Source organism: Cucumis sativus, chromosome 1, assembly GCF_000004075.3.
Source record: "Cucumis sativus cultivar 9930 chromosome 1, Cucumber_9930_V3, whole genome shotgun sequence".
In the NCBI taxonomy this organism is placed as follows: domain Eukaryota; kingdom Viridiplantae; phylum Streptophyta; class Magnoliopsida; order Cucurbitales; family Cucurbitaceae; genus Cucumis; species Cucumis sativus.
The window spans coordinates 10,060,631-10,348,988 of record NC_026655.2 but is presented as its reverse complement, the minus strand read 5'-3'; the positions used below and the strand labels follow the sequence as shown (position 1 = coordinate 10,348,988).

The window sequence follows — 288,358 nt, the reverse complement described above, 5'->3', positions numbered from 1 at the left end:
CATTCTTTCCCGTTAGTCATCTTCAGGGGGAGAATGTGAGTGAAGAGTCTAACTATCCCTTAGAGTCTACCAGTCCTACTCTTGTTACCTTACCTGACCTCGATCCTCATCTCATGGTCTTACCTACAAACCAAGTTCCCTGGAAAACCTACTATAGGATGAATCTCAGAAAGGAAATAGAGTCCCCTACTGATCAGCCAACTTCAGTCCAAGGCTCTGAAACTCCACGAGATCAAGGTATGACTAGTCCTACTAACTCATGTGTTGACAGTAAAATGTGAGAATGACAAGTCCGATATTCTTGTTCTTGAAGATATGGGAGAAAATGATAGAGTTGATTAGACTAGGTCAAAGTAGAAATCAGTGGTAATGAGGCCGAACAAGATCATTTAGGTAATCTAGATAAGTATGATCCTTCTCTCGACATTTCCATTGGCTGAGGAAGGTACTAGGTCGTGTAGAAAACACCCCATTTATAACTATGTTTCCTATGAGAGTCTATCACCATAGTTCAAAGTCTGCACAACCAGAATTGACTCTACCATGATACCTAAAAGTATCCACATTGCTTTAGAATGCCCTGAGTGAAAAACAACAGTTATAGAAGAAACGAGAGCTCTTGAAAAGAACAAAACTTAGGAGATCTGTACTCTCCCAAAGGACATAAAACCATGAGATGTAAATGGGTGTTCACACTCAAATACAAGGCCGATGAAACTCTTAACACACACAAGGCCAGGTTAGTTGCAAAAGGGTTTACTCAAACCTATGGTGTTGATCACTTTGAAACTTTTTTCTCAATTGCAAAACTAAATACTGTTAAATAAAGAGTGGCCCCTATATCAGCTAGATGTTAAGAATGTGTTCTTGAATGGAGAATTGGAAGAGAAAATCTATATGAGCCCCCTCCAAAGGTTTGAAACCTAGTTTGATCATCGGATTTTCAAACTTCATAAATCCTTGTTCACAAAAGTCTCAAAGGATCGAAAGATTGTCGTGTTGATTGTTTATATTAATGACATTGTTTTATCTGGGGATGACACTGTAAGATCATCCATTTGAAAAGGAAGATTGGGGATGAGTTTGAAACTAAAGACTTGGGGAATTTGAAATATTTCCTTGGGATGGGGTAGCTAGATTAAAGAAGGTATCTTCGTATCTTACTTGGAAGGAAGTATACCCTTGATTTATTGACCGAGACAGGTATGCTGGGATTTCGTCCTACTGATACTCCTATTGAATTCAACGGTAAATTGGAAAATACAAGTGATAAAGTTCTAGTTGATAAAGAAAAATATCAGAGCATTGTGGGAAAGTTAATTTACTTGTCACATACTCAACTAGATATCTCTTATGTTGTGAGGGTCATTAGCCAGTTCATGCAAGCTCCACATGAGAAATACATGGAGGTGGAGGCAGTTAATAGAATCTTGAGATACTTAAAAACAACTCCTGCTAAAGGGTTGATGTTCAAGAAGACCAACAGGAGAGCTATTGAGACCTATCTGATTCTGATTGGGTAGGGTTCGTTGTTGACAAGAAATCCACCTCTGGTTACTGTACATTTGTATGGGTCAATCTTGTAACCTAGAGAAGTAAGAAGCAAAGGGTTGTCGCCAGAAGTAGTGCTAAAGCTGAGTATAGGGCTATGAGTTCAGGGATATGTGAGGAAATTTGGCGTCAGAAAGTTTAATCTAACCTTTATCTGGACTATCAGGTGCCGATGAAATTATTCTAAGATAATAAGGCAACTATTAGCATTGCCAACAATTCAGTTCAATATGATAGAACTAAACGTATGGAGATTGATCGACATTTCATTAAAAAAAGATTGAACAATGGTAGCATATGCATTTTTTACATCCCCTCGAACCAACAGAATGTTGATGTTCTCACGAGGGACATCTCAAACAGAGCTTTGATTCATGTGATAGCAAGTTGGATCTCATTGATATCTAAGCATGGTGAGGGGGAGTGTTAGAATTAGTGGGCTTGGCCCAAGGAAGGATTTAACCTAATTTCCTTTCCTTTTTTATCATAAGCATGCTGTCTATTTATTTTTCCCTTATAACTTTTGTTAATAAGAGAAATTAATAAGAAAGTCATATCGTGGTTTTTCTCCCAATACTTGGGTTTCCACGTGGCTCGATGTCTACTTTTTTTACCGCTTTTAATAAAAAAGACTCGAAAAGAAAGCAATTACAATAACACATGCCTACCACCAATACCATAAAGCACCAAGGTATCAATTGACGAAACCAGTAAAGAGTTTGAACGCCATTTGGTAAAAGTTTTTTTATCTAATTAAAAATTTTCTCGAATTTATTATGATGTTTGTAAATGAGGTCAAAAGTAGTACATTTCAAAATTAAAAAATCACCAAAACACACTATAAAAATAATTTTGGGATAACTGTAAGTGTTGTGCTTTTAAAAAAAATATCTTGAAAGAAGCAAAATGTGGATACACTAAATGCAGTAATATTGTACTTATTTAGAATTATCAAATGACTGAAAAGCAAACACCATAAAATTATTTCATTGGCTAAAAACACTTTTGTCAATCTATAGAAAGTGTTTCTGAAAAATTTAAGTGATAGATATTTTTCCATATTGCATCTAATACTTAAAAGTCAGATGAAACTAGGAATGTTGGATCAGGTGCATCCATCATGCATCAAGAATCATCATATTCTAATCAAACATCGATTTATTATAGAGAAGAAAATTACCGGGTTATGATTTAAGCCTCCGGACAGTCTCTTTAATATCTCTAGATCTGAATCACTGAACATGCCATCAGCTCCCAATGTTGGGAACCATTTTTGTGTAATCCACCAGTGGTATAACCAAGGTGTGTAATGTGCAATCTGAAACGTCCGTTGGTAAGATTGAGGAAGCTTCCTAAAAGCCTGTCGTGATAAAGCTGAAGGAACTGAAGGCCACCAGAAATTCGCAAAGGGAACCACTAGGGACGCTCCTAAAAGTCTGCATAAAGGTTAGTGAAAGTGTATAAAAAGCCAAAAAAGTGAAGAAAAACAGTTGATCGCAGTGAAAAGACAAAAAAGCACCTTTGTGGAATGTATTTCAGACAGCTCCAAATACCCGATGCTCCAATTGAACATCCAATTACATAAAATTTTGTGCCAAGGTGCAATTTGTCTGCTAATTCTTGAATATCAAATGCTTCAGACTTCACCGAACGTGATGGATACGGGTCACTCTCTCCATAGCCAGCTCTGTCATATAATACTATACATATCTTGAGTTCATCCATAAATTCCTGAAAATTAAAAGAAAAACTGAATATATGAATGAATAATAAGACAGAAGTAAAGGGATTCACGCTTCAATTGATCAGCGAAGTAGAGGGCCTTGTAACATAAACATGGAAAGATAATATGATAAGGCTAGGATTAAATTACAAGAGTCAAAAATATATTATCACCTAAAACAAAATAGATGCCTTGTATTTTCACTTAAATTGTCGCCTTCAATTAAACTGTCCAAATAACGTCAGGCACACACTAAGATTTGTGGAAGCATCAAATTACATGAGGTTAAAGCTAAAGGCATTCTCAAATAAAGCACAATACCATAGTCTATAGTTTATTTATTCATGCCTGTCACTTATCACCAATGTGAGAAACTTAGAAACAAAATTTTCAACCCATCTCAAGGACAAAGTTCAAAAGATTCAAGAACTTAAATAAATTTATATCTGCAAAAACTCCTAAAAACTGCTCAGGCAAACATATTTATAACTAAGCAGAGAATAACGGTCTCATACTTGAGAGGCAGGTAAGTACATATCTTTGGAGCTATTGAAGCCATGGCACATAATGATTTTGTATTCAGCCTCTTCATTTGAAACTCCAAATATTCTGTAGGCCAAATGCCTTCCATCATTGAGCATTACTCTAGGTGAAGTCACTGGAGGGCCATTTTCTGATCCACATATCTTTGGAGGTGAAGGTTTCAGTGATTGATAAACCCATCCAAGAAAACCCACTGCAAATGCTACTCCTATTGGTGTAATCATTTCCTGGAAAAGCTAAAGCTTCATTACTATAGCCATGTATTGAAAAAAAAAAAATCAGACTTTGTACCGGTTATTAAAGAAAATTTATCGGTAGGATATAGGTGATAAATTATCTACTAGTTACCACAAATATTTCAGGAGAGTGCAATTATAGAAGAAGTGAAACTCCTCAGTTAGTCTAAGAACCAATTGGTATTTTTTATTATTTATAATGAAAAATCTGTAGTAGATGTTTCGAAATTTCAGTATAAACTTCATAATCGGAAGTATACATACATCTCGAAAGATGGCAGGCATACACTCATATAGGCTACTCTTTCTAGTATCCCTACACATTAATTTTCTTCATTTAAGGCTCTAGTATCTGTAATTAAATGTCTTGATAAGTTGGTAAGTGATTTCTTTCAGGAAGGATCGGATGGTGATGGTGGCCTGCACAATGTAAATTGGTTGATTTCACAGTATCCATAACTTTTGGGTGGCCTTGGTATTTAAGCATTGCAATTGTGCCTTTCTGGCTAAATGGATTTGGAGGTTTTTATCTGATCGTGATGTGTCATGGAGAAATCTTGTTGGGGCTAAATGTTGTACCCCAAACTGTACTTTGGCTTACGTTAGACCACCTATTATTATGCATTACATTAGAAAGGGAAAGAAAGGAATAGCACATGTAAAAGGGGGACCACAGTGGGACCCAAGGTATTTAGAGTCATTGATATGTTATAAATAGAATTTCAGTAGGAGGGAAAGGTAGGTAAATTTTGATTAGAATTCTGTTCCATCCTTGAGAGAAAGGATAACGGAGGGGAGGAAATTTCTTTTCATAGTTTCTCAAATTGATATCTCGATCAATTTGATCATGTTCCTTTTCATTGTTTGTGTAATTCAGTCTATTGTTTACATCGAATAAGAACATACTGTTACTGCATTCATTTACAAATTTCGGGCTCCATCAGCCTACTCCAATAACTCGTGTTTCTTGCAAGGCTCCATGGAGGTATATTTGTCAGTTTATTCACTTGATTGCTCCTCGAATTCAACATCAGATTGCTGATGGTGTATCTACATGTTTTAGGCATTCATGGTTTTAGTGATGTTCTTTCTACTATGTATCTGCGACTTTGTTGTATTACTCAGGGAAGCTACTGTGGCTAATGTATGGGTTCCATCTTCTAGTGCTTGGGAGTTGCAGGTAAGACATAATCTTAATGAACTAGAGATTTTTTAAAGGCCTTCCTTATCTAATCATTTGGCTTTTTTCAGATTGCACTCCTCTTCTGCTTTTATGGATATGGTTGTGTGACCCATCTATGATATCTATAGTTAAATCTCTCATGGCTAATCTGGTGAGTGCTACTAATTCTATTTTATTTGATCTAATACTCATGCCATCTAGAAAGACCTACCCAGAAAAGATTAAATTTTTTTTGGGAGCTTAGCTAGGGTGCCAGCAATACTGCTGATCGATTACTACGTCGAACATCTTATATGTTTATTTCTCCCTTTTGAAGTCACGTGTCATCAACACGCTGAATATCCAATCCACTTGTTTTTTCACCATTTTTTTGCTGCTAAATTTTGGACTGTTTTGCCAACAAGAACATAGCTCAACTGGCATCAGAGTGTATGACTTCAATAGTTGGCTTATTGAACCCACGTACGATGAGATTGATAGGGAAATTGAGAAGTCAAGACATTCTGGTGCTAATTGATTGTGAAGCAACATACAATTTCATTGCACAATGAGTAATAAAAGAGGAATCAAAGTTGAGTTGGTTGGGAATTATGGCGTAATAATGGACACTAGCATGGAGGTCAAAGGGAAGGGTGTATGCAGAGGAGTGCACTTGCATATTGGAGGATTAGAAATTGACGAGTTTCTACCTCTAGAGTTGGGTGGAGTAGACGTAATTTTGGGGATGTAATGGTTACACACCCTAGGGGTGACAAAAGTAGATTGGAGGACATTGAAAATGAAGTTTCTACACAAAGGGAAGTCAATGGTGTTGAGAGGAGACCCGAGACTAAAAAAAATTCAAGTAAGCTTAAAACACTTGGCAAAAACTTAGGAGACATGGGATCAAGGATTTATGATAGAATGTGAATCCTTGCAAGGTGCTGAGTCGTGAGAAGAACTCTATGGAGTAGAAACATAACACAATCCAACAACGGCATTGACAAAGGTTTTGTTGAAGTATGATGATGTGTTTGAATGACAAGAGGATTTGCCTTCGAGCCAACGGATAGATCATCGCACTCAACTTAAAGAATGAGGAGGCCCGATGAATGTTAGGCCATATAGATATGCCCATGGTCAGAAGTCTGAAATGGAGAAGATGGTTGCGGAATGCTAGCTTCAGGGATCGTACGACGAAGTGCTAGCCCTTATTCCAGTCTAGGGTTGCTAGTGAAAAAGAAAGATGAAGGTTGGAGATTTTGCATAGACTACCGAGCATTGAATAACGTGATTGTGGTATATAAATTTCCAATACTTGTGGTAGATGAGTTGTTTGGTGAATTGAATGGTGCAGCTTGGTTTTCAAAGATTGATTTGAAATCAGGGTACCATCACATTAGAATGCATCCTACAGATATTGAGAAGACTGCTTTTCGTACAAATGAAGGCCACTACGAGTTTTTGATGATACCTTTTGCCTTGACCAATATGCCTTCTACGTCTCAAGCCCTAATGAATCAGATTTTCAAGCCGTAGTTGAGGAAGTTAGTTCTAGTATTCTTTGAGGACATTCTAATCTACAGTAAGAATTCAAAAGAGCATCTAAATAATCTAAAAGTGGTTTTGGCTGTGCTGCGGGAAAGCAAGCTATATGCTACTAGAAATAAATATCAATGTTTAAGATGAAGAATAGAGTATCTGGGGCATATCATCTCTGGCGAAGGGGTAGAAGCTGATCCCAACGAATACGGTCAGTATTAGAATGGCCAACCCCTACAGGTTAAGGAAGGACGAAGTTTCCTTCGACTAACGGATTATTATAGAAGATTTGCACAGAATTATGGAAGTATGATTGCACCACTGACACAACTATTAAAAAGAGAGCTTGTCAATGGTCAAACGAAGCTAATGAAGCATTTGAATGGTTAAGAATGCTATGGTGACTCTACCGGTTTAAGTAATGCCATATTTTAGCGAACCTTTTAAGATAGAAACTGACGCTTCAAGCTATGGATTAGAAGCAGTCTTAATGCAATAAAAACGGCCCATTGCTTTCTACAACAATACACTGTCAACTACATAACGAGGCAAATCGGTATATGAGAAAGAGCTAATGGTCGTAGTATTGGCAGTACAACGTTGGCGTCCTTCCTTATTGGAGAAAGATTTGTGGTGTGAACTGATCAATGAGCTCTTAAATACTTGCCGAAGCAAAGAGTCATTCAGCATCAACATCAGCGATGGTTATCCAAATTACTCGAGCACGATTTTGAAGTAGAATACCAACCAAGAGTGGATAATAAAGCAGCAGATGCCTTATCTCGAAAACTTGAGGGTGTTGAGTTAGTCTATTTGGTGGTACCCACATTGTTAGACATCACTGCATTCAGTGCTGAAGTTTATGAAGATACCAAGCTGAGAGAGATAATTGAAAAGTTGAAGGTGGATGAGGACAGTGTTCCAAATTTTCCCGTTCAACAAGGTGTACTAAAGTTCAGGGGACGACTAGTAATCTCGAAGACCTCTTCCCTACTACCAGCAATATTACACACTTATCATGATTCCGTATTCAGGGGACATTTGGACTTCTTGCATACCTACAAAAGACTGCTCAACGAGTTTTATTGGAAGGGTATGAAGAAAGATGTCCAAATGTCGAAGAGCGGTGTGTTAGAGAAATAAATCATTGGCCACAACACCAGCTGGATTACTCCTGCAATTAGCAATTTTGAATACGATGTGGGAAGATATTTCCATGGATTTTATTGAAGGATTACCGAAGTCTCAAGGATTCGATGTGGTCTTTGTGGTGGTAGACCGGTTGACCAAGTCCAATCAATTCATTAGGTTGAAACACCCATTCACAGCTAAAAGTGTGGCAGATAATTTCATTAAGGAAATCGTGCGCCTTCATGGTTTTCCTAAATCGATAGTCTCAGACAGGGATAAGGTGTTTTTGAGCCATTTTTTGCAAGAGTTGTTTCGATTGACAGGGACAAAATTGAATAGAAACACAATACACCACCCACGGTCGGATGGGTAGACTGAGGTAGTGAATAAAAGTGTAGAATCATATTTGCAATGCTTCTGTGGTGAACGACCAACTCAGTGGTATTCATTGTTGCAATGAGCAGAGTACTAATTTAATATCACTTATCACGTCTCGATTGGTATCACTCCGTTCCAAGCTTTGTATGTCGTGTACTTTCTGCCTTGATTGAGTATAGCGAGCAGTCTACATCGAATTCCACTTTAGATCATCAATTATGTGAAAGAGATATCACGATGGGAATGTTGAAAGAACACCTAATGGTAGCACAGGAGAGAATGAAAAAATTTGCTGATCGAAACAGACGTGAAGTAGAGTACAAGGTGGATGATTATGTTTTCCTTAAACTACACCCATATAGACAGTGTTCTGTGCGAGTTATAAAAAATGAGAAGTTGTCTCCTAAGAATTTTGGCCCATATTGTATTGAGGCAAAAGTATGAAAAGTAGCATATCGACTAACCTTGCTGGAAGAAGCCTCTATCCATCCAGTGTTCTATGTATCTCAGTTGTAGAATGCATTGGGACAACAAAAGGTAGCACTACCTACCTTATCTCCACTGTCCAAGAGGTTTTGGTGTACGATTCCATTAGTATTACAATAAAGATCGATACCTTTCAGTGTACTAATAACCACATGGTTTGTGGTTCGAATCCCCTTACCTCAATTGTTGTACTTAAGAAAAAGAAAGTTTGGACTACTGTGTTGCCTGCTTTTGGATGGAGTTTTACTTGTCCTAATTCCAGCTCTAACACTTGGGCTTCTTTTCTGGTGGGTGATCTTTGTGGTGGTATAAAGAAGATAAAGCCCTAATTACATCTCTAATTACATCTCTGACGATTTGGCTTTGTTGTTGGTGGGTCATCTTTTGGTGGTACAAAGAAAGTGATTTGATTTGCTCTCATGCATGCTTTCTTTTGGAGCTTGTGGGGCGAAAGGAGGAGAATTTTTAGTGACTATTTTTCCTCTTTTACTTAAGTTTTATGGACTTGGTTTTGTCTACTACTTTTTCTTGGTGTAAAACATAGCACATTTTCCCTCACTTTAGTTTATCTTTTCGCATTACTAGTTGCTATCACTTCAGTAATCTCCTTTGATGTTTGGAAGTTTTCCTAGATTTCATTTATCAATAAAATGTTTCTTTTACCAAAAAAAGATTCTTCTTGTAGTATCATCTTTCACAATCTAACCTAAGAAACAAAAGAGATACCTCTCCTCTTGAACAGAATGATTGCACTATAATATGCTTGCTAAGTGGTATAAAGTGAATTTGTGTGGTACAGATTAACTACTAATCACTGGACCAATGATGTATTATATGAACCACATGGAGCAGAAATTCCACCAATTTTATGCAACGCAAATAACCCTCCTGGCTTTATCTAATTGGTTAAGCTCTGAATGATAACAGATAGAAAGTGCAAGTGACCCTAAGTATTATTGGGCATGTACTGCATTATGTCTCCAATAATCACAAATAAATCCTACTTCAAACTAATAATAGCCATCACTGTAATGCCTTCATTAAACTGACCCTCCAATTCTTACCATGGTTTTAATCTTACCTAAGTATTGTAGTTGAATTTTAAGCGAAATTCTAAAAACATAAACATGTTTTTTAAAACTTTTTTTCCCCAAAACATAACTTAATTTTTTAAAACATTGGTTTAATAAAAAATAAAATATACATCATCAAATGGGGCTAACGTATTTGTTAAAACCAGCTCTTATATTAGTTTTAGTGATCAATAAACCTAATACATAGATTAACTACTGCAATGCAGATAAAACGATGATGTAAGATTTTAACTCAAATGACGAATCTAACTATCACTCATTCCCTATTTTCATCCACACATCTGTGGAAACAGGTGATGGAAAAAGAACGCATGGAAGATAAGGGTGTGTTTGGATAGTAATCTGAAAAACAAAAATTTGAAAACAAGAGTTCGATGAATCAGTGCATATTTGGATGTATTTGGCAATCGATTAAGAATCTGCATCCCAATTTAATCCATGGTTCAAAATGTGTTTGGAAATATTCTAATAAATTATAAAAATGGTTGCAGTCACCAACTAAAGATTAAACTGAATACCAACTATTATTGATGAACATGTTTTATGTTATAAATTTTGTATAATTATTATCTCACAACAATGAAATGAGTTCAGTTAAAGACTATATGTCTATCTCGTCAATTTAGATTATGAAACTCGATATCTGCATATACTAAAAAACACTTCAATGTTACTTCTTAAAATTACCACTCTTTTGGATCAAAGAAATCCGTTAACAATTTCCAAAAAACATTTCAGACGGCCCGAATTCTGTGAAAGAAACGTAAGAGTTTGGCTCAACAACAAAATCCGGCATCACATAAACAAATTTCACAGCGAGAAGGTAAAATACCTGAGAAGATCCAAAGGAAGATAAATTCGTTTACCAAGGTCTCCGATCACTGCCTGAACTGCTACACTCGAGTTTAGCAGTACTCCTTCACTTCGAGTGTAGCAGTAGTCCTTCACTAAGAAACAATGATCAAGAACGGATTTCAGAACATGAATTAAAAAGAAGAAGAAGAAGAACCAGAAGAAAACACCCACCAAAATGAAATGCTCCAAGTGGAGCGAGATCGACGGTTCACATGGTTTTGGTTTTGCACAGTTTGAAAATGGCCTAACTGACCATTGAAATGTAGATAACCATATTCTGACCAAATAGGGAAGAATCGCACAAAGGGCCCAATGTACTTATCAGTTCTGACCCTTTACCTATATGAGAAATTATTACTTTAACCTCAATGGCCTTTTTTTCTTCTAAGTTTGCAGCTACTCGGCCCGCAAAAGAAATTTAAAAGAAGGAAAAAGAAGAACAAAAGGACTACATTTTTTATGTATTCCTCTTCTTTCTCTTCTGCATTCTTCTTCTTGATTTTGTAAACACTTCAAACTTTTTTGGTCCAAATCGTTTAGGGAGAGTGGAGTATTATGTAGAAAGAGTTTGTATAAGATTAAACTATTCAAATATATAATCTCTTTGTAACACTATTCACTAAAAATTTAATATTTCAAACGATAATTATCTGTAATCCGATCTCAATTCTGAGTGAGTTATATACTATTTATGTGAGGGACGGTCCTTTAATTCATTTGAGTTAGAGCACTTGAGTCACTGACTTAATATGTCTACCATTTTGGAGATGAAGCCGAGAACGGAGAGTTCATAACATAACTACACAAGATTAAATTCACTCTTTTATGCTCTTAGAGAAAGTAAAGTTGCCATCTTAGTGCTGACTCTAGGTTAATAGGGCCTCTCCGCTCTCACGGACTAATGAAAGGCTTTGTTTATGGTTGAATAATAATTAAATAGATTGTTTATTAGATGATTAATGATACTTAAGAACTAAGAGGTAATTGAAAGGGTAAAATGGTAATTTAACCCAACAACAATTACAAACACTCGTGAAGGGGTAAATTACTTGTAATAATTTATCAGACACATTAATATTTTATAGTTCATGAGAGTGCAAATATGAAACGTTTTCTCATAGTCAATGAAAGTTGACAAGCTTAAGTAAATAACTTAATTAATTTTGAGTGAGTTATGGACTATTGTCTGTGAGGAGTCGTCCTTTAATTTGTTTGAGTCAAAGTAACTTGAGTCACTAACTCAATATGTCTACCATTTTAGAGATGAGACCGAATGACGAGCTCAAAACATAACTATAGAAGATTAAATTCACTACTTCTTGCTCTTAGGAAAGTAGAAGAGCTGTCACCTTAGGGGCCGTTTGGGGGAAGGGTTGGGCTATGGAGGGTTAGGCTTATGATAAACCTAGTGTTATGATAAGATGTGTTTAGGGGAAGGGTCGTGTAAATAGTGTTATGAAACTTGTTTTCTTTTAGTTCATATTGTAAATTCAATACACATATTTCATATATTTAATTCACCAAATCGTCCAAGTTTCATAAAAAAAATTTCCTTAATTTATGTAACTACCATGCTCATTTTCAACATTTTCTAAGTATACATTACATTTCAATAAATTGATTTTTGTGAATGTGACACGCAACACATAAGCATGTAAACAAGTACGAATAACAATTGAAAATACGAAGTCTTGTAAACAAAAAATAACAATCAAGGCTTTTATTAACTCTAGTTTTGTTTTCTAGTGGAAAATTACAATGAATCTAGTTTTAGGTTTCTCTTCTGTTTATTTTAATTTACTTTTAAAATATTAACTTTAATTTTTATTCTTTTTAGCAGTGATTTATATACTTTCAAAATATTTATTTTAGTCATTAATCTGCAACAATTATTGGATAAAAAATTCATGAATCCACCAACAAAATATTTGTTATGTTAATTTAACCAAGATTAATTTAATAAACCAAAATAACATTATGAAAGTGGGAAAATATACACAAACCACCTCTAAATAATAGGTTTGTTGAAATTACAGCCCGACTAATTTTTAATTTAATCAAATAGTTCTTATAGTTTGATAATTGTTGTAATTAATTTATAGTAGTTTGTTAAAATTTCACCATTTTTTTTTATTGAATTGACATTGCTTAGATATTTAATCTAGTTAACAAAATACAATGAGGTTGAGATTGATATCAAAATTTTAATTTTACAAATATATTGATATGAATTCTAACATAGAGTTGATTGAAAGTAATTAAATTAAAAAATTAATTTTGTAAACACAAGAAATTGCCTAATTCAAGAGTAAAGGAAGAAATGAAATTTTTTAGTAATTTAATTGTACCAAATTCATAACTTAAAAACAAGTTGTGTTTTAAAAATAAAAAGATTAAAATTAACAAAACTCGTAAGTATATAAATTATAAATGAGAAAAAATAGATTAAATAGTATTTAAACTTAAATTTATTTGAAAAGATCACGAACGATGGGAATGTCCAAAAAATCTTAATACGAAAAAAAAAAAAAAAAAAAAAAACCCTTTTTAAAACACATTGCCTGAAGTAGAAGAAGAAGGGTATATTAGTAATTTTAGAAAAATGGAATTAGGGGAGCATTCAACAAAGTAAAGGAAGAAATGGGTTGAGGGTGGGTTGAGGGGGAGGTTAGGGGATAAAACTAGGGTTATGATAACCCTTCTCCCAAATGCGGGTTAGGTAACATAACCCAACCTTCTCCCAAACGGTCTCTTAGTGCTTTCTCTAGGTCAATGAGACCTCTCCCCTCTCCTTGTCTAGCGAGAGGCTTTGTTTATGGTTGAATAATAATTAAACATATTGTTTATTAGAGGATTAATGGATACATAAGGAGTAAGAGGTAATTACAGCTGTAAAATGGTAATTTGACCCAACAACAATTGCAAACACTCATGAAGGAGTAAATTACTTGTAGTAACTTATCAATGGGCACATTAATATTTCACGGTTCATGAGTGTGCAACTATGAAACGTTTTCTCATAGTCAATGAAAGTTGACTAGTTTAATTAAATAACTTAATTAATTAATCCCAAATCATGAAAGCTTTTAACTGTAGGTCCATTAGGTCCCCTACTAACTCACAACAAATAATTCAAGAATCATTAGTTTTGAAAGAATTTTAAATGTTCAAATTAGTTAAGAGATTCCATGTTAAAGTGTATATAGTACAATTAATATAAGGAGCACTTGCAAAAAAAGGTAAAAAAAATTATAATAATTAAGTCCATACTACACAAATTTATTGTTTGCAAAAATGGCAAAAACAAAGGCTAACCTACATATATAAAATGTAAAATGTCACAAATGTCCTCGTTACTGATAAACATTTTGATACATTTAATACCTTTGATACACCTAATATCTCTAATACACCTGATACTCTTAATATACATTTGATACTTCTTAATAACATTTGGACCTTGATACACTTGATGCACCATGATACTCTTTGATTCACTCGTTACCCTTTAAGATACCTGAAACACCTTGATACACCTAATACTCATTGTTACACTTGATTCTTCTTAATACATTTGATACCTTATAGGCCTTGATACACTTAAAGGCTTTACTGATAAATTTGATACACTTGATGCATTGCTAATAAACTTGTTATGCTTCATTAGTACACTTAACAAATTTGTGTACTACAGATATACTTGATTGATTAAATAAACTTGATACACTATCGATATACACTTGTAAACTTGATTGATATTGTAGGACTCATGTCTGAATAGAAGACTCATTTTCACTAAGTGTGAAGAAATGACATTTTGAGAGGGAGCATACGTTTTGAATTTTAGCACTCAAATAAGGTGACGCGTTGAGAAGTATGCATTTAACACAAAGTGCGAGTGTTCTAAAGTCTAATGCGATATGATATTAGGCTAAGAAACGTCTAATCTTGATTTGATAGCTATTTACGTTTAAGATTAAGCTTAAGCATGGTTAAGATAAACATTGAGCTTACACATGTAAAACTCCAAGTAGGAGTTGGCAAGTTATTAAGGATTTAAGGATGACTTATCTATTTTGAAGATTAATATAAATAGAGGAAAATGTACAATGAAGGGATTATTATGCAAAAATCATTAGTATTATTCTACTAAAAAGAAGAATTAGGTGAGAAGAAGAGACCTGAAGCTAGTCATTAATTCTGAAGGGAAGACTTAATATGAAAGGAATAATTATTTGAATGGACACATTAATCCCTTCATTGTTGTGGGTGATTTTCAAAATACTTAATGTTTTCAAAGCTTCCTTTGGAATTTCTTGTTCATTTGTAAAGTTGTTTATGCATGACCTCCGGTTATGAAAGGAATAATTATTTTAAAGAAATATTTTATGTGAAGTAAAGTTTTACACGTGATGAATGTATTATATTGAATGTTGTGTTTGTTGTAAACTATTAATTTTATTCCTATCAATGAAGTTAACTATTATGTGTGCACACAAGGAATAAAGGCAGCTATGTAGAAAAGGACTGCATGGTGGATTGAAGCTAACCAATGTGAAAAATGAGCGTGTTGAGCTTAGAGGCCTGGACAACGAAAAATGAACCAGGATATTCTCCAAGTGATGTTGTTGATGAAAAAGACATCACAATAGTCTATTCGTGGGAATGGTTCATTTCTTGGCAGAAGATGGAAGATTAATAGGTGTTTAATGTTTTATGAATAAGGCGTTGAAGCCATGTTTGTAAAAGTGATTTCATGAATCGTTTGTCCAAAAAGGTTATCAAAACTATCATTAACTAAGTCTTTAAGTTACGTTTTAAATTTTTTCTCCTCAGGTGATCAGACGTTTCGCCCAAGTAAGAAAGGATGAGATGAGTTGCTACATGTCACACCCCAAACCGCATTGTGACCAAAACGTCAAAGTAGTGGAAATAGGATGCGAGTTAGTTACAACCTTGAAATTTTATTATCGCAAATTTTATTCTCAACTCCTTTTAAACTATTAACACCACTCAAAATGCAACAGTGATCAATGTAACGCCAAGCAAAATAAATACAAACCAAAACGTATACTTTATTAATAACAGGCGTTTCATACAATATTACAATACTTTGACCAAATAACCAATGTTTAACCATTTCCAAAACATCTTGAATCACCTCGTCATAAATCCTTCAACTTTCTTCTCTACTTGGCCTAAATGCCTGATCCTAGAAGATATATTTTTAAAACGTAAGTCTAAAACACTTAGTGAGGTTTTATGAAAACCTTTCGCAATACCTTTTTACAGTCATTTCGTAAAAATAATATCAAATCATTTAAACATACCAACAAATCATTTCATTTTGCATAAACCTTTCTTTATGCTTAAGAAATCATTTCATTTCGCCAAGAATCCCAAATCATTCTCTACGCTTGGTCTCGTTACCTCGCGTTTAGACTACTGTATCAACAGCATCTGAGAATATACAAATTCATCATTGTTGCTTAGGCCGCTAAGTTTTATATGCTCCTTTCAACGCATAAGCCAACTTTTTATCACCATGTAGCCCGTACACACAATGGTGGCCTTTGAGTCTTTATGTGCACATAAAAGTTAGCATCATCTCAAAAAAACATAGTATTGAAATCATAATCATCAAATCAAGCTTTAACATTATAAATCATGCGTGAAAATATAACTTTTCATAAAAATCTCTTTGGAACATTCTCATTTGAATTATTCTTTCAAATCAGTAAAGAGAAATCATAATAAAGTTTTTAACAGAAATTCATTTCAAAGAAAATCACTCACAAAACTTTACTAAAGAAGTCCTTCTTTTTCTTTACTAAATCAGCAACGAATTGCTTCTAGTATTTCTCTCTTGAAATTAATCTTTCACATATTCTCATTTATAAAATTTGATCTCTTGTGTGCTCTTGGGTGTCATTTGTTTATCTAACACGTCAAGAAAGCATACAAGCAAATTCCTTTGAATAAAGTCCTTTTCTCAACTAAACTATAGGTTACTTTATGATGTGAATTGCCTTTAGTTCTTTTTAAAAGTATTATGTGTTGTATTTAAAGTTCTTGCATTTAGAACGGTTATATTTGTTGTCTTGGTTTGATATCAAACTCATACAAACACTTTGAGTTAGGCTGAGAAACAAAGAAACAAGGTTAACTTTATGATGTGAATTACCTCTAAACATCTTTTTTCTAGTGTATCATTACGATAAATCTATCAGTTTTTTTTTTCTTTTTATGGAGATTTAGAATGATTTTGACCACATGGTTATATTGGTACAATATGTAGTTTATTGAAAATGGACTTGAAGGAGATGTTGATTCTGACGGTGAAGAAGATGAAATGGAGGACACTGATGGTGTAGAAGTGGAACATCTACACATTTCAGATTACCAAGATTTTGCACTAGTATTCGATTGATTTACTATAGTGATGAAGCTACCAAGCAAGTGATTGATGTTTGATTCATGACAAGACTTGATGTAATTTAGTTATCTACAAAAATACATTGTATTTAGTTTCTTTGTAAAAGTATATTACCAAGGTTTAGTTTCTATTTTACTTGTATTTATCCCTTTGGGAAAATTCGATAGATTTCGTGTACTTAGTTTTTTTGTAAAAATGTTATATATGTTATTGTTATATGTGAAAAGTTCTTATTTATATGTGTACTAGTTTTGTGTTAAAATAGAATCAATGAATTACATGAACAAAAATATAATTGAATTACAATTTTTTTTTAAAAAAAATTCATAATATACTTGACGGTTTTAAAATGTCATAAACAATCAATTTCTTGACGGTTATTAAATGTCATGAACACTTATACTCTTGACGGTTTTAAGATGTCATAAACATTCATACTCTTGACGGTTTTTAACTGTCATGAACATTTGTATACTTGACGTTTATAAAACGTCAACGTTCAATATTCTTGACGTTTTTATCAACCATCAAGAACTTTCGCTTTCTTGACACTGGCTTCAAGGACGGTTTTAAAACCGTCAAGAATAGTGATTCTTGACAGTTTAAAAACGTCAAGAGAGCCTGTTTTTGTAGTAGTGTTAGTAATTAAATTTAAAATAATTAAGTATATAACAATATTTTTAAAAAATTGCAAATATAGCAAAATTTGTCAAATTCTATCCATGATAGAGTCTATCGCTGATAGGTCATGTTATAAAAATTGGTCTATCACTGATAAATTATACGAGTCTATCAGTGATACAAGTCTATCAGCGATAGTTTTTCTATATTTGCAATTTTTTTTAAATGTCGCTATATCCTTAATTATTATTCCTCAAATGGTCATCCATTACAATTACCCTAAACAATATTGGAAAAGAAATTTTTTTTTCTTGACTTACAAATTAAGCATTTAACTTATGAGATATTTGTTCATTAGACAACTTGTAGAGGAGAAATTTTAAAAAGGTTTATATGAACAAAACATCCATCAAACACAAAGTTCATCCACTATACGTGAAGAAAGATATATTTTGACTTTGAAGTGATAACGAAGATCTACTTGGTCTTGAACTACCATGTATCTTAGTGCAATTGGTGCACTTATGTATTTTTTTAATAATATCAGACAATAATATTGATTTTTTAAAGTAAATTTATTAGCTACATATAATTCTTCTTCAACAAAAGAATATTGTAATAGAATTAAGCATATACTTTGTTAGCGCAGATGAACTATATTGATATAAATTTATTTTATTCAAATAAATCAAAATTTGATTTTGTTAGTTATACAGATTCTTGTTATTTATCTGATCAACACAAACCTAAATCTCAAACACATCATCGGTTCACATGTAGAGGAGTTGCTATATTATGACAAAAATAAAACAAAACCATAATTAATAACAATCAATTTCTCAAATCATACTAAAAACAAACCATAATACTCAATACATTTATGGAACAAGTAGCTTATCTTCCAGTACAAATCTTATGATAATGTTATACGAAGAAAACTCAATGTATTTAGCCCAAATCTAAGGAGTATATATTAAAGGAGATATAACAAATCATATTTCAAGAAAGCTTTTCTAGACTCACAATTTTAAAGAAAATGGTGATAGTACATATTTGTTTTAAAGACAACCTGGATAACTTATATATTACAAAGATATTACCTACCACAACTGTTAAAAAATTGGTGTGTAACACTAGAATGCGAGAACTCAAAGATCACCGGTGATGTTTCCATTGGAAACGGAGCAAATATATTGTATGTTTATATGAGTGTGAGACCCGCGTTTTAATAAAAGGATCAATTTTGGAAATAAAAAGTTAAGTAGGAAGGTTGAATATAGCATTTTGGACAAAGTGTGTAGTTTGAAAGATCAAAGTGCTTTCATAGATTGCATTGAAGCTAGACAACATTGAGAAAAAGAAGAATTTTTTTCAATGTATGACGTGAAGATAAGGTGACGCGAGGAGAAGGAGATCATGAGTTGAATGTAGGCGTTTAGGTTTCCTGTTATATTTGAGCATAGAAAGTAGGCTACATATCAAGTTTGAAGTTAAGCATGGTCATGAGAAAGAGTAAGCTTACACGTGTACCACTAAGAGTAGGAATTAGCAAGCCAAGAAGAATTTAAAAGTGACTAATCCATTCTAAGATTAGTATAAATAGGAGTTTCATCAGAAAGGATTATTAAGCTAAAATTCTTAAGACTTATTATGTTGTAAAAGGAAGAAATTAAGCTAGAAGAGATCTCTAGATTGCAAGGCGTCCTGAGCAGAAAGGAAACTTAGTGTTGAGAGTGAATTTACTAATGTTTAATGTTTTCAAAGTTACTTTTAAACTTCTTGATCATTTGAAGTCATTTATGGAATACTAATAATGTTTTTTAAAGGAATGATTATTCTAAAGAAAGTTGTAATATGAAGTAAAGTTTTATACATGTTAAATGTACTCTATTGAATGATATGTTTATTGTAAACTATTAGTCTTGTTTGAAGCAATGTGCTAGTTATTATATGCACATTATATAATGAGTCAAGATAACCATGTTGTGAAAGGACCACATGGCGGTAATAAGTTGGTCAATAAGTTGGAAGAAGTGTATTGAGTTAGCAGCATGAGCAACGAGAAATGAACTAAGATATTGTTCAAGGGATGCTAAAGACGAAAAGATCATCACAATAGTCTATGCGTGGGAATGGTTCAGGTTCCCGACGAAAGGAAGATGGCAGACTAATGTGTGTTTAAATGTTTTATGACTAAAACAATTGAAATCATGTTTATGAAAATGATTCCATGAAATGTTTACCAAAAAGGTTTTCAAAATTATCACTCACTAAGCCTTTGACTTACATTTTAAGTTTTCACTCTCCAGGTGATCGAGCGTTAAGGCCAAGTAAGAAAGGTTAATACGAGTGGCTAGACGAGGAGGCTAAACAAGGCATTCAAGTTTATTTGATGTAATTTTTGGTTTAAGGACTATAGTAAAATGTAATTTGTAGAACACATGGTTTAAAGTTAATAAGAGAAGTAGTTGTTTGATTCATTTTCGTCGTGTGGTGCTTACTAAAGTCAAGGTTGAGTTGTGTTAGGTTGATAGTTAAAGTTTATTGCGCTTACTAAAGTTAAGGTTAAGTTGTGTTAAGTTGATAGTTAAAGTTTATTGCTTACTAAGCATTCAGAGTGTTTTCTCACAATAGTGGTATGTGTTGAGTGTCAGGTGACACGTTTTTCCTTGATCTAAGTGATTTGAAGGTGGGCGCGACAATAAGTATAAATTATATGAAATATATACTATTTAATCTTCACTAGGATTTATTTTTGATTGAAATTTTTTCTAGTAAGGTTTTAACTACATATATATTTTCTATGTAAGGGAGATTTATGAGGTAGGATAGATGCTGGTGCTCTAGTGTAAAAAAGGAAGTACCATTTTTCCATTACCACATGTGTTGAAATATCCAAATGCATCACATCTTACTTGCCAAAATATAATCCCTATAGATTGGGGACACATTGGTGAAAATTCAAAGAAAGTCCAAGAAAGTGAAAATTTTATATATTTTTCTTATTTTTATCTATTTATTTATATATTAAGTTTTATTTTTCAATATTAAATATTAAAAAAAAGGTGTATTTCAGTTGTACCTCATTTTATCTACAACAACACAATCCATTACTTTAGCCTGGTGAGAATGGTGAAATGATAGTTGGTTGGATTCTCAAAAGCCAAAAAAATTGGAGTGGTTGGATATGGATGTTAAGGGTTAGGTAAGATGTGATTTTCAGAATTGAAATCTTTACTTTAGAAGAGGTCTATATAATCTTAATTCATGAGTCCCCATTTTTATCCTTTACTTCTTAGCCTATACTTTTCTTTCTTCTTCTTCTTCTTTTCAAAACAAGTTTACTTAATGTTATTTTATATGATTAAAAAAGGAAGTCTTCTTTCATATAATTTATTTTATTAATTTCTAAGTTAATTTTTTACCATCCATGCACCAGTAATATATTTTAGGATATTTTCAAAATATAAAATAACAATTGGATTCATAGCCCAACATTTTTAAATTCATATGAATGATAAATTAACAAGCCCAACCCAGATTGAAATTGTTAGATGACCAAAATGCCTTTATAGTTATAAATCTGAAACTGCATTTTATTATTGTTGAATTGTTATCAAATTGCCATCTGATTACTAATGATATCAACTGTTATGTGATTGTTGTTTGGTTTACCTTTTTTTTTCTTTTTATAATTTTAGTTAGGTCTATGAGATAATTCCTTGAATACCTTTCGATAATTGACGAAAACATGTGTCATTTCTTTGCGTGAATTTGATTAAGTATTTAAATAGATACGCAGTAGATAACAATCACAAGGTATCAAATAAAAATTATAAAGTACTTAATATCTAATGAACAATAACATAGGTAATCAAATGAAAATTACAAAATATTTAGGTCCGTTTGGATTGCTTTTAAAAAAAATATTTTTTTAAGAATACATTTTCTCAAAAACCTTTTTGTAAAATTAGTTTAAAATTTAAATACTTACATGTTTGGTTTGACATATTTATAAACGTTTATATACAAAAAAAAAAATGTATTTGGTTTGTCTTATACTAATAATGTTTTATACGTATGTTAAATTATCAAATAAAAAACTATTAAATATTATGAATTAATTTCTTAACGAAATACACACATTTTAAATCTTTTTTCCAAAAATATTTTTAAAAATGAATCGCACATTATCTTGAAATTATTAACTTTTTAAACACTTGAAATTAAATATTAATTTCATTATTATTATTATTATTATTATCTTGGACCATTCAATTTTAAAAGCAAAAATATTTTGGAATGTAAATACATATTTATATAAAAAAAATTAATTGATTTCCAACAACAAAATATAAATAAGATAAATAAAATTCTTAATTCATTTTTATTTCATGAATCGAACGATCATGTTCTTCATTGATGTCCTCATGATTTCTTTCACAAATGTTGCAAAGTAGATTTAGTTGAAAGAGACACGTTTGCAAAATCTCTATATTTAAATGTATATGAACACACATTGAAAAAAATATTCAAAATATTTTAAAAAGAAAACAACGGAATGAAAAATAAATAGTAAGAAGGAATAGAAAAGAGAGAGAAAAATACATATTTGGAAGAAATTTCTCATTAAATACCAAATAAATATTTATTCTAAAATCTGATTGAATGTATTTTCTCTAAAATGATTTATTTCATAACCTCGTTTTTTCAAAATTTATTTTAAACAAAGGTCAAACACCTCGATTCATCTTAAAATAAATTATTTTAAAAATTAAACACTTCAAAAATCAATCCAAACACACTCTTAATATCCATTAAAAATCACATAGTAAAATCTCATATCATTTAGATATGGATAAGATATCAATCACATAACAATGGAAGTACTAAATATGTAATGAAAATCATATGGTAACCAAATAACAATCAGATAACAATTATACGATAATTGAATATAAATTACAAATTACTTACTACCTAATGAACATCGGTGATGGTAAAATATTAATTTGATGGCAATTACTGAATTGAACAAAAGAACGATGAATGGAAGCATAAAATTCTCTTATAGTCAGCAAAAATAACTAAAAAGAAATGAATAGAAATAAAATATAATATATGATGACAAATGAAAAATCAGCCTTTCATTAAAATTGGAAAAAAATGTTTAAGTGAAAAATAAAAAATATTTAAAAATGAAAAATATTTACAACAAAAAGATTTTAAAAAGAGGTCATTTTAAAATTATAACAAACCGTCCAAATATTTAGCAATTTCAAAAGGCAAGAATAGGCCACAGTCTCCTAACGAAAAATAAAAAGTATAATATATTTGGGAAACAATAACTTAGATTTAATTATTTTTTATACCAAATATAAACTTTTTTTTTTCAACGTTTTTGGTAGACTATATTTGATCGTTTAAATTTGGGTACACAAATTAAAAGATTTTTTTTCATATTTTCTTGGCGTTTAGATTTGATTGTCTAAATTTGGATATCCAAATATCAACCATTTTTTCAAGATTTTTTTTGTTTATATTTGGAACACAATCGTTTACATTTCATCGTTTAAATTTGGCTACCCGAATCTAAATGATTATTTTATGATTGTTTGTGCACAATAGTTTAAAACCGTTTATGTTTGCTATTTTGGTGCATGATTGTTTATATTTGACTATCCAATATCCTAACGATTTTTTTCACAATCAAAAGTTTGAAAAAAAAAATTAAACAAATTTTTTATATTTGGTACAATGATCTTGAACCAAATAATACCAAATGATAGTTCGAAAAAAAAAAAAAAAAACCTACAAAAGAAGAAGAGAAAAGGACAATAAAAAGAAGAAAAAAACTCGCAAAAGAAGAGAGAAGAAATACGACGAAAAGAAATGACAAATATGAGATATTTAAACAAAGTGGTCAGTTTCATTGACTTTTTCATTTTGTTATCGGGTCATAACTATATCTTCTTTGCGATTTATTCATCTCCTATTCATATTATTAATTTCTTCGTATTATTTATACTTCTTCTTCATTTTACAATATTGTTATGTTATTTATGTAAACATTTACCAATTTCTTCATTTTCTCTTCTAGAATTTCTTTCTTCTTCTTCATTTCTCATATTTTTTATTCTTCTTGGTATAAGATCTAAATGATATTAGTACACGATCTATACGATTATGTAACAATATTTAAATGATCAGTTCTCTATTCTGGATGGACAGAGATAAATCATTATTACTAATAAATCGTTTTAGTTTGGTACAATATTGTTTAGACCATGTATATATTAGTTATGGTTAAACAAAAAATTTCAATCCTCCATCCCAAGACCTAACCCAACCTAAAAAGATCCAATTCTTTCCATCCTAAACCAATTTATCTTTTATTTATCATGTTTGCTTTACATGAAGGTTAAGAAAGTAAAAGGCATGCATCAATGCCCTTTTAACACAAAAATTATGTCAAAACTTCATGTTTTAGAGAGGCATCCAAAATTCCTTAAAATATCGGTAAATCTTCATGACAGTTGGAACATTTTACATTATTATAAAATAAATTTGGTAATCCAAATGTCTCCCATATAAAAACCTTTGATTATTTTCATTAAACATACTATATATCCTCGATGATTACATCGTACATTTTGATCATTATTATTTATAACCTTATTCTCACAATCTCATGTTTAAATAATTATTTAACACAAGAATAGGAAAACTAATGTAGTTAAATCTTAAAATTATAAAAACAATACTTTTATACATTCCTTATTTTATTAATTAATACTTCCTAAAAACAATTTTGGAAATTCTTGCTAACTTTTGAAAACTAAATATATATAGCTTCTAAATATAAAAAAAAAAGGCTATCAATCAAGAAGTATGATTAGCAGTAAGTGAGAATTTACGTTGTAGGATGAACCTACCTCTGTAAGGTTGGTTTATACTTTATATTATAATGATGGGAAGTAAAAGCCAAAAAAATAATAATGTAGTGAAAGGCCAAGGTGGTGGTTGTTCAATCTCTTAGAATGAGAGAAAAGCAAAAATAACAACAATAGTAATTCATAAAATATAATAATACAAGATTTTATTTCCCGACAAAACTTGGTGGAGGTCCATTATCTTAAAGAAAATTTTAAACATATCTTACTATTTTTCTTCACTTTCTTTTTCTTTATAAATAAAATAAAATTGGTCAAGCCTAACTCCAACATATTCACATTTCACTCTTTCTCTCTCTAAATTTCGTTGAAGGGATAATGATATACTCTTTTGTGTTTCCCTTTCCCAAAAGCTTCTTTCTCAAATTTTGCTTTTCTACAATAAATAACTAAGAGCAAACCCAAGCCACTTTTGTTTTAGATTCAATTCCCTCTAATCATTTGCTTACACAATTCAAATACCTTCATCTTTATATATAATCTAAGTTTCAAATATTAATGCCCTCATCAATTACCAATACCATACTGTAATTTATATTCTTTCTAAATTTTAAAACTATACGATCAATAATAAAAGGAAGCTTAAACTAGGCTGAATTTTTTTCTAACCATCAAATGTTGTGTATTTCAACTGACCTAAATTAGGGGCTAAAAGTTAATTTCTTACTAAAGTTTGTTGGATTATAGTAATTATCTTCTCTAGGAAGTTTTCTAAATTTATAGTAAAAATGTTAGCAAATAGCATTAGATATTATTTTTTAGAAAAATAGAAAGTGAATATAAGAGTGAAAACTTAATTTATGATTTATTGAAATTAGATAATTAAAAGTACAATATTTTTAATTATGATTATTTTACGCGCTAAATTAATGGCTTGGCATACTTCAATTAAGCCGTTGATTTGTAATTTGGTGGGGTGATTTGGTGAAAGCCACCAAGTTGGACTCTCCCTTTTAAACTTTCCCATCTTGTTGTTGACAATAAGAAACAAAATTAACAAAGTATATGTATTACTATCTCCAAGATTTACACAATCTTCCTGAATAAACGGTTTTTAATCCTATTTTGATTTCTAGAATTTGTAAATTTATTTGTTTTTTTCTTTGTATTTGTTTTATTTTATCTCTTAATTTCTTTCTTTCTTGTCTGTCTTTTCAAAATAAGTAGAAACAGAGTTAATTAAATCCCTTTCTAATTAAATGGTAGGATGCATGTTCTTCTATAATGGGATATACAAACATACATATGCACTTAAATATTTTTCTTATCGTAATCATTTTGTTGAATGAAGAGAAGGATTTGTATCATACTAGTATATGATTTAAACAAAACAACATATATGATAGAAATTATTGCTAGAATAACCAAAGTGCTGTGCAGAGTGAAATATGAGTTTAAAAGAAATTATGAGGTTCACGTGGTTCAAATATGAGTTTAAAAAATTTAGGACCTTACAATATTTATAAGGAAAATGATACACTCCTCTCCTTCCTTGCCAATTGATTGTTTATGAAACTCAATATTAACTAATACGGTATCAAAATCTATGGAAATCAAATGGGCATTTTATTGCAAGTACTAGTTTTGAAATTGAATTCTCATATTATTTAATAATATTCATGTGTAATATTTAGTTGGTGAAAATGATCCTCTTCTGAGGGAGCCATAACTCATAAGTAGTTTGACACACATAGTTTATTAAAAATTTAATTTACAACATGATATCAAAATATAGAAGTTAATCTTTCTCAATTTAAACAAGAGCACACAAAAAGAAAGATCTAATCCCAACGCAATAATATCAAATAGATTTGCATGGTTCCCACAAAATATGCAGAGATATCAATAATAAAGTGCAACCTACCGAAAGATTCATAAAAGCATATAATATAAATAATTATACTTTGAAATTCTTCATAAAAGTTCTTCAAAAGAGGAAAGGGATAGTGAAATTAGTAACAAAAAGAGAGAGTTTTTCAACCTTCGTATATGAAAGAATGCCACTATACAATAAGCAATGAAGCTGACAAATTTCCTCCATGAAAGAGAGACAATAAAACCTAACACCCTCTCAAAAGAAGAAAATTCACCTACTTCATCACTTGTGGCAATCCCATCTTATTAGAAAACCCTAAGCCTTCATAGAAAGAAAGAAAGAAAAAAGAGAAAATATATCACAGTGCTCCGTAACAAATCGTTCCCTCTCGAGCTTCTCAGAAAACCATTCAATGTAATTGTCACAATGTAGTTGTCTCCTTCCAACACTCACATGGATGCATCCAAACCACATTGTTCCAATCTCCCAAATAATTCCTCCTCGCACAACCCATCAGTCGGAGAATGTTTTGTTACTGAGCACGAGATAATTCAAGATGTTGCATGAGATCATCGATAAGAAAGAAGCCCTAATAACGGAAATTACCAACACATAATTTAACAGAAGTGATCTTCTTGATCATCAGAACCAGTGAGACATTCATCATCAAGAGAGGAGCAGGGGGAATGGCCTTTACCAAAGGATCTAATATGATCTTTTAGAGATCTTTTGTGTTTGAAATCTGAGCCACAGCTGCAATACCAAAGCTTACCACAATTCTTTTCATGGGTTCTCCAATCTCCTTTAACAGCCAAAGATTTTCCACATTTTCTACACATAAATGGCTTACAGCCATGTTTTCTTTTGTAATGAGTTTGAAGGGTTCTGAAGTCCTTCAATGGCTTGGCTCTTGGATGGTTAATGTTGTTCTTGCAGCCTTGAGCACAGCAATAACATGGAAGCCTTAGCATTGCTGCTGGTTGTGTTCCTCTTAGAGATTCTGGCCCTTTTCTGTACTCAGATCCATGCCCCCACATGTGCATCTACAAGTATATTAACATACGTATATGTGGAGCTAAGTGTTTTTCTTTTCAAAAAAGAATCGAAAAAAAACGAATACGAGATGGGAAATTGAACCAACTAATTCAAAATGGAAGTCGAAGTGCTGGTGTGATTTAAGTACAAGAAAGGTTAAGTAGGGGTAAAAAGAGACCTTGGAGTTTCCAATATTAAAATTCTTAGGCCTAGTTTGATAACCATATTTTTGTTTTGGTTTTTGGTTATGGAAATTAAGATTCTAAATATTACTTTCACTCATAAGTTTCTATGTTATTTATATTCTACCAAGGTTTTTCAAAACTCAAACCAAAATTTGAATAACTAAGAATGTATTTTGATAATCATTTGTATTTAGCTTTTTTTTATTTGAAAACTAAGTAATTGTACATCATTTCACCCTCTATCCATAATTTGTATATATATATATTTTAAAGATGAAAACAGGTACAATTTTCCAAAACAAAAAATCAAATAAGTAACCAAGCATAACTTAAACAAATTGTAATAACTAATTTTCTTAATTAAAAATTGACTACAAATTCAAACATTTTTCAAGGTATGTGAAAACTATATATAGAGAGAGAGGGATAAATGGATGGAAAGCAACCTAAATTTGAAGAACAGAAAAGAAAGACAGGTTCTTGTAATCAAACGGGTCTTCATTATTGACTTTGATTTAATTTATTTTTTATATGGCTTAGCTTTTTCTTTCACTAAACACGATGAGTTTTAAGAAAGTAGTTTTTTTCTCTCCTGTGTCCTCACGAGAAAGCTTGGTTTTTAGCAACATTAACGGGGTCCCCTTGGATGCAAAGTCGTAAAGAGAAAAAGAGAGATCATTAGCTAGCATTAGTTCAAAATAGCCTAAACTCTTGAATGATAGAACTGTATTTTTAGAAGAATATTTCAATATACTAAAATAATAACTTTGTTTTTAATAAAAGAAAGTAAATTGGAAAGATATTTAACCAAATTAATTACATTGTAGATAAAGAATTTTGGCTCGTTTGATAATATATTTTTTATTTATTTCTATTTTCTTGACTACATTTTAGAAGTATTTTCAAAATCAAAGATATGAAACTATGAAAATATAGTTTTTCAAAAATTTGTTTTTGTTTTTAAAAATTGGCCTAACAAAATGAATTCCATTTAAAAAAAGAATTAAAGTTAAAATCCAAATGGTGTCTTAGTACTAAAAAGTATTCAAAACTAAATTTTCTTTGATAGGGTATATGAATTTGAATTTCTAATCTTAATCATAGAAATTAGAAGTAGGTTATAAATCAAGGGTTTTAATTTTAGAAAGAGATCAATTAGTAAGGATATATATCATCAGCAATATATATAATAAAAGGTAAGTAGAGACAAGGTTTAATGATAATTAAATTACTTTACCTGCATGTTATTATATCTATTAAATGATTTGTTGCAGATTGAGCAAGCAAATTGCATGGGACCAACAAGGATTTGAGCTTGTGTTGGGATCCAAAACCTTCCTTGAGTATTAAAATTAGAGAAGCTTTTCTTCAAGCTGTGTATTTCTTCTTTCTTTACACAAACATTCATGTTCTTCTCATCACCAAAATAAGAGACATCACCAACATTTGGAAGCCCAATGTGCAAACCCACTTCAACTTTCTCCATATCTTCATCCTCCGCTTTGACATCCAAATATTTTCTTTCACCATCTCCAGCTGGAGTCCCTTCTTCGCCCTTCTTCGCCGAGGCCTCCGTCTCCGTGAACAAAGGGAGGCATCGCCCTGGAACGCATTTGACGCTCGTCTGAGGGATGGAGGGAGAGGAAGAAGAGGGGTTGTGTGGTTTAAGCCATTCTATGAAAGTTGGGGATTGAAGACAAAAGATGTTTTCTTCTGCCATGTGATTTCTCAAACCCATATCTTCAAAGGTTTAACATAACGATCTCATCTTCATATGTTGAAAACAAAAAAGAGCAAAAAGAAAAACTTAAGCTTTATAAAGGATTGATATTCAAATGATGAACAAAAAGCGTTTTTGGTTTGTCTTTTTTTTTTCTATGGTCATTTGATGTATAAAAGAAAAAGGGGAGATAGTAAATGGTGGGGTTAGGAAAATAAAACGACATGCAATGAAATGAAAGACTTAATAAAAGGGAAAGAATTGAGAATCCAAGAGCTTGGAGTCTTGAGGGCAACTGTTGATAATGTAAACTACACGTCGTTTACCCTTTTTTCTCTCTCTTCATAATAAACTATGTGTATTTTATTTGCTGATATTTTTTCAAATATGAATCTTGTGAAAATTTGACCCACATGTCACAATTTTTTCTTTGAAGTGTCACCAATTACACCAAACTTGGAGAAGCAAGAAGTGGAGGAGCATTATATATATTCTCAGTCAATACCTAAAAGAAAAGGCCAAAAGTTATATATTTATAATTTTTGAAATCTTCTTAGGTTAATTTTGAACATAAATTATTACACTGTATATATATGGTTTTATTTATGAAAGTTGCAATGGGCAGTAACACTTTTTATTGACTAAATTATATATATAAAAAAAATATACCCCTTCATCAAAATTTCAAAAGGACACTCACCAAAATTTAAAAAATACCTTAAACTTTAAATAAAGGATCAAAACTACTCTCCCAATTAGTTTTGGATAGATACCGTTAATGTTTTGTTTCAAAAGTACGTTTGAACTTTTGAAAGTTTAAAAAATACCTTTGAACATGAAAACGGCAGGTTAAATAAACCCTAAAAAAGTATTCAAAACTACTCTCACACTCACTACAACAAAACTAGGTCTTAATTAATGTTAGTTTAAAACTGACATTATAGAGGTACAGTGTCTATTGTCAAACATCTATGAATGTGTTATTAAAAGCTTTTAATGGTGGTTGTGCTTTAATGTCAGTTTTAAACCGATATTAATGATGTCATCAATGTCGATTTACAATCGACATTATAAAGGTACGGTATTAGTTCTTAATCGACATCTATGAATGTGTTATTAAAGCTTTTTAATGTTGGTTTTGCTTTGTTGTTGGTTTTAAATAGACATTATTAGATGCCCAATAATCTCATTTTCGACTATTTCAATGTCTTCTGCATTGGTTTGTCACCAATTTTATTGAATAATTACCACATTGTTCGATCCATTTTTAATGACAATCTTACTTAAAAATCGACATCAAATGTATCAATATATATTACCTACGCAAGTGCAAATCAATAATGTATCTCTTTTTTTTTTTGCAAGAAATAATAATATATCTTCTATTGTACTATACAACAAAACTCTCAACAAACACACAAATTTTCTCATTCACAACAAATTAAAGAAAGTGACAAATCGTTTAACTAAGTTAACCTTGCTATAATTAGCAAATTACATTGATCAATATATACATAAAGCTTTAAAAATCTAACAAATGAGGGAGTTGTTGTCCTAAAAATATCTGCAAAGAAATTCTGCATCTCTCGACGTTAGATTAGACTATCAGGAGAAAAGGTGTCAAGATAGAAGAAGCAACTTGGAAGACAAAAGATTAGATGAAGAGCAAGTATCACTCACACTTTAACTAAGAATTTCAAATTTCGAGGATGAATTTTCCAAAATGAGAGGAGAATTGTAATACCCGTATCTTCCATCCCATTTGTTTGCTAGAAAGTTGAGAAGATAAGCTAAGAGTTTGTCCAAGAATCTTGAGCTAAGTTAAGGATCTCGTGATAGCATCCCAGGGCGGATTGAAGTAAAGCAAGTACTCGAAGAGGAATCTTAAGGCAGAGGTACTAAGACTCAGTCCTGTTCGAGCGAGATAAAAGACAAAGAAAGAGACAAAAGTAAGAATCTTGGGCCAACCTTGAGAAATCTCGGGTAAGATGGAAAGCATGGAGCAAACCTCGGTGCTATGATAGGGGCATCTCCGTGCTGGACCACCAAGGTGAAAGATAGTGAGGTTTAAAGATATGCTATTGAGCCATCTCAAGGCCGTGTTCAGTTGAGAATGGTTGCATGATGGAATTTAAACATGCGCAGTGAAAAAAAAATCGAAATCTTACCCTAATTGCTCTCAATTAACATGCAACCCTAAACAAATTGATTTAGGGTTTTATTAGAAATTACCTTTGTAGCATCTGAATTAATTATCTACTCATCAAGAAACTCGAACCACCCCTAGTAGTCACCTAAACATCCTCCAAACTCAAAATTGGATTACGGGACCTGATGAATGGAGGAATCAAGAGAGGGAGTGATGTAATTGGAAAGTAAAATACTTCTAAGGTTTGAAGATTGAGATTTTAATTTTGTTGGAGAATCTCCTTAAAAAGGAATATATTTTTTTTTAAAATATCAAAAGTTTTTCGCAATTTGAAAAAACTTTCTTTACATAACCTAATTACATGCAACTATTGCATGTAACTAGTTCATCCAATTTCAACACCTCACTTTCCACTTACAATCACTGAAATTATTCACCATTGTATTTTCTCTTAGTGGACTTGGTGTCATCGATCGACATGAGCCTCTACTTAGCTCACTGAGAGTTAGTGGGGTTATCCAACAAAATGTTAAATTTAACACTAACTTTAGTCAAGGGGCAAACTGGTCATTTGACCATTCAAGTCAAACTCAAATTTTGACTTTTCAAGTCAAAAGTCAACATTTTGATCTCTTTGACAAATTTCAACCTCTCGAGCATGAATCTACATTCCTTTTCTTGAAATTCAAATCATATTTGAATATATCTCCTGATCAAAGTTTGACTTCTTAAAGTCAAAAATCATCATTTTGACCTTTTTAACTTTGACTATTTTAATCATTTTTAGCTTCTGATTATGAATCTGTATTCATATTTTTTTCTAATTAAACATAAAGTTCTATCTATAATCTGATAACTGACAACTACATCTCATTTACTTGTTGGATTTTCTCTCCCTGTATGCCTAAGTCAAACAATTTGAATCATTCCATCATATTGTTCTAAACTTATTCCATATAATCTAACAGAGGAACCTAATGGATCTATAGATCATGGGCTCCAACGATCCAAGGTTAACCGACTAAACCTTTTTAGACCAAGCCAATCAACATTCATTAACTAACGGGTCATTCCACTAAAGTTCCATAGTAGCACTCTCATTACTATAAATATATTTGTGTCCATCTGATATATCCATTATCAGTAAGTTAGCTCTTCACAAGTTGTTCGTAACCTTGGCTATGTCAAAATATTGTTTTACCCTCAAGATTATATATTACTCCTTAAGTCTCATTGATCTACTATTGAAGATTGATTTTAGGTCCAACCTATAAACTGAATCACTCACGAACTAATGAGAGGGTGAGACCCCTTGTTCAAGACTTGGATTCAGTTCTTAAGAAAATAGCACTACAAGAATTTTCGTCTTTTCTGAAGCAGGAAAATGTGGACAAAGCTTTGCACACGTTGTTGACGTTGCGTTAGCAGAAATGCCTATGCAAATTAAAATCGTTGGAAGAAAAGATATTTATAGCCACAAAAAAAGTGTCGACATAAAGGTATTTTTACCCACGATCATCATCACGTAGGCAAAAATAGATTTTCTGGCCACAAAAAAATATGGACAAAAAGGTATTTTTACCAACGATCATCATCACGTCGGCAAAAATAAAGGTTATGACCACGTCTATTTCATGGGTAGAAACTGTTTCTGCAATGAAAGGATTTTTATTCGCAAAAAGAAAATTTCTCCCTACCCTAAATTTATCTATAAATAATATTTGTTTCTGTTTTGCTCACGCACAAAACGTTGCTAGGGCTTTCTAATTGCCAACATATTTCTATTCACACAAAGAACGTGACATTTTTTTTAAAAATTTGTTTCACATTTATCATTAGTATTGTATGCTTCTAAATTAATTTTTAAATATATAATTGAATTTACTGCCTATAGCAAAATATATCGAACATAGCAACCAAAAATTTAAAAATGAAAATATTTCAAACTATTAATATTTTCTCAAAATATGACAAACATAATTCTTTAGTGTTCAAGGTATGTGAGATATATTAAATTTCATTTTGGCATACCAAAACGAACAAAAAAAAAAAAAATACACAAGAAATGGTTAACGTAGTCTGAAAGTCTTCGAAAAATAGTCATTCTCCGTTCCTTCAAACTACATAAACCTGAAAAAAGTACATTAAAATGAATAAGAACATGCTAAATCTTAACTACTTGTTTCAAAAGAATCAAGTATAAAAGTATCCAAAAACAAATGACATATGTACTTTTAAGACAAAAAATCCTCATATATGTTTCAAACCATCCAAAAACCCAAAAGAATGTTCTAAAAATGTTGCGACAAGAATGTTCTAAAAATGTTAAAACAAGATACAAATAGCCTAAGTGTGACTTTCAAACCCAAAATCAACCTAAAAAGTCCCCAAAAAGCTTAAAGCTCAAATAAAGTGAACTTTCAAACAAGATGCAAATGCCTAAATGTTTAAGTGTCTAAGTGATACTTCTACAAACCATCCAAAAATCTATTTGTAAAATGCCACTATATGCATGATTGACTATCGTATCTGTAAGATAGTCATAATATTTCAACTCAAGTACAAAAATAAACGTGAAATGTATGCATGATTAACTACCGTATCTGCATGATAGCCACACATAATATTGAAACATGCTTTAACAATACATTCTTTTAAATTTTAGTTTAGAGAAATACTTAAGTGTTTGAAGGTGCATCATCTTTTTCTTCATGATCTCCTAGATCCAACTTTTTTTTTTTTTTTTGCAAAAGATTATATTGTTACTTTTACTACAGAATGAACATATAACTTCTACAATTAGGAACACACATAGCTACTTGTCTCTAAAACCATACAAATGATTATGGCTACATAAAATTACATCAAAAAATGTATGGCATCCCTGATGATGAATTGGTGATTTCAGATGATACTCCACGATGATGTGTCTACACAATACACAACTTTTTTTTCCACGTATATATTTCGTCGGCAAAAATGAAGATGTGCCTACGCAATAAAATTACGTCAGCACATCATATCTTTGCCCACATTTTTTTCCGTCGCTAGAAAAAATTGTTGGCAAAGCCTAAAAATCTTGTAGTGTAACCTATCTACTAACTCTAAAGTGGGTAGGAGTGAATTTCATCAGCTTGCACCCTATGTCCCAAGCTATTCACCCGATCTTACCCCTAAAATGGGAGGCTTATTGGGCGAACGCTAATGAGCTACCCTCATCTATAGAGATCTAAGAATAATCTCGTGTGAAAAAAAGTTCATAGTTCGCTCATGATTAAGATTATGTTACCTAGATCATCAATAATCGAAATATTCAGTTTTAAATAGTACGATGTTATAACGTAAAAGTGACAATTTCCTAGTTCAGTCTTATGTAAACTCTTTATATAGAATGTCCCCACTTTCATGTCTCTACATGAACGATTCATGATCACATCGTTTGTATTAACTACAAAGTGGGTCGCATCATAGTATTTCAAAACAAGGTGCCCAACCTTACTCGTATATTGTAGACTATTTAGGCTATATACTTGAACTTGATTCACGTTTATGTCTCCATATAAAGTTTAAGTTTAGTCAAAATAGCCTTCATACCTTAGTTTATTGGATTTAAGATTATAGAATTTAATTTAACCAATAATTTCTCTATAACGACTTTATTGAATATAATATGATTATAAATTATGATTTTTAGGACGTAAATTCCAACAAACTCTCACATAGACTAAAACTCCTTGTGCAATAATACATTGAATTTAACCATGAAAGCGAATAATACATATAAGTACAATAAACATATTAATATAATAAACTAGGGTACATGTCCAATAAGTCGCCCACTTGTCGTAGTTTACAAATATCGTAGACCTAAACTCTATACGTGACCCTTAAACACTTCAGTTATGATGGTTTTTAAAACAGGATCAACGATGTTTTGCTCAAAAGATATCTTAGTCACTCCAACGTCACCACAATGTACAACTTTCCTGGTAAGATGGTACTTGTCTTCAATATGCTTTTCTCGTTTATGGCTTCTAGGTTCTCTTAAATTTGCAATTGCACCACTGTTGCCACAATATAAAGTGATTGCCAAATGCATATTTGGAACAACTTTTAGGTTTGTCAAGAATTTTCTTATCCATACTGCTATGTTTACACCTACGTATTCAACTTCCATTGTGGAGTCAGCTATTCATGTTTACTTTATGCTTCTCTGCACCATTGTTGTTCCATTTAGAGTGAATACAGATCCTAATATAGATTTTCTAGCATCTTTATCAGTTTGAAAATCAAAATTAATGTAGAGTAAGGATCAGATCCTTAGTAACATACACGAGCATGTAGTCTTTTGTCCTTCTAAGATATTTTAGAATATTCTTAATGATTGTTTAGTGATCACATCTAGGATTGGATGATACCTACTGACCATCCCTACTGAGTAGCAAATGTCAAGTCTAGTACATAACATTGCATACATCAAACTCTCAACAACGGAAACATAGGAAATATTTCTCATATACTCAACCTCTTGAGGTGTCTTAGGACATTGTTCCTTTGACAAATGAATTCCATATTTGTACGGTAAAAGACCATTTTTGGAATTCTACATCTTATATCTAGACAATATTTTGTCTATATAAGATGCTTGAGGTATGACTAGTGTTCTGTTTTTTTTGTTTTGAATAATTTGGATCCGGAGAACATATTGTGCATCTCCCAAATTTTTCATTTGAAATTGTGAAGCTAGCCATTTTTGATGTCATTAAGACAACCTACATCATTTCCAATGAGTAGAACATCATCGATATACAAAACTAAGAATGCTATAATGGAATTGATGACTTTTTTTTTGTAAACACAAAGCTCAACATCATTTTGTTCAAAGCTATGAGATTTTATCGCAATATCAAATCTTATATTCCAAGATCTAGATGCTTAATTTAGTTCATAGATGGATTTTTGAAGCTTACAAACTTTTGTTCTTGACCTTATTCTATAAATTCCTCTAGTTGAGACATATAGATACTATCCTCAAAATTACCATTAAAATTAGTTGTCTTAACAATTATCTGCCAAATTTCATACCCATAAAAAGTGGTGATGGATAAGTGCTTGAAGGTAAGTGTGTGGTGGACTTGGTGGATTTCTATTTGTATAGTGCAATTTCAATACGTCACGAAGCAGGTTCATCGCGCGTTAGATTCCCACCATAACTTTCTGTATTATGCAATTAATTCTACGCGATAGGTCATGGGTTATGATCATAGCATGTGAGACGCTCACTATGTACCTCTTCATCGCATAGTAGCTAAGTCCTCGTTGAGTGCAGGTTTTCCTACTGCTCGTCCAAGCATGAGCGGATTTATTAAGGGGCCAGAGGGACACGTGCCCCTCATCACATTCTCGGTTTTTGTATTTTAATAATGGTACAGTGGTTGTGCCCCCTATAAAACCATGAGGTTATGTGTTCAAATCTTACTTACAACAATTATTTTTACGAAATAGGTTTTATTCCAAATATCAATAATTTTCTTCCCCAAATGATTTTCTATCTAAGTTTTATTAAAAAATAAGCTTAGCTTATAATTCTTATCGCGTTAGGTAAGCTATTTTCATCACTTGGTTAGTGTATATCGCCAACTACCCAAGAGGGCAAGTAGCAAAGATATGACTAATGTACGCAAAGAGGAGTTTGGAGACAAACTCCACCTTGGCGAGACAACTTTCATCATTTGTGTTCCGAAAGAAGAACAAGTATGGACATTAGGCGCCGAGAGGTTTTCACCCTTAAACGAGAACCTCTATAAGTTTTGTAAGTGATCTAGATATGCCCTACTTAATTAGACTTAATCATTTGGATCTCAAGAGGTGAGCAAGTGTGGCGTTTAAAGACATCGAGAGGTGCTTTCCTTAGTCATAAGCTAGCTAACTAAGTTATATCTCATCAAGGCTTTCATATGACTTAATCGTTTAGTACTGTATGGATTTTCCTTCACCCCCTTCTTTGGTACAAGTTAGTTCAAGTTTGCATTCCATTCTCTTAACCACCTTCATTATTCCACCTTTACAAATTCTCTAATGTAGACAAGTAGATATCTCTACATTAGATAAGTAGATATATAGTATAAACTTACACTTTTTTACACTGTATAGATTATTCTTTTATAACGTCCAATTGAAGAGTAGACCCTAAAATTAAGTTTTGACAAATCTATCATTTAATAGCATTTAACAATTACTTTTAAAGGAAAGAATTCATAGCATAAAAAAATGCTACGAAAAGTCAGACTTTTCTATATCATCTAAAAAATGCTATAAAAAGTCAAATACCTTTAATAGTAGAGACTATCCGGATTTTGCCAAAAATGCTATAATAAGCTTTAGATAGCGTTCTTTTCGTACATGTGGTAAACCTTTTTTCTTCTTCTTTTTTTTTTTTTTTTTTTTGTAGTAGACATTCTATTTAATATCTATGACATGTTTGACATGCCGTTTTAAAACTTCACACACGTAATAGTTTCTAACCCAATAAAATTATTATCATACTTAGATTATTTTTGGAGATACTATTAGATATTATTCTTATAATATTCTTTCCTTAAAAAAAAACTTACTGCCATGTTTAGAGAAATTTTGAAGATATTATAAAATTAATATCTAATAATATCTCAAAAAATACTCCAAATACGAGGATGGCAATAATAATGCATTTGATCAATCTAAGAAAATGACCTGAGAATCTCTGATGAATATAGACTTTTTAACTAAAAGTTGAAATTGTTACATCTTTTGTTCAGTAACTTTTGGGGTAGAAATCAACATGAACCCTTCATAAAGACCCAAAGGATTTTGATTAGTTGTGAAATGGGAATAATTGCTTTGTTATGTCTTCACATTGTTTTCCTTTATTAAAAGTAACAAAATTGATTGTCTGGTAGTCTTTCATAGTTTGGCATTTTCTCTAAGGCATCTATGGCTCTATGTTAAATCCATAGAGAAAGATATTAAAGTTGACAAAGAAAAAGGATGGTTGTTTTTGGTCATGTTTTGTTTCGTGGTTTTTGTTGCACACAGATTTTGGGTGGTTTTATCTTTTTCCATGTCAAAACAAGGTTTGGATTTTTATCCATTCGTTGAAACTGACAAAAATATGATATTGGTAGTGGATAAAACTTGATGACATCTCCTGTACGTAAATATAATAATATATTGTTTTTGTTGGTATGATTTCTTTTTCGATCATTTGGGTTAGGTCAAAATATCATATAAGTACATATCTATAAAAATATACATATTGAGTTGATCCCAAAATTTGAATTACTTGACATTCAACGTCACAATGGTGAGTTTTCAGTTTGAAGAAAGAAAAACAATGCATAACAAAGAGAAACAACTACGTGCGGAAGTCATGGAGAAATGTAAAATAAACAGGTCATAAGCTTATTAAGTTTCAGTTCAAGTTAATTAAATAACCTTATACAAAGTTACAATGATGCATTTAGTGAAAAAATTATAAAGTTATAATGATGTATGCAGTGAAAAATGATTTTTAATTTACTTTTTCCTCTTGTGATTAGGATTATTAGATGTATTTTTCCTTTATCATACCCAAGTTCTGATTTGATTTGATTAACTCCATGATTATATTCCCTTGGCCTCATTTGAACCTGAGTTTAATATCCCTTGTTGCGGTTTTGGATATTCTTGGTCGTCGCATATCACCTACAACGTAATAGTACATGATTACCAATTGATATCAATATTTTCTTTTTCATTTTCTTTTTGTTAATTATTATCTTTAATGATTTTGTCATCAATTGAAAGCTTGATTGGATTCACTGTCTGACTAAATAAAAATATATTCTTTTCCCACTGATAAATTTTTTTAGGAAAAATTCCAAAATCAATCACGATTTTATTAACATCCTAATATTTCAAACAAAAATCGTGGTGATCAACTCTACGTTATTTTCATAATATTGTTACAAAGTCAACAATTAAACAATAAAATAGGTATAGAAATTAACAAAGAGATATATGTATTGATGTGTTAGATACATCCATAGTTTTATTAGAGAGAATTTTTTAGATTAAAGAGTTCATATACATACACTTAGAGGTAAAAATCATAAATAACTAAAAAATAAATACATCCGCTACTGAAAACCGTATACACTTTGTTGTTGGTATGCCACATATTGAGTTCATGACATTGCAACAAGTACATAGAGTGAAGAATTCTAAACAATTGCCAAAATATAGCTTGTTCATAATTATTCTTCACGTGATCACTATCTTTGGGCAAATATTATGTCCTTACAATGCTCTAGAAAAGTTAGGTAGTTGGGTTTGATATAATAAGGTGCTAATTAATATTTGTGTACATACTTTTACAAATCTTTGTTTATTTTCTAATATTTTACAAGTCAACATCACATCACTTGACAATTATAGTAGATTAAGCTATGTTTTTTTCTTTATTTGATAAACATTAGAATTTGTTTATATATGGGACCAGAATGAAGAATTTTTCAATTATAAATGTAATACATGACATGTATGTGTGGGCCGAAAATATATGTCCAAACGAATTTTCAAAATTGTAGGATCATATATGACTGAGAAATGAGAATCAATTTGGTGTACCCAATTCAGACACCCCACTAAAAACAATAGTTGCAGAAAAGGCCAGTCGCATTTGCTATTTGAACGTTTTATTTTTTTTAAAAATTGTTCTAATTAAGTATATAATGAAACAAGATAGATTTCATCCAACTAGCATCGTGCTAGATCTTTGAGAACTACTACTGAGGGGCTTAGATCATAAAGACACATCATGTCATGCCCTCTTCCATTGCAGACAAAAACGCGACGTGGAACAGTTCTGACGTCTCATGATAAAACGCTCAACTTAGAATGATGAACTTAGCTTCATCGCCTTATTCCAACTTAACTCTCAACTACTAAGTGATAAGAACACACAATGCTATATATCAAATAGGACTTCTTTTATTACTTAAATAATATGCCGTCCAAATGTACATATTACATGCTTGTTTTACAATAAAACTTAAGGCCTCAAATGCCTAGTGTCGCTCCTTCAACTTTAACCGTCTGGCTAACGCCTCATCGCATAGCAGCTTGCCTTACCTTTCCTAGCTTTGACTTGAACGCCTGGTAACCTGGGGAAGGGAACCTTAACACATAAGTCACAAATACTTAGTGAGTGATAATTTTGGAAAACCTTTTGGGGGCATACAACACATAAATTCATTTTCATTAAACAAACTTCGAAGCCTCGTTCATAAAACACAAATCACACATTAGTATTTCATATTCCTTTTGCCACGAACATGAACCATTCCCACATATAGACTACTATGATGACCTTTTCATCAACAACTTTTGGAGATTTTTCTAGTTAACTTCTCGTTGCTCAAGCTTGCTAAGTCAATACACTTCTTTTATGCATTAGCCATCTTCTTACTGCCATGTGGTCCTTTTTCACCCCATGGTTGCCTTGACTCATTGTATGTCATAATAGAAATCAAATTTTGTCATAAACTTTAACATAAAATACAATATTACAAGACAACATGATCTTTAGAAAGAAAGCTTTAAAATCTTTAAACATGTTTAAAAAATAACTCAGAACACTAAGTTTCCTACTTCTTTGTGAACGTCTGACCCAAACCTTCTTCTAGCATGATAGCTTCTCAGTAGCACAACACTTAGCTCTTTCCCTTAGCAAAATCTCATAATAATATCCTTATCTTTTGTTATCTGCTTCTATTTATACAACTCCTAAAATCATATTAATCATATTTTAAGCTCCCTTAATTCACATGCTCCTACTTGAAGTACTACACATGTCAATTTAACATTTTTCTTAGCCATGTTTAAGCTTAACTTTGTCAGGTAGCCTACAAATTAAGCACATTTAGGAAATTTCATTGAAAATTCCTAACTCTCCTCACCTAGCTTCATCTTGTGTTAGGACATCAAAATTCCTAACTTGCTCTTGAATGCGATCTCCTTCATCGAGTCACCTAGCTTTAACGCAAACCATTAGAACGACTTCTTCAAAACACTTATCTTCTCATGATCCTTTTTAATCAAACTCTTATTCCAAAATGACCCTTCTAATCCAGTCACAGGTCTCACATATCACCTATGTAATAACTTGTACAAATATAAGTTATTATGGCTTTTTAGGTAGAACAACAGAGTCAAAACGCATGATAATGTGTCAAAATCCGTAGCTTCTATCACAAATTCATAAATATAAGATAATACAACTTTCATAAGTTTTCATGCCAGTTTTATCCTATTTTTCAATCTTTTATCGCAGGATAAGTTTTATAAGTTTTAAAACTTTGACCAATGAACAGTAAATATATGAAAGATTGAAAAAGATAAAGTGGCAATGTATTAAAGAATGTAAGCTTTTGGTCAAAGGTAAGTTGTTTAGGCTTGTGATAAGTTATTGATAAGAAGTCTAACTTATAAGGTTTATCGCGTTAGTTGAGCTTTACTCCATTGCTTGACCAGTGTTTGTCGCTAACTACTCGAGAGAGTAAGTAGTAAGGACATAACTAATGCGAGCATAAAGAATTTTGGAGATATATTTCATCTTGACGATTAAATTACCTCTATCATTTGTATTCCAAAAGGAGAACAAGTATGGTAACTTGGCTTCAAGAGGTCGTCACCCTTAAAAAAGAGGCAATATGAGTCTTATAAGTAATAACTTTTAGATAGCTATCACTTAATTAAGCTTTATCATTTACATCTCAAGAGGCGAGCAAGTGTGGCGTTCAAGGCATTGAGAGGTGTTCGTTCTAATTAAAAGTTGATTAACTAATCTCCATCGAATTGAAGACTAGCGCATAGCTTGACCTTTCTTCACACTTTCATAATTCAAGTTAGTTAATTCTTCATATTCTTACCATTCTATGCCATCTTTTCCAAGTTATTATAGCCTTTTAAGTAGAATAATGAGACCAAAACCCATAGTAAATGTGTCAAAACGTGTAGCTTTTATTGTAAATGTATAAGTATTAAAAAATACACTTTACACAAGTCTTCATGCCTGTTTTGCTCTTTTTTTTTTTTTGTGTTCTAACGCAGGATTAGAAACAAAAGAAAAAAAAACTAGTGAATCATAGAGGAACTTACGCAAAGGCTACACGAGAAAAACCTGTCTGACAAGTACAATTTCTAGATGAGGATCTATGTCATCACCCGAGGAGGGTTCACTAGAAGACAAGAATGGTAATTGGAGTTGACGTGACCTGACAAAGTTGCATTTGGCGCTGACATGCTTAGAATAATAGAATTTTATCATCGAAAGCTGGCTATAAAAGGACTCATTCACTACCAAGAAGAAGAGTTGGCTTCGAGAGAAGTCAAATGTCTGAATGGACTGGTCATGAGTGTCTGAATGGGTCAAACTCTAGAGAGTGGCGAAAAGAAGTAGCCTTTTCACCATTTGTAAAAGTTATTATTCTTCTTCTCTAGTCAGCTTGTAAGTGAAAGCTTAGAGTCCGACTATAGAGGATTCCATCCTCCCTTTCCCTTAACTTGTAAAGTCATTTCTCTTTATTTTCTATTCTTATTATTATTTACAATGTATATGTTCATATTATACAGTGACCTGATGCCTACATTCTTTATTACATTTCATGTTTATACATTTTCAATCAAACATTCCTTTACTCACTACAAAAAATGGGGCTATCTCGGCGCACAAAAAGGCATTAGGATAGACAACATCGGTAAATAAAAGCTATGCGGACGTAATGACGTTTGTGTTGGCAATTGTCATCTGTCTCAATGCCTTGAACACAATGTCGGGACTAGCTCTATTTTCCCTGACACCATGCATGTAAACATCGAAGAAAGGGAACATTACAATAATAATTTATCTTTTCCCCGACGCCATGCATATCTACGTCAGGGAAAATGGAGTTATGCCCAACGTGGATGCTTAAGGCATCGGGGAAAATGAAAGTCATTATTTAAATTTTTGTTTTCCCTGTAATCATGTATGCATACGTCGGGAATTTGGTCACTATTTCTAGGGTTAACATTTACCACGTCGAGGAAGAGGTAACAATTAAATAATAGTTTTAATTTTCCTTGACGTCGTAAGTGAAATGTTAGGAATGATCCCAACTAAGTCTGACGTGTCATGTATGGCCGTGTCAAGAGAAGTGGGGATCTAGTGACATTTATGTGGTTCATTGGGAGATCCTCTATAAATATGAGTTATGTGTTAACAGAACACATAACTGAAAACGGAAGAGAAAGAGTTAGAGACCAAGAGAAGAGATTCGTTCGCCATTGTCGTTGTCATTAATATCTGTCGTTCATCGTCCATTCGTCGTCATCCACTCGTCGTCCTATTCTGCAGTCGTCGCTCTACATTCTGGTAAACTATTTGTTCTTTTTTTTTTCTATGTTAAATAAATGTATGTTTAAAATGTATATTGAATTTGTTTGAATGAGAGTTAAAATTGATGAAATGTATGTTTAAACGTATTGAAATTGTTTAAAGTTCTGGAATTAAATTCTATGTGTAAAATGTATATTGAAATTTGTTATAGGTTTAGGGTTGAAATTGTTGAAATTTATGTTTAGGTGTATTGAAATTGTTTAAAGTTTAGGAATGAAATTGTATGTATTAAATGTATTTTGAAATTGCTATAGGTTTATGGTTTAAATTGTTGAAATTTATGTTTTAAATGTATTGAAATTGTGATTGGTTTGAGGTTGAGATTGTAAGAGTTTTAGGGTTGAAATTGGTAGGTTTGCTTTTTAAATTGTTAAATTGTTGAAATTGAAAAATTTTATATGGTTGAAATAGATTAAATACTTGAAATTGTTGAGGGGGTGCCCAGTTGAGTAATTTTGATTTATTTGTTTTGTCTATTCTACAGTTATGGCAACCTTTAGTTTTTAATTTGTTAGTATGCTTTGTTTGTTGGAATTAACCGTTAGTTAGAAATATGGTAACCTTTAGTAGTTTATAATTTATTGGAAGTGTTAGATAGCTTGTAAAGCTTGTTAATTAGAAGTGTTAGGTAGCTTGAAAAGATTGCAGTAATATGTGGTTAGGTTGTTCTGGCTATCTTGTACTTATGGTTGTCTTTTAGTTTAAACTTAGTTGTAGTGAAAGTTGAGATATTGGATACTTGTCAGGTGTATCTTATTCATGGAGTAAGTTTGAGCATTTAGGAGGAATATAAGACTAGTCAAACCTAAGATTTTTCGGTTTGCATTTGTTCAACAAAAAGATGTGATGGTAAAAAGTCTCAAAAAATCAATTTTAATATTTCTCGAGATGATGCACAAATTTGAAGAGAATCTGTAACAACTCGATCTTTTAAACTAAGTAAAGGTCATTTACTCAAAAGATATTTTATAGAAAATAGGAAAAGTAAAATTTTAATAAAATTAATATTAAATAAATATTTGAAAGACATATAATCGAAAAATCCAATAAAAATAATTTGAAAACGTGACCCTTGAGTACTAACATTTTAAAGAAAACCATAATAAATATATAAGACAAATCTTTAAATAAAATGTCTGAAATAAAAAATACTAAAAGAACATGTAAATAGACGTGGAAGCATAACTAAGTCCCCATATAGCATATCACATATCCTTTCCGTCGTTCGCCAACTTTCCAGATCCTCTACCGTTGCCTAAAATATTAAACTCAGAAAAGAGTGAGTATATAAATATATCCAGTAAGGGACCTACTACTAGTTTCACTAGATGATCTATTAACTTCCCATTAGAAACATAATAATAGTATCGTGTGTCCAATGGAGCACACCTGGACAAGTGAGATCGTACGAACATATCTAATTGTGTGAGAAATCTTATAGGAACATCCCTAGTCGTGCGAGTGATCGTAGATACACACTGCAAGTGAAACCGTATGAACATCCCTAATTGTGCGAATGATCTTGAAGGAACACCCCTAGTCATATGAGTGATCGCAGGTACAATTTCCTAAACATATCTACGATACGTAGGTACACCCCTAATCGTGCGAGTGGTCTCATCGAAACAATCCTAGTCGTGCGAGTAACCTCGTATACACAGTAAAACTGTTCCTTAACCATGCATGTGATCTGTAGGTACACCCTTAAATCGTGCGAGCGATCCTAAAGGAACACCCCTAGTCATGCGAGTGACCCCATAGATAGGATCACAATACAGACGAGTTAAAAGCTCAACAAAAAAACCTAATAGAACACCACAGTCCAAAGCATAAAGCATAACATAAATATCATAACACATCATATATATCAATCGTAACATCCTTATCATGTGATTAATATATCATGTTTCATAATGTATCATTCATCAATATCAATCATCAACATTAGTCATCAATCATCAACATATCAACACATTATGCATCTTAACTATATCAATGCATAATAAGAAAAAATACATGTGAGCTCCTAATTTTATGTTCGAAGGTCCAGTAGTAGAATATCGTACCTTGAGATTAGCTAAAATTCTGGCTGACAATAAGAATTCAAATAACCCAATTTTCCAAAGAATCAATCCTAGACAGCAAGGGAAAAAATGATAACTATAATTAATAAATTAATAGTTGGCTATTGATCCTAAAATCATCTCAAGTCAACTTATCCAAAGTTGAGGTTGAACTCCAATTCAACCTTGGTTGGAAAAATATCGCAGCTCAAATCCTTTAATTTAATTAAATTTAACCAATTGAATCTTCAAGGAAAAAATCCAACTTAATTCCAAAAATTTAAATTAGTCCAAAAATTAACATTTGATGGTTATATTCAAAACCAAACAAAACTTATCAGAAATGGCTCAACTCACCACAAATGTCTCAAATATGTTGCAAGAAGGGGCTAAAACTGAAGGTGGCTCGACTTAAAGAGGATGGCTCACACGCAACTTGGCAAGAAAGACTCCTCGGCTTGAATTAGAGAAGAAATGGCTCGGCCAGTTCAATCAAAGGCTTCATGTGCTACGACTCGAACACAGAAAACTAAGACGTTCGACTAACGTGGGTTATGCACATGAGAAGACCGGCTAGAACGGAACGGGGGAGACGATGACCGACGACGCTTATGCAACGACAAGCTATGGCCAATTAAGGTCTCGGCTAGACGGAAGGATCCCAAAGGAGAGACAGCAACGAGGAAGTCTAGGAACGAAGGTGAAATCAGACAGTGGAGTTGTGTGACTTGCGTCGTGTTACAGCCGACGGTGGAGGAAGATGGAGCGTCGACAGTTGCTAGGTCACACAAACAAGAAGATGTTGGGTTTGTGGTAGGGCACACAGTTCGATAATACCTATTTATTTTTTAGAAATTGGATTGTATGACAAAAAAAATTAGAAAAGATAGCTCATACCACATCTTTTTTTGCATATTGCAAATTTGACAAATATGACTAGTAATTGACGCTAATAAGACGGTAATCTGCTTTTCAATTTCTCACTTTTGCAATTGAGAAAATGTAGATAACATGGGTTCTATTGTCATAAATGCTTTTGCTATTTTTGCAAACTCCCTTTTTATTTTAAACAATAATAATAATATCATTATTATTACTTCTATTTTTTCCAAAATAACTTAGTTTTTCTTTTTCTCTTCCAAAAACAAATCTAAATATTTTAATTTATTTTGCTATTTTTAAAAATCTCCCAAATAATTATCAATTTTAAAATAATTATATTTTCCCAAAATATAATTAATTTCCTTCTTTTTCACAATAAATATATTTTATTTACATCATTATCCTTCAACAAATAATTTATCTTTATTTTCTTTCCAAAATACAATATCTTTTCCTTTGATAATTATATTCTAAAAAATAATAATTATCTTTTCCTTTCTCAAATAATTTCTATGGAAGGAAACTAAATAACATCCAATAAATTAAATCTAATTAAACAAAATTAAGATAATTAACTCCAAAATTATCTTAATTTTTGGTGGGGCGTTCCAGAATCAAAGTTTCGTCTTCCCATAGGTTTGTCACCTCACCTTTTAACAAATCAATTTGTCATCTTTTTTTAAAATAGTGAATAATCTTAAAAGAATTGATTTTCATCTTTCTAACAAGATTGCCACCTCGCCTGTCAAGAAATCAATTTTCATCTTTCCTAAGTTGGTGCACAAATCTTAAGAGAATCAAATTTTAATCCTTCCGACCAAGATTGTCACTAAACTCTAAAGAAATTAATCCATTTTTATTTTTTCCGAGACAAAGCTATGAGTGATTTTAGATTGAAAGATATACTTTCAAGTCAGGCCAAACCTCACGACTCGACATAAGAGGAGGGCTGATGTTATGGGTGATTTTGGATCGAAGAGTATAATTGACATTTTGAAACAATAAAGTTGTTAAAACAACGGGGTGGGGTGGAAAATGGGATGTGCTTGTTCTAGACCCAAGCTAGTGCCCTAGATCGATCCTTGCCAAATGCCCAATGGGGCATATTTTACACACACCTCGACATAAAGTTATAGTTGAAGCTCAATATATAGCCTAAGGAAGACCCTCGATAGAGGCCGAGGTCCACCTTCTCCATTAGAAGGCCCAACTCAGCTTGTTAGATAACCTATCTTATCTAAGATTTGAAAACTCATATATTAAATCCCCATAAATACACGCCATATATCTCCATATAAGGTAACTTAGAATCTCAACTTCTTTATTATATAATTTTCTTCCTAACTTGAGCATCAGAACCATTTTTCTTTGTTTCGTAGATTAAATTCTCTCTTTTTCAAATTACAAAATTCAACTCTTGATGTCACGTAAGAGTCATGTAAATTTATCCTTTTAACCAAAATTTGACATCAACAATCATATTGTTCGACAAAAGTAAACAATCATAAAGTAACTTTAGTATATCATTCATGCAATTGAAAATTAATTTTTACTAAAACCCTCCCAAACCCACTTCAAAATGAATGGAAACTTTTCAAAATTACTTGAGCATCTAAATTTATGTTGAGTCATCGTCCCATGTTGACAAGCTCCGGTTTCTTAGTTTGCCTATTAATTGTCTCAAATTTTGGAGCTAAAATTCAGTTTTCTTTTCTCCTTTCATTCAACACTATAATGATTATCCTTTTAGAATTCTTTTGATTGACATGATTTGATTTGTAAAGACATTTGGTTTATGTACTTTTTAAGAGAAAGAAAGACCTAGAAGTTTGACACTTGCATCGTCCGAAAATTAGTCATTAACGCGTTTGGTATTCCCCCATAAACATATTGGCGTTTGTTTAATTTTTGTGCTTGATGATTGGCCAATTTAACTTTTCTTTCTTGTAATTACCAAATCAAATATGATACTGTTTGAAGCAAAAGGTGTTCAAAATTTTTAATAAAAATTACTGTTGAAAAATTGCATCAAATCAAATCACCTGAACATTAAAAAAAAACAGTTTGTGGTATCAATTTTGTTTTTGTTTTTGTTTTTTTTTTTTTCACATTGTGAGTATAACAAAATTAATAATATCAGACGGTAATTATAAGGCTATTAGATGATTATCACTTTTAAATTTGTTACTTTTACGAATTTTTCTTCATGATTCAAATGTTTGAGATACTTTTGCATGGAAGCATAGTTCCTCTCTACGTGTGTTAATCACATTCTGGTTACTTTTTCCTCTCAAGTACTTGGCAACTTATGTTTGCCAAGCAATCACTAAAACACAATTAACACGTTAAAATTTATAAACGACTTTTCTTATCGTTTTCATAGTGTCATTAGAATAACACACTCAACTTTAGCTTATATATATATATATATGATAAAAATGTTTCAGTTTCAGATTAAGGACAGATACATCCCAACAGCTTCTTTTCTAAATGGCACCTAGTTTTCCAGTTGCAAAATCCAAGGAAATCTCTAGGTTAAAAGAAGAGCTTGATCTTGTAGATTTGACCAAATAAATTTTAAAGTAGAATACACCTTTGATACATTTTAAGTATGGAAGAAATGTGAACTAATTAATCCATCAAACGTCAGAGAAATGTGTGATTAAGAGAGTTAAATCAAACTAATATGGTTAAAAAAGGGTTACTTAAAATTATATTATTTTCTTAATTACGACCTCTCTTCAAACAAAACCACCTTAAACCGATGCAATATACCCTTCGCCTTCAATCTTCAACCTTTCTTTTCTTCTTTTAACCCTTTCTTGTTCTCTTTCTTCTATAATCTTTATCCTAAAACTAAAAAAGCTTGATTCCTCCGCAAATAAAATCTTTTTTTCTTTTCTTTTTCTTTAGCTCTTCTTTGTATCATCCAACTCTTCCCTTCAACCAATCCACAAGTTTCCTTGCATTTTCAGCTGCCATGAGGTATAATTTCTTCTCTATGGTGTTCATTTTTTTTCAATCTCCCACTAGAACTTGAAGATTTCAATGTCGTTATCGAAATTCAAGCCTCCATGTGGCTGTCGTGGAGCAAATCAATGGTCTAGATTCATGTTGAGTTTTCACAACTTTTGAGTAAAGAGTACATTGCCATGGTAGCAAAAATAGAACAAGTATGTGACACGTTCTAAATATTATATTCATAAACTCGGATAAACACCTCATCTTCCGATAATATGACATAATTTGAGAAAATGTATAAATGTTTTTAACTTGAGGCTAGATTTGACATTAGTTTATGTTCTTACCAATTTTGATTGGAAACAAACACCATTCTTATAAGTTCAACTTTAAATTTATTCCTTTTTAATTTCCAAGGAATGATAGAATGTACGTTTCATTTTTGATGATGAAATTTAATAAAGAATATGAGATATACGTTATGCCATGCAAGACCATATATGAACACAACTAATAATACATCTCACTCCACAACGCAAAGAACAACTCTGCCCTTGGCCACTCTTCATCACTTTTTCTTTGTAAGTTTAATTCAATTCTTCTTTTTCTTTGTTTCCTTTGGTAGATTAAAATTTTTAAATTTTTTGTTTTGATAATCATGTGTTCTTGTACTAATTTTGTTTGCCTCTCACTTTTTTGTCTTTGGTTGTTTGATTATATTCTATGTTTGATCCTAATTTCTAATCTCTTTCGCAATAATTTCTTTAGTTTATTTAGAAAGTTTGATTTGAATAGTATTTTTGTTACAATATTTGTATTTATAAATCAAGTGTGGAATAACTTTTAATAGTTTTCCGTTCTTGTGTTAGTAATTACACCTATAATGTATTTAACACCATTAACATTTTTCACTTACTAGCCATTTCATTTTACATTAATAACGTTGATGGAATTCTCAAAATATTTTCTCTTTTTTTTTTTGGTTTTTTTACATCTTTTAGTTTTTTTTCTTGTTTTTTATTCTCTATACAGAAATCTAAGTATTTATATGAAATGTTTGTAAATGTCTAAGGTCCATTGCCTATCTAATTGATATTCGACTTCAATGGATCAATTTTTGGATAATTATAATTGATAGCAATTTTAGGAATAATAATGAAGTATACAGCGACATTTTTTAAAAAATTACAAATATAACAAAGTCTATCCGTAATAGAGTTCTATTGTTGATAGACCCTTATTGTTTATCAGTGATAGATCAATATTTGCAACATAGTATACCAGTAATATACTTCTATCATTGATAAAATTTGACAGACTTTGTTGAATTTGTAATTTTTTAAAAGGGACCTTGCAAAAGTAGCAAAAATATATATAATAATATGACTCATGTCACTATATTTTCTAAATTGCAAAAGTAGCAAATTTAAAAGTCGATAACCCTATGATTACCGTCTAATAGTCGTCTGATGTCTTTAATTTTGTCATATTCGCAATATGCAAAAAATAAGTGTTATGAACTGTTTTTTTCTATATTTTTTGTCATTCGATGCAATTTCCCTTTTTTAAAATTGTTTCTAAATATTTAATTATTTTGAATCTAATTGTTATATTTACAACTATTCTTTTTTGAAAACTAAACTTATATCTACATTTAACTACATTCGTTTTGTTCCTCTACTTTAATAGATGTTTCAATTATGTCTAAGTTCTCAACTATTCATGTTAATTCTCGGAAGAGAAATTGTCAAAAATAGTAAATTTGACATAATATTTACATCATATAGTCAAAATTCAGATTCTATCAATAATAGACGTTGATAGACACTGATATGCTTCTATTAGTGACATTGATAACTAGTGATAAAAGCTTATCAATTTCTATCGTTGATAGAATTCAAATTTTTGATATAACATGTAAATATTTTAACCAATATCTTAAAAACCAAGTAGTAAAAATATCTTAAAAAACAAGTAGTAAAAATAGGTTTTAAAAAGTTGTTTTTGTTTTTTTAATAAAAACAAGGTAAAATTTGAGTAATAAAAATAGATTTTAAAAAGTTGTTTTTGTTTTTTGAAATTTAGCTAAAAATTAAACCATTGTACTTAAAAAATATAGAACAAAAATTTACTTAATTTTCAAAAACTAAAACAAAAAATTGAAATGATTATTAATTAAACACTGTGAACAAATTATGAAATGAGATGTAATAAGTAATTTCTGTTCTTTATTTCTTTCTCAGGCCATGATTATTATAGCAACAATATTCACATTTGCAATGGGGATTGTTGGATGGGTTTATGTAGCACTCAAACCACCAAGCCCAAAGATATGTGGAACACCAAATGGTCCTCAAGTAACTTCACCAAGAGTTAAGCTCAACGATGGAAGGCATTTGGCCTACAAAGAATTTGGAGTTCCTAAAGAAAAGGCTCAATACAAGATCATTGTTTCACATGGCTATAATGCTTCCAAAGATATGCACATAGCTGTTTCTCAAGTATGACCCTCTTATTATTCTTCTCTCTTTTTTATGAATGTCTTTTCCTAACAAAATTTGATGTTTAAAGGCTCACATAGCTAAAGTTATTGAGAAGTTCATAAGTCTATTAGACCTCATTTACAAAAGTTTTGAAACTTTATGATACTTAAATCACAAACTTTGCATTGATGTTGCCGATTAGCTAAAAACAGAAATGTATTAAATAATGTGCTGATGTTGTCATGTGTGGACCTCAAAACATAAGTTGTATACATATTGATGCTATTTACATTATTTATGATTTTGGTCCTATACATATATTAATGCAACTAAATATGTCTCATTTGATATTTTCTTTTCTAATAACAAATTATTCTCTTACTCGATTGGTAGACGTAGTTAGTTAACACGTTGTTAGTGAATGGATGTGTCAATTTTCATACTTTTTATGTTTTATGTTATTTTTTTGTTGGTTGATTTCATAACCATTACATTGATAATAATGAATGATCTCAGGAATTTATGGAGGAGGTTAAAGCATACATGGTCTTGTATGATAGAGCTGGTTATGGAGAGAGTGATCCATATCCATCACGCTCAGTAAAGACAGAAGCATTTGACATCGAAGAATTAGCAGACAAATTGGAGCTTGGAAGCAAATTTTATGTTATTGGATGTTCATTGGGAGCATACCCTATATGGGGTTGTCTAAAATACATTCCACACAGGCATAGAATAATTATTTTTTATCTCTACAATATTAATTAATTAATAACTATTGTTTTTCACTTTGATTAAATGTCTTAATTAATTCTTTTGCAGACTCCTAGGAGCTTCCTTGGTAGTTCCTTTTGTGAATTATTGGTGGCCTTCCATTCCATCAACATTGTCAATACAATCATTTTGGAAACTTCCTTTATGTTTCAAGTTTACATTTGGAATTGCACATTACACTCCTTGGTTATATTATTGGTGGACCAAACAGAAATGGTATCGATCAACGGGGATAGAAGTTTTGTTTACTAATTCAGATTTGGAGATATTAAAGGACGTCGTGAACTGTCCAACTAATTTTAAGGTATTTTTCTTCTTTCAAATAAATCTTACAAATGTTTTATTTTCTTTTTCTTTTTGGAAATTTATTGATTGTGTTTGCAGGTGAGTTCTACAGTGTGTGTATATAGGAAAATCACGTTGGAATGTATCGAATGATAGATATCCATCATCATTCATAAAATATAAAATTTTGTTATACTTTTATTATATTTAAAATACAAATTGTTCAATTGTTTAATTATAATTAGTTTTTCAAAAATATTATACATCGGTTAATATTTTTGTTTGATTATATATTTGTACAAATTAATTAAATATAGTAATAACGTTTTTTAATGATTAAAGTTAGTCGTCAAATAAAATTTTCAGATGATGAATTTGTTTTTTAAATATAGCATGATAGATAAATGTTAAAAGACGTTGATTGATTGCTATCATTTATTAATTTATTACTATAGTAATGGAACGAGAATCACTTTCTCATGTTTCCTGAACATCATATAATAATTATGGTTTCAAAGAACATATGTTTTATATAATTTTTGTAGTCAATAACTGTTTGGAAATCTGCCTCTTATTATATTTTTACTGCCAACCAAATTCAGGAAAAAATAAGACAGCAAGGTGAATATGAATGTCTTCATCGAGACGTATTGGTTTCTTTTGGAAAATGGGAGTTCGATCCCACTGAATTGACAAATCCATCCACTGAGAATAAGAGATCTGTTCATATGTGGCAAGGCGGGGCAGATCGTGTCATCCCGATCGAATTTAGTCGTTTTGTGGCACAGAAACTTCCATGGATTCATTATCATGAGGTTCCGAATGCTGGCCATTTAATAGTTCATGAAGGTGAAAGCCTTAAAGCCATAATAAGAGCACTTACAGCTGAATAACTTTATTCTCCTTCTGTTCATTTACTACTGTTCTTTATGTCAGTTTGTCTGAGGTGTTTGAACTATATTAAGAAAGCTTCGTAATAGTGTGACAGATCATATTTTTTGAATTTATTATTTTGAATTTAAGTTTCATTTCTTATATTATATAGTTATGTTCCATCTAAAAATGAAAATGGTTGGAGTTGTGGGTGTGGAATACATATTCAAGTTTCAAATAGAGTATTTGTCAACTATTTAAAAATGTATTTGTAAAAAAATTAAACAAGAATAAGTTTCTTAAAACAAGATCTCATGTCAATCTAAATAAACTAAAGCTTGTAATATTAGGATTTATCTTAATAATTATCCATATTTTAATAAAGATTATTTATCTTTTTAAGTATTGATTGATAAAACTTTAGATGAAACCTTTTAAAAAATGGTATTGTTTAATTACATTAAAAATAGAAGATTTCACAGTTACTTTAAAAGTATTGATAGACTCGGGTGCAGATCAAAATTGTATTCAAGAATGTTTAATTCCCACAAAAATATTTTGAGAAAACCACAAAGGTTCTTACACAAGCAAATGGAAAAAGATTAAATATCAAATTTAAACTTTCAAAAGTACATGCTTGTAATAAAAAACATTGTTTCAAAATATCTTTTATTTAGTTATGGTTTCGTTGCAAGGACATGAACCCGGGTTTCTCGGGTGAGACCTGAGTATCATAACCATTCTCAATATGGATTTGAAAAGGTCAAAGAACCAGGTTCTTCTAAACCGTAAGTGAAAAATAATTTTGTAGGCGTTTTGGCAAAAAGAAACTAACCATGAATGGTTCCTATTTGATAACTAAGGTACTCTAAACCAAACTTTAATGCAATCTTAGTAGGAGTAGGATTGAGGAACAAAAGGTCTTGAAAATGATTTTTCTATACAAATATCTTGCTTCCCAATGAGTTGGGATTGATTGTTTTAAAAAAATTTAATTTTGAATAAGCGATTTTTGAAGGATAATCTATGTCAGGACGTGAGTTATTTCTATAGACTTGGTGTCTACTAGAATAAACTCAAATATCTAGACCACACTCGATTTTAGAGGTTAATTGAGCCTAAGTAAGGCTTTTCCAAGGTATCTGCTCAAGGTACATTTTGTTGAGGGAGTTGTAGACTCGTTCTGCCATGAATCTTGGAAGTTCATCAATGAACATTTCTTTTCAATGTCTGACATTGCAATCCTTGAAGATGAAAATCCTGAACAATAACATATCTTTGTACCATCTAAAGTTTCCCACAGAGGAACATTTTATATATCTTTTATTATTTTCCTTTGTTTGTCTATATAAGAGTCACTTCCTAGGCTGAAGTGTTTGTCTATTGTGTAGAGAAGAACTTCTCCATCGTTCTCCTGCTCTTCTTCTACTTCTTGAATTGTTTAAGTTCCATATTCAATTTTAACTATCTTTCTAATTTTTGTCTTATGGGTTTTAATTGCTTCTCTATATTCATTGGTTAGGGCATGATCCCACCACATTTTGAGGCATCCACTGAATCCATGTATTAGAAGCATAGTAGCTTCTCCATTTGTATGACCATTGGATTCATAGGCTATGGAACAAGTTGACATATTATTCAATTTGTCATAAATTTTATATTTTCGAGTTTCATCAATATTCCAAACATATATGGGTTCTCCATTGAATTCTGTATTTATGACATACCTTTGTCTTTGCTATATTCCTTCTTCGAAAAATGAAGGTCGAGGATGAAAATTTATTTGATCTCTCCTATTAACAAATCTTCCAAAGTTTATCTTGTTGATTTGTTTTTCTTCTTCGTTGACTAAAAGTTTTCAAAATCTTCTAAGAATTGAGCTACATCTTCTTTATTAAAAACATTAATTGAACCTTTGCCTCTTATATGGTTTAGGCGTGTATTGATTTCTTCAAAAAGCTTTTGTTTTTGAGTTTTTATTTTAACTTTTTCTCAGGATTGAAAAAGATTGGGAGTTTCGTCAAGAGTAAGAGGATAGAAAATTTTCTCTAACTTGAAGACTTGACTAGCTATTGAAGAAATCATTCGGTTAGAATAATCATTTTAGACTTGGATGCTCTTTATATTTTTATTTGTAGGAGTTTTGTGCTCTTCGGATTCTTTAACAATCTAAAAAGGTTTTGCTATAACATTTTTGTTATAAAAGCTTTTGAACTTAACATCCTATATTGGAGGATAATCATATTTGATTTCTGCTATTTGAGTTTTCCAAGATTCCTTTTCTTTGATCGTGCAAAGATGACCAAACTATTTCCTTTGGTTAAACCATCTAAAAAATGCAATATGTTCTTGAAGTATTTCAAGAGTTTTGAAATACTCTTCTCTAAATAGCTTCCTTTCTGATTTAGAGTAGGTTTTGAAAATAACAATTCTTTCAGTATGATTTGCTTTAGACATAAATTCTTTTTGTAAGGATTCTTTGTCAAGCTGAAATTCTGATTGGAGATAATTACATTTAATTGAGAATTGATATCCATTTTTGTTTGAGTTGGAGAATCATGAAGATTTTCTTCATCAATTCTGTTTGGTATTTCCTGATTAAATCTAACATATTTAAGTTTTAGATTAGATATTGGCTCACTCCTAATACAAGATTTGTTGGGTAGTCTTGAACTCATGTTTTCTTTAACAACAGGGTGATTCGTTTTCAAATTTGATCTCTAATTTTCCTTTAGGGTGTCCTATGTATGGGAAACCTTTTTTTGTTTTTTAGGGATGAAGGCATTATCTAATTAAATTCATCAGAAATTTTTTGTAACTTCGTCCCAAGAAAGGAGTTTTGGAATACTATCAGAGGATTTATTTAGATTTGTTTCTATCAACATGGTTTTTCCCTTGGTTGTTGAATATATTAAAGCTTTTAGATACATGATAGTAGTAAAAACTTTGTAAGTAACTTTATAAACAAGTGTTAGTTTTTTAACACCTTCTTCAAAATTCAAACCTTGTTCAGTAATATCTAGACTTAAAATTTTGAGAATATGCGGATCACCAAGAGACACCATGAAATTTGGAAAACACAATTAAAATAAACAGGGTCATTGGCCAAAAATTTGATTCAATTATTCCTAACAAAGAATTTAAAAAATATTTATGACGTTTATCACGAAAAATTGCTAAGACTAGTGTATCCAGTCCAGATCTAAACATTGATATTAAGGCTACATGGACAGCACCTATGTGAAGAAATGAAAAAAAAAAAGTTATGCTTTTCAATATCATTTCTTAGAAATAATTGTATGGAATCATTTTTTCCATAAACTCGAATTCTTCCTTCAACAAATTTTGACACAAACATTTTGTTTGAAATTAAAAGTATTTTGAAAGTAAATTGTTTTTTTAATCAATTTTAGGAATTCTCCAATTGTGAAAATCACTTTCTATTTTTGGAATATGATTAATTCATTTGTAACATCATTTGAATCGGAGAAAGAAGTACGTTGCTCATCAATTTCTTTCTGAGAAAGATCTTTCGAAGAAAAATTAGAAGACAAAATATTCTTTAGGAAATTAGACATTTGGAAATATTAAATTCTCATCCTTAAAATTATTATTTTTTCAAAATTCTATTAATTCTAAAAATAAAATTTCTTGAATCGAGAATTTATACATGTATGTGCTAAGACAGATTACTGCTAACCAACGGTTTTACTGTGCTTCCTTGCGTCTTACTATTGAGATCACAAACTTAAACATGGATGTATGGTAGATGTAGAGTCTAGATCTTCAAAATTCAATCTCTTGAAATAATAAAAATTCTTGATGAATAAAATAATTTATTTGAATAGAACTAAAATTATCAAACTCTTCTCCCAAAAATGAAATTTGAAAATGAATTGAAAAGAATTTGAACTTTTATTGAATGGCTCTGATACCAATTGTTTGATGCTAACCGCAAGGAGAATTAAGATAGATAGTTTACAAGAGAAAAAGTATATTAGAAGCTTATTGTTTAGAGCTCGATAACTTTCTATGATGTGCTTTGCATTACAACTTGGAAGTCTATTTATAGACCCCGAATTTGAAAAAAATTAAAATATAAAATTTTCAAAGATAAGATCGAATTAGACCGGATAAGACCCCTTATCCGATAAGATAAGATCGAATCAGACAAGATAGTGCCCCTTATCTGATAAGTTTCTTGTTTATCTTAAAATCCTAAAAGCTAAATTAATTTATACAAAAAGATAAATAAAAAACGTTGGAAAACTTTCACTTATCTAAACTTATTAAATAACCATAATGGATAATTATTAATACCTAATCTTCCGATTTTCTTCTAAAGATCCCTGTCGACTTCGAGTAATCTTCTATTCCCACCGGCCATTCTCTATTTGGCTTATCTCTAGTCAGTAGCTTGTGGGTTCCACAAAGGAGAAAGACCATACTATTCACCCCGTCAGTACAATCCTTGAGAGCAAATTATCTCATTTGGGTGAATCAAATGAAAAGCTTTCTAATTGGATGAAAACTATGTCGTATTGTCAATGATGTATTATCTGTGAAACCCCAACACTTTTAGATCTTTTGAACTTGTTAAGAATGGTCAAGGATAAGAGAAAAGGAAAAATGCAGGAAAAATATGAAAATTTGGCTAAGTGTCAAAAGGAGAAGCATTAGGCGTTTACTGGTTAAGATGGGCGGCCAAGGGGCACTAGATAACCTCTAAATGACATCCTTTAAGCGGCAAAAGTAGGTGAAGAACCTCCATGCTTAGGCGTTTAGCACACATACTAGGCGGCTAAAAGCTTGAAGTTTTGTGAAGTAGGCGAGAAGAACCTCTAAAGGGGTGTCACTAGGCGAGGAAAGCATGTCCTTAGAGGTTATTTACGGTGTTGAATGCTGAAGAAGACTAGGTGAGAAAGAATTGGAGATTAGCAAAAGCTTGTCACAAGGTGACGGGCATGGCATGCAAGGAAGATTTAGAGGTTAGCAAGGGGCATTCAACATTTAATTTTGGTAAGAAAAAAGAAACATGGACGTTAGACATTTTGGGTTGGACACCAAGGCTATAAGAGGAGACTTGATGTGAGGAGGTTTGATTGTCATAGAGGTTAGCTAGGAGTTTTGGACAACTATGTGACATGTTTATAGTAATCGATTTAAAGTTAATCCAAGTGCTTAATCCTAATATATACGTGCATTTTATGGGCCAAGTAGGTGGTGTAAGAAGGAGATTAAGGGTGGATTTAAGGAAGGAGGAGGTGTAAACTTATTTTCATGCAAGGCTTCCTATAAATAGACAAGTTCAACTAAGACAAACTCTTAAGAAGGCCACTGTTCGAATTGGATGTGAAAGGGTTGATGTTTGGAGCAACAATAGACGAGAAGATCATTTTGAAAGAAAAATTGAAAGGTACATTCCTAGAGAGCTACAAAGCTCGTCTTTTGGAATCTGATTTTGAAATTTTTAGGTAAGAAAGCTAAGTCATTTTGGAACAACTTTGTAGAAAGACATGACTTTAAAGTTATGAGTTTTCAAAGTCAAGTCATGATTCTGGATGAAAAACAATGTTCTGGGTAGTGGTTGAGTGACTGTTCGCACGAGATTTCCGGAGAAATTTAATTCGTGGACTTGAACTTGGAGTTGATGTTGTATTTTTGTTGATTTGATGCGATGCGGTTCAATCTCTAGAATTTGATCCTCTGATTCTCTCTCAAACTGTATGTCTACGCTTGATTTGGAGGAAGCGGAGCACGTGATGTTCTTGAAGTTTGTTGAACGTCTACGCTTGATTTGGAGAAGCGGAGCACGTGATGTTCTTGAAGTTTGTTGAACGTCTACGCTTGATTTGGAGAAGCGGAGCACGTGATTTTCTTCAAGTTGGTTGAATGCTTACGCTTGATTTGAGGAAGCGGAGCACGTGATGTTCTTGAAGTTTGTTGAACGTCTACGCTTGATTTGGAGAAGCGGAGCACGTGATGTTCTTGAAGTTTGTTGAACGTCTACGCTTGATTTGGAGAAGCGGAGCACGTGATTTTCTTCAAGTTGGTTGAATGCTTACTCTTGATTTGAGGAAGCGGAGCACGTGATGTTCTTGAAGTTGGAGTCTTGGAAGAAAGTTTGTATCTTCAAAACAGCTTCAATCTTCGAGGATGGTCAACTTCAGAAGTTAGGGAGTCTTCTAGCTTTTGGAAGAATTCTCTCTGGATCTTCTAGAGTCAAAATTTTCCAACCCCTGCAAATGAGGAGAATTCCTCTATTTATAGAGTTCACTGGTGGGCTTTATGGGTTTGAACTTGGTTGGTCCATGGACCAGACCCATGGGCTCAACCATATGGACTTAGGTTATATTTAGTCTTTGGGCTCAATTAAGCTTATTTTTTTGGCTTAATTGAACTAAAATGATTAACTTAATCCAACGATTAATATGAAAACATGTGGCATTATTAGAATGACCAATTTATTTATTTTAACTCTTTAATTTGGGGCATGTGTCAATTTTAATTAGTCCCAAATTTAATTATTTGTACTTTTCATCATTAACTTAATAAATGATGTGGCAACTTGTGATTGGTCTCAAAATTTCTTATTCAACAAATGCCCCCTTTTCGAGATTTATGCACGTATATGGGTGAATGAATCTCGGAAAAGATAAATTTGAAGTCAAAGTACGAGCCCTTTTTTTTTTTTTTACTCAATTCAACATATCAAATTAATCAAACTATGAATTTAGTACGTGAGTTTGATTTAAATTTAAAATAAGGGTTGGAATATGGCCAAACCTTAAAAAAAATTCAAAGTTTTATTTCCCACTTAATTTTATTTGAGGAGAAAAAAAAAATTAATATGATGATTTTTTTTTTTTTAAGTAAAATTTGGAATATAACCAAAATTTTAATTTTGAAATAAGGATAAGGTTTCTACCGTACCTTAATTTATCTTGGGGATGCATAAGAATTTGGAATGACCAATTTTAATTTGAGATAAAAAAATCAGGTCCTCAATCTTAGGTAAAGTTGGATTTATGGCTCCGATTTAAATTCATGATAAAAAGGAGGTCATATATGCAAGTTAATTTAACTTGAATTTTGAAATTGAGAATATTTATATATATATATGTATATATTTTTAAAAATGTTGAAATTTTTAAATATTTTAAATATCTCAATAAAAGTTAAACTTGAGATTTATCCAAAAAAAAAGAAATAATTTAAAATAAAATAAGATAATTGGATTATCTTTTCTTTATATATATATATTTTTTAAAAAATCATTCCTATTCCTTTTAGGAATTGGATTTGTTTTTTTAAAAAAAATAATTAAATATCATTCCTAATCCTTTTAGGAATTGGATTTGTTGGGCTTATAAATAGACTCATACCCTACTCACTTATATCTCATCCAACGCTTATTCCTCATCAAATCGGCAGAAAGGTATAGAAAACTTTTCTTCTCCCTTTCTCTTTTTTTTTTTTTTCTCTTTTTTTTTTGTGTGTGTGTTTTTTTTTCTGTTTTGTTTTGTTTTTTGTTTGTGTATTTGTGTTTTTGTTTTTGTTTTTTTTTTTTTTTTTGCAGGAATGACTTTGTCGAGCTTCTTCTAGGACGATCGGGCTTCTGCCGTCAGATCTATCGCCCTAGGTAGGAGAGATCGACTCTGTCATCGTCGGGCTTCGATCTTCGTTTGCAGAAATGACTTTGTTGAGCTTCTTCTAGGGACGATCGGGCTTTTGCCGTCAGATCTATCGCCCTAGTTGGAGAGATCGACTTGTCATCGTCGGGCTTCAATCTTCGTTTGCAGAAATGACTTTGTTGAGCTTCTTCTAGGGACGATCGGGTTTTTGCCGTCAGATCTATCGCCCTAGTAGGAGAGATCGACTCTGTCATCGTCGGGCTTCGATATTCGTTTGCAGAAATGACTTTGTTGAGCTTCTTCTAGGGACGATCGGGCTTTTGCCGTCAGATCTATCGCCCTAGTAGGAGAGATCGACTCTGTCATCGTCGGGCTTCAATCTTCGTTTGCAGAAATGACTTTGTTGAGCTTCTTCTAGGGACGATCGGGCTTTTGCCGTCAGATCTATCGCCCTAGTAGGAGAGATCGACTCTGTCATCGTCGGGCTTCAATCTTCGTTTGCAGAAATGACTTTGTTGAGCTTCTTCTAGGGACGATCGGGCTTTTGCCGTCAGATCTATCGCCCTAGTAGGAGAGATCGACTCTGTCATCGTCGGGCTTCAATCTTCGTTTGCAGAAATGACTTTGTTGAGCTTCTTCTAGGGACGATCGGGCTTTTGCCGTCAGATCTATCGCCCTAGTAGGAGAGATCGACTCTGTCATCGTCGGGCTTCGATCTTCGTTTGCAGAAATGACTTTGTTGAGCTTCTTCTAGGGACGATCGGGCTTTTGCCGTCAGATCTATCGCCCTAGTAGGAGAGATCGACTCTGTCATCGTCGGGCTTCGATCTTCGTTATCACCAATTGAGCTTCTTCGTTTTTTTTCTTCTTCTCTTCTTCTTCTTCTTTCTTTTTGTTTTTCTTCTTTTGCTTCTTTCTTTTTTGTTTTCTTCTTCTTCTTCTTCTTTTGTTTTTTTTTTGTTTTTCTTTCTTTTTTGTTTTTTTTTTTTTTCTTTTTCTTTTTTCTTTTTGCTTTTTTTTTTCTTTCTTCTTCCTTCTTTCTTCTTCATCATTTTCTTCTTTCTTCTTCTTGCTTCTCCTTTTTTTTTCTTTCTTTCTTGGTTGTGGTACTAGGGAGAAGATGAAGATGAATCATCTAGCTTGCGACACCTTAGAGCTGATGAAAATGAATTCCATCGGCCGGGTTGCGACACCTGTTAGATGATAAAGATGAATACTCTCAGCTACGACATATAGGAGAAGATGAAGATGAATCCTCTCGGCTATGACATATGGGAGGAGATGAAGATGAATTCTCTTCAGTTGCAGCACTTGGAAGAAGATGAAGATGAATCCTCTCAGCTATGACATATGAGAGAAGATGAAGATGAATCCTCTCGGCTATGACATATGAAAGGAGATGAATCCTCTCGACTATGACATATGGGAGGAGATGAAGATGAATCCTATTCAATTGCAGCACCTGGGAGAAGATGAAGATAAATCCTCTCGGCTATGACATATGGGAGAAGATGAAGATGAATCCTCTCGGCTATGACATATGAGAGAAGATGAATCATTTTCGATTGCAGCACCTGGGAGAAGATGAAGATGAATCTTCTCAGCTATGACATATAAGAGAAGATGAAGATGAATCCTCTTTGATTGTAGCACCTAGAAGAAGATGAAGGTGAATCCTTCCGGCTACGACATATGAAAGAAGATGAAGATGAATTCTCTTTGGTTGCAACTCCTAAAAGAAGATGAAGATGAATCTTCTTTGGTTGCGACACCTGAAAGAAGATGAAGGTGAATCTTCTCGGTTGCGACTCTTAGGAGAAGATGAAGATGAATCTTCTCAGTTGCAATTCCAATGAGAAGATGAAGATGAATCCTCTCGGTTGTAGCACCTAGAAGAAGATGAAGGTGAATCCTTCCGGCTACGTCATATGAAAGAAGATGAAGATGAATCCTCTTTGGTTGCAGCACCTGGAAGAAGATAAAGATGAATCTTCTTTGGTTGCGACACCTGAAAGAAGATGAAGGTGAATCTTCTCAGTTGCAATTCTTAGGAGAAGATGAAGATGAATCCTCTCGGTTGCAACACATAGGAGAAGACAAAGATGAATCCTCTCACTTGCGACACCTTAGAGCAGATGAAGATGAATCATCTTCGGTTGTTACACCTGAGAGAAGATGAAAATGAATCTTCTTGATTGCGACTCCTAGGTGAAGATGAAGATGAATCATCTCGGTTGTAACACATGGAGGAAGACAAAGATGAATCCTCTCACTTGCGACACCTTAGAGCAGATGAAGATGAATCATCTTCGATTGCAAAACTTAGAAGAAGATGAAGATGAATCCTCTTCGGTTGCAATAAGCTGAAGATGAAGCAGAGGTTAAAGCTTTAGCATTGCATGCATCTTCTTCAAGAGGCAGAAACGATGTTACACTGTCGTTTTCATCTTGGAGAGGCGAAGGCAGAGCTGCCCGATCGTCGTCCTATCAAAGTTGTACCATCGTTATCCTCTCAAAGAGCTGGAGCTGCAGCATCGATGAAGCCTTCAAACTTGAATATAAGGAATCATCAATGAAACTTTTATGCTTGAATTTGAGGGATCATTAATGATGCCTTTGAGCTTGATTTTGAGATTCTTTTTTTTTTTCTTTTTACATGCACTCAACTTGTACATAGTCTTTGCACGGAGTTTGTACATCTTCAATTTATTTCATCTCATTGTTACTAAAGATGAACATCTTGAATTTAGGGATTTGCCCCCAATTTGTTATGATTCCTTAGTAGAGATGAACACCCTTTGAAGAAAAGAATTAACTCACGACGTAGTTCAAGGTTTTTTTTTTTTTTTTTATAATGGTGGACTGAACTTAAAGTTTTCTTTAAGTTGCCTACGTACCCTTTATAATGTAGGGATCAAGTCATAACGTAGTTCAACTTTTTTTGCTGGACTGGGCTTAAGGTTTTCCTTAAGCTGCCTACGTACCCTTTATAATATAGGGATCAAGTCATAACGTAGTTCAACTTTTTTTTTTTGCTGGACTGGGCTTAAGGTTTTCCTTAAGCTGCCTACGTACCCTTTATAATATAGGGATCAAGTCATAACGTAGTTCAACTTTTTTTTTTTGCTGGACTGGGCTTAAGGTTTTCCTTAAGCTGCCTACGTACCCTTTATAATATAGGGATCAAGTCATAACGTAGTTCAACTTTTTTTTTTTTTTTACCTAACAAAATTAAGCATAAATTTTTTAAGAAATTTACCATTGATTGGGCCAATTCGTAGTCCGTCTTGATCAACGATCTTGTATGCGCCATTTGTATAAACTTCTTTAACAATGTAAGGTCCATCCCATTTAGGTGTGAACTTATTTCCTGTATGCCTTGTTGTGATGATCGGTCTCCTTACGGCAAGTACTAGATCACCGACTTGAAAGGAGCGAGGTTTAACGTGTTTATCAAAAGCTTTGGACATTCTCGCTTGATAACATTCCAATGCTTGCTGAGCCTCTAATCGCTTTTCGTCAAGTGCTTCTAATTCTTGAAGACGTAACTTCACATTATCTTCGGTAGTCAATCCCTCTTGTACTGCCATTCTTAGTGACGGAATTTCCCTTTCGAGAGGAAGGACAGCCTCCACACCGTAAACAAGCGAATATGGTGTAACCCCTGTAGGGGTGCGATGAGTCGTCCGATAAGCCCATAATGCCTCGCCGATCTTTTCTTGCCAATCCCTCTTTGACTTGGAGACAATTTTCTTTAAAAGATTACACAATGTTTTGTTGAATGCTTCTGCTAGTCCATTCGCAGCTGCGTTGTACATGGATGACTTATATTGCTTGAATTTGAATTTTTCACATAACTTGTCCATCATACTATTGGAGAATTGCTTTCCATTATCCGTCACGATTCGATGTGGAATACCGTATCGATAGATGATGTGTGTTCGAATAAAGTCTGCCACGTTCTCCTTCTTGGCTTCTCTCAATGAAATGGCCTCAGCCCACCTTGAAAAATAGTCTGTTGCTGCTAGGATATAAGAATGTCCTGCTGATGATTTTGGTGTAATGGGGCCAACCAGATCGAGTCCCCAAGCCTCAAAAGGCCAAGAAGCCACAGTTGGATGAAGAGGTTCTGGAGGTTGGTGTATGAAGTTTGCATGGTATTGACAAGGCTCACACTTCTTCACATAGTCTATTGAATCTTGGATCATCTTAGGCCAGTAGTAGCCCATTCTTCTTAGCTGGAATTGAAGCTTTGGTCCCGATTGATGTGCTCCACAAACACCTGCATGTACTTCCTTTAGAGCTTTTACCGAATCTTCCTTTCCGAGACATCGAAGGAAGAGCCCTTCAAGAGAACGGCGATATAAAGTTCCCTTGTAATAAATGAAGTGTGCTGCCCTTCTTCGTATCTCAATTTTATGACGAGAATCCTTTGGAAGCTTTCCATGTTCAAGATACTCTATGATGGGTTGACGCCAATCTTCTTCATCAATCAAATAGGATGTTGCCATGTTCACTTCCTGACATTCAGGCCTAACTGGGGGTATAATCCATCGTTGACAAAGTGGTATGTTCAGAGTTACATCATCTGGCATGGTCAAGGCCGTGGCTAAATTTGCCAATGCATCCGCTCTCTTATTTTCTACTCTAGGGACATGTTCTAACATCACATTATCAAACTTTTCCATCAATTGTCGAGCATAAGCAAAATATGGCTTCAAGTCTTCATGTTTCACGTCATATTGAAGCGAGAGTTGATTGATTATCAATTTTGAATCACCATAGACCTCTATGAATGACACTCCGATTTCTAATGCTATTTGAAGGCCAATTATCAAAGCCTGATATTCAGCCACATTGTTTGAACACAATTCGGAAAGTGCAAAGCTATAAGGCAACATATGCTTCTCAGGAGAAATGAGGACAATGCCTGCCCCCGCACCACTTCTTCGAGCTGCACCATCGAAGTACATAGTCCAAGGTTCCATAACTTCTGTGAAGAAAACCTCATCGTCTGGTAGGTCATCACATAACTTCCAATCCGAAGGAATTGGGTGGTCTGCTAAAAAGTCTGCTAGCGCTTGTCCTTTTATCGCCTTTTGGGGAATATAGACAATGTCATATTGTTGGAGTAGAACCGCCCATTTGGCTAAGCGTCCAGCGATGATTGGCCTGGATAGAACATACTTTATAGGGTCTGCTTTTGCCACTAGATGAACCGTGAAGGCCTGCATATAATGCCTCAACTTATCAATGGCAAAGAAAAGTGCAAGACACATCTTTTCGATAGGAGAATAGTTAACTTCAGCCCCAATTAATGTTCTGCTTAGATAGTAGAGAGAACGCTCCTTTCCCTTTACCTCTTCTTGTGCCAGTAATGCTCCTAAGGACCTTTCTTGTGCAGCAATGTACAATATTAGTGGTTTGTCAGGTACTGGAGCTCCCAGCACTGGGGGAGTAAGCAAGTATTTCTTTATGCTATCAAAAGCGTTCTGACAAGCTTCATCCCACACAAAATTTTCTCCTTTTCTCATCAACTTTTGAAAAGGTTGACACCGACCGGCCAAGTTAGAGATGAACCTTCGGATGTAAGCCAATCGTCCTTGGAGACTTCTTAGGTCATGCAAACTTTTAGGTCTTGACATCTTCTGAATGGCATCAATCTTGGACTGGTCTATTTCGATCCCTCGATGCCTTACAATGAAGCCAAGAAATTTTCCTGAAGTTACACCAAACGCACACTTGAGAGGGTTCATCCTTAGCTGATATTTTCGCAAGCGATCAAACACGACTTTTAGATCCTTCAAATGGTCTTGTCGTCTCTTTGTTTTGACTACAAGATCATCAACATAACATTCAACATACCTGTGCAACATGTCATCAAACACTTTCTGCATGGCACGTTGATAAGTAGCGCCGGCATTTTTCAATCCAAAGGGCATCACTTGTAACAGTATATTCCCTTTGGAGTTCTGAAAGCTGTCATTTCTTCATCTGAGAGGGCCATCCGTATTTGATTATATCCAGACGACCCATCCATAAACGACAACGCCTCGTGTCCAGTAGTTGCATCAACCATGATTTCGGTGATGGGCAAGGGAAAATCATCTTTAGGGCATGCATTATTCAGATCGCGAAAGTCTACACAAACGCGAAGTTGTCCATTTTTTTTTCTAACAGGGACAATGTTTGCTATCCACGTTGGATATTTGACCTCGCGAATGAATCCTGCTTCGATCAACTTGTTGACTTCCACCTCGATTTGAGGGATAAGCTCCGGTCGAAAACGTCGTTGTGCTTGTTTAATCGGTCGATATCCGGGTTTAATTGCAAGATGATGGACTGCTACTTTTGGGTCAAGTCCTGGCATCTCCTTGTACGACCACGCAAAGATGTCCCTGTATTCGGTGAGCAAACTCATATATTTATCCACCTCTTCATTAGAGAGGGACGCACTAATGAAAGTCGGACGTGGTTCCTCTATTGTACCAAGGTTCACCTCTTTTAGCTCGTCTACAGTAGATTGACCACCATCCTCTAAACTTTGTGGGGCATTTTCTGCGTCTTCTTCATGAGTTCCAGTCTCTGATTCCTCAATAATGGTGATGTGATGACATGAAGTTTCACCTTCCCCTTGTTCCGACCCTTCTTTTTCAGGATTCGTTAGTATAACATCATGTCTTTTTACCTTTAACGAACCTTGACTTGTATTGAGAGTAACAAAAGTTTTTCTTTTCATGCGAGAAGGAACGTTGCTATGAATTTCTCCATTTTCCTTTGTCTCGCAAGGAAACTTCTTACTACGATAATTATCGACATCTGTATGCTTAATTCGACGCCAAACTTTCACACGAGACATTGGTTCCTTCTTCTTTGTATCTATGTTGGAATCAATGTTGTCGTGTGATCCTTTATCCCCGAGATGATTAAAAATCGGAGCACGGGGTGCTTGTACATTTTTCTTTTTAGACACACCTAGCCTTTCAAAGGCTGATGGTCTTGTAGTTGTCAAGGCATGGCATGTGCTTTCTTCCTTTATGGGAGTCGTAGTTAGCCTTCGAAAGACCGAATGTCTCTCAAGGTTTGGTACTGACTGGAGCCTTTCTCTTTCTGCCTCTGTCATGCTTAGCCTTTCAAATACTACGGGACGTGCAACAGATGGTCTAATTCGATCAAATACTGAGATTCTCTGATTATCACCTTCTTTTACGTCAGTATTGTCATCCTCCTCTATAGTTATATGATTGATGTCAACCACTTTTTCCTTCCCCTTTTTAGTTATACGGATCGGTTCTGGCGACTTGTATCCGAGTCCTTTTCTCGACACGGGTATAGAATGTCCTTCCCGTAGAAGCTTCTTTTGAGTTGAGGAGAGCTCAGGTCGGTCATGAATTTCCAAGCTTTTAAACTCGGTGTGAGCTGTGAAGTCATAACCTGCTTTCGCCATCAATTTGTAAGCCTTGGGGTCGAATCCGTCTTTCGTTCGCCTTTGGGGCAAGTTTGCTTCCACCAGATCTACCTTTACCTCTTGCTTCGCTATCTTAGTTAGTGGTGTAGTGAAGCTTTCTTTTATGATTTCGATGTCACCAACTTTCAAACCTTTTGGAGACTCCATGAATGGTGATTCGCCTTTCTTGCGCCTTGACAGAGGGACATAACGCAAAACTGGTGTGTTTGCAGCATTTTCATCCTTCAAGATCATACCCTTTGTGCTGCTAGTGTATGCTTCACCCTTTCCAGAGTTAAAGGTTCTCGCACTTTCATGTGGTTCTGTGGTTGCGAGTGATTTCAATTGTGAATTATCTTCTCCTTTTGTAAGAGGGGTTTCTGCAGGCAAAACTTCTAAAATATTATTATTCTTTGAATAAAACTTTGCATCTGCGAAGTGAGACTCAGCTTCTGAGAATGGATTAGAGTCGGCTTCAACCTTCTTTACACCGTCCTGATAAAATTTGAAGCACTGATGCAGTGTTGAAGTTACTACTCCGTTTCCATGAATCCAAGGACGCCCTAGTAACAACTTGTAAGTAGTCCTTGAGTCTATGACATGAAACAATGCACTGGCCTTTAGGTCGCCAATTATGAGTTCTAACCGTATCATGCCTATTGCTCTTTGGCTACCTTGGTTAAAACCTTGAATTACTAGCTTGCTATTTGAGAGCTCGTCCATCAAGATGCCTAATTGCCACATAGTCGACTTTGGCATTATGTTGACAGCTGAGCCATTATCAATGAGGATTCGATCGACTCTCTGTTCTCGAACGTATCCAGAAACATACAAAGGTCTATTATGAAGTTTAGATCCCAACAACAAATCCTCATCTGAGAAGTCTATAGACATACAATAAGAACCACTCTCATATGTCATAGTCGGAGTACTCGAACTTGATGCTCTTGAATTTAGCAATGCATCAATAAGGATGGTTTTGGTCTCTTGAGGAAGTGATAATAGATCCTCTACATTAAACCTTGAAAGGTCTTTTGATACTCCCTCTCCTTCTAGTGATCTTGGAGGGATTATTTCTTCCTCCGTTGTGTTGATAGCATGACACGCAACGACTTCTGGGTCTTCATCCTGATGATCACAAAGGAAGCTTTTTGGAAGGAAGTCTGCCAAGGTCACTAAGCGTTGAGGTCGAGAGAAATTCATGTCTTCATTATGTACGAGCTTAAGCTTATGAGTCTTCTTCTTTTTCTTATTCTTTTGAGTCTTATTTCCTCTTCTATAGTTTTGGTAAGAGCGAGACTCTCTTTGGGTCGGGATCGACTGTCTTTTCTTTCGGTGGGTCACCACTATCCACCCTTCATCGTCTTCTTCAATTGGTCTTTTCTCTCCTTGAGGATCCTCGTATGAGATTTCCTGAAAGAATTGGACAACTATAGGCTCAAAGGTCCCGAACTGGACCAAGCTTTTCCTTTGCTCAAAAATCAATCTCGACGAAGAAGCCTCAGACATTATCGTCACTTCAGCGTGGTTTGTTTGAGCTACTTCCTCCAAATCTAGCTCAATCCTTTTCTCACGAGCCAACCTTAGAATTAGCTCCTTCAGCACGAAGCATTTCTCTACTGGATGACTGATGACCCGATGATACTTGCAGTAATTGGGATCATCTACCTTTCCTGCTTGCTCAGGTCGTTTACATTCTGGCAGCTGGATCAGCTGCTTCTCTAGTAGTTGCTCTAGCATGTCAGCGATATCTGAATCAGGAAATGGGTAAACTTTTTCCTGCCTTTCTTTTAAAGTCAGACGTCGCCTTTCGCTTCCATCATCCTTCTTTTCAACCCTCGCTTCCTTTCCTTTGGAGAATTTCAGCGGGGTTGTGTTTACGACCATAGATTCTTTCGAGGTGCTTTTCACTATCTTTTCAGCACCTTTCATCTCTTTCTTATCTTTCTTTACTTCAGGAACAAGAAAATCTTTAGTTCCTCTACTGGCGATGCTCAACTCCATATCATGAGCTCGAGTTGCCAGTTCTTCAAATGTGCGGGGCTTTATTCCCTGCAAAATGTAGAGGAGTCCCCAGTGCATGCCTTGGGTGCACATTTCTACAGCCGACAGTTCGGTGAGCCGATCTTTACAGTCAAGACTTAGAGCTCTCCATCTATTGATGTAGTCGATGACTGGTTCTCCCTTTCTTTGTTTCGTATTTGTAAGCTCCATCATGCTTACAGTACGCCTGGTGCTGTAGAAGCGATTGAGAAACTCCTTTTCTAGTTGTTCCCAACTCTCAATGCTTTCTGGCTCCAGATCAGTATACCATTCAAAAGCATTTCCTTTCAAGCTTCGAACAAATTGTCTGACTAGTTGATCTCCTCTTGATCCTGCATTCTCACATGTTTCGACGAAGTGAGCAACGTGCTGTTTTGGATTGCCCTTTCCGTCAAACTGCTGGAATTTTGGAGGCTGATATCCAAGCGGCATTCTCAAGTTGTCGATTCTTTTGGTGTATGGTTTAGAGTACATGAAAGAAGTCTGAGATGGGCCTCCATATTGTGCTCTGATGGAGTTTGTGATCATATCTTGTAATTGTTGAACCGAGAGAGAAGCCACAGAAGTTGATTGTTGTTGTGGCTGATTTTCTTGTACCACGTTCTTCCCTTTGTCATCAACTTTAACGACAGGAGTTTGACTCGATTCAGCAGTTTCACGAGTCTGCATCTGCTCCTTTAAAGCTGCAATTTCGTGGTCTCGTTCATCAACAACCTTCATCAGGAGATTAATTTTTCTCTCCATCTCCGCCATGGCAGTCTCGACTGCTACATCAGCCATCATGACGGACATCACATCTGGGTGTGCTTCTTTCAGTGACCTGCTAGAGGCAGAATCATAATCATTATATAGAGGATTTTCCTTGATGACAATTCCAGCTTTAGGAGATTCCATCAATTGCTTCAGGATGCTCTGCGCGATGGCGGAACCTTGGTCTTGCCCTTGGATGATCCCCTTGGAACGACTACGGGTGATAGGTCCCGTGTAGGTGTCGCTTGCAGCTGAAGATTTGGATGCAGCTTTCTTTGATGCCATTGATTTGCTTGTAGATCTAGATGATGAGAGAGAGATGAGAGGTAGAGATGGTCCCACTGGGCGTGCCAATTTGTTCGCACGAGATTTCCGGAGAAATTTAATTCGTGGACTTGAACTTGGAGTTGATGTTGTATTTTTGTTGATTTGATGCGATGCGGTTCAATCTCTAGAATTTGATCCTCTGATTCTCTCTCAACTGTATGTCTACGCTTGATTTGGAGGAAGCGGAGCACGTGATGTTCTTGAAGTTTGTTGAACGTCTACGCTTGATTTGGAGAAGCGGAGCACGTGATGTTCTTGAAGTTTGTTGAACGTCTACGCTTGATTTGGAGAAGCGGAGCACGTGATTTTCTTCAAGTTGGTTGAATGCTTACGCTTGATTTGAGGAAGCGGAGCACGTGATGTTCTTGAAGTTTGTTGAACGTCTACGCTTGATTTGGAGAAGCGGAGCACGTGATGTTCTTGAAGTTTGTTGAACGTCTACGCTTGATTTGGAGAAGCGGAGCACGTGATTTTCTTCAAGTTGGTTGAATGCTTACTCTTGATTTGAGGAAGCGGAGCACGTGATGTTCTTGAAGTTGGAGTCTTGGAAGAAAGTTTGTATCTTCAAAACAGCTTCAATCTTCGAGGATGGTCAACTTCAGAAGTTAGGGAGTCTTCTAGCTTTTGGAAGAATTCTCTCTGGATCTTCTAGAGTCAAAATTTTCCAACCCCTGCAAATGAGGAGAATTTCTCTATTTATAGAGTTCACTGGTGGGCTTTATGGGTTTGAACTTGGTTGGTCCATGGACCAGACCCATGGGCTCAACCATATGGACTTAGGTTATATTTAGTCTTTGGGCTCAATTAAGCTTATTTTTTTGGCTTAATTGAACTAAAATGATTAACTTAATCCAACGATTAATATGAAAACATGTGGCATTATTAGAATGACCAATTTATTTATTTTAACTCTTTAATTTGGGGCATGTGTCAATTTTAATTAGTCCCAAATTTAATTATTTGTACTTTTCATCATTAACTTAATAAATGATGTGGCAACTTGTGATTGGTCTCAAAATTTCTTATTCAACAGTGACTTGCATGTGTAGGCAAGATGAGTGTGGCATTTTGGTCATATAGGTTAGTTGGCATGTTGTGAGGTTTGCAACAAAGCATATGACATATATGAGCGGTAAGGCACGCACTCAGGCTGCACGCATGACTTGCGAAAAGAGGTTAGCAGGCGACAAGCTGGGTGTAACGAGTATTCTTGTCTTGGGCATTGTTTGCTTATGGCCGCATGCCCAAAATTTCAGATTCTATGACATAAAATAGAAAATTTGACAAAATATTTATAAGCTATAGCAAAATTTCAAATTCTATCAATAACAAATATTTGATAGCTAGTGATATTCTTCTATCAGTGACATTGATAGTTAGTGATAGAAGTATATCATTAGCTATTATTGAAAGAATCCAAAAATTTTACTATAAGTTAAAAATATTTTAATTTATTTTGCTATTTTTAAAAATGTCCCTTTTTATTATCGTTTAAAATTAATTTTGAATTAATTCTAAAACAGACTTTTCAATTAATTTTAAAATGATTCCAATTCTTTTTCTCTAAAAACAACTCTTGTTTTAGAAAAAAGAGAGAATTTTATTTTTCTTCATTACTGTTTTCTGAAAAAATTTCATTGATTTTGACGAGTGTATGTCAATGTTTGAGAGTTGTGTTAATCTTAGAGAACAACCGACTTTATCTATTTAGCATCGAGGTCACATTGATTTTACTTTCAAGGTAGTAAGATTTATCTACCACATAGCAACCTACGTTGAACTACCACCTTATTAAACAATTAAACAAATTTATTGCAAAGTTAGCAACCCTTTGGCGACAATGTTATTTTTAATCTAGGTTTGATTTTTTTAAAAAAAGAAATGAGGCTTTTGCAAAAATGACAAATAAAGTTATAATAATAGAGCTCATGTCACAACATTTTTTAAATTTGCATCTCATAACATTTTTTAAAAGTGACGACTCTCTTATAGTCTTATGATTACCGTTTGATATCACTAATTTTGTCATATTTGCAATATGCAAAAGATTGGTGCGATAGGCTGTTTTTTCTAAATATTTTTATCATCCAATTTTCATAAATAAATTGTGTAGATTTCTTTTCCAAATTTCAATTTTGTTAAAAGAACCCTCATTTTTTTTTTTGTCAATTATTTTTTAAAAAATCAACCTTTTTCTCAATAGATAATGAAACATCAAAATTGATGGGCGAAACTACTTTTTAACCAAAAAAAAAAAAACTAATGTCTCATCAGGTCAACTTTTCATTTTCTAGTTTTGGTGTTTGAAAATTAATTATTTTTTTTTCTTCCTTTTCTACACCAAATTGCATTTTTCTCAATTACAGAAGTTGAATTCTTAGTCCAATTTGAAATCAAAAACAAGTTTTTAAACATTATTTTCTTTTAAAAAATTTGCTTGCTTTTTTAAAATATTGATGAAGAGTAAATAACAAATATGAAATTTAGACTTGAGACGAATCTTTGGATGCTTTATTTTAAAAAACGAAGTTGGTACCAACTGGAGCCTTCAATTCTATTTCTTAACCATTTTATATTTGTTTTTTGAAAATTACAATTGTTTTTTTTACAATTTTGAACTCATAATTTTTAAATTTCCAATATAATTAAGCATTTTGAATTCCAAACCATTTTAGGGTTATCAAACAAGACCTTAGAATTAAAATGCTTAAAAAAGATGATACCAAATGAGACTTAAACATAATTAGTAAGGCCAAATGAGCTAATTAGTTATAAGTAGTTATTAAAGGGAAACGTTAGGAACCAACTAAATAAACAAAGAAACAAATTGGCAGCACAACTACCAACAAATTCTCTTAGTTCGTTGCCTATAATTTCTTGTTCACTCATAATTACCAACCCTCTCCCTTCCTTTCCATATTTATATTTATTTAGAGATAGATTTGAAACTTGGGTTGATCACACATCCTCCATCCCCAACCAATTCTCTCCGGCCATTTCCTTTCAACTCTTGTGTTGAGAAGGTTAATTACCATTCCTTCAATCTCTCTCTCTCTCTCTCTTTTGTGCTATTTCAAGGATTTATATATATGTTTGTTTTGTTTGTTTTGTTTGTTTTTTCCAGGGAATTGATGATTAACAGTGAAGCAATTGGAGTATCATTATTTGTTGTGGGGATTGTTGGATGGGTTTATAAATCACTTAAACCTCCAGCTCCAAAGATATGTGGAACACCAAATGGGCCTCCAGTAACTTCACCGAGAATTAAGCTCAATGATGGAAGGCATTTGGCCTACAAAGAAGTTGGAGTTCCTAAGGAAAAGGCAAAATACAAAGTCATAATGTGCCATGGCTATGATACTTCAAAACATATGCACCTAGCTCTTTCACAAGTATGACATTTACACATTGAATTTACTAGCATATGTATTTTTATCATACTTAAATAAGTTGTGATTATTATGAATGATTTTTTGTGATGATTAGGAGTTTATGGAGGAGCTTAATGTACACATAGTACTATACGATAGAGCTGGTTATGGAGAGAGCGACCCATATCCATCACGCTCTGTAAAATCAGAAGCATTTGACATTCAAGAATTAGCTGACCAATTGGAACTTGGCAACCAATTTTATGTACTTGGAGCTTCCTTTGGTACATACGCTGTTTGGAGTTGCCTAAATTACATTCCACACAGGCAAATATGCATTATATTTTTACGAATTTCATAATCAATTATTATGTATATTTCTTTTCTTTATATATATAATCAACGGAAGGGTAATGCATTAATCCATTAGTTAAATTTACAGACTCCTAGGAGCTTGCTTGGTAGTTCCTTTTGTAAATTATTGGTGGCAAGCAACTCCATCAGCTTTAGCAAAAAGGTCATTTGAGCAGCTTCCTAAATCTTTTCAACTTACATTTGGAATTGCACATCACACACCATGGTTATACTACTGGTGGACCAAACAAAAATGGTTCCCTTCAATGTTAGATGAAGGGATGTTTACTGATTCAGATTTAGAGTTATTCATGGGGGTCATGAACACCCTCGACAATCGACCGGTACGTACGCTTTTCTACTCCTTCAAAATCAACACATGATAATCGTATTATTAATGTATCATGTTAATTTGTATGATGTATTACTTGTGACGACACAGGAAAAAAGAAGACAACAAGGTGAACATGAAAGTGTTCATCGAGATCTACTTGTATCATTTGGAAATTGGGATTTTGATCCAATCGAATTGACAAATCCACTCACTCATTGTAATAATAATAAGAGCTGTGTTCAAATGTGGCAAGGTAGTGCAGATCGTGTTGTCCCGATCGAATTGAATCGTTTTGTAGCAAGAAAACTTCCATGGATTGAGTATCATGAGATTCCCAATGCTGGCCATATGTTATTTCATGATCATCGAAGCTTAGAGGCCATCATGAGAGCTCTTCTACCTTCATAACTTTAACAATATACAAGTTAAATAATGCATATATTTTGTATCAAGGAACTTTGTATAACTTTGTATCGAGGAACCCTTTATTTGATAACATATGTAGTTTGTTGAATACAATAATGCATGTGTTGGTTCTACATGTTATAATACAATTTTTTTGTCTTTAAACTTTCATCAATCAATTATTATCTCAAAGTTATTTTAAATTCGTAACAATTTAGTTTCTAAACTTTAATATAAATTATTATTCAGAAGTCATTTTAAATTTGTAACAATTTAGTTTCTAAACTTTAATATAAATCAAGCTAACTTGAATTTAAAGCTTTAAATTTTATAGCAATTGAGTTAATAAAAAAAAATCCACTAAAATTGAATTTTTGTTTTCATAACAACTTGCAAATAGTAATAATTGTACCTTCAATTTTTAATTAATTGTAGAATATTCTCAGAACTTTTAATGTGTAAAAATTGTGCTCCTAAACTTTCATGTATAAAAAATTGAGTCGTTAAACTATGATAAGTGTAAACACACAAACCCTCAAATTCTTGTAGATGTAAAAATTGAATCAATTTTATATAATGTTTCTCTCGTACTTTTTCCCACTCTCTCTAATTTCTCTATCTACTTGATAATAAGAGTAGAACATTCACATATCTCTACAACGTGTTGTTATACCTTGAATCTGTTTATTCTATGAGACGAAAATCTAAGCATCAGTAGTGTCCTATCTGATCATGATGGCTACTATGAGATGGAAACTCTATGCATCTGTAGAGGCTCTCATCTCTATTTAGTCACAATGATGAAAAATCTAGGCATCTACTAAATACCCTCATCACATACCTCTGTGCACAAGAAAAACTCCCCTATAGAGTTGCCACAAAACTCTGGACATCTCTCACGTATATACTAAAACATGCTCAAATAATCTCATGCTTAAAACATTATCTCAAACAAAACAACATGTTACATAAATCTCTTGCATTTTCGGTAAGTCTCAAATCTAAAAAACAAGCTTTGCTTTAACAACATTTAACTTAAATAATTTCATAAACTTAGCATTCATATGCTTGTTCATAGACCAATGTATAAAGAAACCTTTTTAGTAAACTTATAAGTCAAACTCATGCTTTTTGAAATTTTCTAAACTTGAAACTCGTGCTTTGGAAATCAGCTCTATAAATAAAGTATAGTTCTCACATACATTAACTTAAAGCATGTTTTTAACCATAAACTTAGTAAATCATGTTTGGGAATCAATTTTAAATTTATTTTTGCCACTCACATACGTTAGCTAATTCTTTGGTCTACAAATTTGTCCAATCTCCTCTTGCCTTGATATTATATAATTTAAACCTATTTTAAATGCCTAAAATCAAAAGACATCAAAATTTAGCCCAAAAATCCCAAAAACACCAAAACTGCCTAAAAATAGTGTCATGGCACGGTTGTCCACTCGACATGGACGACATGCAGCACGTGCACGTGCATAGGCCCTCAGTGCACCAAGCCTAGGATCCATCACTTATGAAACTACTAGCTAATGAAACCCCACAACTAGGCTCTACCACTAGCTTCGCCTCCGCTATACTCATCTCTACACGTGTAAATCAATCTCAACTAGCTAGGGAAAATCTAACTACTTGGTAATAGTTGTAACTGAGGTATGTATCTTCTCATGCAACCCTCTCTCGAACCTCCAACACTTGTCACTCTCAAAATGCCACAATCACATCAGCATATGGTGAAAATTGGTAGACTTCCTTATCTCGCACTCGGCTATTGAAAGTGACCCATGTTCCAGCCTTAGAAACTTATCCTTATTACCGCACAGTAAGTACTGTGATAGTACTTATCTTCAATTATACCTCGAAAAATTTGCCCGTCTAAAGTACATGCGTCACTGCAATGGCCAATATGGACTTCCACCATCCCTTTGTCACCTTCTTCAACAGGAACGTGACCAACCTTACTTTTCACTCCCCAATAAGTACTTGTAGAAATAACATGTATTTCTATAAGTTATCATAGCATTTTAGGTAGAATAATGAAGTCTCAACATAAGAAAAAGGATGAAAACACGTAGTTAAATAGATAAAAATAAGTCAGTTACGCTTTACAAATGACAACAGAGCTTTATGCCTATTTATCGCATTTTTCATGTCTAAGTGCAGGATCTTAGGCGAAAAAGAGAAGAGTAACCAAGTGACACACATCAAGCGAGAAAACATGAGATCAACAAGGCGATTAGAAGAATAAAATTAGGCATTCCACATCGCTAACAGACAAAATAATTGGTGTGTATGTTAGAAAAGGATGAATGTGATATCTGTGGCGTGAAGCACACTACAAGAAATCGGAAATTTACCGATGCAACAATAGGCATCGAGATCGATGACGTTATAAGAAAGGGGTTTTGACGATGCGTTCAGTGCTGACATGATTAGAAGAATAGAAGTTTTCCATCGAAAGTTGTCTATAAAAGGACTCCATCCCTACCAAGTTGAGGAAGTCGACTTTGAGATAAGTCAGATGTCTGAATGGACCGGTCGTATGTCTGAATGGGTCAAACCCTAAAGAGGGCTAGAAAGGAGTAGCATTTTTGTCGTCTATAAATGTCACATCCCACTCTGAGCACCTGCTTGCCTGGCCTGAGATGTGGTGTGAAGCCAACTGATATCAAGCACTTTAAGAACGACACCAGCTGACCCATAAAACAGTAAACAATAGTGAAAGCTAACACATAACATATATACATGACTGAAGAAACTCTTTTTATTTAAAATAAACTTTAGATAAGTTCATATAGACAACATGAAACCCTAATTACATAACCAAACCTAATACCGAAAACCCAACCTAAGCCTAACATTACAAAGACTAACAATCACACTAAATAAAACACGTACGATAAATGACTAAACACTTCAGCAGACAACTAGCAGCGATTTAGGTTCCGAGAATACGATCTCTACCTAGAAAGTAAGAAAGTATTTTGGAAAGGGATAAGCTAAACGATCCCAAAGAGTGGTAGTTTTATAAATAAATTTTCATAAACTTAAATCATAAATCTTAAAATAATGCTTCAGAAATCCTTTGAACACTAAACAATAATCATAGTCATGATAGCTTAAAGTTGAAAACATTAGAAAAATAGTAACAATAATCCTAGTTTTCCTACTTGAAACTCAAGTATCTACTCCTAGGAGGTGGTAGAGATTACTCGATACCATCTTCGATCCTGCCTCGTTATGAGTAATTTAATATCGCCCCGTACGAGTAATTTAATTTTACCTTGTCACGATTAAATTTTAAGCATGCCCTGTGAAAATTTTAAGTTTTCCTTGTAACAAGTAATTTTTATTTTTATATAGTTTGGTTCGGATAAAACATTTATAAACCATAAACCTTAAACTTTTTTTATGAGCCTTAAACAGTGCTGCCCTGATAAATTCCTTTATAGTAACTTAACATTTTTCAGCAAATAGTAGTCTTGAATAAATACCTTTAAGTAATAACATGCATGAAAGACTTTTCATAACATAACTTTAACATTTAACATAAATCATAGATTAAAAACATGCTTTACATCTCTTTAATAAAATCATTTTCCACTCACAATACTTCAGTAACATGCTTGAAAATCATCAATAACTCATGACTTGAAATAACTTTAATAAATCATTTCTCTACTCACAATACAGGCCTAAATCCTTACCTTATAAATTTGACCTATCTCTTCTTGACTTGAAAATAAGGTGAAATAATTCAATTAATTCCCCTTTCACCTAGAAAATATCAAAGGAGCACTTAAAATTTCCAAAATTGTCCAAAAAGACCCAAAATCATGTCATGACACTACCTAGCGCATATGGGTGGGCAGTAGGGCCTTGGCCGTGTGCTGGGCTACCAGCGTCCTAATCTCTTAAGAGGTTTTTCGCACGCCGCCTGCCTCTCTTAGTCACGTGTCTGGCATCAAGTGCAACCCTTCTCACGTGCGTCCTTGGCTATGTGCATATCGCGTACAGACTATGCTGTCTAACATCAACCCATGCTCAGAATAACCTCTATGACCTCAAAACGCACATTCATCTCGCCTAATCTTAACTTGTCACTCGGTCAACCTCTAACATGCTCAGAAATTTATAATTCATCCAAAAACATAACCTGACTTTAAAAAAACATAACTTAAAATCCATAATTTTTTTTACAAAACTTTCTTCTACGCAGTTGCTCTAACATGACTTAACTTTCTTACCTCAACATTTTAGAGCAAAACTCCAAGAAAAAGGTTTTGTAGCCCTCTGTGGATACACCTTGCTCAGATTCTCCTAGAAATTGACCTTCGCAACTTTGCTCAACCAAAACACCAACTCTTTGAATCCAAAATGCACAACAGCCCTCTCCCACAAACTAGACACAATTTCTGAACTTTCAAGACTAATTTGAGTAAAATTGCTCAAATGAGTTGTGAGAAAACTCTTGTTGAAGTTGCCTATTTATAGGAGTCTTTGCATGAAAATATGATGACACTCCAATCTTGATTAGACTTATCACTTAAGCTCTTAATTATAAATTTGCAACTATCCCTATTGTTTATGTTAGTTTTTTTATTGTGGTCTAGAATAATTTTATGGATAATTGTTTTATTAATTAATTATTTAATAAGAATTATTATTCAATTAATATGCAATATTACATGTTATTATATAATAATATTCATAAATATGTTAGTTATATTCTTCATGTCCCTAATCGATTGTTATCGTGGGAACAATAATAAATTAAGATCACTATAAGTTATAATTGATAATCATATTATTTGGTCTGATATCATTTTTTACTTTGTACCGAGGCTATCTTTTCCTCTTGTAAATTTCATTCATCAACGAAATTGATTCTAGTAATAAAAAGAAAAGCCATAGCCATAGATACTTTTCTTGACCATGTTACTTTTGTTTGTCTTTCTTGGTGTGGATTATATTATTTCTTTGATGGTAACAGTTCATGCAATCTCTTCCCCGACCAAGAATTTTTTGTGTTTTTCCTTGGTTTGGGGCTATGCTTTATTTGCTCCCCTTTTAGTTTAATTTGATATCTAACCTGAATTCTAGTATCCGTTATTGAAAATTCAAAGAAGTTGTTCTCTTATGAATGCTAATTGTAAATATAACGTTTTCCACTTCTTGACCTTTTTTTCCAATGTTAGGCAGCAATGCGCAAGCTTGAAGATGGAGCTCAACAGGATGGTCTATTATATGATCACTATAGTAAAAGGGATACTTATGGTTTGATTTCATGGTTGATACTGGGCATGGTGGGAATTCATCTTGTAGTGTTGCACTTCTGCTTGCTCAACCTTCCATCCGTATAGTTGAAGATGATTTAGTTTACAACTTACCACGTAGAGACATGTCACTCATAGGGGGATCTCATGTGACTTGTTAGAAATCATAAGTTTATAACTGTATTTCATTAATGATTTTTCTCTCCATCTATAAAACATCATGTGAAATTTGGATACATTTTTTAGAATAACCTTCTACTTGCTAAAAGCATATGCAAAATTATATATGTTTATGGTAAATCTTCCCTCTGTGGTTCTCTACAGGTATCCTAATCCATCAGCATTCACATATGAAAGACGTCTCTTTTGTCCTTTTGAATATGCTCTTCAACCTCCGCCTTGGTATAAATCAGACCATATAGCAGTGAAAAAGCCCGAGCTACCTCATTGGATCTCTGAACTGAACCATATAGTGCTATGTATATAGAATATTTGGAAATGATTACCCATCATCTCAATGAGCTAATGCATTCTTTTGGTTTTATAGATTGGTTCGATGGACTTCATACCTATATGAGATACATAGGTCATAAGAGCTGGTTGGGTGGTTGGTTTATGCCTCAGAGGAAGAGCTATTTTGTCCTGAAACTTCCTAAAAGATGGTGGGTAGGTGGTCTGGAGCTAGCACTCTACGGTGATATTGATGTCTACCAATTCAAATTCTTCTCAGAACTTGTGCAGGAAAAGGTATCTTCTCCACGAGGTTTTTGTTAACTTGAAATTTATTCAACTGGTGCTGAAATAGTTAGCCTCTAATGTGTCATTTGGCCCAAGGTTTTTCTTGCCTATCCTTCTTTTCCACCTTGTGGAGTTTCATTTGTAGCACGTACCAATCTACTTTATTGAATGATTCATTCTCATTTCTCTGTGATGGTTTTAAGACTTCTTTCCTTTGATTTTTTTTTTTTATTATTTGGGTGCTCTTTCACTTTTCTTTTTTGTGGTTACTATATTATAATGAACAAATCAACTCTTTATTTGAGTTGATAGGAGCCGATGTACAGCCAACATGTACAACATGTCTTGATGCAGCCAACATGTACAACATGTCTAGATGCTTACCTGATGTAAGATTTCTTTTTACTATATATGCGTACTTGATATTTACATGATGTACGTTCTCCTTTTAATGTAATTCAATTGTAATTGTGTAGGTGCCTTTACACAGTTATGAAAGAAGGTAGAAGTCTAGGGTTGTACAAGTTCTTGGATGCCGGATCTGTAAGTTAATTGAGTTACAAAGAATCGTGTGCACAGTTGTTGAATGCTTGATTGCTCGAAGCCGAGTATGACCAACTAGTATTGTTCCCTTACAACTCCGGGTAAGTGCATGATCATGATATTTTCACTGTCATTTATGTTTTCAATGCACTAGTCCAATATGAAATAATATTTCAGATGTGTTATTAGCAATCACTGGAGTTTGGCTGTTATAAATCCTACAAAGAGTGTTGCATTTTAGATTGACCCTTTGAAGAACCGAATTGATGGAGTTATGTCTGAAGTACTTCAAATATATGTCATACTATTATCGTTACTTTCTTTATTCTATGTGCAACTATTTTAAGTATAAAACATGTATGTTGATTATGTATTGAGTTAATAAAGTGGTTAGGGATGTGTCAGACGATATTATCAAGTGTAAGGAGTGCTAGTGATTTGTACGTTGTATATTCAGTTAATAAGCAAAGATAATGAAAATTTTCAACTTCTAAAAACGCCTTGGACCAATCATGTAGCCATCTATTTTTATCCTACATATATATCTTTTTTAAAATACTAATATTAGTAATAATTGCTAAATTATTTATTTACTTTAAAAAAGTAAAAAAAAAAATAATAATAACATAATATCTTATAATATTTCATTTTTATCCTTTTAGGAAACAAAACTAAATCAACTTATTTTTTAAAAAATCTTTTAATATCATATTTGTACTATTTTAGGAAAAAAAGAAATGAATTTGTTTTAAATAAAATTTTATAATATCAATTTTGACTTACTTAAATCATTTTAGAAAAAGAAAATCAATTTTAAATAAAAGTATTTTAATATTCATTTGATGTATTAATTTATTTCACAAAATCTCAAAATATCTCATTTAATTTATTTTAGGAAAATGAAAATTTGTTTTATTAATATAATATCAAAATTTGATTTTATTCTTATTACTTTTTTCCTAATTTGTGGTACACTCCAAGTCTATAAATAAGAACCATGTCATTTGAAAAGAGGAGAATAGTTTTTTGAACAAAGAATTCTTTGGAGAAAATTTTCTCACAAAAAGTCTCTAGAGAAAACGTTAGAAATTTATTTAGAGGGAATCTCTTAAAAATGTGAGTTTTCTTATTCATTTCATTACGTTATGGTTTTACGTTTTTTTGTTTTTGTTTTTGTTCCTCCTTAGCAAATCAAATTCCATTTTAAAATACACTTTGTTGGAGGTTCATGTGGCAGGGATTTACTCCCAAGGATCCACACCTCATCGACGAGTAAAATTTATTTGGGATTTGAAAATCTATTTTTTTCTTTTCTTTTACGGTTAATATTTTTGTGTATTATTATTTTTATTATTATTATCATCATCATCATTTTACGGTTTAAAAAAAAAACTTCCTTTTCTTTTTCTTTTATTTTTTTATAATTATTATTTATATATTTATTTGTTGTAGTTGTCTACCATTTGTATTTTTCTTTTATATTTATTTTTTTAACTTGCTTTTTTGCATGCATAATAATTATTATCATGTAATATTAAATTTATGAATATTTTTTTACACTCTGCAATATTACCATGGTATTTCATATCAATTATTATTTTTTCCTTACATCATATTTATTTTTACATTTTTTCATTCTAAAAACAAATCCGACAATGGAATTAGAAATATCGGAGTCCATTATTTCTAAATTCTTGAGGTGGGGGAATTGGTTATTTGGGAGTCCAAGATTTGATTCCCAATATTTTTTTTAAAAAAATAAAATCTTATCTTACTTGCTTAATTTAGGGTATATTATTATATTTGATTCGCATGACCTAATTTTGAAGATCTTTCTTAAATTTCCTTTTTTAACTATTTAGAAATTTTTACTTTACAACTATTCCTTTTAATTTTTTTAAAAAAAGGTTTAAAATATAAATCTATTTTTCACATGTTTTCCTTAATCAACTTTTTTCATAACTCACTTCTTTTTCGCTAAAAATATTCCTATGATGGAATCTAAGAAATTTGGGAGTTTGATTTCTTAGAATTCTTAAGGTGAGGGATCACATCTTTGGAAGTCCGAGATTTGATCCCAAGAAAAAATGAATTTAATCAATGTTTAAAAAAAAAATCTTTATTCAAAGACTAGCCTATGATAGATTTTGGGAAATTGTAATAATTTCTCATTTTCTTAAGGTGAGAAACTTTTCTTCCATATATAGTATAATTAATGGAATATAATTCCACTTATTTTATGAGATCATTGCTTCAAATATTGAAGTAATGAGGGATGAAATAAAACATTAGTTTTAAAATAAATTTAAAAATATTTTTAATTCAAGATTTTAAATTTGGTCACCGTTTTTCTAAATGGTTGTTGTGGGGTGCTAATACCTTCCCCACACACAAATGACTCTCAAACTCAATTCTATTTTTCGTAGACCATTTTTTAAAAATTGTTTATTTTATTTTGATGTCCAATCACACCATAAAAAAGATTGGTGGCAACTCCTATTTTATTTTAAAACTAGCTCTTTTGAGGACGTCGAACGCTTCGCGTCATCTCAGGCACGTGGCAACAAATCATTTAGTGAAGCCTACTCATTCACTTTATCTTCCAGTCAAATAACAATTTATTAATTAGTAAACTCCAATTTTAATTAGATAAAATAAATTTTATGGTGGATTGAGAAGTATTTGTTTTGAAAGGCAAATAATACTCATAACAATTTCTTGTGGTTGGAATTAAACCACAAACACTTTCCATAACAGTTGATTAAGAATGTAGAGTGATGCAAATAGATGTATTGGGGAACCTAGCTTTCTAAAGCATGAATGATCTAACGAATTCATATTTCAGTTTTTTTACTTCTTTCCATTATATCCACTAATCATTTGACACTATCCTTTTAGCTTACTTTCTTAAATTTTACGTGACTGTCTGCTATATTCATGTTGCCTTTGTTGTCTTTGTAAGTTCTAATGGAGCTGACAAAGCTCATGAAATTTCCTTCAAAGAAGCGAATCAGGGTCATCAAAATACATCGGTTGTTTTAAGAAATGAAGGATTTGACTATGGTTCAAGCAACAAAGAATATTTTCAGAGGTGAACGATTACCGGTTGATTGTTTATGATTGTACAAAAAATCATGTTATATGTATTATGATGGTATTTACACTGGTTTTGATTAAGGACCGTAAATTCATACTTGTAAATTGTTCAAACTTGATTAGAAATGTACGAATATTACAAAGTGTATTAGAGCGTATATATATTAAAGTGTCATTATTGTCATTCTATATGGGTGTTATGTATTATAACATTATTATCATTCAAATGGTTCGTGTAATGGCAGAGCGACAAGGAGAATAGGAAAAAACAGTAGTAATTGAGAAATTTGCAACAGAAAATAAATGTCATAATATATGAATTCGTTAGACTTCATAATTGTCGTCAATATTAAAACAATGACATTTTTGTTATAAAAAAACGGTCACAATTGCCCTATATTTGACAGAAAAAAATGTCGTCAATAGTACAACAATGACATTTAATTTTCTAAAAAAACTTTCACGATTGACATATATTTGATAGAAAAATTGTCATAAAATACGAATTCATGACATTTTTAAATTGTCGTCAATTTCGAAAAGATGACATTTATTTTTAAAAAAAATTGTCACAATTGACAAATCCTTAACATTTAAAAAAATGTCATAATAAACGAGTTTGTGACATTTTTTTTTTGTTGTTAATACACAAATGATGACAGTTATGTGTTATCATAATATAAAATATGCAGTTATTCGTTGTCATAAAATAGTAATTAACGACATTTATTTTCTGTCATGAAAAAACTTATTGTGACAGTTTCGAAAACTGATACTATGACTATAAATAACTGTCACAGATTTTATTCGTGACAGAAAATAACTGTAGTCGTAGACCATTTTTGTTGTATTTTTTTTTTTTTCGCATTTCTTTGCTCAAGGCTACAACACCTTAATTATGACACTAAAACAATGACGCACAAACTGTGGTGTTTTAAATCAGGAAACCAAAAATGTCATTAACAACTAACACTCCTCATAAAATTCCTTTATAACAAAGGCAACTATGAATACTTTTAAGAGACTTTTAGAGATCTTAAGGTCCAGGGCTTACAAACAGTTAAGGTTTTGAAATTTGGTGAGTTTGTGTGAAATTTATGTTTAACGAAGTTTTAAAACTTTAACGTTGATGGATATATTTATGGATATACTTTAATTTTACAGAAATTTCTATTTCATGAATATTTCTAAAAAGAATTAAATAAATTTAAATTAGAAAAATTGTCAAAAAAATAGTAAATTTGACAAAATACTTACAATGCATAATAAAATTTTTAGATTCTATCAATTACAAACATTGATAGTCATTAGTGATAAGAAGTCTATTGGTGACTATCATTAATAGAATTCATAATTTTGATATAATTTGTAAATATTTTAATTTATTTTATTATTTTAAAAAATGTTCCTTTAAATTATTAAATAAATATGTTATTATTTTCAAATAATAAAACATATCTATTATTTATATTTTATTTATAATAGTGTTTTTTTTTTTTTTTTTTTTTTTGATTCATGGATTTTTTTAAGATGTAATGGAATACCAATTCACCCCTTTTATCGACAACGAGCTCCTGAAAATGTGAAAATATTGATAGAATATCAAGATATTAATGTAAATTTAAATTTAGGTGTTAAGAAATTTGACGTAAAAATTAGATTGAAGATTTTTTTTAAAAGTTTATGGGTATTTACGAAATTTTTTAATAGTTCAAAACTTGAGCAACTTTCATGGAAAATTTAAGGGTATTTATTAACCATTTTCTAATGTTTAAGATATTTTTAAACTCGGATAATTTTTTATAATTTAGCCTAAAAAGATAAAAGTTGTTTCCTAACAACTTGCAGTTAAATACTTTAATAAAGAAAATATATAAAAAAAAAGCCTAGAATACATGTAAATAATTTATCTCGAATATTGGTAAAACTATGAGAGTGTGGAGAGTATGAGAAAAGAAAAATGAGGTAGAGGTGGAGGTTAATAACAAGGGAGTGATGTCGGCAGGCAAAGCAAGAGGACTGAAGTCACGATGCAACACTGAAGAGATAGACACATGGCATGGCTTTAGGCTCAGCTTTTTATGTTTTCAAAAGCAGCATTTGTTTCTTTTATGTCAATTTGTCGCCGCAATATTTTTCTTGAGTGGAGCAAATTGTTGTATTTTTTCTTCAATACTCAGCATTATTGATTTGAGGACCCGAATTTGTAGTTGTTGTTTCTTGTTTGTGTTCATCGAATCTCTTCCCAATCACAACACAAACACTTTCCCCCACAAAATTCCAAATTAATGTCTGCCCCAACTGGATACATATACATGATGTTGTGTCAAAGTTTGTCTCTCCTACTTTACCTTCATATTTAACTACATGCATCCTCTATCCTCTATCTTCTGGTACAAGTTGTTCTAACACTTTTTTGACCCGTTTTAAATATAGCAAAATAAATAAATAAAATTTACAAACATAACAAAATGTTACTATTTATTTGTAGATAACGGTAGACAACTATCTATATGTAGTATGACATAGTTAAACATAGTTAGTAAGTAGTCTATCACCGTCAACTATAGTCTATCACCGATAAATTGAGATATTTTACTCTGTTTATTAATATTTTTTAGAAGCTTTGTTATTTAAAATTATTTTTAATTTTTGTATTTATTAATATATAGTTTTAAAATATGGGTATCTTCGTCTATGTGATTTATGGGAAGTTAGCCTATAATATACTATAGCAAAATATATCACATTATTTTAGAATTTCACAGTGATTTAGAATTTTGGAAAGATGGCAAAATTCTCACTTTCTAAAATACTCTTTTCATTTTAAATTTGTTATTATTTCCAAAGTACTCTTCAATAACTTGTTTCTTCTCCCATTTTTAATTTTCAAATTTATTTCTTCTCTCACTTTTTAAGATCGTAATCATTCTTTCTCCTACGAAAAAAATAACAATTTGTTTCTTCAATAATGTATGTATTTTTCTTCGAATTTTAAGGCCCTAATCATCCATTCTTATACTTGGAAAAATGATTGCACAAGCAGAGATTCAAGCTCGTGATATGGGAGAAGCGTGCGGATGAGGAGATTTTGACACATGGTGTGTGGTAAGAGGTGGAAGGTTGGACGTGCGTTTGAGTTTGAGATAATTCCATAAAATAAATGGTGCGTCTGGGGCTAAAGTTTGTGACCTGAGGGTGGATTGCTCCTGAAGGTTGATTCAAATCTTGTGAATATTTACCAAATTGCCTTTAAGCTTCAAATTTGATCGTTCTTCATTTAGCCTCTGTTTTAGGTGATTTTGGTTGAAGTCTTCTTTCATATTCTATACAAAATATAAAAGTAATGATATATGTATGCTATAGGTTGAGAATAGAAATTAAAAGATCAAGAATTGTCCCAACAACCTACTATTGAATTTTAGTGATTTAACAAAGTATAAATCTAGAGCAATGAATCATAAAACCTTTATTAGTTTTCTGACAAGCCCCTTTAGCAAGCTTGTTGTGCAACTATAATTTCATTTTTCCTTCAGGTTGTTATAAATGCAAATACTTCTTATATAAATATGGTTAGCAAGCAGTTTGATAGATGGCATGGAACTCTGCTTCAATATGTGGAATTTCTTAGTACTGCAGTTGTCCATCTTTATCTCCTTGATCTCGAGGACTATGCGCATGTGTCACTGTCATACGACTTCTGTTTTCTTGGGATTGTGTGTGCGTTTTCTCATAATTGAATTACGTACTTTTGATATTTGTCTATTCTTTATTTATAAGATTTAAACTCTCAATATATTATGCATTAAAGTTCTTTTGTAGGCAATAGTTCTGATCTGGAATGACTCGTTTTTGTAGGTTTCTTTCATAATTTATCGGCCAATGATGAGGCTATTTAAGTGTCAAGGTGGTTCTAATATCTTCTGGCCACTGAATGGAAATGATGCAAATTTTGTAGGCAATCGTTTTGATCTGGATCTTGGTTCTTTGTAGAAACCTATGAGGTAGTTTAGAGCTCTATTTCATCTTTTTAGCTCACTTTTTTTTTCATGCCTGTGCTTGTTATTTATATGCATATGTTTCTATTCGTAAATATGTCATGTTATAGCTCTAAGTGAGCGACTATTAGGCGACATAACAGAGTTATGTGATAGAATGTGCAATCCTGTTCATGCGTTGCTAACTTATGAAGATATGCATGTAGTATAAGTTTTCCTCTCTATCATCCAAGTGCAAGCGAAGAGAGGTTTCTTGGTAAGTCCAAAGTCCAACGTAGAGAATCTAAGTTCCTAAATAACTTATCACACAACTAAAAATCATGCGGTATACTCTATACAGTATTGTTATGAACAGTTATATTTTTATTCTAATTATTTACATTATGATGCTTTGCAGTCCAAGATGAGCATGGTGATGAAGTGAAATGAAAAGTGAACTCATTTGTATGCATGGCGCTGAAGGAAAGTTTAATTATCTAATCGTAATGAATTGCACTTTAATAGTTTAAGACGATACAAAACATTTATTAATTTTGAATTCGTGCCCGAGCAACCTTTCTGCGCCTTTGCCATACTAGCTCGCCTATCGGAATCCAAATACATAAAGTTAAGCTATGATTTATATCTAACCATCTTGGTTGTATTATTAGTAATTTATCCTTAATTAAGGCGAGCAACCTCTCGGTGCTTTCGCCATACACATTAGCATCTCTATAACGTATGCAAAGGACGAATTTGACAACAAGATTGTATCACTACAATTTTCTCGCTGCTTGCTTAGCTAAATGTGTGTTCTCACTTGTCAAGTAATTACGATCAATATCATTGTTCTTCTCTCAAATATACAATGTTTTGGCATCTGCGTTTAACTCAACAAAACTCATAACGAACACACTATGATTCCTCTAGCTATTAAAAATACATTTTCTTGTAGCTTGCAAGTTAATCAAACAAATTGAACATAAAAAGTAAAAGAAATATGAAAAAACGAAAGAAGAAATGTATTGATTTCATAAATATAACTTTAAGCCTCTTGGTCATGACGTACATATTTCAAAACAATACAAGAAAAGTATAAAATGAAATATCAAATAAAAGTGTTACACATTATAGTATAATTTCTCATGCTTTTTCGCTATGATTTTTACCTATCTGTGAGGGAGCAAATGGTAGGGGATGAACTTTCTCTTTTTTGTTCTAATCTATAATCTAAAACTCAAGGGAAGAAGAGAAAATGGACGATATAGGAACAATCTCGTAGCAAGTCTAAAAGATCTTATATGCTTGTACACAACCTAAACGATCTTATACTCTTCTACTTAGTTTAAATGATCTTGTACCTAGTCTAAACGATCTTGTATCCAGCCTAAATGATCTTGTACCAAATCAAAACGATCTATTAGTGATAGAGGTCTATCTCTATCTATCTGGGATGGAAAACTGATCCTTTAAATAGTTGTACTCGATCGTTTAGATTTTGTACCATTATCATTTGAATCTTGTACTAAGAAAGAAAGGTAAAAAGGAAGAAGAGAAATCAAGAAGGAAGAAATACTCGACGAGGAAATGAAGAAATTGGTAAATATTTACATAAATAATCATAATAATGTAAAATAAAAAAGTAATAATATAAAGAGAAGATTAATAAATCACAAAAAAAAAAAAGAGTGAAAAGTCGTTAACATTATTAAAAGGCTTATTCATTGGAAATTTTTTATAATTTTTATTGTACAAAAATTATACCAATTTCTAATTTCTCTCCCAAATCTCAACTCTAAACTCCACCTTCTTTTTTCCATCATTCCTTCCTATTTCCTTTACTTAATGGGTTGCACAACCCATTTCTAAATCCGAAGAATAGCATAAAAACTCTAATGGTGATCACCGGTTCAAGTTCGTGATAGATGATCTCGAGCCTTAGTTACACCAAGATTGCTCCAGGGTGAAAGAATTCTTTCTTTAGTTATTGGATCTTAGGCCTTAGTGGAACCGAGGTGCCCCAGGATGAAAGAACTTTGCCTTTATTTTATTTGATCTTAAGCATATATTGCCTCAAGATGTCCTGAGATGAAAGACTTCTACCTTCATTTTATTCGATTTCAGACATACATTATCCCAAGATGTCTCGGAATGAAAGACTTTTGCCTATAGTTGTTCGATCTCGAATTTTAATTGCACAAAGATGGTCCGAGATTATTAAATCGTAAGGGCATATATGGAATTTATGAAAAATGATTGTCTGTCATGGGTTTTTCTTATTTTGTTATACCAGTCGTAAATATTTAACACTTATGTTATATTTATGGAAATTTACCTAAATAATAGCATATATATAGCACAAAAATTAGTAAAATATTAAAATACACACATGCAACCACCATTTTAGGAGTTTTTTTTCGAATTTCTCAAAGTAAGAACTATCAATGATGGATTTTAATTTCAGAAATGATTGTTTTTCACACTTCTTCCCGATATTCTCTTGTTATAGCTACAATTAGTAAATATCACTAATAGTTGCTATCAATTGTTGTCACCGTTAGCTATAATCAATGATAGCTTTTATTTGTCATCATCACAAGCGCCTCTTCTCAATTTTTTATATTAAAATCTATCATGTTAGCAACTATTACTAATTATTATTATCATCAATAGTTGCTACAACTTATAGTTTCTATTATAAATTACTTACAACTTGACAAATGTGATATTGATAACTTTATAGATATATTAATATAAGATTGAAATATTAACCTCCAAAAACTTTGATATGTGGTTTGAGATTTTGGGGAAATTTGAATTTAGATTTGTGAAAGGGATAACAGATTTATTGATTTTGTAGCATTTGGAAACTTTAAATTCAAATTTAGAAAATTAAATAAGTTATTGTGGGTTTGAAATATAAAGTTTGTGGATTTAATTTTTGAGAGATGATTTAAATTATTTTGAGTTCATGGGAGTGATTTGTGTCTGATACGATGGAACAAAACAATTATATATACATATAATATGAACATTAATGGTTTTGGAAAAAGGGAAAAAGAAAAAGGTAACTTATTAGTTTAATTTTGCGTGAGCCACCAAACCAAAGTCTTCTTTCTCCTCTTCTCATTCTCTTCTCCTTCATGGTTCAGACACACCATATTCATGTCCGCAGTTGCCTTCGTCCCTCGGCCTTTGCCCGTCGTCGACCACATGGGAGACTCCAACTTCGATGCTTCAACTAATCCAAAAGAGAAACTGAGGGCATAATTATAACTTTTACAGGTTTTAGTCATCAACCATTTAAAAGTTCTCATTTTACAAACACTATTTCTCGTTGCAATCATCAAAATATAACAAAATATCAAAATATTTATCTTACAATGTTTTATTTATGTTTATGAGAGTATGTAATAAAAATGTTTTTATTCATCTTTTATATCAATATCATATGCACCATAACACAACATTGATACAAATAACATGTACATGAAAATATAGTATACCACGTTTGCTCCCACCTCTCTCTCTATTTAATTTCAACTTCTTTCTTCTCTTTAACAATCCAACCCCTTTTGTGATAATAGTTTTGTAAGGATGTTGTTATCTATTGTTTTCACTTTTATTGGGGTAGAAGAATGGGTATTATTTTTTATCTTTTCTGTGTCACACTTGCACCACTTAATTAACCTTTTGGAATTTTGAGTTCATATTTTATTCAATATTTGCTGACAAGAATACGTGTGAATGTAAGGAAATATCTTATGTAATTAAGTGCACGTCTTTATAATTTCCTTTTTGAAAAATAAAAAAATTGCATGTGCTCGCAGGCATTATAAATTGAATTAATGGATGTGGTTAGAACTTGAACACATGTATATGCTTTGAAAATAAATTTCCACATATTTGTAATTTACTTTGTCTTTCCAGACACACTTGTAACTTCTTGGGTACATCTTTGAAAAGGTTATTAGTTTTCTTAAACTAATACTTAATTTGGGAATCACTTCCTCTATATCTCTTTTGTGTCAGTGCAAAGATTCATCAAATGTTTATTAAGAAAACAATCAAACTAAGAAACACAAAAACTCTAAACCTGATGAAAAATTGTAGTCTATTAACAAAAGAAATCTTCTATGCCCAAGTTTTTACATTTACACAAAACAATTTTCTCTAGGTTAATTTTCTCTACGTTTCTGATTACAAGACCATCCTTTTGAAAAACTTTTACATCACACACTAATTTTCCCTAGTTTCAAACTAGATAATAAAAAAAAGAAATCGTTACGACATTTAGATTGAGGGTACTGTTTAGCTCATCAACATGAGTTGGGTTTATACCAACTCATTGTTTGGCTCACCAACTTTAAATGTTGGTGAAGTTGAATTAGTATTTTTTACTCATTCAATGATTTGATATACTATACTAACTCAACTCACTTCAACTATCACTTCTTCCAATGTTCTCAATGATTCATTCATTGATAAGCATCAACAAGTATCATTTCCACACTCCGAGAACTACCTCCATGACCGCTTTCATGTGTCAAACTCTGACTATTAACTTTAGCTTTCGACAACAACTTAGGTGACCAATTATTAATAATCACTCTGATGACAACTCTAACGACCAATTATATGGCTCCAACAATCATTGTGGTGAAAACTTCCATGATCATTGTTGCTCAACCAACTCTAACAATCAATTATTAGCATCACTTGTCGCCACATGTTCAAGACGACACAGAGCGAGCAACATTCTTAAAAGAGTTAGTTTTAAACTAAAATAGGAATCGCCACCAATCTTTTTTACAATGTGATTGGACACCAGAATAAAGTAAACAATTTTAAACAAATTATTAAAAAATATGGTCTATGGAAACTAGAGTTTAGTTCCAGAATCATTTGTCCAAGGGGAAGGTGTTAGCACCCCACAACATCCGTATAGAAAACAATGGCCAAATTTCAAATCTTCAATTGAAAATATTCTTTAATTTCTTTTAAAACTAATGTCATATTTTACCCCTCACAATACTCCAATATTTGAAACAATGATCTCATAAATTAAGCAGAGAGCATTCTACTAACTACATTGAAAAAAAATTTCTCACCTAAAAAAAGTTAGAAATTAGTAAAATTTCTCAAAATCCGTGATAGGAATACTTTTCTAATACAAAGATGTTTTTTTCTAAAACATTAATTAAAATCATTTTTTATTGAGATTAAATGTTGGACTCCTAAAAATGTAATCTCTCACCTCAAGAATCTTAGTAATTCAGACTCAAGTTTTCTAATTTTTGTGGTACGATTTTGCTTAAGAAAAATCGTATAAGTTATTAAAAAATGTTAGATTAGGAAACCTTATTAAATCATAAATTAAACTTTAAACGTTTTTTAAAAACATAAAAAATTATAACTTTAAAAGGAAAAAATATTCTAAATAACTTTTTTTTTTAAAAATTGTTAAAGATTTTAAAACTTAGAAAATTTTAAATTAGAAGGAATTTAAATATTAAAAATTTTAATTAGAAAGATTTATAAATTTTAAATAGAAATCAAAATGAGGCTTAATAGGAAAATTTAATGAGTAAAAACAAGAGTAAAAAGCATCCTATTAATTAAGCAAACATAAAATAGCATATTGAGATTTCAATAAAAAATAATATTGGAGATCAATCTTGGACCTCCACGAATCAATTTTCTCACCTAAAAAATTCTAGAAAATCTAATTCTCAAATTTTCTAAATTCGGTCGTTGAATGTTTTCTAAAAGAAAATTAATTGAAAATATTAAAAAAATTATATAATTATTAGCAGTAATATATTAAATGGATGGCAAAGGCAAATACAAGCATATATGTAAAAATCTAAAATAAACAATAATTTATAAGTAAAATAAAATATAAAACAAAATTACTAGAAAAAGAAAGAACAAATTAAGAACAAATAATGAGTAAATAAATAAAACAGCAATGTACATAAATAAATAAATTTGAAATAAGGGAAAGGAAAGTGTAGAAATAAGATAATAAAGAAATAATTATAAAAGAAGAAAAATAAAGAAATAAGAACACGAAAATTCAACAAATGTGGTAAAAAATATAATATTAAATAGCATATAAATAATGTTAATTTTCATAAATATAACAAAACACTAAAATATTTTGAGCTCGCTATTTTCTTAAATATACCAAGTTTACCCTTCCTTTCCATCTTCTGTAAATTTTCTTTTCCTTTACATCGTCTTTATCTCTTCTTCTGCAATTTTTTTTTTCAAATTATTTTTTGGTTCAAGACGTGTGCAAAATATAAAAGATTTATTTTTTTCCAAACGATTATTTAGTTGTCAAGATTGTGTGTCAAATATAAAATATCATGAAAAAATCGTTAGGATTTTGGGTAGCCAAATCTAAACGTTCATGTACAAAAAATAATTCAATCTAAATGATCGTGTACAAATAATCTTGAAAAAAACATCGTTTAAATTTTGTTAGTCAAATTTAAACGATCGTGTACTAAAAAATCTTTTAAAAAAAACCGTTTAGAATTGACTACCCAAATTTAAACGATCAAATATAAACGATCATGTACCAAAGAATACTCAATTCTAAACGATTGTGTACCAAAGAATCTTGAAAAAAATCGTTTACATTTAACTACCCAAATTTAATAATAAAATCTAAATGATCATATACCAAAAAATTTGAAAAAAATCGTTTAGATTTTACTACTCAAATTTAAACGATCAAGTCTAAACGATTGTGTACCAAAGAATAGTCAAGTCTAAATGATTGTGTGCATTAAATTTTGAAAAGAAATTGTTTAGATTCGGCTACCCAAATTTAAACGATCATATACCAAATAGTAGTCAAATCTAAATGATCGTTTACCAAATATATTAGGTATGCTGGATGTCAATTAATCATGTGGGCTTTTTTGGTATTTTTCATTGTGTGCTTGTGAGCTTTTTTCGTTTTCGAACTTGTTTTGTAGTGTAAATATTATTTATAAGAAAATATATGAAAGAAACAATAATCAATGCTACAAGGAGAAAAAAAAATTAAACAAAGAAAGCTAATTATAAAGAAAATAAAGAAATATATAAAGAGTAAAGTTTAAGAATAAATTAACAAAGGAAAGAAACGATAATAAAAACAAAAAAAAAACAAAATGTATAGCAAATATGTATAATAAACAAAATTATATATAAAAGAGAATTAAGCTAATAAGATAAAAAAGAAATAAAAGGAAAAGAAAAGAAAATAGAATCACTAAAAAAAGGAAAAAAAAGTTGAAATTCAAAAAACTAAACTCGCATGTTGTTTGAAATTCAAAAAACAAAAACTCCCTACAAAACTTTAAAAGTAATTAAATAACATCTTTTTTACAAAATTGGTTAAATGCAGAATGAAAAAAATAAGTAAATTAAGGCAAAATTAATATAACAATTGAATTAATTTTAAATAACTTCCGACAAATTTAGGTGGCTATACCACATCTTCAACCATAGTTGTGACAAGCCAAATTTCAAACCTAGATAACCAGCTCCATGTGACCAACTCTAGCCACGAATTTTGATCTTTATTGCAATACTTATATGTTAAATGAATTCACATATCTTGAATTTGAAAAAATACATATGTGGTAGAATGTGGAATAAAAGTTAGGAAAACAAAAACAAAAACAACAAATAACAAAAAAAAAATTCATAAAAGAGAGATTTTTTTTTTCTAGATCATTTTCTAGCAAGAAATTATGAAAAATGGAGATTTGTTGTTTGATAATTCTTCAAATTTGGAGGAATTGAAACTGGAAATATTAAAAAAAAAATTATATTTCATTGTTTGCTAAGATGGGAAGAGATTCCATGAAAAAATTAATGACCGAGGAAAGATACAGAGCAACAATAGGAAGAAGAGGAAAGAAAAATAGGAATATGATGAAAGAATTCATGGACAAAATTTATGAATGGATTGATCAGACTAATTCAGTTTTGCAGAATTATGAGATCGGCACGTACAAAGGCCAACCAAGGAAAAAAAAGGTGAATACACGAATCGGATTCAGAGAAGAGAAGGAAAGGGTGAGGGCAAGGCGCCCCATTCTCACTTGATCGGTCAGCCTACCTTCTTTATTAGGCAGTTCAGGCTCCTTTCTGTTGCAAAAGTTTTTACTTCTCTTTGGTTTCAAGTTTTATTTCACTACATCCCTGTGGAAAAATATGTGATTGGCTAATTGTTGTTATTGTTCATTACTAAAAATAAAAAATTCAAAGAAAAATTTAGTTTCGCTCCTAAACATGGACATGTGTGAACTCTATAGATATATAAATTTGACAAACATATGAATTTAAGACATGTTATATCAACTTCGAAATTTCAACTCTTCTTCCACTAGCTACAACAAAATAAACTTTTGGTGACAATATCAATACCAAAAATAGATGGGAGAGAAAAAACAATCATTTAAACTAATTTCACACATTTTTTTGTGCAGGAATAATAGAGATTTTCAAAAAAAATTGAAATTTAGAAAAAGGTGCGTGATGGCTCTAAACTCTATAAAAGAAATCTATGTATTTGATTTCTAATCATCCCAATTTGAAAAACTTTAAGAATGATATACTAGCTCAGTTGTGGGAGTGGTATCACGACAATTGTAATGCCTCTAAGCCAAACATCCGTAGCAAGATTCAAAATGAGGATTCAACAACCGATTGCCTCACATTCCCCTATGTCCCTTGTGATAAGCTATAGCATCTTTACTTTTCTTAAAGCCTTGTTAGAGTGAGTCATCTCCACCAAAAAACACAAGTCCTTTCAGCATGTTTTTTTCTCACTCACATGCATGATAGGAAAATCTCTAGAAGGTCACCCAATGTAGGATTGCCTCAAGCCAAGCACACTTTGGAGTCCCTATGATTGAACCACCAAAAAGAAAAGTGTACATTATTGGTATAGGTAGTAACTTTTAATTCATTTTAATGTCACATCCTCTTCTGGAGCCCCTTTTATAACTTCTAACTTGGCCCCAAAAAAGAGTGCGAAGGTTGACAAGTATTGTCATATTCTGACAACACTTGCTTGGTTCATTACATGATATGCAAAATTCATTGGTAGATGTGTCGTGTGAGGTTCCAATAGTGCGACTAAGCTGGCGTCTTAGGTTAATTAGGGTTATGTCATAAAAGGTGCATGTCCTACTTATAGATTGCTACATTCATCATAATTAACTTTTAAAACAACTTTTTATCTTTCTCGTCCAAGTGCAAGCAAAGAAAGTGGCTTCCTAGTAAGTCTAGGGTTGAACTCAAGGAATTAGTGCCCTAACTGAATCTATCTCGCGTTCTAATCCTACTGGTTGTTATGTTACGTGTGTGTAACTTTGTTCATGGTTATGTTGCGTTAAGCTCTAAGCGGTTGACTTCGGAGGAAATTTGGATAGGGTTATCCGATAAAAGATATTCCCTACCTATGTTTGTTTTTTATTGCAAAACAATAAACATGTAGTACAAGTTTTCCTATCGCTTGCCTAAGTGTAAGAAAAAAGATAGGTTTCCTGGAAAGTCAAGGGTCAAACACAAAGAATTTCTATTGAATCTTAGCTATAAAGCTTACTTCTCCCGTTGGCGATATGCAGTAACTAGCTACCGACCAAATTACTTAGCAAGGTACCAAAAAATTATGAATCTCAAAACTTCTACCTCATCTTATCTGATATGTAAATGTATTATAATATGAGATTCTAATACTAACTTGTTCTATTTGTGTCAACAATTTTACCTCATCCTCAGCTCACTTGCCTTTCGTCGGATTGTAATCAACGCAGTGCAAAATTTCATTGCAAAATGCAGTTTCTTTTATTATCTCCACTTCATTTACTCAAAAGTCGTTTTGATTTCTTTTATTTTAGTGCTCAAAAGAGAATGTCACGGGCTTCCTTAATCAGGAGCATGAGATATATTTGAAATGTTTTTATTATAGTTTACGGATTAATTGATTATGTTCTCATCCTGTCCTTCGATTCAAGTTGTAGGTCATTGATGTACTTTTTCCAAATTCATGGTGGCTTATTGCAAAGTGAGACCTAACATTGAGATCACACTAATAGGTAATGCTACATCTTTAATCTAAACCTAAATTAGGATTTTAACTAATAAAGCCCTGTCTATTATGTTTTTGGTTTTTATATATATAAATTAAGCTCATTAAAGTTAGATGTTTGTCAAAAATAAATTCAAGTAGTATTCCTTCCTTTTCATGGAGTTTTGCTTGTATTGGATTTTTTTAATCTTTCTGGTGTAAATAATGGTTTATTGAAAGAAAGATATATTTTAACTCTGTTGAACTGCTCACTGGAACTACTTTCCTATTTTATTTTTAGTTCCCAAAGTTAACAGATGAAGTGTTTAGAGTTAAGCTTTCTTGTTTTCTATTAACTTGTTTTTTACAGGAGACGAACTTCAAACTATAGATGGCTTGTTGCGGTCTTTAGGATTGGAAAAATATTCCATTCCTTTTAAGGCCGAGGAAGTATGTTAAAATTCTCTTTTTGTTGAAAATGTTCTTGAGCTACACATGTCATATATGGGAGAAGTTAATGCCACTAATTACAACTGATATTGTGAGCTTCTCTTTCACTTGCATCTAGATGAGCATTCAATTACAAGATTTATGTTAGTATCATTGTCTTCTTGAAGATATATTGGTTCTCTCTTATTATATATCTTTGTTGAAATGTGTTGTCATCAATATCTATCTTTGTTGAAAGACTTTCATATATCGTAATTTTGACCACTTGTTAATGAATTCTAGACCCTAGAATTTTCCAGTGCTTTCTTAATTTTATTAGAATCAATAAATTGTTTCAATTGTTTTGCTTCAATTTTACACTTAATTTTATCAATACTTGCAGCCTTCTATTCCATGTATTTACTAATTGATTTGGTTTCAAACGTTTTTATCTTTTACTTGAATTATGTGATAGTTTTTAGAAACGTTTTTATTCCACATTTTTTTCAAGACTGCTTTATTAGATTTCTAAAGATTAAATAGTTGATTTAGATATTGTTTGTAGAATGATTAAAGTCATATTAGATTGAAAGCTAAGCAATTGTGTAGATAGCCAAACAGTCGTTGAAGGTTGAAGACCGCGAAGACGTTTAAGATTGTGTATTAAAGTCTTGTATTAGGATCTTGTTTCATGTACTGTTGTAGAATGTATATATAAACACAATATTAAGATTTCATTTTGTATATACGTAGGTAAAAGAGAAATATTATAGTTTATAAAAGAATCTTAATTTTATTTATTTGTTGGCGTAAGAAAAAATATTTATCTACATGGATACATAATGTCGGTTTTTAATTATTTGACGAAATAAAAAAATGAACAATAATGCAACAATTTAATAAAAATAAATTTGTAAAAATGGACTCAGAAACAAGACTTTAATATCGACTTTAAACTGACATTATTGGGGATTTTTAATGTCGGATTTAAACTGACCTCAAAGGTCAATCGATAATAAAGACTTTCAATAACACCATCAAAGATGTTGGTTTAAAAACAACATTGAAGGTCTTTTATAACATTAGCAAATATGTATTGAAGGTCATTTCTAAACCAAGATTAGAGGTCTTTTATAACGCTAGCAAAGATGTCAGTTGTCAACTGTCATTAAAGGCCTCAACTTTAAACCAAGACCAAATTTCTTCTATTTCTTCTTGTGTGTTGATTTAGTAACTATTTTACTGTTCAGGTTTCTTCATTTATCTTTAATATTGATCAAATTGTTGTAAATGTGTGTAACAAATTGTGTCACGCTGTTAGATTTTTAAAGCGAGCTAACAGCTTTTAGGAAAATTGAAATTAATGGTCATTTTAAAAATAATAATTAAGAATGCAGCAACATTTTAAAAAATTACAAATATAACAAAATTATAGATATAGGCTAATATTTGCAACATAGTCTCCATTAGTGATAAACTTCTATCATCCATAGAATTTGACAAATTTTACTATTTAATTATTTTGAATCTAATTGTTAAATTTACGACAACTTCAAATTTTTAATACAAATCTATTTTCGTTAAATAGTTTGATTGCATGGTCGAGTAAGTTTAAACATGTACTTTATTCTATTTTGGTGGGTAAATGAAGTTATTTGACTTGTTTTCCTTAACATCAAATATTACACATTTTTACTGGTTAACAGCCATTAAAGTTTATTAATAATAATAATAAAAAAAACCCTTAAATACTTGTATAAAAAGTAATATAATATATCTACTTACTGATGGTGTGAAGTTGCCATCAATATCAAATACAACATAAATAGTGAAAATATAATTTAAAAAAAAGTCAAATTAGAATGCTCATCCATAGTCACAGTGAGTTGGTGAAGCAAAAGTTGGAATTATAAAAATCTCCATTTCCCAAAGCACATCCACATCCACCTCCACAAACAAACCCATTTCAAATAAATAGTGTATTCTTTGCTGTTTAGAAACATTTTTAAAAATGGTGTTATCTAAAATAACTTTGAAAATAATAATAATAATAACAACTCAACACAAACTAATAATCAATAAAGTGAGAGATGAGATGAGTTTAATGTGAATAAGGAAAAGAGCACGTGATGTAAATGGGGAAATGAATCGGTGGAATTTGAAGTTCCCATTTCCCATATTATTTTCCGCACGCTATTATTATGCCTTCTAACTTTACATCCATTACGTCCCTATCAATCCCTCTCTCAAACCAGCGCCCTCCCAATCAAAACTAAATCCCACACAAAATATATTAACACAAACTTTACTCTATTACAAATAAATAATAATCTTTTTTAAATATCAAAATTACCTCACCTATATTTTCATGTTAACCTAATCAATCAATCGTAATAAAAAAAAATAGTGAGATCCATTTCCTATTCTATCATCCACAACAATATTTGTAATTTTCAATCTAATTAGTGTTGAAATTTGTGGAACATGCTTCCTTTTTTAAGTGAATATTTTAAAAATGTTGTACGTTTTGCTCTCACACTGTTCCACCAACTAGCTTATGCAACCATGGTTATGGCACCTAAATGGTTGTATATTGTTTTCAATTAGATTATAGATATCAATTTGACTGTTTTCTTGGGCCCTCTCGCCTTATGATTTTGTATTAAGTATGGATACCAATGATGATGGTAGATTTTGTTTGAAACTTGTTATAGGTTTATTAAAAGTATTGTTTTAGGAACATCAATTGTTTTTCTTCTTTCCTCTCAAAGAAAATTATTTAAATAACAAAATTGTACAAAACATTTACGAAGATGAAGATTAAGTTTGTCAATGTCAACCATATAATTGAATTAACACAACCAATTAGTTAAAAGGGGCAAGTTAATTTCTAACTCCGAATTTTCATGCCTATTTAATCTCTAAACTTTTTAAATCGTAAAATTTAGACTCTAAATGTTTTTATAATTTATAAATTCACAAACGTAGGAGACAAAAAGAATTGAAAAAACTCAATGTTACACTATACACAAATACGTTAGGATGGATTTTTTAAATGTTTAGATTTTTCAAAGAATACAAAATTAAAAGTTCAAATTAGGTGAGATACTTTTCATAAAGTTCAACAACTAAATACATGCACTTTAGAAAGGAGAGAATAAACATGTAATTTAATCTCAACTTTATAAATACTATTTTGGTTCTAAGAAAATTGATTGATTTGGATGTATATAGAAATTTCAATAAATCATCCTATTCTACAAAATTAGTTCATTCACGTGTGTTTGATGCATTTGAAATTTATAATTTATTTAACTGCATGATAAAAAAAATTCAATTGTTTACTATTAAGCATTTTTAACGTGACTAAATGTAACTCTATTTTTAAAATGAAAGGATAGAAATTTACAAAAATTCAAAAGTAAAAAAAGATGTGATCGTGCATCCAAACATATATTTCCACTGATTTGATATTGATACGATCTAAAAATTACATCATACATAAAGATATACGACTTCTACTTAAGTATTTACAATATCGCAAATGACAACATAATTGTCTAATTCAAACACATCTCTACACTAATAAATTGTCATTATTTTTATATATGATCTAAGTGTCCATACTTCTTGGACTCAAATAATACAATAGTAAATGTTACGTAATTGTTCATTCAAACACATCTCTAATATGATTTTTCATATTATAACTTAGTTCACACCTATGCATAAAATAATATACTATTTAAGTGTAACATATAAAATTAACCATACTTACAAATATCACAATTCGATTACGTTATATTTGAAAATATAAATTTTTTTAACTTAAAATTAATTTATAAAAAAATAGCTTATGTATATAATTTTTAAAGTATGTAAAAACCATAAGCTTTTAGGTGTTGAATCCTAAATCACTATCACATGTACATGTTATTAAACTCAAAGAGAGAAAAAGAGAGAGAAAAAAATAGAAGGCCAACGAAGAAAAAACAGAATGAAAATAACATATGATTCGAGGAAGTAGGGTATTTTTCATTCACATCAAACCATTAAATTAATAAAATAGAAACAAATATTTTTCTCCAATAAGACAAAAGAGAAAAAAAAAAAAAAAGGAAGAAAAGAAAAGAAAAGAAAAGAGAAAAAAGGAAAACGGAAAACACACGTTTCCATGACACTTGCTCTCATAAAAAACAATATAAAACCCGGGTGTCAGCATGATTCTCCCATATCCGCACCCCCTAAAATTCAAATGGCTACAATTCCAACAATTTCCTTAGACTTACTCTCTTCTCTCCCTACAACAATTTCCCTTCTATTTTTCTCCTTTACAGTCGCCTTCTCAATTTTCTCCTTCTCTCTTTTCCTTCTCCGCCTTAACCCTTGTTGTAACTGCTCTTTCTGTCGCGCCTATCTTTCTTCTTCCTGGTCTTCCTCTTTTCCAAACTTATCCGATTGGTACACTCACCTTCTTTCCCACTCCCCCACTGCCACGCTCCACCTCCACGTTATCTCCAATATCGTAACCGCCAACCCCGACAACGTCCAACACATCCTTAAATCCAACTTCCATAACTACCCCAAAGGAAAACCCTTCTCTTCCATCCTTGGTGACCTTCTTGGTCATGGAATTTTCAATGTGGATGGTCATTCTTGGCGGTTTCAACGCAAGATGGCGAGTTTGGAACTTGGGAGTTTGTCACTTCGGTCTCACGCGTTCGAGATTTTAACGACGGAGATTCGGAGTAGGTTGCTACCTACGATGAAGGGAGTTGGGAAGACGATGGAGGTGGTGGATTTGCAAGATGTGTTTAGGAGGTTTTCATTTGATAATATTTGTAGGTTTTCGTTTGGGTTGGATCCTGGGTGTTTGAGGTTGTGGCTGCCGACGTCGGAATTCGCAGTGGCATTTGATTTGGCGTCGAGATTGTCAGCAGAAAGAGCGATGGCAGCGTCGCCGATTATATGGAGGATTAAGAAGATGATGAGAGTGGGATCGGAGAGGAAGCTTAGGGAAGCGATTAAAATGGTAGATAGGTTAGCAATGGAAGTTATAAGGCAAAGGAGGAAGATGGGGTTTTCTAATAGAAATGATCTTCTCTCTAGATTCATGGCTTCTACCAATGATGATAGGTGTGTAATCTATTTTTGAACCTTTCTTTTGTTATCCTATTTGGTTGGATCATACAAACATAATGCTTCTGTTTAGTTGGGTTGGTTACATTGAAAAAATGTTTTAGAAGAAAAAACGTTTTTTACTTAAATTTTTACTCCTATTGTGTATTTAGTACTTACTTAGGCACAAAACTAAAACTTCCCATATAAATTTGAAGTAAAGTAAAATACAGAGATTATCTATTAACTATCATCCAACTTTAACAATTTTTAGCAGTGAGGTTTGCATATTTATTCAAAAATCACATTTTTTCCCCATATTTTCTAACTCGCCGCCCGAAATTACTTTACACATATTTATTGATCTTATCATTCTAACTTTAAATTTCATAATTCAACTCATGGTTTCAAACAAGTTTTCACTTGCATCCTAGTGTACAGCAGTCCGCTCTACCTACGAGACAAAACTGCTTTCTTTAAAGAAAAATAGAAAAATTTGTCCAGTAATAGTTGAGGGTTAATTACAAAAAAGATGAGTTAGCCAAATGCATCCACTACTTCTCTAAATTTTACCTATTCTGTACTTTCATAACAGAAAAAGTACTTGTTTTTAAAAGCAAGACTAACGTGCTTTTAATATGGTACAAGTGGTCAAAACCACCCCGCATATGAACAAGTTTTTTTTTTCCTTCTTTTGTTTTTGAATACAACAAGTCGCTTGTATAAGTCAGTAACTCTCCGTTAAAAAAAAACCAATAATATTTCATTTTAGAACGTTTCTCATTAATAAACATTTTTCCTCACACAGATACCTTAGAGACATTGTCGTCAGCTTCCTCCTCGCCGGTCGAGACACGGTGGCATCGGCGTTAACTAGCTTATTCTGGCTACTTTCCCAAAACCCGGAAGTCGAGACTGAAATTATCTCCGAGTCAGACCGGATCATGGGACCGGATCGAGACGCGGTCCCCAGTTTCGACAATCTTAAAGAAATGCACTATCTCCAAGCAGTGGTCTACGAGAACATGCGCCTCTTTCCACCGGTTCAGTTCGACTCCAAGTTTGCCGAGGAAGACGACATCTTGCCTGATGGTACATTCGTCCAGAAGGGCACAAGGGTAACTTACCACCCTTACGCCATGGGCCGAATGGACCGGATTTGGGGACTCGATTGTCTCCAGTTCAAACCGGAGAGGTGGCTCAAGAACGGTTACTTCACGCCCGAAAACCCCTTTAAGTTTCCGGTTTTTCAAGCCGGCTTAAGGGTCTGTTTAGGGAAGGAGCTAGCGGTGATGGATGTGAAATGTGTTGCAGTGGTATTGATTCGGAAGTTTAAGATCCGGTTGGCGGGAACCGATCGGATTGCTCGTTTTGCTCCCGGTCTAACGGCTAGCTGGAGAGGTGGGTTACCGGTTAGAATTGAGGAAAGATCCAATTGTTAACCAGAAATTGGTTTCGGGATATTAATATAATTAGATTATTCTTAGGAGATATTATTCTGGAGATATTAATGAAATATAGATTGATTCCATAAAATCAACACGGGAAATTACAGCTTTTGTGATGTACAAATTAATTATTAATGTTACATACCTTATTTTATATTATGATTTCAAATGAGGTATTAAAATTGGCTCTTATAGATTGAATGGTTGGATCTCGATCTAGATGGAACCTTATAACCTGTGGAAGAAGAAAAGTAGAGTAGAAATCAGATTATATAATATTAATGCTTTTGGGATCAACAAAATTTGACTAACTTAGCGAAAGTTTCACAATCACATCCATTGACACAATTGTATTTGTAGACACAACCACGAGACAAATGATACAAAAAATTTCAAGGTGATAAACTCTAAGAAGAGAACAATAATTCTAGACCAGTAAGTACCAAAAAAGTAGTAACGAAATACATAAAAATAAATACCAGCAAGTTTTTTAAAAAGAAAATATATTACGTGCAATCAACCATCCTTGGATTATCATTCTGTCTATACCAACATCTATCCAGACATCCTAAAGAACAATTCAAAGTATAGGATGATAAATAATGTGTTTGGAGACAATTACACAAACCATTCAAAAGATATCGAAAACACAAACTCAAGCAAATATCACCAGGTCTAAAAGGGCGTCTGCGAGTGATTTTATGTTATTCTTTTTTTTCTATACATATTTAGTTACCATTTGAATGTTTTATGGAATTAAGATGTACTATTAATCTACATAAGTTTGATTAAGCTCAAGTCAAATATTTCACTTCATTTCTATTGGGAAAAATCAATACAGATAGTTACTTATATGTATGTATTACAAAAGAAAAGAAATGCATTATTTAACATTGGTAGATTACTATTTAGTTCTTTATTTTTTTAAAAGAAATTCTAAACATTGTTTTTATATCCAATTTTTTACTAATTATATTTAAAAATTAAGCCAAAAACTTAATAATTAAAAAGAAGAAGTGGCTTTTAAAATTGTTTTATTAAGAACTCAACCTTTTTCATCTGTAAGTTCCAAAAATTAAAAACAAAAAAATGAAACGTCACCGACAAGCCTAAATTAATGTAAATATAATGTAATTTTAATTTATGGTGATGTTATCCATTGCCTATTAATTAAAGTAACGATCTTTTTGTTAAAGATAATTAAGAAAGTAAGAACCTAAGGAATACCACTTTAATTAATTTAATTTTGTCTTTGTCAAACAAGGTACATAGGGAATAGGAAGAAGATGTTTAAACTTTTCCCTTAAGCTTACTCCAACCATACTGTAGTTCCCTTAACTCAATATATTTCAAGCTTTCACCCATTAATGTTACATATAAATCATAAAGATTTGATCTGTTTGGATCTATGAAGTAAAATCATATAGTTTTGCTTTTCAAAACAAATTCATCATACATTTATTAATTTTTAAATAATTACAATGTGTAGATATAATTCATAAAGTTGTTAAAATATCTCATGTTGCACGAAATCAAATTATATGATTTTACAGATAGGAATCCAAACTGAAAAATAATATAAATTTGATATTTTAAAAAGGTAAGAATAATCAAGTGGCCAAGAGCTCAACTTATCTTTCAGGTTCAAATTTTTCTACATATGTTTTCTGAAAATTAAAAAAATATATATATATATATCAAGGTGATAGAAAATATAAATAAAAATATCAAAATTTAATCATCAAATTTTAACAAATATTAGTTTAATATTTATCTAATTTACCGTTTATAACAATTTAGTCTCAACTAGTTGTAAAAAGAATACTATAATACATTAAAATTGATAAACTAATGGATGTTATATGATCAAACTTAACAAATTATAGAATAAATACTCTTGTCTCGTTATTATTATTATTATTTGCCCTCTAGAGTCTTCATTTATGGCAACTACTTCGTCCATGTGCCTAATTTAATTTCATAATCATCAATGATTAATATCCTTTTTTTTTTTAATTTTCCTTTTATCTTTTATTGAAATGTCTCCTGCATGCATTACAAGATTACTATTCTATTATACTTACCTTCCCCTCTCTTTTATTATAATCATATAGATTTTAAAAAAATGAAATGAGAACCAAAAAGGATTAAAATCGTCCAAAATCAGTAAGATTTTTGCCTTTTACACATTTCAGAAAAATACATTGATGGCGGGGACGAAATATCTAATCACCATATTATGGTTATCTGATAAATTTAACTTTTTGTTTTCTATATATTAAGACTTTAAGTATTCTCTCTTTACTCCATTTTTCATATATATCTTTGTCAAAATGTTATGAGATAAGATTTATCCTAAAACACATCATATTGATTTGAGTTTAACAAATAAATAAATAAAGTTTAAAAAGATAAAAAAAAAAAGTAAGGGTGTGTTGTAAAGCTAAAATTTTTAATGTTAAAAGTAGATTTAGAAACATAAAGCATATGGTTTGTAAAAATACCCTATTTAAAAGTATCAAGTACTTAAAAGAATTATTAATAGACCCTCATAAATAAAATCAATATTCTCTACATAATCATTCATACAAAACTTATCATTGCACTTACTTTTAAATTTCTATCGACCTATTTGTATTTTCAATTGCTATTTTCATGTTTATGTATAGATTTGACGTGTGAATTGATATTTATACTATATAACAAAAAAAAATTAATTTCTCTGATGTGTACCTATCCTAACTTGATTAAAAATTACAAAATATTTATTTATTTAAATATATTTTTCCAAATTTTGTAAGAAGTTGAAACTATTTAAATAGAATTTTGAAAACAAAACCAATAACACCAAATTTATTATATTTAATTTTGTTTTTAAATTTTTTTTATCTTTTATAAGTTTCTTTAAAAAATATAACTTAATCTGTTAAAATTTTCATATTTCATTTAAGTTATTTTTTATAGTTTTAATTTTGATTTTTTCAATCTATAAGAAATTTCCTTTATTATTTGAATTTTATATTTTAAACATTTATCAACAAATACCTATTGAAATTTACATTTCATTATATTTCCACATTTCATAGAATTAAAACTTGTATTTTCATCTACATCCATATTTTTAAGCTTTACTTCTATAAACTAAACACTACTACGATATTTGTATTTTAGACTTAGTTTATTTTAATTTCTTTACCTTCAAAATGTTTATTTTGGTTCTACTATTTTTTAAAGAACAATATTTTGATTTATGAAATTAAAATATTTTTTTAAAAGAGGAAGAATAATCTATCATCTAACAAATTATGATTGAACAATTCAACGATGAAAAGCACAAAGATAAGTGTTGCTTGAAATACACATAGATTCGACTTTGTATATTTTTTTTCTTTTAGTTCATTTTAGTCCATTTACTTAAATAATTTTCTATAGTTTCAACTTGGGTTCGTTTTAGTCCCCTAATTTCAAAAGAGCAATATTTGGATACACTTAGTCTTATACTTCTCACCCTTTTACACTCATAAAAAGAATTTAAATATCACAAAAAAAAAATCATTTGTCACATTATCAATTATGATCGAACAATTTAGTGAGATGCACAAACTTATGTGTTGTTTAAGATGCACTTAAGTATTTCTGTTTTCTTTTGAAATGTCTATTTTAATTCTATTTTTAACCTTGGTTCAGTTCGGTTTTTAAACTTTAATAAAATGATTATTTTTATTTTTGATTTTTATTTTATAAAATGAAACAAAAATAAAATAAAAATAAAAGCACTACAGAAAATATTGAAAAATTTTCAAATATGCGAAAAAGATCGAAACTATTTAAAAACTTATCAAATTTTCTAATGTGTAAATATGTTTTTTTCGTTACATGGAGAATATTTTTAAAACAAAGCATACATCAAAATGAATAAATTTAAAAGTGTAGGAAGCAAAAACAAAAAAACATAAACACAAAAAGTATTTAAATCAAAAAAGTTATGAAATTGAATTGATTAAAAAAATCACGTAGGAAGTTATAAAATTGAATTGATTAAAAAATTATACATGAATAATATTTAAATATATAAATAATGGGATGCTTAGATTGGTGTCTAGAAGTTAGGAAACTCTCACATGTTTTCCATCATTTGAGTGGGAGGAAAACTAGGGGAGATTATATCAGCCATGAGCTATATAATATAGTACTATACTATATTATATATCAAATATGTGATATGATATATATATATTCATCAATTACTATTATATCAAAGTATTTAAGCAAAAATTAAAGTTTCCAATGCCTTTGTTTATTAATTAGGCATATGGCATTGAGATGGATGATGTGGGCATGGGCGGTGCCCCATGTTTCATGAATAATTGTTTTATTTTATATCAATTTGTTTCCCTCAATATAATGTCCGTATTACATAAAATAATCTCTATTGAGTTATAAATTAATTAATTAATTATTAACTTAGGTCAATTCTTTGGACATATATATAAGTTTATATGTGTATCGTTTGTTTATATTGAAGTTTTCTGTATACCAAGTCACCCTCCATTATTTTAAAGGGTATAGAGATTAGGTCTATAAATCTAGTAGAGTTTATATAATTATTAAAAAATATTACATTATTATGAACCAAGATTCGAGTTCTGTTGTATTCTTTTTAATTTCACAGATTAAGATATAAGTGTAAATAAATTTTTTTAGAAGTAATTACAGCCCTATTTTATGTATTTTCTTATTTATCTCCGTAGGTTATTTTATTTAACCTCCTTTTTGTCTTATATAAAATATAGAATATTCAATCACTAAAATACAAACCCAGGTAGTATGATAGCCCCAAGTTTTGACTTAGCCATCGCTCCTCCATCATCCCCAAGTGGCCATTCGACCACCCTCTACCAACACTTATCCGTACTAGACCATGCTGACCACTCAATCCCTTTCACCCTTTACAAATCTAACTGCTCGACTTGCTCAAATCAGATCTAACGAATTCCATGACGCTCTGTATATCAACCTTGCTCCACTCCGATTTTACTCGCCCATTTCCGCGCTGCTTCATTCCTCTGCTCCCATCTAGATCCGCTACACTTCGCTTCAGTTCCCTTTGCTCTCAGTCCATGCTCCGACATTCTGAATCAACCTAAATCTGCTCCAAATCTAGTCCTCTCTGCCCCGACCTAGTTCCCTCTTCTCTCTTTTCTCCCAAGATTTGCTCTAACTTTACTTCCATTTCTTGACACCACGAAGAAAAGTTTATTTTTAATATAATGGAAAAACACCATATTTATGGTCCCATTGGCACAGTATTTGATGGGACCAATTACCTTACTTGTCAATCGAATAAAGAGTTTTTAATTGGTAGGAAACTATGATACATTGTCGTTGGTGATATTGTTAAACCAATATAGCTGGAAAAAGATGATAATAGTAAATTTAACGAGAGTTGGTTGGTTGGTTTGTATGAACGGGTGTTTTCCAATTCGATTCGAACTTAGATTGAAGGTTGTTTGAATGCACAATTAATTTTATGCGATAAGTCATTGGTTATGATCACGGTATGCGAAGTACTTACTAGTCACTATATACCTCTTCATCGTGTAACTACTAAATCTTCGTTGAGTACAAGTTTTTCTACTGTTTGCCCAAGTATAACCGAAACAATAGGTTTATCTGAGTGATCCAGAGTCGGACTCAGAGAATTGATATCAAAGTTTTAGTTCTAGAGTTACCTATCAATTAGGCAGTATAAAAGAATTAATTAAATGCTATAAATAGTGTAAGGATGAACTCTACTACATACTTATGTACATTTAAAGAATTTTATAAAAGGGAATTAAAATGGTTGTGCGATGAAGATTTGAACTAACTTGTATGCAAGAAGGATGTGAAGGAAGGTTTACGCATTATCAAATGATTAAGCAATGCAAGAGCTTTGACGAGACATAACTTAATTAACCAGCTTATGATTAAGGCGAGCTCCTCTCAAAATCTTTAAACGTCACACTTGCTCGTCTTTCGAGATTCAAGTGACTAAGCGTGATTAGGCGAGATATATCTAGAAGAGTTCACTTATAATACTTATAGAATTTCTCGTTTCAGGACAACAACCTCTCGGTGCCTAATGTTCGCACTTGTTCGTTTTTCAAAATATAAGTGTTGGAAGTTATCTCACTAGGGTGAAGTTTGTCGTCAAACTCCTCTTTACGCGCATTAGTTTTATCCTTGCTACTTGCCCTCTCAGGTAGTTGGCGATTGATGTTGGCCAAGCGATGAACATAACTCAACTAACGCGATAAGAATTATAAACGAGACTTCTTATCAAGAACTAACCACTAACTTAAACTAAAAATAACACATTGACAAGTTAACAATAAAGAAGTGGTAGATTGAAAATATATAAACATGTAATTTATATTAAAGAATGTAGGTCTTCGACCATTGTACAATATGAATAACATATATTACAAAGAAATGCAACTAAATATAGCAAGAAGAATGGAAAGTATTACAAGTTACGGGAAATGAGGATATGAAATCTTCTCTACTCAGAAGTTGAGTTCTCACTCTACAATCTGATAGGAGAACAAAAGAATGAGATTTACAGACGCCGAAACTGCTACTCCTTTCCATATGTCTCTAGGTTTTTGGCCCTTGCAAGCTCTTTGGTCCATTAAGACATTTCAATCCATTCAAACCTCTCGGTCCATTCATATTTTTTTGATTCATTCAGACATTTCTTTGGTCCACTCATAACTTTTTCTCTTGGTAGAGATGAAGTCCTTTTATAGGCATCTTTTCGATGAGAAATTTCTACTATTCTGATCATTTCATCCCCGATAGTAGCCTTTTCACATCACATCCATCTTTAGCTACCATTCTTATCGTTTAGTGAATCTTTCTCACGTGATGATGTGGTTCCTCGCCTAGAGGTCTTAGTCACCAAAGAAGTTCCCATCGCATAGCCTTTGCGCAAGATGTCCCATTCGATTTACCAGGTTATTTTTTTCTAATCATCCTGCGTTAAAACATGGAAATCGCGTAAAAGCATAATGCTTATATCAAATGTATTTCTAAATACTTATGAATTTATAAAATAAGTTACACGTTTTGATCATCTTCTTATGCATCTTGACCTCATTACTCTGATGAAAGAGACTATAATAACTTGTATTTCTACAAGTTATCACACCCCCAAATTTAGAATAATGTTTGTACTTAAGCATCACTCTGTATTATGCTTGTCCCCAAGCACCATTCCTCTTCGAAGATTCACCTTCCTCTTTGCGCTTCTCAACTTCTCAAAACGCGAGCAAGTTTTATTCATTGTTCAAGGGTTACTCTTGTCGCGTACTTCTTGCTATAAAAACATTTCTAAATTCAGAACACGACAAACTTAACACTCAAAATACTCATTCCCCACAGTAAATCTTATTTTCAAAATCAGAAGTGGCTAAAATTTTCAAAAAAACTTGAATCCTTTTATTTGACGAAAGAATGCTTTTTATTTCACTATGAATTTGCAATTTGGCGTTGAGTGAAAAATCCTAGGTATTCTATGAGTCCATTTCTCTCCTCAACTGTAACTCTTATCGCCTCTTATTACTCAACTCTGTGAATTTTTACTTTTGAAGCTTTGCTTCTTATTTTTGTGAGAGGATGCAACATAGAAGAAATTATTTTAAATGATTTGGAGAATGCAATTTTTTTTTTCAAAATTTTCACCTTTTTGGATTTGTTTCAACTTTTGTTAAAATTCCTTATTTTTGAACGTTTTAAGAGGATTTACAAAAAGTTTCAAAAGCTTAAGCACGGACCTCGCACACCCACAAATTTAGAGGTTAGCAATATTAAAATTGCTACGAATGAATAGTAAGATTATTCGTAAAAAACTTTTACAAAAGAGGTTTGAGGTAAAACTTACTCGCCTAATAAACTCTATAAATCTTTCCTAAGTACGGTTCCTTAACAAGTTAAAACGCCTAAGAAACAAATGAAACTTTATTTCACATAGTTTATTTCATTGAAGTATCATTGAAACACACAGAAAAGTTAGAATACTGAAAAGCGGGGAGCCAAACTTGCCACAAGAAAGACTTAAACGCAAAAGTACTATATCAAAAGTTGTGACTTTCATTGTAAAGAACATAAGAACACAAACTCCTCCTTATTGAGAATACTTCCATCATTTGTATCTCGAAAGGTGAACAAGTATGGACGCTAAGCACCGAGAGGTTGTTGTCCTTAAAAGCAAAAGTTCAACAAGTATTAAAAACAAAAACTTCTAGACATAGCTTACATTAGTATGCTTAGTCACTTGGATCCCGAGAGGTGAGCAAGTGTGGCGTTTAAAGACTTTGAGAGAAGCTCGACTTAATCATGAGCTGGCGAAGCAAGTAATATCACATCGAGGCTCTCACATTGCTTCATCACCTATAATGCGTAGACCTTCCTTTGACCCCCTTCTCACATACAAGTTCCTTTGTATCATCGCTCGTAATTCAACTCCTCCCATCTTTACCGACTCTCTAAGCTTAGATAGGAGTTAGATTTCATTCTTACTTCCTTTATACTATTCAATTTATCATTTTATACCGCTTGATTGATGAGTAAACTCTAGAACTAAGCTTTGATATTCATTATCTGTGTTCAACTCTAGATCACCTAGATAAACTTATACTTAGACAAGCAGTAGAAAAACTTGTATTCAGCAAGGGTTTAGTGTTTGCGCGGCAATGAGGTACATAGTGAGTATTTCACGTACAGTGATCATGACCAATGACTTGTCGTAAAGAATTAATTGTACCCTTTAAGTCCTAAGTTAAATTACGCAACATCCCAACCAAGTGCTTGGCGCCGTAGGTTGACAAAATACACACCACAACCACACAATCAAAAACAAAATCCTACTAGGAGAAGACGAGTAGTGCGATGAAGGATTTGATGAGCTGATTGGAAGCTACTTGTAAGATAGTGAGGGAAGGAGGCGACGTGACGAAAAGGGGAAAAAATGGGGGAGGGAGGGAGGTAATGTGAACAGATAACAAGAGAAGGAGGCGCTCGGAGACCCAAGATGTTGGAAAGCATGCATCAACTATGGTGAGCTTCCAACGATTACGCACTACAAGAAATTTGACCTTTAATGTCGGTTTTAAACCGACATTAATGGCCTTTAGTGTCGGTTGACAACCGACATCTATGCTAGCGTTATTAAAGGTCTTTAATGGCGTTTTTTCTTTGATGTCGGTTTAAAAACGACATTAAATGCCTCATTAATGTCGGTTTAGAAACAACATTAATGGTCATTAATGTCGTTTTCAAACCGACATTTTTTATGGTGTTATTGAAGATCTTTAGTGTCGATTGGCCTTAAAACCGACATTAAAGAAGCCAATAATGTTTGTTTAAAAATGACATTAAAGCTTTGGTTTTTAGTCCATTTTTACAAATTTATTTTTATTTAATTGTTGCATTATTGTCCATTTTTTTATAAACAGACATTGGTCCGTATAGATAAATATTTTTTTTCTCACGCCAACAAATCAATAAAATTAATATTCATTTAGAAACTATAATATTTGTCTTTTACATGTGTATACATTTTACAAGAGTATATGAAACAAGATCCTAATACAAGACTTAAATAAGAAATCTTGAACGCCTTCTCAGTCTTCAACCTTCAACGATCACCTGGCTATCTACATGATCTAATGAAATCTTTATATTCATTTAGAAACTATAATATTTTCAACCATGATGTAAGACTGTTTTCTTTAGAGTGATAAAATTCAATAATTTCAGTATTGTCGTTCCTCCAGGCGTCCATGGTATTTTGATGTTGTCTTTGTGATACAAGATTAGACAGCAAGAACAAAAAATATAATTAACAATTGAATTGAATTCCAAATTAGCAAGAACCAAATTTGCAGTTTTCCCTTCCCACTTATTGATGTGGGAAATTCCAAATTTTTAGCTTATCAACAACATAGCTAATATTCTTCGATGATTAGAATACATCTATCTTTTTCTACCCATACAAACTCAACAATATATAACACTTAAAGAAGTTACTACTACTAATAAACAGACATGGTCAATATGTATATTGTTGAGGATAAACCTTCACAACAGATCCAACTCCAATAAGAATGTTCTGGGGCTTCATATCACGGTGGATGAAACGATTAGAGTGCAAGTAGTGCAATGCTCTTACCTGAAAGTTATTGTTATAACCAGGTTAAGAGAATATTCAAATTTCATACAATTGAATGATCCTATAAAGTCTTCATAACATAATACTAAGATAATCATTGACCAAGGAAAGAGATAAATTCATGAATTACCAACTGTTTTGCAATTGCTTGAACTTGCTCTTCATGAAGGCATTTATCATCCTCAAGGATCTCAAAAAGATATCACCCTAGCAATCAGAAATTGTCACATGCGTGAAACTAATTTTCCATAAGCTAGGTTTGGTATATGTTTCTTTGTAAGAAACAATCATCAATTATATCACTAAAATATTTTCATGTAACTCATTCAACAAAAACAGATTTCACTTTCTATCAAGAAACGTATGATCTGTTCAAAATTGAAGTCCCTTTTTCTTGATATTTCAATGATATTTTCATGCTTCAGCTTTCTTGATATCTGCAATATTATGACAACCAGATACCTTAATTTTATGGAAGAAATGAAGGAGTAAAGATTAATCTCAATTCTCACTAAATAATGGCCATTCTTCTCTTATCATATATGATTGCATAAAAAATATGAAATATTATAAATAAAGAGAAAAATATGTATGACTAAATAGAAAATTTGAAGTGTGCCAAACACCTTAGATTCCTTATTTTAAGAAATAAAGTACAAAAATAGTAGTATCTGTAGCACCTTAACTTTCTCTCTACCAATACAACAATGGCCAAATGTTACATCTACCAGAAAGTAATTTACTAGCTATGAAGGCTTTTTGGATGAAAAGGGGTTTGCATCCTGTTCAAGGAGAGGGCAAGGGTTGAGCACGGCGAGCACGAGGGACGACGATGGTGGTAATGGCGGCAGTGGCTGTTTGGAGAAGAGAGGGAAGTGTGAGATTGAGAAGAGAAGATGAAAAGTGAAATAGGATAAGAAATCGCATTTGAGAAAGAGTAAAGTAAGAGAGAGAAGTAATTGATTTTTTACAAGATTAAAAATAAAATAAAATAAAAATAAAAATGAGCTTTAGAGTTTCGGTTTAAAACCGACATTAAACCCTCTCTTTAATGTTGGTTTAAAAACGACATTAAAGCTCAATTTTCATTTGTTTTCACCTACATTAAAAGTCAATTTTCTTGTAGTAAGTGTCCGACAACTGTATCGAGAAGAAAAAGTATTGTGCATGGGCGGGGGGGTTGTGTGAGAGAGAGGGATCGAGAAAATGAAGGGAAAAGTAAAGAAATTAGGGTTTTTTTTTTTTAACTTATGTGCTGACATTTTTTCGGTTGCCATGTGTATAAATCTTATCTAAAAAATTTTATGAATATTTTTATTTTAAAACTTATGTCAACATTTTGTACACTGTCATATGAATGAATCCTGCATCAGCATAAATATGTAAAAAAAGATAGGTTTTTTGTTTTTAAAACTTATGCCCACATTTTTGGCGTCTCCCTGTGTATAAATCTTGTGCCGGCATAAATATATAAAAACTGTATGGATTTTTGTTTTTAAATCGTATGCCGATATTTTTTACGTCGCCATATATATAAATCTTGTGTTGGCGTAAATATGTATAGAAAATGTATGGCTTTCTAAAACTTTGGTGACGAGTATGGAAATAGTAATTAAAAAATTATGTAGGAGCAAAAATAAAGGTAAAAGTACCTTAATGAATTTTCTTTCATTCAAAATTACCCTCAAAAGAAAACAAAATTATGAGCATGTTTTCCCTCTTCTTCTTCCTTCGTTTCTACAGCAGAATCCTAAAATCAAGGTGAGTTTCATGAAAACTTTTCTTTTTCCTTCGTTTCTACAATAAAATCCTGAAATCAAGATGAGTTTCATTAGAACTTTTCTTCTTCCTTCGTTTCTACAACAAAACCATAAAATCAAGGTGAGTTTCATAAAAAGCATTCAGAATATCCGATTAGCTATCTAGCTTTCTGCTTTCTTCTTTCCGTTCGATGTTCTTTGTTCCATTAATGATCTAGATTTCTGCTTTCTTCTTTTCGTTTGATGTTCTTTGTTTCGATTTTGAATTGCTCTATTTTAACCATTGGTATTTTAATTTTGATTTCCAAAATCTCAAATAAACCGATTTCGAATTGCTTGATTTTACAATTGTCATTCACAATTTTTTTTATTCTGGTTTCTCTGTTTTGAAAGTGGACGTGGCTTTTGCTTGTATAGGACAATTTTTAAAAAAGGAAAATCCCCACGAGCCTACTACGGGAAATAACAAAAATACATTTGCGATTCACGCATGTGTAAAAAATTATTTTGTACCGAGTTTAAAGGATTTCGTTGCAAGTCTAAACGATCTCGTACCAAGTCTAAAGGATCTTGTACCTAGTCTAAACAATCATGTACCTAGTCTAAATAATCTTCTACCAAGTCTAAACGATGTATTAATGATAATGATATATCTCTATTTATATTGGATAAATAATTTATCGTTTAGATATTGGTACATGATCGTTTAGATCATGTATCAATATCATTTAAATCATGTACCAATATCATTTAGATCTTGTACCAATATCATTTAAATCTTGTACCAATATCTTTTAGATCTTGTATTAAGAAGAAAAAATGAAGAAGGAAAAAATTTCGAAAGAGAAAATGAAGAAATTGCAAACAAGAAGTGCAAATATGAAGAATGAGAAGTAATAATACGAAGAAAAAAGAATAAATTGCAAACTAAAAAACTCGATCAAATTTATAAACGAGTAATTGGTCTGGTAGTTTTTTACTATTTATGTAAATTTACGTGGAGAGTATATATTTAATTTGTGATTGATTAAGAAAATGGTAGATAGGAGAGCTTAATTCCATAGGAGCTTTAATTCCATAATTTAAAGGGTTTATTTTTTTTATTATTATTATTTTAGTCAATTATGTGATTTCATTATAATACTTATGCACTTTAGTTTTGCAGTTTTTTTTGTCTTTTCAATCAAAACTAAACCCTTCACCCTAAACCCTAAATATAATAAACATTTAAAATATTTTATGATTCGGGTAATGAAATAAAAAAAAAAGCTCGTTAAGCTAAATTTTAAAAAAATATATATTTTAGATTTGTTCTTCCTTTTTATTGTCTTTCTTCTCTTCCTCTTATGCGATTTTTTTTCGCTTCATCATCTTTCTTCTCTTCTTTTGCCATTTCTTTTTTAAAATGTTATTTGGTTCAAAATCGTGTACTAAATATAAGAGATCTATTTTTTTTTAATTTATTTTCAAATCGCTGGTTGTTCAAAATCGTCTACCAAATATAAAGAATTTTGAAAAAAAAGTATCGTTTAGATTTGACTCCCAAATCTAAACGATCGTATAAAAAATTAGCCAAATATAAACGTGTGTACTAAATTAGATTTAAGTAGCCAAATTGAAATGATCGAATCTAAATGATAGTGTACCATATATAAACGAAACGATCATGTACCAAATCTACACAATCGTGTACCAAAAAAACTTGAAAAAATCGTTGAAATTTGACTACCCAATTTTAAAAAATCAAATCTAAACGACCGTACCAAGTATAAACGATCCATGTACAAAATCTAAACGACCGTGTACCAAAAAATCTTTTTAAAAAATCATTGAGATTTGGCTACCCTAATTTAAACAATCAAATATAAATGATCATGTTCCAAATACAAACGATCATTTTATCAAATCTAAACGAGCATGTATCAAATAATCTTAAAAAATCGTTTAGATTTGGGTAGCCAAATTTAAAAGTTTAAATCTAAACGGTCGTGTACCAAAAATAGACAAATGTAAACGATTGTGTACCAAAGAATCTTGAAAAATAATTGTTTCAATTTGGGCAGCCAAATCTAAACGATCGTGTAGGAAAAAACAGTCAAATCTAGATTGTTTTCCAAATATAAAGTGGAATTACGGATCAAAATTACTATAAATTGCATCTAAACACTTTAGTGATTAACATACTGATAACTTCTCGATTTCTCGATAATCTTTCCACGAACTGGAACCAGGTCCACCACTAGTGTTGACTCGCTATTCTACAGAATTAGAACCAAGTTGAGGGACCTGATCAGGTGAAGGAACTAAGAGAGATATATGGAAATTTGAAGGTAGAATTTTAGGGGTTTGAGATTTGGTAGAGATAAATAATTTGGTCAATTTTATGTAAAAACAAAATTATAAAACTGACCAAATGTTCAAAAAACTTCAAAAATTTGAGTTATGCCCTTTAAATAGCCTTGCATGCAATTAGCTCACCAAATCTCAACATATCACATTTCACTGACCATTAGTGAAGTTTAGTGGACTAGGTGTTTCCATCTTATATTACCACTTTTTCTACTAAGTGTTAGCAGAATTATCCAACAAAATGTTGGTGTTTTCACAATTTTAGTCGAAGGGCAATTTGGTCATTCGACTATTCGAGTCAAAGTCAAAAGTCAACATTTTGACTTTTTACCACTTTGTCTATCTTGACTAATTCCGACCTCCCAAACATGAATCTGCCTTCATTTTTTAGAAATTCAAATTACATTTGAATATAAAGCCAGTAAAAGTTTGACTTTTCAAAATCAAAAGTCAACATTTCCATCAATTCCGAGCTACCGAATATGAATTCATATTCATATTTTTAATATTTAAATCATAATTAAAAATAAAGCTCTAATCTCAAACTTATAACCGATGACTATATCTAATATATTTGTCGGTTTCTCTCTTTATCTAATTTGAACAATTCAAATTATTACAACATATTGTTCAAAGTTTGTTCCATATGAGCTAGCAGGGGAACCTAATGGATAGATCATAGGCTCCAACAATTCAAGATTAACTTGCTAAACCCTTTTAGACTAAGCTAATGAACATTCATTAACTAACCAATCATTCCACTAAAGTTTCGTAGTTGTACTCCCTTCACTTTAGATATATTTCTGTCCATCTGATATAACTTTGATTAGTAATTTAATTATTCGCAAGTTGTTTGTAACCTTGGTTGGGCCAAAATATCATTTTACCCCTGAGATTACATCTTGCTCCTTAAGTCTCACTGATCCACTATTGAATAATTCGTTTAAGGTCCAACCTATAAATTGAATCCCTCTCGAGCCAATGAGAGCATGGGGCCCCTTGTTCAAGATTTGGATTCAGTCCTTAAGAGAACAACTTATCTACTAACTCTAAAGCAGATAGGAGTGAATTCCATCTTGCACCCTATGTTTCTTAACCATCCACTCGGTCTTACCTCTGAAATGGGAGGCTTGTTGGGTCAGTACTGTTGAGTTCCCTTCACTTATGTAAACTTAAGGATAATTTCGTGTGAACACAAGTTTATAGTTAGATCAAGATTAAGATTAAGTTACCTAGGTCATCAATACTCAAAATAGTTAGTTTTATACAGTCAACGGTGTTATAACTTAAAAGTGACTGTTTCATGGTTCCAGTCATATGTAAACTCTTGACATAGGATGAAACCTTCACTTCCATGTCTCTACATGAATGATTCATGATCACATCGTTTGTATTAACTACAAAGCATACCGCATCCATAGTGTTCCCAAAATAAGGGGTCCAACCTTATTCATACACTATAGACCATTTGAGTTATAAACTCAAACTTGATCCACGTTTATGTCTTTACATAAAGTTTAAGCGTCTACACTAAACAGCATCAGAACCTTAGTTTATTCGATTCAAGATTATAATATTCTAGTTTAACTAATAAGTCATCAATAACCACTTTATTGAATGTAATATAATTTCAACTACAAACTACGAGTTTTAGAATATAAATTTCAACAAAATATATTACGCATGTTAAATGTCAATTAATCATAGGATATTTTTGGTATTTTCTATTATGGACCTGTGGGCTTTTTCTGTTTTTTAAATTGTTCTATGAAATGTAAATATTTTAGTGTTTTGTTATATATTCTTTTAAAAATACCCAAACGAAAAAGAAAATAAAACTTAGAGAAGAGAAACATGAGGATTTATTCGGTTTTATTTTTTATTAACAGTGAGAAATGGATTGGTCTTCTTATTAATTCCGTTCTCTTACTTTTTTTAAAAAAAAATCACATTCTACCATGTAAATTTTCTTTGATGGAGAGATCTTTCAAAGTTTTTCTAGGTGGAAGATCTCATATATTTCACTTTTTCCAAGCCATTCAATACATTCTTTATAATTGAACCAATTCATTATATACCAATCCATTTTCGATCAGTCTTCCAACGAGTTTAAATTAATGAAATATTTGCAAGAGAGGACTTCAAAGTCTTCAAACCAAATTCAATTAGATTTTTGCAAAGCTTAGGCATAAGGTGGTAGGAGCAAGCAATGGACCAAAGATAAAAAAGATGCAAAGGAATTGATGGAGATTTCAAAGATGAAGAAACAAAGTGACGAGGATGCAAAAACCAAGTTTTTCAATTTTAATTATTACCTTGCAATTAAGTGTGCTTTCCATGTAAATATGTAGCATATATTCTTACCAATATGGTATATATAGTGGATCTATATAATCGAGCCATTGAGGAAAAAAAGTTGTCTTCTTTATGTGTATTATTTCAATAATATATCTTCATACATAATTATTAATTTTTCATTTCAAAATATTAATTAATTATAATTATTGTGAAATTTGTTAAATGATTATATATACTTCTTGAATATATGAGTACATGGTAGAAGTATATATTATTAGTTGTTCATTTCAAACTAACGAGATAGTTTAGACTGAATACAAGATCGTTTAAACTTGCTAAAACATCTTTTAGACTTGTTACAAGATCGTTTTAGACTTAGTACGAGATCGTTTAAGCTTAGGTACAAAAGGTACGAAGATCGTTTAGACTTGGTACAAGAGACACAAGATCGTTTAGACTTGCTAAAGAGATTGTTTAGACTTGCTAACAGATCGTTTCTACTGTGTACAAGATTAATTTTCCATGTGTATGTGACCGATTAATCTCGGGTATTTTTGTTATTTCATGTTGAGGCCTTTTTTCTTTTTTAAATTGTTCTATGTTTAGTAAACATTTTCGCAATTTGTTATATTTTAAAAAAAACCCACCTCTAAGCTGTTTTGCTATATTTTGTAAATAATTTTTTTCTGTCCATGACAATTCCCTCAAAATTTGATGGTCACCCATTAATTAGTTTAAACTGTTGGGTCAACCATTTAATATATACTAATTCTTAACATGTGACATGTCACACATTTGTGTTTCATTTTCATTTTATTGCCTAGTTTGATTTTTTTTCTCATCAAAACATTTTTTTTTGTTAAGTATTTTTATTATTGATTAATTTTTCTTCCAATTGTTGTTTAAGATTAAACTCATAAATAGTTCTTAAAACATAATGTTATAATGATTGCTAGACAATTTACTTTGCAACCATTAGAAAAATAAATTAAGTATGTTAAAGGGGAATTTTTAAAAATAGTAGATTTTACAAAATATTTACAATTTATAGCAAATTCTATCATTGATATTCATTGATATGCTACAGTGATAAAATACTATCAGTGATAGAATCCAAAATTTTGCTATACCTTGTAAATGTTTTTAATTTATTTTGCTATTTTTAAAAATGCTTCTACTAAATTGGTTTACCATGTTAAATGAATAAAATGTTACAAATTAAGAGAAGGTGGCCCAAAGTTTTCTTCCTATATATACATACATACATATATTCTTTAAGATGTCAATTGATGAGATAATTATTTTTTAAAAAGATAAAGAACAATAACTTCATAAATCACATACTATCAATTAATGATATATTTTTCTATCATTTTATGTTGTTTGTATTGGATATGCTTTCATTTTTAGTGACGTATGGATTTCTTGGATCATACCCAATAACTTCTCGATTTGATCAGCCTAGCACCTAGGTGGATAGATCGATTGAACACTTGACAACTAATGGAGATGTTCTAAACTGCATGTTTTAAGTATCAACTTGAAACATCGATCAAATGTAAAAGATTTTCAATATATATATGTATATTTAAATTAAACACATCTAGAAAAGCATAAAAAACCAAAAAAAATAATAGAAAGAAAATGAATAACTCAGCACACTGGAAGCATGCAATGAAACTAAGATATTCATTCTTATTTGGAAGGTTATCCAAATTGTGTGTAAACTTCTACGTAGGAAAAAATGTTTTATAGCCATCAATATTTAAGAATTCATATAGGTTCGTTTATTGTATTTTATGTAAAATTAATAATTAAATAGATTATTAATTTTTTCCATTTAAAGGATGGACTATTTTAATTTCCTTAGCTATAAAATTGTTCATTAGTTACAACTTTCCATTTTTCTTGAACTATTAGAAGTTGGAATGACTTTCGATTTTTTTGAGTTATTTTTTTGGATAAATATACGATGGGTCAGCTGGTGCAACATGATATCTCCACTAAGTGGACATCTTCTTAGTACCTTCATCATTCCCGCTTCATTAATAATTTGCAAAGTTAGTAATAGAAGCAGAAAAACAAAAAGGTTAGAGAGAAGCCTATGAGACCCAAAACCTAAAAACCTCTAAGGAAAAGCATTAAAATACATTGAGGTTTAGTGTAATGCTACTAATAGAGTAATTTCTGAAAATGAGAGAGCGACTTGTTCATAAACCAGTGAGAGCTTGTATATATTCCCATAAAATTACAATTAGTCTAAACAATTCATAAAATTACAACGGGATATCTCCACTCGATTTTTTTTGAGCTATTATTTATTTATAAGTTACAATTAGCCTAATCAATTCATAAAATTAACTTATTTCTTCTTCAATTAGCATGAAAATAGTAAAGGAAAAAGACATTACCATCTACCTATTTGAGGAGCTAGTTCTAAACAAAGGTCAAATATGGGAAAAAAATCTCTCCAAATCAAGTTTTTATATATAATACAGATATATATACCCACACAAACACACAAGAAGGGAGAAAATAACGAATAATTTTTAAACATCACATAATGTCAAAAGAAGGGAGAAAATAACAAATAATTTTTAAACATCACATAATGTTTGTATCTTAATCTTACCAAATAATCTCGAGATTAAATTAAGAATACAGAAAATAATTCATAAACAAATTGAACCCTTTTTCATTTCTGAAAAAGATCACAATAACAATCTTTTACATTTCCATGTGCCAGCTTTATTAAACATTTATTAACTTACAATTCATAGAGGATATACTTCATTCTTCTTCGCATGAAGAATTTAATCCACCAATGGAAATCAAACTTATCTTTTGCAAACAACTCCACCTTCAATGTCACTTCCACACCTCATCATATTGGCATAGACTTCAGCCTCCAAAGAACTGTCATCTTTCTCATCTAACTCCCCACTAAAACGAGCCACTCGGCAATTTGTAGCAAAAATATTTGAAGAAGCAAATTCATTAAGACCACCAAAAACAGGCATTGCCACTCCCATCTTCACTTTGCTCACATAGTTGCTACTGTAAGTTTGCCCCAAAACCCCATTCACATCCCCACTCAGTGCATAGAACTTGAAACTCAAGTCCAAATGTGCAAAGCAGTCCTCTTGTGTAATCCCATAGTTATGGATCCTTGAATCCATTTCCGTTATTGGAACCACGACAGCTTTGATCTTGAAGTTTCCAGGGACATCAATCTCGACTGCATTCGTGTTCTGAGTCCTTGTTATTGTGATCCCCTTGTTGGAGGTTGAATTACTCCAGGTCGCACCCTCCTGGTTAGGGAGGATGATGGTTTCATTGTCAAGGGAGACAGAGAGGCGATCGGTAGCATCATTCCATGTCGCAGTTTTTTGAGCGCCTATGAAGAGCTTGTGGGAGTCGAAGAGGATGCCGAGAGATTGAACCCAAGTGAAGTCCCGCTTCATGTTGACGTTTCGTCGGCCGATGAAGTGGGCGTTGATGTGAAGGTTCGAGTCAGTGACGATGCAGAAATCTTGGTCTTTTTTGCCATGGAAGTAGAAGGTGATTCCATCTCCACCAACAAATTTTGGGTCTTGGCAAACTGAGCCTGGACGGTTGCAATCTGTGCATACATCAAAGTAAAGAATACTTAAGAAGTATAAAACCCATGATGATATCCATACAATAATACTAATTTCGACATGACCATCAGTGGTGAATCTACAGTTCCATCAATGGATACATATTAAAGAAAATAACAACAATTTGCAACCCTAAAAGATGTATTATGTATATATAATACTGTAACAAATATTTTATTCTTATGGATATATATTGACATTTTTATTCATATTTGCATAAACATTTCTATAAATCTAAAGCATTCATATTTTTTTCAGCATTAAAACATTTAAAGCTTGGTATATGTTATAACTTTTTAGCGCGTTAGGTGCTTACGCTACGCTTTGGGTTTTAAATATCTCGTTCAGGTCAAAAAAATGTTTTTGCTAAGTTGAAATCAATCAATCTGAAAAATGAATCAATTTTATATACTATGTTCTAAAATATTCGATAAATATAATAAAAGTTATAAAAATATGGTTCGATTGTTATGCTTTCAAATTATTCAATTTCACTTCATGCATTTTCTATATTATATAAAATTAGGACCATATTATTTTAATCAACATCAGCATTAGTTTGCTTAGATGATCTCCCTCTTTTGTTTAACACATACAAAATTCATGTTGAAGAATGGTTTGAAGTTGAAATCATTTTTCTCATATTCAAATCAGAATGTCATTCTCGAAATCCAGTTTCATTTTATCAAAAATTGTTTTGAATAACTAAAATCATGTCTTAAATGGTATGCTATAATACCTATATGAAGGTGCGTGAGAAAACTTACTGCAAACGGGGCTGCAAGTAACACAATCAACCTCGCAATGGTCAGGACAAGAACTTGGACAACTTAGCTCCATGCCATAACAATGTGGATAGCCCCTATTCTTGCACCTAGCTTTCTTTTGCCCCGACCCCTCAGATGACGGTGGCGGAGATGTTGGAGTGGACGGAGTTGGAGTTGGAGGCGACGTAGATGGTGGAGGTGGTGGAGGCGAAGCATTAATGTAAGGAGGAGGTGGCGGAGGGGAAGAGTAAATATAAGGAGGTGGTGGGGGAGAAGAGTAAACACGTGGGGGTGGTGGCGGAGGGGAAGAGTAAATATAAGGAGGTGGTGGGGGAGAAGAGTAAATATAGGGCGGTGGTGGAGATTTGAGTTTGCGAGGGGGCGGAGGAGGGGGATTGCAGACAGGTTTGCAAGATGAACAATCTACAACACAAGTTTGAGGACAATCAGCAGGACAATAATGGTCCGATTTGTAACATTGAGGATAATTATCGTCATTGCATTTAACTTTCTTGGCCTGTGGAGCTCCTTCGACAGCAACTGAGAAGAACAAGAAGAGAAATAATAAGGCAATTCTTCCCATATTGGAAACTATAGGATGATATAATTAGTTCTCAAATTTTGTGTTATTGTTTGGAAAATACATGAAAGTATCTCCATTTTTATAGTGAATTTCTCCAAGATGTGTGGCCTTAAATTTAGGTATTTGGGTTTGGGAGCCAATGAATCATCAACTTTACTTGAGATTTAATTCATAAACAATTCACATGCTCATCCAATTATTTACAATAAGTCAACTTTTTGTTGTGAACTTGACGAAGTTCTTTACTTTGAGCAGAAACAAAATATATATTTGAATATTTATATACATAGTTGACGCTTCTTGCTTGCTGCTTTCATCAATGGGGAAATGAATGTGTGTCATACATACGAAAATGTTCGTCTAGGTTTTAAATTATATATATCAATTTAAGAGCATTGATAAATACATATTGATTGAGTTTGTAAAAATAGTAAAAAAAAACTATTATAATAAAGTATGTGTGCTACTTATATTTTCTAAATTTTAACAAATTTAAAAGCATCATCTCATTATCATCTGATTACCATTTGATTACCGTCAATTATTAGTCATATTTGCGAAATTTGTAATATGCCAAAAAATTGTGTTATGAACTGTTTTTTCTAAAAAAAATTTGTCATATAATGTAGTTTTCCATTATTTTTATATGTATCTCATTCTCTATCATATACATGGAGAATTAAAATAGGATTTACCATGTTATAAAAGACAAGTGAACAATTTTGTACTATCTAAAGAATATAGGTGTTGTACAACATGGCACCTTTTCATTTATTGGTTGAGTATGTTTAAATTTTACTTTTATCGTTGTACTTTTGATTTTGGTTCTTTTTAGTTTCTGTACTTTTAAAATGTCAATTTTGATCCATGCGCTTTTAATTTTTTTCTCATGCATGTATTGGTCTTTATACTTTTAAAATGTTCACCATGGTCTTTTTTATATACTTTCAATTTATTACTACAAAGTTAGCCTTACTTGACTCTTTTTACGTGTCAAGTATTTGTTTACTTGATGCTTTTAAATGCAATAAGTACTCCAGTGTCAAGAATAAGAGTTTTTTTCTTTGACAGTCTTTATGCATCAAGATAAAATGTATTTGACGCTTCATAAACGTCAAGTATATGAGATCAGTTGACGCTTTTTACGTGTTAAGAATTTGTTTATTCTTGACCTATATTATTCATCAAGAATATTTGATCTTAACACTTATTATCTATCAAGTAATCCAGTGTCAAGAATAAAAATATTTAATTCTTGACACATTTTTGCATGTCAAGGCCTTTTTTTCTCAAAAGAAAAATTATTCAATTTGAAATACTTGTTTTGACGCTCATATCAATTTAAAAATTGAATCAATTAAATTAATCCAAACTTTTCATCAAAGAACTAATATTTAACAAATTGCATATAACATTGAACGATGCACATATAGTTGGTCAGTAGATACTTACAATAGCTCAAACTTCTACCATATTAAGAAATTGTTCTACCTAGCTCTATGTCTAGTATGAACATGTACAAAATATATCAATCAATGCCTGTACACACCTAGGCTTAACGTCCAAGTTTCATGATAAAAAAAAGAAAAAAAGTGGACGAGTTGGAAGAAGTACAACTTTTTGGGCAGAATAAAAGACCTCGAGAATCTGCAAATAGAATGATACAATGTAGAGAGCATGTGGTTTTGTTGCCTTAAGAGTGAACTAAGCAAAAATGAGAAGTGAAAATGTACATCTATGAGATAAAGATGACAACATTTTCATATTAAGCACGAAAAACTACTCGACAATGAACTTAAGTGAAAGAATAAATGAAATTGGATGTGAAACCAGAAAACAGTACAGAAACGGTGTGAGTGATATTGAATGAAAATAAATTAAAAGTAACAAACTTTTAAAACCTTAAATTTTGTCGAGGATCTCATACATATTGAAAATATTCAACTGATCTCACAATTTTTATACTTCTCTCATTACCAATTATTATCTAACAAATTTACCATCTACAAACAAATTAAACAGCATACCATAATGAAAGCAGCATCAGCCTTTGGGACGTTATCAAACATATTGCTACGAACACGTTGAACACCTTCCAGCTCTCTTGAAGCAGACAACGTGAGGAAGATCAAAATTAATACCTTTAGTCCATGGACAAACCTTCACTCAAATACTCAAACAAGTCCCATTCCCTCCTCCAACATCTACCAAACATTCAACTCCATACAAAATCTCCTCACACTTGTAATTGTAACACCTCAAAAAATTAAGACAATTTTTTGAAATAATTATTTTAGTTTTGTTTAATTTATTGGGTGTTATTTGATTTCATTCCATTGGAAATTATTTAATTTTGTGGAAGTTAGGAGTAATTAAATATTTTATGGAAGAATCTTTGATTAATTGTTGAATTTGAAATTTTGGTGTTGTGAAAGATTTAATTAAAGGATGAATGATTTTAGTAATTTATTTTGGTGCGATTTAAGAGTTAACTTTGTCTGACCCATATGGGTGTTTCTTAGCATCGCCACCTATTTATGTTTGTGTGGTTAACTTTTATGAGTGATTCGACACGAGATTACTTACAACCTAATTCTTTTAGTTGTTCCTTTGGGTTCGTCGAAGACCAGTTTCTCTTAGTTGTTTCCTTTAGGTTCACCGGGAGCTTAGATGTGTCCCTACGGGATCACTAGATAGCGTGTGTGTTCGAAAGCACGATAGTTTTGGGGAATTTCCTTACGAAATCCTAATGGGAAGTTAAAAGACACCTAGTGGGACTAGTAGTGGCTCTCTTACTGCGTATATGTTTATACTCATTTTTTTCTGTGTTGAATATTTTAGGCAAAGGTAAAGATAGAGGAAAGCTGGCGAGCAACAGGAAGGATCTGTGACATGACATATGGGGACACAGTTTTGCTTCCACTTTTCATTGTTTGTTTTCAGGGTTTTGAGCTTAAATATTTTGTTATCTTTAAAAATGTAGAACTAGCTGCGCCACACGTTTTCATGATATTTTTAATAAAATTTAAATTTTCATCTTTTCAAAAAAAATTATCAAAATTGTTATTTATCTTTAAGATAATGACCTTAGCTTAGTATAAAATGTTGGATCGTTATAGTGGTGACCCAAGTTTCTAACATCAGTACCTAGAATCATTGATGAAGTGATAAAATCTCATAGCATTGAAAGATTTTACGGAACAATTTCTCAATTTAATTTGGGAATCCTAAAATACCAGTACATTGAAAAAATAATATAGAAACTAATTTTCTAATTAAAACTTAAAGGCTAAGCATGCTTTTTAATTATAGATTAGAGAAAAAAAACTTACTTATTTGACGTCTTTGAATCTACAAAATAAATCTCCAAATTGAGACACCACCCGTCGGAGATCTTCCTATCCTCTCGGATAAGATTGGTTTGTGGGAACTAATTGAGATGAGAAAAAGTTTACATATTTTCTTAGAGAAACTCTTGTGCAGAAAAGCAAAATTATTTATTGAAGAAAAACTATTTTCTTTTCCGTATTTATGACTCTCTTTCGTTCATGGAGTAGTTGAGGGAGTAAGAGAGAATAATGAGATCCTATTAATTTAAAAAATATTAAATTAATAAAAATTTCAAAAGAAAATTTTTAAAAGGAGAATTTTCAAAAATAGCACATTTTACAAAATATTTACAACATATAGCAAGTTCTATCAAGGATAGTCATTGATACGCTATATGATAAAACATTACTATTGATAGAATCCAAAATTTTACTATAACTTGTAAATATTTTAATTTATTTTGCTATTTTTAAAAATAGTAAATTTTATAAAATACGTACAACCTATAGCAAATTTTATCAATGATAGTAATTGATATGCTATAGTGATAAAAAACTATCATTGATAAAATCCAAAAATTTGCTATAGCTTGTAAATACTGAAATTTACTTTGCTATTTTTAAAAATGCACCTTATTTAATAGTTAAATTAAATATCTTATATTTAACTTAAATTAAATTTGAATCATATTCAAATATAATTAATTTTTCTCATACCCAATAATTTCAAAATGAATCCAATTCACATTAAATTAGTATTAGAACTCATCCAAATATTTTATCTCTCATAAATTAATTTTGAATCATATACAAAATTTAATTTATATAATAAAGTTTGATTAAAATATAAATTTTAAATGAGCTATTTTTAAAAATGAAAAAATAAATTAAAATATTTATAAGTAGTAGAAATTTTTTGGATTCTATCAATGATAATCTTCTCTCACTACAGCATATCAATCACTATCAATGATAGAATTTGTTATAGGTTATAAATATTTTGTAAAATTTGTTATTTTTGAAAATTCTCCAACTTTATATTATAGTGTATCACCATAAATTGTACTAATTTCCAAATAAAACTTGAACATTTCAAATTACAACCGATATAAATAAATCTCATTATCCTTTACGAGCTAGGTAGGGGACCTAATAGACCTACGAAAGGGTTACAAACCCTAGGCAGCGGAAGATTTTACAGAACCATTCCTCAATTTAATTTGAGAATTCCAAAATACCAATACATTGGCAAAAAATAATTAAGAAACTAATTTTCTTATTAAGCATGCTTTAATAAAGTACAATTTAGAGAGAGAAAAACTTACGCAGTTGGATGTCTCTGAATCTACTAAATCTTCAAGTTTGGGGACACCACCCTTAGACATTCCTATCATCTGGGATGAGATTGGTTGGTCGAAATCAATTAGGATGGAAAAAGTTTTAATGAGAAAACTATTTTTGTAGAGAGCAAAAGCATTGGTTTTTTCTTAATTTAGAAAAAAATGTTTTTCTTTTGCATATTTATAACTTCTTTTCCTTGATGGAGTATGAGAGAATTATGAGATTCTATTATTTTTAAAAAATATTAAATTATTATAAATTTCAAATCAACTAACTAACCAATCAATTAATTACTTAATAATTAGGAGAATTTTAAAAAGTAGCAAATTTTACAAAATATTTATAACTTATAGAAAATCCTATCACTGATAGACATTGATATGCTATAATGATAGTTTTGTTATAATGATAGTAGACTATCATTGATAGAATCCAAAATTTTGCTATAGCTTGTAAATATTTTAATTTATTTTGCTAATTTTAAAAATGCCCCTTTTGGTTATTCATTTTGGACTTAGATTAAAATTTTGCTATATATAGACCTTAAATAGTTTGCCAATTCTTTTATTTTTAAAAATAGCTAACTGAAAATATAGTAAATCAGTATAAATTAATCAAGGATATAGAAAATGTTTAAAAGAATTGGAAATATGGCAAAATTTTAATTAAATTCCAAGGTAAAAGACGAAAATGCCCTCCAATAAGCCAAATACACTTGGCTTCGGCTTCATCGGACTATGGGAGCGGCGAAGGGATGACGACGCGAGGCTTGCCGAAATGAAGACGCTAACGAAGCTCGAGGCCAACCACGAAGCTCACAGACCTGAGTTGATCTTCAATTCGAGTCGGTACCCTTTCACGATTTGTGCGCCCGAACCATCCCTACGAAGCCATTCGAGCCAGTCTCCATTTCACCTGAGCTGCCTCCAAGTCGACCCCTCTTGATCCCAGCCGACCCTTCCTTCTTGAGTCGTTTCCAAGCCACTTCCTTGCAGTGAGCCAAGTTGAATAATTCCTTACATTTTGGTTGACTAAATTGTTTTGGAGGAAGTGAAGCGTGGAGTTATTCCAAACCAAGGTTGAATTGGAATTCAACCTTTAACTTTTGGGAATTGAGGATTGAGTACTTGGATTCTGACTATTCGCCAGGATTTTAGAGCTAATCTCAAGGTAAGAGATTCCCTATTAGACCCCACGTTAAAGTTGCATGCATGTTCTATAGTATGTGGCTGAGATGTTATGACCATGATAAATTATGATTGAGGCATGCTATGGTCAGATAGGCTATGTTTGAGTTATGTTTGACTGAGCTATGATATTTATGATGATATATATCTGTAAATGTTATGATGTTCTATTAGATTTACTGTTAGAGTCGTACCATATGAGTGTCCTTTGGGATCACCACCTATTTATGCCTGTGTGGTCAGTTTTATGTGTGATTCAATATTATCACTTACAGCCCGACTCGCCTTTAAGGTGTTTCCTTTGGGGCCACCGAGAGCCCAGTTGTGCCCCTAGTGGATCACTGGATAGTGTGCTTTCAGGGGCATAATAATTAGACGATACCTTCTTACAGGACTCTAACAAAACTTTAATAAACATCTAGCGGGACTAATAGTGGGTCCCTTAATCAGTATAAATTATACTCACCCTTTCTCTATGTTTAATTTTTTTCAGGCAAAGATAGAAGTAAAGGCAAGTTGGCGAATGACAAAAAGAGATCGTGGATCGCCATAGGGGACAATATATGTTTTATTGCGCATGTATTGTTTTCAGCATTCAATTTTCATAAGATTATTTCAGAACTTAGGTTTACTTTTAGAAATTTCTTTTATTTTAAATAGGGTTCGATTAGTGTTTTACCTAATATTTATTTATTATTTTCTTCACACATTTTATTTACTATTGATTTAAAATGAATATTTGAAACGTTTTCATTTATTTAAACAAAAACTTTTATTTGTTTTACTGGTAATGACATCAGCTTAGTATAAAGAGTTGAGTCGTTACAGTTGGTATCAAAGCGAAACCTTTCTTAGTAAGATGTGGTTCGAGGACAAACTAAGGGAAAGCTGGTGGCCATGTAACGTCCAAGATTAGAAGGAAGACATGAATGAACGGGTTCACATCTGAATGAGAGGGATCCTGATGACATGAAAGTAATGTTAAGAAAGACTTAAAAGAATTAAAATTTAATATCTATCTCAGCAAGGTGCACCTTTCTTTTCTATGACTCGATCATAGGAACTTCAAAGTCAAGCACGCTTAACTTTGAGTAATTCCATGTTGGGTGACCTCTTGGAAATTTTTCCAGAATGCATGTGAGTGAGGACAAACTCAATAAGCCTTTAGGAATAGTAAGGATGATGTTGTCAGGTCGTAGGGGATGTAGGGCAATGTCGGAGATCCGAATTCCAAATCCTAGTCTGAATCCTGGGCATGGAGCGTTACATCCGCTCATCGCAATAAGTCTTCGTTCACAAGCGATCACTACACTATGAAAAATAATCTTTTGGTCCTTTTATCGGGTAGTTAGTTAAGACAAAGTGTCTTAATGAACTTATCGCGTGGACACTTTCTTTGACACCTTAGCAAATGTTCTTTTCTTTAAGAGATTAAACAATTTTGATTCAAGGCATTTGAGGCCCTCAACTTCATTTGCGTTTAAATCGCATCAACTAAGACTCATCTTATCAATATCGAAAGATACACTCAATCTATGGGTTTAGTCAATGCATCACAGATTACTCTGGTACCACAGACCTTTTCATGTGATCTTCGACTGAACGCATGATTTATAAGAATCAAGTGTTTTGCCCAAAATCAAAGTAAAACCATATCTCTCTAATTTTGAAAAATCAATTCTCCAGCAATGGTGCCAAAAACTTGGTTGTTTAGATTTTCATTCCATTTCACATTTAGTTTCAAGATTTATAGGTTATAGGTTAAATTCATATTGCAAGCCTTTCTACGCTGCGAGTTATGGTCATTGCATGTGAGATGCTTAGTATGTCTCTAAATTCTCACATAGTTACTAAATTTTGGTTGAGTATCAGTTTTTCTATTGTTTGCCCAAATGTAAGCCAAACAATGGGTTTCTTGGATAAGTTAAGGTCGAACACAGGGAATTAATATCAAATGTTAGTTATAAAGTCTACTTCTTCATCTAGGCAGTATAAAATAAATATACAATATAAAGTAAATGCATGTTTAAGTTATGTCTACTATCTATGCTAAAGATTCTATAAAAGGTAGTAAGCATGACGAGGAGATGAGGGAATGAACTAACTTATGTTAAGGAAACATGAAGGAAAGTCTATACATTGTAAAAGATTAAATTCTGTGATAAGTTGTGATGTGATAGACATCAATTAATTAGCTTCTGATTAAGGTGAGCACTTTTCAGTGTCTTAAACGCCATACTTGCTCCCCTCTCAGAATGAAAATGACAAAGCTTCATTAAGCGATAGCTATCTAACAGTTGTTGTTTATAAGACTTATAATACTTCTCTTTTAAGAGTGGCAACCTCTCTTCACCAAGTACCCACTCTTATTCTCCTTTCGGGACCTAAGTGATGGAAGCTTAATCACCAAGGTGGAGTTTGTCCAAACTTCTCCTTGCGCACATCAGCTGTGTCCTTGCTACTTACTCTTTAGAGTAGTTGGCGACAAGCGCTGGCCAAACAATGGAGTGTAGCTCATTTAACACGATAGACCTTATAAGTTAGAATACTTATCAAGAACGTATCACAAACTTAAACTACCTATAACACTATGACTAATTAAAAGTAAAAGAATGATGGATAAAAAAGGCATAAATATGCAATGTATTAAAGAATGTAGGTCTTAGGCCACTATAAAATATGAACACTACACATTACAATGAAATACAAAAGTGGAAAGTAAAGAGAATGAGAAATGTTACAAGTTAGGGGAATAGAAATGGTGGAATCTTTCTCCATCTCTCTAAGCACTCATAGACTTACTGGAGAAGAAGAAGATGACTTTTACCGACGGCGAAAAGGCTAGTCTTTTTTACCAATTCTCTAGGTTTTGGCCCATTTGGATATTTGGCCTCTTCAAGGTCGACCACCTTGCTTGATAGATATGGAGTTCTTTTATGGGTAAATTTTGGTGGAAAACTTCTATTCTTTTGATCATTGAGTGTCAATTGCAGCATTTGTCACGTCACATCAACTTCAACTACCATTTGTGTCTGCTAGTGAATCTTCTTCGAGTGGGTGAGGATGTAGTTTCTTGCCTAGGGATCTTATTCGTCAAACAAGGTCCTTATCGCATAACCTTTGAATGTGTTCCTCTATGATTCACTATGTTTTCTTTTCTTTCTAATCATGTGGTAAAACGCTAAAAACCAAGGCAAAACAGGTATGCAGACTTGTGCAAGTTGTATTCTCTAATATTTATGAATTTGCAATAAAAGCTATACGTTTTGACACATAAGCATGCGTTTTTGTCAATTCTTCTACCTAAAAAGTCATAATAACTTGTATTTCTATAAGTTATCGACATACTTTCAAAGAAAAGAAGGCTAAATGAGTTAGAAACAATCGCTCTAACACAAGAAAAGAAAACAAGCGACATCTTAAAGAAAGAGCTTCCAGAAAAGATGAGAGACCCAAGAAGCTTCACAATGTTAAGCAACATCTTTATGTGACCTCAAAGCCTAGTATTAACCTAATGACACTTTCTATCTTCAAGAGTTAAAAACATTAACTCATACTTATGGATCACTAAAGAAAGTGTTAGATAATCTTGTATACCTTACTTTATTCATTCTCTTTTTTCTTTCCCAACTCACTGTACATGCTATTTTCATAAGAATTGCAAACATTCACCACATCCAAACAACCTTCGATACTTATTGCATCATCATTTCTCACCGCATTCATCATATCATATTCACCTCATCCCCGTTATAACCATCATCCATCAATCACCATCCTTTGTAAGTAGATATAGCCACCCTCATATTAGAAATATTATTATTATTCATCATATTCTTTTAATTAATAAATCGCACAAAATCACTTCTTGCATCCAAGCATTCGCTTCAGTGACAAGTTCATGTGTTCGACCCTAGACTTCATCAAAATCCTTTATTTAGACTTACACTTGAGTCTTGACAAAGAAAAATTGAGTTCAGTTGACATTATCCATCAATCCAATACTTAGATTATGACTTAAGACTATTTCATTAATGTATATTTTCTTCGCAAGCAAATCAAGGAACACTTCATTTGTATTTTAATGAAAAAAATTTATTAGGACAATTTACATAAATGTAGCAAAAACAAAAAATATTAACGACCCGTGTAATAAAAAATAAAAGCCCATGATCAAGTGGATAAAATATTTTCATAATTTCTAGATTTGCCTTTAGATATTGCATACTACTCGTCACTTCTCTTTCTTCTTCTTTACGATTTATTATTCATCTTCTCTTCCAGATTTATTCTCTTCTATATTTCTTCTCTTCTATATTTCTTCATCTTCTTTTCCAAATTTTCTTTCTTCTATTTTTAGATAATTTATCCTTCTATTTAAATTTTCTATTATTCATCATTTTTGACAAGATTCTATGAAGCTACTTCATCTTCTTCATATTCGAGAATAACAAAATCGTTTAAATATCATTTTGACATGATCTAAATGATCATTTACCATGGTCAACACGATCGTTTAAATTTGAAATTTTTTTCATCGTTTAAAACAAACTACACAATCGTTTACCATAGTTAGCACGATCATTTAGCATGGTCAACACCATCGTTTGATTTGAAGTTCTTAACGATCATTTACATTTGATTATATGATCGTTTACCATAATGAACATGATCGTTTGTCATGGTCAATACGATCACTTAGCATGATCAACACGTATTATACGATTGTATATCATGACCTAAACGATAGTATATTATTTTGTTTACATAATAGTACACGATAGTTTAGAAGAAGATTATTCGCACAAGCGTGTGACCGATTAATCGCATGCTAATTAACTGAGACATTTTTTATATTTTTCATTGTAAGTGTGAGTTTTTTTCCATTTTCAAAATTATTTTATACAATGTAATTATTTGACTGGTTTCTTATATTTTTTAAAAACTCAAATTCATTATGTATTTTCATTATTTTTTAATATATATTGAAGTGCAATTAAGAGTAATTAAAATAGATTACTTTTTTGTAAAGCAAAAATTATGGAAACTAGGCTCCCACTATGGTTGGCACCATTTGTGTGGTCTATATTCACTCAACATTAACTTTACAAAAGCTGGACAAAAAAGTAAACTTAAAAAGGAATTTGACCTAAGTTTAAAATGTATCCATTTTTACTCAACATTCAATTTTGTTAAATTCTACTTAAAATTTAAATAAATGTAATAATATGTTAGATAAGATATTTGGAAAGGTTCAAATATATAATTAAATTTAAAATATTGATCTAAATAGTAACATTTTAAAAATATTGCAAATATAACAAAATTTATTAAAGTCTATCATTGATAGACCGTCTTACAAATATTGAGTTATCAATAATATAATATTCTACTATCAATAAACTTTGCTATATTTGCAATTATTTTAAGAAAAAACAAAATAAAACAATTTACAAAATAGAGCAAAAAAAAATAAATAAATGGTCTACAGAGAGTTTCATGGATTTTGTTACACTTTATAAATAGTTGTAATAATTTTTCTATTTTTGAAAATTAGTATAGTTGTACAACTTTAAATTTGTCATAAATTCTAGCTCCAAATGTTAGATTAATTTTTTTCTTTTTTTGCAAACGTATTGTAATAAATGTTGGAGTGGAGATTTGAACCTGAAACCTCTTATTCACATAAACATACAGGTGTCAGTTGAGTTAAGCTCATGTTGACATGCTGGGTTAAATTTTAGTCGAATGCATTTGATGGCTTACACGTCACAAAACATACATATAATATAAAATTTAAAACAAACATATGAGAGAAAAGTATTGTTAGAGTTAAAGTTTTTGTTCAAATTCTGTTGGTATGTTATCCCTATTCAATGGATAATTCTTTCAATAACAGAAGTTTTTTTTTTTTCCAAAACTTACATTTACTGAAATTCATTAATTTATAAAAAGTTAATTAAAAGTTGAATCTGTCTAAACTCAATTATGATAAAATTAAAAGTTGAGTTTGAACATATACAACTTGAGTTTAGCATAACAATTATTATTTTTTAATTAAAAAAAATAAGTTAAAGTGTAAATTTGCTTTTCCAAAGGTGGTTGAACACGAGGACAAAGTTCACATAGTTCTACCTATGGCTTCAAAAATTTATTAGAAAATAATATTGGAGATGTATTGTAAACGGAAAAGTTAAGTTTCAAATATTATTAAAATTTATGTTCTAAAACTAATTTTAAATCATATTTGAAAAAATAATATGATCAAGAAAATCACCTTTAGCTACATGGTAGAATTAGCTACTTTAGCTACATGGTAGAATTAGTTATAGGAATAACTAGAGTACGGAAAAGACCAATAACACTATGCACTTTGGTAATCCAGTTCGGTAAATATGACCTACATCTGGGAAGCTTCTTTGCTTAGATAAAAAATATCATTAAGATTAAAAATTTTGTAACTTAACCCTAAAGTTACATTAACAAGTTATCACCATAACTTCACCATATAAACTTAGGCTCCCCTGACGGTAAACTTGAATCTCTTCCAAGACGAATTCAGACTTCCGTGGAATTCATTGATCGTAGTACAATTATCTCAGTTTTCATTTTCATATATTTCTTATCAATTGATACTCTGTCAAATCCCTTGACGATCTTCAATAATCTGTCATAATGCAGAAATTATCTGATTTACCTTCATATAGATTCTTCACCAAAAATATAAATGTAAAAACAGCAGCTCTGAAGAATAATTTTACATTCATAAAACTTCTCATTTTTAAAGAGCCAAAAAGAAGAACTTGCAATAAAATATTCCTAAATATGAGGAATATATTTTTCTTTAAAGGAGATATTTAAGAAAAAAACTTTTGACTACTTATTAAAAGATATTGATAAATGATCCTAAACATACGGAAGATATTTCATCTTTCTTTAAATAAAAATAAAACCAATTTCATATTTGTTAAAAAAAATCTAACAATACTGTATTCAATAAAGTTTTTATTAAGAAATTATATTAGTGAAATTGAATGCAATAATCTACATAAATTCAATCAACTAACGTCCTAAGAATATATGGAGTAAACTTGAAATAAATTTAGAGACAAACATGGATTCAATTTGAATATATATCCTAAATCATTTATAGTATATGAATAAGGTTAGATGTCTTATTCTAGGATATTATAGATGTGACTCACTTTGTAGATATTACAAACAATTTAATCTTTAATCTTTCATGTGGAAACATTAAAGTGACTCTTGTTTACCTAAGTTACATAAGGCTGGAATCATAAAATAGTTCATTTTACATTATAACACCATTTACTATATAAAATTAACTACGAACTCTTGTTTACATGAATTTATCCTTAGATCTGCATAAGTGAGGGCAACTCAACAGCGCTAGCCCAATAAGCTTTCCTTTTCAAAGGTAAAACTGAGTGGATAGCTGGGGACATAGGGAGCAAGACGAAATTCACTCATTCCCACTTTAGGGATAGTAGATAGTTTATTGTTCCTTTAAGGACTAATTTTAGGTCTTGAACAAGGGGCTTCACTCTCTCATTGGCTCGAGATGGATTTGATTTATAGTTTGGACTTTAAACCAATTGTTTAATAGTAAATCAGTGGGATCTAAGGAGCAAGATGTAATCTGGAGGGTAAAACAATATTTTTGCTCCGCCAAAGTTACAAACAAACTGTGAAGAATTAACTTAGTAATCATGGTTATTGTATTAGATGGACACAACTATATCAAATGCATTATATAACACGATGTAAAGAATTGTCAGCCATTACAATTACTCTCCCCTCAGTGAGCACATACATAAAAATAGAAACATTTCCAATTGTATGATGAGAACAATGGAAATAAACAATCCAATATGTAAGGTAAACTATAGAAATATAGCATGCAAAAAAAAGGGTTGATCAATAGCTTCAATTGATAATAATTGTTTGCATTTAACTTGTTCAGGTGTGTCATTTTTCTGTACAATATTTGCTTCTATTTTCATAAGAACTAGATGACAATTTGATGGAATTTTCCACAACGACGACACACCACCTTCACCTGACAATCACATTTGATGTGCCCCAAGCTTTCCACACCTTAGAATCATGGTTGTCATTTAAAGAACAACTAACGCTTCCTTTGTCTTTTGCTTAAATAACTACTTCCACCTTGAGATGAGAGCTTGCTGTCAAGATTTTGAGAGCAAGTTTTCCAACTCATCAAAGGTTGATTTACCTAATCTTGTATCTAAGAAGTAAATGGCATAAACTTATATTTTGCAGTCCACGAGTAAGATCATATTGGTGCAAATGAGCATCGCTAATATAGGGTTCTTTTTCTCTAATTCTAAAATTTCAAAACACAAAGTTTTAATTTTCAGAAAATATTTTGAAATCAAAAAATTATCTTGAGTTGTTCCAGCATGTTCGTTCTCCATATATTGCAATCTTATTGTGTTCTTTTTGTTGAATTTTTCGACAAAATAGTTTTTCCGCATAAGTTATTTTGTAAAAAGGTGTGTGACTCTAAGCCTATAAAAGAAAGTCATCTCATTTGTTTACAAATGTCTCAATTAGAAACAATTTAAAATCTTAAAAGCTTTGAAAGGGTTGTTTTTGTAATTGAATGGAAAGAGATAAATTAATTAATTGTAATAATAATTTTTTACATATTGAATTACTTTCTTAATTGTCCATAATTTTTTTGTTGGTAAGAGGAGAGTTTTTCATGTAAAATGTTGTGTTTTCATCCTTTTTAATTTCTAATGCAGGATTGGGAGGTTTTGTCCCAACACTTCTAATTGAACAATGTTTCAAGTGTGCCTCACACCTAATTCTTTAGGAGAATTCTCATCATGACACATGCACGATATACTCCTTACCAATAGAAGTTTACAAAGGAAATAAAGCTTTGTCATACTTGACTTTCCACTTCCTTTATACCTAAACATCATCATTGAAAACAAAATCCTACAAATTGTGTGAAATCCATTGGTAAAAAAAGATGTAAAATATGTACTAGAGTAATACTAGTTTATCATTAATAGATCTAGTTTGTTAATTAAAATTTGTATTAGTGATAGTAAATATCTATACCAATAGATTTCTAACCATGACAAAACTATTGTGATATAAAAGTCAATATGAGTATATTATAAAGACATTTTTTTATTAAAAATGTTAAAAGTTTGAATCCAATAATGGGTGTGTGCTAAAACATATAACAATTAAACAACTAAAAAAAGAGCTTATGAGAAAGAAAAAGAGTCAATAAAGTTCAACTACAACGTGAGAGTATTATATGAAATTCGACGTATAACGAAATTGAAAAAAAAAAAAAAACTGACAAATTTGAAAAGGATCCGATAACGTGAAACAAGAATGAGAAAAAAGATGGACAAAAACAACAAAAAAGATCATTTGAAATATTAAAATCGAACCAAGAGATGAGAGGGTAAATTCTCCTAACACATATTGTTGAACTCAAATTTTTTATAGAAAAATTAGCGATAGTATTATAAATAATAGGGAGAAAATTACTATATTTATAATTCTTTAAATAGGGTATCAATTATAATTGTCATATAAGTTAATTTCAGAGGAGTAAAACAAATTGTAACAAGTGGACATTGTAGGAAACGTAGTATTTTCTCTTAAAGAGAAGAATGAAAACGAATGGGATGTACTTTGAGCCCAACTTGAGTAATTATTGGAATGATGTATTATAGTCTACATAGTGTTTGGTCCCTATTATTATAGTTGAAATTAATCACAGTTGTTTTAACCTACGACTAGCTAATTGAAAGATTATTTTGGTTAGAGTTGAACTCACGATTAACTATACAATGAACAGATAATGTAATATTTTATTTGACATCCATGTAAATTTTGTTTGGAGTGTTTGTATGTTCATATTTTTTTTAATGGGTTTTCTAATTTCACTAAAATATAAAAATAATATATTTCTATTAAAGTACAAAATAATGTTTTCTTTAAATTATAAAGAACTACAAAAAAGGAATTGTAAGACATTCAAACGTCTTTCTTAAATTAAAAAAAACAAATGTAGTCATAATGACACTAATCAATAATGATAGAAAATGGGGGCAGGGACCAATTAAGCTAGCTATACCAATGGATGCCTAACATAACCATGGATATAAAAACCCCTCGAACGTATGTTTTTGATATATCATTGTAAGCGTTGAAGCAAACATTTATCTAACATGGCTTCCAATAAAAGCTTTCTAATTCTTGTCCTTTTATTTATGGGTCTATCATCAACCAATATTGAACTGACTGAAGCACGGCGTTATCTCCCACAATTATTTCCTTCCATTCCATCTGTTATCTCGGGAGTTCCTTCATTGCCTTCATTTCCAATCATCCCCGACCTTTCACCCATTATCCCAAAAATTCCTTCACTTCCAATCGCCCCTAATCTTCCACCCATTATCCCGGGAGTTCCTTCATTGCCTTCGCTTCCAATCGTCCCTAATCTTCCACCCATTATCCCGAGAGTTCCTTCATTGCCTTCGCTTCCAATAGTCCCTAATCTTCCACCCATTATCCCAGGAGTTCCTTCATTGCCTTCGCCTCCAATCGTCCCTAATCTTCCACCCATTATCCCGAGAGTTCCTTCATTGCCTTCGCTTCCAATAGTCCCTAATCTTCCACCCATTATCCCAGGAGTTCCTTCATTGCCTTTGCCTCCAATCGTCCCTAATCTTCCACCCATTACCCCAGGAGTTCCTTCATTGCCTTCGCTTCCAATAGTCCCTAATCTTCCACCCATTACCCCAGGAGTTCCTTCATTGCCTTCGCTTCCAATAGTCCCTAATCTTCCACCCATTATCCCAGGAGTTCCTTCATTGCCTTCGCTTCCAATCGTCCCTAATCTTCCACCCATTATCCCAGGAGTTCCTTCATTGCCTTCGCTTCCAATCGTCCCTAATCTTCCACCCATTATCCCGAGAGTTCCTTCATTGCCTTTGCCTCCAATCGTCCCTAATCTTCCACCCATTATCCCGAGAATTCCTTCATTGCATTCGCTTCCAACCATCCCTAATCTTCCACCCATTATCCCAGGAGTTCCTTCATTGCCTTCACCTCCAATCGTCCCTAACCTTCCACCCATTATCCCGAGAGTTCCTTCATTGTCTTCGATTCCATTCATCCCTAATATTGTTCCACCTACTACTATCCCGCCGATCGTTCCTTCTATTCCATCCACCGATTTGCCTCCCCTTCCTAATATTCCAGTCCCTAATATCCCGAACATTGCTTCCACTCCCTAGTACGCTCCAAATAAAACTATTATCCATTTCCTCCTTATATTTCCCTTGAATCAATGCGTCTCCCCTCAGTATTCCACCTTTGACAATATACTAGTGTGCGTTATCAAAGTAGTGGAGCTTCTCTAGACTGGAAGTTTAAAGCATGAGGTTTCCTGGTGGAATTTTATTTGCTTCAAGTTCTTTCTAATCAATCATGTAAGCTACTATTATGTAACTTTAGAAAGTCATATTTAAATAAAAAATTACTATGAGCGAAAATTATCGGTGTTACTCTATGTATTATTTTGATAAATACCAGACAAATAATGTTAAATCGAAGGAGAACATCACACATTAATAAAACGACCTTGGTTATACGAACCAAATCCAAAAATTTGTTTTAAATTATACCAATATAGGCAATAGCACTATTTCCCATGTCGTTGAACCTGGTTTTGTTGTCTAGAATTGAGAGTCATTACTAAGTCCATGGAGTTGACCAATTAGGTCAGGTTGTAGGGATGGTTGAGTGGCATCGAGTCTTACAAACCCAAAAACTAAACATACAAACAAACAAACTACAACCTAAGCAAAGAATCCACACAAAAACAAGCACCTATCATAACATTTGGTGAGAATGCAATGTTTGAAATCAAGCCAATCATGCTCTAGATAATTCAGAATGCAGGTCAATTTTGCACACATCCACGCGAGGATCCACATGATCATATCAAATTCTACTTTATCTATGCTTCATTCAACATGTCGAGAATTTCGTGGGATGAGCTCCATTTTAAGATCTTTCCCTTTATATTACGCGATGAAGCAAAGCGATAGGTAAACTCTCTAAAGCAAGAAGAGGTATCTACATGGGACGATCTGATAGAAAAATTCAAGAAAATGCTTTTTCCACCCATAGAAAATTCTAGAAGAAGGCAGAATCTAACGACCTTCCAGCAGCGAGATAGAGAGAATCTCATTGACTCGTGGTGTAGATTTAAGAGATTGGTGAAGGCATACTCCCATCATGACATACCTGAAGAGCAATTCTACTTTGGGCTAAGTGAGGATACACAGTAAACGACTAACGTTGTATATAACTTGTAGAAATATAAGTTATTATAGCCTTTTAGATAAAATAATGAGACCAAAATACATAAGAAGTGTGTCAAAATGCCTAGCTTATGTTGTAAATGTATAAATATTAAGAAATGCATTTTACATAAGCATCCACGTCTGTTTTGAGTGTCTAAACACATGATTAGAAATAAAAGTAGTTAGAAAATCCTAGAGGAACTCGCCTAAAGACTACACGAGAAGACATAGTCAATAGGCGAGAAGAGGTTCACTAGAAGACAAAAGTGGTAGATGGAGTTGATGTGATTTGGCGATAGAGGCAGCTTTCGGCACTAACATGCTCAGAAGATTAGATTTCTTGACTAAATCGACATATATAAAGGACTTTACCCCTACCAAGAAGAGTATGTTTGTATAAGCCATTTTAAGCTTGTATATAGGTCAAACCTTAGAGAGAGGTGGAAAGGATGAGCCTTTCCACCGTCTGTAAAGTATTCCTTCTCTTCTCCCGGTCAGTCAATGAGTGAATGTTTGAGGTCTGAGTAAAGAAGATCTCATTTCCACCTCCCATAATTTGTAATGTCACTTTTATTCTCTCCATTTTTGAATTTCTTTACACTGTATTTGTTCATATTTTACTGTGACCAAAAACCTTTATTCTTTAATACAATGTATATTTATGCCTTTTCAATCCATCATTTCTTTACTATTCATTTGTCCTTGTGTTATTTGTAGTTTAGGACCTATTGTAGATTCTTGATAAGAAGTTTAGCTTATAACTCTTATCGTGTTAGCTAAGTTATTTTCATCACCTAGCTAGTGTATATCGTCAACTACCCGAGGAAAAAATAGCAAGAATATGGCTAACACGCACAAGGAGAAATTTGGAGACAAACTCCACCTTTACGAGATAACTTCCATCATTTGTGTCCCAAAATAAGAACAAGTGTGGGTATTAGGTGTCGAGGGGTCGTCACCCTTAAATGTGAAGCTCTATAAATCCTATAAGTTAACTCTTCTAAATATACCTTGTTTAGTTAGACTTTTAGTCATTTGAATTCGGAAAGGTGAGCAAGTGTGTCGTTTAAAGATCCTGATAGGTACTCGCCATAAGCTAATTAAAGACAAGTCTTTTCTTAATGGGGGCTTCAAGAACACAAAAATAAGTATCATAAAATATGTCTGTGACCCTTATTAGATGTCTTTGAATCCAAATTTGTGGTAGTGCAAAGACACAACTCTTCTTATCCCAGCCCTAGGTTCAATTTTTTTTCTCCCCTTATTTCTTGGTTTTATTCTTGTTAGACCAAAATTATTACCTATGACAATATCATGTCAATACATATAAAAGCAAGATAAGAGTTTTACAGAGAGAAATGATAAATAATTTTCAAATATCATATATTTAGCTAGCATATATATATATAATCCAATAAACATTTTACATATATTTTTTTATTCATATAAAAACAAATAATCAAAGACCTTTTCACATTACAAACTTCCGCATTTATTTTCCAAAACAAAATTTACCTTAGAATTAACATAAATAATTTATTTATTCATATAATTGGAATAGTATTGTAATCAAACTTATCTTTTGCAAACAACTCCTTGACCATCCATGTCACTACCACAGCTCATATTAGCATAGGCTGCAGCCTCCACATAACTCTCTTTTTCATCCATCTCCTTGGTGAAACGTGTAACTTCACAATCGGTAGCAAAAATACTTGAAGAAGCAAACTCCTTATCACCTCCCAAAACAGGCATAGCCACTCCCATCTTAGCCCTACTCACATAGTTCTTCCCATAAGTTTGCCCCAAAACCCCATTCACATTCCCACTCAATGCATAGAACTTAAAACTCAAGTCCAAATGTGCAAAACAATCCTCTTGTGTAATCCCATACTTGTGGATCATTGATTCCTTTTCCGTTATCGGAACCACGACTGCTTTGATTTTGAAGTTCCCAGGGACTTCGATCTCGACTGCGTTCGTTTTTCTACTTCTGGTTATGGCAATCCCCTCGTACGAAGTTGAGTTACTCCAGGTCGCACCCTCCTGGTTAGGGAGGATGATTGTTTCGTCATCGAGGGAAATGTAGAGGCGGTCATTGGCATCGTCCCATGTTGAGGTTTTTCGTGCGCTGATGAAGAGTTGGTGAGAGTCGAAGAGGATACCTAGGGATTGGACCCAAGTGAAGTCCCTCTTCATGTCCACATTGCGTCGGCCGATAAAGTGAGCATTGATGTGGAGGTTCGAGTCGGTGACAATGCAGAAATCTTTGTCTCTTTTGCCATGGAAGTAGAAGGTGATTCCATCTCCTCCAATGAATTTTGGGTCTTGGCACACGGCGCCCGGACGGTTGCAATCTGTGCGTAAGTAATTGAAGAATATTTGTTAAGAAAATGCAATACGGCTCATATGTTTATATATATGTTTTCTTTTTTCGCTCTTTTTTATTATTATTGGCATGCGGTGGTTGTACTCTCATCAATAACTTGGCTTTCCAACAATAATATCCTCAACACTATTATCAATTTTTTGATTAATTAGCCTAAAGTTAACACTTCGGCTTTTATAGCAAATTCGATGAACAAATAAGTTTTTGAAAAATGTTTATTTCCTTTTCAAATATTTTTGCCTAGTTTTTCAAAACATTAGTAAAAATAGAAACTTCAAACAAAAAAAAGTTAGGAACAAAATTAGTATTTATAAAATTAATTAATAAATCGTTAAAAAGACAAGACGAAACAAAACAAAAAACTTCATTTTCAAAATTAACTGAAAAAAAACCATTTATTTTTTTATTTCTTGTTTATGAAACTATATTAAGCCTACAATGTCATTTTCCATCTATTCGGCTATGTTATATTGTCCACATTCTAAAAGTATTTTGATGGTCAAATTTTGAAAACTCAAAAGAGTTTAATTCATTTTAAAACTTTTTTGTGAAATTAAATATCTATTTAGAAAATATGAAAACCAGCCGTACGAATAAATTGTATATAAAGGTAGGAGAAACTTACTACAAACGGGACTGCAAGTAACACAGTCAACCTCACATTGGCTAGGACAATCACTTGGACAACTTAGCTCCATTCCGTAGCAATGTGGATACCCTCTATTCTTGCACCTAACTTTTTTTTGCCCGGACGCCTCAGACGAAGGTGGTGGAGAAAGAGGTGGTGGGGATGACGACGGAGGTGTTGGTGCTGGTGGAAGTGGAGGTGAAGGCTCCACGGTAGTTGGCGGAGGTGGTGGGGGAGAAGAGTAAATATGAGGAGGTGGTGGGGGAGAAGAGTAAATGTAGGGAGGAGGTGGTGGTGGGGAAGAGTAAATGCGTGGAGGTGGAGGCGGAGGCGAAGAGTAAATGTATGGTGGGGGTGGAGATTTGAGCTTGCGCGGTTTGGGTGGTGGTGGAGGAGGCGATGGTGGCGGAGGTGGAGGTGGAGTGCAAACAGGCTGGCAAGACGAACAATCTACGACGCAAGTGCGAAGGCAATCGGCCGGACAATAGTGTTCGGATTTGTAACATTGAGGAAATTTCTTGTCTTTGCATTTAACTTTCTTGGCCTTTGGAGCTCCCTCAACCACAGCTGAGAGGAAGAGAAAGAGGAAGAAAAGGAATATGGCAATTCTTGCCATATTGGAAGATGGAAGATGGTTTTTTAAGTTCTCAAATTTGTGTTATAATTGGTAGAAAATGAATGAAGCATGCATCTTTTTTATAGTGAATTTATCCAAGTAGCTTGGCCTCAAATTTAGGTATTTGTGTCAAGGGAGCCATTGAATTTTAAACTTTACTTGGCTAATTCATATGGCCGCCCAATTTCCCAAAAGTCAATATAACTTAACAATGCTCTTTGCTTTGCACAAATAAAAAATATTGAAACGCTTTGCTCCAAATTGCCGCCATGGAAAAATTAAGGTTGTATCTGCTGAGTGATATTAATTAAATATCATTACTTAAGTTTAAAATTGGATTTTGATTTTTTATTCTTTTTAATCTTAAAAGCTTATTCAAGAATGATCTCTAACAACATCAATCATCCTTAACTTTTAATTTTGAAGTAGACTTTACAAGTACGCTACTAATTGATTAATTGATTTATGTTCATTTTGATACAAACTCTCGTTTAAATGAAAATAGATCAATAATTTTATCAATTTATGAGATGATAGTTTCTTGGTGTACCTAAGTTAATAGAAATATTCCCAAAGAGCTAGATTCGGCTCATTTTGCTCGAGCTCAACCAAGGAGTGGGGGTCTCAACTTTCTTCGTTAAATCACAGGGCAGATTCCTCTTTCTCTATTTTTATTAACCATACATCTACATATATAAAGTCAAACCTTGCAGAACTATAATACAAATAGGAGTATAGGATATATAATTTGCAGTGCCATTCAAGCTTCCTTTATCTTAGTGTTTTGGCTTTAAGCGCTAGACCTACCGGATGCCTCGTATTTTATCATATACTCAAAGTCATGTATATATTTATTAGAGGGTTACTTGCAAAAATAGGAAAAGAAACATTTATATTTGAAATTTCCAATGTAGAGAAAACAAAAAATTGCATCCCCTTTTTTTTATTATTTCAATTTTACTCCCTTTTAGGCATATGATTGGATCTACCCCAGCAGTATATTTGACATAATTAACATTCATAAATCAATTATGTTAGTTAATATACTTTATATTTGATACACCACGCACTCAACTAATATATTTTATTTATATTCTCTAGATCAATCGATTATACTATTAGTATATATCAAATTTACCATTCATTATAATAAGCTTAATAGCCAACATGTTGTTGAATGTATATCAAATTTACCAATCGATTATACTATTAGTATTTTAACAATTTAAATTCTGAATTTTATTAATTTATATTTAGTAATGAGATTTTTGAAACCTATGTAACTTTTAACTTCTATAACCATCTCTACAACCATACAAGAGACTCTCTTCAACCATTTCTTAATAACCGGTTTGTTTTTCATCATTTTACTTCCTATGTGTTTTGTTTTGCCTTGAACTTTTATTATAATATTGATATTAATCTAACATTCATTTTTTACTTTAATCATGTATTGCAATATGTTAATACTTTTTAAAAAATATTATTAGATGCTAAAAACAAGATATATACAAGTATGAAAATCATACAATGTCAATTGTGAAGTTAAGTCCAAAAATGTTTTGAATTTTATTATTATTATAAAGCAGGAGTGCTTTTTTAACATGGAGGGATTTAAGTGTACAATCTACAAATATTCTTTCTTATGATGTATTTGTTTCATTTAAATAGTGGATATATATATATAATGTGAGACCCGTACCTAAAATAGATAGGTTAAGATTTTGGTAAGTGATGAGAGAGAGAAAAAAGTATTCGGTAGAAGTTAAGTATTTTCAAGCTATGCGATAAAAGTGGATGTTTTGAAGTTCTTCGCAAAAGAAGAATTTTGCGAGAAAGACAAACTAGGCAAGCTAGAACTCATTGCGAGCAAAGGCTATGTGATGAAAGAGAAGAAATTTCCAGAAATTTCCTATTAATGTTTAATTAGTAGATTAAGTGTCGAGTTTAAGTTTAAACATGAGAATGAGAAAGATTAAGTTTACATGTGCACCACTAAGAGCAAGAGCTTGTAAGTTATTAAGAGTTTAAAAGTGACTAATTCATTTTGAGATTAGTATAAATAGAGGAAGAAGACATAATGCTAAAGAGTATTTCCTCTTAAAATTTGTAAGAAAACCAAGTGTTACTTTGTTGGAGAAAAAAAAGCTTCTAGGCGAAAAGATGCAGAAGAAGGGAAGATAGGTGACGGTGAGTGATTTCTTCTAAAAATGTTTGTTTATATGAAAAGCTTTTCTTCAAGTATGTTTTATAAATGTGAAACTCTGTTCAAACCATTGGTTTTGTTCCCGTCATTGAGCTAACTGTTATGTGCACATAAGAGATAAAGGCAGCCATGTAGAAAAGGACTACACATGGTGGAATAAAGTTGGTCAATGCATAAAAGGTATCTATTGTGTTAGGTGGTCTGAGCAACAACGATTGAACGATTAGGATATTCTTGAATGCTATTGATGAAAAGGACATCACAGTAGTCTAAACTCAAGATGATGAGTCTTAGCGTAGAGAATTATTCATGTTCTTGGCAAAAGGAGTGTTTAATGACGACTAATGTGTGTTTTTGCGATAAGATATATTTACGCAATTGATATGAAATAAGGATGTTTATGAAATGTATTTCAAAAAAAAATTCTTAAAACTTTCTCACTAAGTCTCTTGTGACTTATGTTTTAAGTTTTCATTCCCCAGATATTCAATCTAGGCGTTAAGACCAAAAGTAAAAAAAAGGGTGAAGAGGTACTAGGCGAGAAGAGCATGTCAAGTGTTTAGTTCTTTTGTTTGGTTGTGTAATAACTATAGATTTGTTTGTAAAGGTTGTTGTCAAACGCATGGTTTAAAATTAATAAAAGTTTAAAGTTCTCGTACCTTTCGTTGTGTTATGTTTCTTAATCGCTTAAGTAAGAAAAGTATTCAAGGTTTTGTCTTATCACTTTAAGTTAAAGATAGAGGTGGTAAGCTAAGTCACTGGGTGATTAAGAAAAACTTAAAGGCTTGAGCTCACCTTTCTGGAGTTGAAACGCGTCAAGAATGCTTGAGTCATACCGTGTAAAGCAATCTGTTAGGTGCTTGCAGGACAAGGTGCGACATATAAACAATATTCGTTTTATGAAATCTTATAAGTTCTCAATTTTATATATTTAAATTTAATTTTACTACATCATTCCACATCTTACAAATAATAAAGGTTGTGATTACATAATGTTGGTGCATGAGGCACATAAATGAAGAGTTCTTTATTATCTACACTTACGCATAACTATGGGAAGTTTTAAAAATAAATAAATAAAAACCGGTAAAATATTACACTATGAAGAACAATTTTAAAAACGGAAAAAGCTTATAAACCCACAATAAAAAAAGTACCAAAAATGCTTTAGTCAACACTTGATTAATCTACCACCCGCGTAGGCGGGTAATTTTCTTCTAAATGATTGTGTAATGTAGTTTAAACAAATGATCTACTATCGTTTAGGTCATGATACACGGCCGTGTAGTTCTTTTTTAGCGATGGGATAAAAGGTTTCAAATTTAAACGATCATGTTGGACCATGCTAAACTATCGTGTTAATCTAGACAAATGTTTGTATTGATCATGGAAAACGATCGTGTTGATTATGATAAGCGATCGTGTAGACCAATGTAAATTATCGTTAAAAACTTCAAATCAAACGATTGTGTTGACCATGCTAAACGATCATGTTAATTATGGTAAGCGATCGTTTAGACCAGGCCAACACGATCATGTACATAGTTCATTTTAAAAGATGAAAAAAATGTTTCAAATTTAAATGATTGTGTTGATCATGGTAAACAACCGTGTTGACAATGGTAAATGATCGTTTAAATCATGTCAAAATAATATTTAAACAATCCTGATATACTCGAATATGTGGAAGATGAAGTAGCTTAAAAGAATCTTACCAAAAATGGTTTAAATGAAACATGAGATTTAAACAGAAGAATAAACCATTTTAAAATATAAGAAAGAAAATCTAGAAGAGAAGATGAATAAATCGCAAAGAATAAGAAAAAAGAGAAGTAACGAATCGTCGGTAATATTTAAGGGAAAATCTGAAAACTATGAAACTATTTCATCGACTTCATGGACTTTTGTATCTTGTTACATGAGCCGTAAACATATTTGGGTTTTGTTTGATTCATGTAAATTATCCTAACTATAATTAGATGAATTAAAAAAAATTCTTTAGCTTTCGTATAGAAAGTTTAAGGACGGGAGCTTGCCTTCAATCTAACACTTAGCTCACCAGCCTTATTGCCCTTGTCTCCACGCCTGGACAAGATCATGTCCACTCAAACACAACACTATCCCTTAGCCACCTAAACATGTGTTTAGAGGTTCTTCAATAACCTTTTGGTCGTCTACCAACCTCATCACACCCAACTTCTTCTACTTAGTCAAAACTCTTCATGTCTTCTCTTCTCACATTCTTTTAGCATCCAACCTCCTTCACCTCAACACTTGGGCTTTTCATTGATATGGTTTCCTAATCACAACAACACCACAACACTAAACTTGGTTTTCTTCAACACTTTAGAAACTACTGAGAACACAAAGTCTAGGGCTTACAAAAAAAAATCTACCTAGTGGTGGAAAATTAAAGCTTGATGTGAAAGAAACAAGGTCGATGAAAGAGACCTCAAACGTCAAAGGGATTGTAGAATCCTTTTACTATTTTTTTATCTTTTTTTTGTAACTGACCTTTTTTTTTCTATCCATAACAATTTTCTTTCTACACAAAACTATTAAACAAAAGCATCCATATAGCTAAAAGACACTAAGTTATTTTATTTATTATTGTTATTATTTTTACTGATCAAGAAGAAATCTCTCAAGACAAGTTAAAAAATTTCTCATTCCAGCTTGACCTCCTGATCTTTGCTTAAATCAATGTGTATCCTACTAATTCTAGTAGGCTAACCATTTTTATGGGCATGTGACATCAGAATATCTTTGTTCTTTTTAATATATGGAAAATAAAAAGATAAAAAAATCAATTTTTAATTTAAAAATTATTTTAAATTCTTAGAAACATCTAGTATCATAAAAAAAACTAGAAAAATAACAACAAACTATTATAATCTATATACTACGAGAACACCATTATAATCTATAGACTATACGAGAACACAAACAATTTAAATTGTCCGCTTCAAATTGTTGAGAGGGTTGTTCTTTTATCGTTTTTGTAGCTTTTTTTTTTTTTTTTGTAATTTTTCTTACTTAATTACTCAAACTAGTTACCCTTACCCTTAGTTGTTCTCATCTAGTTTTTTATTTATTTAATTTTGAAAACAAAGAAGGTTATTTGGTAAAACTCAAATTACATTTATAGGAAAAACTTGTGATACCTTCTTAAAATTCAATAATTAATTTAGGAATTATAAATGATGGGAAGAAGAAACAAATGTTGTTCTATTTGCTCAAGCTTTTGTCATGAGAACATAAACCTTGAAATAGGTAAACCTCTCTTTAAAAAAAATCATAGTACATCAAGCAACTAATTATAAGCAAACTGAAATTTTTTAACACACAAGAACAATTTTAGGTGCAAGATTAATAAGTATTAACATTATTTTGCAAGTTTAACTATAAAAATGAACCAAGAAAGAGAGATAATAGAAAAGAATAAAAGAAAACACTAAAATTTCCAAAGTCAATTCTATTAGTATTCTTGTAGAGTATATATGTTTGTCCAAACAAGCTTGTTTAAAAAAAAATATTACAAATCCAAAAAATGAAACTAACTAAACAAGCTCTTTATTTATCACCAAATCTTGCTTCATCCTTCATTAATCTCTCTTAAACCTCCACTGTCTTCTCAGCCTGTTAAATCACAAAAACCAACACAAGAAATAATTGATATCTTGGTAAAATTTTCAAGAAATCATTTATATATATTAAAGAAAAAAATGAGGAAATAAAATTACTTGAAGCATGTGGTGGAAAGAATCACGTATGACATAGTATTCCCAGGAGAGTTTCTTGTAAGCTTCTTTTGAACTGACGAAGAAAAAGTAAAAATAATAATAAGATTTAAGAATAATCATCATCAAATTGTTTTAAAGACTTACTAGTTAAACTAATTAACACAGTTGATTACCCATTAAGGTTATTGTTATTCAAATGCTCTTGTAATGCAATACAAGCACTTGCTACTCGAGATCCACCGACTCTGTTCGATCAGATCATAATCATAAACAAAACCCTTCAAATTATCCTCAAACTCACTTTTATAAAAGAAACAGAAACAAGAATTTTAAATCGAATTGATCCGAAATTACCTTGCCGCAGCAGATCGGATCATTTCTGCAGTGCTAATCGCAGTACGAAAATCCAAATGCTCACCTTCCCTGAAAGAACCAAAACGGAACGAAGTAATTACATTAAATACCAAAAAAAAAAAAAGAAAGAAAAGGAACCGTGTTAGGGTTTTTAGGGTTTTTGAATCTTACAGAGATTTCTGGATGATTTCGAGCTTAGGTTCGGACTCGACGCAGAATGTTACCAATGAATCTAGATGCCCAGGGGCAGTTCTCCGGTTATTGAAATCATCATCAAGAAATCCCTAGAAAGAAACCCAATCAGAACTCAAGAAAATTGAAAAAACAGAGAGTGAAGATGATGATATATTATTCACCTGTTGGCGCAAAGCATCGATGAATTTATGGATCATTTGTTGCTGAGAACGAGGGGGTTGTGAGTGAGAGGAAGAGGAAGAGGCGGCTGCAGACATTGGGAGAGAGTTTTCTTTGGAACGATGGATTTTTCTTCGGAGTTTATGGTTTGAGGAATTCAAAGTCTTTGCGATGAAGAAAAATGGGTGGAGGGAAAGCTGTATTTATAGGCAGAAACTTTTTAAATTTAAAATTTTGTTAATTCAAAAATTAAATGAGAAGAAGTTAAAGTAGTTTAAATCTGTTACATTACTGTTTAAGTCGTTATTACTTTACTTTACTTTTCTAACTTCAATTCTCTCATTTATTTTCTAATTATTCTTTATCAATATATTTTTAACTAATTCTTTATATTTTCATTACATTTTCCTAATTTCTTTTATAAGAAAAACTCTAATACCATCCATTTTCAGTTTTAATTTGATCTTGCATAATCTTTCATTAAAAAAAAAAAATGTGTTTATTTATATTTAAACTCTTTTAATTAAAATAACTCCAAACTAACCCAATCAAATTTTCTAATAACCAACCATATCTAATCTAAATAATCACAAACTAACTACAAATAATTGGCAAACAACATTCATTTAAATGAAACAAATTTTAAATCTGCAGGATTTTCATATATAGAAGAATTCCATGTAGTGTTAAGTTTGTATGAATCAAAATTAAAAATTTAATTTAATCTCAAAACTTAAATGAAATGGCTATATCCTTGGTTTTCTACTCAGTGCTTCAATAATCAAAATCTAATCAAACTCTTGTAATTTCTGCAATGGTATACACCTTTATAGGTTAACTGAGGAGTATATACTAACACTTAACAGCAGTAGCACCAGATGGATTATTCTATAAACACTACTTTATATTTTGATATAGAACAAAGTAAAATAATAATCAGAAGAAAATGGATTTTGCAATGCTGGTCGAGAGTTCTTTGGAGGAATAAAGTTGATTTTTTTTTAATTATCCTATGACTGTAGCTTTTGAAAAATAAAATAAAATCGCCGTTGCCGGGGATCGAACCCGGGTCACCCGCGTGACAGGCGGGAATACTTACCACTATACTACAACGACTTCTTTGATAATTAAAAGAATGTAATGAAAAGAGTAACGATGTTGTTGATGACATAATTATTTATTTTGTGTGTGTTTTAGTGCTTTTTTTAGACTGATGTTAAAATGTGAAATTATAATTTAGACTAAGAAAGGAAATTACATAATTATTTCAAGCATATTTCAATGTCTATTCATTGAGCTAAAGTTACATGTTTGTAACCTATAAATTTGCATGTACTCTTTTTCTTGAGCTTAAAAGGCTCAAATCTTCTTGCCTTATCTATTATACTATAAACAAAATAACTGTATAATTATTTAGCATGTCAGTAGCATTCCAGATATGATATGAAAGACAATGGAAAATAGTTTTTTTTTAAAACAAAAAATGTTTGTTTAAATGGATTTTTATTGAAGAGGAAAGCAATAAAAAAGAAAAAGAGACTGTCAAAACGTCTTAACTCCAACACTAAAACAATCTTTAAAAATTCAGTACTACTTAACCTAAGTATAAGACTCATCATGTTTAACCTAAGCTTAACTCAATTGCCTGATCAAGTACAATCATTGCAAACTGCTCGAGGGAGTAAGTACCAAGGACTTCGCTAAACACGCTAGAAGAAAGTTTGGACAAACTTCGTTATGACATTTTGCTGTTGAAATTTATGTCATAAAACTCATAGTTTGTAATCATATTATATTCAATAAAGTCGTTATTGAAAAATTATTAGTGAAATTGAATACTATAATCTTAAATCCAATAAACTAAGGTCCCAAAGTTATTTTGAGTAAAGTTGCACTTTATGTAGAAACGTAAACGTAGATCAAATAAGGTTGGACATCTTATTTTGGAGAAATTATGGATGTGTCATGCTTTGTAGTTAGTACAAAGTGATGTGATCATGAATCGTTCATGTAAATATATGAAAGTGAAGATATCATATGTAAAGAGTTTACATAAGACCGAACCATGAAATAGTCACTTTTACTTTATAACGCCGTTTGCTGTTTAAAACTGACTATTTCAATTATTGATGACCTACGTAACTTAATCTTAATCTTAAACTAACTATGAACTTCTGTTCACACGAGATTATTCTTAGATATGCATAGGTGAGGGCAGCTGCCGCTCTCCTTCAATGAATGAAGATTATGTTGTAGTGTGCCAACATTTGCCTTAGTGGTACCTTCTAGTTCCTCAAGGTGTTTCGCACTTAAGTCACTTTCCTCTTGAACTTGTCTCCCTGGAGTTCCAATTGAGGCTTCTATACTCATGATTTTTTCCTTGAGATTTATTGCATGGAACTCTAGGGAGAAATTGCGATTGTGTTGGATTCTCACAACAAATTTAATAGGGAATTGCCCCATTGAAATACTCGTTCTCTTTATTAGTTTTCCACATTTTAATCAATCCAAATTCAAGAAAAACGTAAGTCGTTTGATTTAAATGTTCAATTAAATTTTTTATAAACAAAATCTTAATTGACAAGCTATGTAAGGAGTTAAAACGTCTTAACTCCAACACTAAAACAATCTTTAAAAATTCAGCCACCAAATAAACATAAAAGTGGAAGAAGATAATTTTGTGTTTTTTCGTGGGAGGAGATTAAATAAATAAAATAAATAAAGGAAAAGTGTTATAATAACACAAAAATATGAAACTATTTAAAAAAAGAATTTGGCTATTTTTGAAAATATGTTGTAAACAAGTTAACCTATTCAAAACAATTCAAAAGAAAAAGGAGGACAAATGTGAAAACATTTTCAAACTAGTAGAACAATCCTTCACTCATCACTTCTCACTTTGCACAGTATTGCTTGCTTTGCTATTGACTTGGACCGGCGAATTGGGCAAAGGAAAACAACCTAGTGCCGTCGGGGCCTTGCGGTGGCTTTGTAGACTGTAAATCTTCGAATCTTGAAAGAACCCTAACCACACAAGGAAGATGGAAGAACCCCTCAATGGGAATGGCAATGTCGATTCAGCATCAGCAAAAGCAGAGACCGAAGAGGACCCTGCCATCGGCCCCGGTCCAGCTCCTCGCTCTCGACCCAAACGCCCCCTTCAGTTTGAGCAGGCTTATCTCGATACCATCCCCTCTGCTAACATGTATTTCTTTCTGTCTTTATTTCTCTCTAGGTTCAGAGCTCTCCAATATTTGTCTTCTCAACTTCTTCTGTTAATTATAGGGCATTTTGATTGCTGATATGCAAAGTAATGGAAAATTTTGGTATTGGGATACTTTAGTTAGCTAAATTTGGATCAAAATTGATATGGGGTTCTGGGTTTTTGAAGTTACATTAGGGTTTTTTATGCTTACTGTGATGGGTATTATCCGCGTGAAATATGTAGTCGACTTTATTGGATTGGAAGGGTGTTAAATTTTGAACTGGGAATGCTATATATTGTCAGGGAAATTGGATGCTAGATGATGATCAATCTGTTCTTATTTTTCCTCTAACAGGTATGAGAAAAGTTACATGCACCGTGATGTGGTTACTCATGTTGCTGTGTCTTCTGCAGATTTTTTCATAACTGGGAGTGATGATGGTAAAATTCTAATCACTTGTCTCTTAAAGTTGATAACTTAGATCTTTTAGGTAACTGTCTCTCTGGCACACCCTGTGTATGTTTTGTGTTTGTTGTGGCTATCATTGACTGATTAGATTACTGATATGTTGTTAAGACAGAGTTGTTAGACTCTGTGTAGAATTTCTTTCCAAAATAGTAAAAACGTGTTTGAATAATTGTTCCTTTATAGTTTATTTATCTTGTTTTCTTTTGAGTTCAACAGTTGTAAGAGTAGGAGATGAACCATCTGCCGTTGGGATAATAATTGGTGCCTAAATCATTGAGCTATGCTGAAATTGGCTGTTTGGTTTGTTTTCTTATGTTGTATTTGTACAAGTGATCTATTTTAAGCTATTATTATCGTTTTATGAGCCAAGAGTGTTGTTGATGAAGAAGAGCAAACAACAGTACTTTAATTGATGAAAAGTTAAAAGGATGAGTAGATCAAAGTTGGATCCAATATCATCATATAGAACAGAAGAGAAGACATTGGTTAAGTCCTTAGTTAATTAAATAGCGGTAAGTTTTGCAAATTTTCCTTTATTTTTACATAAAAAATTTGGTTGTTAGCTGGCGGTAACTTAGATCTTGCAAGTTGGTTACCAACACAGTTACAACGACAAATAATCTATAAATGAGACCTTTAGGATATAGTGATCATTATTTTTCAGTTTAACTTCTATAACGCCTTAAACTTTGTTCTCTGCTCCAAGTATTGCCTTGATTGGTTTCTCCCACAGAAGATCCAAGGCCTCCTGTTACAACCGATCTTCTGGTAACTTTTCTGAAGAAAAATTAGAAAATGTAATTTCTTCTAGTGCAGTGACATGACAGCTTTTTGGATGATTTGGTTAGAAAAGGGTCTGGATTTTATAGGAAGCTGATGCAAGTGAAACATTTTCACAAGATTTCTTTTCTCTTGCGAGTCTACATCCAGCTTTTATGCAATATTGTCTACTGAACTCTTCTTTAGTTTATGTTTACTGTAAAGTTTTGTTCTTGGTATGTTTCTCTCTCTCTGGCTCTCAATTATTTTTTACCAGGAAAGAAACTATTGTATCTACAAAAAGAGAGGATGCACAGGAAAGGAGAGACTGCATTTTGTCTTCATGTCTTTTCCTATTCCTCTCTTTTATTTCTGATTGTTATCCCAATAAGTTAAACTACAGCCTCTTTCTTTTCATTTATTAATGAAAAGTTTGTTTGTTTTTTACTCTGCTTTTTTCAAGGAATGAAGAGGATAAATCATAACCACTCAACCCCAGAGAGTTGCTTCGTTACTCCACTGCAATAACTTAATAATTAATTCCATTATTTCTTCTTTTTCTTTTTCTTCTTCTTCTCTCTCTCCCTGCCCCAACCCGATGCAGGGCATTTGAAGTTTTGGAAGAAAAAGCCTATTGGTATCGAGTTTGCCAAGCACTTCAGATCTCACCTTGGTCCTATTGAAGGCATTGCCGTGAGTTATTTTCTTGCTTTCTGTTTAATGTTTCACGTTCTTTTTCAGAGTAATGATCTCCGGCCATTATCAGCCTTATAACTTGTTCCAGTTTTGCAGGTTAGCGTTGATGGTCTGCTTTGCTGTACAATATCAAATGATCATTCTGTAAAGATATATGATGTTGTTAATTATGATATGATGGTCATGATACGGCTTCCTTTTATTCCTGGTGCGGCTGAATGGGTCTATAAACAAGGAGATGTGAAAGCTAGGCTGGCTATCAGTGATCGGAACTCATCATTTGTGCACATATATGATGCACGGTCTGGTTCGAATGAACCTATTGCCTCACGAGAGGTTAGATTGCATCTTTAAGCATCATTGAAATAACAGCCACTTTTTATTACACTTAGGGCGCCCCTTTCTTTGGGCAGATGACTCCCCAGTCCCAATTACTATTTTGTTTTATATTTCTTACAGGTACACTTGGGGCCAGTAAAGGTTATGAAGTATAATCATGTATTTGATTCAGTTATATCTGCTGATGCCAGGGGACTTATTGAATATTGGACTCCAGACACACTCCAATTTCCTGAAAACAAGTACGTTCGTTTACGTGGATTTTGATTTTTGATATTTTATGGAAACTACATGGTTTTTATTTTTATGTATGTTTATGATATAAGAACATTTTATGTGTATACAGTATATATTTTAGTTTAGTTATACATGGTACACATGTGGTTATATGGACGGTTATCAATTGTCCTTGAAAAGGTCCACTCCACGGTATAAACTGAAGAGTTCATAGAAGAAGCTGCTAGAAAATACAGAACATTAGCCAGAAAGAAAGTAGAATATGATGACCAAAGGGAGTTTGATGGACTTCTTTCCTTCTGCATTTTATCACTACACTTCTCTGATTGACCTCTCTTTATCCACTACCTTTCTCTTTGTTCCTTGGTCATTCGCTTCCACTCACCACTTTTCAAGAAGGAAATAAAAGAAACAGAAACCTTTAATACCCCAAATATCGCATTGAACACTAGGATCAATTACCCAAAATATAGTTGTGGCTGAGCATTTAATTCTTAATTGAGGTCTAGCACTTCATCTACCATTAGGAATCTGTGCTGGTTTTTCAGCATGAAGTGAAATGTTTACTGTTGTTACCGTTGAAGGGACATATTATAGTTATAACAAAGGGGATTGTCATCAATAGCAATCTATAATCCTTAAATGAGTTATTTTTTTATTTTTTATTTTTTGTAGTTTGAGCAGTAGTCTCTTTTCATCTATTCAATGAAACGAAGCATTTCTCTATTGATGTTGTCTCTTGTCTAAATAATAATAAAAATAAATAAATGAAGTATTTGTCGAGCTAAAGATTCATTTTGAGGTAGGATCATGTGCTCTATTAGTAGTAACTCCATGATCACAGTGGTCTATTAGGTGTTTGTTTTTCCTTGTAGCTTTTGTGTTATTCCCAAGGTTTTTTAAAGCTTGAGCCGCATTAAGGCACAATGGCTATTTGGGACTTAAGTGCCAGGTGCAAAAAAAGGGGCGAGTTTTTTTTTCTCCTTTTTACAAGAGAATATCTATAAAAAACCTAAAAAGTATAGATACATTTATATACACAATACAAAACATTCATGGTAAGAAATGAGGTTTTAAGGAAGAAAAATATATCAAAGATGAACAAGTGAAGAAGATGACGGGGATTGAAGGAGAAGATCTAATGAGAAATTCTTTAATGTTTACTGTCTTATCTATTTCGTTTAGGGTTTAAAATATAATTTTGTTATTATTAACTGTTAATAATAACACTAAACCTTCATTTATGGTTAAAAAGTTCAAAAAAAGGAAAAAAAATTGCAGGAAGGTGCGTTGAGTTTGTGCCTTGGCTGCACCTTCCTAATAGCACCTCACTTCTTCAATGTGAGGTGCTGCCGTTGTGCCTTGCCTAGATGTGACTCTGCTTGACTTTCAAAACACTAGTTATTCCATAATCCTTTTGTCTATTTATGTATCACATCCTTTTAGTTTCTTTCTCCTTTTATTATTTGAATAGAAAATCTAGTGGTCGGGAGGATAGTTACAACAACTTAACAGTTTTTTTATCATCGTTAAGATTATGTGTTTTTGTCTTTTAGGATTCCATGTATATGTAACTGTCCATGTATATGTAATTGCATTCTGTCTGTCTTTTGCAGTGTCAATTTTAAATTAAAAAGTGACACCAATCTTTTCGAAATAGTGAAATGCAAAACGACCGTTTCTGCCATAGAGGTAACTTACAGGTTTTAGTCTTTATATATAAATCTCTATTCCACTAAAGTAGGTATTGCCATGAATGTGCATGATGGGAATTGTTCTTCATTATTCAGGTCAGCCCAGATGGTAAACAGTTCTCAATTACATCACCTGATAGGAGAATACGTGTATTTTGGTATCGCACTGGTAAACTAAGACGAGTTTATGATGAATCTCTAGAGGTAACATTAAGTTACAGTGAGCTTTTTAGTAATAAGCTTGCTGTTATACATTTCTGATATTTTCAATCTGTCATTCATTAGGTTGCCCAAGATCTGCAAAGAAGTGATGCACCATTATACCGACTGGAAGCAATTGATTTTGGGAGGAGAATGGCTGTTGAGAAGGAAATTGAGAAGGCAGAAAGTGCTCCACAACCAAACGCTGTATTTGATGAGAGCTCTAATTTTCTTATCTACACGAGTCTTCTTGGAATAAAAGTAAGATGCTAATGTTGGGTAAAGTAATGTCTGCAAATCTTTTACCACCTATTATCTTCTCAAATTTTGCCTCCAAAAGAACTATCTAAATACTTAAACAACTATGAGTCTATGTCAAAATACAAGTTCTCTTGATGATAGGGGACAAATGAATATGTATAGATTTGATCTCCTAAAAAGATACCATTTTTTATTAGGTAGTAAACTTGCACACAAACAAGGTTGCTCGGATCCTGGGGAAGGTGGAGAACAATGATAGGTTCTTGAGAATTGCTCTGTACCAAGGTGACAAAAGCAGTAAAAAGGTTCGAAAAATCCCCTCTGCTGCTGCAAATGCTAATGAGAGTAAGGAGCCTTTGACGGATCCCACTCTATTATGTTGTGCTTTCAAGAAACATCGAATATATTTATTCAGGTAATGAGTATTTTTCCTGGGACATATTAATAGAAACTTATGGTTAATTTCATGATATTGAAGGTTCACTCTTTTTTATTTTCTAGTTTTTCTTATTTATTTATTTATATGTAAGGAAGCATATCATTAAAATAAAAAAGTAGGCAAAAGTAAAGCTAAAAAGAAGGCCAAGACTAAAAGGGTGAAACAAATAGAAGCAGTTAAGTAAAACCTTGGTTGTTTGTAATCAAGGGAAGGTAAATATCTTGAAAGGTGGAAGAAAAAGTTCATGAGGCGGCTTTGAAGTGTGTTGCACTTCCAAACCTCCTCTCACTTATGGTTGATGTTGATTTTCACTTTTCTGAAAATGTGGAAGCAGTATGTGCACTGTTAATACCTCACCTAGTGGTAGGCTTAGTTTGCTCACTTGCATAGTGTGATCCAAATTATGTTGAGGTAGATTCTTTGAGGAATCAGAAGCTCAATTGTACAAAAGTTTGAGATGTAAGTTGTCACGCCCTGCTCCAGGACACATAATACAAACTAACTTAAACAAATACCATGCAGCAGAAAAAAAATCAGTAAACTTCTTTCATTAACTTAAACCAAAAGGTTTCTACAACAGTATATGTCAAGATACAAATTCTCAAAACAAAATTTTAATAAAGAAATGCCAAAAAGCCTTCAACCTTCAACAATCAGCTCTTCAACTCGATTGCTTAGCTCCTTAAACGATTGTTTAACCCCGATTGTTTACCTTGTAACACGATCGTTTAGCACCGATAGCTTACCTTTCCACCCGATTGCTTACCTTTATAAACGATTGCTTACTTACTTACAACCTAGGGGAAAAACTTAAAACGTAAGTCAAAATACTTAGTGAGTGATAATTTTTGAAAACCTTTTGGGAATACATTTCATAACCCAAGCTTAACGCTTCATTTTCATAAATCACAATCAATAAAACACACATAAATCAAAATCAATAAAACATCGACATGCAACACGACACGACACAGAAATACACTCAATTTCTAGAAAAGTAGGACACGACACGTTAGGGACATGTTGTAATTTCTTTTATTATTTTAAATAATATATGTGATAATACATGTAAATGAATTACTGCCTCTAAATCTGGTTCATCTGACGACAAATTGACTACTTCAAGCATCCCAACATCTTCAAAAGATCAAAAGAATCTCTAGCAATCTCCCATAATTTCGTCTCCCCTTGTGAATATTTGGGATTTCTTGACAAAAGATGCAAATTACTATGAACATATACCATATCATCTGCACGTTGATGTAGCAATTTGTTTGGCCTAACTGGATTAATAAACGAGTACTCCAATTCCTCTCACAACATGAAGAGGAGGAAGGTTGACACAGTCGCTTAAAAGCAATTGATTGAAGCATAAACACCATGCATACCTCACCAATCATATGCATCCTCGTTACACCTAGCAATTGTAGAATCAATATCCATTAAAATATTTTCCCATTGTTGAAAATCTAGCAAATTCCAATTTCACTTTGGCTCTATCTTCTGCATTAGGAAAATATTTTTTGAGGCATTTCATTCTCTCATGAGTTACTTCAATGTTCTTATGTGGAGGTACTCGATTAGGATCTTCCTCAAACCACTGTTCACTATAGTACCTAAATACAGATATATCAATTTTAGAAATTATATGTCAAATAAATATGATTATAATAGGAAGATATAATTATTATAAAGTACAATGGGTTCAAAGAATGAGCCAAACAATGATGTGGAGTATTATTCTTGTTCCAACGATCAATAAGGATATTATGGACAACATCATAGAAGGAAGAGTTTTCATTTCCACGTTTTCATGCCTATAGATTGCAATCTTACTTTTTCAATCATACTATCCCTCATGTCGTATCACAAATCTGAATCATGTTGTATATAGGTTTGGAGAAGGAAATGACGTAATCAATTTTATCCCACCAAATATCATCCATATCAATCCTTCCACATATCTTGGTTTTTCCACGTCATCCTCTCGGTAGCATGTCCATTTATCACTAATAACCATAGCTTGCAACCCACATTTAATAAGCTGTTTTAAGCATGAAAGTAATTTCAAAGATATGAACACATTAAAAATAGGAAGCCTCATTGAATGATTTGTTATAAAATTCTTCACTGCCATCACATTTCTAGTGATATCAGAAATCCAACTTCATTCCTCGTAAAAAAGCACATGGTTTATGACATTTAGGATTTTCTACTCATATTGTAGTTTGGAACTTTTTAATGAACTCAGATACAACTAATGTACTCTTTATTTATGTTTTAAAGAAGTATTGTTGTGTTCTAACGTATATGAGTAATTTAATTGCAAGAATTATCACGTATATTGTTTTAAAAAAATTATAACATGTCGTGTCCTGCTTTTCTAGAAATTGAGTGTATTGCTGTGTCGTGTTGAGTTCGTGCTTCTTAGAGTTGGGCAGAGTTCTCTTTGCTCTTTATTTTTGCATCTTTATCATTTTTCCTCTTCCTTAAACGGCGTGATATTGGATCTTTTGGTTGGGTTTGGGAATACCATTCCTTTTTCTTTGGGTTTCGTTGTAATTTGACCAATAGGGAAACGATAGAGGTTGCCTCTCTTCACTTCTTTCTTTGGTTGAGAGCTGTAGCTTTAGGGAGGGATGTTCAAGTTTGGAGTCCTATCCCAAGTCGTGTATATCCGTGTAAATTCTTGTTTAGTTTGTTGTTGGATCCCTCCTTTCCTAGGGAGTCTGAAGGACTAAGTTTTCATAGAAAGTTAGGTTATTTATCTGGCAAGTCTTGCTTGGCCAAGTGAACACTGTTGATAGGCTTGTTAGGACTTCACTTGTTGGGCTTTTTTGTTGCTTGCTTTGTCGGAAGGCAGAGGTAGACCTTAATCACCTCTTTTGGGATTGTTAGTATGCTCAGGCTGTGTGTAGTTTTTTATGTAGGAGTTTGACGTTAGCTATGCCGGCCACCGGATCATTCACTCAACGATTGAGGAGTTCCTTCACCATCCGCCTTCAAAGAGAAATGGGGTTTTGTATGGCTTGTCTGGATGTGTGCTGTTATTTGGGGGGAGAGGAATGGTTGGGTGTTACGTGGTTGGGAAAGGGGCAAAAGTGAGGTTTGGTTTTTGATTAGATTTCACGTTTCCCTTTGGGCTTTGATTTCGCAGACTTTTTATAATTATTCCATTGGTAACATTTAACTTAGTTGGTCCCCCTTGTTTCAGATGAGGTGTTTTGGTGGGCTGGTCTTTTTGTGCGCCTTTGTATTCTTTCATTTTTCTCAATGAAAGCTGTTATTTCTATCAAAAGAAAAAAAAAGTTCTGTACTTCAATGATTTTGTACTTTCCTTGTTTAAGAAAATAAAAAAGAAATATTACGATCATATATACCTTGACCTTGGAGAGACTTGAATTAGACAGTGTTTCATGTTATTTTGATGACAAATGCCTCTTTCTATCCATATCTTTTCTCGTTATGAGTGATGCTTTAAACATTTATATGCCTTTTTCTTTCTGACTTTTGATTTGAATTTGTTTTGTTTTTAAAGTCGGAGAGAGCCAGAGGAACCAGAAGATGCAACAAAGGGAAGAGATGTATTTAATGAGAAGCCTCCAGCTGATGAATTGTTGGCAGTATCAGATATTGGCAAGTCAGTTACAACATCTCTTCCTGATAATGTGGTAAGTGTCCTTTTTCTTTTCTCTCTGCAGTCTGCATTCAAGTATTCTTGTGGCTAAATTTAAACCCTGTTCAAAAGGAAGAACAAGGTATTGTTTAATCCTCTTTCTACTATATTTATTTTTAAAAATAAATTTAAATTTACTGTTATTAAAATGAAATAAAGCTTTTTTCATATATATATTATTGTAAATTAACAGGAAAAAAAAGAGGTTAGTATCGTTGTAGGATTTTTTTTTCAAGCGGATAAGAGGATTCACCTTTAGGTGCATAGATACCTTGTTTACAACTATATTAAAATTAATGCCCAATTTAATTTTCTAACGTGCCGTAATTACTTATTCGTCAATTTATGACTTCATTAGTTTGTTTCTTTTAGATAAAAAAAAAATATATCCTTTTCTCTCTCTAATATAAAGCAAACTGATACGTCTGATTCATGCTTCCTCAGATATTGCATACCACGATGGGAGACATCCATATGAGATTGTATCCCGAGGAGTGTCCTAAAACAGTAGAAAACTTTACAACACACTGCAGGAATGGCTATTATGATAACCTTATCTTTCATCGGGTCATCAAAGGCTTCATGATACAGACGGGAGATCCTTTAGGAGATGGAACTGGGGGACAGTCTATTTGGGGAAGAGAGTTTGAAGATGAATTTCACAAAAGGTACATTGACTATTTTTCATTTTTCCCGAATTACTTAAAGTGGTTTAATACATTTTGTGGTAGTGGTTCTGCTATCAATGGTGATGTATTTGAGCAGGGGCTGCTGCCAATGTTTAAATATTCTGGAAGAAGGGCATCTTCTCCAGGGTTTATTTTCTCCAATACTCACAAAAGCTAGCAATATTACTAGTTCTCTCTCAAACCTAACACTATGGACTACTCATTTAAAACTGATCTAGAGTAATTTAGACAATTACAAATTGAAGAATATAATTATCATCATGATGCCTCGTTTTAGATTTTTGATTGGATATTGGAGAAATCCTCATACAACCAAAAAGGGACTTCTCACCATTTAATTTTTTGATTTTTGAGGATGGGAGCTGCTGGTTATAATATGCATATGAGCCTTATGGTTTGTGCATTTTGTATCTTTGCAGTTTGCGGCATGACCGGCCTTTCACGGTTTCAATGGCTAATGCAGGCCCAAACACAAATGGGTCTCAGTTTTTTATCACAACTGTAGCCACTCCTTGGCTGGACAACAAGCATACAGTGTTTGGAAGAGTTATTAAAGGCATGGATGTCGTGCAGGTATGGTTTTGTTGTTATGATCCATCATCCCCCTACTTGTTATGATATATACATCTTTTTGTTCATTCTTTCTATTTGGTACACTTTTGAGTTTTAATTATAAATTCTTTAAATATATGTACATCCTTCCGTAACTCTCAAACATTAGTTGGATGATCTTGAATGGCATTGCATAACTTTTGATATCATGGCTTATTAGAAATGAATTAATGTAAATCAGGGACGCAATATTGACAATTTTGCTGATAATTAAATGACCAAGTATGTGGCTGTAATTTAAGTGAGTTGGATTTTAGGGATTTCAAGCATCTTATATTAGATCAGGAGCAAGATATTTGATGTGGTCGCTGTTTGTGCTTTGGTTTATCTTTTATATTATTAATGTTTGTGGCCTGAATCTCTTTATTCACAATTGGTGAGAACTAGAACTAAGAATTTTGTTAAATTTTTGTATATTTAAACAGACAATTGAGAAAGTGAAAACAGACAAGGCAGACAAGCCATACCAAGATGTGAAAATTTTAAATGTATCTGTCCCGAAGCCTTGAAGTTCCATTCTTGAGATTGTCTCGTCAACATGGTTGTTAATCATGCTCGGGACTCTTTACCTTGGCAGTTCTTGTTTTCAGGTAAATATACACACAGAAACTATCTATATATGTGTGTGTGATTGTGTCCATGTTCTTTCACTTAGCTCTGAGATGAATGAATTGCTCTGTAAAATTCCATGGTTTCAATTTTAGTGGCTCTTTAATCTCAAAGAACTAATGCTGATGGTCAATTTTGGTTTGATGGAGAAGGCAGACCAAGCCATATATGATATATCCTTTTGGCCTTTTTAAGCTTCAACAGCGTGTATTATTGTTAGCTCTTGGATGCTATCTAGATAGAAATACTTAGGAGTTAGGTCCAATTTGGTATCAATTTATTTTGATACCTGTTTGGATTGACTTTTAAGTAAGTGCTTAAAAGAATTTTTTTTTTTTTTTTTTTTGTTGCACTTAAAAGATACTTTTTAAGCACCTCGAAATCAATTCAAATTGGGCCTTAGTTCTCTAGTTTATGCTTGTTTCCTCCCAATTTCTTTACTACTATTTTTTTCTTGAAATGATTGAATTCTTGATCAAATTCTAAAAACAAATACATTTTAAAAAAATAACTTTTATGAAAGTAGCAAAACAAAGAAACGTTGGAGAAAGTAGTGCTTGCAAGTTTCACTCTCGTTTGGTCTCGATTGTTGATACATCTTGGCACATTTTTATGCATGGAAAAAGACTTGAGAATACATTAACCTGCAGCTGCAGGTTCCTTACAGATGCGTATTACGCTCAACTACAGATTTTGGGAAGTTGAAACACTTGAAGGTTGCAGCAAAGAGTAATTTAAAGAGTGACATACGATAGGTTTTAGTCCCTTCTCAGATCTCTCACCCAAAGAACTTAGTCATTTTCATGGACGAGTTACTTGGTTTTGTACTCATTGTTCATATCATTCACTCGTAACCCTTGAGCCTAATTGTAGATTAGTTTATTATTGTTGTTTTCCTCTTTTATGTTTTCAAAAAATATGTAACATTGCTTTTATTTTCTTTGTATTATTTACTAGAAGATTTATGTGAGATGAAGTAGGAGGATATAATGAAATGCAATGTAATTTTCCCCTGTTTGATGGCCTTATTATTTCTCTTCCAGGTGTTTAGAATAGCAGTCAAATGATTGGGTGTAGTCTATTCATTTTTTCTTATATATTAAGCAAGAAGTAACCTTTTTTTTAAGATGAAATCTGCCACGACCTTTTATTGGTAGAAAGATTTAGTGCCCCTCACCAAACAATGTGGTTGGATGATATTTGTAAATCGGTGGTTTCTGTTTGGGGAACAGTATAGTCTCAAATGTTGATTTGGAAATCTTCAAAGGTGAAGAAAAATCCAATGAATAAGATGAAAGAGAAGTATCAAACACCGAGCAAAAATCAAACAAGAACGACACATTGATTACAATGGAATTGAATCTTCAAACTGTCAAAGAACATGAAACGAATGATAAAAACAATGTGATTTTTGAAGGATTTTTTTTCAAAAGCTAATTCTTTTAAAATTGAATTTTTTTAATACAGTTTTGAGTGAGATTGAAGGAAAAATATTTTTCGTGTCTACGGCCGATGGCGAGGTTCATCTTTTGGTGGTCATGTTTAATTTTTTGTTTCGATTTTATCCTTTCGATCATAATGTTTTTGTTCAAAATTTAGGAAGTTGGTTTGATCATACTTCGTTCAACAAGTTTATTTCATTCTTTTAAACTCGGGACAAGTGTTTCTTTTTGGAGGGGTAGAATGATGTAAGAAGACTAAGGGTTAATTGGGTAATTAAGTAATAATATTCTAGATTAATTCATTTTTTTTTACCCCAATTGTAATAGAACTCTATAGATAGGAGACTTATCTTGTATAAAATAGCATTTATTCTAATAAAAGATCCACAATCTTGATTTTCTCCGAGGTGGCAAAGAAGTAGTTGATTTTATGATTTTTAGAAATTCTGACTAGAAGGTTAGTTATCTCAATCTTGGATGCCAAGAAAATAGCATCTATAAGAAAAGTAAGTACGTGTAAGTTGACAATATCTTTAATTTCAGGTAGGTTGTTGCAAGCACTAAATCTATTGAACTCTCCTGTGTAATCTATGGTTTTTTTTTTTTTTTTGCAAAGGTATTGTAATAAATGCTGGTGTGGGGATTTGAACTCGGGGCCACTTGTCCACAGGAATATACAGGTGTCAGTTGAGCTAAGCTCATGTTGGCAATCTATGATATTTTAGCTTTGGTGACATTGTTGATATTGATTGTAGTAGTTGGTAGTTGATTGGGAGGAATCGTTTTTTTTTTTGAGTCTTAACATCTTTGGCCAGGTTCTAATCTGTTGTTTACCAAATTGTCGTTTGTCATTTTGTAATTGATCCACCAAGCACAAGCGCTACATTGGAGCTTGAGAGCCACTAATCGAAATTTTTTGTGTTCAGTTGTATTGCCATAGTCAATTTTTTTTTTCTACATTCTTGATCCAAATCAAGAAATTTTTCCACGTCCATTCGACCATTGAAAGTAGGAAGATCCACCTTCATTCTTATTTCTTGATCTTTTTGAAAATATGGTCGAAAACCAAGTCCTATTTGTGGGTCTGGATGAACATTCAGCGAGTTATCTTCATCGGAATAGTCGGAATCATCTAACAAGTAGCCTGGTAAGTTGTTCCTATAGAAAATTGTTGTGGATGTGAATAGCTTGGACGTTTTTTGTTTGTTGTAGCTTCGTTTCTTGGTACTTCTTGTCGTTTTTGATTTGTTGTAACTTGGTTTCTTGGAGGTTGAATTGCTTCTTCTAAAGGCTGAACATGAAATTGAGTGAAAAGGTTAGTCAATTCTACTATTAATTGCTGCATATCTGATTGTCCTTTTCAGAGTTCTTCAATAGCTTGTTCCACCAACGGCAAGTGTTGGTTTACAAAGGCTTCTACATCCATGGTTGGGAATGATTAAGATCCAAGTTTCTTTGGAAGGAGGTGAGCTAGGATTGAGCTCTCTAATACCAATTGATGCAAAGCTTAGGAGTTTTTATGATAATACTACAAGATATCTTTTTATTAATGAATAGTGGGAGTCTTTTATAGGCTGAAAGTTTAACCAAAGTCTATTAGGAGTTAGTTAATTTGGGAACTAACTTTGATTTGAGTTAGTTAATTTTAGAATTAACTCAAGATAGAAGAATGGTAAATCCTCGTAAGAACGAGAAGCTTAAGGAATAGCTAAAGAAACATCGAGCCTGTAAGATGTTCTACCTCGTTCATTTCCTCTACTTGTTTCATCTTACATTGCAAGTTTTATAACTAAATTTTATTTACTTATTATTACATACATATGAAGCACATTAAGGCTGATTATTTTTTTCAAAATTTCATATTTGCCCTTACTAGTTAATAACGATTTTTTAATTTCGATTCTTCCTCTTCTTTCTGATCATCATATTTCTTCTCCTTTTTTGCAATTTTTTTCTTCCTTCCATCGTCTTTTTCTATCTTCATAAATTCTTCTTTTATTTTTTTTAGATTGTTATCTGGTTCAAGATCGTGTACCAAATATACAGTATCTTTTTATTTATTTTTTATTTTTTTTCAAACTATTATTTGGTTGTTTAGATTGTGCGACAAGTATAAAAGATCGTTAAAAAAATTGTTGAGATATTGAATAGCCAAATCTAAACGATCGTAGCCAAATTTAAAATTTATTCTTTATTCTTTAGGTTTTAAATTGTAAAATTTTATTTTTGATATTTGAGTTTTTTTAATTTGGTTCTAATTTTGAAGATTAACATTTCTAACATTGGATAGATTTTAAATAATTAAATGAATTATAATTAAGTTTAACTATTTTTCACCACTTTTATGGTGCATCTACAAAAGTACCAAATTTAAAAGCGGATAGTCCTCTGCTAGCTCTTTGAAGTCTAATTACTTGTCATATTTATCATATTTGCAATATGCAAAAAAGATGTGCTATATGGTATTTTTTTTCTATTTTTTTTTTTGTCATCTAATACAATTTTTCTTTAAAACTAAACTTAAATTTATATTTCATAATTGTTTTAAATTAATCAAGAATCATTACTATGCAAATTTTTTAAAATAAGTAATTAAATGAAAAATTAAAGTTAAAAATGTCAACGCTTAAAACATAGCATATGACAACCATAATAACCTCTATAACTACAAGCTTCCGCACAACCAAGTATTTCCATGTGTAACCTTGACTGTCCAATATGTGCTTTCTAACCTTTCAAGTCATCTCACCATGTACAATGTTTAATTTTTATCGCCTAGCCATCATACTTATGTCAATGCTAACCTCTCGATTATCCTTCTGTCCTGGCAACTTCAAAAGTTGTTAAGCTACATCAAATGCATAGACTTGTCTTAGAGGTTATTTTTCACGACTGCCTAACATAAGTCCTAAACACTTAGCTTTGAAGGTTATAAATCCTTATTTTGCCTCCCATTAAGCATTTAGAGGTTATTTATGCACTTTTGACCATCATCTTAACCTCTAAACACCTGGCACTTTTGTCCTTTGAACATTTAGCCAATTCTTAACAAGTTCCACTGTTTTACAAATTTTGGGATTTCACATTATGTCTCCACATAATGTTCAAGTTTACTCAAAATAGCATTGGGACCTTAGTTTATTAGATATAAGGTTATAGTATTCAATTTCGCTAACAATTTCTCAATAACGACTTTATTGAATATAATATGATTACAAGATACAACTTTTAGGACATAAATTCGAACAAAAATCACCTTTCTCTCTTCATTGAATTCTCTTTCATCACATCAAACATTTCGTATTCTATAATTAATTTCCCTCGTAAACCTTTCTTTTTATTTTTCCTTGTATTAATTTCCCTCGTATTATGATATATATGTTTAATTAAGGATGTGGTTTTAATATAATCATGTAGTTCATCACTGTGCACGACACATTGAAAAAAAATAATACAAGATTGATGATTAATTGAAAAACAAAGATAATAATAGCAGAAGTATATAATGAAAAAGAATAATAATAATTGTAAAACACATGGTTCCAAAACAATATAAAAGAAAAATTACAGAAGAAGAAGAGAACAAGAGACTGCCTCTGTGAAAAAGATGGAAAAGAAGAAGAAAGAAATCAGACCCGCGCGAAATTCAAAAGCAACAAGGACAAACCTGAAATATTTATAAAAAATGGTTGGTTTCATGCGCTTTTTATTTTATTATATAGATCTTAAATATTTTGGTATTTTGTTACATTTATGAAAATTAACCCAATAATAACTTTACTTTGAATAAAAATTCAAATAATTAAATAGAAAATTACCTTAGTTTTTTAGAGTTACATGTTAGCTTATGAATTGTATTTATTTAATATCAGTTTTGTGGACCCATATCCAGTTGTGTTAATCATATCCATTCCCATCGTAGAGACAAATAAATAAGACTAATTTTCATAAATATAACAAACAGCCAAAATATTTACGATTTGTGTAACAAAATGAAAAAGCTCATTAAGCTGAAATTTTTTTAAAAATATTTCAAAATTTCCCTTCATTTTCACCGTCTTTCTTCTCTTCCTCTTTCACAAATTTTTTTCTCTCCATCACTTTCTTATGCTATTTTTCTTTCTTATTCTGACATTTTTCTTTTATTTTTTTTCAAATTGTTATTTAGTTCAAGATGTGTATCAAATATAAAAGATGTACTTTTTTAAAAAAAAAATTCTAACCGTTGGTTGTTGAAGATCGTGTACTAAATATAAAAAATCTTTAAAAAAAATGTCAAATCTAAACGAACTGATAAAAAAAAACCCAAATATGAACAATCGTGTATCAAATAATCTATAAAAAATCATCTAGAATTAAATAGCCAAATTTAAACGATCGTGTACCAAATATAAACGATTATGTGATAAAAAATCTTGAAAATAAAATTGTTGAAATTTAGATACTCAAATTTAAAAGATCCAATCTAAGCGATCATATACAAAATATAAACGATCCACCAATGTAAACGACTGTGTACCAAAAAATAGTGAAAAAAATCGTTTAAATTTGATTAAACAATTGTAGAAAAGAATAATCAGATTTAAACAATCTTTTTCAAATATATTATGGATGCTGAATGACAATAAATAACGTAAAAACAAATATAATTTCTCATTCCAACCATTTTAATTACAAAGTAAATAGACGATGCTAAAGTAAGGAAACACGAAGAATAGTATATAAGATTGAACTTATTATTATTATTCATCATCATAACAACGCAAGTAAGATTACAAGATCAAGCTCTAATTGTTACGTAGAAGCTAAGTAGCAAGACGTACAACGAGAGGACTTGTAACAGTATGGAAGCGATTAAACCATTGAATCTCCCCAAAACCATATCTTCCTCGAGATTTCCTAAGCGGAGTTATAGTAATATAGTATGAAATTTGTTGCCTATAGCAAGAGAAAAAGAGAACCCTTGGCCAAACCTGTACTCGAACTCCATAGGGAGGTAGAACCCTAAGAAAGTAAATAGCGTTCTTATTGAGTGATACATTGCGGACAATTCTTCTAATTGTGGTGGTGGAGCGAAGATTGGCGAGTGTAATTGACGGATAATTAAAGTTTGCAATGGTTGCAGTGGATTGACGACAACAAAAATGAGGAGAAGGGTTGAGAATTAAGTTGCTGATTTGTTGGTCAGTGTAGCCAATATTGCATAGGAAAGTAATGTAATCATTGGTTGTTATGTCATAGATTAGTCCTGGATTTATTGCCATTATGGGATTCACTTGACCTGCACCAATGTCGAATGGGTCGGATGCTTTCATGGATCCGCCTGCTAGGATGGTATTCCCACTGCTGTCTATCTTCGTGGCTGGATATTATATAGTTAAAGGCAATTACTTGTAATTAATAAATTAAGGAGGTTATCCTTAGTTTTCAAAAGAAAATTGTTCTATATATAAAAAAAAATGTTAGAATATAAATGTATATTCTTAATTTTCAATTAGTGAATGTGTTTTAGTGTTTTAGTGTTTTAGATGAGTAATTAACAAATAGTAAATTAGAAACCTGTGGTGATAATGGCAGATCTAATCGCTGCAGGAGACCAATTGGGATGGACAGATTTGATGAGAGCAACAACCCCAGAAACGTGCGGACATGACATTGAAGTTCCTGATTGGAAATTCCATTTTACGCCTTCTTCTTCTTCTTCTTCTTCTTCATTAATCTTTCCACTTGGCCTCACCGTCGGTGCTGTTTCTGGAGGCCATGCTGCCAATATATTCACTCCCGGTGCACTTATATCTGGCTGAGAAATCACATTTGCAACACCTTTCATCACTCTCAAATTTAGCTTTTATGGTTTGATAAAATCTTACCCCATAACTTTCCTAATTTCGTACCTTGAGAATGTCAGGTAAAATAGAGCTTGGTCCTCTAGACGAAAAGTAAGCCACAGTAGGAGCTACAGATTTTCCGATCACACTTCTCGCAACTCCAATCTCGACCATAGGCAGTCTTTAATACAAATAATTAATAACTTGTGGTATTATTAATCAAAGCCTAGATCTATATATGAATTATATATAATATAAAGTTTTTTTCTTCTGAAATGAAAATGAAAATAGAGATCACCTGGGTAATTCAGCAAGGAAGTTTCGAATTTGAGTAGCTTGATGAATGTCAATACGAACGGTGGGGATTAGATCTAAATCCGGGAGCTCCGTAGTGGGAGGTGCACCAAATATTAAAGCTGATGCATTTATGGCTTTCACTGCTTCTTGAGCAGTTGCTATGGAAACTTGACCAATTGTGGAGAAACACACCACCACTTTCCCTTTACCTGATTTTCCACCTTTTCTTATATTTTCTCTCTCGCAAATTCTGCATTTTTGTTTTATCAAAAATTGGGAGTTTTTAGAACTGTAAATTGAAATAAAACTCCATAAAATTCAGAATGTTTTAAAAATTTAAGTCTAATGTTTTCAAATTTTAGGATCATATAAAAAACTTTTACTTAGTTAAGTTTCAACATTTTTGCAACACTATTCAAATTAAATATAAAGTTCACTTCATAACTATATTTTAAATTAATTAATAGACGTTAACATCATAAATTGAAACATGTATAGACTTTTGAGACTAACCTTGAAACCTAAACCAAATTGAAATAAAACTAAAATCTCATTGGTAAAGTTGTAAACATTTTTAAACTATTAACTATTGAAATCAAGCTTAAAACTTAGGCTAAACAATATTGTATTTTAAATTATAAAGATTCAGATAAAAACAAAATAGAAAACTTCAACAATACCTAACATGATTTTTGATTTAAAAGATAATTGGTTAAATCCTCGTTCCATCAATATTATACTAAAAATAAAGTTACAAAGAGCACAAGAAAAAGTACGGACCCATCATTGAAATAGTTGATTGCATCTGCTAACTTTACGTTTATTATATTTCTTGTGATCAAGCTCTCCCCCTAATGATCAACACATCCACAACAAGATTATTAGTTATTACAAGATGTTTTACAACAATTTACAATTATATTTTTTACTGAGCTTTTATAAGGAAAAAACTTAGGTATAGTCGGAAGACACTCATCTTTTCATTTGTGCAGTTCCTACTACTCTCGTGTCAGCTTTTCTTTTTTTGAAAAATTAAGTCAATTGAAATACGTCTAAATATTTTGGTTTTAAAAATGGACTGAACAATTAATAAATAAAGAAAGAAAAGAAACCATGATAGAGAAGTGGTTGAGGATAAATATTGTAGTAGGGAAGGTTCGATCCATAGTAGAAGCAGCCACACAAATACTCCAAGGAGACACATTTTGAACAAGGGAAGGGTGGGATCCATCATTCCCAGCTGAGAACACCACACTCACTCCCCTCTGCATCGCATGGAATGAGCCAATAGCAGAAGCCGACTCGAACAATGGAATCAACGGCGGCCTCTCTCCAAAAGATGCGGAGATCACGTCCACCCCGTCATGCAAAGCGTCGTCGAAAGCAGCCATGACATCCGCATCCGTGCACTTGCCTTCGTAGTCCTTCCCCCAACACACCTTGTACACCGCCAGCCTGGCCCAGGGCGCGCCTCCTCTAGCAGTGCCTTTGGCTAGTGATGAAGATGTAGGGAAGCCAACATTGTGCACAACGGCACCCACCGCGGTGGAAGCGGTGTGAGTGCCGTGACCTAAGAAGTCTCGAGGGGAGCGGAACTCGGGGTTGTCGGCAGTGGTGTTTAGTGCTCCATATTGGGCTTCGAAGCCTTTAAGATAATACCGAGCGCCAATTAGTTTGCGGTTGCAGGCTGATGCTGGGTTGAATCTGTATCCTTTAACGCATTTCCCTTTCCAGTTGCATGGAATTCTCCCTATTCCTTCACTCTCTTCAAAACTTTTTGATTCGGGCCACACACCTAATCATAATAAACTTTCATCTATATCATTATTAACCTATGAATAATACTTGGATATATCTTAGATGAGATCTATATTCACGAAAAGAAAATTAAAAAAATATTTCAAAAGAAAGAAAAATTTACTGCATCACAAACTGTGATTAGACTATTAAATGTGCTTAGAGAGTGAGTTGCTCGAAAATAGTTTAATCCAGTTTAGGCATAAACTTAATATAATTAAGAGTAACCATGAATGAGTAAAAAAGATGAGTGCACTCTGTTACTTGAGCACAAACGAGCTACAGTAAAAAATAAACACATTTTGAAAGTATATAAATTAAGTGAAACCAAAATTGAGAATTACATGAACCAAATTGAACATTATAAAATTACGAGAGGTCTAGATTGAATCGAATATACAAGTACAAAACCAAAATAGTTTGTAATTGAATCCCTGAACATAAGAAAACTCATTTATGGAATTCAACAATCACACCAAGTGGCAAAAGATGGTATGGAAGTGATTAAGGTGGTTTTAAACATAACAACAAACTAATTTTAACAATTTCAAAAATCAACCATAACACACCTGAATCAAATATGGCAACAACAACGTCATGATCGCCATAGCTAGGAAGATGAAGCGAAAATCGTGCACTCCTATTATTAGTATAGGAGGGAATGGGAAGTCCCAAGAAATCCCAACTTCTTGTTGTGTGGAGTTTCATTGTTCTACTCTCAAATACAGATATCACGTCTTCCATCTCTGCATGCCAATGGTAGTACAATAAGCTCAAAAACAAAAATTTTGTTTGAATTGAATTTCTATGTGCTTAAAAACACAATTTTTTCTTTTATTTAAAAACCCTTTTTTGAACCGAAAAAAAAAAGTCAATCCAAACGGAATCTTTAATTAACACGATTTTATAATTACTTGATAATGCAATTGCTTGGCTTGCATTAAGCTTAGCTGAAAACCCTGAAAAACTTTTCTTGTAGCTATACAACATGGCTCTTTTACCATCTTCTTCACTGCATGCAATGGCCAACACTTTAGATTCAATGATCATAATATAATGTGTATTAAATTAACATATAATATATATGCATAATGAAGTTAATAATTTGGTATTATACAAATTAATCCATTCATTAAGTTTGAATATTAACAAGAGTGGAATAATAGCAAAATTATATATAATTAACATTAACCTTGCAAACACTTTTGAGAGTAGATGAAGATGGTACTTGGAGGTCAAAGTTGCATCGTCATTCAAACGGTTGTGCCCTAAGTACACTATATACACCTATAAAAGTAAAGAGTAAACATATAAATGTAGTTTAATAAGCTTGGTAATGGGTGGGGAAGATATTGAATTGAGAATGTTTGATAAACATTTGATTTTTTTTTATAAATTGTGTGTTTAACATTTGATTTTTTTTATAAATTGTGTGTTTAGCATTTGATTTTTTTTATAAATTGTGTTTTTTCTTACAACTTATTTACCGGATGAGTTAGTTTTCATCTTTTCAAAGAAACAATCTAGGTTATTATTGGTAAAATTTTATAAACCATTTTTTTTAAAAAAAAAAAAACTTTTTAATTAAGCTCTTTTGGTAAACAATCTACCTTGTTATCTACTATTACTAATATTTTTCAAAAAACCAAACCTATTTTAGAAAACTATAAAAAGTTTAGTTGTTAAAAATTGTTTTAATTTTAAATTTAGCCAATAATTCAAATTACTAACCCAAGAAGTATACAAATCACTATAAGAAATTGATATAAAACAAGAGACTTTAGTCTCACAACTTTGCATAAGTTTTTAAAATACTTCTAAACAGTAAATTAACTAAGCAAATAAATTAAACCATACTAGAAGTACAGAGTCTGTAATCTAGATTTTCACCAAATAAAACTAAAAAAAACTAATAGTTATCAAAGCGAAACGTATGTGATGGCAAATATGACAGTATTTTTATACATGTGAAGAAATGGATGATGATAATGTAGAGTGAAGAATGAGGAGAGAAAAGAAGAACCAAAAGAAGATGTGAATATTTTTAGCAAACATTTTCATGAAATGAAGTTTGTATGAAATTTTGAATATGGAAGTTGGAGTTTAAATAATTGACGCAAAGGATGGGGGTGTGTTATTGGTGCTTGTGTTGCAAGGCAGATTTTTGGAATAGGAAGATCATATAGTTTAAATTTGATATATGTGCTATAGAATAATGAAGCTAAGCTAGGAGCAACAACATTGACGGGACTACATTTTTCCAATTATGATGTTTTGGTTTTAAAGTTAGCAGCTAGCCTACCTCCACAACAATGTACTTGAGTCATGTCCACTTCCACAACAGTGGCTAGCTGCATACACATATTTATGTAGATCGGTGATTTAAATGGCTTAGCAGATTGATATCAAGATTAGACGATATATATCGATACTTGAATTGTAGAGTTTGTTTCATTATACTTTTAAACTTTTAAAAGTCTCATTTTAACCCTTTTAAGTTCCGATTGAAGTTCTTTTAAAATAATTATATTGAAGGTTAATTGATACTAGAGTGCACCAAGCCCAAGTGAAATTGGAAGGCAACATGAAAAATGCATGTTCCAAAAGAAAAAAGAAGTCCAACAATGGAGTTTTAGGGCTAACCAGATAGGTCGAAAGAGTAATTATACTAATTGGAAAATGATTAACAAGTCGAGCTCATACCTCGACAATCTGCAACCTTGAGAACCACAACCACCTTGACATCAATGACATTACAAGTAACCACAGGAAGTTTAAGAGGAAAATTAAGAGCACTATAAATAGCCTCAATCAACACTTCAAGGGGAAGGTATAAATGAACTCTAAAAAAAACCCTAAATCCAACTCTTTGTACCTCGCTAAACTATACACTTTCTATACAATAACTCAACATTAGAGTGTGGCTAGTTCAACAGCACACCAAGTACACTTATTGTTACGTAGAACAACTCAAAAGCTAAGATTGGATTGTAAAGGCAGGCCAACAAACAAACCAGAAAAGGTATATGACATGACGACACAACTACTTGTTCGAGTTTCTCCTGCCAACAAATTCTAGGAAGACTTTTGTAATTAAATTCAGGAACTAAAAGATTTGCATTTGTGTATATGTGTTTAAATGAATTTATAACATACTAATTAACCCTACGTACTTAAGACATTTGTCAAACTAAGTTGAAAATTGGGAGGGGGGATGAAAAAGGCAAAGGAAAGGGAGAAGAAGAGAGGGGAAGGTCGAAAATGGAGAGGGAGAGTGAGAAGAAAAGGCAAAACAGGGAAAGCAAGAGTGAAAGCCAAAGATGTGTCATTAAGAAAGAAAAGAATAATGATAATAGTTTGAAGGAAAGAGAGAGATATGTATACGCTGATCCACGAGATAAAAATACTAATTATTGGAGTCTAAATCGTCATAGATTAGGGGTATCTGTGAGATTTTCTCTTGGCAAATCAAGGCTTTAAATTACTTTTTATCATCTTTTAGCTTTTTGAAGATACTTCAAATAATAATTCATTTCTAACTATTGCAAAATTAGTTGTTATTAGTATTCATATGGATATTGTGAATGATAAAAATGTAGTGTTTATATTATATATGTGTGCTAAATAGGGAAACTATTCTAAATTAAAAGTTCGTTCAAAATATTTAAATTTTATTAATTATGTGATTAATAGAAACCTAATATTTTACATTTTGCTATATATGTTTCAAAATCTCCCTATTAAAAATGTCATTTTGTGAATATATCAACATATATATAGAGAGATATATTTTAATTTTGAAGCTGGTATGGGACATCAACAATAGTAACATTATTATATTAGTTGTTTAGGATTCGTTTAATAATGAATTGGTTTTTTAAAATTAACCATATTCCTTTCTCATTTCTTATAATAATAATAGTTTAGTAATCAATTGGTTTATATATTTAATTTTAAAACTAAAAACTAAATAATTACGGAAAAGTAGTTAATTCATTCCACTTTAAATATGTCATTGATTAAAGTGTTATTGAGGCCCTCAATGACATAAAATAAATATTTTTAGCATCCCTGCTGCTAATCAACACTTTGTAGTATTTAAATAGCATAGACATAGAGGATCAATTTAAAATACATAAAAGTTATAAAGGCAATGAGAGTGTAAGGAAAGGGTAGTTCAAAAGATTAACCAACCAATAATTTGAGTTACTAGAGATACTTACTAGTTTCATTCATCAATTTTTCACTAATACTAACATATCCATGTACCGGTCGAGTTCGAGGAAGGTGTCCCTTTCTACTTATCGTTTTTTTTGTATTTATTAGTATAAATTTTAACTAAAATAGATTAGTGGTAGAGAAGCCAAACAAACCTATTAGTCATACCAAATAGGGGTGTAAACAGGTTGGATTGGGTAGGAATGTAAACGGGTTGGATTGGGTTGAGTTTAGGGACATTTCCAACTCAATCCATATTTTCGAGTTGGTTGGGTTGGCAACCCGAATAACCCAAATTGTATATCCAACCCAACCCAACCCTTAAAATATGAGTTGGATTGAGTTGTTGAGTTGTATTGTTTTTTGTATTCCTAATGTTTTAAATCTTTTATACAACGATAAATACTTACAATAAAAAATTCAAACATCCATAAAAGTTCAACATTTCAAATATTATCCATGAATACTAAATAAATAATAAAATATATATAATATTAATTCAGATTAGGTTGGGTTGACACAAAATTTTTAATCCCGACCCGAGACTCAACCCAACTCAAAGAAAACCAAAATGTTCAACCTAATAACTTTATCCACGTTTTAAATTAACCAATATAATATGAGTTGAGTAGTCTAGATTATCGACTTATTTGAGTTATTCTTACATCATCACTAGTAGCATGTTCTCTCACCTTCCTTGTACATTTTTTAAACTTAATTTTTTTTATAAGTGATGTTTAGTGTTTGGCTCCACTTGCTTTATGTTAAAAATTATTAAGAATAAGAATAAAAAAAGAATTTTAAATTTTTAGAAAAAAATTCCTCTTAAACTTTTTAACCACCATTTTAACAAAAGAAAAATAAAATAAGAAAAATCTATAGCAATTTCTTTTATTGGTATTTTTTTCGACCTAAATCTTTCTTTTATATAAATTTGAGAATCACATTTCTTAGTATTTATTGGGTTATTTGTTTTTAGTTTTAAAAATAATACACATGAACACCATTTCACATATAAATCTTTTTTTATTTGTTATTTATTCTACCATTACTTGGTTAGTACAAGTTTAATTCTTAGTTTTTAATAAACTAATATCATGATTTGATAAATTCTTAATAAGCCTTTTAAGAAGTCTAATACACATAAAAACTTTAAATTATAAAATATAAAAAAACTAGCTTTTAAGTTTACCATCTAAAAATCTCATAAAATATAAAAAGAAATCTTAAAAATTAGCTAGCAAAATGCTTTTTTTTTTTTTTTTTTAATTAAACCTTAAATTTTCAATTTTGAAAGGGTACATAGTCCTTTATTTTTATTCGTTACAATTGTCTTGTTATTGGTATTTAGTTAAGAGAGATTTATCGTTTTACTGTTCATGTAAATATACAAAAACTAACCACTGAAAGAGCAAAATGGTCCTAAACTTGTGAGTACCAACTTGAATACCATCAGCACCCATGTCGAATAGACAAGTTGATATCAACTATATAATCTTAAACTTTTAATTAATTGAATTTAATCACATTTATATTTATCCTAAACCTTTTCATTAATTGAATTCAATCAAATTTAACAATAATTTTAACCCTAACCATTAAGAAAAATAGTTTCAATTCTAAATCCTCTAATAGCTTCACTCCAAATGTCGTCAGAAAAAATAACATTATTGTTCAAATTGATGAATTTTAACAAAATGGTTTCATTGCTCCACATGTTCTTATATCAAACTTATTTGTGTGCAAAAACTTTATCTGCTACCTTTTTGTTTTTTTCTGTAGCTTTGCATCTGACAACATACAAAGGTATGTTACCTTCAAGTTTGCTTGAAATTGAGTATAATTGCATGCGTTGCTTAGAGGGAATCTTATAATGAACAATGATGAACCCTAGTTTTGTCAAGTGAAATTGAACATCATTAGATAAATATGTTTCTTCTTCCACTTGAATTTGGTTTGTGAAGGGACATATTCTTATAGAGCCATAGGTCTATATAATTGCATATATTCATTCAACATTAAGCATACCATGCCCTAGTTTGCTTTCACAAGCAAGAAGTTTGATTTAAGCTTTTGTAAACCCTAGAGCTTATAATATTCAATGTGTAGGTAGGCATCTATTTAATTTTCTCACTACTTAAGTTTACTAATTCTATGAATTGTGTAAATAAAATGCACCTAAATAATGTCACCTAACAAACGATTTAATTAAATTTTGCCTACCTACATATAATATAGTATATATATTTTGCTTTCTTTTATTTAAAAATAAAAAATCAAATTTGGTAAGTACTTTGTTTAACCTAGATGTAAAGTGATAGGTATTTTGTACAAGACAGAGTTACAAAGTATATATGCGCTGCCAACAAGTCATAATTTAGCTTTCAAGTATTAATCTCATAGAGAGACCGTCAATGGCAAACTTTTTTTGTTTCAACTTGGTAAAATGAAGGAACAGCAACTATATAACTAGGAAAAAATATTGGTGAGTGATTTGGGAGAAAAATAGAAAAATACATTTACTACTAGAAAATTACTTTGGTGCAACATGAACTACACCTGTCAACTCATTAGTAAGATAAAAAATTAAAACCTACAATTTCCAGAGAAACAATTTGATTTTTTTAAAAAAATAAATTATTATTTAGGGATCTTTTTAAATATAGTAAGATAAATTAAAATATTTACAAGTTATAGCAAAATTTTGGATTCTATCAATAATATAAACGAATAAACATTTATCATTTTTTATTAATGTCACCAATAAAAACATATTAATGTCTATCAATTTCTATGTTGATAGAATCTAAAAATTTGCTATATATTAATATATATTTTGTCAAATTTACTATTTCTTACCATTATTCTATTATTTTATTATCTTGTAATAAATTATGGGAGGGAGATATATAGTGTTAGGATTAATTATGTCCTAGTTCTCTTGGTTTGTAATGCATTAATGTATAAACTAAATTTATTTATTTAATCAAATATGAAGTTATTTTATTCGACATTACACCTGTGGAGACAAGATCCAAGGTTGTTTAATGTAATGTGAATAGTATGTCGTAGATATACATATGGATCATGTTGAAATAGTAGCTTTAAATGATTTATAGTATATGAATAAAATTTGGTACTTTATCCTAGTTACAGTACTACAGATACAACCTACTTTGTAAATATTATAAGATTGTAAGTGTTACAAACGATTTGATCCAAATTGTTCGTTCATATGGAGACATGTTGTTACACCCCCACCCAAAACACCTTCGGCCTCTTGCATTCCAGGTGTGGTTGCACCTAGGCAACCCCAACACCTCTAAGTGAAACATCAGAATGCCCAAGTTTAAACTCAACTTATTAAAGCATACTCGGCGATAAGAAATAGTACACTTCAAACTTAGGAATAACTTAATGACTTTATTATCTTTAAGCAATTTGATACAAATATAAAAATAACACTTTTAAAGAAACTAAAACTAAAGCTTTAGTCTATCAACGCCTAGCAGCTTCCTAGCTCAACTTTCCTAGGGAAGGAAAACTTGAAACATAAGAAGTGATGCATTAGGAAATCTTTTTGGGGAATACAAATACATGCATAAAATTCTTGTGAAGTTATGTTCTCAACTTCGTACTTGATAACGTGTATAAATACTCGTTATTATAACCTCTTTTATTAGAATAATGAGGTTAAAATGCATAAGAAAATGATTAGAATGTGTAACTTACATTGTAAATACATAAGTATTTAGAAATACATCTAACATAAATTTCATGCTTGTTTTACGCAATTAACGTGTCTAAATGCAGGATAATGAACAAATAAATAAACTAGTGAATCGTAAGAGACATCTTGTGCAAGGCGGCTATGCGATGGAAACCCATCGGATGATTAACATCTCAAGGTGAGAAACCACGTCATCACGTGAGAAAGTCTCACTAGAGGACAAGAATGGTAGTTTGAGTGATGTGACCTCATAGGATCGAAATTTGTGTTGACAATCTCAGAGGAATAAAAGTTTTCCACCTAAAATTGCCTATAAAAGCACTTCATCCCCACAAAAGAGAGGAGGTCCGAATAGACCAAAAATGGGACCTGCATGGGCAACAATCTAGAGAGTTGGTGGCAAGGATTAGCCTTACCATCGTTTGTACAGTATCCCTTCTTCTTCTCCGACCAAATTGTAATGTGAAAGCTTAGAGTTTGAGAAGAGAAGAGTCGATCCTCGTTCCTCCTAACTTGTATTTCATTTTCTTCCTCTTTCCATTTTACTATTTATTTTAATCACATTGTATTTAGTTATATTGTACCTTGGTTGAAGGCCTTCATTCTTTAATACAATGTATCTTTATACACTTTTCAATCTTCATGCCTCTATTGTTCATCTTTCTTTGTGTTATTTGTAGTTTAGCTAGGTTTGTGACTTTTTCTTGATAAGTAATATTTATTTCTACCGCTTAGTGTGTTAGCTAAGCTACATTCTACACTTGGCCAGTGTATGTCGTCAACTACCCGAGAGGGTGAGTAACAACTCATGTTCCTATGTCAAAAAGGGTCAATTTCTAATGATTGGTTGACATCGATCAACGATAAAGATTGGTAGACATCGATTAAGATGTTCACCTTACGACAATATATAACGTCTAAAGTTGTAGGTCACCAACATAACAAGATGATTGATCACCGATAATCAAGACGATTGATAATCGACGATCAAGACGATCCAGAGTTGACGATCAAGATAATTCGGAGTTGACGGTTAAGATGATGATCTGTTATTATGACCGTCGATCGATCATGGTGGTTGATCGTGAAGTTGGCTAACATTTGTTGCCAACAATCATCAATGATCATTGATAAGATGTTGAAAGAGATAAATTTTCCTGAAACATATGACATTCAATAGAATATATATATTCCAAACCCTGTTAATCCCATAAATTTTATTCTTGGTGTCCAAACATGAGTTTGGCTTCAAATGTCAAACCCTCCAAAATCCAAATCCATCGACCAAACACACATGAAATGATAATGTATTTAACAAGTCAAAATACAAGAATTGTGGATCAATTTTGATCATCAATTGTCTAACGAAAAAATAAAAGAGAAACCGCAAACCCACTTTATTCAAACTACATCCATGGCTAATATATTACTTAGAAGCATGTGTAGAGAGAAACACAACCTATCCTTCTAGTATATGAAATAACATATTGGATATTTAACTAATCCGTGTAGGGTTTGCATGTAAGAACAAAAAGTATTTTAGTTAACTTAAGAATGAAAAGATATAGGGAGTGTTGAAAGAATCAAAGTTTGTGCATTGCATCTGTCATTTAAACTAATTTATATTTCATTATGGTACTATTTCATGAAAGCATTTGCACCAGCACACACTATATTATTGTTGCAGCGTATGCATGCATTTACGTCCATTTTTTAATTCTTAAACAAAACCCTCTTAATTCTCCCATCTTTTTAAATGGTTAATAATACACATACATACCATTATCTGAAAGTAGTAGGTAATTGGTAACTCTTTCCATATCCTAATTAGTAATTTTTTCCTTCAGAGGATTCGAGAGTGAAATACTCCAAATATATACTTCTTGCTATTACAAATTGATTTGTTTGTTCATGTGTGGAAGTAGTAGGTAATTGGACTGGTGTGTAAAAAACAACACTTTCTTGTCTTACTTTTGCCCATATATTTTGGATCAGAACTACTGAAGTAAAAATCTATGAAGGAAATGTCCTCTTTTCAATTATTCAGAAAAGTTTCGAGTAAAGAAATGGAAAAATATTATTGTCAAACATGCATCACACTATCAACACAGCACTCGTGGTTGTGAAACTTATTAATACAAGCAAATTAATGTCATTCCCATTTGTTGGCAAAGTTAAATTTCCTTTTTTTTTTCTCCCTCCTCTCTTTTTTTTTTTTTCTGATGGGAAACTTCAAGAAAAAAAGATATGTAATGAGAGTTAAGGAGAAACAAAATGTGGAAATACAAACAAAGTGGTTGTTGGTGATTAATTTGGGTTAGAACTTAGAAGAACACTTTTTCTTAACGAAGGATGTCAATGTTCTTGCTCAGCTCTTCCAGCTTCTTCATCCTCAATTTTTCGCTCTCATTCACCAACTGGCCAACAAAAAATATTCAAATCCTTATGAATTTAAGGATAATCATTTTAAATGAAAAGGTTGTTGATATTTATAAATATTTTATAATTTATTTTATTATATTTAAAAATAATTTTAAAATCAATAAACTTGGAAACAAATAAACAATTATGGAAAGGAAAGAAATAAAGAGTCACCTCCATGAGTTTGGATACCAATTGAGATTTCTCTTTGTTCTTCTCGTTAAATAAATCCAACACTTCTTTGTATTCTCTCTCCTGATAGAGACCAAATAAATCAAAATATTAGTTATGAACACTAATATATACTTCAACTCTCAACTACACACACAAAAATAAACAAAACAATAATATAGTCTATATAAATTGGGGGAAAATATATTTTTTGAATTTGACATTAGAAATATAAGGTATATATTAAATAATTATGAGCTCTAAAAAAATAATAAGTCCATATTTTTTATCTACATCTATGTCACATGTAGCCTAATAGGGTTTTTAACACATTAATACAAACTTTGAAACTTAGAACGAATCTGTAACAAAATGATAAGTTTGCTAATATAAGTATATAGTTTTCCAAAGGTTTAGTGATTTGAAATTTCAGAATTCTTATATGTTAAACTTTAACGACTAAAAAAAATGTAAATTTGAAATTTGAAGCTGGAGGAAGAACATGGGGAGCTAATTTCTTTTAGTCCCTTCATGAAATAAAACTTTCATAGTTTCATAGACTATGTGTGCATAAAATGAAATTTTCTAATTAAAATTAAAATCAAACACTCATTACTATTTCAATTTTCAACTAATATATTTACCATCTATCTTAATTATTTATTTAATATAAACTTTCATAGTTAATTATCAATATTCTAATTCATTTACATGAATTTAATTATTTTAGTTATTATATGTAAGTAAAAGAAAAAAATAACTTTAATATTTTGCTATTTAAGAAAATGTTCCTAACTTATTTTATTTGTTAAATAATTAAGTAATACAAAAATAGATTAATTAAATTTAATTATATGTTATTTTATTTAATTAAGGAGCATTTTAAAAAAATAGTAAAATATTGAAACAGTTTATAAAATATAATAAAAACAATTAAACTGTTTGCATCTCATTTAAATTTAAGTTTTTTTTTTCTGTATTTTTGTAAATAATTTCGTTTCTTTTTATATGGTATTTATAACAATTATTATTATTTAAGTTTTGAGTTGTAATTTAATCAGTAAGGTGAAAATTAAAGTAAAACAAAACTGAAATGAAATAATAAAATTGCATGATATTTTGCGTAACAAAAGGAAATGAAAGGTGAAAAAGAAAAGAGTATGAAAAAATGTTGATGTAATTTGAAAAATGAAATTGTGACCTTCTTTTGGCAAGTGAGTCCCAATGGCTTCAACTCTTTGTTCACCAAATCAATCTTCTTCCGTATGAACGAAACTTCCTTCCTCATCGGATCCGTCATTCCTTCAAGTTCCTAATCAATGGAATGGAACCAACCATGCATTAATCATCTTATTATGTTCATCAAAATGGTGCATTATTTCAACCTTTAACTTACTTCCCGAATCTCCGCCAATCGCTTCGTTGCTTCTTCAGCTCGTCCAAGGCGAGCTTCCACCTTCTCCCTCATCTCCATCTTCTTCCTCTCTATTTCCTCTTCCTTAGCCCTAAACAGAGCCAATGCCGATCTTGAAATCTCCTCCTCTTGATCCTCCTTCAACGGACTCCCAATTATCCCATTATTCACATTGCTGCTTATCATCCCCGAGTTCTTCACTCTCTGCATCTGTTGTGCCTCCCAGCTCTGTTTCTGCGTCGTCATCCTCAATCTCTCTCTCGCAAATGATGATGATGATTTTCTTTCTCTGTTAGGTGGCCAAACCTTAACCCGCCGCAATGGCTTTAAAGGTATCTATGTATGTAACCCTACCCAACTCCCTCCCTTTCTTTACTTTTTTTTTTCTCTATTACTTCTCAACAGACACACATCGTTGTCCTTGATTTCCCCTCTGTACTCTGCTCTGCCTTTTGCTCTGAAATTTTGGAACCAAAATTCACTTATCTTTACTCAAACGTCTAATTGATTAGACTTGAATTCACACATTGTATTTGGGAAATTATATTTGTATATGTTGATTTGCTTTTGGTCTCTGCCATTTGAAAATGAGTTACCAAATTGTGATGGAGAGTTTACTTTTGCTTTGGGTCAAAGAAGTGGAATCTAGGATTAGGTTTGTGGCAATCATTTTTGGGTTTTTTTTCTTTTCTCATAGTAATTGAATATGAGGTGCTTGGGATGTAAGTTTTGTATTGGAGTGGAGAGTAAGGTGTTACCTGCACTGAGTATGAAATGATGAAATGAATACAAGTTTGGGAAAAAGCCTTAAGAATGAAGACTGAGTTGGAGAGATGGGTAACAGCAGAAGTGCAAAAAGGCTGCTTCTCTTTTTGTCCCCTTTCCATTATTATTATTATTGTTCCTTTGCTTACTTGCAAGAAGGATCTCTCACCTTTTCCTTTTCTTATTGAGAGTTCACATCTTTTTTTAGCCCTTTGTAAGATATCTGTCACCAAACCCTTCTCTGCCTTCCCCATGTTTAATTTGTACAAAGCCTTTTCTATTTTAAAAAAAGAAAAAAAACTGTATTTGCAAGATATATAAATTTGGTTTATATATATAGCTTTGCTTAGTATAGTTTTTCTTTTTTTTTTCATACCAAAATTGTCACTTCTTAACAGCAATACCAAAATGGCCACCTTTTTTAAAATGTTGATACCACAAAATAGATCACTTCACAAGTTTGTAATTGTTTTTTTTTTTCTTTTTTGAGAAAAATGACAGGATTGTCTTACAAAACAAAAGAAATTGAACACAAATATGATGCCAGGTCGATAACACTTTGACGCTTAAGTTAGTAATGAATTTAGATGGATACGGACAGTAGAATGCAGACAAAAAAGTTTGCATAGCCTTAATATTGTGAAATAGACACTTAGGCTCTTGTAACTACCCAAAGTGGTGGCTAATGTTTCACTTGCCCCTAAACCCTAACTCTCCAGCAAATCCAGCAACTCCAGCAACTCCTTCACGAATTATCTGTTAGGAATTTAGATCACGACCCCTTGGCCTAGCACATAGGTGCAATGGTCCTCCTTGATACAATTATGTCCTTGATGTTGATACATATCCATGGTATTATTATGTCCTCTGCGTAGGTCTTCTATGTTATCATTAGTTCCTTCTTGAGCCTTGCAGGGTCATCCATGGTACTGTACTACTACTACTGCTTCCATATGGCCTTCATGGTACCACTAGGAGTTAGGACCTTCGGGTTGATAAACACCTATTAGTAGAAGGCTTTCTAGGAGCAACTTGAGGTGTGAAGTTTATATGCAGCTTGTAGCCAAGAAGAGAGCCAAGTGGCACGATCACTTTTGCCAGAACTGTGTGGAAAAATAGTGGTAATTGGTATGTAAATTGTGATGCTTTTCTTTTACATTATTTTTTATGTATAGAATGCTTGTTGGAACATTGAAAAACTTTCCTGTATTTTTACCATGGCAGACGAGTCAAGATTTGTTGGCATACTCCCTTCATATTGAAGTTCTGGTTGAGCATATGAATAAAGTTAATTTTGATTGTAAAAGGAATGAGAAGGTCTCCCACATTAAAAGCGATTCGAACATTCTATAAACATAACACTCTCAAAACAGGCCTAATTTCCTAGCTTGCAATAAACAAAAAAGGAGTAAACTCACTATGAAAATTCTTTTTCGTAATCAAGGACGGATCTTCTCATCTTTCTATCATATCGCATTTAACCTTTCCGTTCCACCTTTTCTTATTATAAAATTCATACTGATTTTGAAATTGTTAAAGTTATCTTTGTCAGGTTGATTTTCAAAATTAATTTAATGTTTTACTTTTTTATATTTTTTATGAATTATTTTTATACAATCAAATTTGATTTCTTTAGGAAAAAAAAAATATATATATATATGTCTTAAAATACTGAAATGATTAACATTTTTCAAAATCAAGCATGTCCCGAACTTACTCTTTTCTCAATTTGATGTAATTTTGAAATGAAATAATAATACTCATCGATTACCATTATGGTCTTATTCCCTCTTCATAATTACTGTCAAGCAAAGGCAAAAGAAATACTGAAAATATTGTGTACTTTACTTTTTTTTTGGCAATGATATATTTTATATGGTTTGATTATGGGAAATTAGATAAGCTTTATGTTCTCCAACATCAAATTGCATATTACCAACACACTTTGTCATTCTCTTTATTGGTGAAATCTATTGAAAAAGTAGAGTTTCAACCACCCGTTAGATTTGCTCAAAACCTAACCAAGTTTTGGCTTCTATCATTTCAACAATTATCAAGAATAATCCAAAGTTTGGGGTGCTATGTCTTTCTCACTTGTTAAAGTTATCTTTTAAAATAGTAATTAAATTTAAATGCCTTAAATATCTGAAGGAAAAAAAATACCAATCAAAGGGTTGAATAAATGAGAAAACTTAAAGATACAAAAAGTTATATTCACGTCTCCCCTCATACTACAAATTGATCTTTTTTATTTTCTTTATTCTCATGGTAGCAATTATAGCTTAAACTCTCTTTTACCTAATTGGATGTTGTTACGTTTGGTTTAACTTTTCACCTGTTTAATTTGAAAAATAAGTTCTTTAGACAAATGAAATGATTGGTAACCATTCATAATTGTTTTACTTTTAAACTTTATTTTAAATAGTTTCTATTAAGATAGTCTCAATCAAAATAACTTCAAATGCTCCACTTGAAAGTTAGAAGTGTTCTATAGGTGTAATATATGATCGTTCAAGAATAAATTGTTTTAAACAAAAAGATCATCTCTTTTTGCGAACGTGGATTCTCAAATCTGTTTATTTGAAGTAATTTTTTAATTCTTATTTGATCTATCAAACGATGCAAACGATGCAAAGCTATTGAACGGAAATAATTCAGTTTGAAACTTACAATACTTGTTCAAGCCTAAGTAAAGAATGTAAAACTAACACAAGTTTAAGGTGTAGTTTGATGAAAGGGTAAAGCTTAAGTTAGTTGGGGAAAAGGAAAAAGAGACGAAGAAAGGCCTTCTGTTCTGTTGCACCACATGGAGGAAGGTACAAAAGTTAGAAAAAGAATCACCAGTTCCAACTAACCACAACAAGAATCCACGGTACATAAGAGGATCACATCTACCTTGGACAAATAGATTAAACATTTGAGTGATTTCAATACAACTTACAACTTAGCTGCAAAGATCGCATTATATATAACCCAAGCTTCTGCGATGTGAAACAAAATCAATCCCCACTGGCACATCCCCTGCAACCACAATGCACACACTCCACAACTTTCTCTTCTCTCAAGTGTTTCGGCACTCGACAGACACACGTTGTGCCGAAGTTATGGTCACGGGGCTGTATGCAACGGAGGCAACAAAGACGTTCGTATCCCGGCTGCAATTTGGACATAAGTTTGTTAAGACACTATTCTAAACTATCATAAAAATCAGCTATCACCAACTCAAGACCATTGCAAGATTCAAAAACCAGTAAGTCTAAGGTTAGTATACAGAAGCACATGTTTAATTCAAACTAAGGATACGTCCCAACCCCATTTTGTTAAGCAGCGGATTGATAAAAGCAAACACAGAGAAATTGTCCTCATTTATTCTTGTTCAACTTGGAACAAACAGGACAAAAGAACAAATTTGTTTATAATGACAAAATGGACTTGGGTTGTGAGTATTGAGTGAAACCTTTTTCCATTTAGCAATGAGATTGGCATCTGCATAGCCTTGTTCCAAACAAAATTCATAGAGCTCCCTTGATATTTCACTTCTTTTATAGAAAAGGTCAAAAATGTATCGGCTCCTTTGATGTGAAATCTTGAAAATAGGCCATAACGCTTCACACTTCCGCTTGCCATCTTGTGGATCATTTTCAGCTGCAAAACAGCACAAAATTAACCCTAAAAATATCACAAAGAAACACAGGAACTTGAGAATCAACAATATCATTAATCCCTAGTAAAAACATTTGTAAACCTGGTTAGTTACGGCACCAGAAACTTTCCTTGAAACAAACATTCAAGAAGCGCTTGGGCCCCAACTTTTTTCAGTACATCTTACTCATTGTTTGGGTCTCCATTATAAAAATTGAAGTTCTCAATTATTATAACTCATAGTTCGCTACAATAAAACTTAAAACTATGTAAAGACCCTTATAACCCAGACTACGACACCCCAAACACAGATGATGATAACACAATTATAATAATCATCCAGTGTGTCAAACAGTCCCCCAAATCTGAGCCCAAAATTGTAAAGCTATATTCACCCTCTTCCCCACACACACACACACACAAAGAAATATAAATGATAAAACCTTCTCTCATTTTAGCATCAAGCTCTCGTAGGGTTGGTTCAATCAATTCCCACCCATTTGGGTATTTGATCTTGCTGGTCTTGACTTTAGGCATTTCTCCAACACCTGCCGGATGAACAAAGTGAAAATAACACCTTCGGAGTTGCAATTACATCAAAATAAATAAATAAATAAATAACATACACAGAGAATAGAATGGTCCAACCGATTGCTGGAAGTTCGAGTTAGAATAAAGTGAAGAAAAATGTAAGGATTGTGAAGGAGTGAAGTGGAGTAGGTTTGTAGAAATAATGATACATTAAACGTGAAATAATATTAGGGTTTGGTGATGCAGAGAAGGTAATTGATGAAGAAATTACCTACAAATCGGGAGTAGGTAAGAAGAAAGCGATCGACGCACCTTGGAGTTAGGTTCAGTCTTCAGTTTCACAAAAAGGTCTTCACCCAAACCCAGAGGTTTAAGATGCCTCTCTTTTTTATTTCATTTCATTTGTTATTATTTCGAGGCCGTGGCTTTCAAAATAATAATATACATACAAAAACTTATTCAAACCAAATAATTGAGTAATTGAGTTGAGTTCAATCCATAATAACTATTCCAAAAGTTATCGTAAAAGTTAATATAAATAGCGATTTGAAAAATGTGAATGTTTCGATAAAAAAAAAAAAAAATGAATTGATGTAAATAATGTGATAGCATAGCTTAGGAGTGTAAACCCTAAACTTCTAAATTAGATAGAAAATAAATCTTTACGTTCATGTGAGTTTTGTCTTAAAAGGAATAATGACCAAGTGATCTTTTATTGAAAAAGGTCTCAGAGCAAAAATACTTTCAAAGCTCGTACATTCGAACTTCTGTGGACCAATGAATATCAAAGTTCAAGGAGGGTATGAACATTTCATCGATTGTTTTTAAGATTATTCAAGGTTTGGTCATGTTTACCTATTGCATCACAAGTTTGATTTTCTTGAAAAGTTCAGAAAATATAAGACGGAAGTTGAGAATCAATTAGGTAAACTATAGACACTTTGGTGGAGAGTATGTGGACTTGAGATTTCAAGATTATTTGGGAACACGAAATCCAGTTACAACTCTCTGCATCTAGTATGCCTAAACAGACGATGTATTAAAAAAGAAGAAACTAGGCTTTATTGGACATGGTTCACTTTATGATGAGCTTTATTCTTTGATCCTCAAGAAAATAAGGAATTTTTTTCAACAAATGTCACATTCTTAGAGGAAAACCTCATCGTGAATCATCAAACCACGTATTAAATTAGTATTGAATAAAATTTTCAAAGATGTTATAGATAAACCTAGTTCATCCACTAAAGTAGTTGATAAAACTAAGGAATCTGGTTAGTCACATCCTTCTCGAGAGTTGAGAGTGCCTCGAAGTAGTGGGAGGGTTGGTCATCAGCATGACTGTTACTTGGTTTTATTGAAAATCAAATCATCATATTTAGTGATGGTTTAGAGGATCCATTGACTTATAAACAGGCAATGAAAGATGCAGTTTATCTAACTGATGTCAAGAAATTGCTAGCTATGCATTTTTAAATAAAACATTTGGAAATGTACAATGTGTTCTCGAGATCAAAATTGTTTGGAATCACAAGAATAAAATATTGGTCATGTCTCAAGCATCTTATATAGACAAAATGTTGTATAGATATAAAGTACAAAATTCTAAAAGGGTTTGTTGCATTATAGATAAGAAAGTCATTTGTCAAATGAATAATATGCTAAAACACCTCAAAATGTTAAGGATATGACACAAATTTCATTTGCTTCCCCTGTTGGGCGTTTAATATATGCAATGTTATGTACTATAGACATGATATTGGCTACCTTAGAAGGGATGAACTGTCGTTGAGAATATCTTAAAATAGTTTAGAAAAATCAAAAGACTATGTGCCCATGTATAGTGTTAGTGATCTGATCTTTAATGGATACACCAATTCTAATTTTCAAAGATGTTAGAAATGAAAAGATAAAAGTCCAAGCAGCAAAATATTTAACAGAGACCTTAAATCAAATTAATTTGGAAACCTAAAAATATTATTACATTGGCAAAATTATATTATAGAAACTAATATTTTATAACCTAAAGGCTAAGCATGCTTTTAAAAAATAGAGAGAAAAATACAAAGAAAAGTAAAGGCACTTACGTTCGTTGCCAATTCTTTATCTGTCAATCGCCAAATTTGGTCTAAATTTTTCTCATAATGCTTCTATCTTCTGACGTACGAGTATCTCCCTCTTCTTCAGAAGAAGAGAGAAGTTGAGAGAAAATTGGAACATGAAAAAACCACTCATCTTCCCTATTAATTTAATAAATTAATAATATTATTAAAATAAATAATTAAATTAAATTAAATAATTATTTGAGTTAATAATTAATTGAATCATATTTAATTAATATTTTATTTAAATCTCTCACATAACCTACTATTTTAATTTAATTAATTTAATTAGATCAAATTAAACTAAACTATTAATTAATTCTTCAATTAATTAATTGCTAAATTAAATATCTTTGAATCATATTCAAATATAAATTTCTCTCGTAACTTATAGTTTTTATGTATATCATATACAACTAAATTTTAACCTATAGTTTTATTATGAGTCTAATTCACATTAAATTAATATTTGAACTCATTCAAATATTTTATTCCCTCATAAATTAATTTTGAATCATATTTCTTATTGTTTCAGCTTGGGTTGTAGTTTGTTTGTATGTTTGGTTTGTGGGTTTGTACGAGTCAATCACACTCAACCATACCTACAACCTAACCTAGTTGGTCAACTGCATGGACTTAATGATGGCTCTTATTCTAAACAACAAAGGTTTAACGACGTGGGAAATAGTGTATATGTCTATTTAATTCTTCATGATATATCACTGATTCAGGATCATTGCATGTAAAATGCTCTTCATGAATCTTTTCATCATGCGAGTTGACATAATCATTGCATGTAAAATTCTTCCAATGTCCTCACTATTTAATCAGAAGGTATAAAGAATAAACTAAAAGGTACGGAAGAATGTAAGAAAACTATGCCTACGTATATACACCTAGAGAATATGTAAGATAATTTAATGAGGATGATTGAAGCGTGGATGAGCTAACTTGCTTAAAGAAGGGGTGAAGGAATGTCTAGTGCTACCAGGCGATTAAGCTATATGAAAGTCTTGGCGCGATACAATTTGCTTAACTAGTTTATGATTAAGAAGCGCTCTTCTCGAAGTCGTTAAATGCCACACTTGGCCTCCTTTCGGAATTCAAATGACTAAACCTAACTAAACAAGGTAAATCTAAAAGTATTCACGTATAAAACTTATAGAGCTCCGCGTTTAAGGGTAGCAACCTATCGGTGCCTAATGCCCACACTTGTTCTCCTTTCTTGATACAAATGATGGAAGTTGTCTCGCCAAGGTGAAGTTTGTCTCCAAACTCCTTGTGACGCTAACTTTATCCTTGTTACTTGCCCTCTAAAGAAGTTGGCAATATACACTGGTCAAGTGATGTATATAACTCAGCTAACGCGATAAGAGTTATAAGCAATAAGAGTTATAAGCAAGACTTCTTATCAAGAACTAATCACAAATTTAAATGACAAATAACACAAGGACACGTGAACAGTAAAAACGTAGATGGATTGCAAAAGGTACAAGTATACATTGTATTAAAGAATATTGGCCTTCGGTTACTATACAATATGAACAACCATACATTGTAAAGAAATACAAAAATATAAAGAATAAAAATGACATTACAAGTTAGGAAGAGATGGGGATGGGATCTTCTTCCCTCAAACTACAAGCTTTCACATTACAATCTAACCGAAGAAGATGAAAAGAACTTTACAAGTGGTGGAAATGCTACTTCTTTCCACCAACTCTCTAGAACTCTACCAATCTCATCAGGTGAGTGGGTGGTCTATTCAAACATTTTCGACCCACATAGGTGTCATTTTCTTTTATGGTAATAGAGCTTTTTTATAGGCAGATTTAGGTGAGAAATCTAATCTTCTGAACATATCAGCGCCGAAAGTTGCTTCTATTGTCCAGTCAAATCATCTCCATCTACCACTTTTGCCTTATAACGAATCTCTTCTCACATTCTGATATGGTCTTCTCGCCTAATCTTTGTACGAATTCCTTTATGATTCGCCAGCTTCTTCTTTTGTTTATATTTCTGTGTTTAAACACTAAAAACAGAGTAAAGCAGACATAACACTTATCTAAAGTGTATTTTCAAATATTTATGCATTTACAACATTATCGATGTGTTTTGATATACTTCTCTTGCATTTTGGTCTCATTATTCTCCCTAAAAGGCGATAATAATTTGTATTTCTACAAGTTATCACATATCCAAAATTAAATTTATATATTGAATTTTATATTATAATGTATCACCCTTATATTAATTCCCAAAGTAAATTTGAACATTTCAATTACATCCAATACAGATAAATCTCATTATCCTTTACGAGCTAGGAAGGAGACCTAATGAATCTACAATAATATGAGATTAATTGGCTAAACTCATTAACCACATTAACCATATTCGTTAACTGTGTGTACACTCCACTAAAGATGCACAGTTGAACTCTTTTCACTATAGATATGTTTCTATGTCCACTGATATAAACTAATAACAGTAAGTTAGTCATTCACAAGTGCTTTTTAATGAATAACCTATTTATGGTCAACCACTAAACAGAAACTCTTCTCGTGTCATAGAGAGGGTAGGGCCCTTTGTTCAAGTCCCGAAGAATCATTTAAGGGAACAGTCATCTACTTACCCTAAAGTCAGAAAGAAGTGAATTTCATCTTGTGTGATTATATTTCTAGCTCTTTACTCAGTCTTGTCTCTAAAATGATAAGCATATTGAGTCACTCTCACGCGTACAAATCAAATCACTATTAGAAAAAGGGACTCTCTTTCCAAAAAAAATCAAGAAATGAGTGATTTCAAGGATAAAACATCAAGAATTTTTATGAAAAAAGTCCATTTTTAGCTTTCTTGATGTTTTTAAACGAAGTAATATGTATTTTTTCTTGGCGTTTTAGAAACGTCAAGTAATATCTATTAAATTCTTGACGTTTAAAAGAACGTCAAGTGATATATACTTTTTCTTGACATTTTAAAAACGTCAAGTAATATCTATTAAGTTCTTGACGTTTTAAAACGTCAATAATTTTTATGAAAAGATGGAGGGGTTATTTTCTGAATTTCTTGACGTTTTTTAAATGTCCAGAGATACTTTTTCTCGACATTTTAAAAACATCAAATGTTATTAAATATTTAAAAGAATGCACGATAATTAAAACTTTGCCGTAGGACGAATAGGTTCCACCTTCCCTTCACCCTTCACCCTTCACGAAAACGCACAAGAAAGATGTCACTTCGATGATAACTGTTCATGTTGCTGATCCTGTTGTATATTTTCGGCTAACTTATGAGTTATATAACATGATTTTCTTCTCTCCCCGTGACCATTTAAATATGTGGAGATGCACATTTGGTTTAGATCCTTTCAAACTTGGTCCATAATGTTACTTATTGTCGTTACATCACATTTTTGTTTAAGAAAAAGTTCTTGGAATTTGGCTTTATTTAGCAGCTTTAGATCTTTTGTTGTCGTCTGATTATGCTATCTTTCAGTTAAAAGAAAAACATATATATACTTTATGTGGCTATTACAATAACCATACATTTACAACCTATAACCTATAACAAATCCAAAATTTTGTTATAACTCGTAAATATTTTATTTTATTTTAAAATGTCCCTTTTTCTTTTTTTTTTACTAATAAAAATAATAATAATAAATGATTGATGGGATGGGGGAATTGGATTTGATTTTGAGATTCAAATCAATATTTGAGTCGAAAATCTGCAAAAATTGATACTTAGATTTATGACTTGAAAGATTTAATTAAACAACAATTTTGAACACAACTGATTTTTGTCAAAGGTTTAGAGTTTTGAATGCAAAGGGAGACTTTAAGCTGATGCCAAAACAAACCAACTCGACGCTAATTGATGAATAAAAAATTACCACCAAACAAACTAACAACGCAGAATCTTCTAAACTAGCCATATCAAAGACAATGATGAAGGTTATACAACTTGCTCCTTAGATATGACGTACAAATCTTTCTTGGAAGATCTCATAATTGAAATGGGCGAAGAAAAGAGATCAAGGGAGTCACTAAAAATAAGCTGGGTAAAATGAATAAAAATTGTCATTAAAGAACATTTTATTCTTAATGGAGGACATTTTACCACATCAAAATCCCTTTTCCTGCTTAACTAACTTGTCTAGAACAAAAGGACATGAAATTAAACCATTAGCAGAAAGAGATTAGGAAACTCAACTGGAAGCAGTTATTATCATACTACAAAGCCTTTCAACATTCTGTGTTCGCTTTGGCTTTGCCCTTCCGGTTCCAGATAGGTGTGGTCTCAATAAGCTTATGAGGTACAAGTTGGTGTTCACGCTTGGTAAGCTTGCGGAAGTTACTTACTTTAAGCTTTGCTATCTTTGCCTCTTCTTCAGGTGTTGTCTCCCTAAGAACAACTGTTAGTCGGCATTCTGGTTTAACTTCGACTCCACATCTTCCTTTAGCATGATATGATAATCTTTTCCGAAACAATCCCTTACCCACAAATGCTTCAGCTGTACAAGATAACAAGAAGTCAAATACACAAACCCTTGTAATATGAAGGATGGGTTATCTTTACTTGCTTCATTTACCAACAAGGAGTCGATCTGAATCCATTCCGTGGTTGTGGGTTGCGTTTGCTTTGGCTGAATGAATGACCTTCACAATGTCACGACACAAATTTTAACATCGTAAGCAAATCTTAGCAATATGTTAGGATTCTAACAATATAAACACAATAAATCCTAACAAAAACGGGCTAAAACAGAGACAGTACTCTTGTTATTTATATTACCTTCAGCCAAAATATGAAATAACAAGTAGTTCAAAGATGGAAATTCAAGAAAATAGTAAAGGCTGGGAAAAATCCTCTCAAAATGCTAACAGCAACCTTTTCGCAAAAAGATAACCTAGCTACGCAATCCCCTAAAGATATACTTATAGCTCTCCCTCTCTTTCCTCCCTGTGGGCCCCACAAACTGCATCATTCCCTCACCATTGGATTACTGTACAATTACCTGCCTGCCCTTTCTTTTATAAGTGTGGATAATAGGAGGCCTTACAACACCCTTCGGTTCTAAGTTCACCTTGTCCTCAAGGTGGAACATAGAGAATTGCCGATTCATTTGATACACTGATTTCCATGTAGCTTCACTTTCCGGTAACCCTTTCCATTTGATCAACCATTTCCCAAAATTGTCTCAAGCCACAACTGCAATTCAAATTCTTCAGTCAGAACGGAATGTTGGTGCTGTACCTCTTGTTGCTTTCCCAGTTTTAGCTTCAGTTGGGAAACGTGAAATACATTATGTAAGACAGCCTCCAGTGGCAATTGTAATCTGTAAGCCACTTCTCCAATTTCTTCTATTATTTTGTAGGGTCCATCAAATTTAGGGGCAAGTTTCTCACACCTTTTCCTGGCCAACGAACATTGCCTATCCTCTCAACTTCAAATACACTTCATCTCCCACCTTGAACTTGAGTTCCCTTCGCTTAAGATCTGCCATTTTCTTCATTCGGTTCTAGGCCACATAGGTTTTCTTTTAATGCATTTAAAGCTAAACCCCTTTCTTTCAGCAATGATTCTACCTCGTTGTTAGGAGTCTTTCTATCTCCATATAATAACAGAGGTGGTGGGGGTCTCCCGTATACTTTTTGGAATGGTGTAGTCTCAGTGGAGGCATGAAAGGTAGTGTTATACCACAGCTCTACCTAGGGAAGAAACTTATTCCATTTGTTCGGTTGCTCATTACATAAACACCTCAAATAGGTCTCTAGGCATATGTTTACTCGTTTTGTTTGTCCATCCATTTGAGGATGAAATACGGTGCTTCTTTTCAATATAGTGCCCATGGTTGCAAACAACTTCTTCCAAAAATTACTAAGAAATATCTTATCTCTATCGGTAATGATGGACTTCGGGATGTCATGCTTTCTCACAATCTTATCAATGAATGTATCAGCCACTTGTTTAGCTAAGAAGGGGTGTTTCATGGAGATAAAGTAAGCACATTTGCTCAGTCTATCAATCACCGCTACAATGACATACTCCCCCTGTCATAGGTGGGCTACCTAGACCAATCTTCCGATATCCGATCAGGGATTGGGATGGGCTGTAACAATCCAGCTGGTTTGGTAGCTTCGTACTTGTTTCGCTGACGAGTATCACACTGCTCTATGTACTTCTTGGCATCCGTCTTCATCCCCTTCCAATGTAACTCTCCATTCATTCTCTTGTAGGTTCTCAAAAACTCTGAATAGCCCCATAAGATCGAATCATGAAAGATGAGTCATAGGTTGGGGATGAGCATTGAGTTTTTGGAGAGCACTAGTCTTCTTTTATATAAGAGTCTTCCATTCTCCCATCGATACTTGTTCCCTTCCCCTGGATTTTTCTTCAAATCGTCAACAAGTCTTTGGAGTTCACTGTCTTCCTCTACTTCTTTCAGCACCACTTCTAAATCCACGATACCAAGAGTGGACAAGGTATTAAGTTCCGGAGATAGTTCCATTCTAGAAAGAGCATTAGCTACTTTATTCTGTAATCACGGTTGATAAAGAATTTCAAAATCATATCCAAGAAGCTTGGTAAGCCACTTTGGAAACTATGGTTCGACTTCTCTCTACTCCAGTAGAAATTTCAAGGCTTTTTGGTCAGATATTATCGTGAACTTCTTTCCCAAAAGATAATGCCTCCGTTTTTAACAGAAAGGACAAGGCCATCAGTTCTCTCTCATAGAAGGATTTAGCTTGGACTCTTAGGGACAATTTATGGCTAAAAAATGCAATAGGATGGCCATTTTGGGAAAGCACTGCTCCTAGCCCAATTCCAGATGCATCAGTTTCTATAATGAATGGGAGGGACCAATCGGGTAAGGCTAACACAGGGATAGTTGTTATTGCCAGTTTTAGTTTCTCAAAAGTTTCCGTAGCTTCCTCACTCAATCTAAAAGAGTTCTACTGTAATAGTTTGGTTAAGGGTGCTGTAATTTCTCCGTACCCTTTTTACAAACCTTCAGTAATACCCGGTCAAACCCAAAAAGCCTCTCAGTCCGATCATATCTTTAGGTTGAGGCCAATTCACCATACTTCGAATTTTTTCCTCATCTGCTTCTACCCCTTTACTCAAGATTTGATGGCCTAATTATTGGATTTTAGGCCATCAAATCAAAATGCCCAACTTCCTAATCAAGCTAAAGTGCTCATGCTTCTTTTGTACAATTTATGACATGGAAGGAATTCACAGTACCTTGCAAAGTCGGCGTCTAATTTTTTTAAAAACCAAATAGTGTCAAGCTCTAGAACCATTAACCATACTTATTGTCAAATGACCTTTTTTTTGCAAGAACAACGAAACAAAACTTCTCAGCCTCATTCAGTGGCTAAACAATGCATCCTCCTGCTACTAAATCTTTTTTATATATCGAAATTGTCTATAATAGAAGCTAAACTGGTTGACTAAACTCAAGTAATTGTATGTTTATTTCTCAGCTTAAGTTTCCCCCAAATAATGAAATCAAAGAAATATTCAAACACAGTGATTGATAAACGAGGTGTACATCAAGCATCCTAAGATAATGTTTCACCTGATAAACAGTTTTTGAAGCTCGCTTCACAGTTAATTGTAACTGCATCAGTGCATCTTCAACGCGCATGCCTCGAACTAGAGCAGCAACTAAGTTGACCTTTTTGGGACTCTGGAAGAAAAATTCAAATGCAACAGTCCCATTAATTCTTTTCAAATAAAAGATAAACCTAAATGAGTCCACCTTTTTCGTGGAAGCCATCTTTCAGTTATATAAAATGCATTACAAAACTTGACAAGAAAACGGGGAGGATATTTCAATTACAATCTCAATCTCCAACCCAAAAAACTTTCAATAAACAACTCATTTAAAGTAGAGACAAAGAACACACAAATTTATGTCAAACCCTAGTACAGGAAGAAAAACACGGTGCTGAAAGACTTATTATTTTCTAATGATTCATAAAGGTACAAAGGGGGGAAATTTATAGACAACATGAGCCTTGAAAAGAATAAAAAGTTAGGGCAAAGTAAGTCTTAACTACCCATGGGCTTTCACCATGACCTAAGCTCATTATTTCTAACACAACTAAAGGTTGGCCCAAGAGAAATGAGGCTAACAGAATTTATACAATCCAATTAGCATTTTGATAACTATGACTTAAAAACATAAAACTTCAGATTTAATCAAATTCTATAATTACAAAGCCTCGTTTTTCAATAACAAGTTCCACCCTCATGACTTTCACCGCTTTTACTCAAGTTTTTGGTGTGCAAGTGACAAGAATAGTCCAAAGACTTCACCTGTTTGATTCCCTTTAATACAGCTTGGACTTGGGAACGTTTACAGATTACTTTTTGGTCTGTTTTATCTCCATCTTTTCCGCTGCTTAAAGCCAAAGCAGATGTCAGAGGAGATGAGACTGCTTCCTCAGGTTTATCTGCCAATAGCATCCTTGAACTGGAAATTCCCTATAAAAGGAAGAAAGTAAAATACGGCAAAGACATTTTCAGAAATTAGAATTCAAGTGATTTGTAAAATAAAAACACATACTCCAAAGTTGTTTTCATAAAAAAATTCTTCAAACAAAATTTATTTTCATAGAAATTCAAGGGATGGTATGGTTGCCATGTATACCATTTGTTGGAGACACCGAAAATCAGGTTGTGCAATGACCGCTGAGGATGGCTTCAAAAGTCTCTGTAAATAAGGCAATTCCCCTGCATAAGAAATTGGTGCAACTCAGCAACTTCAATTTATGATTCTGTTGTGGTTCTACTGATTTTAGTCAGATGCAAACCATTTCTGTAGTTACTAACTAATAGGATAAACACTTTAAGGGAGTCCTCTTAGAAAGATGAGTTACTAGGATAGCAACCAATCCAATAAAGTGGTAAGGGAAGGGTTATCAAATATTCCACGACGGCATAATAACCATAATTTTTTTTACTCTAACGCCTGTCTATCTCATCAACTTCATCTTTAAAACCTCTTTTATTGCATTCCCACCATAACAGCCGTATACGATCTCTCTTCCTTTTTCACTTTTCATTTTTCTTTTCTTTTTGCTTTTGAGAGGAAATGATTTGTCTGATAAACAAAATAATTATAAAACAGGAGAAGAGTCCCAAAATCACAAAAATGGATTTACAAAAGAAAAAAATCTGCCCAAAAGTATCAAGACATTGAGAAAGGATGTGATCCTTTACACCAGTAAAGAGCCATAAAGATGACAGAATTTGATGCAGCAAAATATTGTTCAGAGCACTTGAAAGTGTTGTTATTCCTTTCAAGCCACAGCTTCCAAGCATCTCCTCCCTTAAAGGGTCCCGCAAGAAGATTTACATACTAAAATCAGCCAAACTTGAAGGGACTGCCAAGGACCAACTGAAGCTGCAGAACAGAAACCTAGGAATTTATCTAAATTACCTTAATCATACTTTCATCATAAAGCTATGGATGACTACTTCAGCCTGCTTTGAAAGGCCATATTTAGCTTCAATAACCTTGCATTTTCCATGTATCTCCAAATCCATTTGGCTAGATATGATCAATATTCAATACCGAGCCACCACGGGATAAAGGCTTTTGACCCTTCTTCCATTGGATGAGGTGAGAGCCACCAGTCATATGGGACCTCCCCACAAACTTTCCTCTGAGCTTTTCAATCTTCGGGGCGATTTTGGAGATAGGGTGGCTTTGGAAAGAGTTAGTCAGTTAGACTCCACCTTTCAATCTAAAGGCATGCTCTCAATTTCTGAGCTTACTCTCAACTTTCTCAACAATAGGCTCTGGAAAGGTGAGTGAGCACAGTTTTCCACCAAGGGGAAGGCACAGGTAAGAGTTAGGCCAAAAACCAATTTTGCAGCCAACGAAAGAGGCAGTGGTCCATGGAGGAGATGTCCAAGTAAATGCCCAAAAACTCATATTTGCTAAATTGAACATTTGAACCAGAAGTTTTTCTATATAAGAAATAATTTCAAAGATGTATGAAATTTAAATTAAATTAAGATAAATGAAAACAGACGAGGAATAAAACAGAATCCAAAGAAGTTTCATTGAACTTCTTCAATGGGACAAAAGAGAGACAGAACTAGGAGAATTCAATTTACAATTAGAGCACGATAAAGGCAAAAAAGAATATTGTCAAAAAAGTCCACATAGACCCTTTCCTTGGTTCCAAAAATCCTTTGATTTCTTTCTAACCATACTAACTACAGAAAAGTACAAGAAAAAATAACAAAATAAATTCTTCCATAGGATCTCGTTCTCGTCTCTAAAAGGATATCCCTAGAGAAAACGGTTTTGAAGAATGGAAGGATCATTTAGAAGGACCACCAACCAATTGAGTGTCACCAACATATCCTTCCAAAAACTGTGAACAAAAAGGGCAAGTTATGAAAATGTGGCTCTATGACTCCGAATCATGTTTCTAAAGGATGCATTGATTTGGGGAAAGAGTTGTGTCAAGGAGATGATTTGAACGCCTATCATATTTGTTTATTTCCCTGTGATATAGCTCCCAAAGAATAAATTAGAATTCTATCTTTTTCAGGTAAACATTATGCACAATGACCTTCATGTACAACTAAAAGTAAAGCTTTCATTGAAATAAAATGAAAGATATTATACCAAATAGCTTTATTGAATAGAAGAAAATCACACATTGAGGAATGATCAAAACTTCGTAGTAATGCTTTCATGAAAATGACCCCATATTTTCCAAGAGGACACACACACATGTCATCCTTATTGGCTAAACAGAGTTTGAATAATAAAAGGCTCAACTCAACCCATTCAGGAACTTCTTAGTAACTCAAATTTCAAACGAAATCTAGATACTAGAAAGCCAAATCAACCCTCCATAAATCTTTGGCAGAAGCCATCTTTCTGCTGGAGAGCAAGAGGAAGTTATTAAACAAAAAGCTTCCTTGAAGTACTGATCACGCCAAAATATTGTAGTAGCCCCATTCTCAACTTTGGATAATACAATATCATGGATTAAGGACTGTTGCTTGTTTCATAATGTTCTTCCTTGGGCCTCGACTTTTGTGGAGAGAAGCAGTGCCCGGTGCTTATTTAAAGCCTTGGAGCCAAACTTTGCAGAAACAGTCATTCTCCGGAAATCCTACTGTAGAAAGACTAAAGAGATTCCAACCAGGTAAATATTGTGTGTAGAGTACTTACAAAAAATCTTTGGAATCAAGGCTCAAAGAAAACAATGAAAACTCACCAAGAACCAAACATCATTATAGTCCCTCACAGCAACTCTAAAAGCTTTGTTATTTCTCTCCCCCAAGGACCCCATAACAGAGCACATACCCCCTCAAACCATAAAAAATGACCATTCTTCCTAAAAGATGAATGGGGAAGGAATCATAAATTGAGTCTCCAATACTACTCTAAACCGAACTCCTAGGAAAAGACATTCTACAAAAACACCACAAATCCACAACATTAAAGCATGTGATCCATGTCTCCCTCCACATTCCAAAAAAAGAATACAGCAGAAGAGGCCCACTAAGGGATGCTACTTCTTCAAAGTTAATCCAAAGTGTTTTCCAATTCAGACTGAAACCTTTAGCTTATAAGATGGCTAGAGAGAAGAGAAAGGGTATTTAAGCCAATCGAAAGGAAGGACCCAATTTAGAACAATGTCATAGAGTATGGAAAAGGTAGGATGTCTATGAGGTTTCTTAGAAATGTCTATAAGACCTCCACAACATCCACCAATGGGGGAGTTGATGAGCGAAGATTGCATGCTTCTTAAGTCCTATCACCTATGATGCAGGCATGATTCCCATTACTAGCTTCATCCTCAATGGAGAAAGCTTTGAGGCCAATGGCCAGGATCTTCTTGCATATGTTGAACCATAATGAACAGAGATGAGAGGGTGGTCAGAGGCAGGGGTAGGAGAAGAGAGTGGCGATCGGCCAAGGCCACCTGCTATGAATGGGGGGAGAGGGGGAAGAGCACTGAGAGAAAGGTTTTCACAATGTCTGAATCAAAGGGTCATGATAAGCACCCACTATGTTTGTTAGATGCAAAGCTAGAGGTCCTTCTAGGATCCTTGCAAAAACTCACATGCTAACTTGAATCAAACCTAAAATCTATGATGGTCACTTTTAGATCCTAAGACAACTCATTGCAAGATTAGCTTGATCAAGACTAATCCAATAAATTGATTTTTAACATGAAAAGGGTTGAATAAAAAAAAGTTTTTCAATATTGATACTCTTCCTAAAATGTGGAAACTACAACCCTATTTATATTAATTTAAAATTTAAATTGAAAGAACACATCATTTAATTTTATGCCCTTTCAACTACTATAACTAATGAGAACACGTGACATTAAATAAGTACATAATTCATTAAATATTTGAATGAATCTGAGTTTCTAGATTCATTATGACTTTTAGGATCCAAATAACTTTTGAAGTTCCAAGCGTTGCAACTCTTCAAGTTTATTGGAAAGCTTAGCTTGAAAGTTAAGCGTCCTATGCTTTAGCTAATCAATGCCAATTATTTGCTTATCAGGTCGTTTGTTTTGAAAAACAACCTGCTTTGTTTTTTCTCCACTTTGAACTTTTAAGAACAACTTTGAAGTAGATTGAAAGAGTTAAGGTCATTCCATACTTCATCAAAACAATATCCATACCTCAATGATTTTGGGAGGTATAACAAAAAGTATTAAAAAGGGCCCAATGGCAACTTCAAGAATAAAACCAAAAAAAAAAAAAAAAAAAAAAGTTAGTTCCAAAAAGCATCAAGTTGTATCTCAAAATAATTCCAACTGATTTAAGGTAAAAGTTTGGTTGAAGGAAATTCAAAAATTTAGGAATTAAATTGCCTTAGTAGTTAGTGCAAGAGTAAAAAGCATGAGACTAACTAATCCAAGCATGCACCTCATAAAAAACCACAAACACTAGTAAATATTTTTTTAAAAAAAAAAACTTAGATGAAAACTAGAGTTTGAATGGGCTAGAGGAAAGTGTTGTGCGATTCATACGTTCAATCGGAAGAAAATATAACTGACCATTTGAAAGAGAAGATTGCAAACGATAACTAGAGTTGGAAGCTGCATTGTAACTCAATTCCACTTTGTTTTGCAAATGGCCAAGCATGGACCGTAAACATCTCTGCCAACCAACCATGACAACGAAATTGCTTGGTCGAATGAAAAATCACCAAAGAAATGAAGTCCTGAAAACCAAAAGAAAAGAAAACATGATCATCAATTGGTGAACATAGTCAATTCCCTAACAGACAACTTAAAAATCCAATACAAGAAACTACAGATAAGAGGACCCCATCACTTCACTTCCTATTACAACAAAATCCACACTTTCGTCTCCTATCACAGCATTCACCTCAGTTCAAGACTCCGTCAATTTTAAGAACTCAACGGGAAAAAGAAAAAATTCAACACATAATCAAAACTGCAGCAGCTCACTCCACATTGCAACAAAAAAAAAAAAAAAAAAAAAAAAACTCACCCTCCGCTAGGAAATTGAATTCGGGAATATTTCAAATCAGAAGGAACTAGAGGGAGGCTGAGGAGGCGTCGTCAAAGAGAGTGGGTGGCGGAAGGGTCGACGGCGGGGAGGTTGAGGGAGGGAGATCAGCCGGAAGAGGGAGAGAAGGCGAGGGAATGAGCAACCCACATAGAACTGTTTACATTAGGTTTAAAATGAATTTTTAATTTTAAAAAAATATATCATATTTTCTATACTTCGAATTCATTTCCGCTCATTCTTTTAAATTACAATCTTAGTCCTTTTTTAAAAATTACATCTAAATTTTACCATTTTTTTTATAGGACAGTCACCTCAATACCCCTAAACTAAATTCAAGTTTATTTCGACAATTTTACCTTTACTTTTAAATATATTTTAATTTTTTATTATTTAAAAGTTATAATAATAAAGATACTTTCAAATCCACCTAATAAAATATTTATAAAATATAACTAAATTTTAAATTATGTTAATGATAAACATTAATACACTTCTTAATATTATTGTGTTAGTAGATGATAGACATTGATAGTCTATAAATGATCAATATCTTTTAATATCTATAATTGATAGAATCCAAATTTGTATTTTATTTTGTAAATATTATCAACAATTTAATCATTTATAATCTTTTAATAGTAATATCTTTAAAGTTGAAAAAAATAAAATATACTCATATGATTAGTTTTGGACGAAAATAATTATTATTTGATAGCATGAATAATTTTGAACTTTCAAATTTTTGAATAATACATTTGAATGATATTAAAAAGAAGCAAAAGGTTCAAAAATAAATTATTGTCTTATTTTTTAAGAAAAATATAACATTTTAAAAAAATTGAAGGGAGAGTGATAATTGAAGTAGTGATTTAATATATATATATATATATATATATATATATATATATATATATATATATATATATATATATATATATATATATAATTGATTTTTAAGCAATTTTATTTTTGTTTGATTCTAAACTTCAAAAAATCAATCATGTTCATATGTTTAAAATTAATTTTTAATTACTATCTTTGGTTCCAAAAGTAATTTTATCTAATTATATTGTTTTTTTAATTATTTAACATCTTAATTATAATAGATTTTTTTTTTTTACTTTAAAAAATTGTCGTTGAAAAGTGTGGTTGTTGGTGGTCACTCAAAAATGGTGATTAGAGATAGAAGTGGTTTTGCATTACCTTTTTGTTATGCTTATTTTAAAACTTAGCTGTTAGACGTTTTTTTAATGTTTTGCTTAACGAGAACTTTTGTAAACTTCATTCGATTATATAACTTGTTATATTTTGTGAATGGTTTGTAATATTTCTAATTAAATCATTCATGTTAATACAAATATAATCAAAATTATTGTTATTGAATGTTAAACTTTTTTGTTTCTACATTATTGTCGTGAAAATCAATAAGTCAAGAATTTGAATTATATGGACAAAATATTAAAAAAAATCAATGAAATATGTCGTACATGATAAATGTAAATTGTACAATTGACAAAAAAAAAGATAGCTAAGCCTTTGAATTCAAAACCAGCACTCTAACCACAAACATTAGAAATTAAAATTACGAATTCATGCATCACAAACACAAACATCTGTAATTTTCAGGCATTTGATTTCGAACCTAGGCACCAAACGCTCCCATATATTTTACAATCTTCACTATTTTCGATCATTCCACGACAAATCATGTTTGACTTCTAATTATTTATTTTTATACTCCAAGTCATACTTTACAACTTACAACTTAATAAGTTTGTTATATGATTATTTTAGCTAAAAAAAATGCTGTTTTTTTTAAATTTCCCTTCTATCCATGTTTTTTTAAAATTATTTGTCAACAAAACAAACATTAGTACTCAAATATTCATTGTGAATATATTCATAAATCTAAGTTACTAATATTTACATCATGAATAAAGATGCAAAAAGAACATTGTGAACTATTTGGTGAAGTTATAAACGTTAGTTTTAAACATATAAATCAGTATTTAAGAGTATGATTAGCAATAGAATAATAAAAAAAGATGCAAATAGAAGGCACAAATGGAAAGTTTTATAGTAAGAAGATGACCTATGATGCAGTAGCCAACGTTAAGCAATGAATTAATTGGCAGTAACAATATTTGTAATGGCTCGACCCCTTGTACTAAATTGAGATCATTAACTAAAAGTTAACTAATCATTTATACTTCGAAAACTCAAATTTTATTAAAATAATTTCAAATATCTTTTTGTAAAATATAAATTGGCAAAATCAGTTAAAATTAATATGAAAACATATTGGCGGGTTCTATAATTTTTTTTAAAATATAGATAAATATAAGGTAAAAATTTAAATAAAATTTTTAAAAGCAAAACACTCCAAACTAACGAAGAAAATGCAAAATGAGATCCTCATATGGCATGTCACGCGTGCTCCTGAACTTTCCAAATCCTCAACCTTTGTCTAAAATATTAAACTCAGAAAACTGTGAATATATAAAATATTAGTAAGGGGCCCACCACTAGTTCCTCTGGATGATCTGTTAACTTTCCATTATGAGATACCATAAGGTAATAATAATGTCATGTGTCCAATGAAGTACACCTAAGTGAGTGGTAAGTAGAAATCATCATAATCGTGCGAGTGATCCTGTAGGAACACCTCTCATCGTGCAAGTGATCCCGTTGAAACACTTCTAGTTGTGCGAGTGACCCTATATGAACACAATACAAATGATCTATAACCTGTGCATGTGATCCGTAGGTACATCCTTAATCGTGTGAGTAGTTTATCGTAGAAACACTCATAGTTCTATGAGTGATCCCGTGGTAGGAACACAGTACATGTGAGGTACAAAGCCTAACAATAACCAAATTCAACAGACACCATAGTCGAAAAGCATGTAATAATCATAAGGCATAGCATGAAGCACCAAACATAACAGTCCATAAAACATGCATAATTGCCATAATACATCAGTCATCAACTACAACATCTCATTATGTTTTTTAGCTACTATCAATGCATAATCACAAAATACATGCTAGCTCTTAAATTTAGTTCAAAAGGTTTAATAGTAGAATATCTTACCTGAGAGATTAGCTAACAACTATTCCCTAGCTGATAGTCGAAGTGTTCCAATAAAATTATCATAAACTATAAGTGAAAATCAACTACTTATTTAATAAAACTAACAATTTCTTTCAAATTAACTTACCAAAATTTGACGTTGAAATCAATTCAATACTCCACAAATTAACTCTAATGTTCGATTCTTTTAATTAATCAAATCTTCTCAAATAAATAAGTTATTTTAGATTTTCATAAAAATTCCAATATGAATTATCTTAATCCAATAATTTTAGCTCCAATCTTTAAGATAACACCCAAATAATTTAAGATCATTAATAAGAAGGGTGTTTACAAAAATATGAAAAAAAAAATTATGATAATAAAAGTATATAATAGATGGATATTAATATTAACCTCAATAATACTAATAAAAGGATTCCTTAGATCAAATCATGTCCCATCTATATATATATATAAAAAAAAAGTGTATTTCATATATAAAAACCAAATGGGAACTTAAATTTATCAAGAGAATATCATAATTAAAAAGTTATAATAAAATCAATTAAAAAAAAACCTCATGTACACCTATAATAGACAAACAAAGAGCAGTAAAAAACTCATATTATAATAATCTCTACCCTAAACACATATTATAATAATCTCAACCACAAAACTATAATAAGTCAGACTAATATAATATACATACTATTATAACTCACTATTTAGCCCAAACGTCTCATATTGTTGTATTACCATGCTTTTTTTACTCGTTTTCTTTGGGGATCATTGCCTTCTTTTATAAATTCATCTCACTTATATATTTTTTATTTTGTATTTCAATCGATACCACGTTTTGCTATCAATGATCCAACCATTGTGTCTTCCATTTTCTATTGTGAAAATATTGTTAGTGTTTTCGTTCTCAAAGTCATTGTATGTAGAAACTTACCTCCTCTTCACTGGTGAGATTTATTGGGTCTTTGGTTGCTTGCTTTTTTCACCACTAATTCCAGCAACCCTCAATTTTTCACTGACCCTTGTTCTTCCTTTCGTTACTTTTTTTTTCTTCATATCTCTAATTCTTCTTCATACGTATCAGAATAAATATCCTTGCTAAAGGTCTAATATTCTTGTTATGTCGGTGGCTCCTACAAATGTAGGGAAATCTATTTGTGAGGTGTTATTTTAGTTTTACAAACTAAAGTTAATAATTTGCTATTTATCTGGTTGCCCCCATATTTATCTTCTTCATACGTTTTGCTATTTTTCGTTTCAAAAGTAAATGCCATATGACAGACAATTGTTTATTGAACGACAAACGATTGGATGCGGCTGAGTTGAGCGAATAGTGACAACCACAATTCAACGTAGGTTTTCTAGACGGCATACAACCGCTTCAATGGATGACTTCTTCAACTGACACTCTTGCAAATTGAGGTTTTTTTTTTGTTTGGATGACGATGGATGATCAATACAACTGGATCCAACAAACTATATTATTCGTCTTCAATGGAGGCTTCTTTATCTTGGTTCAAGTTTGGAAATAGAGGTTATGAGAAAACTTAAAGATTTCACTCGCAAAGAGACGGAGAGAACAATGTTGTATCCATAAATTTTATAAGGAGCACCAAACATTGTATAATAAACACACTAAAAAATGTTTAAAAAAATATATTGATATTTCACTAGTAAATATGATATCTTTCTATACAAAATCACTAGTAAATATGATATCCTTTTTTTATAAAATCATTGATAGACAAGATTTGAACTACAGTAAAACAAAATTTAGAAAGAATGAAGCTAAATTTTGTATATATTGTAATCTACCACTTCAAAATTGATATTGAAATATAAAAAATCGAAAATGAGAGAATATTGGAGAAGTTAATTAGGTTAATTTAATTTTTATTGATTACAGTGTATTCAGAGGGTTTTTATTTTGTGTGGTTACTCTAACCATTCAATTGAAAGTTGAAGTTTTAGATTGGGTAAAGTTATTTTTTACCTTCTATATTTTTTTACTTTACTATTTGTATAATTTTATATTTATTTTGCTATTTTCCTAAGCTAAATTTAATAATTTACTATTTATTTATTGATATTGGTTAAAGAATAACAACTTTAAAATTATAACAATTTAAAGAAAAATGACTCGTATAGACCACTCAGGCTAACTTTAAAATTTATTGTAATTTAAAGTATAAAACTAAAATAAAACGAAATACAAAATACAAACACCTATTTTATTTTAACCTACAAAAAAAAAAAGTCCAAAAAGCTTTCAACTCTACTAACCCCACTCCTTTGCAATGTGCTGGACCAATTCAACAATATTTTTAAAACATAAAAGAGATGTTGAAATGAAGTTTATGATGATAGATCACATGCAGGATAAACTTTGCTTTGCTATATTTACAAATTAATGATAAATGTTGGGCCATCTGAATGTGCTAGAAATCTATTGGACACAATTCACATATTTCACACAAACAAAAAGTGTTTCCAATTTAGGAAATAGACTTGTAGTTTAATCTCCACTCAATAGCCCCAACATCTATACACCTTCCTTAAATGACCAACTATAATACACCAAAATGACAAGGACGATCCAAGTTTGGGATTCAAAATATAGAAGCAAAGAGAAAAGAAATGAAAAGAAAGGAGGGGTTGATGAGAGACTTAACATTTGACCATCACAATGCATTTTTGTCTTTCATGTTTAGGTAATGGTGTAATGTTTATACAATCATAAGCCAAAATTGTATGATTGCATTTCAGAACCCTCTGTGCTAACAGCATTCAGATTGACTCTGATTCTTCCTATAGGAAAATCATTTTCTGTTTTCTTCAGCATGCTTAATTTGTAGAGCAGCTCTTACCACGTTTCCTCTTGTGATAATTCCAACCTTCATTAAAGATTTCATCATTCCACGCTACGAGAACAACCATTAAATTCAAATTACAATAGTGAATGTTCTCTTACCAGCTTTCCATCCGCGTCGACCACAGGAAGCCGGCGATATTTCGTCTGAAGCAATAATCTGCATTTGATGAATAGAACACTGTTTCAGGTGCAAGGACAAAAATGATATGACATGGAAACAGTGGAGAAAAGTGTTTCTGAACCTAGCAACATCCTCGAGATCGGTAATTTCTCGAACAACAAGAGGTGCTGTTGTCATCAAGTCGCCGACCACCTTTCCATTAGTTTTACTTAGAAGCCTTTGTACCTCATTAAATGTCTACAAGGATGATTTAGGATTAGAGACATCATTTGTGCAGAATATTTCCATTTCATGTCCTCTACAAACTAGCAAGTAGCAGGTGGGCAATTGAAATAAGCAACCAACCAACAGATTAACATTAATTAGAAGTCCGAATTATGAAAAGTAGGAGAAAACAAAACTATTTCGGTTATGTGCACAGTTTTATTCATATCCCTCTTGCCAAATTCAACACTGACGTTAATAAGCAAGAAAAAAGAATGAAAAGCTCAAATGAAGAGACAAACCAACGCCTATGTCAGAGCTCACTGAGGCATAAGCAATAAACACTATGCATGAAGCTGAAATATTTGACCAGTAAACTTAAATTCATGCTTCTTGCTAACCTGAGCTGTGTATGGTCTTGTAAAATTGAAAGGCTTGAGCGATTAATACAGTAACTTCTATTTAATGTGTAATCTAATTTTATAAAGTACTAAGTTTTCTATTTCATTTAATACTCAGGTTGAAATTATTGCACAAAGAAGGTCATCAGGAACACTGATGGCAAAAGGTTCAACAAAAGAACTACAAATAAACACACAGAAAAAGGAGGTCATTGCATACTTTCCACGAGCTGTCAACTTCAGGAAACATGCTTGTATCTGTCCTTCCACCACCTAATTAGAACAATTGAAAATTTTATCACTGTAATATACTTGAACTTATAAAAGTGCAGACGGACCAATTTCTTCAGATTACAAGACCAAAAATCTGCAATATCCACACCTCTACAACCATTTGTCCATTTCTAATAGAGAAGTAAATCAGTATTTTCTTGGTGCAAGACAATTTAATTGTGGTTAAAATATAATTTTGGTCCTTGCACTTAAGGATTCGTTCCATTTTAATCCCTATACTTCCACATATGCCAAATTTAGTTCATGTACTATCAATAAATTTAGTTCACTTCCATGAAAATTATTATTATTTAATCACTCTGGATAAAAATTAATTTTAAATGACTAAATTTTATATTTTTTTAAAGTGTAGGAACTAAAATCAAATGGAACCCAAATTACAGAAACAAAAATGACATTTTGACCTTTATTCTTGCTTCTCAAATTTCACAATAACAATCAAGACTTAGCCAAATTCTTCACCCTCTTTCCTAACTGCAAATATTTGCTCGTTAAGTTGATGAAATGATACTATCTATCTTTCATATAAAGAAAAAATTGGGAAAAAATCAATACATGCAAAAAAGTCAATACTAACCTTTCAAACAAGTATAGAGTGTGGAGCATAGAAACTTGAGTTATCGAAATATAAAATCTAGAAAAGCTAAATTCTTTTCTTTTCTGAAAAAGAATTGGAGCTAATGACGAAGTAATCACCAAAGATAAAAGACAACTTACCTGAGATGGAATCTAGTGCTAACAAGTCATAGTCAGAAACTACACCAACCTGCATCAAGAAGTAATTTCTATTATGAGCATCGATGATTAAGTATCATTGGGCCATTTAAATCAACCACACTCTTCATTGATAATTCAGATAATGGTGTCTGAGGGAGCGCACACATACATATAAACACAAAAAAGAACACATCAGACCTTCATTCACACAGATTATAAGCACTAAAGGTTGCATTAGTCCTGAACAGGAACTGAAAAAAATGGGAAAGGATTGACTTGTATAGAGCAATAAGCAACATGAGTACCATCTGTCGCAAGTTCAATAAGACATTCAAAACAAATTGTTGGGTGAACACATATGCTTTCCCAGTTTAATTCTGATGAGAAACAGACAAAAAATTGGATTCTCTCATGGTAATACAAGTCATAGTGGAAAAGTGAAAACTTGATAATTCAAGTAAACAATTTGATGCAAAATCCTGAACAAAACTCAACAACTTCAGAGAAACATTTTGTGGGGCAATATGTGGATGTTAGATAACCAGAAATACTTCAAAGAGGCCAACAAAATAAAACATAACTACAGTAAAGAAATGTCTCTAATAAATATGGGAAATGAAATGATACCAATTTCCAATTGTCATCAATAACTGGAAATCCTGTGATCCTTTTCTCCACCAGAATTTCTAATGCTGTATGAATAAACAGACACAATAAGCCACATTTTGCCAATAGGTTGGACGAAAATATTCACAAATTTCAACTACCTTCATCAACACTGGTTGTGGGCTTCACAACATGCAACTCCTCTTTCCTAGTCATAAAGTCACCAACTATGTATACACCAGTTCCAGACTGCATATAAAGATTTTAAAAAGAGAAGAATAAATTTCTTAACACCCTGGAAAAAATTAAAAGATTAGAACAAGTTAGAGAAATGCGGTTATTCAATAAAACAGCAACATGCTTCCCATCCTTTTCACATCTCCAGCAAGACCAGAAGATGTCATAGAAAATAAAGAAAAGTGTCTTCTCTATAAAGATCTCTATTGATGGATTAATAAATAAAAAAAAATCAAGCAACTCGAATCCACCATTACTAACACATAAAAAGACGAAAAAAACAGAAAGAACAACACACCGGCACGGAATTGGCCATCAAGGTACCACTAGCAGCAATAGAAGTAGATTTTCGAAGCTCGGGAAAGCTTTGAGCCACCGATGCATGAAGTATCGGCAATGAAGGTCTCCGGCAAGGCCCAAATAACATCTCCTGAACCGAAAAACTCTTCGCCCTGAAAGGAGCCAACGATAAAGAACTCAAACTACAACCAATCGACTCCATGGGAGAACCTTGACGAAACAAATCAAAACCCCTTCACACTCGCCAAGGTTCGTGAGGCTGGAACGAGGAGACTGGAATTTTGCAGTAGAAGATAATGAACAGTGAGGGTGACAAAAACCCCGCTAATTCTTAACCGGCTGTTATTTGAAGATACTTAAACTAACCGTCACCACTGTTTAGATCCACGTGTTGTAATCTGGGATGGCCAAGACGTAGAACGGACGGTGCTGGTAGTTGTGAGAATTACGAGTTATGGGATTTAGGTTGAGGTGGCGCCACCTGTGGACTGTCATTTTAGCTAATTGTCCATGTGTCATGTTATAGGCGGAAATATCAACGATCAAGTTGTATCTCAAGAATTTGGTCTCGTTTGAGCAAAAATATCTCCACTCTCTTGGATGCTACCCATTGCATCCAACACTCACCATTCTTTTTAATTTTTAATCTTTTTGTTTTTGTTTTTAATTTTGATTTTTTTGTTTTTGTTTTCATATATCAGTTGTTAACAAAACACCAAAATGAATATAAGGATTTTGGCCACCTTTCTAATAAAAAAAAAATGGTTCAGTTAAAACAAAATTTTATTGATAGACTAATCGTAATAAGTCACCATCTTAAACGTATTTAAACTTCATTTAGTCATGTTGTTTACTTTTTGTAGGGAAGAAATGTTTGGAAAATTTAAAATCAGGAATAGAAATTTGGGAAATTGTCAAAAATAATAAATTTGACAAAATATTTAAAACATATAGTAAAATTTTCAGATTCTATCAATAATACACATTGATAGACACTAATATCCTTCTATTAATGGCATTTATAGACCGTTTCTATCATTGACAGTGGCAGAACCATAAATCTTATACAAAGTGACATCAAACACTCTATAATAAACACATTAAAAATGTAAAAAAAATATCTCGATGTTTCACTAATGCTCCAATAACATTTATTACATTTGTAGCAATAAAGAAAAACTGATAATTTTCACATGATTTTTTGTAATGTAAATATGTGAATTTAAAAATTGCATTAAAAACAAAAAAAAAAAAAAAAAGAAAAAAAGAATAATACATTTTCATAGAATATTGCTAAGAGAGTGGAAGTTTGGATCAACCTAGAATCTTATGGTTTTGTAGGAGGGGCACAACCACTATACCGGAACCAGAATTTAGTAAAGATTATTTAATATATATTGTAATTTAACACTTCAAAATTAATATTAAAATACAAAAATCAAGAATGTAAGGGGGCACATACTCCGACTCCTTAATAAATCTGCCCTCACCAGTACAAATTTGACCTTCTTTGATATGCAAAACACATTAAAAAATGTCTACCTTGATAGTCTTTGCCAATCAAGTATCAAGTAGACATACATCAAGAAAGCCCAACCATAAAAAAAACGTATTGACCATTAAAAAAAGGTGACTTTGATGTTTTTTACCCATTAAGGAAATTGAAAAATCCATAAAAAAATCGTTTTCTTGATGGCCAAAATATGTAATAAATGACTTATTCTTTTTTTCTATTTTATGAAAAAAAAAGAATAGATTTTCTTTTATTTTCTCACACCTACCTTAGGTTTGTGCTAATTGACATCTTTACGCTCTTGATTTCCTCATATGAACTTGAGACCTCTTATCTACAGATATATACAGGTGTCGGTTGAGTTAAATTCATGTTTTACAACTTCTACCAATCTTAAATTACAAACTTTCAATTCAACTCATTAAAGTTGAACACAATAACTAATTTAATTTTGATAAAGTAACTTATTTTAATCTAATTATAATTATATCAGTTAACTTTTTCTAAAAAGTAATATTGTCTTATTGATGTATAGACAGTAATAATTGGAAAAAAAAGTAGCTTTAAAAATATTATTGATAAATATCGTGTTTTCTAAACCTGTTAACAAAGGTCCAAATTTTGTGCAAGGAAATAGTTTTTTCTTAAGGAGCAATGCCCATTAAGATTTCATTTTTTACGGGTCTTGCCCAAGGTCTTATCTTAAACCCATAATTAAAATTAAAAAAAAAAAAAAAAGCTTCTTAACGGGCATTCTTTTTTTTTTTTTTTTTTGTCTTTCTCCATCAAGAAACCCTAAACCCATCAATAAAATTCTAAACCCATCAAGAAATCGAAAACAAATATATTACTTTTTTTTGTAATTGTAATTGATGGTCATTTGAGCAATAATAATTAAGGATATAACAAGATTTTAAAAAAATTACAAATATACCAAAACTATCGTTGATCGACTCATATGATGTATCAATGATAGACCATATTTGGTGATAGACTTTTATCATTGATAGAATTGGACAAATTTTGCTATATTTGCAAATTTTTTAAAATATTGTTATATACTTAATTATTTTGAATCTAAAATATCGCTATAGGCTTTATTAACAACATGCGTTTCATACAACGCCTCATAGTTTTGTCTAACTCGCTGCAAGCCGCGTCCTTCAACCTTCTTCTCTACTTGACATAAATGTCTGATCTTGGAAAATGAAATTTTAAAACATAAGGCTAAAAGACTTTGTGAGGTTTTCGCAATATCTTTCCATAAATCATTTTCCCCAAAACATACATTTTAACACAAATAAGTTTATCAATAAACACATAATTTCTCAAAACATATCAAAATGCATATAATCATTTTTACAATAGAATCAAATCAACTTGCAAATCACATCAAAATGCATTTAGCATAAACACCCATTAGTCACAATTATTCCCTTCGCCAAGGATCTCAAATTGTTCTCTACGCTTGATCTCATTACCTCACGTTTAGACTACTATATCAATAGCATATGAGAACATACATATTTTCCTTGTTGCTTAGGTCGTCTAACACAATGCAATCCTTTTTTACATTGGCCGACTTCACTCACCATGCATGCCTTTTCTACATGGCTGCATTTAACCTTATATGCACATAACAATTAGCTTATTCAAGGAAGCAACTAATGGTTTGAAAACCATTTCTTAATCAATATCATAGTCATCAAATCAAACTTTAAACATTATGAAACATGTTTGAAATCATATAAATACTTTTAAGAAAAGATCACTCACTATACTTAGCCTTAGAACCATAAATCTCTTCTTCTTCTTTATCGCGTAGCCTTCTCGCAGAAACAAAATGGCAACACTTCAACACTTCAAAATTTTCAGAAAAATCTTCCTTACTTAGTGACCTAAATCCTTTATTTATACTATTCTTTAAGTTGAATTAGTCATCCTTAAATCATTGTCCAATTGCTAGCTCCTACTTAAAATTTTACACTTCTAAAATTAATATTTATCTTAGTCATGCTTGAATTCATAATCTTACATGTTATCCCTGTTAAATCATAATTTACATCTTCTCGCCTAACTCCATGATGCGAATAGTTTTAACCGCTTAACATAACTTTCGAAAGTTTTAACGCATAACTCTTCTCGCAGACTACCTAACTTTCTCGTGAAGACTCTTTCTCTTGTGAGCGTTTAGACATATAGATCCTACTACAAGTCCTTCTTTTCTCAAAACTTCCTCATGAACTAAGTTTTAAATCACAAAAACTTCTACTTAACCATATAAAATTTTATCACTTAATCCTTTTCGTGAATTGGTTCAAACTCCAACTTCTTAACCAAAACGCAAATGTTAAAACACTTATCCAGATTTTACTCAAATTAGAAATGAGTCTCATATAATGCATGACAACCAAACATTAGAGAATGAGACACACAACCAACTAGGAGACGATCGCAATGAGCTAGGTGATCTAAAGTACTAGTAGACAAATTTGGTTGTTGCAAATGTCAGAAAAGGACAAAAAGACGTTTGTGCGACGTTGATGTAGCTTTGTCAGAAGCATTAATAAAGTGTGGAATGTTCTGTCAACATTACTCCCCACCTATAAATAAAGGCATTTACTTCAGAGCAAGGTGTGCAAAATTGGAGAGAGCAAGCTCACTCTATCTTCCATTCTTTCTGTTTTAAGTTATAAGTGATAGCTTAGAACAAAAGAATAAGAGAGTTCTTCCCCCACTATTTCCCTCTCATAAAACAAACAAAAATTAGATCCGAAGAGTGAGAAATCATACTCTGAAGCTTGACTAATTTCTTTGTATACCATTTTATAATTTTCATGTATTAAGTTGTAAAATGTACTATGTGGCCAAGAGGCCTAAGATTATGTTCATAATATTAATGCATTTCTTCTACTAGTCTCCCATTTCTTCTACTAGTCTCCGACTATTTTCCCTCACAAAACTCAAAACCCACCAAATAAGGTTTTCAAAAAACCTCACAAAGAAAAAAAAAGAAAAAAAATCCTCATCATTTCTTGATGAAGATTAGGAGAGAAGTCCATATTCAAATATCAGACCGACGGGAACAAACCCGCGCTTCTTCGGCGAGTTGGACAAAGATTTTTTAGCAGAAAATTGAGAGAATTCCGAAGAACTCTACGTGAGTTCTTTGAAAAACTTAGGATCTTGAAGCTGAAGATAATTTTGTCTAAATCTTTATACATACACGAGAGAAAGAACCGAAAAGAAATTGTTAGCGAATTGACCTCGCTTGTGGATGAAGTCAATTTGGTAAATTCTCAGTGGCTGACATAGCATAAGATCACATAACATAAGACTATTAGTCATTTGAATTTGAAAGTGGGAGGGCATCCGTCCAAATTTCTCAAAGAGATCCCTTGAATGGTACAAATGGTCTAAAATTGACTCACCGGTGAAGAGATGGCCATCGTAAACGGAGGCACTCGAACGGTGTCTGCAAATTTGAATATGGGAGGAGAAAAACCGAAGGTGGTCGTGATTATGGGGCCGACTGGTTCTGGGAAGTCACGTCTCGCTATTGATTTGGCTTCTTACTTCCCCGTCGAGATCATCAACGCCGACTCTATGCAGGTTTATCGAGGTTTAGACGTTCTCACAAACAAAGTTCCCCCCGAAGATCAAAATGGTCAGTTAGTTACTTCCATTTGTATGCTATTCTCTCCAATTATTGGTGAACCCGTGCTTCCCTTGGTTGCTCTTGATTTCTGATTTGAGTTTCTTAATGGGTTTCGTTTTCTAGGAGTACCGCATCATCTTTTAGGTACGGTGAGTCCAGACGTTGAATTCACGGCTAAAGACTTCCGAAATTCTGCTGTTCATGTAAGTTAGCTATAACATTGTATCGCGCCAAAGGGTTTTTGCTTCTAGGGCTCATTGCGTATTCTCTGAGATTTAAGTTGAAAGAGTTGAAAATTGATGTGTGGCAATTTTTATTTCGTTGCAAATGGAAACTAGCGTGGTCGGAAAATGTACTTGTCCTATTCTATTGTAGTTTTCTATTGCTATTCTTCAATGATATGAGTCGATGAGCTTTTACAAAGCTTCAGTTTCTTCTTCTAGTTCTGAACATGGTCAATAGTTTCCTCAATTAAGATCAAGAAGTTAAATTTCTCAAGTAATCCTGTTATCATACTGAAGTTGCTGGTCTCATTCAAACGTATAGGAGGCTAGGGTTCTCCTTGGTCCTACACAATACTTGTGGAATACAGGGAAAGGAGAAGAACCAGGGCAATTTAATAGTTAGATTCATTTGGGAATGTTGGTTTCTTACTCGAGTTGTAGGAAGAGAAGGTGGTTAGTAACTTAATAATTGTCTACTCAGAATTTAATAGCTAACATTAGAGTGTTATAAAATACTTGAAGAGGACCAATGGATAGACTACCTTTTTGGTTAGTAACTCAACAGTCCTGTGCTGTTTGTAGCATATTAATCTTATCGTTTATATGAAGTGTGGGCTGATTTTTTCCCTTCTGATTAATGTTATTTATGTAGTTTTGTCTTGATTCTGCATTTTAATTTTGCAGGTTATTGATGGCATAATTTCTCGTGGATGCTTGCCAATGATAGTGGGTGGAACAAATTATTATATACAGGTAAGAAAATGTCAGTCATCTAATGATGAATGCGATAGTTTGAGTGCTTAAAGCTGCAAGGATTTTATTGTTCAAAATCTTGTAATTGTTCACGTTCAAGACTGTTGTCATGTAGTTGAAGGAAATTTTTGGACATCATAAAGCCGATTTTTGAAATTTTAGAACATGTCTTTGGGGATCTTCTTTTGACCTAGTTTTTGGCATTGTACTTGAAATTTGATCATTTGACCGGAGAAGTAAAAATGCAAGGTGTAATCAATGTTGTTAAAAACATATGATACATGATATGTATTATACAATTTGAATCAAAGGGCAAACCATTTAAATTGTGGTCTTGAATCAGAAGTTATGTGTATCGTGATTTGAGATACTAAATCGTGCCACTTATTCTTGAATCAAAACATTTTTTAGTTGCTATGATGCTGTTGAAGAAAACCTTGTGGACTGGTAGTGGTTGTTGTCAACGTAGTTTGGATAAAAAAATCATGGAAAAACTGTCCTTGTCGTCTATTAGAACCTAGAAGAAAATTGAAAATGAAGCTTCAGAGATGAACTGATGAGGAGTGTGGAAGAAGAAATAAGAGGAATGGCTGCTGTCCTGTTTCTGAATTTCTATCGAGGGGGAAAGAGAGTTACAAGGGAAATAAAAAGACTATTGATTAATTTGATTTGAGATGTATTGATTTCTGGAAGAAACTGTTTGCCCTTTGATTCAAATTGTGTCTCAAATCAATAGTCTTTTCATTTTCCCTGTGACTCTCTTTCTTCTTCAATGGAAATTGGGAAACACTGTTGCAACCCTTCCTTGTGCTTCAAGTACTCACCGGTCCACACTTACCTCCTAAAGCACAAACGCTATGGTCTAATGCGGTTAAAGCCTTTCTCTCAGAATTCTGGTTCAAACGAAAACAAAGAGTTTTTTCATCATAAATTTTATGAACAGTCAAATCATTTTGCCTCAGCCTCGCCTACTTGCTTCTCATGGTGCTCCTTATCTAAATTATTTGGAGACTTCTTGATCCAAGACATTTGCCTCAATTGGAATGTGTTTATAACCTCTAACCAATACCACTATTTTCTAGTAATTTATGTTTTGATATCATGTTGGTTGGCCTCTTTTCGGTATTCACTGAATCTCCAGGTGTATTGTCTATTTTTTGATTGTATCTATTGAGTCTCTCTGTATCTACCATCTGAGCTCATGCCGCAAATTTTATCAGTAAATTTTGTTTCCTTTTAAAAAAATATTATTGCAACCCTCCCTCTTCTTTCTTCTTCCACACTCTTCATCAGTTATCCTTAAACCTTCATATTTTATTTTCTTCTATTGCTGACAAGAACAGAATGGGTAGCAGGAGAGAGAAAAAGAAGTAACACGTGCATGTGAATGACACGTGAGAATTGGCAAGGGGAAGGGTTAGTAGTTAGTATAAATAAAAATTAGTAAGAGGGCGGGAAAGTTAGTTATGTTTTGAGTTTGGAGAGATCTTTCTGTTCTTCCTTGAAAGAGAGGATAGCAGGAGAGGATTATTTGATATTGTAACAAGGAATTCATTCCTATAGTATCATCAATAATAATAGAAATTACTTACTACATTCGACTTCCATCACACTTGTTTCGTGATTTTTTACCCACACTATTTTGATGCTAACCACTCCCCAGGGTTTTCTTCTCTTGTCCCAGCAACTTGAGAATGATATTTTATCTTTTACCGATTCAAGAACGAGTCACATGATTCAATATCTTGAATCATCTGATACATGCGATTTAACTTGTTTGCCCTTTGTTTCGATTTGGATCATATGATACAAATCATGTTATGACTGCTCTTAGAAGCTGTTTATCTTCGTTTGGGAGATTTGAGACTTCATGCTTAACTTCTAATCATTCTTTTCTGTGGATTTTCCTTATATTTATATATTATTTTAGTACATCAAGTTACCATGTTCTATTTCTCATGCAGGCTCTTGTTAGTCCGTTTCTTCTGGATGATTCTGCAGAAAATGTTGGTGGAGGTTGTTCCATTTATCCTGGTAATTTCTAATTCTACAGGTTTATGTTTATTAGTAGTATTTGTATGGATCTGGTGTTTAAAATAATTTTTTTATTCATGTTTTTCCAGGAGATGAAGGGCTGGGTGTTGATTTGGATGAGTGCAGAGATGGTTTGAAGTATGACCATAACCATCTTAAAGAGATTGATCCAGTTTCGGCTAACAGAATCCACCCTAATAACCACAGAAAAGTAAGGCTGCCAGTTTATTTTATGTGTAATCTTTTTTTTTTTGATAAGAAACAGAGAAAGATATATATATATATATATATCAACAAGAAGAGAACAACTTAAAGGCGAGGGGTTGAGGACGCCCCCCCCCCCCCCCCCCCCCCCCCCCCCCCACACACACACACACACACACACACACACACAATCCTAATTAATAAGCGCCTTTCGGTTAATAATCATGAGAAGGCTGTAATGACAAAATAACTTAGTGTAGTTTGTACACCACCAAGAAGCTGTATGCTGCACAAAACCCTAAAAAGAATCAAAAGAGCTAAACTTATCGTCAGACACCCTACTATTTCTTTCATTCCAAAGATGCACAAGAGAGTGTGGGTCGCACAACACCATAAAAATTTTCCTTCTCCACTAAAGTTGCCCCCATACAAACCCACCATCATCCAGCCATTAACCTGCAATCGGAGATCCCATCCAACCCAAAAGTCTCAAAAATCCTATTCCACCCTTTGGATGTGAACTTGCAGTGTAAAAAAAGGTGATCTAAAGTCTCAGCCTCCTTCTGGCAAAGCGGACATCTGGAAGGGGAGAGATTCCGATCAGGAAACTTTCTTTGGAGCTTTTCCTGGGTGTTGAGACTTCTATAGGCGAGGGACCGAAGGAACTTTCGGTTTCCAAATAGGATTGTGTTAAGACACTTCCCTGCACTCAGAAAAACTCAACGCAATACAGATACAGAAATGATATTCTGTAGTTCTTTGTATATAGATATAAACCAACAAGAATCGTTCACTACGATAGTTCAAACAGAGAAGGTAAATATAGTAAGGCAACAGTAAGAAAACAGTAGAACAACACCCCCAGCAATTCGAGAAGCTGGTTTTCTCCCTAAAAGCTCTCACCGCAGCTTTTTACAAAAATAAAACCTACCTCACCAATCCCTAAAAACATTCCTTAAATACCTCTCTCCCCAGGCGGGCCCTACACCCAAATATTCTTTTCATTTAATTCAATTGGCTGAGCTGCCTTCTTGAACCATCACCTTTTTACCCTTGCGTTTGTAGGTGTGTATGATAGGAGGTCTAACAATACCGTCGGGCTCAAAACTCACCTTGTCCTCAAGGTGAAACGAAGGATACTGTTAGTTCATCGCATAAACAGATTCCCAAGTCGCTTCACTGTCATGTAACCCCTTCCATTTCACCAACCAATCATTAGCTCCCATCTCGCTGTTCCAGCGAACTCCCAGCACTGCTTCCGGTTCCACTTGCAGCTCAAAATCTTCAGTCAATGCAGGTGGTAGGTGTTGTATGTGTTGTATTTTACCCAACTTAAGTTTCAGCTGTGAAATATGGAACACGTTATGGATCATTGCGTCAGGTGGGAGGTCCAAACGATACGCTACTTCCCCAATTTCCTCCATTATACGATAGGGCCCATAAAGCTTGGGAGCTAACTTCTCGCAGCGTTTTTTAGCTAAGGATCGCTGTCTGTAAGGTCGTAATTTCAAATAAACCTCATCTCCCACTTTGAATTTCAGTTCCCGACGCCTTAGATCTGCTTGTTTCTTCATTCTATTCTGGGCTGTCAACAAATTCTCCTTTAATGCACTAATAACCAGATCCCTTTCTTTTAATAATTGTTCTTCACTGTTATTATTGGTCTTTCGATCCCCATACAGAATCAGCGGAGGTGGGGGGCGCCCATACACAATTTGAAACGGGGTTGTTTTTGCCGACGAGTGAAAGGTGGTGTTATACCACAATTCAGCCTAAGGAATGCATTTATGCCACTTCATAGGCTGTTCGTTACAGAAACAGCGTAGATACGTTTCGAGGCATCCCATGTTTGCTAATAATTCTTTCCAAAAGTGGCTTAAGAAGATTCCGTTTGAGGGTGAAATGCAGTACTTCTTTTCAGTGAAGCTCCCATGGCTGTAAATAATTCTTTCCAAAAGTGGCTTAAGAAGACTTTGTCCCGGTTTGTTACTATTGAGTTTGGAATCCCATGTTTGCTAATAATTTCTTCAATAAATTTTTCAGCAACTTGCTTTGCCGTAAATGGGTGCTTCAAGGTAATGAAGTGAGCCATTTTACTTAGTCGGTCAACCACCACCATGATACTATCGAAACCTCCCGCCTTAGGCAACCCTTCTATGAAGTCCATCGTCCAGTCTTCGAGGATTAAGTTGGGTAAAGGTAGGGGCTGTAATAATCCAGCTGGGGAGAGTGCTTCTGTTTTATTTCTTTGGCATGTTTCACACTGTTCGACATATTTCTTTACGTCATTTTTCATGCCCACCCAATGTATCTCTCCATTCATACGCTTGTATGTTCTGAGAAACCCCGAATGGCCCCCTAACACTGAATCGTGGAAAGTATGGAGTAAGGCTGGAATAAGAGAAGAGGTTTTCGACAAGACTAACCTTCCCTTGTAGAGCAATTTGTCTGATACCCACTGATAGTTTGCTTTCCCTTCTGGATTTTCCTTCAGGACTTCAATTATTCCTTGTAATTCCTCATCACTTTTAACTTCTTCCATCATCGTCTCAACATCTAGCAGCCCCAGAGAGATTAAAGTATTTAATTCCACAGTAGGGTTCATGCGGGATAGTGCGTCTGCTGCTTTTTTCAACAGCCCGGGTTGGTACAAAATTTCAAAATCATAACCCAGTAATTTAGTCAACCATCTCTGAAATTGGGGCTGGACCTCCCTCTGTTCAATAAAAATTTTTAGTGCCTTCTGGTCTGACAGTACGGTAAATTTCCTCCCTAACAAATAATGACGCCATTTTTGCATTGCCATTACCACTGCCATCAGTTCCCTTTCGTAAATAGATTTTGCTTGTGCTCTCGGAGATAATTTCTGCCTGAAATACGCTATTGGTCGGCCATTCTGTGATGAAACTGCTCCCAGTCCTACGCCTGAGGCGTCCGTTTCAATGTTAAATGGTAAGGAAAAATCGGGGAGTGCTAAGACTGGTACCGAGATCATTGCTTGTTTCAGGGACTCGAAAGCTTATGTGGCATCTTCGTTCCAATTGAACCCATTTTTTTGCAACAATTTGGTCAGGGGAGCAGCAATGTTCCCATATCCTTTGACAAATCTTCGATAATATCCCGTGAGGTCGAGGAATCCCCTTAATTCAGAAACATCTTTGGGTTGGGGCCAGTTTACCATTGCTTGCACCTTTTCCCCGTCCGCTTCTACACCTTTTTTAGAGATCCAGTGTCCCAAATAATTAACTCGTGAGTGCCCTATTACGCATTTCTTTTCATTGGCAAATAACTGGTTGTCTTTCATTACGTTGAACACCATTCCCAAGTGCTTCTCGTGTTCGGTAATATCAGTACTATAGATTAGGATATCGTCGAAGAAGACCAACACAAACCGTCTTAGGAAGGGCCTGAAAATTTGGTTCATTAGGGACTGAAAAGTGGCCAGCGCATTGGTTAACCCGAAAGGCATAACTAGAAATTCATAATGCCCTTCGTGAGTGCGAAACGCGGTTTTTTCAACATCCTCCTCCTTCATCCGAATTTGGTGATACCCCGAACGCAAATCCAGCTTGGAAAAAACTTCAGCACCATGTAACTCATCTAGCAGTTCTTCGATTACGGGAATGGGGAATTTATCGAAGACAGTCACCTGATTCAATTTACGGTAGTCTACGCAAAATCTCCACCCACCGTCGCGTTTCCTTACTAGCAATACCGGACTGGAATATGGGCTTCGACTTGGCCGGATAATTCCTGCTTGAAGCATTTCCGTCACCAGTTTCTCTATCTCTTCTTTCTGTATGTACCCATACTTGTAAGGGCGCACATTGATGGGTTTTTGTCCGTCGATAGTCAGAATTCGATGATCTACTGCCCTTTTTGGAGGTAATTCTTTCGGCATCTCGAACAGCCCCTTAACCTATGCAACAACTTGCGAATCATAGGTAAATTTGCTTCATCCCCCTCTTCCTCCCTTTCACTGTCCTCATTATTTTCTTCAATTTCAATTTTCTGGAATTCCAACAAAAATCCCTGGTCCTCCATTTCCCACGTCTTAGAGATCGTCTTTAAGGAACATTCAGTTTTTGTAAGGGACGGATCCCCTTTTAAAATCACCTGCGTGGTTCCTGCCATGAACGTCATTGTCATCGTCGGCCAATGAACCCCCATGAATCCGGTCGTGCTGAGCCACTGCATTCCCAAAACCACATCAATTGTACCCAATTTGATTGCTAAGAAATCTGCCACAATTGTTAACTCCGGCAACTTAACCTCAACTCTCTTGCAAACCCCTTTTCCCTCCAGTGCAGTTCCGTCGCCAATAGTCACTCCGAATTTTGTTTTTTCCTCCACTGGTAAGTTTAGCTCATTAACCACTCCTTCACGGATGAAATTGTGTGTTGCGCCACTATCAATGAGGACAATTACTTCTCTTCCCTTCATCGTCCCTCGTAGTTTCATTGTACCTTTTGATGTAAACCCCAAGATGGTGCGAAGCGCTATTTCTGTTCCCCCCTTGATTTCTAGGGTTTCGAGTTCAACAATTTCCAGTTCGGCTTCCTCCTTCCTGTTGACATCTTCCAATTCTTCTTCTTCATTCGCAATAAAAAACATCAGCTCGCGATTCGTTTTGCCCTGGCACCGGTGTCCTGGTGAATATTTTTCGTTACATCGAAAACAAAGCCTTGCTCGGAATTTGCTATCCGATAGGCGTTTCACCGACGGTTCTCCTCTCGAATAATTTCCCTTAATCGGAATCGATACTTGCTTCATTACGTATTCGCTGCTTTTTCCTTCTTTTTTTTCAGCATTTATCGTCATTTTTTTCTTTTCCATCTGGGTTTGGGCTTCAGATGGCCTTGGCCCATAACTCCCACATTCATTTAGGGCTAACTTAATTGCCAAGTCACAATCACTCACCATTTGGGCTTCACGCATACAGTCCTCCAAAGTAACTGGATGACGACTTAATACTTCGGCTTGTAGATTCGTCTCCAAACCTGTGACAAATGCATCGATGAGGACGCTCTCCGCCATCTCTGGTAACGGCGCCGAATAGTTCAAGAATTTCTTTAAATAATTGGGGTAAGATCCATCTTGTTTAATCCGAATGAGACGAGCCCCCAAACTTCCTCCACCGAGAGTCTTGAAGTGTTCGAACATCCTTCTCTTGAGATCCTCCCAAGACGTAACTGTCTTCCGGTTATTACTCCAGCGGAACCAGTTTACTTCGTCTTGACCAAAGCTGATCACGGCTACTTTCACTTTCTCCTCGTTAGCCAACTCATTGATATCAAAATAATGCTCTGCCCTATGGACCCATGATTCCGGATTATCACCTGTGAAGATAGGCATCTCTAACTTCTTGTATTTACTTCAATCCGATGATCCTCCAGTGAAAACTGAGTTCATGTCCGTCTCTCCCTCCTTTCCTTTCTTTTTAAGCCCAGAACCCTTCGAGGCACACGATTCTTCTCTATGTTTGGATCGACTGCTTTCCTTCACTCATTTCCAATCTCTCCTCCCACTGTTTTTGTGTCATTGCTCGTGTCCTTCCCAGGATGTTTGCGACTCTGATACCACTTTGTTAAGACACTTCCCTGCACTCAGAAAAACTCAACGCAATACAGATACAAAAATGATATTCTTTAGTTCTTTGTATATAGATATAAACCAACAAGAACCGTTCACAACGATAGTTCAAACAGAGAAGGTAAATATAGTAAGGCAACAGTAAGAAAACAGTAGAACAACACCCCAGCAATTCGAGAAGCTGGTTTTCTCCCTAAAAGCTCTCACCGCAGCTTTTTACAAAAATAAAACCTACCTCACCAATCCCTAAAAACATTCCTTAAATACCTCTCTCCCCAGGTGGGCCCCACACCCAAATATTCTTTTCATTTAATTCAATTGGCTGAGCTGCCTTCTTGAACCATCACCTTTTTACCCTTGCGTTTGTAGGTGTATGATAGGAGGTCTAACAGATTGACCGAAGGTAGTTTAACTTTAGTAGCCCCCTTGGTTAACTTGAGGAAAGTAGACTTGGTAGAAAACTAGCTCGAAGCTTCCAACCTCCACTATAAGCTGTCCTTTCCTCTATTCACCACCCAATCAGTTAGCAGTTGACCAAGAGCATTATAATTACCAATTTCTCTATCAAACAATCTCCTTCTCAACCCAATCTGTCACCACATCATTCTTTTTGAGGAAATGAGGTAGATGTCATGGTACAAGGAAGCAGGAGGTTGGGCAGCACACTATCTATCCTCCCAAATCTTTATGCGTCTCCCATCAGCCACCACAAAATCATCAAAGGTAACAAATTGTTCCTTTTGTTTTAAAATGCTATTTTCGTAATCTGAAGCTGCTTTTGTCTTTTGGCTTTATAGAACTCCACCCATGATCCTCCACACCGTAGATAGCTCTAATCACATTCCTTCCAGAAGGCGTTTTCTTCATGACAAAACCTCCAAAGCCATTTCATCAAGAGAGCATATTTCTCCCGATTAAGAGAGCTGATTTTCAACTGCCTTTAAATCTCATAGAGAGAGGTTGACTTCCAGTTGACAAGATGAGAGGTTGGCTTACCAAGTCCACCACCCCAAACAAAGTCATGAATTAGCTTTTTCCACACGAGAAATAGAACCCTTCAAAGACTTCAATAAGGAGAAAAAGTAACAAGGTAAACTTAAGAGTAAGTCTACCACCTTTGGAAATAACCAATCCACACCATTAATCAATTTTTTTTTAAAATTTCTCCTCAAGAGCAACCTAGGCGTCCTTAGCCGCGACCTTCCCAGCAAGTGGAAAACCCAATTAGACAAAAGGTAATTTATCAACCTTGAAGCCCAACTCACTAGCTTTAGAAACGAACTCCTCATCACAAAGATTAATCCCAAGAAGAAAAATTTTGGCAGCATTGAGGGATAGGCCCTACCCAATTAAGTTTAAAACTAATATATAAAATGGGGAGTTAGCAGTTCCTTTCCCTGTCAAAGGTTCAGTGCCGAATATCATTCAACTTCTTGCTCATACTTCTGCCATTGAAACGCAACTATGATTCCTTCTCCCTTCCATACAAATGACACAAAAACCCCTAACAGGATTGTCATATGGTCCACTACTTAATCTTGCATAAATGAACTAAATATCCTACCCAACTTTTGATTTTTTTTCAATTGATACTATGTTACAGATAAATCAATACCTAAGTTTGTATTACCGCACTGGTGTTCTTCCCAGCACACTTTTTCAAGGAAAGGCTGCTGAGGTATGAATCTTCTTTCCATTGAGCTATCTGACTATGGTAATGCGTGTGAGCCCTCGTTTTAGTTCTTCCTTGATGCTTGGACTTCTAAAATGAGTTTATTTTCTTCAGATTATTCATTCTTCATTTGACCTTGGCTGCTTAATTCCTTGAATGTTACCACTCTCATATCAAATACATAGTGTAACATTGCATGTGGCAGGGCAGAATTGGGGTCAAGCCGATAGTTTCAAATATGATTGCTGCTTGATATGTGTTGATGCTTCTGTTCCACAACTTGACGAACATGTTGATTCTAGAGTTGACATCATGATGGCTGCTGGATTGCTTGATGAGGTGTATGACATTTACAATCCAAATGCAAACTATACTAGAGGATTGTGTCAAGCTATTGGTGTTCGGGAGTTTGAAGAATTTTTTAGATGTTATATACCTGAAGGTGGATGCAAAAAAGAAAGTGCTGGGCTTAGTCCAAAAAATTTAATGGAGTGCAATGAGATTTTGAAAGAGAATATGAGGTCAATCCTAACTTCACCTTGTGATGGCCAACCCAGTTTGCTACTAAAAGAAGCCGTAGATAATGTAAAGTTGAATACTAGAAGACTGGTTCGTCGTCAGGTATGTATCAATTAACTTCCTTTTATCTGATGTGATTTTGTTGTAGAAATGAACATGTTGTCCAAATGCGAATATCAATATGGATCAAGAAGGAATGGATAACCAGTTTGTTTCTTATTTTTTGCTCTTCTATTTCTATCTTTTAAAGTAGATTTAAAAAAAATTCAGTGCTTCAACCAGTAGTTTAGGTGTGTCTTCATAAAATTTTTAGCGGAGGTCCTTGTGGCAAAGATGGAGAGTTTTCTGGTAGAGCACCTATCATGTGGCAGTACAGTAGGAGGGGGAATAAGGGGAGTGCACATGTAATGCCGTATTGCTGCCAGCCTGCCAAGACTGAGACCCACAGTTAGTTAGGAGCGAGAGGAGGTATAAATAGCAAAGCGGGGTCTGTGAGTGAGGTATGAGAATTGTGTGAATCATTTGTCAATTCCTTGAAAGATAGGAAGGGCAGAGGGGTGGGTAGTGTTCTTCTTATTCTTCTTTACCCTTCTTACTTGCTTTGATTCAGGAATTGATACTTTGTCAATTTCTCGTACTTGTTTCTGTTGATCTTTTGAATAATACACAATGTAAGTTAGTGTTCTATCATATTGGTATTAGAGAAACATAGATCAACACATTCATTTGAAGAAGGGGACCAATGTTTGAACGTATAGATATTCCTACCAACAGAAAGAGGAGATGGAGAAATTGGTAAATGAAATGTTAGCCTCGGGAGTCATAAGACCAAACACAAGCCCATATTCTAGCCCTATGCTTCTGGTGAAGAAAAAGGATGGTAATTGGAGGTTTTGTGTGCATTATCGTGTATTAAATAATGTGACGATTCCACTAAAGTCTCGTAGTTGCACTCCCCTCACTATAGATATATCTGTGTTCATCTAGTATAACCATGATAAGTAAGTTGATTATTCACAAGTTTTTCGTAATCTCGAATGAGTCAAAATACCATTATACCTTCAAGATTATATTTTGCTCCTTAAGTTCTACTGATCCACTGTTAATAATTGGTTTAAGGTCCAATTTATAAACCGAATCCCTTGTAATGAAAGGGTGAAACCCTTTGTTCAAGACTTGGATTCAGTCTTTAAGAGACAATCTATCTGGAGTGAATTCTGTCTTGCACCCTATGTCCTTAGCCATCTGACCAGTCTTACCCCAAAAATGAGAGGCTTATTGTGTCGACACTGTTAAGGTGCTCTCACGTATGCAAATTTAAGGATAATTCCGTTTGAACAAAAGTTCATAATTAGCTCAGGATTAAGATTAAGTTATCTAAGTCAGTTTTATATAGTCAACAGTGTAATAACTTAAAAGTGACTATTTTATGGTTTTAGTCTTATGTAAACTCTTTACATAGGATGTCCTCACTTTCATGTCTCTACATGAACGATTCAAGATCACATCGTTTTTACTAACTATAAAGCATGCCGCATCCATAGTATCCCCAGAATAAGGCGTCCAACCTTATTCATACACTATAGACCGTTTGGGCTATATACTTGAACTTGATCCACGTTTATGTCTTTACATAAAGTTCAAGTTTACACTAGATAGCCTCGGGACCTTAGTTTATTGGATTCAAGATTATAATATTCTATTTTCACTAAGAAGTCCTTAATAACCACTTTATTGAATAAAATATAATTTTAAACGACAAACTATAAGTTCGAGGACAAATTCCAATACATTGTTGTCATCTTTAATGTCAGTTTATAACTGACTTTAATAACATGTTCATAGATGTTGGTTGACAACCGACATCGTATAGTTATAATGTTAGTCTTTCTACTTTAGTCTCTAGTTGAAGTTCTATTTTATATTCCATGAACAATATGTTAGGATACCACCCATGAGAGGTGCTCAAGAACACAGAACAAACAAAGAACACTACAGATAAACATCTATTGCAATATGAATGAAGAAACTACGATATAACATAGCGTTTCAATCCACTCTCACTATATATAACTAAAAGCTTTAACCAACTTACTAGCTAATTACTAATATGCCCCTTCTAATAAAAAATAACTGTAGTAATATTTACTAATAATCCTCCCAACCCTGAGCCAGGGGTCTTACACAATAGTTGCTAGAATTATTTTTATCTTCCTGTTACATTTCATTCCTCAACTAATCAATGACCTTGGTCTCTTAAAAAAAAAGCTTAGAGACTAAGTTATATATGCGTAAATTTTTTACTGTGGAAGTACATTTAAAGTAATATAGGTATGTTTCTATTCTATACTTTCTGTTATAAAGTGTATTTATTGTTTTCAGAGGAGGCAGCTAAAGAGACTGGAAACTTTGTTTGGATGGAAGATCCACTATGTTGATTCCACGGAATATATAACATGTATAATTTCTGTGATAATCTTGAGCTCATTATTTAATTAATAAGCTTCCTCTTGCCTGACCCATTATCTTGAACGCCTGCTATTTCAAACATTAGGCAAGGTGGAGGATTCATGGACTGCACACGTCGTTGAACCAGCAGTCCAGATAATTAGATCTTTTCTTACAGATGGTTCGGCGACCGAGACAATGAAACCACACAGTTCAGAGCTAATCAAGAAGGACTTGTGGACACAGTATATATGCCAGGTAATTTCCATTAGGTCGTGTTTCTAACTATTTTTGTTTTGCACTTGAAAACAGTTGAGGTTTCAGCGTCAAAATAGTTCTTACTACGTTAAATTTACATTCATAGCTTAGCTTAAGCTTTTGGATTAATGGTAAATTTAACATAGTATCAAAATACGTGACTTAAAGTCATGTGTTCATGTGTTCAAATCTTCGTAATGTTATTTCTTTATCAATTAGTTTTGATTTTCATTTTTGGGTCTTCAACATATTTTTAAATTCTCACAAATAAGGGAGAATGTTGGTATAGTAATAAATTTACGTTCACCCATTAGTCAAAATTTTTGGGTCAGTCCTGTTTAACTAGAATAAATGGCAAAAAGCTAGGCGAAGGAACAATATTCTTGTGAATAAATTAGATTACATATGACCTTTTACATGGGGGAATAAATAGAGCCCATTGAAAATATATAAATGGAAAATATCAAAATAAGAATAATAATAGTAATAAGCCATGAACACTAATTACCATTGCTTCAAGAATTCTCTGCATACTGAATGATTAGAAAGAAAACCATTGAATGGGATAATTGAAGACATTATCATTTATCTTCTTTCGTACATAAATACTATTGAAACTACATGGAAAGCATTACATTACAAATACTTTTCCAGCATGCACATGCACCCATACAAAGGAAAAATGAACACCAATGCGTGAAACATATTCCTGAAAGTATTTGATTTGTACAGGCTTGTGGAAATAAAGTATTAAGAGGAGCACATGAATGGGAACAACACAATCAAGGTCGAACACATCGAAAACGAATGTATCGGCTTAGGAAGAAGTGTGAAGGCCTTTCCTTGCTGCACCAGAAACTACCTCCTCAAGAATAACTCTTATGGCTTCCAAATTTGGTATTACAAAGTAATATTGGCATTGTTTATTTTGACCTTTTATTCACAGGGTAGATTTAGAAGTCTTGATCACGGTTTAGGTTTTAGATTTAGTTTATATTTTTCATCCATTTTGATTATTTTTAATATAATTAAGTTTAAAACTAAAATATTGAGTTATTTTCGAATCTAACGAAATGAATTATAATATTTACAAAATATTACAATCTATTTACCATTAACCACAATATAGTATGCTACTTATTCTTATGATTGTGATATTTTTCATATATTTATAAATGTTTTTAGCAGTTTCATTCTTAAAAATGTCTTTCCATTATTCAAATACAACAAAATTCTTATTAAGTGTGTTTTTAATGTTTGTTATGTTAAAGAAACTGGCTTAAATATGTAAAAAAGAATGACTAATTTAAATTGAAATACATTGGTTAGATTTTCTATTAATAATATGGTAATGTTAAAAAATGAAATATACATTTAATTTCTGTGTAACTAAAATTAAATTGAAGATTATTAATGTGTCTAATATCAAGTTAAATATTATTTTATTACTGATTTAATTTAGGAGCTTGTAATTCAAATTTAACTAAAATTGAACGAGATTAATGTAATTTGTTTCTCATTTTAAAATTGGAGGACTAAAATTTGCTTTCCTTAAAACTTCTACCTATTTTGATATTTTAATTTTCAAACTATCAATTAATAAAATTAGAAAAAATTATCTTTCTAGTTTTGAAGTTTTGATAAATATGTGTATTTGGTTTGTGAGTTTTTAAAATAACGTGGATTTATAAGAATAAATTCATTTACCCAAATTTTCAAAATGTATTTTAAAGTCTTTTAGTTTTTAAAATAGATTTAAAAGGTTCTTTTTTTAAAAAAAATTATATAATATTTAAAATGAGAGTAAAAACACTTTTAAAAGGTGGATATGAACTTTAGAAATTATTCATCCAAATTGAAATGTCATATAAGTATTTAAAATAAAAGTGTCTGATGAAATATCATATAAGTGTGAGAAGTGATTTTGACGGATATTTTTAAACTTAATTTTGAAAATACATTGAATTTTTAAAACTCATAAATCAAATGAGTTTGTTTTTATAAATTTGAGAACTACAAAGATATACTAGTGAATGAAATGGTACAAATTTTTCAAATTTTGAGGATTAGAAATGTAGTTTTTCCATAAATTATTATTCATTTTGTTTACTCTGAGTTACACATAAATGGAGGAAAATGTTTTTAATTTGATGTTGTCAATGTCAAAACAATGTTGAAGCCCTTCGAGTTTGTTCCTCACTTAACCAATAGAGTTTTTTGTAGGACTGATATGTGCTTTGACAAATGTAGATAATATAATCTTTTGATTATGTGTTAGTGCACATTTGTATGTTTATCACAAATGGTCATCTACTGTGATACATTATAAAGACAGTCTTTAATTAGAATTTGTATAGCCCTAATGCATTACATGTAATTAGAAGATTATATTTCACACATTTTCTGAGGTTGAGTGATTAATCACAAAAGGCCTCTGTGAAAAGATTCATTCATAAAAAAAGCTCCATAAGATATGCACAGATATTTCAGAGGCATCAAGTATCAAATTTAGATTTAGATTCCCAAAATTGGGTGGGTACACATTATCAATGGACTCCTCTTTGTTCACTGTGAGTGATTTTACATTTTCTTGTTGGCATGGAATCTCTGCTTGGTTGCCTCAATTGGTGTAATTCAAAAGAAAAAAGATATCATCAGTTTGCCATTGGAAAGCTTACAATTCTGTAGAACAAGAATATGGTATGGATATGAATAGGATGTGTGTATGTTGTTCATGGCATGTGGGGCACTTGGCCTAAAGCAATTTTGTAATTTCTTCTTCTTTTGCCTTTTGCATTTCAGTCCCTACAGACCTTTTGATGCAATCCCCTCGTGATGCTATTTGCAAAATTGTAGGATGTTTTTAGACACTATCATTTATCATCCATCCTTCAATGCCTTTCACTATTTTTATATATAGGTTATCAACAAAAAACCATCATAGAACCACATTTTTTTTTCATAAGATGTGTAGTATATTTAAAGAATATATAACATGTTGATTTTGTTTTTGAATAACAAACAAAACATTTGGAATTAAAGAGAGTTAGGATTCAACACTATGAAGCCATGAAATACATATAATTATGTTGTTCTAACTAAATATCTTATTGACAAATCATGGACAAGCTGAGGGTAAAGTGTTATTGTGTTCTAATTGTATGTAACATATATTATATGTGTACACATTAATTAGCATTTATTGTATACACTAGAGAAAAGGAAATAGGTAGAAGAGCCTTCAACTAATACATTTGACTCAAAAGAGAAGCTAAGAAAAACCCTAAAGAAGAAGAAAATGGAATATTGTTGACCCAATCACAGTCCATCTCACCAGTGTTAATATAACTATTTTGGGAGTGCAATATAGTTTTTTTATCTACTTGTTCATTAGTTTTAATTAATAAGAGTATAAGTTGGGTCATAAAAATAAAAAGAAATAATGATAATATAATTTTTTTTTTGATAAAGAAAGGTATAAAAGTTGAAAGAGTGAATAATTGAGTGTGGGTAATGTTTTACTTGTTGAAATGGATTTTCTTTTCAACTCAAAAATAGTACATTATATGTGTCCTTCAAGTCAATTCACTCACAGCCTTTCCATTATTCACACTCAATTATTTACTCTTTTTATTTCTTTTTTTTATATATAGTACAATAAGTTATAATTTACAAATTAAATTTGATGAACATACCCTTACCAATTTTGAAAGTTGAACCAATTATTTGTTTGAAATATCATTCAAATTTTATAATTTTAACCAATTTATATTTGTTTACTTTAATTTTCTTTAGAAAAATTGAATAATATAATTTGCTTAGGGAAATAAGTTCATGTATCATCAGTCTATGTTTGATTCTTTCTATCTCACAATATTATAAAAGATAGTGTTCCACCAAACAAAAAAAAGTTCCAAAAAAGATGGTGTAAAAATCACTTATGGGTAACTTTTAGAGTTAGTGAAAAAAGTTTTTCACCTTTCACTCACAATTATTTGAGTTGGTAGGTTTGAAACACAAATAATTGTATACTTTCTCGATAACAATATGAATAGAACAAATATTGTAACTTATCTCTTTAGTTTTCTCCGACTATTAAATAGTCTTCACTCTCTAGCTTAATCTATGGGAGATTACCCTATTCGTACTTACTCTCCTCTCCCTAGCTTCCATCTCAAAATTTTACGACTAACATTGTATTTTAAAAAGTTAAAAAGTATTTGTTATTCGTCGTTGATTACAAAGCTAGAGCGTTGTGCTATGAAAACCACTACGTTGAAATTAGCAAAGACTTTAGTGAGAGTCACTTATGTCGGTTGTTTCGAAAAGTTATTATAACACTCACTTCGAACATCTACTCGGTAGAGAGGAATGATTTGGAGAATCGACGAGAAAAGTAAATGAATGTTACATGTAGAATTAATGATTTAGATTAAGTTAACGATGAGGTTGGAATCAAGTTTAAATCTAAATTAAATTCATGACAATTTAAAACTGAACAGGAAAAACAACTATAAGCATGTAGGAAAAAAGTCTAAAGTCTTAACTACTGTTTGAATAACCGATTGTATAAGTCCTTAGAAGAGCTATCATATTTATATCATTTTCCCGGTCGTTCTTTGAAGAGCTATCAAATTTATATCATTTTCCCAGCGTTTAAACTTTTCCAAAGTAGAACAAGAAATTCTTGGATCAGTTGTATGAGTAAGTCATATTAATGAAATTAGACGATGGGATGAGTATAGAAGATGGATTTAAGAAGTAATAATTATTTGAATAAGAAATATGAAGTTAGAAACCTAATTAACATAGGGTCTAAGACTCTAAACACAAGAAAATGAAAGGGTGGGAATCAAAACATTGTTGTAGTGAAAGAGATTTTATATTTTTAGTCTCTGTTTGAAAATTCAAGTGTGTAAAAATTAGTAATGAAAAGTTTTGTTTTGGTTTGGGATTCAATCTGCCCAAGAGGGCACTCACACAACACATAAAAATAATTAGCTAAAAAGGTTTTATTTGTGTGCTATTTCTTTTATTTATTTATTAGAATAATTTGTGTGTTATACACTTATTCTATTATAAATATTACTAAATAGGGCTCGTTATTATGGTTAATGTTCACGGTCATGTATCACTCACTCCATATTTCATTTACGTTGTTATATGTCTTGAAGAGTACTACTATCCATTGTCATATGTCATTCCCTCTTGCCTCTTATGTACCATCTACATTGTCATATGTTTTAAAGCACCACAAGAAAAATGAACTACGACGAGAGTTACAATCTGTCATAAATAAAATTATTGACAGTTGTTCACACGAGCTTTTCGGAGAAATTTGATTTATGGAGTTGAACTTGAGTTAATGCTGTATTTTTTGTTGATTTGATGTGATGTGGTTCGATCTCTAGAAGTCGATATCTAGAAATAAGCGCTAATGTTTGAGATCAAAAGACCCTATAGAGATATAGCTTACTTTTTATCAGATATAAGTACAATGATCCAACGTGTTTGTGTAGGTGACATGCGAGTGAGGGTATTCTATGCAATAAGTTTGCATAAGACCGAACCACAAAATAGTAACCACTAGATGTGAGTTTGAGGAAAACGAAGCTGAAAGTTGGAATCGTTTTAGGTTTGAAGAGTTTTGGAGGGTTAGATGAATCTTTTTCGATGAACCTCTTTTTGTTGAATGTTTGAATGCTAGTTTTTTCACTAGATTAGGGACATTTAAGACATTGCCATTGCAATTTTTCTTTAGATTTTTCGATTTAAATTAAACTTTGCTATTTATCCAAATTAAACTTTCGAATATGCTATTTTTCTAGTCAGTCCAACAATTAATACATACATAATGTTTCATTCATAATGAATACATTTATATAAGTAGAATGATAAAACAAATAAATTATACAAATAGATTTATTTTTTATAAACCAAAATAAATGGCAGCAAATGAATGTCAAACAATGAGATGGCAACGACAACAACAATATGAATACGGTAGCTGTAGAAGTGGAGGGAATAGTTCTTTTGGCTGGAGACGTAATTGGCAGAGACATAACAGAAAGGTAGAAGCAGGATAGGTTTTTCAAGTTGACGAAGTCGAGTAGCCAAAACACAAATCCACCTTTAAGTCAAGGGTCGGATACACGACATGGCATTGAAATCGAGTACCCAATCCATGACTTCATGCAAATTGGACAACATGACAGTAGTGGCTACCACATTGACAAATCAATTGCAAACATGATAATTTAGTCGTGTACCCAGTACAAAACTTAATATAATGGTTTATAAAAAGTTCAATTGTTCCGTACATACTTTTATAAAAAAAAATAATCGGTAAGTAGACCATGAAAGAGGAGTATAGATGTAGATTTTGGGCAGGTGCATGATGATGAATGATGAATGATGATTGATGAGTTCAAGTGTTATCTCTTTCAATTAGGAAAAAACTTGTAAAGATCTGACGTGCGGCTATTTTTTCTAAACATTATTCTTATTTGTTTGTATGGAAAGATGGGGAGCACACAAACCATTGTCTATTCAATTATGGGTTAAGGAGTGAGAGGCGAGAGGAGATGAAGAGAGAGAGATTCCAAAGCAGGGAAGGGTAGGTCCAAGTCCAACCGTGCGGCTCAAGCCACTGACCTTGTGGGTCCTTTCTCCCTTAGTCCTTGTACACACCTGATGCAGTCAACTATCAACATGGAAACAAAGCCAACAATTACTCCATTACCCATAGCCCATTAGCCCCATAGCCCCATAGCCATTTTTAGGCGATTGATTGCTTCAAAACCCAACCGCGAAAATGGAACGTGGTCTTGTGTCAGCGGACAGAGGGGGAAAAACCCAGTTACTCTCTAACTCCACGCTAAGTTTCGGTGAAATGCCTCTGTATAAATTCTGTTCTTCAATCCACCTTCTTCTCACATTTCCAGTCTTTGTAGACAGCCATGGGCGAGTTCAAGCACCTTGTTGTTGCCAAGTTTAAGGAGGGTCTGAATGTGGATGAAATTGTTGCGCAAGTGGAGAAGATGGTTTCTGATATTGACTCTGTCAAGTCCTTTGAGTGGTATCTCTCTCTCATCTAAACTCCCCTCTCATCCTGTTAATCCATGTTGTTATATCTGATTCCAAGTTATAATAATTGTAACAATTTTGTGTTCTCCTTTGGATTCTAGTCGATGGATACTTCAATTTAGATAGAGACAGTACCCTACTAATAGTTGATTTATTTAATTGATTAAAGTTCAAAATTAAATGCTTTTGAAAAAAAACATAGAGTGTTATCCCTTGCAAGTGATGTTTGGAACTTGAACAATGGGTAATGCAAATATACTACTGCTTGGCTTTGGACAGGGGACATGATGTGGAAGGCCAAGACATGCTGACACAAGGCTTCACACACGTCTTCTCAATGACATTTGATGACAAAGAAGCCATCACTTCATTTCTTACCCATCCTAAACACCTTGAGTTCTGCCCCACCTTCAGTGCAGCCATTGACAAGATTGTAGTCCTTGATTTCCCATCTATTCTCGTCAAAGCAGCTGTGCCACCTCCATCACCACAACCACCGCCAGCATTGGAAGAAACACCAGAAGCTGCTGTGCCACCTCCATCACCACAACCACCGCCAGCATTGGAAGAAACACCAGAAGCTGCTCTGCCACCAGTGTTGACATCTACACCTCTACCAACACCTGCCACTGCCGCAGCCGCAACACCGGCATCTGCTTCAGCATGATATAGGAGGCTTCAAAGACAATGTGGCATTGTCCAACGTTAAAAGAATAGTACTCTCTAATCTTTATTTGCAGTATGTACTCTTCTGTTGCTTTTATAATCATGGAAAGTGAAGTCTTTTCTGAATGGGAAGAAAGTGGTTGATGATCCATGCATTTGCTTGCAAGGTAGTGTAATACGTACTTTCTTTGTTGTTTTTGTTTCCCTGATTGCTGATTTGATGATGATAGCATTCACTCTTGTTCAAACATAAGAGGACCCATTTTACAAAGTTTGTCTGCCACTATGTTGTCTTAAACACTCTTTTGTTGGATGATCTGTAATTACTTGCCTAGATTAACCGAGATAGGAAGAGAGAAAAAGTAAATATAAATTTTAGTATATAACTCTGTTAAAATGTTTCCTCCGTCGCTTTAAATCGCATGTTTGAAATGACTTTTTAAGTGTTTATATAGGTATTTATAAGTGTAAAAGAAGTGTTTGTAAACTCTTAAAAAGACAATGCAAATGAACACCAACGGTTAGTTTTCATTCCATCGAAATCATGGAATTAATATTATCCTTTTAGGGTGTTTAGGCCCCAACTTCAAATGAGTTAACCCCATCGACTTCGTGTGTGTTTGATCCAAAAAGTTGAGAAGTAGCGTTGTGAACTCCACTACTTGTTTGACTCAACGAGTTCGTGAGTTTCACTACTAAAAACATCAATGGTATATCTTATTAACTCTTTACAATATGACTTTAAGAGTTAATAATAACATCTTATTCCTCCTTATTCCACTCCTTAACCTGAACACTCATTTATGTTCGGGACTTTAGTAGTTGGTGTTTTCAACTATTTTAACTTACACTTAATTATAATATTAATATTTCTTATTCATGCTCTCTCTTCTTCTTTGTTAAAATTTTTACTCATACTCACATTTCTTTTCGTTAAAGGTTTATTATCATGTATTGTGTCAAAAATAGTTTGCATTCCAAATAGATTGTAATAGTCATAGACTATAATAACCATGCTCCAAACATTTCCTAAAAGAGTTTTTTGTCCGAATAGTTTTGATGTATGAAATCTAACATTTTGCATACTACTTTATACATGTTATTCGGTTAGGGATTGTTATGTTTATCATAGAACTAACACAATCCTTATTTCTCTCCCACTTTGTTGCATTTTAAGTGAGAATATTGGGGTGGAGAAATCTATGGATTACATTTCTGTTATTTTTCTTTCTGTTTATTATGAATGTCCATCCAAATAACACAACTTGAAAACTAAATCTGCAGATGTTGGATATGATTCATATCCAGCACTATAGACGTAGCCTCATCAATGCTCTCAGCTTTGATTTTTGCTTTTGTTTTCTTTATTTTAAAGGGAATCTATAAAAGGAAGAGAGAGTCAATAATTTACTGCGAAAGTGACAGACATGATAGGAAGAAAATGAGATTTCTTAAATTGTAAAAACTGAAAAATGTTCTTTTGTTTTGGATTCTAAAGAAGCCTCGATCTAAGAGACCACCACAAAAAAGAAAAAAAAGAAACACAAAAGTTGATTCTCCATTATCATCACTCTGTATTCAAACATATCAGTTTTTAAACTTCATCCATTTGACAAATCAGACCAGAAAGAACAAAGAAAACAACAAAATGCAGAAAATCCAGAGTTTTCATCTTCTACAGTCCTTTCTGTTCCTGAATTTTTGCTTATGTTCTTCCATTTCTCAGGAAAATGACCCAACGTCTTGTGGTAAATTCCAAATTCAACCCCCTTTCCTGAGTTCTTCTAATCTAAATGGGCCCTTCCCATTAAACCATGTGATTCTCTGCAGATCTCAGAAACTGTATTTCAGAACTTCAATTGGCCTTTTCCCCATCTCCAAAATTGATTACACCACAAAAACTCTTATAATCTCCAATTTTCTTTCTTCTTCACACCATTTTGTTTCCCCTTCCCTTTTATCCTCAGGGCTTCCTTCACCACCACACCTTATCAACTCACTCCTCCTCTTCAACTGCTCTAACCCAACAAAACCTATCACTGAATCTGCCCAAAACTGCCCAAAATTTGAAGCTTTACAAAACCAAGATGAAGAACAAACATCCCAAAAATCTTCTTGTTTGATCTTTGAGGATCTTGGAAAGCTTCAGGAGAGCTTCCATCCAAATGACTTGAAATGCTCCCATTTCAGAAGGGTTTACAGAAACTCCTCAGATGTTGAACTTAAAAATGGATACAAATTGGGAACTTCAATCTCCTTTGACATTCCTGATCATGTTCCTAATCCGTGTCATGAGTGTGAGAAGCCTGATGGGCATTGTGGAGTGGGTTTGAGATGCATATGCCATGTTCTTGATTGCAGTATGTTTCTGATTCTTCGATCTTACCAAGTTAATATTTAGTTTTTTATATTTAATTCCAGATTCATGATATTTACTGCTTGTTCTATGATTTTGCAGAAGATAAGGTGTTTTCTAAGGGTGGAATTGTCAGACCTTGTGGTAAATTTCTCATTTCTTTGCTGGCTGTTTTTGTGGTGATCATTATTTCCATGTAATGCATATTAACTTTTCTCATTCAATGATATACATGAAATCTGACTTGGTTTATTTGTATTGACTTGTCTATATTGCATCTAGTAAAGAGGTGATCTTTCACCAATATTTTTGGTATGTTAAAAATAAATTACATCAAACAGTAAGGTTCTCCCACTTAGGATATGAAGTCAGGATCTATCCATTCTGAATCATATCAAATATGACTTAGTAGTGATCTCTATGCATTTGTGAGAATCTCTTTTCATTATGGTTTCTCCAACTAAATTACAGTGTTTCTCTAACTTACACACAATATTATTGAAACTTACAGGGTGCATGTCCAAGGAATTTCCCATTCCCAATTCAATTGGATTAAGTATAACAAATTTTAGAAGTTACAAAAATTAATTGATCTATCCATTCTAAGTTTGAATCATATATCTAGAATGAAACTCTAAGGCCCAGCTGGGCAATCGTTTTGTTTTTTTAAATTAACCATGTTTTCCTTCTATCTCTTATCATGATGGCACTTTTTAAAATATATTGATACACTTCTTAATCAAATTTAAAAAACAAAAACAACCTTGCAAACGTTTTAGTTTTTTTCTCTAAACCACGGATAGAACGTAGAAAACAAAAAGAAAAATTCAGATGTGAAAATAGTGTTTATAGGCTTGATTTTAAAAAACGAAAACTGAACTATCAAATAGGTTTAAACTTTTAATTGTGTGTGAAAGATGTGAAGATTTAAAATTCTAAAAAACGTATAGCTTTTTCATAGATCACATCCACCCAAACAAATCAACCCTAAATTTATAGTATGAACCTAGCTTTTTTTATAAATAAATTCAATTTCGTTGGATCAGATCATATTAGACGTCATTAACGGTTATAATAAGAAAAATTGTATCAAATGATAAAAACATTTAAATAAAGCAGTCCATGCCATTTTTTTTTCAAATATAAAAAATATATTTTACAATTTAAAATAATTCTATTATTATATTTTTTTTTCTATTTTCGCTAAAAAAAAATAAAGCATAATAATAAAGTAATGAATTATCACAATCTAGTCTCTTATAAATTGATTGAGTTATGGTCTAAAAATAAATGAGAATATACTAACAAATAGAAAGAATTTTAAGGAAGTTAAAAAGTTGAAATATCCTAAATCATTTAAATGAAAATGAAAATAATAGGTTTTTTTTATTCAAAGAATTATTTTAATAAATGAATGTATATATCCAATCTTAACCATGATTTCATCTCAATTAGGATTAGAAACTCAACATGTGTTTTTTATTCAAAAAAAATATTTTAATAAACTAACGTATATATCGATCTTAACCATGATTTCATCTTAATTTTCATCCCAATTCGAAATTCATACACAAAACAATACTACCATGAGAGAATAAAATTAAAGATAAATATATAATTGAATAAGAAAAAAAATATTTCTAGAATTCTCTAGCAATGGTTGAAATTATCATTATATTATCAATTACTTAAATGATAATTGCTTAATTGAGGTAATGTCTTCGAAGTATTATTTTTGAGCTGCAACTATTTACAAAAATCTCGATGGATATGATAAAGATGTGCAAAAGATTAAAAAAAAAAAAAAATTATTCTTGTTTAAATCTTAATCTCACACCGTGAAAGATTTATAATATTTCATAAAAATAATCCAATCTTGTAATTTACTAATTTACTGTCCATTGGAAGACTTTGCTTTGTAAATTTTGACGATCAAAATTTTGCCAACTATATAATAAAAGATAATGTACATTGTATGGCATCAAATCATACCAACTAACATTCTATTAACTATTTTATTCTAAAAAACATTTAAAAATATAAATATTTTTAAAAATAAAATAATAAAATTACTTTAGTTTCTACTGTCAAAACCTAATAACATAAAATATTTCCAAAAAAAAAAAAAAGCATAAAAGAAGACAAACAAATACTTCGTGTTGAAAATAGTTATTATTGAATGAATAAGCAACTAATTTCTTTTGCATTCAAGTAAACGATACGTGCATATTGACTTTGTATTTACAACATTTTGATTGTTTATTTTCAAACTAAGATAGTCGAGACAAAACTAATTGTGATAGGTTTTCAACGTTTTTGGATGTCTTGATAATAATGTGTCTTAGTGTAATGGAAGTTCTTGCTCTTAAGATCAGTCAGGTAGTTCAATATCACTTAACATTTGTTACTGTGACTTTTAAATCTGTCGTTCACCTTCATTCCTTAAACTGCACATTACATTTCTAATCAGATATTTTCCCACCTCATTGTTTTTCTTATACTGCTAATGTAGTTAGTTATTCTCCCTCTTCTCTTCTTCTGTTGAATTAAAATATAATGGAATATTAGCAGCTAAATGGGCCTTATTGGTCGTTGGTATTTATTTGTTTGTATCTATATGGATCTTAATTTTTGTGGTTATGACAACTAACAAGCACTTTGCATGTTTCTTTAACTTCACAACAATTTATAATCGGCTTGATTGCAGAAAGTTGAGCGTTTGCGGGCAAAAGTTAAACAATCCCCTTCAAAATCAATGCTAATTGCGTTCACTCCATCATGGAATGCCTTGGTTTCTGGTCGACTTCTAGGCATTCAAATATTAATGTCAAAGTTGCAGTTGCAGCATGCGTTAGTGAAATAACTAGGATCACTGCACCTAATGCCCCTTACAGTGACGAAAGTATGAAGGTAATCAGAAATTTGCTCGGTTGAATGCCATTTTCCCACTTATTTGAATTTACTTATGAATAGTTGAATGTATGTTGCTGTTCAGGAGGTGTTTCATCTTATAGTATCATCCTTTGAAAATATCTCTTACAAGTCAAGTCAATCATTGCAAAAAGGGCATCCATTCTTGAAACTGTCCCAAAGGTCAGATCATGTGTAGTCATGCTACATTTATGGGCTGGCTGCTCCATAGAAAAATCCTTCAACCTTCATACACATTTGTCACATTTATTGATTTTAAACTTATTGGTCATCATTACGTTGTCAAATTTTTCATGTCATTGTTTTTATGCTTGTTTTAGTCCATAAAGAGACCTAATTACTTTGCAAACTTTGTTTTCTTGATCGAGAGAAACAAACCCTTCAGGTTGTTGCATGTACATCTCTTCATCTAACTCACCATTTAAAAATGTCGTCTTGGCATTCATCTGATGTATCTCAAATCCATGCAAAGCTGATATTGCTATGAGCATGCAAATGGAAGTTAATTCAAGTAATTGGTAAGTATGTATCAGAATAGTCAAGTTCTTCTAGTTGCTTGTAATCTTTGGCGTTAAGTCTTGCCTTATATTTATCTATTGACCCATCGATCTTCATTTTTCGTTTGAAAATTCATTTGCATCCAAGTGGTTTACTTCCTAATGGAAGATCAACTAGCTCCTAAGTATGTTTATGCATAAGGGACTCAATTTCACTATTCACAGCCTCTTTCCAATATGGAGCTTCAAGATAAGATATGGCTTCTTTAAATGTTTGAGGTTCGTTTTCTAACAAATAAGTTAAAAAAATCAAGCTCAAATGATTTGGAGATCCTTATCCTTTTACTTCGTCTGAGTTCCTCATCCTTCTTTAACTCAACATTTGATCTATTATGAGATTCACTCGTTATAGCATCAAACAAACATTTTTGTAACCTTGCTTCACAAGACATTTTATGAGGAAAAACATTCTCAAAGAATGTTGCATTCCTTGATTCCATGATTGTATTAACATGTATATTTGAAATATATGATTTATGAACTATAAATCGATATGCACAACTATTACTAGTATAACCAATGAATATGCAATCAACAGTTTTTTGTCTGATTTTAATCTTTTTAGGTTTAAGCACGACAACGTTTAATAGGCACCCCACACTTAAGAATTTGTATGAAGTTTTTCTTTCTTTCCATTTTTCATAAGGAATATTTTGTGACTTCTTATGAGGTATTCTATTTAATAAATAATTTGTTGTCAACAAAGCTTCTTCCCACAAATTTTGGGGTAAATTTGAACTTAGAAGCATTGCGTTCATCATTTTCTTAAGTATTCAATTTTTTCGTTCAACAATTCCATTGGATTGAGGTGAGTATGGAGCAATAGTTTGGTGAATAATGCCATGTTCTGAACGAAATTGTTCAAAAGGAGGACCATATTCTCCACATCGATCACTTCTTATTGCCTTAATTTTTGTGCTAAGTTGATTTTCAACCTCTTTTTTATAAAGCTTAAACACTTCAATTTTCCATCTTTGCTTTTCGGCAGATAAACATAACAATATCTTGTGCAATCATTGATAAAAGTAATAAAGTACTTTTTTCCACCTCTAGTTTGAACAAATTTCAAGTCACAAATACCACTGTGAATTAACTTTAAAGGTTTGATAATTCTCTTAGTTGAATGAAAATGTGCTTTAGTCATTTTTTATTCCACACACACCTCACATCTATGATTTGTATCAAAGGTGAATTTTGGAATCAAGTTCATATCAATTAGCCTTTGTAAAGAATTTAAATTAACATGTTATAGTCTGTCATGCCAAACAAATAACTCAACAATATAAGCAAAAGTAGATACTTTATTAATAATACTTTTGGGTACAACTGTGAGTACATTTAATTTAAAGAGACCATCACTCAAATAATCTTTTCCAATATACATCTCATTCTTCGAAAGTACAAACTTATCCGATACAAAGACCAACATAAAGTCATTCTTATTAAGCAATGAACCAGAAACTAAGTTCTTGCGAATGTCAGTAACATGAAGCACATTGTTGAGAGTGAGTTCCTTGCTAGAGATCATCTTTAAGAATCACATTGCCTTGTTATTTTGGAGATAAATTATTAAATAATACATTTATCGAGCTTTTGAAAGAAAAAAACAAGAAATAAGGAACGTGGGGTCATTTGGTAATGTAGGTATTGATTTTTGCTTTTGGAAAGTGAACCTTTTTCTTTCTCCATTGATTAAACAGAGGAGGTGAATTCTTGGCCATTATCCAAAAACAAAAATACAAAGTTTTTAATACTTGATTTAATTTTGAAAACATGGTTAGAAAATAGATAATACAACCATAATATATTAGAGGTGAAAAGAGTCTTAGAGTCTTTTTAAAAACATAATAAAGAGGTAAAATATTTACGAGCTATAGAATAATTTTAAAAACGGAAAAATGTCACATGATATAAAAAATGTCTTGACTGGCATCAATGACATAATATATTTGGGAAATGATCGTTTAGATTTGGCTATGCTTGTTACACGATCGTTTAGATTTAGCTACCAAAATCTAAACTTTTTTTTTCAATGTTCTTTGATATACGTTCATTTAGATTTGACGATTTAATTATTTAAATTTGGGTATCTAAAACTAAACGAAATAAAAGATGTTTTTCAAGATTTTTTTTGGTAAACGATCAGACTTGGTACACGATTATTTAGATTTAATTGTTTGAATTAGTACACGATTGTTTAGATTTGATTATTTAAATTTGGATAGTCAGATCTAAACGATCTTTTTCAAGTTTTTTTTGTACATAGTCGTTTAGATTTGACACACGATCGTTTAATTTTGGGTAGTCAAATCTCAACGATTTTTTCAAGATTGTTTGATACTAGATTTTTTATATTTGGCACACGATCTTAAATAACAAAATAACAATTATATTTGGTACACAATCTTAAACCAAATAACCAAATAAGAGTTTGCAAAAAAAATTGCAAAAGAAGAAGAGAAGAAAGACAATAAAAATGAAAGACAAACATGAAATATTTAAAAAAAATGGTTAGTTTCATAAACATTTTGATTTTGTAAAAGAAGTCATATTATATTTATGAAAAATAACCACAAGTTTAACTTTTAGAAAATAAAAACTAAATTTGGAATAGTTACATCTTATGATTTTGTTTTATAATCTTTTACCAGCTAGTTTTAAAATAGTTTCTGAAAGTGATACCTAAGATATGAAAGTAATTAACAAATGCGTACATTTCTCAAAAGCTAGAAATTAGAAATAGAAAAATTTAGAAACTCCAACTTTATCAAATGGATTGTATATATATTGTTTACTTTACTATATATCAAATTAAATTTTAATTTTGCTATTTGATAATTGCAAGAGTAAGTCCAATTCCATTACATTCAAATATTCAAATATTAAAGTATGGATCGAGGAATAAAAGATGTTCAATCAGATTATTTTTTAAAATTACGTGAGATCCACCGTACTATTTTTAAAAGCTTTTCATTGATAATTATAGTTAAATTCACACAAGAATACAAACTTTAGAATCATGTATATATTTATTTATTTGTTTATTTTTTGGTAAAGAAAATCAAATCAAATAAAAAAAAAATATTTGTTTCTATACATTGTTGAGGGAAAGAATATGAGCCAAATTGGAGGGAATTTTTTTGTCAATCACAGAATAGAAACCCTAACTAATTGAAGCTATTTGCCCAGTATCGAAATCATTAAAAAAAATTCCAAAATTGTGGAATATTATTTCTTCGATGACAATGTCGATAATAAAAATACAAAAATGAAGCCTAACGATATGAATAAATAAAAGTATCAATAAAAATTTTAAAAAGTTAATTATATGTTTATATCTATAACAATGGTTAACTCAACAACAAAAATGATAATTATTGTTAGGTTTACCAAAATGATGAAGTAAACATGTTGAAAAGTCATTCTAATTGTTACTTTACATAAATATGATCTTAATGTAAAGAGTCATTTTCAAATATAGCAAAACGAATCAAAATATTCATAAGACTTTCTATTTTCGTTAAACAAAAAAAATTAAAATAAAATTTCATAATAAAAAACTCAATTAATTTACTTTTAAAAAAAGTTGAATGACATAATATTTAAAAGCTTCTATAATTCAAAATAAAAGAAAAAAACGATACGTATAAGTTAGGGCATATGCATATTATTCATAGTTTGGTCTTAACAATTGAAAATATTAGTTTACATTTGTAAACATTGAATGAAGACTTTGTCTATGTATATATAGAGTCAAATAATCATAATACTCGAAATAGTCTATTTAGACGGTTATATAATCATAACTATACCAAAAAGTAATGAAAATGATGTTTATAATAAACAATTAGTAAACGCGTTTGTTTATGGAGTAAAGTAACTAAGATACGATTCGATAACTATTAAGCTTTTTGAATTTGCTTTTACCATCAAAATCACTTACCCTAACAAATATATATATATATAAACCTAATGTAATGAAGGTCCCATTTAGGTTGAATTTGAACTACTTTTTTTTTTTTTTAATGGAAGTGAACCAAAATAATTTGGAAGTATGAAATGATGGGATTTGGTAGAAAAAGAAAAGAGTATCCTAAGCACTAAATAGAAATTGGTTGAAAGACAAAAAGAAGAAAGTTGATTTTCTTTTTTAAAATAATAAAAGGTGTTTGAGTATGACACTTAAGAAAAAATACCAAAAAGTAGTCTATATGGATTGTTTGTTAAGCTACAAAATTTTAATCTTCTATGTATGCTATCTTCAAATGCAATGCACTATATTATATTTTTAATATTACATTTCATCTCTTGCTTTCTTTTACTTTTTTATTTGAAAATCTTCTCATCATCCATGTCTACGTTTATTAATTGTTTTTAAAGAATGTAACTAAGACGTTCATGTTTGACAACCGTTCATGTTTTTTCGTTTCTCAGTTTTAAGAAATGTTTTAAAAATTGAGATCAAATTTTAAAAGGAATATTGCATAGGACAGTATTTTGAGAATATGATATAACAAATATAGCACACTGTTTTATAATTTTGCAAATATGGCTGAAATTTAAGACGAAATTCTCTATAACACTCATGAGACCAGGCGGTGTTCAAGGCCAAAACGAACACAACCATGAGAACAAACTTTGTTATGTTGAGAAGATGTGTGATAATTATTGTTTTAGTTTACTCTAGAACGGTTGACAGTTCAAGACATCATGTCCACTAATTAACCAAGTAAACTTGTTATTCTCATGCAGGTTCTCCATTGGCAAATACCAAACGCTTATTTTCTCCCATTATATTTTTTAATTTACCATGTATGAGAGGGATTGTTGGAATAAATGGTTAATCTTTGTGATTCTTCATGAATGGATGCATCATGAGTGAATGCATCATTTCATGAAAAGTATTAATAACTAAATTATAGAAAGGACATGACTTTTCGAATGACCACGAACAAGTCTATAAATAAATCCTTTGGGTTGTGAGAAGATTCATATCAACAATCCTTTGTCTTCTAAAAACAAATTTCTCTCCACATCCACAATATTGACATTCGGTAGATCCACAAGGTTTCGTTTGTTGATCTTCTATACATGGTGCTACACTTAGAAGAAATGTGATATGTTCTATCATGTAAGACAATTACTCTCAATACTAAAGCACTAGGGTGAGTAAATTTGTCTTAGTAACATGAATTTGTTGGATTTATAACTATAATACATTATGTATGTTTTTCTGCTTGTTGTGATAATAATCTTAATAACACTCAAATGTCGTTTCATTTTCTTCTACTTAAAATAAGGAAACATGAAATAGTCAAATATTCGAATTTCATTCAAACATAAGTAGTCATGTGTAAAAGAACGTTCAAATATAAGTTTGAATCCATGCAAATCTTTCATTATACATACATATACATATTTCATATACATAGATATATGTATAGATATAAAAGTAGAAGAAAAACATGAGTAGGTGGGATGTTATGATGGAATAAATTGAGAAGTGGTCCTTTAAAGCCATTTAAACTCATTGCCCCAAAGTTAGCAAAATGCTCCAATGGGTTTTTTACTTCCACTCTCTCCATCTCATTTTGTAACCCCTTTTTTAAGGCACTCTCTAATAAATTCACTTAAACCCTTCAAGATTCCCTTCCCTTCCCATCACACCCTTCTTTCTCCATTCAAACATGGGACACAAAGTCTCATCATTTTTCCTTTATTTATGACTTTCTTCATATAAATATATATATATATATATATATATATATATATATATATATATATATATATATATATATATATATATTTTTGCTTCACTTAGTTTTCTAATTCAAACAAGCTGAAAAAATTAAACTTGAAGTCAAAATATATGCGTTATTTGAGATTCTCATATCTCAAGTCCCCTTCAACTGAGTCGTGCCAACCATTTGATTCCGATGATTTTTTACTTAAAACTTGTGCAACAATCTCCCATTTTAGAAAAACAACACAATTTTGAAATTTGAACAAAACAAAACCCTAGTGAATTTGAAATGTCAAGATGAATAGTAGAAAAAAAATAATAGAATTTAAAAAGGTGAATCCTTTTCTATGATCATATGGGTTTGACTTGTTGTAGTAAATTGCACTAAAAAATGTTCTTCAAAATTCATACCTAATAAACATGAAGACAACAAACAAAAAGAGCCAAAGATCTTATGGCCCCCCTCCACACTCTCCTCTTTTCCACCTTCACTTCTCTTTTCTTTTGAATTAGGGTTATCTCCTATAGTTAGGTTGTGTCCTTACAAGTTGATGTTTGGATGGGAATGAAACCCCTTTGCCCCAAATCATGGGTTTTTACAACTTATATATGGGTCCCTTTTATTACACACAAATTCATGCCCTCTCCTCTTTTCTTTTTTCCTTTCATTATTTTGTTTTGGGAGCAATGCATCTTTGTGTATTTTCTTTTTCAAATCAATTTTAGATTTTGTGTTGTGTTTTTTAGAGGGAAAATATATTGTAGCTAGAATAATGTTATACTCTATAAACGAGATGTGACCGTTCATTATTTTGAACATGTTAATTTACATATTGTAATGCGTTTGTTCAATACATGTCTCACGTTATCACATTTCGTTATCTTAACGATATTAATAATAAGAATTATAACATACGTCTACGAATGTCTATTTTAAGAGATAGATAAACAACTATCCTAATAAATGAGTATCAATCTTGAAATACAACCATGGAAGGAAATTACAATTCCAACTTTCATGTTTGACATGCTAAAATATGAGCAACTTTATTACATTCATCGGGAATAAAAGACATACTCATGGATTTGGTGCATCCAATCTCTAACCTCCTCTAAGGTCACACCAATGAAAGAATTTCTAAAAGACTATTTTCGATATGATGAATTAAGGTCGAAGTTATAAGTGAATTGAATTTGGGATAATGATGATAACGTGAAAAATGACCTTCCACACTATCTTCATTAAATGTAATAATTAATAGGCCTCATTATTCCATACTTAATATAATTAGTTTGTATATATGATTCAATATTAGGTCTTCTAAATAAATTGATTTTTGTTAAAGTCTTCTAAATAAACAACTAAAATAACTTTTAGCCCTAAAAGAAAAAACATATATATGTATCTATATATTCTTTCCAAAAAGATGCTAACTAATTATTCTTTAAAATCAAAATCAAACATTACATGTGTTGGTCCGAGTGATTTCATTTCGGTTTCGTTATTTGGTTATTTGTCTCAACTTTATGTTAAAGTTTTAGTTCGTAAGTCTAATTTCGATTTGGTTTTTCAGATTTTAAAATGTTATATTCAGTTTTGGTAACTATTTAAACACTAGTACTTCTACCTATCTACAACTTTCTTTCTTTGCTTTATATATTTGCAAAACATTGTAAGTCACGATGAGAGTGGAGACACAACCAACGTGCTATAATCATACTTTGTTTAAAATAAAACATTATTTAATATAAATTTTAGCTTGACACTTCAAAATTAATATTAAAATACAAGAACCGATAATGAAAGGAAAACATGTGCTCCCCTAGCGTCTTACATAAATCCGCCGGTGATTCTACCAATAGTTTAAAAACAAGCTAATTAAAATTTGAAAACTAAAAAATATAGCTTTCAAAAAGTCGTATTTGTTTTTGTTTTTTTTTTTTAATTTGATTAAAAGTGCACCTATTGTATTTATAAAAAATGCAAATAATTGTAAGATAGGTTGAAACAATAGGGTTAATTTTTTTAAAAAAAGAATGAAATTGTTAACAAACACGAGGTTATGTTTTTAGTTTTAAAGTTTTGAATTTTGTTTCAATTTAGTCTGTCGTTAAATACTTAGATTACAAGTGCAATTATATATCAAGTAATTGAAATAAATTAAAAAAATATATAATAAATTCATTTTCTCTAATTTTTTTCCCATAAAAAGTAAATTTGAATAGTATAAATGTTGATAGTTAAGCAAGCAAATTAAAAGAAGAATGAGATTAAATTAAAATCAAAATCAAAATTTAGAAAAATGAAAATGGTAAAAATTTTAAAATGAAATGAGATATAAAGCCTAATAATCAAAAGAAAAGAATGAACTAAGTTTCATAGAATTAACCGTTATAACTAACAAAATTAAAGTGGGATTTTGTTGATCAAACTTTTGACAAATCCATTAAATGTGTTATGAAGAACAGAGAGAAGTACAGAATGTTATATACTTCACCACAGTAAATCCATTAAACCAAAATACAACATTAATTCATAATAATTCCTTTTTTTTTTCTTCATAATATTTATTCACCAAATCTTTTAATGAATCAAAAGGGAAAAATAACCTTTCCTTTTTAGACTCATTTAACATCAGATTCTCCACTTCAATTCAGCACTTCAATGCCAAAAAGCAACAACACATTGATTCTACTTCTCTCAAAAACCACAATTTCTCTTTTCAGAAAAACAAATTCATCACTAAAACAATAATAATAATAATAATAATAATAAAGAATCTTTTATCTTCTGCTTGCTTTCTTTTAAAGCCTTTTGAATTATTTTCAAGCCTTCATATACCACTTTCATTCAAACTACATCCTTACTCTTATCCCATCAAATATTTCAATTTTATACATATTAAAATAAAAATACATACACAAATTTGTACGTCTTATTATACTTAAAATTTTACCTTTTTAGTTATGCAGTTGAATTTGTCCATCTTAAATTATTAGTTCATCAAAACATGAATTCTAAAAAACTACATAGTTTCCAAAACCCAAATCTGACTTACTTTAAAAACTAGTTTTTGATTTTGGTACTTAAAAATGATACATAGGAGTGTAAAAGTATGTGAGAAAATAAATATAATTTTTTAGAAAAACCACAAAATTAATCATGATCAACTTGAACGTAAATTTTTTGAATTTTGGGCTAGTTGTTAAAAGCACTTTTAAAAGGTGGAGAACAAACCAAAAAGATCAATAGAAAAATTGAGGATTTATGAAATTAAATAATTATCAAATACAACATTAACTATCACCAAATTGTAAGTTCAAATTAGGTATGTAATGTGTGTATATGTACAAAGATATCCTTAATTTTCATTAGAGATTCAAAACTTCACCACTACATTTGTGTCAACATAAATATACGGGTGGGTTAACATAAAATTAAGAAAGAAAAAAAAGATAAGAGAGAGCGAGAGAGAGAGAGAGAGAGAGATGTAATGAAGAGAGACATAGAGAGAAAACTCATCTCTCACTATCTTCAAAGAATTCTACTCATAAATTCAAAACATAAAGAAAAGAAGAAGAAGAAGAAAGAATCCAGAATCATGAAGTCTTACTTGCATAGATCAACAATGAAAAATCCAAATTCTTTTGAATATGATGATTATTAGAAATGATATTCTTCTCTTCTTCCAACCACAGCCTACTCTCCAATCCACTCCTCCTTCTAAACATGAACACTCCAAATCCATTCATGGCTGACCCGAAAAACCAATCATGAACATCCCACAACAAATCCACCAACAACCCATCAACAAAAATACTCTGATTTCCTCTAAAGTTCCATTGCAATCTCTTCACTCTTATCACGGCTTTCTTATCGATCCAGACCCACAATCCCGGCGTTTGCCTTTTCCCCCCTTCTTCTTCTCCACTGCATCTGATCGAGATCTCATGAATTACCCCATTTTCACTGAACTTTGCTCTCGTTGAAAACAGAGTATTTCCAGAGCAGTGCTCTGTTCTTGAAATCAACCACCATTTTCGCCCTTCTGGGTCCTCGTTAAAACGTGAAGAATCCGGAATTTCCCCCAAAATTAAAGCGATTTCTGAGTCTACTGTTATCAAAACGTAAAATCCTGAAATAGGTTCCGGTCCACCGTCGTAAATGGCGGCGGCGAGATCCCAGAGGATTTCGATTTTGGAGGATTGAAAGTCGTAGGACTTTGACCCTTTGTTTTTCTTGAAGAATCGGGCGGTTGTGTCGAGTTTGAAGGCTATGGCGGCCGGAGATTGGGTGAAATTTATGGCTAAGCTTTGAGCGGAGTGGGTTTTCATCCACGTCACTGAAATCATCATCGTTTGATTGTGGGCGGCGGAGAGAGTGGTGGCGTAAAGACTTGTGACGGCTGTTTTCACTGACGGCGAGGGAGGAGATACGACGGCAGAGACGGCGGCGACGGCGGCATTGGAGTAGCTAGAGCAAGAAGGATGAGAAATGTTAATGGAGTGTTCACTAAAACAAGAAACAAAATCTCTCATTTTTGAGAGAGAGATCTGAGGAATTTTGAAGAAAGAAAAGGGAAAGAAAAGAGTGTTTGTTTCTTGGGAATTTAAGGAAGAAAATGTAAGGGAAAATCAGAAATGGTTTGAGGAATAATATAAAAGGAATCTGATTTTTCAAGTTTCAACTTAAGAGAGAGAAGAGAAACAGAAAGTTAATGAGATGATCATGGGAGCTTTAAATTCTCTTTTGAATGATTATTTATTTATTTATTTATGTTAATCATACATTATAAAATAAATAAATAACCCATGAATTTCTCTTTATTATACATATACATATACATATACATATAAATTGGTAGATGAAAAGTTGTATTCTGTTTTTTAATGGGCAATGATTGTTTTATAAATCTTTGTTTAATGCCCAAATTCAACTATTAAACACAATAGATAGAGACTTGACTTTCATCTGCTAACATCAAGGATTCAAGATACAACAAGTGTGTGATTTTAAATGGAGTAGATGTTAATTAATGGCCTTTTCTTTTTTTAAATTAATGAACATTATTTCTAAAAACTAACCAACATCAAAATTCTCTCTTTAATTACTCAAACACAAAAATCTCTCTAAATATCATTTAACATCAAATCCCTACAAACTAACTAAATATCCTCATTTAACTTTCCCTACTTATACACATCTTTCTTACTTTTACTTTTATATCATCATAACCCTCTCTCTCAAATGAGATCTATGTCTAATTACTTAGGTGAATTTAGATTGTATCTATATTTTCATGCACTTTATAAAACATTTATATTTAGATGAGAGGGCAGAAAATAAGACTGGGGAGGATGTTGTAAAGATTACCAAATCCCACTCACCAACCACAACACACACCATTGTATGATTAAAAAGCAAAGCCATAAGTGAACTTTTTTTTTGCACATTTTAGAAAAACTAAAATTAAAAAAGAAAAGAGAGAGAGAAAAGAAGAAGAAGAAGAAGAAGAAGAATTATTTATATATATGGAAAGATGTGTGAATATTTTAATGTCTATGGGCTTCTTTACAGCCCTTCATTACAATGTGTCATGTGGTTGCAGTTGGGAACAAAGGCAGAGCATTAAAACCAACAACACACCCCCTTTTTTTTTTTCTCTCTCTCTCTTTTTTGAAATTAATTATATATTTGGTCAACTAAAAAACTCAACATTAATTTATTTTAAGTTGCTCTTTAAGGTATACTGAAAATTATTAAATGTACATAAACTATTTTATAAGTTTAGTTACTATTTAAACAAGCACTCTCAATATCACTCATTTTCATTTCTTTTCATTTAATATTTCATATAATATATATACCATTTTTTTGTCGGATTGTGTGCTAATTAGTATCTTAATTATTCACCAGCGAAGGAGAGTATTAAATATATATCCAAAATTTGTTCATTTAATTTAGTGACAAATCAACTTTAAGTATTGGATGATTGGGTTAACCTCTTGCAATGTTACTTTTTTTCTTAATTACTTTAAGTAATGGAGAATCGTTTGTTAGATAAAATAACTTGGTTTTTGCTATTAGTTAAACGTTCTTATATATGAAAACGTCTCTTAAGTGTATTTAGTTTTATAAATCTAGGAAAGTTGTCAAATAAAACAGTGAATGAAACACATAAATAGAAACATGAAACAACAATGATTAGTAATGAAAACTAGGGTATCATCGTTAATGAAGGGAGGGTGACAAGCGATGATTTATTACAATGACAACGTACAACAATGATACGATATCCAAAAACAAAGCATAGCTTAAAATATTTGTAATTTAATTCCATGGATCAAATGGAATATGAATAAAAAATTGATTTTTTTTCTCTAAAATATAGGAAGCTGTAGATATAACATTTCATAAAATACAAATTTCAAAGTATTTATCATTCATGACGAGATTTTTTTTCTTTCTTTATTTATATAGCGATGCATGATGGGAGGAAACCTTGATGATTTCCCGTAATGGTATGTTACTTGTTTTTAAAGTCAAAATAGCCTGCATTTATTTATCCCATTTTAAATTCCCCACTTGGTGTTTTTGATGCTTAAAATGTGTAATATAATTGGTTTGATTAGGTTTGTGATGAGCTCAGAGTTCTGTAATTGAAACCCCAAACATTATATATACGAACACATATGTTGATATGTACATGGAATTAGAAGTAGATATCTATTATTTTTCCATTTATAATGCTATTTACCTTTTTGGAGTATATTATTACATCTATACTTTTTGTTTTAGAAAGTGTATTATATGTTACATATATACTCTTCTTTCCTATAATTACTAATAATTACTAAGATACGAAAGGGTATTATTTTAACTTCATTTCTAAGTAATTTTTTTTCTCATGGATTCAACACAATCTCTTCCTCTTTTTCTAGTTTAACAATATTCCAGGTGGAAGAGTGCTTTCCAACTTCTTACCTTTGGTTCAAAGTTATATATTATATTATGTCTAACACAACTATATTTATGTTCATATTGATATCATCTTTTTTAATAATAACAAATATAAGAAAATAAATTCATCTTATATGATCGATATTACATATATAGGTATATAATTAAGTTCAAACATTGATAAAGATGATTATGTTATATAGATTTGATCTTTTAAGTTATTAAGTTGGATTATTACTCTTATATACATATAGTTGTGTCTTTCTAATCAACATGAGTGGGGACAATGCCCTTTTAATGGTGCAAAATGTTTCATTTGCATGTGCTTATAAATAGTTTTATTATTATAAAGATCAAACTTTAGGGTCTAAGTCTATAATTATAGGGATAAAATAAACTTCTAACTTAGATAGGGTAATGATTTATTTATAAAATAGTCAAAACTCAAATATAATAGTGCGAAAATAAATAATTTATTTTGACAAAATTAAGTATAATTAAGAGTATTAGTTAGTGACCTCTTTTATATAGCAAGTTAAAAATCTTAAAGGAAAAATTCATATAACAATGTTTTATAAATAAAGACCAAATCCTCTTAGTTAGATATGTTTATAATGGTCTCGTTCTAAAGTTAAAAAGTGATTCACCATTTATTTTTAAATTTTTTGTTTTTGGAAAATGAAAGGTAGTAGGTTATATAATAAGTTGGCAGGGATAGTACAACAAAGGCATGTTCCTTTGTTTAAAGGAAGCAAGTAGGGTTGGTACTTTAGGGCATGTTGTTCCATTATTATTTATTATTACCAAACTTCAATTACTACTACTTTGGAAAAGAGAGGAAAGGTCTTACAACCTCATGTCCCACTATCCCCTTTCAAAATTTTTACTCACAAATTTCCTCTCCAACAATAATGTCTTCTACACCATTCATATTTATAACTTTTGGAACCCCACCAACTTATTCTATTATCTCTTCTTTATGAAGATTCCTCCAAATTAAATTAACTAATTTATTAATAAATTTCTTTGCTATTAACTTTAATACCCTTTTGAATGAGAATGTTTCAGTTTCTTTGATCTCTTTATTCATTAAGAAATGATGACAATGATTATTGATAGGTACATGTAAGGAGACTTGGTTTCAGAGGGAGCCATGCATGTCTACTCAATCACTAAACTTTAAAGTTGTCTTGATTAAGGTATGTGATTTTATTGTGGTGCTTTGGAAGATGTGGCACTAGGTCAATTTTATATTATCTTTTTGTAATATAATTGAGATGTGATGTGTTAAGTTTGTGTAGAGAGTGTAACAATGTATGTTTGAGCTTAATTTATCTATATTGTGACATACTAGTTGAATGTATGTAATATAGGATGAGTAAATTAATGAACATGTCCACTCATGTCCAATGCAATGTAGTATGTCAAAATGTACATGAATCATACCTTATATCAAGCCTTTAGATTTTCATGTTTTTTTTTGGTGTACTCTAACCTATATTTATAGTTTAACGGTTAACAAACTATTTGAACATTGCTACCTTGCACGTGATAGGGTTGAGCTTATATACTTAGAGCCTAAAAGGAACTAGGCCTATTTTAAAGAACTAAGTTGGTGATAGCATACCTAAAATCCGTTATCTCTCTCAACTTAACTTAGGATTATTATGTTATTAGTTATGTTTAATTGACGGGTTGTTTGAAGGAAGGAAAGGAAAGGAGTCCTTTCCATGTTTGGCCCATGAATTAAGGGGAGGGAAGTATATTCCTTCTCTTTACTCATTTATTCCTCCACTTTTCCCACTTAATCTTCCCATTTCCCAACATAATCATTCTCTTTCTTCTTCTCTTTCCTTATTTATTTCTTCTTTATCTCCAAATTAATCCTCTTATTTCTTCTCTTTTCCAAATGAATTAATCCTGGTCTCTAACATGCTGCTTATCGTTTTCACGAAGAAAACAAGATTAATAAATGAAAAAAGAAATCTTGAAAATGAAAAAAAAAATAAAAACAACCTAATACAATTTTTTATTGTATATAATTGATGACACAAACTTAAAATACAAATTTCTTTTTGTATTCTATTTACCGTTCAATTTGAAGAAACATATTTTACATAAATAGAAAAAACAATACAATTTGTTTGAATTGTGTATTGTGTGTACCGTTTAAATTTTTGTTTATACAAAATCAACTTAAAAATTAATACATATTTGTTGTGTGGTGGGGTTACAGTAAAATGAAATATAAACATTATTTTAATACAAATTTTTATGGTTTTGGAAAATAATACGAACAAAAGAATAAATTTAGACAAACGCAAAAAAAAAAAAAATATATATATAACTTTGATTTGTATTTGGTTTATGAAAAACATTTCATAAGCATTTATTACACTTTGAAAAAATGTAATTCAATTTCTTTCTCACATGAGGTTGCACTAAAAAATATAAATATTTGCCATAATTTTTAATGTAATGGATTTACGAATCAAATTGAAATACAAATTGAAGAAAAATGAAAAATTAAATAATACAATGTGAATTGAACTTACAATATAAATTTCATAAACATATTTTAAAGTACCAAAAAAAACTAATACACTTTATTTTGTGTACTGGATTTAATGTTAAAAAAGAAACAAAACAACTAAGTACAAATGGAAAAAAGAAATTACTTTGAAAGTGTATCAAGTGTACTTTACAAGTAAAAAAATATTTATACAAAATCAACAAAAAAAATTAATACATTTTTTTTTGTAAACGTTTGGATTACAGTACAACCTAACTAGAAAATGAATTTGAATACAATTATTGGTTGTAGAGGCTTTACGTGGTATGAACAATTTATACAAATGCAAAAAATATTAGCAGTACATTTTTCATTTTGTATTGGGTTCACAAAAGAAACAAGAATTTCATTCCCAGAAAAAAATAATTATGTATTTTTTCTCATATTGGGGTTAAAGTACAAATAAAAAAATACAATTTTTTGGTCATAATCCTTTCCACATAATCTTTTCGAGATAATCCTTCCCCCCAAACAAGGTCTATAATAATTCCACACAATCCTTCCACTTAATCCTTCCTCCAAACAAGGATTATAAAAATCATTTCCTCCACTTAATCCCCCATTTTTCTTATTCCTTCTCCCAAACAGCCCCTGATTGTTTTCTAGGTATTTAGCAATTAAGTGGTAGAATTGAGCGATAGGGAGAAAGTGGAGCTAAAGCTTACCAATTTGGAGTCCTAACAAAACAATTGGGTCAAAAGAGAAAAGCCAAATGATGAAATTACCCATGGAGGACTAGCGCTGCAATGGTAAACAACTAGAGGTAGAGGTGTTCGTGGTTCGGTTCGGTTTAGTTTGAAGCTAAAACCGCACCGAACCGTAAAATTAAAAAAAAATCTCATTTGAAACTGAACCGAACTGCTCATTTATGTCAAACCAAATGTAAACCAAACCACTTATGCATAAATAAAATCGAATCAAAACCAAACCACTTATACATAAATATTAGAATTGAAATTCTTTATGAACAAGTTTTAAACATATATTAAATTAATTCCTACAAAGTTACAAGTATAGAAGTATTAAAGTTAGAGACAAAAGTTTCAAGTAAGATTGAAGTTTTAAAGTCAATCAAAATAATTGCTACAATATAGAAGTTTCAAAGTCCACTTAACATAAATAAAAGTCCTATAGTCATACAAATTTCCTCAAAACAACTTCTCCTTTGCGTTCTTGATCTCCTTCTCATTCCTCTCCTTGGTTTTTTGTCTCTATACCCACTTTGAAGTCTAAAAATAATCTTATTACTAACATAAGAATGACATAATCAGTATATTTCAATTTTGAAGTATACAAATTAATTAGAAATAATGCTCTACATATACGAACCTTCTTCAACCGTTGCAATGTCCTCCAAGTATTTTTTTAAGATCAACAGATTCAATATTAATTGGTTTTGAACGTAGCCAATTTTGTGCACATACGAGTACCTCAACTTTGATTGGAGCTAATGTGGAACGCAACAAATCAATCACTATGTCATTAGTACTGAATGCAGACTCAGAAGCAACCGTGGATACTGAAATTCCTAAAATATCTCTTGCGATTTAACTAAGAACCTTATATCTTGAATAATTTCCTTTCCACCACTCTAATTAAGATATTAAAGTTCTCCTTACTTGCAATACGATGCTCCAATAAGTAAATATCAACTTCTGTATCCACACTTAGAACATCCTCCTCATCCATATCTTCAAAATAGATATGAAAAACGGTAGTGGAAGAGCTACTACTACTACTACAAACTGAAGTTGACTCATATTTGTACAATCCTTAAACACTTGAAGTTGTGATGATGCAATCGAGCTTGAAGATGATTCATGACTATGATAGTTTAAAGTATGTGGAATTCCATCTAGTTTGAACATCAAGGCATAACATAATATTGCAAGATATGTTCTTCTCCTCAATGCACTTCTTAAATTTAGCAAGTCTAGCAGAAGAAGATCTAACAAACCTAACGACATTTCGAATTTGAATCAATGTATCATTCACATATTTCAGACCATCACACACAATTAAATTCAATATATGTGCACAACACCTAACATGCACAAAATCTTCATCCAACACAAACACATGTTTGAAATGTTTCTTTAAATTACAAGCAATAGTTGTATCATTTGATGAAACATTATCAACGGTTAAGGTCAAATCTCTATCAATACCCCAATGTTTCAAACACTTTCCCACCTCTTTTCCTATTGTTTTCCCTTTATGATTTTCAATATGAGAGAAATTAATTATTCTCTTATGAAGCTTCCAATTTCTATCAACAAAGTGTGCAGTCAAAACCATATAAATATCATTTTGAATCGATATCCAAGTATCAGTCATAAGTGAGACTTTATAATCCTTCATTCACAAAAATATCTCTCAACTGTTCTCCCAAGTTAGTATATATTTTTAGAATATCTCTAGCAATTATCATTCGAGAAAGAATAACAAATCTTGGTTCTACTAACATTAAAGTCTCTTCCTCAAACCTCCTAAATCCCTCATTCTCCACAAATCTAAAAGACAACTCGTCCATTATGACCATCTCGACAATTAGTCTTTGAGCATTCTCAATGGTAAATATCTTATAATTTAACTTCTTTACCTTCCCCATCATTGTTTTTATTTTAGAATACTAACTTTGTTTGAGTTATATCCACTTTATTGTCTTTAAATTGATAAGGATTTTTTTACAGTAATGTTCAAGATGCGTTCTCATAGTTGAATTTCCAATCTTTATTTTTGATGGAATGCATATATACACCGCATCATAATAATTACACTTAACATGTGGATCATCATCACAATATTAAGAGCATTTAGTAAAAATAATTAACAATGAAAGATTAAAGTTAGAGTTATTGATTAAGTTTGTACTAAAATGGTTTTTCATATATGCATTATGTATGGCTCATAATTAGAAATAATTTTCTTCAAACAGATGTAAAGTGGATTAACAATGGAGAGAATTAATGGTTAAATAATAAAGCATAAATGAGTAACTAAGCTGAATACAACTAAGAATATTTTTTGGAAAAAAGAAAATCGAAAAAGTTTGAGGAAAAAAATAAAAAGGAAAAAGAAAATTAAAGAATAAAATGTCTCAAAAAGTTTATTCTCTCTTTAGTTGTGCCTTGGATATAATACCAAGAAATTCTTTGTAACCGAGTGATCAGTGAATCAAATGAAAAGCATAGCTTTTCAAAAATAAAAGAAAATACCAAAAAGAAAATAACGCCTAAAATAATTATTGATAATAAATCTTTTATCAAATGTGCTAAACATTAACAAAAATTACAGTAATTTGTACAATCAACAAAATAATCTAAAAAAAACTATAACACAACTTTTAAATATTTATATATAGAAAATGTTCATCACTCAATTTCTAAAATTCTACAAGGTTTCAAATTATGTCATTCCGTCGACTCTCATTCATAGTAGCTACTAGGTAATAGTAATTATAGCACATGTCTTAAATTCAAAGTTATCATTGATATCCATCGATAATTTCTAGTTGTTATTAGTTGATATCATTGATAGCTGTCAATATGGATAGCAACTGATAGTATTTATCATTGATACAAATAAGTGCAACTAATACAATTAGTGATAGAAGTGATTAATAGTAATAGCAGCTATCACTGGTACAATCAATTAATAACATTGATAGCTGCTATTAAGCATAACAACTTACAACAATTATATAACTCTTAAGTATTACCGTAAACATGCTTGCAAGTTGCAAATCGGATGTCATAATTAGTGAAGCTTTGTTATCATTTCAAAGCATATTTAAATGGTAGCTTGTAAATCATATTAGAATCATCATTTGAAAATCATTTTGCCACGCACAGATAGTAGCTTAGACTCTCGATCTGTAAGTTTGTCTAATCTTCTCTTGACCTGAAATAATGGAAAATAATTTCATTTAATTCCATTTAATCATAAAAACATCAAATTTTGCTTAGAATTTCCCAAAATATCAAAAACAGCCCAAAACACGTTTTTTGGCATGGTTAGCGCTCATAGGGTAAGCGGTAGAGGCTGCACGCGCGAACATGGCTTGGGCAGGCCAGCCACATGCTAACCTCGCAAGGGACATTGCCCGCATGCGCCTCACGCACCTCGCGTGTGTAGGGCTTGCCACATACTTTCATGGTTGCGTGCGTTCTTGCATAGCTGTGCGTTCAACATCAGTCCAAAATGCCACGCTAACCTCTTCTAACACAAAACACACGCCCATCTCGCCTGGTCTTACCTTGTCACTTAGCCAACAACCTCCACTACCTATAAACTCGTTTTCAATCAGAACCTTACTTCTACTTTAGGGCTTTATATCTTCAAATACAAAACTCAAATGAAAATATTTCCTTCTACAGAGTTGCTAGAAATTAACTTAACTTTCTTATCTCAAAATTTCAGCCAAAAACCCCTTCAGATGAGTTCTGTAGCCTCCTTGAGGTGAATATTGCTCAAGCTTCTTTCGAGAATTTTCTCTCTTCTTTCAACTTAAACTCAACTTTCCCTCTCTCAAATTCATCTGACAGTCCCAAATTAGAAAATATATTCAATTTGTGAATTCTTTTAAACCAATTTCATTAAAAATGCAAGAGTACTTTGGGAGAAAATGCAATATGAAGTAACCTATTTATAGTGTGAAGCTTGCATGAATCTTTATTGACACCTCCTATGACTGAAATTTAACCTATGCATGCACATGACACTTGGAACCCACTTAACCAACTCCAACTCTTCATCATTTCGCCTAACCTTACTTAAAACGCCCAACCAAAACGACTTGTGCCCTTGGAAATGTCTTACTAACCTCTCTTGACCTAGCCGCGAGCCTCCAAACGCATTTCTATGCCAAACTAATCTCTAAGGAGTCTCTTGCCAAGCCAAAATGCTTAAACTAACCCTTAATGACCTCCTTCTTGCCTAGCCCACAACTAAAATGCCAAGCATACTTTAGAGGTTATTTTATTCTGACTCACACACAAGTTGCTTGTTGCCTAGCCTATGCCCAACGTCAAGATAACCTCTTTACAGGTTATTTCCTCATTTTTTGGCGACCCACCAAGTCCAAAACGCCAAACCCATGGACTTAGTCAAATTTTTCTTCTAAACTTAACCTCTCTCTAACTTTTAAACTATTCCATCATCACTTTCCTTCTTTCTATCTACCATGAAACTTCTCAAGCTTACTTCTTTCACTTAAAACTAATCCTTTCAAGCTCTTGAGAAGATCCAAGTTTCTTATGGTTCGGGATTTACACATGCCATATGGGGACCTCATTTTGCTTCTGCCTTTTCTTTATTAGTTTTCGGTTTGATTTTTAGGCATTTTATTTAAAGTTTTATCTTACTTATTTATCTTTAAAATATAATTGTTAGAACATGTGGGTCACGTTTTCATAGTATTTTACTACATTTGCAAATTTAGGATATTGAAATCATATCGTTACATAAATCACTTTGTCATGAGTCTAAGACACATTACTTTAATAAGAATTTTAGTTTATTCAAGAAAGTGTTTTTTTGTTATTTGTCTTTGAGTAATGACCTCATATTAGTTTAAGAGTTTGGATCGTTATAAACTATCCGTGGGTACCAATGGAGATTTTACAATAACCCTAAGTAGTCCAACACCTTTTTCGAGTGAATGTGTCTTAGACTCATGACAAAGTGATTTATGTAACGATATGATTTCAATATCCTAACCCAAGTCCTTAGCCTCATCAATTAAAAGACATTTCAATTAAATAAAAAATTTGCCCATTTAGCTGCATCACCAACCTCCCGACGAAGTCAGAATTGACCATAATATACTTTGTAAAATATTGATTGATAAGCCTTCCGAGGCCAATATACTAATCGCTTTAAGCTTCTAGCACTATAACCTTTGTACACTTATGAATGGTGGCACATACGACCTTATATGACCCCTATATCCCAGACGGTCTTGTATCACCCCACCTAGACCCCAACATCTGTAGCAAGCTATCAAGCAACATTCACATTCAACCTCCATCACAATCTAAGAGAGGAGGACCAACCAATGGGATAAAAAATATATGTAGCATCTACAACCTCATCAACATCCTTGCCAACACCATCCAAACCCAAGTGTTCATATGCTCATTCCACTGCTTAGAAATGAGCATATTGAGGGAATCACACATCAACTGCAAGCCTTTAAGATAATAGAACCTTATTTTGCACTTGCAAAATTGTCATGCTATGATAATGATTGTCCCATCTCCAGCATTAAGCATCCCTCAAGAATCCGATACTAATGCTTTTGGTATGCTTCAGATCATCGTATCATCAAGAATGTCCATACTGGTTGCTAGAAATTAAGACCATAAGTTCTTGATGATCGGACACTTCTGCACTAGATGTTTTTGTATGTTTTCATATTCATCCAACAAAAACAATTGATGTAGTATAAAAACCAATAAACCAATAATAACAAACTTCTATTCTTCGTTTAAAAATGGTTTAGCTTAGGGATGATTTGATCTGAGTAATAGTTAAAATTACCAAGTACCTAAAAAAAGGTAAGAGAGATGAGTAAGATAAGAAGTAACATATAGATATATGGTTAAGATTTCATAGGGATTGTATCCCATTATACTTTTGATCTCAAGACTACTAAAAAAAACGTATTATTTTGTACTTGATCAACACAAGTTATACCACTCTATTAATGTTTAAATTTTGTCTAATATTTTTTTTTTTTTTTTTGAAGATCAGAATATAGAGTTGAAATTAAATATTTAAATATAAAACCTTTTTATTCATTATACGGTAACTCTACTTTAAAATATTGTTTATTATTGGTTATCGTTCAATATGTCAAAATATTATTAATAGACACCGATAAACATGAGTGATGTCTATCACCAAAAGAGAATAATATTTTACTATGTTTATAAGTATATTTAAAAATGGCAAAATGGACAAACTATTTACACTTTATGGCAAAATCAAATGTATAATATGTTTTTGCCATAAAATATAAATAGTTTGTATTTTTTTTTATTAATTTTGAAAAACCATCTGTATTTTACCGTTTTTTTCATTTAAAACAATTACCCTTTATCGTCTATGTTCTAATGAAAAAATTGTTTTGAAAAAACGGCAGCTGCGTTTGTCTTTTATTTTTAGTACTTTTGAAAGAAAACCATCAGATGGTAGAATATGAAGAAAATTTAGCCCATTAAAGAATGAGACAATTATATCTCTAATTTCATTCAAAGTTAGTAATATAAACACTCTCAAACCCGTACTTAAATTAAAAGGTCAAAATTTGACTAAGTGTTTTATAGAAGGTGTTTAAGGGAAGGCTACAACAAGAAGCTGGCGTTTGAGTTAGTTTGCAATGAGGTAAAGTTCGTGATAAAGACTTTTGGCATTTAAGTATCTTTAAGCATTTGGTATACCTCGCTGAATAGTGTTAGGCGAGGAAGATGTCTAATTTTGATTTGACAAGGATTTACACATAAGGTTAAGAATTAAGCATGAAATTAAATATGAAGCATACACGTGTACCACTAAGAGTAGGAGCTAACAAGTTATAAAGAAATTAAGGATGGCTATAATTCAATTTGAAAATTAATATAAACAGAGGAAGAAGTCAAATTAGTAAGAAGTTTGATTCTGAAAATTTAAAAGGAAAAATATGTGTTAAGCTGACCCTTAGCGATACGAAGGAAGCTGAAGCTAGGTGTTCTACGTTAAGGGAGAAACCAAGTTGTTGTGAGTGAATTTTTAAAAGTGTTTGTACAATTAAAAGTTTTATTTGAATTTCAGAATGTTTTGTAAACTATTATTATGAATGAAAGCATATGTTTTTGTTTCAAGAAAAGTCTGTGTTTAAACCTTTAGTCTCGTTCTTATCATTGAGCTAATTGTTTTGTGCACATAAAGAGTAACGATAGTCATGTAAAAAAGGTCTTGTATGATGAAAAGAGGTGGGACAATGCATAAAAGATGTGTATTGCGCTTTGGTATGAGCAACGAGGAAGAAACCAAGATATTCCTGAATGCTGTTCAAAGTAGTCTAAACCCAAAAATGATGAGTCTTAGCATAGAGAATGATTTTAGATTCTCGGCAAAAGGACATTGAGACTATTGAGTGTTTCTGCGATTTGATGTATTTATGAAATAAGGCGATAAAGCCTGTTTTAATGAAATGATTATACCTGTGAAATGTGTTTCTAAAAGGTTTTCCTAAAAAATTTCTCAATAAGTCTCTTTAAATTTTCACTCCCTAGGTGATCCAGTGTTAAGGCCAAAGTAAGGAAAGGTTGAGAAGCTGCTAGGGAAAGAGAAGTCACTAGGCATTTTGTTTAAGCTTTAGTGTTATTATTGTATCTTGTAAAATGTTGTAAAACGCATGCTATAAGGTTAATAAAACAAATTATTTATCTTATTTTGTTATATAAGTTGCATTATATCGCCTTAGGTGTAAGATAAAGTTTGAGAAGTCTTTAGGCGATTAAAAAAAGTTTAAGGACCTAAGTGAGTGTTTTGGTGTTTCACTTTAGAAGCGTCAGGATTGCTCCAAGTCGTGTCGCGTTCCACATGGCAAGTTAGGATGCATGTGGGACGGGACGTGACAAACACTTTGTCAATTCAACTATGTGGATACTATGGATACAAAAATTGAATTAGGTAGGCTAATGCAATCTAGAAGTAACCTATCATTTTATGAATTTAGCCGCACAAAATATTTTTTATAAATAAAAAGTTCAACAAAATATAGATTTGAAGCAATTCAGTTACATCATTTATATTGGCTTTGTTTTAAGGGCTAACTTTCCCTAAAATAGAGCAAAGTCCTACATTTCCGAGTATCAAACTCACGACAAAACGTATCCATGTCTATCTACTCATCAAATATGACTAAAATACCTTCTAAAGTACATATTTTTTCAATTTTTAAGTTTTCTTCTTAATCTGAACCTAATCAAATTGAGAGGATTACAGAGCACAAGGAAATTTTGGATTCAGTAGATGAACTTAAAAGGAAAGTTTATTCATTTTTGTTAAAGTGTCTTTTTAAGTACAACACTGAGGTGAGAGATTTAAACCTGAGACCTCCTGTCCTAAGGAATATACAAATGTCAATTAAGCTAAGCTCATGTAGGTCAAGCTTATTCGTTGGTGGAAGCATTCATCTAAAAAGGAAGAAAAATAAAACAAATGAAGCAACTACATGTTTTGTGAATAATTGAATGATTTTTAATTTTTTCTTTGCGTCGTCCCCCTTTGAATTTCTTCTTTGCGAAACGCCCCCAACAGGATTTCTTCTTGTTGAATGTCAGTCTCAGCCTAAACCCGTTCACCTCAACGAACAAGTCGCTCACGTCTTGCCGCCCCCAAGCTCCATCAGGTGCTCTTACTTGTTTTACCACTGTGTTTACTGTTTTCTTTAAATTATCAAAGAGATGCTGAAATTTTGATCAACCTTCCGATTTACCATATTTTGATGGTGTAATTTAATTATTGTGAAAAATCTGCTGTTACTATCACTGTTAGTTTGAATTGTGAGAAATCTGCTATTACTATTATTGTTGGTTTGAATTGTTAGAAATCTTAGAATGCCTATTGTTTTATTTTATCTATCACAAGTTTGGCTGGATATTTTGTTACCACTTAGTTATTTGAATATACACTTTATGTACTAATTATTATTAATTGGAGTGTTGTTGTTTTTTCTTTATTATTGTAATTCTTTTTATGTATTAGCAATGGACACTGTGTTTTGTTTTTTTATACTGTTCTCAACCATAAATACTATTGGGCTAGAATATAAACTGAAAAAGAAAAAAAAAAAAAAAGCAAAGATTTTCATCTTCCTTGTGGTCGTCCCTATGGCTAATGTGGAAATTTATTCTTTTTAAATATTGCTGTGTTACATTTATGATTAAATTACTCATTTACTCTGGATAGTCTTCATAAATCTACAATTTTATAAGTTTAGTTTTTGGTAAGTTTGTTGTGCCATAGGTAAGTTTACTTTTTGGGTTTACTCTTTTTTTTTTGTTGAGCTAATTTAGTTTAAAACTCACACTGGGTCCATTTTAACTTGAGTTGATAGTTAAAGTATTAACATTGATCATTTTTACAGATTTTATGTTTGGTTTTGAGTTAGAAAGATATATTTACACATTTTCTAAGCTGTTTTGAGTTAAAATGAAACATTGACACTTTTTGGATGGTAATTGCTACAGGGTTGACTTTTTGTCCATTATATTTGAAGATGAATAGAGATTATTCGATTAAACTAAAAAATAGATTTTCGAATGATTATACTGATGGAGTTGCTCAATTAATGGAAGTGGCTAAGTAACGTGTAAAAGATGTGGGAAAACCTAGGTGTCCATGTAAATATTGTCAAAATTCAATGACACAAACATTGGATAAAGTAGAGCGCCATTTATTTACGTATGGAATATCCTCTTTATATAATAAATGAGTTTATCATGGAGAAGCAACAAACTTAGCTTGATTTGAACAGTGTGCTACTTTATCAAAAGATGATAGATTTAGTAGAGAGTCTAATGTTGGTTACGAGGATGATGATATTTTAGATCTTTTAACTAATTTGCAAGGATCAATGATAGCAAGGGAAGAAAATTTTGATGACGGAGATGATTTTGATGATGAATTTTCAAAAGATGCTGATGAAATGGATACTAGTAACATTTTTTAAGAATTGATGAATGAAGCACGTAACCCGTTATATCCTGAATGTACCAAAATTTTCTCATAAAATGTTTTGGTGAAGTTAATGCATATTGAGATTCTAAATAATTGGAGCAACAAATCATTCGATATGCTACTAGAATTGTTGAATGATGCATTTCCAGTTGGTACAAATATACCTAAATCATTTTATGAAGCTAAGAGAAAATTATGTGACATAGGGTTAGGATATGATTACATCCACGCCTTGGAAATATGATTGTGTATTAATTCAAAAAGAACTTGCTAATTGTCAAAGTTGTCTAGTATACGATAAATCTCGATATAAAACAGATAGTGGAAAATGAAAAAAAAAAATCAAATAAGGTTTTACGTTACTTTCCATTAATTACAAGGTTGAAACGATGGTTTTTATCAAAACATATCGCTTTTGAGATGAGATGGCATAAGGATAAATGAGTTGACACATAAGATATTTTATGACATCGAGCTGATGCTGCTAGATGGAAGCACTTCGATAGATAATTTCCTCAATTTGCTTCAGAGCCAAGAAATATTCGTTTAGGCTTAGCTTCAGACAATTTTAATCCATTTGGGAATAATGAGTTCTACATACAACATGTGGCCATCAATCTATGACAGACTAGATTTCTTTATCTACACCCAGGTGGGCATCAATCTTGCATGTAGTAGATACAAACTAGTCTTTGGCTTCGTCCTTCATGGAGAAAAGGAATACTCTAAGGTCCAATCGTTCCCTGTCATTCCATGTAGTTTTATGGTATGTCATAACAATACACAACATAGAATTCCTTGATGTGCTTGTGTGGGTCGTCATCTACAAAACCATGAAAGATGGGTTGTAAGTGAATGATATCAGTTTTAAACAGAAAATTACATATCGTCTTAGGATACATAATGCAGAGAGGCTGTTGTGTCAGGGCAGAAGTATCAAGGTCCCTTAGAGTCCTCTTTTGCTCTAGCTGAGCCATAATCTCAACTTCTATTTCTTTTGAAAACTCTTCTTCAATTGTGCTTTTTTGCACGAATATCTTCTTGGTAAGATTTTCGCTATCTGACTTCTCTCCTTCATCGTCTCTCCTCCCTTCTAAGCTCTACAAAATATAAAAAGGAATTTCAATCCTGGAAGGATCCAATCATACGAAGAAAGAAAAATAAAGAACGACTGAAGAATGAGAATTCTTTGAAAGAGAAATCAAGGCGCTTCTCGACAACAACGCCAATTTGACTATACGAATTATGTTGGCTAAATCTGGACTAAATGATTTTAACTGAATCTACCACAAGCACTAGTCTTAATGGTAAGATCGAGTCAAAGACAAGGAGCATGTTAGTTTCTCAAATAAATAGCTCACAACCTAAGGGTAATCGAGAGGGATGGTAATGAATTATTGTAGATAAATGAAATTGCAAAAAAACAAATGAAAAAAAAAAAAGGTTCATAATCAATTTAAAAGAGTCTAGTTAGGGTTGTGATGAATCTTCTTTATTCAATGTATTTTGTCATAGAATACTCATGACCAAAATCGGTAATTGTTTATGCCTAGAAATTAACATTAATCAATACCCTAATTAAATGAAATTAGAGTTAATAGAAAACATATCTTTGGAGCTTCTAAATTTATCATAATCTCCTAACGAACACAGTCCCTGGACCACTACTAGTGTTGACCTGCTATTTTTCGGATTTAGAACCAGGTTGTGGGAGCTGATAAGTGAAGGATTAAGAGAGAAAATTGGATTTGGTAAAATTATGTAAGGAAAAATTACAAATTTGACAAAAGGACTTCATGAATTTGAAATAAGGCCTTTGAGTAACCTAATTACATGCAATTAGTTCACCAAATCTCAACATCTAACATTCCACCAACTATTAATAGAACTTAATGGGCTAAGTGTTTAAATCCTATATAGCCACTTATTCCACTAAATGTTAGTGAGATTATAAAAAAAAAATGTTGAATTTTTCCACTAACTTTAGTCTAAGGGCAATATGGTTATTTTACCATTCAAGTCAAAGTCAAAAGTCAACATTTTGATATTTTACCATTTTATCCATCTTGACTAATTTCGACCTCCTGAGAATGAATTTATATTAATTTTTTTTAATTAAATTAAATTAAATTTGAATATAAAGCTGATCAAAGTTTGATTTTTTAAAGTGAAAAGTCAATATTTTGACTTTTTTTCAACTTTGACCATTTCCATAATTTCAAGCTTTCAAATATGAATTTGGATTTATATTTTTAATATTTAAATCACATTTAAACATAAAGCTCTATCTCAAACTGATAACTGACAGTTATATCACTTATATTCATTGATTTATCTCTCTTTACTTAATTCAAATCATTTGAATTATTTCATCATATTGTTCTAAGTGTATTTCATATGAGCTAGCAGTTGTTCTAAGTGTATTTCATATGAGCTAGCAGGTGAACCTAATGGACCTATATCTCATGGGCTCTAATTATCCAAGATTGAATGACTAAACCCTTTTAGATCGAGCTAATCAACATTTGTTAACTTACGGGTCATATTCAACTAAAGTCTCATGATTTAACTTCCCTAACTATATATATATTTGTGTCCATCTGATATAACCATGATTAGTTAGTTAATCCTTTACAGATTGTTTGTAACCTCGACTAGGTCAAAATATCATTTTACCCTAAGACTACAACTTGCTCCTTAAGTTTCACTAGTCTACTATTGAATAATTGGTTTAAAGTTCAACCTATAAACCGAATATCTCTTAGGCCAATGAGAGGGTGGAGCCCCTTGTTTAAGACTTGAATTCAGTCCTTAAAGGAACAACCTATCTACTAACCCTAAATGGAAGGCTTATTGAGCCAGCACTATTGAGTTGTACCTTTGCAAATATAAGGATAATTCTGTTTGAACAGAAGTTCATAGTTAACATATGATTAAGACTAAGTTACCTAGGTTATTAATTAATCGAAATAATCAATTTTTTTATAGTCATCGATGTTAATAATGTAAAAGTGACTATTACATGATTCCAGTCCTATGAAAACTTTTTACATATGATGCTTCTACTCGCATGTCTCTACATGAACGATTTAGGATCACATTATTTGTACTAACTACAAAGTTTCGCATCCATAGTGTCCCTAGAATAAGGTTATATATTTGTTCATATACTATAGACTGTTTAAGTTATACACTTAAATATGATCTCTACATAAAGTTCACGTCTACACTAGATAGCTTGGGACCTTAATTTATTAAGTTCAAGATTATAGTATTCAATTTTCACTAATAATTCATCAATAACTACTTTATTGAATATAATATAATTTTAAACTACAAACTCGGAGTTTTATGACTTAAATTCCAATAAAGCTTTGTTAGATGAATATTTATTTTCAGACGCCCAATTAAATATTGGTTGGTTCAATATAATAGGATGATTAGAGTGTTTTCTTTATTTAAAAAAATGTATCCGACCTTTTGTCCCAACAAAGAATACTTTTGAATTTGATTTAAAAAATTTAAAGGTGTTAATTGAAAATTTTAAAAGTTTATGTACTTTTAAAATAATATACACAATTTATGTGTATTTTCATTAATTTACCCTAAAATAATTTAAAGGTCATATAATAAAAGTTTAGTGAATATTTAATTAAAAAAGAAAAGAACAAAATTGAAGACACAATAGATTTGATTTAGTAGAAGAGAAAGAAAAGAAAGGAACAAACAATAAATTATACATTTTTTAATAATTAGCAATAAATAATAAAATCGAATTCGTTATCCATAATAATAATAAAAAAAAGTCATCTCTCTCTAGTCTCACATACACACACATATATATATATTCGTAAACCTCCAAAAATAACTTTCCATAACCTAAGAATAATTAAATAAATTCTCTTAATGATATTTTATTTCATGTATTTTGTATAGGTAGATATGCCTTAGCTTCCATACTTTTAAACCAAAAGTCTATTTTGCATATATTCTTTTAATCATATTCCACACTTTTCCTCTTTTAAATCAGAGTCTGATGTTGATATAAGTGAAGATAACTATCTTTATTGGTTTTTTAGGTTACACCAAAAAAGCAAAGTCTTGAAGGTTATGTTCAAAGTGGACATTATGATACAATTGTAGAGATATTTGAAGGATTTTATATATATATATATATATATATATATATATATATATATATATATATATATATATATATATATATATATATATATATATTTATAGATATTTTCAATAGTTTTAGTAATTTATTTACTTATTTTTGGTAGGTTGTGAAAGAGATTTAAACTACTAACCTCTTAATTGCTAATACATATTATATGTCACTTTGACTTAAGTTTGTATTACTCTAGCCCGTTTAATTTTAAATTTGTAATAATGTAGTGTTATAGCTTTAATAGGTAGAAATTTAGTTGTATACTTTCAATTTTGTAGCAATTTATAAGTTTCTATAGTGATAAATCTCATAAAAATTAATACTACAAATTTTATCACCTAACAACTTTAGTTGTTATTGTTTATAAATGAAATATCGATTGATCTCTAATCAATTTATTAATCTTGTTACGTCTTAAAGATATTTTCTAAGGCTATTTTTATATATATATATAGCATAATAGCCAACCTATTTATAAGTATAGTAAAATGGTAAAATATTTTGACTTTACTGTTTTATTATATTTGAAGATAGTTTTGAGAATTTTGTCATTTAAAATAATTTCTCTATTTTTATATGGTAGAACTAAATTGTCAAAAATTATAATATATATAAACTAAATTATTTCGTAATTAGAAAATTGAAAGTTACTTCATTTCATATATATGGAAGGCAAATTTTAAAACATCTATAACTATCCTTACCATTAACATATATGGAAGTGGTTATGAGGTTACTCAAATCAATTTTGTCATCTTTAATATTGATCAAAAGATGGGAAGAAAGTGATTATGAAGTTACTCAAATCAATTTTGTCATCTTTAATATTGATCGGAAGATGGAAAGAGTGATTTTGAAAGTTCGAATTAAAATATGGTAAAAATTTTTAATAAGAAGTTTGTCCACATCCCCCAAACTCTATCCCATTTTTCAATCATAAACTCAAAACAAAAGTTTACCATAATTAATAATAGTAAGTAAGTAAATAAATAAAAAATCCCACAAAAATATTGCCAAAACTTTGCATTAAAGAGTACTTAAGAATATGTGTGAGGATTGGGGACATAATGACCAAAATGTCCCTTTTAAAGAATAAAAGAAAAGACTAATAACGGTCTTGAGAGTACTTACAAAAGAAAAAAAAAGTAATGCCAAATTCCACCAAATTCAAAACTCTCTCTCACGTCCACTGTAGCAATTAAAAAAAAAAAATCTATTTTCCTCCGTCAAACAAAAATGTAGTAGTGAATTATGATTTTTGATCGTTGAAAAATCAAAATCTTTTAGTGTTATTAGTCACAAGTGATACAATTACTTTTGGGATGACTAATTTTTTTTTTAATAATTGTAGAGAGATCAAAATCACAAATGGAATGAATAAAGACAGAAGTATTATAAAACGATTAATAAATCAAATTCAAACTGGAGGAGGAGATACACCATAGCTTTGAAAAAGACCCTCAAAATCTAGATTCAATTATAAAAGCTACTAACCTTTTTTTTGGTTTGACTTGGAAAAAGTTTTAATCAAATTAAATAAATTTTAAATCAATAGGCTTTTTATTTTTATTTTTATCAAATTACAATGTTTCACAAAATAGAAATATATCATGCAAAATAAAAATATACCAAAAAGTAGTTAAGCGATGATAAATGTGAAAAAATAACTCAAACGAATTAACCATTTATCTTTTAATTTATTTTATATTTTTATTAAGACATTCAATATTCTCTTATATCTCTATTTGTCATATGGAATAAACACTACTTATTTTTTCTTTTATAATTTTTAAATAACAATATATACTTTAAACACAAATTTACTAACTTAATTGTATGAACAAAACCAAATAATTTGAAAATCGAAAATATTTAAATAAATAAATAAAGAAGATGAGCACTCAAAATGAGATTTGAAAATTAGAAAATGAAAAATAAGAAAAAAAGAAACGCGGTTTGAGCTTCTCCACCGCTTCCTGAGTTGTCTGTCTTTGGCGTTTCCTTCACTCTCTCCCACTCATTCTCTCTTCTTCTTCTTCTTCTTCTTCTTCTTCTTCTTCTCTCTCTCTCTGTACTCTTCACTCACTCACACACACACACACTCTCTCTCTACAACACCACCCACTGACGAAGCTCTCAACTCACGCACACCTCCATTTCTTCTCCTCTCCACACTCTCTAAAGCCCATTTTTCCATTTCCGATCTGCCTCCATTTCAACCTATGTCTTACTAACATTCCACCTTCCCTCTCTCCAATGTCTACTTCCGACCCCAAATCCCGCCCCCGTCCCGGCCCTTGGCCACCTGCTCCTGACCCATCCTCAATGCCACCTGCTTCTTGGGCCAAACGCACCGGCTTCCGTCCCAAGTTCTCCGGCGAGACCAATGCCACTGATTCCGCGCACCTCGCTCTTCCTTCCAGGCCTAAGGACCCAGATGCCCCCACTGATCTTGAAGCTGGCCGTCTCCGAGGGACCTCTGCTGTTAATGGAGAGCAGGAGAGTGTGAAGGCGTCTCACCCGCCTTTGGACAAGGAGAAAGATCAGACAGTGAAGAGGAGGAGGGATTCTGATGGCTTACCCAAGGGTTCTGGACCTGCTCAGAATGGACAGGCGCTTCCTCCGCCTCCGGCTACGGAGCCGGCCAACCAACCCCGGCGCCCGGTTAGAAACGAGGATGTGGTGGATGTTCTGCCTCAGGCTGGGGATGATGATGGATTTGTTGCTAGACACTCGCACATGAAGTATGAACTTAGAGATACGCCTGGTCTTGGTGAGTTTGCACTTTTTTATGCAGATAAGAACACTCTCTTTGTTCGTTCTACTGTAGGGTTTGTAGTTGTTAAGTTTTGCAATGGGGGGTTATGGCTGATTTCTTTTTGTTTGTTGGTGCTCTAAATTTCAGTCCCGATCGGTCTATATGGGTTCCAGCATTATATTTCGATGTTGGGTTCCTTGGTTCTTATTCCGCTTGTTATTGTTCCTGCCATGGGTGGCACTTATGTAAGTAGATTAAAGTTAATTGTTTGAAACTTCTCTTTTTTGCTTCTCCTTTTTAGACTTTTTTTTGTGTGGAATTTGTGCAAATTCCTTGATCTGATTGGAGTTAGTGGTTTGTAGGAGGATACTTCAAATGTAGTATCGACG

The 288,358-nt window shown here is 32.1% G+C and overlaps 21 protein-coding genes, 4 long non-coding RNA genes and 1 other non-coding gene across 36 annotated transcripts in view; 11 read left to right on the top strand and 15 right to left on the bottom strand.

Annotated features, from left to right (window-relative positions):
• Positions 1–11,021, bottom strand: part of LOC101204358 — a 14,577-nt gene extending 3,556 nt beyond the window's left edge. Inside the window, exons 1-6 of one of the 5 annotated variants that reach the window (XM_031888226.1) lie at positions 10,873–11,021; positions 10,679–10,793; positions 10,534–10,596; positions 3,790–4,044; positions 3,071–3,282; positions 2,732–2,987 (exon numbers count right to left, since the gene is read on the bottom strand). In XM_031888226.1, the coding sequence (XP_031744086.1) occupies positions 2,732–2,987; positions 3,071–3,282; positions 3,790–4,041 (720 nt within the window). In that variant the 5' untranslated portion in view covers positions 4,042–4,044; positions 10,534–10,596; positions 10,679–10,793; positions 10,873–11,021. Of the gene's footprint in view, positions 1–2,731; positions 2,988–3,070; positions 3,283–3,789; positions 4,054–10,533; positions 10,597–10,678; positions 10,794–10,872 lie in introns of all 5 variants that reach the window. The other 4 variants (XM_031888234.1, XM_031888229.1, XM_011656086.2 and 1 more) reach the window with 4 other exon arrangements.
• Positions 11,022–26,582: 15,561 nt separating this feature from the next.
• On the bottom strand, positions 26,583–29,764 carry LOC101208459 (zinc finger protein WIP3). Its single transcript, XM_004139530.3, has 2 exons — positions 28,985–29,764; positions 26,583–27,570 (listed from the first exon to the last, which is right to left on the bottom strand). The coding sequence occupies exons 1-2, from the start codon at positions 29,483–29,485 to the stop codon at positions 27,145–27,147; spliced, it is 927 nt and encodes a 308-aa protein (XP_004139578.1). The 5' UTR covers positions 29,486–29,764; the 3' UTR covers positions 26,583–27,144.
• A 10,839-nt stretch (positions 29,765–40,603) lies between these two features.
• LOC105435373 lies at positions 40,604–46,995 on the bottom strand. The gene is made up of 3 exons (XR_969391.2): positions 46,494–46,995; positions 46,140–46,207; positions 40,604–40,798 (listed from the first exon to the last, which is right to left on the bottom strand). It is a non-coding gene; the product is annotated as an uncharacterized LOC105435373 (long non-coding RNA).
• Positions 46,996–52,258: 5,263 nt separating this feature from the next.
• Positions 52,259–54,543, top strand: LOC101208214. The gene is made up of 4 exons (XM_004139529.3): positions 52,259–52,480; positions 52,979–53,190; positions 53,285–53,540; positions 54,124–54,543. Exons 1-4 carry the CDS (start codon positions 52,259–52,261, stop codon positions 54,412–54,414), a joined length of 981 nt encoding a protein of 326 aa, XP_004139577.1. The 3' UTR covers positions 54,415–54,543.
• A 21,017-nt stretch (positions 54,544–75,560) lies between these two features.
• On the top strand, positions 75,561–76,327 carry LOC101207972. Its single transcript, XM_031883189.1, has 3 exons — positions 75,561–75,618; positions 75,720–75,987; positions 76,082–76,327. The coding sequence occupies exons 2-3, from the start codon at positions 75,727–75,729 to the stop codon at positions 76,325–76,327; spliced, it is 507 nt and encodes a 168-aa protein (XP_031739049.1). The 5' UTR covers positions 75,561–75,618; positions 75,720–75,726.
• An 85-nt stretch (positions 76,328–76,412) lies between these two features.
• Positions 76,413–77,142, top strand: LOC116401762. The gene is made up of 2 exons (XM_031880275.1): positions 76,413–76,664; positions 76,763–77,142. The coding sequence occupies exons 1-2, from the start codon at positions 76,587–76,589 to the stop codon at positions 77,060–77,062; spliced, it is 378 nt and encodes a 125-aa protein (XP_031736135.1). The 5' UTR covers positions 76,413–76,586; the 3' UTR covers positions 77,063–77,142.
• Positions 77,143–89,609: 12,467 nt separating this feature from the next.
• On the top strand, positions 89,610–91,345 carry LOC116401780. Its single transcript, XR_004214143.1, has 3 exons — positions 89,610–89,936; positions 90,580–90,725; positions 91,117–91,345. It is a non-coding gene; the product is annotated as an uncharacterized LOC116401780 (long non-coding RNA).
• A 14,091-nt stretch (positions 91,346–105,436) lies between these two features.
• LOC101207724 (cytochrome P450 94C1) lies at positions 105,437–107,956 on the top strand. The gene is made up of 2 exons (XM_004139527.3): positions 105,437–106,344; positions 107,135–107,956. The coding sequence occupies exons 1-2, from the start codon at positions 105,464–105,466 to the stop codon at positions 107,766–107,768; spliced, it is 1,515 nt and encodes a 504-aa protein (XP_004139575.1). The 5' UTR covers positions 105,437–105,463; the 3' UTR covers positions 107,769–107,956.
• Positions 107,957–117,631: 9,675 nt separating this feature from the next.
• LOC105435360 lies at positions 117,632–118,938 on the bottom strand. Of its 2 annotated transcripts, none has more exons than XR_969390.2 (3): positions 118,668–118,938; positions 118,118–118,424; positions 117,632–117,987 (listed from the first exon to the last, which is right to left on the bottom strand). It is a non-coding gene; the product is annotated as an uncharacterized LOC105435360 (long non-coding RNA). The 2 variants fall into 2 exon arrangements; XR_969389.2 differs by having other exon boundaries at positions 118,118–118,194; positions 118,668–118,922.
• Positions 118,939–126,988: 8,050 nt separating this feature from the next.
• LOC101207483 lies at positions 126,989–129,443 on the bottom strand. Its single transcript, XM_011650156.2, has 2 exons — positions 128,803–129,443; positions 126,989–128,016 (listed from the first exon to the last, which is right to left on the bottom strand). Exons 1-2 carry the CDS (start codon positions 129,383–129,385, stop codon positions 127,232–127,234), a joined length of 1,368 nt encoding a protein of 455 aa, XP_011648458.1. The 5' UTR covers positions 129,386–129,443; the 3' UTR covers positions 126,989–127,231.
• A 16,132-nt stretch (positions 129,444–145,575) lies between these two features.
• Positions 145,576–146,544, bottom strand: LOC105435356 (collagen alpha-1(IV) chain). The gene has a single exon (XM_031883176.1). The coding sequence runs from the start codon at positions 146,542–146,544 to the stop codon at positions 145,576–145,578; it is 969 nt and encodes a 322-aa protein (XP_031739036.1).
• A 2,495-nt stretch (positions 146,545–149,039) lies between these two features.
• LOC101207232 lies at positions 149,040–151,303 on the bottom strand. The gene is made up of 2 exons (XM_004139525.3): positions 150,649–151,303; positions 149,040–149,991 (listed from the first exon to the last, which is right to left on the bottom strand). Exons 1-2 carry the CDS (start codon positions 151,265–151,267, stop codon positions 149,210–149,212), a joined length of 1,401 nt encoding a protein of 466 aa, XP_004139573.2. The 5' UTR covers positions 151,268–151,303; the 3' UTR covers positions 149,040–149,209.
• A 5,612-nt stretch (positions 151,304–156,915) lies between these two features.
• On the bottom strand, positions 156,916–158,080 carry LOC101206990 (histidine-containing phosphotransfer protein 1-like). The gene is made up of 6 exons (XM_031880294.1): positions 157,927–158,080; positions 157,742–157,854; positions 157,571–157,639; positions 157,390–157,461; positions 157,217–157,289; positions 156,916–157,112 (listed from the first exon to the last, which is right to left on the bottom strand). The coding sequence occupies exons 1-6, from the start codon at positions 158,020–158,022 to the stop codon at positions 157,089–157,091; spliced, it is 447 nt and encodes a 148-aa protein (XP_031736154.1). The 5' UTR covers positions 158,023–158,080; the 3' UTR covers positions 156,916–157,088.
• An 888-nt stretch (positions 158,081–158,968) lies between these two features.
• TRNAD-GUC lies at positions 158,969–159,040 on the bottom strand. The gene has a single exon. It is a non-coding gene; the product is annotated as a tRNA-Asp (tRNA).
• A 1,725-nt stretch (positions 159,041–160,765) lies between these two features.
• On the top strand, positions 160,766–172,838 carry LOC101204119 (peptidyl-prolyl cis-trans isomerase CYP71). Of its 2 annotated transcripts, none has more exons than XM_004139431.3 (14): positions 160,766–161,129; positions 161,485–161,570; positions 162,962–163,050; positions 163,150–163,389; positions 163,513–163,634; positions 165,246–165,321; positions 165,420–165,527; positions 165,609–165,785; positions 165,983–166,200; positions 169,763–169,895; positions 170,345–170,568; positions 171,009–171,162; positions 171,627–171,791; positions 172,461–172,838. In XM_004139431.3, exons 1-13 carry the CDS (start codon positions 160,966–160,968, stop codon positions 171,708–171,710), a joined length of 1,875 nt encoding a protein of 624 aa, XP_004139479.1. In that variant the 5' UTR covers positions 160,766–160,965; the 3' UTR covers positions 171,711–171,791; positions 172,461–172,838. The 2 variants fall into 2 exon arrangements, with proteins under 2 accessions (XP_004139479.1, XP_031744641.1); XM_031888781.1 differs by having other exon boundaries at positions 160,966–161,129; positions 172,478–172,838.
• A 5,112-nt stretch (positions 172,839–177,950) lies between these two features.
• On the bottom strand, positions 177,951–183,265 carry LOC101206755 (subtilisin-like protease SBT3.18). Its single transcript, XM_031882092.1, has 10 exons — positions 183,140–183,265; positions 182,367–182,461; positions 182,089–182,186; positions 181,744–181,920; positions 180,490–181,172; positions 180,158–180,228; positions 179,379–179,627; positions 179,147–179,261; positions 178,812–179,052; positions 177,951–178,614 (listed from the first exon to the last, which is right to left on the bottom strand). Exons 1-10 carry the CDS (start codon positions 183,233–183,235, stop codon positions 178,058–178,060), a joined length of 2,382 nt encoding a protein of 793 aa, XP_031737952.1. The 5' UTR covers positions 183,236–183,265; the 3' UTR covers positions 177,951–178,057.
• Positions 183,266–191,138: 7,873 nt separating this feature from the next.
• On the bottom strand, positions 191,139–193,502 carry LOC101203874. The gene is made up of 4 exons (XM_004139430.3): positions 193,111–193,502; positions 192,916–193,026; positions 191,718–191,798; positions 191,139–191,539 (listed from the first exon to the last, which is right to left on the bottom strand). The coding sequence occupies exons 1-4, from the start codon at positions 193,372–193,374 to the stop codon at positions 191,465–191,467; spliced, it is 531 nt and encodes a 176-aa protein (XP_004139478.1). The 5' UTR covers positions 193,375–193,502; the 3' UTR covers positions 191,139–191,464.
• Positions 193,503–193,878: 376 nt separating this feature from the next.
• Positions 193,879–195,247, top strand: LOC116402173. Its single transcript, XR_004214620.1, has 2 exons — positions 193,879–195,021; positions 195,118–195,247. It is a non-coding gene; the product is annotated as an uncharacterized LOC116402173 (long non-coding RNA).
• Positions 195,248–196,616: 1,369 nt separating this feature from the next.
• LOC101203469 (protein BUD31 homolog 1) lies at positions 196,617–198,506 on the bottom strand. 3 transcript variants are annotated; one of them, XM_004139428.3, is made up of 4 exons: positions 198,379–198,506; positions 197,979–198,083; positions 197,351–197,538; positions 196,617–197,048 (listed from the first exon to the last, which is right to left on the bottom strand). In XM_004139428.3, the coding sequence occupies exons 2-4, from the start codon at positions 198,070–198,072 to the stop codon at positions 196,893–196,895; spliced, it is 438 nt and encodes a 145-aa protein (XP_004139476.1). In that variant the 5' UTR covers positions 198,073–198,083; positions 198,379–198,506; the 3' UTR covers positions 196,617–196,892. The 3 variants fall into 3 exon arrangements, with proteins under 3 accessions (XP_004139476.1, XP_011654325.1, XP_011654336.1); XM_011656023.2 differs by having other exon boundaries at positions 198,338–198,496; XM_011656034.2 differs by lacking the exon at positions 198,379–198,506 and adding an exon at positions 198,162–198,316.
• Positions 198,507–204,135: 5,629 nt separating this feature from the next.
• LOC116401688 (50S ribosomal protein L22, chloroplastic-like) lies at positions 204,136–213,941 on the bottom strand. Its single transcript, XM_031880087.1, has 7 exons — positions 213,690–213,941; positions 213,230–213,396; positions 208,828–208,910; positions 208,494–208,661; positions 207,751–207,861; positions 204,757–204,823; positions 204,136–204,678 (listed from the first exon to the last, which is right to left on the bottom strand). The coding sequence occupies exons 2-7, from the start codon at positions 213,345–213,347 to the stop codon at positions 204,410–204,412; spliced, it is 816 nt and encodes a 271-aa protein (XP_031735947.1). The 5' UTR covers positions 213,348–213,396; positions 213,690–213,941; the 3' UTR covers positions 204,136–204,409.
• A 5,330-nt stretch (positions 213,942–219,271) lies between these two features.
• Positions 219,272–222,893, bottom strand: LOC101202997 (CBS domain-containing protein CBSX1, chloroplastic). Its single transcript, XM_004139426.3, has 8 exons — positions 222,555–222,893; positions 222,181–222,268; positions 222,041–222,105; positions 221,414–221,462; positions 220,623–220,675; positions 219,919–220,034; positions 219,776–219,833; positions 219,272–219,698 (listed from the first exon to the last, which is right to left on the bottom strand). The coding sequence occupies exons 1-8, from the start codon at positions 222,756–222,758 to the stop codon at positions 219,624–219,626; spliced, it is 708 nt and encodes a 235-aa protein (XP_004139474.1). The 5' UTR covers positions 222,759–222,893; the 3' UTR covers positions 219,272–219,623.
• Positions 222,894–226,754: 3,861 nt separating this feature from the next.
• On the top strand, positions 226,755–242,571 carry LOC101202758 (tRNA dimethylallyltransferase 2). The gene is made up of 10 exons (XM_004139425.3): positions 226,755–227,736; positions 227,851–227,930; positions 228,636–228,704; positions 230,669–230,738; positions 230,828–230,949; positions 238,138–238,212; positions 238,417–238,827; positions 241,108–241,183; positions 241,280–241,431; positions 242,164–242,571. Exons 1-10 carry the CDS (start codon positions 227,511–227,513, stop codon positions 242,305–242,307), a joined length of 1,425 nt encoding a protein of 474 aa, XP_004139473.1. The 5' UTR covers positions 226,755–227,510; the 3' UTR covers positions 242,308–242,571.
• Positions 242,572–248,235: 5,664 nt separating this feature from the next.
• On the top strand, positions 248,236–249,466 carry LOC101223030 (stress-response A/B barrel domain-containing protein At5g22580). The gene is made up of 2 exons (XM_004139424.3): positions 248,236–248,509; positions 248,797–249,466. Exons 1-2 carry the CDS (start codon positions 248,391–248,393, stop codon positions 249,182–249,184), a joined length of 507 nt encoding a protein of 168 aa, XP_004139472.2. The 5' UTR covers positions 248,236–248,390; the 3' UTR covers positions 249,185–249,466.
• Positions 249,467–250,328: 862 nt separating this feature from the next.
• LOC101222629 lies at positions 250,329–255,168 on the top strand. Of its 3 annotated transcripts, XR_004214048.1 has the most exons (4): positions 250,339–251,543; positions 251,642–251,683; positions 254,247–254,449; positions 254,535–255,168. XR_004214048.1 is itself a non-coding variant. In XM_031880173.1 (3 exons), the coding sequence occupies exons 1-3, from the start codon at positions 250,832–250,834 to the stop codon at positions 252,125–252,127; spliced, it is 831 nt and encodes a 276-aa protein (XP_031736033.1). In that variant the 5' UTR covers positions 250,329–250,831; the 3' UTR covers positions 252,128–252,157. The 3 variants fall into 3 exon arrangements, 2 of the variants coding, with proteins under 2 accessions (XP_031736033.1, XP_004139471.1); XM_031880173.1 differs by lacking the exons at positions 254,247–254,449; positions 254,535–255,168 and adding an exon at positions 252,051–252,157 and having other exon boundaries at positions 250,329–251,543; XM_004139423.3 differs by having other exon boundaries at positions 254,247–255,130.
• Positions 255,169–264,115: 8,947 nt separating this feature from the next.
• Positions 264,116–265,493, bottom strand: LOC101206510. The gene has a single exon (XM_004139523.3). The coding sequence runs from the start codon at positions 265,307–265,309 to the stop codon at positions 264,371–264,373; it is 939 nt and encodes a 312-aa protein (XP_004139571.1). The 5' UTR covers positions 265,310–265,493; the 3' UTR covers positions 264,116–264,370.
• A 21,665-nt stretch (positions 265,494–287,158) lies between these two features.
• The window catches only part of LOC101222389 (nucleobase-ascorbate transporter 12), a 9,341-nt gene continuing 8,141 nt past the window's right edge, over positions 287,159–288,358 (top strand). The window contains exons 1-3 of the mRNA XM_004139421.3: positions 287,159–287,984; positions 288,117–288,214; positions 288,332–288,358. The exon at positions 288,332–288,358 is cut by the window's right edge and continues 144 nt beyond it. Of these exons, the coding sequence (XP_004139469.1) occupies positions 287,468–287,984; positions 288,117–288,214; positions 288,332–288,358 (642 nt within the window). The 5' untranslated portion in view covers positions 287,159–287,467. The remainder of the gene's footprint in view (positions 287,985–288,116; positions 288,215–288,331) is intronic.

Bases quoted from the DNA above. Each gene is read 5' to 3' on its own strand.
- LOC101208459 (XM_004139530.3), bottom strand. From the start codon at position 29,485: ATGGGTTTGAGAAATCACATGGCAGAAGAAAACATCTTTTGTCTTCAA. The intron at 27,571-28,984 runs GTAAAGTAATTT...ATATACTTGTAG, and splicing joins ATAGATATAATAACATGCAG to ATGCACATGTGGGGGCATGG.
- LOC101208214 (XM_004139529.3), top strand. From the start codon at position 52,259: ATGGGGATTGTTGGATGGGTTTATGTAGCACTCAAACCACCAAGCCCA. The intron at 52,481-52,978 runs GTATGACCCTCT...GAATGATCTCAG, and splicing joins TGCACATAGCTGTTTCTCAA to GAATTTATGGAGGAGGTTAA. The intron at 53,541-54,123 runs GTATTTTTCTTC...AACCAAATTCAG, and splicing joins ACTGTCCAACTAATTTTAAG to GAAAAAATAAGACAGCAAGG.
- LOC101207972 (XM_031883189.1), top strand. From the start codon at position 75,727: ATGATTAACAGTGAAGCAATTGGAGTATCATTATTTGTTGTGGGGATT. The intron at 75,988-76,081 runs GTATGACATTTA...TGTGATGATTAG, and splicing joins TGCACCTAGCTCTTTCACAA to GAGTTTATGGAGGAGCTTAA.
- LOC116401762 (XM_031880275.1), top strand. From the start codon at position 76,587: ATGTTAGATGAAGGGATGTTTACTGATTCAGATTTAGAGTTATTCATG. The intron at 76,665-76,762 runs GTACGTACGCTT...GTGACGACACAG, and splicing joins ACACCCTCGACAATCGACCG to GAAAAAAGAAGACAACAAGG.
- LOC101207724 (XM_004139527.3), top strand. From the start codon at position 105,464: ATGGCTACAATTCCAACAATTTCCTTAGACTTACTCTCTTCTCTCCCT. The intron at 106,345-107,134 runs GTGTGTAATCTA...TTCCTCACACAG, and splicing joins GCTTCTACCAATGATGATAG to ATACCTTAGAGACATTGTCG.
- LOC101207483 (XM_011650156.2), bottom strand. From the start codon at position 129,385: ATGGGAAGAATTGCCTTATTATTTCTCTTCTTGTTCTTCTCAGTTGCT. The intron at 128,017-128,802 runs GTAAGTTTTCTC...ATGTATGCACAG, and splicing joins TACTTGCAGCCCCGTTTGCA to ATTGCAACCGTCCAGGCTCA.
- LOC105435356 (XM_031883176.1), bottom strand. From the start codon at position 146,544: ATGTTCGGGATATTAGGGACTGGAATATTAGGAAGGGGAGGCAAATCG.
- LOC101207232 (XM_004139525.3), bottom strand. From the start codon at position 151,267: ATGGCAAGAATTGCCATATTCCTTTTCTTCCTCTTTCTCTTCCTCTCA. The intron at 149,992-150,648 runs GTAAGTTTCTCC...ACTTACGCACAG, and splicing joins TACTTGCAGTCCCGTTTGTA to ATTGCAACCGTCCGGGCGCC.
- LOC101206990 (XM_031880294.1), bottom strand. From the start codon at position 158,022: ATGTCTGCAGCCGCCTCTTCCTCTTCCTCTCACTCACAACCCCCTCGT. The intron at 157,462-157,570 runs GTAATTTCGGAT...CTGATCGAACAG, and splicing joins ATCCGATCTGCTGCGGCAAG to AGTCGGTGGATCTCGAGTAG. The intron at 157,290-157,389 runs GTAATCAACTGT...TTTCTTCGTCAG, and splicing joins AATAACAATAACCTTAATGG to TTCAAAAGAAGCTTACAAGA.
- LOC101204119 (XM_004139431.3), top strand. From the start codon at position 160,966: ATGGAAGAACCCCTCAATGGGAATGGCAATGTCGATTCAGCATCAGCA. The intron at 170,569-171,008 runs GTACATTGACTA...GTATCTTTGCAG, and splicing joins GAAGATGAATTTCACAAAAG to TTTGCGGCATGACCGGCCTT. The intron at 171,163-171,626 runs GTATGGTTTTGT...ATATTTAAACAG, and splicing joins AAGGCATGGATGTCGTGCAG to ACAATTGAGAAAGTGAAAAC.
- LOC101206755 (XM_031882092.1), bottom strand. From the start codon at position 183,235: ATGAAAATGTTTGCTAAAAATATTCACATCTTCTTTTGGTTCTTCTTT. The intron at 181,173-181,743 runs GTGTGTTATGGT...TATTATGATTAG, and splicing joins TGTTGCCATATTTGATTCAG to GTGTGTGGCCCGAATCAAAA. The intron at 179,053-179,146 runs GTACGAAATTAG...GTGATTTCTCAG, and splicing joins TTTTACCTGACATTCTCAAG to CCAGATATAAGTGCACCGGG.
- LOC101203874 (XM_004139430.3), bottom strand. From the start codon at position 193,374: ATGACGACGCAGAAACAGAGCTGGGAGGCACAACAGATGCAGAGAGTG. The intron at 191,799-192,915 runs GTCACAATTTCA...GGTCTCTATCAG, and splicing joins GACTCACTTGCCAAAAGAAG to GAGAGAGAATACAAAGAAGT. The intron at 191,540-191,717 runs GTGACTCTTTAT...TTTGTTGGCCAG, and splicing joins TGGTATCCAAACTCATGGAG to TTGGTGAATGAGAGCGAAAA.
- LOC101203469 (XM_004139428.3), bottom strand. From the start codon at position 198,072: ATGCCTAAAGTCAAGACCAGCAAGATCAAATACCCAAATGGGTGGGAA. The intron at 197,539-197,978 runs GTTTTATCATTT...GCTGTTTTGCAG, and splicing joins TGATGCTAAAATGAGAGAAG to CTGAAAATGATCCACAAGAT. The intron at 197,049-197,350 runs GTTTCACTCAAT...TCCAAATTGCAG, and splicing joins TCATTGCTAAATGGAAAAAG to CCGGGATACGAACGTCTTTG.
- LOC116401688 (XM_031880087.1), bottom strand. From the start codon at position 213,347: ATGGTTGGTTGGCAGAGATGTTTACGGTCCATGCTTGGCCATTTGCAA. The intron at 208,911-213,229 runs GTCAGTTATATT...TTTCTTATGCAG, and splicing joins GCAATCTTCTCTTTCAAATG to GGGAATTGCCTTATTTACAG. The intron at 208,662-208,827 runs GTATACATGGCA...TTCCTTTTATAG, and splicing joins TTCGGTGTCTCCAACAAATG to GGAATTTCCAGTTCAAGGAT.
- LOC101202997 (XM_004139426.3), bottom strand. From the start codon at position 222,758: ATGGAGTCGATTGGTTGTAGTTTGAGTTCTTTATCGTTGGCTCCTTTC. The intron at 222,106-222,180 runs GTAGTTGAAATT...TTATTCATACAG, and splicing joins CACAACCAGTGTTGATGAAG to CATTAGAAATTCTGGTGGAG. The intron at 219,699-219,775 runs GTAAGAGAACAT...TCTTTAATGAAG, and splicing joins TCGACGCGGATGGAAAGCTG to GTTGGAATTATCACAAGAGG.
- LOC101202758 (XM_004139425.3), top strand. From the start codon at position 227,511: ATGGCCATCGTAAACGGAGGCACTCGAACGGTGTCTGCAAATTTGAAT. The intron at 230,739-230,827 runs GTAATTTCTAAT...ATGTTTTTCCAG, and splicing joins AGGTTGTTCCATTTATCCTG to GAGATGAAGGGCTGGGTGTT. The intron at 238,213-238,416 runs GTATGAATCTTC...GTGGCAGGGCAG, and splicing joins TTCAAGGAAAGGCTGCTGAG to AATTGGGGTCAAGCCGATAG.
- LOC101223030 (XM_004139424.3), top strand. From the start codon at position 248,391: ATGGGCGAGTTCAAGCACCTTGTTGTTGCCAAGTTTAAGGAGGGTCTG. The intron at 248,510-248,796 runs GTATCTCTCTCT...GGCTTTGGACAG, and splicing joins TCTGTCAAGTCCTTTGAGTG to GGGACATGATGTGGAAGGCC.
- LOC101222629 (XM_031880173.1), top strand. From the start codon at position 250,832: ATGCAGAAAATCCAGAGTTTTCATCTTCTACAGTCCTTTCTGTTCCTG. The intron at 251,544-251,641 runs GTATGTTTCTGA...ATGATTTTGCAG, and splicing joins ATGCCATGTTCTTGATTGCA to AAGATAAGGTGTTTTCTAAG. The intron at 251,684-252,050 runs GTAAATTTCTCA...TGAAACTTACAG, and splicing joins TGGAATTGTCAGACCTTGTG to GGTGCATGTCCAAGGAATTT.
- LOC101206510 (XM_004139523.3), bottom strand. From the start codon at position 265,309: ATGAGAGATTTTGTTTCTTGTTTTAGTGAACACTCCATTAACATTTCT.